A 246,342-nucleotide genomic window follows, 5' to 3' on the forward strand; every position below is an offset into this window, starting at 1 on the left:
CATCCTTTGAAATAGTCCGCTTTAAAAGGGGAAAATAGCTCAGCTCAGTCAAGTACATCCTCAAAGAAAGCTTTATTGCAAAGCTAATGCTGGCCAGCAGGAAAGAAGAAACAAACACAAATGCCAAGCTCAGCTTCAACATAATCCTTGTAACAAGAGCAAGACATTCTTACTCCAATCAAACAAACACTCTTATCTCTGTGCTAGCAGAGAGCCAGGAGCCGGGAAGAGCAACGTGTGTTCAGGTGAACCAGAGCAAATGCTACACTGATCAAGATAGAATCAACCCTCAGCCTTTCTCGTTGGAGCCTGTACAACATGAACTATCCTGATAGGAGGGAACAGCTATCACTGAAGCAATGGACAAGATTTCCCTCGCTCCATTCACTGGGCTGTTGTGTGGGACCATTTTCTTCCTGCTGCCTTGTCAGCCTGTCTGAAAAAAGCAACTAGCTCCAGCTTTCCAGAACAGGCAGTTCTCACAGCAGGCCATTAAACTGAAGCGGAGTTTGACTTGAAAAGGCTACCCAACATGGGTCTCCCAGGACCAGCTTTACCTATAGGCTTCCAGTTCTGAACATGATATTGACCATCCTCCACAAGCTCAAGATACATAGAGCCTGTTCTCTGATGTCGATCACAGACCATAGGGTTGTCTCTTTTATGTTTAGGGAGCCTTCAGCATATGCTTTAACCACTGGTTTATCTCTGCTGTGCATTTCGTGGCTAGGCAATACAGTGGTTTGCTACACTATTAACAACTGGCAAAGTGCCCATTGTTATGATGAGCAGAGGATGAAGGGAAGGTTTATATACTGTGAAGACCTGCAGAGTGGAGAGGGCTGGAAGCCTCTGCAGATAGATATTGCACACTCTTACACAATCTCTGCCAGCCTGGCCACCTAGCATGAAGAACAGAAAATAGGTTTTGCTCACACAGTGTCTCCCCAAAAAAACCAAACCCAAACAGCACATTGTGGGGGGAACCACTTCTCCATATGGGAGTAACCATTCAGTTTTATGGGAGAAAAATAATGGGTTATATTTGGTGTCACTTCTGAAGCAGGTGTGTAATACTTGTACAAGCAGCTGGTGGGGAAGAATGGCACCAAAGGATTAAGTACCCTCTCTCCAAGCATTGCTGCTCAAAAGCAATTTGGGGTAAGTGAAAAGGTAACAGGAGATCCAGTCCACAGGTCTCCTGCATAAAGTGTAGTTTGACCTCAATATCTTAGATGTCTGCTTGTCCCTTTTTTGTTTTTCTCAGTGGAAAGGTCAAGCCTGAATAACTAAGTGTTTATTTAGCAACAAATAAATGCAGCAAAAATCAGCCCCAGCTCATATGAAAAACCTTGGGACACATAAATTCACAGAAGTGGTTTTGGCTTGAGAGGGTGCGGCAGTGGTCCACAATTCAAGCAAACAAAATGTGTTGCTATAGAAACAGGGCGTTTAAAAGTAGAACACACACACACAAAATCACACCAGTAAAAGAGCTTCTATTTCCAAGCTGAAAATGTTTATGACCAGAAAAGGCAAACTGAGTTATCAACGTGTTCAGTTAAGCAAATGGTGCTAGTACTTGATGAGATATTTTAGGCTGCACAGGCACTCATCATCATCATCATGTCATCTACCATTCATAGGGAGGAAACATGCTGACTTGGGCTAGGCAGTGCTGTGTTTTAGTTAGTTCTAGCGCTCCTTAGCCTCTTTTCTGCCATTTGGTATCTATGGCACTTGCAGTAGCACATCAGGTGACTTGGCCAAATTGATTACTCAGGCTGTTCTCTGAACAAGGTTAACAGGAATGGATGGAATGGTGCCAGCCTGGCAGTTTGATAAAAACACACGAGTGATTTCAAAGGAATTAATCTGATAACACAAATGCTTGAAAAGCAAGAGGAGCAGTGGAAGTGGTAGAGAAGCTGGAGAACTAGAAAGTCTGGATTTGCTACTTAGAACAAAAAAATACCATGAAGCATCCTCACTCACCCATCTCAAAGCGGTTTCCTTTGCCTTAGTATGCCTTAGTATGAAGCCTTAGCAAAGAGCCATTGCTTCTCCTGTGCTTACAATGCCGTTTTCCAATTCCTGACCAGCGGGATATATCCTTATGTGTCTTCTGTTGTTGGCCTTACAACACGGCTTCAACAAGAACAATCCCTGAAAACTGATCAACCAGGAGAATTGTGGGGTCGCTCTGCTAAGTGGGCCACACAAACACATTCAATTCTACAGTTTGAAGAGAAATAGAAGCTATAAACTCTGAACAGATACATCTTGTATCAAAATGTCATGTTTCAATTTGGGGCAATGAAGAATCATGATAGCATTCAGAGGCAGATGGGTTTTAGAATTTAAAAGAACTAAAAAATAATAATAATCGTGTACAACTTAACTCTTATTCTAAAGCTGAAACAGTCAAGAGCCCTTGACAGATGGCAACGTCTTACAAAGTTCCTTCTAGGAACACATCTTCAGTGGAGTGTTTCTTACAAGTATAACATTTTTATCTCGCACAATATGAACAGCATACACAACTCATCCATCAGTTCAATCTTTAATTAATGGAAGGATTCTGTATACCTTCAGTTCCAATAAATTCTTGTTTATAAGCAAATTGCCATAGAAACAGCTGCAAACTATATTTGAAATAAACAACTGGAGTTTTCCCCATTTCATATATAGGTTACACTTCTCATTAAAATAATTAAAATAATAAAGCCTATGTTGATTGCATATCTTCATGCACAGTGCCTCAGTCCAAAGGCAGCATTTGAAGGAAGACTTTTTAAACCCAATGTGTGGTACCAATATAGAAAGCAGTGATGGGGGCTATGCTTCTTGATGGTGGCTCAGTTTACAGTGCTCAGAGGATGCTCACTCTAATGGATAACCTATGACCACTTAGATGCTGTTGGGACTAAAACTCCCATCAGCCAAAGCCAGCATGGCCAATAGTAGTGTAGCCTAACAACATTTGGAGGGTTATAGGTTCTCTATCCATGCTATAAGTATGGAAGAGTTGGGACTTATTCAAGAGTATCCCCCCTATTGCAAAGGGTAGACTTAGGGGACAGAAGATGAGGCTGATTTTGATAATGCATCTCCTCCTGCCATGTTTTCTATTCCCTCCCCAGGCTCCATTGCTTATTTTAAATTAGCTGGGCCAAACTATGTAACATACATACCATCTAATTTAGCCCCTAGTATGGACGCTAAAGCAATCCTTACACCAGGGTAGTGAGCAAGGTGCTCTCCAAATGTTGTTGGACTGCAACTCCCATTATCTCTGACCCTTGGCCATGCTCGCAGCAGCTCATGGGCATTGTAGTCAAAACAACCTCTGAAGGGCACCAAATGGGCAAACCCAGCCCCACAAGAATGTGGGGTGGGGCACAGGGACCATTAGGGGAAAGAAGTGACACAAATGAGCCTTGGGTCCTAAAGCTAATAGTTCACAGAAGGAATGTTTCCTGTCCCAAACATCCCCAGAATCCCATCCAACACTGTTCAGGGGGCCCATGAACCTCCTTTTCAAGATTTCCTTCCATAGAACCTTCATTAAGGTAAACTAATCATAGTCATAGATTCTAGCCTACAGGTACTGCTGATTCAATAATTACTGTGGACAGTATTTAGACAGGGGTAATGCACAGCCAATGAACAACTAACACCTATAACCACAAGGCAGTAAGGGAAAAAAAGCTGGATAACTTCATTGCTACCATTGAATTGGTAGTGAAACATACCCCTAAGCAGCAGGAATAGATCAAGGCAAGCATAAAGCAGGTTGGAATCTGCAGGCAGATTTCTAGGTAATCCAAAGATCAGCAGGGGTTTCTGGCTTGTCATGGTAAAAAGCCTTTTTTTCCACCCTAAGTGAGGTTACTGAAATCAAGAAAGCTTTGGGAAACAGGAGACAATTTACCTGTGAAAGGGTATGTATGTGAGCGCAGGCACTGAAAACCAATTCCTAGGCTGAGTACGTACTCAGATCACTTTATTCTGCAATTCTATGCCTGGCACCATTTTGCAATTGGTTCTCATTGGTGGCAGTCAGGGTTCTATTGGCAAGCAAAGCAAGATTCTGCAAGAATAAAAGCTACCTACCCTGACATAGACTGGTCTTGGTGGATCATTCCCAAATCTTACAACCTGCCAATTATGTGTTGCCTTCGAAAAGTATACTGAATGGACCCCAAGAACAGGGTGGGAAGCAGTGATTTATAGATAAGCAGTATAAACCCTTGCTTCCCCCAAACCACTATGGAGCTGTGTATTCATTCCACTGCTGTGTGAGATGCATTTCAGTGCAAGTAGGCAATTCTTGCCACTTATCTGCATCTTCAATGCCAGGGTACTCTGAGACATACAGAGGTGTGTGTGTTTTTTTGAAGAATGTGCTGCAGGATGCTCCTAGGAGAGGCCAGGACACTCTCCAAATGCATTAGAATACATTTGAGAATAAAGTTGAGATTGTAGGAATTTTTCAACAATTTATCAATTAACAGCATGGAGAGCACCAGTATGCACAGCACGGGGCTCTGAAGACAGGGATACCGTTTCCAAATCCTATTACTGGGGCATTTAATGGTTTCAGGAGACTCAGTTCTTTATACTGTGCTCACATACACTTCAGGTTTTTGGGAGACAGGCCTTATGTGTGCTACTGCAGTACCTCAAGTTGTGATTTGATTATTCCCTCTGGGGTTAACTGAGAAGATTCTTATTCATATAACCAATTTTTTATGTAGCACAGTACAAACAAAAAGCCCAAATGTAGTCATTCTCCTCTGTCAGGAAAATCCTCTCTCAGCTTGCCTGAGGGAAAACTTGTTAAAAGTGGTGCTTGCAGATTAGCAAGAGCTCAAGATATTTGATTCAAACCAGTCATACTAAAATTAATGCTCTACAGGGAAATTTGTTTCTCAATAAAACAAAAATAAGTTTACCACCAAGCACTACACATTAGGAAACAGTACTAGAAAAAGGCATCACTCATCACTGGGAACTTGCGACTGTTACAGGCTCTCATTATAGCAGCCTCTTTCTTCTCTCCCTTCAAATGCTGGCATCATAATACTGAACTGAAATCAGGCTTGTCTCACCCAAACCAGCATTAATCTCTGGCCTCACAGCAAGAGCACAGTACCACAGAACATTTCATTCATGTGCGCATTGCCTCAGAGTCTGAATACATTGTCCTAAATGTCAGATTTACACGGGCTTCCCTGGAGTGATATTCCTTGGGTACGCGATGCTGAAACAAAGAACCAAAACAAAGTTAATCTGCTATCCATACACAAAACTTTACTGTAAGTATATACAAAAATATCCATATTCTTGTCTATCTCACAACTTCAGTCTGGACTTACTTTTAAGGCTAAATACTTTTTTAAAGCTTTTTTTTAAAAAATACAAACAAACAAAAGCTCAATTTCATTTTGCTTTGCTTTTTGAAAGTTATTTCTCCAATATTAATATTCGTTATTGCCACATGAGATTGCCACGCAGTGCTATTTAAGCAAAGTGTTACGAGGTTTCTATCCCACTCTTACTGGTTTATCAGAAAGGATATTATAAAATTATAAAGTAAGATCTCGGAGCTTTGTGAATTGTTGACTGTTGCACAAGAAGCAGTCCAATTCCATAGGAAACAACTCTCCATAATTCCCACTCCTGAAGGCATTTTATTTGTTCTTTCACTTTCAATCTTAGGTTCCCCAATGATTATGCCTTGTAGAAATCCAGGGGGAAGAAATGGCATCCAACCCCGGGGAGTTCAGGGGGAAGGTGAACTATTTCCACTTCTGTTTAAACAGTCTCACCTGCCAGTCTTCTTGAGCTGCTCCTTCCATCATAAGCAGCGTCCCATGATCCAATGGTATATGCACCCTCTGCACATAAGTAAAGTCGTTGTTTTCTTCCTGAAAAGAGAAACATTATGTACAGCCTGTGTATAATTAACAGTTGAGCAAGGTTAGCCTGAGAGATAGTGGGAATTTGAACCTAATCCATGGTTCCTAATCCAACATGCTAACCGCTATACCACACTAGTGTATCAACTACAGGCAACTCCCAATTTACACGGGGGTTATGTTCTTAGACATCGCACACGTAGATTTGAAACACCATTGGGAAAGCCTGCAAACACCCTCTAATGCCATGGAAACTCTTGAAGAACCCTTGAAAAAACCAGCAGCGCTTACCAGACCACCAAATTCTACCATAATCACTCCCTCCAAACCTCTTTTCTCAAACTCTTAACTCTCCACAAGGCCTCAAAGGTTGGTGGAAAGCATCTCAGGATTGCACTTGCAAAGGCTTTCCTGACTCTCTTAGGGCCATTTCTGCCATTTTTATGTCACTTTGGCACAATGCACACATCAATTGGATGCACCTACATTGGAGCTGCCTGTATATCAACTCTTGCTGCGTGTGGAGGGGATAACTCCATCTCGTCAGGTGGAATGTGTTAGGCAGAGCTGGAGAAGCTGTGGCCCCCAGGTTTATTGGTCCACAACCCCCATCAGCTCCACCCAGCATGGCCAACATTCAGATCAATTGTTTAAGGCACTAATACCCCACACTTCAGTAAAAATTGGTTCTTGGGGCAGTTTACCAAAACCATGACTGAGGTTGTAGCTCAATGACATCTGAAGGAATGCAGGTTTCCCTCCCTGATCTAATTCTCAGCACTGCTATCCGCTTTTTTTACAGATAACCTGCTGTACCTAAATGTATCTGGCCCTGTTTTTGACTTACTATAGTAATCTTTTTCAAACAAGGTTCTGCTCCAAGGAATCTTGAACATTATCTGGAGCTCTTGAATGAGAAGCTCAGCAATGGGGCTTGGAATCTAACAGAACCTGGATGTCTGCAGGTTCCCTATTCCTGATCTGTACTAGTCCTTGGGAAACAGCAGGCACAAAACATGTGTTTTGGAAAAGTATATTTGGGTCAGATGTAGTATGTTTGGCACAAAACCAGATTGGGAGAACTGGCAAAGACGAAAGTTACCATTTTTTGTTTGACAGAAAATCCCAAGATCAAAGAGTTGAATATGATGCTGGGAACAAGCAATGGATCACATGTCCCATGAAAAGCTGAAACAGCTGCCTTTCACAAACTGAACTTGGGGGATAAACAATGGCATTAACACAAAGCAGGGCTACAAGTTTACTGGGTAAAATCCAGCAACTGGCCTGGACAGGGGGCAGAAATCAAGGAAACTGAAGGCATTCTTTGAAATTCATGTATTTGTAGCATCCACTTGATGCTTAAAATGCTTCAGAAACAGTCAGGATTGTGTTTCTTACAATGGTTACCCACATCTCCGAGAACCTCAGGAGTATATACTTCCACTGTTGAAAGCTGGGAGACCAGGGTTTAATCCCCACATGGCCATGAGCTCCTTGGAGAAAAAGGTGGCATATAAATGTAATGAACAAATAATTAAAACCAACCTGTACAGTGGAGAAATGATGCTGGTGATGGAAAGGGGGGAAACATTGGGGAAAGATATACGGCTCTGTATATCTGTGATATAAGCAGAGGTATAGGAGCAGGCTAGCACTGCCAATTCTATTGTGCTCCTCCCAACATATATATCTCAGGCTATTTTTTTTTAAGTTTAGGGTCAGCATAACCCTTAATTGGGGCTAGTGTTGATTAATGAAAGTCAACAATGAAAGAGTCATCAACGATGCATGATCTGGCCCAGAAGAAGGTTGCCAACGTGCTGTGCAGCACAGGCTTGGCTGGATGATGTGTCTGAGCAAAACAATTGCCCAGATGGCTTTGGCAGGATATTCTGTCAGGCATCAATCAGGGGGTGGGAGGGAGGCGGAGGAGCAGTCATCTAAGAAAGCAATTTAGCTGACATAGGAAGCACCTAGTGCAGATTTTATCCAAAATGACTGCATCCCTGTAAAAGAGCAAACCAGCCAGGCTCTCCATTTCTGCACTGTTATCATGCATGCAGTCTATTACTATTAACCACAAGAAAATCACCATCACCGCTACAGTGGTGCCTCGCAAGACGAAATTAATTCGTTCCGCAAGTTTTTTCGTCTTGCGAGTTTTTCGTCTTGCGAAGCACGGTTTCCCATAGGAATGCATTGAAAATCAATTAATGCGTTCCTATGGAAACCGCCTTCAGACCAGGTCCAGGGACAGTCTGTCCCCCGACCTCTTCTGAAGGCTGGGGGGGGGGGGGGACAAGGGCTTTTCTTCCCACCCCCAGCATTTTAAAAAACCCTGGGACAGCAGAGGACTTCTCCGCTGTCCCGGGGTTTTTTAAAATGCTGGCGGGCGGCAGCGCTGCCACCCACCAGTATTTTAAGATCGCCCTGCTATCGCTTCCCTGCTATCCCGGACCGCTTTTAAAATGCTGGCGGTGGGGAGCAAAGCCTTTTGGCCCCCGCCGGCCTTCCTGGACCTCTTCTGAAGGCCGGAGGGGGGGGGGAAAGGCTTTGCTCCCCACCGCCAGCATTTAAAAGAGGTCCCCGGAGATTTCCCTATGGGCTTTCTTCTTGCGAAGCAAGCCCATAGGGAAATTCGTCTTGCGAAGCGCCTCAAAAAACGGAAAACCCTTTCGTCTAACGGGTTTTCCGTCTTGCGAGGCATTCGTCTTGCGGGGCACCACTGTACTTATATCCTGCTTTTCTCCGAAAGTGCTCAGAATGGCAGACATCTTCTAAAGTGGCTTACAGGTATACTTCATCTAAAGCGTGAAGATAATTTTTCCTTAGTGGCTGATGAGACTAAGAGGGAAGGGAGAGTACTATACTATTGTTAATAAACAATATAAGTGGAGACCGTATGGAGTCAAACCCATTTTGCTTTTTTATTCCTCTTATGACCCTCCAATTCTGAGTTAAGTGTTATATTCCACAGATATTGGGTCCAAGTTTCTGTGTGGAGGAGAGGGTGGTTTTCCCCCAATTGGAAGTAGCCGCTTGTCTTGGTGCTGTCATAGGAAAGACCATCAACTCTTTATGCTTGACATTTGGATTGATACCATTTTCCACTGATGGCAGGGCTAACATGGGATCGGGCACAAGATGTTGCTCCATAATAGCAGATGACAATGAAAAAAATGCAAGTCCAGAAATCCTCCATCATTATATTAATTCACCCTAGAAGCCTAGACCCTTCAAACTGCCCCATTTCTTCCTTTACAGGGAACCCACAACAACTTTCCCTTTTAAGGCATCAACCTGGGAGTAAGTTCTAGGGAACACAGTGGAACTTACTTCTGAGGAAACATGTACAGGAGTGCACTATTAATGCTTCATCAGCAAAGCAAGAGCCTTTCTCTACAGTTCCTGCTCTCTGAAATATCTTTCTTCTTTTGTAGACAATGAATAATTCTTACAAGTACAGGGGACTGGACCTTGCTCAGTGCCTCATTGGAAGGACAAAGTTAAACAGAGGATGAGTTTCCAACCATGTTTGCTCTTTGTATCTCTAGAGTATCATGGATATTGTTATCTAACACATATATAACCCAACTCCTCCTTCCACCCCCCTTGCAGCTGTTTCCTTGGTTACCAGCAAAGCAGCAGAGCTGCTGTCTGCCATCTAGCTATTATAGTTCAGTTTCATAGCTTACACTGCAGTGTAGATTTAAAGCTGGTAGGTTAACTGCATTGGACTAATTCCTTAAGCAAATGCAGGGCTCTGCAGCAAAACTTCCCTATGGAACAGGAAATTTCTGTAGCACTTAGGACCTACTGCTTAAACCAAAATCTTGGATATACCAGGATCTTTCTAAAATTAAAGGCCTCTTTACAAAATTAGCCACAGTGAACATCATTAGTACATGCAATGAATCCACACTAGTTTTTAGAACCCTATACTCTGTGTATGCATAATAGCGCATGTATAGAGACTTTGCAAGGAGCCACAAATGACTCAGTTACATATCTGTGTTAAATAATACTCTGGATCATAAACCCAGCATTTTACAGAAGCATCAATGCCTCGGGCTCTTCACCATGCCAACTTGCTTAAGGGGCTTGTGTGTCTGTCACTTCAGTACAGAACAAACATTGATTTCTGGCTTATTGCTCATGGTTAGTTTCAAACAAACAGACCATGATCTTGATTTGGGCCACCCAACAAGCCATACTATGACGTGCTTGAAATATGCAGGTGTTACATGGAAAGACCCAGGCCACTGGAGGAAGCATATTCACTATTAAACCATGGTTTGTTTGTTTCATTAAATTTATACACCACTTAATTGCAATGATAGAATAACTTTAAAAAGTTTAACTATGGCTTATTGGGCCATGTGAATGGGGCCTTTATAAAAACCAATCAATAAACATTACAAACCAAGCAAGACTGAGAGGAAGACAGCACCCTGGGAAGGAAGGTAGAATCTAACTGGAGAATCACTCTGTCACTACAGAAGACACTATGGAAGTCACCCCAGCCGATGCCACCTCTGTAACGGCTAAAAATTAAAGCCTGTGGGGCTGTAGAGGACGATCCAATGCTTCCTAGAGTGGAGGTGGAAGCATCCACCACATCCCCACAACACGAAAAAAATTGTAGATGGGTGGCAAGCCCTTTGTGCTTGCCTCTCAGAAGAGGAGGGAAAGGAGGGAGGAATCTAATCCCCCCTTCTTCTTTTTTTGTATTTATAAAAAGAAAGAACAGTACAAAGAGTGAAGTAACAGAAGAAGAAAATTGCTAAGCCAAGATGAAGGAGTAAGGCAAGCCAAAGCGAATGTGACTGCTTGGTGGAGGCAGGAACAAAAAACTGAAGAGGGTCCAGAGTATTTCCTATAAAAGCTACTCATGCCTTTGTCCACTAAAGGCGCAAGCTAAATTATATTTATTTATTTAGGTTTTAGTAGTTTATTATGCTGTTGGTTTTATTCTACTTTTGTAAGTTGCATTTTATGGCTTAAATTATGTATCTTTGGTAAAGTTTATGAGTTGCCTTGAAAACCTTTATTGGCTGAAAGAAAGTATAGAAATAAACTCTAAAGAACCAAACTACAGAGCAAAGTAATTCCAACTAAGCATATAATCAGAAATGCCAGTAGTGATTGATAGGACACATCTAGGATGACCACTTCAGTATTCCATAGCCAGTGAAAAAATTATACTTCTTCCAGATTAAGTTTGTTCCCACGGCGCCTTTTTACACACAAAACATAGTTCCCCTCTTTTTTCCTCCTTGCCCAGACTGAAAGAAACCTAAAACGGTTTTTGCTAGCTGAAAGAGCGACTGTTTCAAGGTAAAATGCAGCTAAACAAGTTTTCCATTAGACTTTACTTCAGGGAGAGACCGAGTAATGCAATGTTTTGAACCAAGTTGGTGAGTAAATTTGAAAAGATAGCAGAGACCTCTTTTGCATCCATAATTGCAGTATTTACTAATGCAACCCCACTTAAGCAGGGGTTATGTTCCCGGTTACTGTGCGTATACATGAAATTGCATATAGTGGGGAACACCATCTAAAAAGCCTCTAACATCTTCCGAATTTCTGAAAACCCTTTAAAAAACCAGCAGCACTTACTAGCTACTGCTATTTCCCCCACTGTTTTTGTGCCGTTTTTGCACTCTTTTCAGGCTGTTTTTGCCCTTTTAGCGTCCTTTAGCAGTTTAAATCAAATTATTTATTTCCCGGCCCCATTCGTATATGTGGTTGTACATGAGTCAAGCACGTGTAAGTGGGGAGTTGCCTGTACATAGACATTAATGTACTTATTACATCACTACAGAAACAATCACTACCGTCAGGCAACATCATCACTCCTATACTAGCAGGAGTAATAGACTTGAGGAAGCAGCTGAGACTAGCTTTAAAGAGTTAATGCTCTTTGAGCCCACCCTAGAAGTGTGGTGTAATAGTTATGCATGTTGAACAAAGGCCTGGAGCCAGCTATGAAGTTCACTGGGTGACTGTGGAACAGTCACTGTCTCTCAGCCTAACCTACTTCACAGTAAAATGGGGAGGAAGAGAATCTTGTATGCCACCAGCAGCAATGGCCCGGGGACTACTGACTACCTGCACAGAAACCATGTTACACTATGCCATTTAGAATAACCAAATACAAGGTCAACTCCGTAAAGGCCTTTCAGCTGGTTTACACAGTTCCCTACAACGTAGAAAAGCCAACACACTTACAGGCAAAGGTTTCTTCCTCATCTCAAACACCCGGGTGGCACCAAGGCTGAGGGAGGCAATGACAGGGTTTCTTCCCAGCTCAGGCTCATCATCACTGTGCCAGTCAACGCTGTCCTTCTCATTTCGATATAGGTTGCACAGCAGAGAGTTGAAGGAGTGCTTCGTGAAATCTTCAATGCGATCCTTCAGCATGGTCAATAGTGGGTGCCACTGAAAGTTTGTTCCCACAGAAAAAAATGGACAGAAAAAACCCCGGATTAACATGGGAAGAAGTACAACTCATATGCAGAGGGAGAGATGGGGGCATGAAAGAAAAATGCAAAGCATCGAAGGGAGATTTCCAGGGCACTGAAAGGCTTGGAACAGCTGGCAAAAGGACCAACTGATCTCAATCCATTGTTGGAGAACACTGAATAATGGATCAACTGCTCCAGAACTTTCCACGCCAGCTTGTGCCATGTTCTCAGCACTTTGTTCGTATGCATTAAACTGACATTAAAAAACATGCCTGGGGGCTATGCCATCAGTCAAGGCCTCATAATGCTACTCCAATGCTTCAGCCAATGTGGTCAGATTGGCAGTGAAACAGAGAGCCAAATGCAGCAGCATAGGAAAGGGCATGTGTAACCTGGCACTCTTGTGCACTTCAGTTTTGAAGCTGTGCTGGTATCTGTGCACTTCTCACACAAACACATGCGCCTTGCCAAGTAAGTGTTGTATTTTCATTGTGCCAAATACACCTCCAATAATTTTGTTGTATTGTGCTGAAAAAAGGGAAAAGTGGTGAGGAAAAGGGTAGAAGAAGATAAGTGGGACTATGAAGGGGCCCAATTTAACATCTTAACTAGAAAAGGCAGAAAAAGTTAATAAACCGTTAAGAGTGTAAGAAATGGGTTTTGCTATGTTTGGGCATGCACATATATTACACATTAGTTTATCAAAGTGAAATAAAAGTTGCTTAGCCTCTAAGAGTTGTCAAGAACGGAAAGCATTACATATTCTTCTTTGGGGCTTACTAGGAACACACCCACACCCATATATTACCAGGCTTATTACGCTATATTATTCTAATTGCTTCTCAAACATGATATACCATGTTTCTTTATTCCTTTCTTGCTGTATAGTGAGCTTTGCTATTGTCTGTATTTTTAACTTTATTTCAAAATAAAATTCCATGAGAAAGTCACAAGTGCAAAGGGGGAAAAAGCTATTTGCATTTTGATTCTTAACACATATCTTAACATATAAATTCCTTCATGAAAATCAGAGAGCCTGGCATTATTACACCAATAGTATTTTCCAACCATAGTATTTTTTTATAATCATGTACCACCTACCTGGAGCCTGTAAACTGCTCATAGCACTCACTGAATGTGTGCGCCTGCACTAAAATATTTAAACTAGTTTCAAGCCTATTAAATTTCATGAGCAATAAATAATGAACAACTAGAGAAATTAAGAGATCCCCTAATGAAGAACTTACAGTGCTGTATCAATACCACAATATCAAGAGTGTACCCTAGGCAAAATGACGTATTTTAAGCTGGCTGAAATTCAAGTGTAGAGGCAATCCTACCTGGGATGGGAGAACTAACACTTATCTCTCATTCTAACGTGTCACCTGACAGCAGGAATACAAAGTGTTTTGATTGCTGTATGATTCTCTCTCCACTTCCCTCCACTGCAGCATTCCCGTTAGTGAGCTCAGTGATCAAATAATCTCAGAAGGCAACAGCCATTCTTCTGTAGCCAAGGAGTGACTGCTGTCCAGTTGTTATGGAAAAAGTAAGCAGGCTACCATATTATTAAAGTTCTATCCTATTCATCCTTCCAAAAGAGCCCAGTGCGGCATCACAACAGCTGTACTGCTCACTTTTAATAGTGAGATTCAGATAAAAATACTGTATTGTATGTAGGCAAAGTTATTTTAATTTCTGCAAGTACACATGTTCAGGCATATATACATACATCAGCATTTGCCTTCATTGTTAGCCTGGAGTAAGTATATGGAAGTTCACCATACCAAGCTGTCAGTCTGGGTTCATCATAAGATAGATCTAGAGAGAAAGAAAGGAAAAACAAAATATCTGTGACCCCCATATAAGTAACCCAGCCCCGATATATTGACCAAAGTACAGTTTGGTAAAGATCCTTGGCTTGATAAATGAAGTTTCCTCCTCCCCAGTTCCATCTGCAATTACTCTCTCTGCATTTACTCAAAGATCAGTAATAATAATAATAATAATAAATTTTATTTATATCCCGCCCTCCCCAGCCGAAGCTGGGCTCAGGGCAGCTAACAACAATCAAAATAATCCAACGATTCTAAAAACATTTCATTATAAAAATTAATTAAAATCAAATTTATGGCAACCAATAGGCAAAATTCTGTGCAGATTGCCAGAGGAGGGGGGTCAGGCTGCGCCCTGACCAAAGGCCTGGTGGAACAGCTCTGTTTTGCAGGCCCTGCGGAAAGATGTCAAGTCCTGCAGGGCCCTGGTCTCTTGTGACAGAGCGTTCCACCAGATTGGAGCCGCGGACGAAAAGGCCCTGGCTCTAGTTGAGGCCAGCCTAACCTCTCTGTGGCCTGGGATCTTCAAGATGTTTTTATTTGCAGACTCCTTACACAGAGAAAGAAAGCCTATTGATCCACTTAGCCGAATATGGTCTACATCAAGGGCAGCCATCATAGTTCACTCAAGATGTTTGTTGGACTACAATCCCCATCATCCCCAGCCAGCATGGCCAATGGTAAGGGATGACGGGAACTGAAGTCCAGCAACAAATGGAGGACATCACATTGGCTGGCCTACAATAATTGGCTGCAGTTACCTAGGGTTTCAAACAAGAGGCATTTCCAGCCCTACCTGAAGATGCCAGTGACTGATTCAAGCAGACACTTCAGGACTTGTTTGATATGGCCGAGGGAGAGATTTTGTAGGCTGTTCATATTATCTGCTGTGTCATCTTGCTTGCAATACAAGACTATAAAAAGATACAACACAACTGCCCCCAAGTGGACAAAACTAACAGAGCATACTTCTGCCTGCAGTAATAATAATAATAATATATATTGGTACACCACAGCTGCAACTAGGAGATGCATTTGAAGATTTTCCTTTAGGAAAAGCCTATCAAACTCTATGAGCCACTGTTGACCCTTGGTGATAAGCACAAATTATGGCCTTGGTGTCAAACCCAAACTCATATTGTCAGGCCCTGTTCAAGGGGCATGTAACTGTAGGTCACGCTTTTGCTATAGATTGTGGTTAACTGTGACCCTAAGCTATTAGAAAACCATTGGCTCAGCAGTTACACTGTGCTGAAAGCACCAGGGAGGAACAGAGCAGGTTCAAGCTGCTGTCTGGGAGACAACATGTCTGAGCAGCCCCAGTAAGCCATCGTTTGACTTACTGTGACATGTGAACCAAGCCATGATGAATAGAAGGAGCATTCTAATATTTTTCAAAATATGCAGGAAAGCATCCTTAGAATGCCCACATGAGGATTGGGAAAAGACAGCGAGAATGGTCTTGGTGCTCCTTAACCTGTTCCAAATGGTACCACTCTCAGTGACTGCCACTGCTTGGGGCCCTTCACAACTGCATGGCCTCAGCCACCAGCTTTCTCCTCCAGAAGCAGGCAGTTGTAATGGGCCGGGAGCGACTATATTTTCTCTCCCATATCATCCGCCACCAGGTAAGCTCGTCCAGGGGTGCATGGGCTTCCAACGACTCCAAAACTGCTACAGCCAGCAGTGACAGTGGAAAAAGGGGCTAGGGCTAAAGCAATGTGTCAGCCTAGTGGGTCCTGGCAGATGCCACGGTAACAGCAGGCCTGGCCACAGTAAAAGTGGGCAGTTAAACGAGAACGACTGTACCATTACCCTGCCTGATGTGTGTTCTCTGCCTCCAGGGGATCTCTTGGAGGAGTTGTTCAAACATCCAGTCTGCTTCGTTTAAGTCAATGAAGCCAGGAATCAAATGAATCCTAGCACAGGAAAAACTGGATTATACAGGAGCATTGCGAGATCCATCTCCCAAGCATTTTAATGTACAAATGCATTTCAGTTTAAGTGCAAGTGCTAACTTTGACACATGGCTGTCATTCAAAGCTAGTTAGCAGTTTATGATTTTTTAAAATCTCTTTACCAAAAAACTTTATTAAGACACCTTCAACAGACCTTCAACAGACAACTTGCTATCAGTGTTTTTTTCCTGTAGGAACCTGGAAAAGTACCTCTAACATTAGATACTGAAAATGAAGCTTTTATGGCATATCCAAACAATATTATTTTTGAAAATGTTTCTATGATGCCAAGGGTATGAAGGCAATTAAAAAAGAAAGCTCCTTTCATTAACAGTTAGCTGATGATCTATGATTTTAGCTTTCATGTTGTTTTTATTGTATATAGACATTGTTATAAACCACTTTGATATTTTTAATGAAATAGTGGTAGATAGTTTTATAAATGAATATATAGATAAAAAGTGACCATATTTTGAAGAGAAAATAAGGAAAATACAGTGATTCACAGGAAGATCAGTGGAGTAGCTAGCTCAGATATTTTCCAGCCATTTCTGCTTCCAGTCATTCAGGTAATATGCAAGTAAAACTTGGGAAGCAAGAGCCTTTCCCTGTATTACTGTCTAGCGTTGTCCACATTCAGTGCACTGAAGTACACGCTTTCTGTAGCACCAATACACCAGCCAATTCAGTACTGCATTATCCAACTGCATTATTCTGCAATAATAACAAAGGAGAGTTTTTATCTGCTTACCGAGATATTCCTGATGGCAATGTGCTGATCTCATACACACCCTGATTCCTAAGAACAAGGAGGAAGAGAAAATCAGTCAGGTATGGATGAGCAGGCATATGTGATTCAGAATACCAAAAAGGGCCAGGGAAAGAAAGTCTACTAAATGACCACTGAGGCCATTCTTTTGTCATGGAAAAGCTAATAGGAAAAAGAAGATGTTGTCCATATCACTATATGTCAGAAGAGCACCTTATTCTACAATGAATTCAAGTTGTACTTACTCTATTCTTTTGGGCTCTGGGGGTCTACGCACCACCTAAGGGGAAAAAACAACAATATTCTGTACAGCAGTCACATTTAAGTAAGTCAGCTAAAAAGGGGTAATTTGGTAACCCAGTAATAATCCTGCATGTGTCTTAAGTTTTCATGGATTAGTTACTGTAAGCAGCATTGGCAGCCTTTGAGCTGGACAGTATATGTTATTTATTTAAAATATTTCTAGCTTGTCCTTCATCCAAGGTTCTCAGGCAGGAAACGGTAAAACCACAGTTAGAAATAACAATCCATAGCAAACATGAACAGAATAAAATTCACAGTACAATTCATCATTAAATGGTAGACTACAAAATCCAACTGAGTATTAACAACCTCCCAAGGCCTAAGTGGACAACCATGTTTTAAGCTGGAGTCTAAATGGAAAAAAAAGAGTAAGACCATGCTGAAATTCAGAGGGGAGTTCCACAACCAAGGTGCCACCACTGAGAAGGCCCTTTGTGACACCAATGCGTAACATATGATTCCGGCAGTGGGTTGCTAAGGAGGAGCTTCCTGGTAGATCTTAACACCAAGGCAGAACTATATAGGGAGAGGCTATACTTCAAGTATGCCAGCCCCAAGTTACTCAAGGCACTGTAAGTCATCAGCAGTATCTTGAACTCAGACCAGAAAAGTATAGGCAGTCAATGTAATTGTTTAAGAACAAAATTAAATATGGATCCAACTGGTTACTTCACTCAGCAACTGAGCAGCTGTATCTTGTGCTAGCCACGTTTTCTGAGGAGTCTTCAAGGGTAACCCTATTACAGTAATTCAACTGGGAGGTTATCAGAGCATGGATTATTGTGGCCAGAAGCTTTCCCCGTCCAGAAGCAGCTGTAGCTGGGAAAAAGCATTCTGTACCACTAAGGACACCTGAGCCTCTGGTGACAATGCCAAATCTACGAGTAGACCCAGAAAACAAACCTGCTCCTTCAAAAGGGGTACAACCCCTTCAAGAACAGATTGAATACCTTATACCCAGACCCTAGCACAGCATTTCTGTCTTGTCAGGATTCAGCTATTTAATCTCTACCTCTTCTGGGGCTTTAAAAACAAACTGCCTTTCAGATGGAAGCTGCTCCTCTCTTCTCACCCGGGACTGTGTTGTGCTTGCAAAGGCTTGGTTCCTGCGGCTGGAAGTTCCAGAAGCTAAGACAGAAAGAGAAAGAACCAGTCAAAGTGGTTAATACACATGGCTTGGTATTTCTGGTACACTTGTAAGCAGAACCTCAGAAATGTAGCTTTGAGAGTGACTCCCAAAGCCGAAGATCCCAAATCCCTTCACAAAGAACATTCCATTTTTTTGAGAACTGTATGTGAAATAATAATAATAAAAAATCCACTACATAAGTGCCATGTATCTAGATCTTCAAAGACTGTCCATGTAAATAACTACAAGATGAAGCTTTCCTTCTAGAACCTTTAGGTATAATTCAAGCAGAGACATGAAAGCCTGGCAAACATTTGGGTGGAGGAACTATCACCCCCCCTTTCCCCCCTAAAGCCTCCCCACTCCCCACAAAATGGAGATAAAATTGGATTATGAAATATTTTCTTTTACAATGTTGAACAAAATGTTTGAGACAATGTGTTTATATATTTCTCTGCCAAAATTATTTCTCAAACTGTAACAGAAAAGACTTTTATGTAAGTGTATGTTCAATATTTGATCATTACAATTCCATTATTTGATCAGAGTACAACTCTCAAATGCAACAGTAAGACATGTTTCTGCCACTTATGGGGAACCTTCATTGTCACAAGCCTCCTTTGTTTGTGGCCCTCTTCTTGCTAGCATAGTTGGTGAATCTCTTTTTGTCCTCCTGAATATGTCTTAAAGAACTGGGGGTGGGACAACGTACAGGGCAACCTAATTTTGTTACCATCCCAATTCAAGCTGTCACAGATCTGTTGAATCCAAGATGCAAAGGGAGAAATGTAAGTGATGATAGCACTATTTCTGAATTTGACAAAACAAGCAGCACACTTAGGACTTGATATTGTAAAGGTGCTTTCAAATGTTGCAGAATACAGAACACCTTCAGGTATCTAGCCAAGGAAGGAAGTCTGGAATTCTACCAAGCATATACCTCCTGCAACGCTGTGGCAAAGCCTTTCCACAACATAGCCTCAGACTCCTCTTGCTTCTTACCTACTTCAGATTTCTCCATCTTCTGCAGCATGTGAAAGAAACTGGGAAATGTTTGGAAATATGTGTATCAAATCAAGAAATAAGCTGGCATGTGAAAGAGTAGAAGCTGGTTTCAGTCTGGGCAAACCTTGTTTTTAGAAGTGCATGGTAAATTTGACAAATATGAAGAAAATGAAACTGATAGTGATAGCTTATAAAGAAAGCCTGATTAAATTTTATGCAGTATTCATGTACCTGAATAAACTGTACTTTTAATATAACAAATAGTAATTCTATGGTAAGCCAAGTTATACATAATGCAAAAGAAAGAATGAAAGGTTACACTGGGTACCTTGAATGCATATACTATTCAAACCTGAAATCAGTCTTGTAATTGTCTTTTTACTTCAGATGTTTATCCCTAGGAAGCATAAAGCTTTATGCACACAGATCTTCAGGCAGACTTAAATTAGTATGCTTACTAACTTTGGGCAGTTAGTATATTTACTTATGCTATTTACCTCAGGAAAACTTCTTAGGAAAAATTGGAGCAGCATCTATTAAGCAGAACCCCAGATATTGGAATGGCAGAGGAAAATGTTGGATCCACCACCCAGTCAAACTCTACTCATTTTTGGCCAGAAATTCAGCAGAATGATCACCACATATTGTGCTGTAGGTGGAACTTGTAGTCATGTTTGAAAAGCAGGAAGAGATGCCACCAAACCAAGCATACAGACCTGTTGGGGCCCAAGGTCTGAAGAACAAAGAAGATTATTCCATTCTCTTTCTTTCATCTGGTTTGGAATGGTGCATGCTTTCTTATACAAGGAGCAGGATAGAGGATACAACATGCCTTTTGGTAATAGTCTACAAAGTTGTATTAATAAGGATTATCCCCTAAGGTTAAGGGGCTTAAGAACATTATACAGATCCAAGCTTAGGACTGGTAAAGAAAACCAGACACTTTAAATTTTGTTCAATTATATACATCTATATAAAAACAAAAACATGATCTTGCCTGCACGAGAAGCTGCTCTGTTATTAACTGGTCCAGCCCAGCCCCCCTGCACTCTGGCTCTTTGCCTTTTATCTTCCATTATCCTTTAGAGTATCTTCCAGACCCTGTTGCAAAGGATTTAGCTTTTTTTTCTGTTTTAAAATATAAAGGAGTGATAATTAAGCACATTAAGATTTCCACAGCTTCTAGAAAGGTGATAGAACATAGCAGATAATAGCCTGTCTATAAGCCACAGGACCCCAGTTCAAATGTTAACTTGGGCCACATTCAAATCATACATATAAAGCTCTATTATACGATTTTAAACAATCATGGCTCCCCTCCTAAAAAAATTAATTCTGGGAGCTGTAGTTTGCTAAGCGTTTTGTTAGGAGACCCCTATTCCCCCCACAGAACTACAATTCCCATAGTTCCCATTCCTTCACCCTGTGAAGAGGGACTGATTACTAAACCACTCTGGGAATTGTAGCTCTGTGAGAAAAATAGGGCTCCACTAACAACTCACAGCACATGTAACAAGCAACAGCTCTGAGAATTATTTGGGGAAAGCCGTGACTGTTTAAAGTGGTATCATAGCGCTTAAAATGTATGGTGTGAATGTGGCAGCCGTAAGACTTTACTTACCTGGAAAGTAAGCCCTATTAAACTCAAGGGTAAATTACTTCTGGGCAGATATATGTAGGTTCATTCATGAATACGCTGCAGCAGCCTCAGGCAACCTACTCTCAGTTCCCAATGTGTTACTGTGTCGAACTCAGACCTGGGAGATCAGGATTCATATCCAGCCCATGGAGCTCACTGGGTGACCTTGGGCCAGTGAAGATAAATGGGAGAGGGAAAGAAGCGTGCACGCCACACCTTGAGCTCCTGGAGGGAGTGAAGGCAATATATAAATCTAGTTACCAAAAAAAAAAAAATCTCGAGGAGAACTATTGCTTTGGAAGATGCAGCAGCAGCAGCACAGCTACCGAGCCGACAACCTGGAAGTGATCTCCCACTGAATCCAGTGGGACTTCCTGCACTGTCAGCGGCCTGGCCTCAAAGACGCAGACCCCCCCCCCCACCCCCAGTTCTTAAATCTCTTCAGAACAGGCGAAACATACACGGGAGCGAAACCCGTGCACGCTCGGAACAACGCTGCAGCCTGAGGAAAGGAAGGCAGAGAACGCAGTCCGGGTCTCTCTCTGTGTGTGTGTGTGCGCGCGCGCGTGTGTGTATATATATTTACACGCGCAGGCATATGTATATATGTATGGCGTCTCCCCTTCCTGAAGCAAAATTCAGGGCTTAAGCAGCATAATAAGCAGCGGCAGCAAGGCCGCCTTTCTTTTATTTCCTCACAACTCGGCCTACCTAAAGCCCACCCACCGAACCTCCGCGCTCTTCCGACCTCTCCTCTCTTCCCGCCCTCCTTTTAACTCCCATCCCTCCCGCCCCCCGCCGCCGCCGTCACCGGAGCTCCCACTCACCGGCGGCACAAAACACAGCGGCTCCCTCCTCCTCGGCCAGACACCTGCGGTAAAAGAGGCAGCCCCGCCCCCGCCTGCGCGCGCACGCTCGGGAAAGCCCCCGCCCCCTTCTGCCCCGCTGCGCGAATGGGAACCGACAGGCGGCCCCCTCCCCCGCCAGACCATTCCTTGCGGAGGCCCCGCCCCCTTTGCTGACACCGGGACCTCCGAGTAAGGTCCGGATGCGCGCAGGAGCCCTGCCGCAGAAAGCCCGCCGGCCTACCTAGCCTAGCATAGGGGAAGCTGTGACAAGCAACAGCCTTCTCCCATCCCTGACCCCAAGCAGCTGGCATCAGGGCAGTAGCTAGGGGGTGGTGAGGTGCCCCCCGCAAAAACGGCTAAATAATATATCCATAAATATGTTTATAAATAAAAATATCCATTATTGCCTCATAAGAAAAGGTTTTAAATAGAGGGCGAATGGAATGGGGGCGGGGGCCGAAAGAAGGCAGAAAGAGGAGCTAATTTGTCTGTGGGTAGGGGGCGAAATGGAGGGATGCGGGTGGTGCTGTGGGTTAAACCACAGAGCCTAGGACTTGCCGATCAGGTCAGCGGTTCGAATCCCCACGAAGCGGTGAGCTCCCGTTGCTCGGTCCCTGCTCCTGCCAACCTAGCAGTTCGAAAGCACGCAGTGCAAGTAGATAAATAGGTACTGCTCCGGCGGGAAGGTAAACGGCGTTTCTGTGCGCTGCTCTGGTTCGCCAGAAGCGGCTTTGTCATGCTGGCCACATGACCTGGAAGCTGTCTGCGGACAAATGCCGGCTCCCTTGGCCAGTAAAGCGAGATGAGCGCCACAACCCTAGAGTCATCCGCGACTGGACCTAATGGTCAGGGGTCCCTTTACCCTTTACCTAGGGGGTGGAATCTGGACAGTTCTGCCAGGGGCACAAGATCACCTAGCTACGGCTCTGGTTGGCATTGGGGTGCCATACTGCCTCTGATCCTGGTGGTGTTGGATAGGACATATTGTGACATTTGATTGTGTATTTCTCTCCCCCCCCCCCCCGGCATAGAATCAGTATTGAAAGAGACCCTGGAAGTTATTTAGTCCAGCCCCCCCTGCCTCCACTTAATGCAGGATATGGCTACAGCATTCCTGGCAGGCAGCCTTCCAGTCTCTGTTTACTGTAATTACCTTCAGCGGAGTGAAGGCCTGCCTATTGCTGAGATTGTCTGCTCCACTGATTTACGCTGGGAAGAAACAAGAGTTCCGAATGTGCTTTGCACTGTAATAGGAGTGGAAGATAGTAGTACCTGGCGTGCTCTGGTCTATGGGGTCACGAAGAGTCGGACACGACTAAACAACAACAGGCAAGATTGGCTAAATAAACGAATCCCCATTAAACATGATGAGAAATATTGTTTTATTTTAAATCGAAAGTTTTACAGAACAGGTTAGGAAAAAAAGCAGTCAAGCTACATAGGCAAGCCAGCAATCTCAAATATGCTCTTAATTTTCCAATGGCTGCAGCACACAAGGTGGGGCACCACCACTCCACCACCCTCTTGGCTCCAATGGCACTGCTGCTTGCTGGACCAGGCTGAGCAAGGTTGGTATTAGGTGCACAAAAGGATAAAATGCTCAAAAATGAGCTACAAACAAATGGATATTTAATATTCCATAAAATATCTATTTGTATGTTTGCATGTTTGAGCACTTTTTCTTTAACCCTGTCTTCTCTATGGTTGTTGCTTTTTGTTTAGAAAAGGACAACTTTTCCTTGTGTTAGTGGGTGCACGTGTGTCTGCATCTATGCCTGCTGCCGCCACCAACCCATTGCTTCCCCTGCCCTACCCCATCTCTTTGAGCAGTCTTGCGGCTGGGATAGCACAGCAGCAGTGCTTCACCTCATGCATTGCAACTGTTTTACTAATGGTTGTAAGAGAAGCTTTATATAGCCAAAATCCATCTTCTTTCAAATAACTATTTAGAAAATTCAAGCACACTCTGGGACAAAACTTGTTTCTCAATCTTTATCAGCACCATTGCATCGGTTTTCATTTATTTTCTATGTACAGTATCATTTAACACACATTTACTTTCAAACCAGAGCCTTAAATTGCTTCTCCATTCGTAGTAGATGAAACAGAATGCAGAGTTTCTACCATCAATAAATGTGCTCAAACACACACAAGTGATTCTTCAGAACATAGGCAACTGATCACGATCCATCATTTAAGGGCAACGGTAGTGGGCAATTTTTGCTTTTCTGATTCACCTTATAGGTAGGGTTCTTCAGCTACCACTAGCCACCGTTAGTTCAGCACCCTTAGGATTCTTTGCTCTCTATACAGAGCTCATGTGCTATGGTGATAAAACTGTCCTCTGTACGCCATGAAAGCATCTAAATGCAGGAAATTGCCAGACTGCTGCACCTTTGGATCTGGTCCCCCAGTCTCCCCTCAATCCCACCCAGCAGTTAAGAAGGGATGGGGGAGGGTCCCATTTGCAGAAATGGGAACTTTATTTCAAAGCTTAATTGTGCTTGGGGAAGAGAATAAAAGGGGGGGGGGTAGCAGAAATAAAATGAGTGGCCTATTGCTATCTCTGGTCAATGCCACTGCTAACTTCAGGCCACCACATTGCGTCTTCCCAATGTACAGCCCCCAAAAGATTTTGTGGTTCTCAGTATCAGAAAGGTTCCTCTTATCTGATCTAAAGACACAGCATTTTAATTTTACTTGAGTAAAACACATACAACTGGTAATGCTTGAGCAGAGAAAGTCTAGGACGTTAGAACTGAAATCTTAATTTGCATGTAAAGGCAGCCAATTTTTTAAAATGTAGTTTCTACGCTGTACATTCTCAGTTCATTGGGTCTGTAGCGTAGGGCCAATATATACACATCAAATAATATTTCTATCAGTATCTAATTTCAAACACTGTATGTTAAGCAACAACATAGCCTTGGATCCAAGAGTTCTGGTGCAAGAGGAGGGCATGTCGGTTTCCACAAGATTCCCCTTTCCCCCAATTTTCCCTTCCTATTGTAGCCTTCTGTGACACTCTATACTATTCTAAAGGGTTTCCTCAATCCTCAGAGGTAGCTTTGGGAGGGGTGGTGCAAGAAAGCCCTGTTGTACAAGCACATCTTTCAATCCAGGGTACAAGTAATTTAAGGATTTTTTTCCCCATAGAATTGGAATAGACCACAAGGATCATGTAGTCCAACTCCCTGCAGTGCAGGAATCTTTCATCCAAGGTGTAGCTTGAACCCAAAACCCTGGGATTAAGAGTCTCATTGCTCTACCAACTGAGCTAAATCACTATTAGTAACTGGCAAGATTTGTTACTGCAATCTGTAGCATTTGTCTTCCAACAGTTTGATAAAGCCCACCTCTCTTAATATACTATTTTAGTAAAAGGACTAGCATTAGTAAACAAAAGTATTGCCAATGGATAAAATCTATACAGCTATCACATTAAGCCCTTTCACGTCAATCTGATCATGTAGACTGCAACAATTTCACATTTACAGTGTCTTAGGTGGGGAGGTCATGTAGAAGGGAGTGAAATGTCTAAAGAAGTCTATGCTGACAAGGCAAGGATCTTGTGGCCCATGTGTGATGGAGGGGAAACTTGTCCAATTTCATTCATAATAAAGACCATTGTGTGACTTCTTGCAAAGTAAAAATAAATGACAACAAATATTTAATGAAAGAAATACTGCATTGACCAGTTCAATACCAATATTAGTGTTGTTCTGTATCAACACCAACAATGTTCCACATCAAATTCTGTCAAATTTATCACATTGACATCATTTCCCAAACCAAACATCTGTTGGTGTTAAGTGCATTTTAGTAAAGCTAGTAACTACAAGTACCCATTACTGTTCCAAGTCACATCGAAAAAGCACATTCTAAAACAATGATGCAGAACAACAACAAACAAAATCAACAAGTTGCTGGTTGCCTTTTCCATGCTCCTCAGTTTTCTCTTTGTTCACGCTGGACTGTGGTCCCAAAAGAAAATCCCATTCAAAAGAACTTTAAGATATGACCAGTATTTCGCTCCACAGAACTACCAACAAATTGGTCATGATGATGCAACTCAATTCTCCTTTAATTTCTTCAAATAATAAGCTCTCAGTTTTAGATTCGTGTCAAGGGCCAGCTTTGTGAAATACCACTTGGGCACAAACCTGCTAAACCAGGCCTAGGAAATGGAGGAAGAAAAAGGTTCATTATCAAATCTCTGAAGACCAGAATTTAATGTGACTATAAGGGAAACCAAATTATAACAGTGACACTCAGATATTAACAAGATACAAGAGCCCTGCTGGATCAGGTCAAAGGACTCTCAGGTGTGGAAAATCTTTGGTCCTTCAGATGTTGAGGAATGGCAACTGCCATCAGCCCCAGCAAAAATAGACAATGGCCAGGGATGATGGAAGCAACCTGTTCTTACAGTGGCAGCCAGATGCCCATAGGAAGCCCACAAACAGCACCGGATATTCTAAAACAGGAGGGGAGCCTCCAGTCCATTGACCAAACTTAGCCTGCTGGGGGTTCAAATTTATTGTCATATATGATGTCAGGTGTGGGGCAAATAAAGACATGGCACAACTGGGAGCCTTAAAAGTGCAATCCTTGTAGTGCATCGGCAAGGGAAAGCATTTGGTTCAAGGAGCCAAAGCACCAAAGCCTGCAAAAAATATTTCAGCTAAAGCCTTCTGGATCAGCTGTGCAGGGCTTTGCATAGTGGTTCCCAAGTGCCCGGCAGCCAGCTGGTGGGCAAGACAACTCACTTGTGAGCTATCTGGTGTCATCATGACATCATGTGAATGAAAGGAAGGTTGTCCCACCCATCTGTCAAAGTTGACCTGCAATGGGAGTCAAAAAGGTTCTCCATCCCCATTTTCTTTCCACTAATAGGAAATGCACTAAGAGCAATAAACTGACTAATACATACCACCAATGCATGAGTTGCGCATCCAGAAGTTTGTGTCTCAAGACCAACGGTGTTGAGGGCATTTTTTACATAGGCTTCAGGAGTAGGTTTAAAGGCTGATGGTTTACGGATTTTGGTCATTTTTGTAGCTACAAAATATGGCCGAACGCTCTGAAAAGGAAAGGAATAGCAGAATGTTTTTCTGGTTCTTAAAATATGCCTTCATGGATAATTATTATGCCAAGAAACAAGTATCATGATGAATACGAAGTGATTCAACATGCAAACAGCTTTCACTATATCATATGCAACTATGCTTTCACATTCAACCATTTATTATTAAATATTTTTGCTTTTCAGGTAGACTTCACAAAGCAATTTATAGAAAATCATTAAAACATCAGTAATTTATGGTGTGCAAATTCTTCTCCAAACGCAACTAGTTCACTTTTGATGTTCTATTCCACCCCAATAGCCATTATCTCTACTAAAATGGCCATCAGAAGACCTTGTATCAGGTAACTGCTGACAGGGATATGGTGCTTCTCTTCCACATATGTGCTCCCACCTGCTCTCTCCTTTCCCTGCCCTGCTGTTGTCACCAATCCAGTGATTCCAAATCAGCAGAAAGGGCTGGGGAAGGGGTGGCATAAGGCAGTAGCAAACTTTGCCTAACTCAGGTATGCTGGTTCTTAAGGATGTGCGCTCGTTTCTCTCTGGTCGGGGACAGAGGGTGGCGCTTGGGGGAGAATTGTCATCGCGTCACTCCTTGGTGTGTGGAGTGCCTCAGGGTGCGATTCTCTCCCCGATGCTTTTTAACATCTTTATGCGCCCCCTCGCCCAGCTTGTCCGGAGTTTTGGGCTGGGCTGCCATCAGTATGCTGATGACACCCAACTCTATCTGTTGATGGATGGCCATCCTGACTCGGCCCCAGACACACTGATCAGATGCTTGGAAGCTGTGGCTGGATGGTTACGTGGGAGCCGGTTGAAGTTAAATCCTTCGAAGACAGAGGTCCTCTGGCTGGGACGGGACGATATGGGATTGAGGGGGCAACTCCCATCTCTTGCGGGGGTGCAATTAGTGCCAGCACCGTCCGTTAAGAGTTTGGGTGTAGTCTTCGATACCTCCCTCTCCATGGAGGCGCAGATTGCAGCTATTACAAAGGCGGCATTTTTTCATTTCTGCCAAGCTAAGCAGTTGGCTCCTTACCTCTCTCGCCCTGACCTAGCCACTGTGATCCACACAACGGTCACCTCCAGACTGGATTATTGTAACTCGCTCTACGTGGGGCTGCCCTTGAGACTGACCCAAAAACTCCAGCGGGTGCAGAATGCCGCAGCGAGACTCCTTACGGGGTCTTCGCTGCGAGATCACATTCATCCGGTGCTATACCAGCTGCACTGGCTCCCGGTGGAGTACAGGATCAGGTTTGAGGTGCTGGTTTTAACCTTCAAAGCCCTATACGGCCTAGGACCCTTGTACCTACGGGACCGCCTCTCCTGGTATGCCCCACAGAGGAACTTACGGTCTTCAAATAAAAACATCTTGAAGGTCCCAAGCCACAGAGAGGTTAGGCTGGCCTCAACTAGAGCCAGGGCTTTTTCGGCTGCGGCTCCAACCTGGTGGAATGCTCTGTCACAAGAGACTAGGGCCCTGCAGGACTTGACATCTTTCCGCAGGGCCTGCAAGACAGAGCTGTTCCGCCAGGCCTTTGGTCAGGGCGCAGCCTGACTCCCTCCTTTGGCAATCTTTACAAAACTTTAGTTTATGGTTGCCATCAATTTTGATTTTAATTAATTTTTATAATGTTTTTATAATGTTGCACTACTTCAGTGTTGTTAGCCGCCCTGAGCCCGGTTTCGGCTGGGGAGGGCGGGATATAAATAAAATTTTATTATTATTATTATTATTGTTGTTGTTGTTGTTGTTGTTGTTGTTGTTGTTGTTGTTGTTGTCTGCAATGGAAATAGAAGATGGGTAGCTCATATCAAGCCACATCTCACTGTGTAGCTCTCATTGTACCATACCTCTGGGTAGCATCCTGCATACACAAACCAATCTATTCCAGATTTTAAGTGAACCTTTAACACAGTTTATAAGACCAAAATGCAAGATATAGGTTAATTAACTGTACGTCTTGAAAAGTCCCACTTTCACCCAACACCAAACCATGGATTAATACTGTGAGCTTGAGTTGGAAAAATCCCAAGTGAAGCATTAGGCTTGCATGTTAAGCCCTGTCCCCAATCTACCAGCTGCAGAGCCAGGACAATGGCTTTGGCATGTTGTGCTGTCCAAACTTGGGGTCATAGTTCATGCTAACTCTGATCAACCTTTAACAACAGGTTTGTTTAACTAACCAGAGTTTGTGATAAACCAGGGGTGGGTAACCTTTTTCAGACCAAGGGCTGTGTTCCTTTCTGGGCAACTCTTCACGAACTACCTGCCACTGGTGGGCAGGAGGCAAAAGTGGACAGAGCAATGAATACAATTTTTTACCTTTGTAGTTTCTACACCAACCTAATACATGCCTCTCTATCCTGCATCCAGGCAATATAGGTGAATTATTAGAGTCCAGGGAGAGATTCCAGCCAGGTAAACATACTTAAAGAAGGGGGGGGGGACAGTGGAGGGTGTGGCCTTGGGAGACGGTGTGGCCTTGAGAGAGTCTTGAGGGCTGGGCAGAGAAGCCAGGGATGGGGGACCATATTCCTTTGTGTCCTACCTATGTGCTAAACCACAATCTTGATTGGATGGGATGACTGAAAGGAAACACGGCCAAAGTCCTTTTCCCAGCTGCATGGAAAAAGCTGAGAAAAAGAGCTCAACATGAGAGCATGAGTCTTTGCTTGGGATGGTTTTCGCTCATTCATGTGGTGCTAAACCATGGTTTAATATTACGTGCAAACTTGCCTAGTATCTAAAGTTGTGTTGCTCAGCTTCAGCACTGGGTGGCGCCAAAGGATGGACTACTGGCAACTAAACTAAATGTAGTATAGCGCAGTCATAGCATTATACAGTTTTTGGTCTAAGAGCTGGTCTATTCATCTCCGTCATTCTTTAAATACACATTTAGTACTGTAATACCTTTCCACATTGCCTTTTCTCAATTAAATATTTTATTCATTCACCTTCTAAGATAGCTTACATAGTTGTTCCAATTCCCCAAAGTAAAGTTACAGAAAAACAGCTAAGGATCTTTCAACTACAATCAATGAAGTTAAATCCATTTATTTCAATGAGTCTACTCCTAAGTAAGGAATGTCACCCACTGAATGTTATTGTTTTAAATAGATATATTTTAAACTGCCCTAGGTTCTTAATTTATGAAGAGCAGTTTAAAAATGGACTAAATAAATAAAACATAAAGTTACACGTTAAACCTTGTAAGTACCAATTAGCATACAAAAATTGGTCATGAAGAGCAGCAGCAGCAGTAAAAGCAACTCAATATAAGAAACTGTTCCACCTTAAAGAAATTTTGGAACAGTCATGTTCAGGCAGACACTAAAAATAAATAATTAAACAGAGCCACCTCCCGAGGGAGTTCAGTCCACAAAGTGGGCACAACTGATGAAAAGGCACTGCTTCTAGTGGATACCACTAAGCCTAGGTCAGCACTGGGACTCCAAGCAAAGCCTCAGATGTTGCCACACTTTGGAATGAGGTCAGCATCTTAACTGGTAACAACCAGTTAAACAACAGTAGAGGTATTAACAACAGAACAGTTCACCTCACCTGCAGAATGACACCTTTATTTTTGTACTCTGCACTGAGACCTTCAGAGAAGTAATCAACAAAAGCCTAAATAAATGCAATAGGAAAGTATGTTAGGAATGTACTATATATATATGAACTGATAGCATAATTTATATATTTTCCTCATGAAAGACAAACCCTGCCTATTTTTACAAATATAGCCTTCGGCGGAAGGTGGTATTCCAAGCCAAAAGCTGTGTGTATGTGACGGAAGTTATACAAGGGGACTGCAACCAAACCATGCTTGATCAGGATGAGAATGCTAATCTCGATGCTCTCCTTTCTCCAGAGTTTCTAGAATCACATGCTTAGCTCAGTTTTTAAAAAGTACTTCATCTTCACCAACTAAAACATGTTCATAACCATCACTTTGTGTTCAAACTATATTCTCATCTACCTTAAACAGATGAATTAGAAATGGCAATGGTGAGTGCCATATATACATGCAACATACATACCACAGTTCCCTAGAAATGCAACATTCAATTTTCTAAGAATCTCAGCCTTTAGAGATTACGGTGTGGCTTGTAACATAATGCCAAACGATGGTTTAACGTGACGAGGATGAGTCACAGCCTCACATTCTCCCCTCAACTCTGTCTTCCTTCAGAGAAGCCACAAGGCAACCAGAAGTTTCCCACTTCCATTTCAGATTAACTACAGGTTAGTATGTTGTCAAGATTTCTCAGCTGTAATTAACCTTAACTAAGGGTAGTTGAAAAAACTCACTTTCTTAAACTGTTTTAAAATTAATTTGTTTCAACCAAACTTAGTTAAGAATAGCCACAACTTGTGCTGTGTAACACAGCAAGCTGTGGTTAATCTAAACTGGAAACAAAAGCTTTTCAGCTCCTCACAGATGTGCTGGAGGAGGGAGAGAGCTACATGAGCCCAAACCTCACAGTGGTTTATATTCATAATGTTAAATGGTGGTTTAGTATTATATCCAACCAACCTCAATAGTGAACAAGACTGACTTAAATCTCATGAGAAGGAGCTAACTAAGGTCTGACATGGGAGTTTTGCATCTGGCAAACTCAGAAGGACAAATAATCTCATAATTACTTGTAACCTCATAATTAGATTACTGTAATGAGCTTTATGTGGGGCTACCCTTGGGCTTAGCTTGGAAGCTGCAACTAGAGCAGAATGCAGCAGTTAGGGTGCTTAGTAGGGTACCTAGCTATACACATAATACACCTTTTGTAAAGTGCTTTGGGATGCCTCAAGGGAAGTGACTCATAAATGAAATAAATACATAGCACATATGCACTAAAAGAGTAAAAAGAATAGCTGCCTATTTACTATCAAATCATTCTCAGTGCTATGTTTTTAACATATAAAGCCCTGAACAACTTGGGACTGGGATACCTGGTAGACTCCCTTCCCCTAGATAGACCTCATCAATCTTTACCATCACTGGAGGCAGTCCAGCTGGTTGTGCCATCATGGCTGGTGGATTGCCACCTTGTGACAATTTTTCCATCGTGACATTGGTTCTCTTGTATATCCTCCGCCTGTGTAATTCTAGAGGCGTCAACTTTGATGTGTGCTATCCCCTGCTCTAAACGTTGCTTGAAATATGAACAAGTTCATTTGCTAAATATGCTTACAAATTACAGTGACTGCCCACCAGAAAGCACTTGGTTAGTGTGTGTGTGTGTGTGTGTGTGTGTGTGTGTGTGTGTGTGTATATACACACACACACCTATGCTCACTTTTTGCTGGGCTTTCTTCTTTGTGACTTAGTTTACAATTATAATTTTAAAGGATTTTATTGTGAATTATATTCTACTGTATACCATCCAGATAACTTGGTAGGATGCACAGTACATAAATGCAATAAAGGGATAAATAAATTTACCTTGGTTGCAGAATACACAGTCAGCAATGGAGTTGGGTTAATCGCAGTAAAAGAGGAAATGTTTAATATAACTCCCTTGGACCTGAAGAGGTAAACATAACATATCAAATGAACCATTAGTAACAGAAGAACTGAAACAGGTTATTACAGAAACCAAAGTCTGGTTTACAAATATTTTTTCCATGGCCAGTTCCCTAAGTGACAGTTTAGGTCTCAGCATGTGCTCTGTGGGTGCATATACCTGTGCATATGGATATGTGATAACAACGTGTTGTTCTGAAATGATAATTTAATGCCTCTTAAGAGCTTAGCTTCTCTCTGGCTCCTGCTTTGGTGCTTACTTTTCTTCCAAGAGAAATGCCCAACCTCACAATCCTCTGGTGCCAACCCACAATCTCGGGTCATGCTTCTGCTATAAAATGAAAGTCAACACACCTATTTGTACATTCAGAGAGACCTCTTCAGATGCCAATTAAAAGAAAAGCAGCATGAGTTAATAGGGACAAATAATTCTGATTCCGCATACTGTACAGGTTTTACAGGAGACAAATGTTGTTGTCAATGTTTGTTTTAAAAAACCAAAGGAATGTTTCTTCAAGTATTTGCTACTTTGCAGCTGAAATACTGATGATCCTTTCTACAGCATGGCATATAAGGGTCTGGTGACTTCCGTTTCAGTGTATCTGAAGAAGTGTGCATGCACATGAAAGCTTATACCCAAAACAAACTTAGTTGGTCTCTAAGGTGCTCCTAGACAATTTGTTAATTTATTTCTACAGCATGGCAGTTTCCCACAAGCTAAGAAACAGGGGAAGTCTATGCATGACTAATGAACGTGGTTACTTGTAAACACTGAAAATGCTGCATCTACTGCTATTCCAAGAAGTACAAAACTTTAACCTTCTAATGTAATGATCCATTTTATCACCAACATGGCTGTCGGGAAGTGCTGGATCTGTATGCAGCTGCCTTGCCCTATGTCACTGAATTGGCCTTCTCAGCAAAGAACTTTCTTGCCGGATTCTACCCACCCACTGATTCCTTCTGGGTAGGAAGAAGCATAAAGGTTTTCCTGAACTCTAGCATGTTTGTGAATTCTATCTTGGGGGTGTTCTTTGTTTTGTTTTTTGTCCAACTTATTCTTCAGTCCTGCTTCTTATTTAATAATAATAATAATATTTTTTATACCCCCTCTCCCAGGCCAAGACCAGGCTCAGGGCAGCTAACACCAAATACAAAAACAGTAAAAACATAAAAAAACCCCCAAACAAATAGTTAATTAAAATATAAGTTAGAATATAGTTTAAAATGCAGCTTAAAATGGAGCCTCGTTTTAGTGGTAGCCCATAGATCAAAGCCACAAGAGGAGAAAACGTCAAATATTCACCAGGGCCAACTAGCCACGCTGGTTGCACCAGGGCCAGCAAAAAGAGTAGAGGCAAAATTTATGTACAAAATCCCATATAAGGCGTACCGTAATTTATTTATTTATTTTTAAAAAAATGAGAGTGGGGTTAGACTGAGTCCAGCCCAAAGGCCAGGTGGAACAGCACCGTCCTGCAGGCCCTGTGGAAAGATGTCAAATCTCCTGCAGTAGGGCATTCCACCAGGCCAGGGCCAGAGCTGAAAAGGCCCTGGCCCTGGTTGAGGCCAATCTAACCTCCTTGGGGCTTGGGACTTCCAAAGTGTCATTATTTATGGACCTTAAGGTCCTCCGCGGGGCATAACAGGAGAGGCGGTCCCGTAGGTACAAGGGTCCTAGGTAACATAGGGCTTTAAAGGTCAAAACCAGCACCTTAAACCTGAGCCTGTACTTCACCAGGAGCCAGTGCAGCTGGTAAACCACTGGATGAATGTGATCCCACGGTGAGAACCCTGTAAGGAGTCTCGCCGTGGCATTCTGCACCAGATCATGAGTGGAAGTTTGCTACTGTGCTCATGTCCTGCTTGTGTGCTTCCCACAGGAATCTGGTTGGCCATTGTAAAAATAGAATGCTGGACTAGATGCTGGGCAGAATGCTGAAGTTTTTACCAGTACCTGAACAAAATAGTACAGCAAAATATTAAATTTCTTGCCCAATTTTGGGCTCTTTCGTGTTTCTTTGGTTCCAACTCCTAGCTTGTACCCTGACCCTGTTTGACCTTTGGCCCTACCTCTTTCATCAGGTCTGATCCCTAGACTATGTTACTCACTCTACACTCATCTCAAAATGCTGCCCATGGTCCACCCCTAACAACTGGATTGTCCTTTTGCAGGTATCATTTCAAACAAAATGCAATTCCAGCTTTACACAACGTAGTATGCTTTTCCTGTTACAGGTTAAAAAACCCCATCAAGTTCAATTATATTTTACTAGATCAAACTACTCATTTAGAGAATGTTCTTTGCAAACAATTTTGGAGTTTTTGTTTCAGTTGCCAGTAAGCCAAAAGCCAAACTTTAGGACCTCTTCTATTGTAAATGAAATATGGTAATTTGGGTAAGATGTTTTAAAGCAAAATTGTAGTTAGCCAGTTGCCTGAGGAGGGAAAGAATTACTTCCATGCAACTCACAGCAGGGGAATTCACTGGGTTCTCTCAAATCCTCCATTCTAACTTTTAAAGTCACTATCATGTGATTGAGGACAGTTATTTCATGCATTCAAGCCATCACAAGATAGCTACAATTAATATGTTAATGTTATATGGGAGGGGAGTGATAATTAGCACAGAGAAGGAAGTTAATACTTCCTGTGCATTAGGAACATGACTTTGTGGAATACTGAAGAAAATGGATAATGGAAAGATATTGCAATAAGTACGCAACACTACCTACACAGTGTTGGTGGGTCAATTTCAAAAATAGCTGCTCCTAGAAATCTTAATTGTATTAATTCAATGAGCTGGATAATAGAATAAGAATCCAAGTAAGCATGCATTCAAGAAAACTGTAAGAAAGTAAATGCTCTAAAAACCAAGTACATGCCTTTTCCTTTATACTAAGCATGCATGTTTTGCAACAGGCATAATTCAGAACGGGCATTCTTCATTCTCTCACAAACAAAAAGTGAATGATTTTTTTAACATGGCGGTTTCTGTCTGCAGTTTTTACCAATACTAAATAAGAAGTACAACAAATTTAAAAGTCTCTTACCCAATTTGCAGTTGATTAAAAATGTTTTTAAAATGGAGCAATCCAAATATTTTAATGCTACAGTCCTAGTGGCTACAAGATTTCCCTGAAGTCCAGGGCACTAAGGTTATCTCTTTGTAGGTACAACGCATGATAAAGTGGGGCACTAGCCGGAACAGATTCAATGACAAAACAAAACGTTTCCCGTTCAACAATGGTTCCATCCAAGCATTTTTCCTTTGTGAAAGTCAAGGCTACATATTAACCCAAAGATAGGTTAGAGGATAAGAATTATAAAACCAACAGCAATTATGGAGACTTTGCTCAGATACCAAGATCGTGGCGGGGTGGGGGGTAGAAGGTGTGAGAGAGACCGGACAATAGCTTGGCAAGCTGGAACTGAGGCAACGGATCTCTTTATATATAAAATTTTACTACACATTCTCTAGCTCTCTCTAATCAGATTTGTCTAACATGAATGCACAAAGTGACTGACTGAACACACCCTAATACCTCATCAGCATTCTACCTTAAGCAAAATTGTAGAAAAACATGCTATATTTAGCTCTCCCATTGTTGTTATGGCAACCCTCGTCTGCCCCAGCTCTATGTAAAGTGGTAAAAAGCAAGCTGCCTCTGTAATACAATTAACTTCTAGAGGCGGCCGGGGGGGGGGGGGAGCCAACAATTTAATGTTTGCAGTGATTTGAATTGTGCACCACTGCTCTAGGCAAAGATTGTGCTGTTGTGCTGAACAGTGTACCACTTATCTTTGTGCAGTATGGTTATGGATAGAATATACATAACAGGTGATGAATTTGGCTTTATGCAGAATGTAAGTAACCTTACCACAGAATGTGGATCTTTTTCTTAAGAGGGTTGGAACAATTTCTAGCACCTCGAGAAAGACTGCATAGCATTTGCTTCTCAGGGAGTGTCAGTCTGTTCTAACAACCATCTACTTGCACAAGATGTTGCTCACGAGTGGTCAGAATGGTCTGCATTGACCTTTAAGCAGACTATGAAGACATTTTTATTTCAGTGCACTTTCTGGTGAAGTGTGGTGTGCTGCTATTTTTAGATAGGAAACGGAGTAGCTATGTATTTAATTGCTTTATGTTGCTTTAGTTCTGTGAACTGCCTTGCAACTATTAATTATTTTTAATAATCAATTTCTGTCTATTTTATAGAAGGCATCAATTTCATACTACTGTGGTTTTATTATACCGCACAGAGTGGGCTGAGGCAGGGGATTAGTTTCTATTTGTATATGTGAAATCATGATCGTTGCAGTACTAAACCACCAATTTATGGTTGCAATGCATTTGATGTTTAATGCTTTTTGTTCTCAATTCTTGTGGCTATAAAATATGTTGTACAAAGTCAAAGTGCACATTTATTATGATCATTACTGTCATCATCAGCGTCATCCTAAGATAGTATACAAATATTATACACCAAACGTGGTGGTGGATTCTTTGCATGAATTACTTATGCCAAGCTCATCTTCTCCAGGTTTGGTCACAGATGGATTATCAGTTGAAGATAACAAAACACGAGTTGGCAATCACCAATTGAGCATCCATGGAAAGTGATGGATCAAGGAATACCCCCAAGTTACATACCTACTACTTAAAGAACAGTGTAACCCCAACCAGGACAGATTGAACTATCTTATCTAGGTCTCCAGTACTCGTAACCAATAATAGATAATAGCTCTGCTTTGTGGAATTAAGTTTCAGCTTGTTAACCTTTATTCACCCTGCACTGACTCTAGACACTGGTTCATCACCTCCACTGCTTCCCTGAGATCAGACAATGGAATCAAGAGGAAAAGCTGTGTGTCATCTGTATCCTGGTGACATCTCAGCTCAAAAACACCAGACGATTTCATCCAAAGATTTAATAATAATAATAATTTATTATTTATACCCCGCCCATCTGGCTGGGTCCCCCCAGCCACTCTGGGCGGCTTCCAACTAAAGACTAAAATACAATAACCTATTAAACATTAAAAGCTTCCCTAAACAGGGCTGCCTTTAGATGTCTTCTAAAAGTTTAGTAGTTATTTTTCTCTTTGACATCTGCTGGGAGGACGTTCCACAGGGCGGGCGCCACTACCGAGAAGGCCCTCTGCCTGGTTCCCTGTAACTTGGCTTCTCGCAGCGAGGGAACCACCAGTAGGCCCTCGGTGCTGGACCTCAGTGTCCGGGTAGAACGATGGAGGTGGAGACGCTCCTTCAGGTATACTGGACCGAGGCCGTTTAGGGCTTTAAAGGTCAGCACCAACACTTTGAAGTGTGTTCGGAAACGTACTGGAAGTGTAGCTCTTTCAAGACCGGTGTTATATGGTCTCGGTGGCCACTCCCAGTCACCAGTCTAGCTGCCACATTCTGGATTAATTGTAGTTTCCAGGTCACCTTCAAAGGTAGCCCCACATAGAGCGCATTGCAGTAGTCTAAGCAAGAGATAACCACAGCATGCACCACTCTGGCGAGACAGTCCGTGGGCAGGTAGGGTCTAAGCCTGCATACCAGATGGAGCTTATAAAAAGCTGCCCTGGACACAGAATTGACCTGTGCCTCCATGGACAGCTGTGAGTTCAGAATGACTCCCAGGCTGCGCACCTGGTCCTTCAGGGGCACAGTTACCCCATTCCGGACCAGGGAGTCTTCCACACCTGTCCGCCTCCTGTCCCCCCAAAACAGTACTTCTGTCTTGTCAGGATTCAACCTCAATCTGTTAGCCACCATCCATCCTCCAACCGCCTCCAGACACTCACACAGGACCTTCACCGCCTTCACTAGTTCCGATTTGAAAGAGAGGTAGAACTGGGTATCAACCGCATACTGATGAACACCCAGACCAACCCCCTGATGATCTCTCCCAACGGCTGCATTTAGATGTTGAAAAGCATGGGGGAGAGGACAGAACCCTGAGGTACCCCACAAGTGAGAGCCCAGGGGTCTGAACACTCATCCCCCCCCCACCACTTTCTGAACACAGCCCAGGAGGAAGGAGCGGATTTGATGTAAATACTCAAAAGCACGAGGAAAAAAATGGAACTTTGTGGTACGCCATAGGTCAAAGGCCACAGGGTAAGACAGCGGTCTCCAATCACCACTTTCTGAGTACAGACATCTGTATGGTAATGGAACTGCTGGAAGAATGGTATTACATATACTCATCCCAGCAAGATGGTCCAGAAGCATATAACAGTTGATAGTTCTGAAAACTACTGACAGATCCAAACGAACAGCAGGCTGGCACTCCAGGTAGTGATAAAGCGGGATATCAAATCCAAACTCTTCTTCTTCCCTTGTCCATCTCCCAGATATGTTATCCACCACAGCTGTTTGTGCCAAAACAAGGCCTAAAACCAGCCTAGAATTGGTTTTATTCAGAAAACTCTGGAGTGGAGATGCAACTGCATATTTGAACCTGTAGCTAAAAAGTATGAAGGACTGGATACAAAACTATAGTTAATAACATGGCCTTTCGCCATCCAAAAGAGTTCCTCTGGACAACAATGAGCAAATGCAATGGTGGCAGAGGTAAGAGTCTTTACAATCATCACAACCCCAGAGTTGCCTACTTCCAACTCTTCCTGATCATCCTAAACTCCGGAGAAGGATAGTGTACCATCATCCACAGGGAGTGAACAGATGATCTCCACTGTATTATGCTCAGAACTAGAGCAAGTGCTATGGCAGTATTAAACTGGATGCTAAAGACTACTACGGTCTCAGAGAAGTTCCGAGCAAGTCTGAGATATGTGAGGAACACATATAAGAGGAAATCTATAAAAGGGAATTGAACTGTCTGCATCAACATTGTTATGGTTGAAGTCAAGAAATTCAGAAGCTTGTGAAATATACATTAGCAATTATTTGATCTCTAGACTGAGTCACCGCAAGTCAGTAAAAGTGGGTGGGCAGAATTCTTATGGAGGCAAGTGGGAACTCTACCAAGAATGAAGAGATTGGAATAGATCACCTGCAGCGAAACTAGTTTTCCAGCTACCTTAGTATGTGTCTCAACTGAGCAAGAGGGAATTGATCCCTGCAGAAGAGGGGTGGGAAACCTATGGCTCTTGAGATGCTGTTGGCCTCCCATCTCCCATCACTCAGCCAGCATGACCAGTCATCAGAGATGACGTGATCAATAGCTCAGCAACATCTGGAATACCACACATTCCCCTCTGCGATAGAAGAATCCTGAAAGGATGGAAGACCATTTGTAATGTTGAACAAGACACAGTGCTGAAAATGACACTTATACCAGTCTGAAGCAAAATGAGGAAGATACCAATGGCAGGTGAATCCATTATTTCTTTCTAATTCATGTGGGAGGAATGGAGGAAGTGGGGAGTTTTACACTTTCAGAAGGACTATCTGCGTCGTGCAGCAGTCAAGTGACTGGGAAACCCCAACACAAACTCTATAGGACTTGGTGTGCTAGCCTTACAGGCAGGAAGCATTACAGGAGACAAGCACCAAAAGGTTGTATATATTACAGCAGCATGTTATTCCAGGAGCTTCCTGCTTTTGTTTGCACACTTCCCTCAATCTGCCACCTGCAATACAGCTAGAGCTTATTCTCTATACCCATTTTGCTTCTCGTGCCTCTCAGAAATGGCTTTAAGAAGGTTATTCCCGGGAACATCCCAGTAACCACGGCCACCCCCACAGAACTGCAGGTTGTTGAGTTCACACCGATGAGTCAGAAGGGTTTTTTAAAATTCCATTTTAAAAGAAATCACCACAACAGTGAAGGGGAAAGGGAAAATAAAAAAGGGAATCAAGTGGAGATAGGCTTCCACGTCTGATGATTCATGCACCCAGAACCATGACTCACACGGCATTACTTTGCCACTAAAACATGGAGGCCAGGCTGATTAGTCATAGTAATGAATTTTTCAAAGAAAGGATTCTCCCCTATAAATAATGATGACTGTCTGGATAGTATTTGTGTGACTCACCTTTCCAGCATGCTGGGCAGCACCAATTGTGTCATCTGAAAAAAATAAATAAGAAACAAAAACCTGGTGATTGAGTGGGATGCAGACACCAGATTGAGGGAAGCCTCTCTGCCTCCTCATAAAGAAACCAACACCTCTTCACCTCAAAATAGTCTAGGAGAATTGAAGGCCTTCATTTGTGGAAGCAGCATATTTTTATTCTATTGGTGTCACTTGGTTCTTGCACAAAGCATGTGCAGTGAATCAGATGAAATCATCTGTACTTGTTACAGCACACACCGCTAGTCTGCTCTTCTTTCTTGTTTGTACTGCTACAGCACCACTGATTAGGGGCTTCTAAATACCATCTTGGTGAAATTACAGTCAAATACCTCATAATACTGAGTCTAGGCACTGATTTCTGGTAGACGTACAAGAATTCTAGTTATGCCACCACCATACCACCAAGTTCAAATGAAGGACAGTGGAAGTTTTGTGAGGATTATCATGAAGTTTGTATGGTACTGTGATTTAAGGTAGAAAGAGAAATAGATGCTCTTTTGGCTCCATTCTACCTTAGATTCTGTGATTCTTCTTAATAGGCACCAACCAATTCTAAAATCCAGCATCACAGTATGCTAAAGTGTGAGAACAGGACAAGCAATGCAATCCACAATGCGGCGTCTATCATCATCTTTAATGGCTGTGAGCCACGGGCAAATCTTGCTGACATGAACTGAAGTGGTCTGGCTACAATGCTTCTTCTTTTTAATGGATTGCGCCAGGTCTAAACAAATCATTGGTGTCATAATTGAAGCAGAATGGGGACAGCCATTTTGTACACATTTTGCATAATGTCCTATCCTACACAATTCCTTTGCCAAGAGATGGCCTTGGAGGATATAGATGTCCTGGGTCCGTCATGGAGTAAATCGGTGACTTTTGCTGAGTCACACTCATCATAATGTGTAAAGCGGGAATGAAAAACGACCTATGCCAGACAGAAGTTGCAACAATGTACAAACTTGTATAGCAATTTACATTTTGGGAGCGCTATTCCTAATGCCACCTTTTATAATTGCTATGATAAACTTCTTTTTTAAAGCTGTCATCTCTATACCATTGTATTTGGAGATGGAGGAAAGGATAACCATGCAAACATAACAGAAACAGGGGACCTTGGAGAATTCAATCCAAGCTAAATATGACAAATATAAAGGTATTTCCTGCTTTTATTAACTATCACTTACAGTCTTTCAGTTAAGCATTTTCATGTGGTAATGGGACAAACCATGTAATCATAGTGATTGCAAGGGCAATCAAGAGCTCATGACCACTTCATATGCAGTGTCCACCTGAAACATCTCAGAAAGGCCACATGCTTGAAGCTCTTTGAATACAAGAACAGTCAGTAGATGTGAGCATTTGAACTGGTGTGATGTGCTTATGTGAATCAGTGGAGCTCCTTCCCCAACATCATATTCTATGGAGGCGGGGGAGATGCCAGGAATAGTGCTTTAGAAATTATAACTAATTTTCAGAACTCCAAGATTATTTTAAAAATGAGCATTGTGGGTAACAAAAGAATAGTTTTGGACCAAAGCAGGCTACAGAGAGCAAAATGCTCTCTGGTGGATTCCCTCTGATGAACCCTGATGGGCAGGCAGCTGAGTGTACCATTGCTTACAGCCACCACTGATGTTTCCCTATAGCGTCCCAGAGCATTCTGAGAGAGAAAGTTGTGTTATTATCAGCTGCAGAGTCACTTCCAGAGGCTACTAAAGAAAACAGACTTATGTGGAAGCTATTGCTCCAGGCAAGCAATTGTAACAACCTGACAAAACAGGAGTGTGAAACTGCACCTACAATGGGCAGACTGCATGGATGAATATGATATTTATGACAAACAACTGAATTACTTGATACTGACAAATAGAAAAAAAGGTGCCATATCCTCTCCCTCCACATCTACACAAGGTGGCACTTACCTTGCACACAGATATGATATTAATATTCACCAGCTTGTCAATTGTCTATAAGGAAAAAAAAAACCCAATGAAATACGGCACTATAGCAGGATACCATAAATTCCTGATTTAAACAAAAACGGCAGCAATTGAGATGTATGACGTGCTTATTTACTTAAGTCAGATGAAGAAGCAGTTGTTAAATTTTAAAAATAACACAAAAGTTTCCCACTATCACATCAGCTATGCTCAATACAGAACACTTCACAGGTATGCAGAATAAGTACCTTTGCTCTGGTAATAAATGCTATTGAATAACTTACTGTTTCATGTGATAAGGAAGAGAACTGGACAAGAGATTGTGACAGAGATGCTCCTTAGCTTCATACTTTCTTGGCTGATAATACAAATCTCAGCAAACTCTGATTTACCTCTGAGTGGCTAGAAATAAACCTGTATTTTCTCAAGTTTTGAGAAAATATTTTGGCTTATTGCTAGTCAAACCAAGCCAAGGAAAACCCAAGTGGGTGGAAATAGGTTTTATCAACTTGATAGCATGATGCAGTAAAACCCATTCAGCATTATGGTTAACCCAGAATTGCTCACTTATGTGAAATGCATGGCACTAATATTCCAAATTTTATGAGCAGTTAAAACAGTCAAGATAATTTAAACATGAAGTAGTTGCAAAACACAAAATCGGTCAATTTTTGGTCTTAGTGACTAGCATGGTAGCCTCAACTGTTGATTCCTCTGTATCAAAATAAATACCTTAATAAAATTGAGAGGAAACCTGCTTAACCACCTTAAGAAAAAGATATGCAAAAGTAAGTTTAACTTAAAGCCATCTTATCAGTATTTAGGAGATGGGACTGGGTTGTGACAACAACCTAAATCCTTGTATTTGGATTACATGATCACTGTGAACCTCAATTTTAGTATTCAATTATTTATGAGACTGCATAGAAAACTCTTTGTTCTTTTTGCTACCGTATTCTACCTTATTTTTATCATGTTTATAGAAATACATCCAAAGTTGTGCTTATTTTTTTACAAGTCTATCTTAAAAATTTAAAAGAGGGGCAAGAGTAGAAGACAATACTTACTTTATCTAGGTCTGGAACGTCAAGGAAGAATTCAGGATAAGTATATGACATACCCACATTATTTACTGGGGGGGAAATAGAAGGAAAAGTTCAGACAAGGTATTACATTCTGAAATGAAATGTGTACATCACTATATTCAGCTTTTAAATAATCTGAATTCACTTGATGCCTAGACTCTCAGTTCCTGGTGGGAAAACTCTTGATACTTCAGATTATAAATTCATCTGAGTTTCTTACAATATCAACAATGTGGACACAGAAGATCACTGAACAACGGCAAAGGAGAAGCAACATAACTTATTCCAGGGGTCAGCAAGGTTTATCTTGCCTGGGCCGGATCAGTCCCACTGAGATCCCTCCATGGGCCGGATTGCGTGAGCGCCCACAATTTTTGGCATCTGCGCAGATGCGATTTTCGGCGCCATGGAAATGAGTCCCCACGCAGCGCTGGTTTAACGCAGTGTGCAAGCGGGTAGCTTGGTTCGGGGGGTGGCTCATGGGCCGGTCAAACGATTTCCGTGGGTCACTTCCAGCCCATGGGCCTTAGGTTGCTGACCCCTAACTTATTCTGTTAAAGGCAACTCCAGTATGCTGGTGACATACTTCTCCATAACATCTGAATCAGGAGGGGCTGTGAAAGCTTTTAATTGGTGTCTAGATGCAGTGATGGACTGGATAAGGGCCAATAAACTGTGTTTGAATCCTGGAAAGACAGGTGCTAAAGAGGACTCAGAAACTTCAACTGGTCCAAAATGCAACAGCCAGATTACTGGCTGGGGTTCGATTTAGAACTCATATAATCCCTATTTTAGATCAGCTGCATTGACTACCAGCCATTTTGGAACCCATTTCAAGGTGCTCATTTTAGTATTCAAAACCCCTAAACAACTTATGTTCCAAATATCTCAAAGACTACCTCCTTCCCTACAGGCCCTCTTGGATGTTGAGCAGGAAATGGGCCCTTCTTGGTAATTCCAGTGCCCTCAGAGATTCAGGATGGCGGTGGCTCAGGAGAGGGAAGGAATTCTGTGTGGCTAAGTTGTGGAATTCCCCACAGAGATGCATCTATTTTATAGTTATTATATAGTTCCCATTGAATGCTGAAGATGCACCTTTGGCACTCAAGATAAATATTTTCAGCACCCCCCTACTCCTGTGAGTGCAATTTTTTAGAATGTTTTTATGATGGAGGGTAAGAGATTTAAATATTAATAATAATAGGCTGTCAGAAGAGTTGATCTCTACTTTTTTTACTCCATTTTGTTTTGCCTTTTTGTGAGCATTATGTCCAATGCCAATAAACTTTTCACTCGACACTTGAAAGGATACCAAGCGATAGTTTATTTCATTATCAGAAATTAACATTCCAACTTTCTGATCATAAACTGTATCACAGCATCCACTGTGATTCTGTTCATTAGAAATGACTGCAGGAGAGTAGGTATTTATGACACAGTGAGTCATTTTGGGAAGAAAGTAACCTGCAAAGGGACAGTATTCTTACATCAGTCCCAAGTCAGATCATCATCAGTACATTAGATGGCAGTATAAACCAACACACCACACTAGTTCTTTGAAAACTATTCATAAAGAATTTTGGGGGGTAGATGAAGAGGTAGAGTGAAAGAATAATGCAGGAGAAACCTCATTAATAGCGTTCTTATTACATTAAGCATTCTATGTTTTCAGCAACAATTACTGGCCTTTTGAATAGGTTTGCTTGCTCCTGTGCTATTTTGAGGTACATTATACACAGATTCAACAAATGAAAGCATTCCATAAAGCTGTTTTCATACCCTTCATATCTGTGAAATTGTACCCCTCCTTCCACCCCCAATCAATTGGCAGCATATGAAATTTACTGAGCATTGTTTAAATCTAATTTTTCAAAGGCACAATATAGTGTCCCCAGGTTTTATTATCAGACTTACTGCTTACACTAAAGTAGACACTCCAATGTATCAGGGAAAACCTCCCATCATCTCCCAAAGTGCAGAGAGAATTGGGAAAATCTAAATTAATTTTAACTGCTAGTGTGACCTTCTCTTGCTTCGTTTACTGGTGCTTTATTCCTAAATTCAATATGCATATACTGTCTGACAGTATGGTATAGGACCACTCCATGTGGCGTTGCACTTAACTTTGTGTGGAGCAACTGAAATCTGTACTGGTCTGCTATGGCTTCCATTTGCCAAGCAGTCAAGTGGGGGACCAGTTTGGGCATTGGAGGAGAAAGTTGCATGGTATGAATACAATGAATCGCTCAGAAAAAATAGTCTTATGAATACACATCCTCAAAGAGGAGATCCTGCACTTGGTGAGTCCTGGTTTAAGCTGATAATCCTACCAAATTGAAAGTATCCCCCAAACAGTTGCCATTTGCTCCTGGCATGTTCTCACACTGTAGGTGGGCAAGTTAATCTTTAATGATCTCAGAGCAACATGCAGGGCATTATCCCATTTTAATGTCACTATGATATAGGCTAGGCTGAGAAGAAGTGACTTGGAAGTAGTCCAAGTCTAGAACTCCAGTCAATATGGCATAGCAACTTTCCAACATATTACGATGAAATATTTAAGTAGCCAAATGTCAGCAAAACAGATGAATGGAAGATATGGAAATTGATTTCAGCTAATGTAAGCAGGGCACTTCTCACTTCAGGGACCTTGTGGTGGCAGGGCAGAAACAGATCAATCAATGTCCAAGGGAAGAGGAGTACCAACTTATTTTTTCCCAGTCTTTCCTCTAGTTGGTGAACAATATAAACTAGTTTGCTGTTCCTCAGTAATATCATTTCTGCAGTTGCAGTCTCCAATGCAACAAATTAATAACTTAGGAATCTGGGATCACCTATATTTGATCATACTCTGCAAAATGCTTCATTTCCAGAAGCAAAAATCTAGCCTATAACACTGAGTGAATACGTGGATGCAGATTTACATATATTCTACCACTCATACAACCACTAGATAACTCAGTTGGTTTTAGAGCGTGGTGCTGATAATACCAAGGTCACAGGTTCGATCCCCATATGGGATTACTGCACTGCAGGAGGTTAGACTAGATGATCCTCAGTGTCCCTTTCCAGTTCTATGATTCTATGATATACTCTAGTCAGAAAGGAGATGCAACACATTACTGGAATTCAAATGTATCTGAAGAGATTTCTTTAATATGGCTCAGAATAAAGAGTGCAAGACAAGCAGGAGCCTGAACAATAAGAAAGACTTCTATGAAAGTCCTCCAATCCTAAAGGAACCATCTAACCCACTAAACAAGAATACTAATCTCTGACTGAGAAGGTGAAAAAATGTCTGGGGCCTAAACTCTATATTATTAGCCATATTTAAGCAATCACACATGCAGTAGAAGGCAGGGGCAAAATGGAAGAGGTTAAGCTTTGAAGCTACTTTAGCCTCAATACTTGAACTTCACCATGCTGGAAAATACAAGAAAACTACTACAAAGGTATCTAGATAGATGTCTGAAGCATGAAGGACATAAGAGAAGAGGTGACCTTTTTCGTAGGATAAGCTACTCTTGATAACAGTGGAAATTCTTCCACTTCTGAACAACTGCTTTATGAAGCACAGAGGCTTCAAAGTTTATTCCAAAATGACTTGTTGCTATGAACTGAATAATTTTATCTACTTTCCTTGGGAGCAAAGATTCCAAGAACATAGCAAATAACATGGAAATAAGAGTAAGATACAAACCTAGGACACCAATCTCGAGACCTTCCAGGCCTGCTTTTATATTTCTGTAAATAGATTCACGATCTTCAAAGTCAGCAGGAATGGTTTTCGTTTCCACCTTGAACCGCTCTCCTGAAATAAAGCACACACACAAATATAAGCATGGATTATTTTACAACAAACATGGAAAACTTTAAAATCCCAATGCAAACCTCTTCTGTTAAGTCCTAATGGGTCAAATAAACTAATCATGAACACATGGCATGCATTTAAAGTTGTTCTTACCAGAATGAAACTACCAGTCTTTTGCCATTAAGACCAATTTTAAATGATCCATCTGACATACTGGTCCAAACGAAGTTCCAACATAAGCATCCTTGTGAAGGAATAATATACTGCATAGATTTGTCATTTGTGTTTAAAACACTGTCCAATGGGAGCAAAATATTCAGCTGCTTCGGACACTAAAAGTAGTTTCCTAGTGTTTGTTAGTGACAGGGATAAGAGTATGTCACTCTTAAGTATGTTCACATAATCCAAAGCTCCTCCAAACAACATGGCTTAAGCATTCTGAGGGACTTAAGTGTATGTAAGGAGAGATCCAGGTGGCGCTGTGGGTAAAAGCCTCAGTGCCTAGGGCTTGCCGATCGAAAGGTCGGCGGTTCGAATCCCTGCGGCGGGGTGTGCTCCCGTCGTTCGGTCCCAGCGCCTGCCAACCTAGCAGTTCGAAAGCACCCCCGGGTGCAAGTAGATAAATAGGGAACGCTTACTAGCGGGAAGGTAAACGGCATTTCCGTGTGTGGCTCTGGCTCGCCAGAGCAGCGATGTCACGCTGGCCACGTGACCCGGAAGTGTCTCCGGACAGCGCTGGCCCCCGGCCTCTTGAGTGAGACGGGCGCACCAACCCCAGAGTCTGGCAAGACTGGCCCGTACGGGCAGGGGTACCTTTACCTTTACCTTAAGGAGAGATCCAACACATTGTTACAGAAAGCAGTACCTTATCGCAGTCATTTCAACTTGGGGCGGATCAAAAATGTTAAGTGTTGATTACAGAAACTGCTTGCAAGAAGGTGCAACCTTATTTGGAGGACATACTGCATCGTAAGCCAAATCTTCCATGCAACCGCAGTCTTATGAAGACATAAGACATATTGCATAGAAAAGCTTTATGCATGGGGTGGATTTTTTTTTTTATGTTAAGGGCCGCATTCCCTTGGAAGTAATCTGTCAAGAGCTACATGCTGGCGATAGACTGAGTCAAAGTCATAAACGGGAAAGACCATCATTTTTCTCTCCCAGCCCCCACCCCTCAAGCAAAGTCTGAACTAAGGGCTTCCTCCTTTTCCTATCACTCCACCCATTTCAACTCTTTCCTCCACCTGCTCAGTTTCTCTGGCTCCTCACACCCCAATGAAATTAAATTTGTTAGTAACTTTATCTTGTCCACGGCAACCCAAAGAGACTTAGAACCAACCAACCAAACAAACAAACAAACAAACAGACTTGTCAGACCAACCTATGAGATAAATGAATCTCTCCATTTTGTAGACTGAACAAAATGGTACAAAATTGAGACAGCTGTCCACAATTCTTATAAGTAGAATGTAATTCTTGCCTTGTTTTCTTGGGTCTCAACTGAACAGTCTGAATTAATTCTGAAACTGAAGGGACGAAAATCTAAACTTCTCCTTTATGGTATAGGCCACTGAGAAGCTGTGCTTAGCGGGTTCTCTTCCTCCCTGTGTCACTATTCATTCATGTATCCATCATCTAACCAAGAAACAAGTTTTATCTGCTTTCCTCCCTGCCTCAGTTGCGGCCACAAAAGACAACGATTCTGTGTTTTCTGTGGCTGCCACTGAAAGACTAGCAAATTCTTTGACTTTCAGTACCACTAATACACAGGTCACCAAGTTCTGCTTCTATCCCATACTTTCCCCCACTCACCCCTTCTTCATGGACAGATGGATGGCTCACTATTGCCTCAAACACAAAATAATCCATCACTGAACTTACTTTCTTCTAAGTATTCCTCTCACTCTGTATCCTCCATATTCTCTGGTACCACCATTGTTTTATTGCTGACACCCCCCTTTGTTTCCTCTATTCAGGAAGCTGAGTTATTCCTCACTGAAACATTTTTAGGCATTGAAGAAACTATGGTATTACCTTCATACAACAGTAGGGTATGTATTTTAGTTTTTCAGGTGTTACACACCTCATGTTTTTGTTGCAAACATACTAGTTTCCTGTAGTAGAAATATGTGGCCCAGAGCACACTATATCATGGTTCGTTTGAAGAGAAAAAGTTGTGAGTGCTAGTTCTTTTTTAACAAAGGATTGTAGTTTATTGCTCCCACAGATGCTAGGGAGAAAGTGCAGCCAGAGCAATTCAGCAGTGTGCACTAACAAGTTGCTCTTTTATGGTAAGCCCTGGTTTATGGCTTACTAAGTTGTCAGCATGTGGCCTTTGTCAAATGATGCATGCTCTAGAAATCATCCGATTTGACCGCAAGCTTATTCTCTATCATTTTCACTTCAGTCTTTTCACCTTGATCCAGACCTCTGCTGATAAAATAACCCACCTCTCTCATTGTACAGACCATGCAACACCCCTTTAATCACTATGCACTCTTCTTGTCCACTCTCTCTCCCAACAAACTCACTGTTCTTGCCTTCAGTGCCTCCATGGTCTTTCCCCCTCCAATTTCCCCCACCACTCAACTCCAAAGGGGTTTTTTAGAGGCACATGGGGGCAGTGGTAGATCAGTTATGCAAACTGTTGAATGGAATTCATAGTATTATAAAATCATAAAAGATGCAATAACCCTACACATTACTTCATTCTAAGTGATTGTTTTAACAGACACTGGTAAGGTAAAATACTTCAAGTAATTCATAAAAATAGTTGTGAGTTTAAAGGACAAAGTCATTCCTAGGGTTTTCCCGAGAAAAACAATTGCTTATGCATTCATACAGACTTGTGAGCCTAATTGTATTCCGTTGCTTGCTTCCCCCTCCCCCTCCTAATATCCCTAATGGCAGATGCAACTGTTTGTTTCCTACTTCATCTTTCAGAACAGCTGCATTGTTTATAAATCCCCAGGGATATGCTGCTATGCAAAATAACGACGTAAATAGCATTAAGTCCCTACTGCAGCAGTGGTCTTGTGATCACGTCAGAAGAAAATCAAGTTCAACATCTCTGTGAAGGGAGGTGGATGCTTGCTATTTTTAGCAACATCTGCTCTATCACTACACATTCATGTTTGAAATCTTGCGGTCAGAGTATTTGCAGATAAATGTATCAATGGACACTATCCATTCTCCTTTCTTTGTTATGAAATACTTGAGGTTTTTACTGCTAGCAAAAGTAATAACCGAAGATTTAGAAATAATCCAGGATTTAGAAAAAGAGTAACATTAATATGCACTGCTACATAGCTGTTTCTGCCATGAATGCACAATTTATCAATGGCTTGGTTAAAAAATCCCACATGTACTGCAGTGAGGAAAGTTGCCAAGTTGAGTGAGAGAAACAAATATTTCATATCATTTACTGGGATGATCAGCCCAAAGGAGCTACACAATGGACATTGGGCCTGCTCAGGATTTAACATATTCCTATTTATCTACTTGCACTGGTGTGCTTTTGAATTGCTAGGTTGGCAAAAGCTGGGACAGAGCAATGGAACTCACTCCATCATGGGGATTTGAACCGCCGACCTTCCTATCAGCACGCCCAAGACGCTCAGTGGTTTAGACCACAGCACCATCCACTCAGTAGCTGGAGCAGGGAGCTCCACCAGTCATGTGACAAAGGTGTCACTCTGTGGGCAAGAGCCAGTGGAAAGTTGAGAGGCCTAAGCGTAGGTACGCCTCTGTCCAATCCAACACCCACTCCAGCAAATATACTCCTAGACTAGCAACTCTTTAAAAACTCAATAGCACCACATATGTATTATGCTGTGTTTTATCATACCTGACAGGATACAACTGCTTCAGTTCTACAGACATGGAATGGGGTAAGCAGAGAGAAGGAATCACCCTCCCTTCAATCCACTGAAAACATGGCAAAACCTTGATTTTGACAGGTGGGAAAATTAATTTCATTCAAGTAGTTTACACCAGTTTGAATGATTTGGCACTGGAAAGAAAAATACTGTGTTCATTTCCAAGTTCTCCCACAAGGTTATCGTGATGCTGCTCATGCCTGAGTGTGTTCCTCATGCTTATGGTAATAAATGCTATTTTTAGCCTTGTTGAAAGGCAAACACCTGCCCAGAGGTTCCTGCACAGATTGCACCATATATACAATCTAGTGGATTGCTAAACTCAGTTTCAAACCTGGATACTTTATTCGAACACTGCATTTTAAAATCATCATTACTTATAGCTACAGTTGTTGAAAATGTCCATTAGTAGCTAGACAAGCTCTTTTTATAATAAAAATTCAAACTATGGTATGAATAAATGTGCACCCATTTACTAGCACTTAATAAGACTTAGGGGATATATTTACTACAACAATGACAGACCCAATGCAAACTAAGTTCCCTTTAGTAAACATGTTGAACTCTTAAGTAATACCACATTAAACAGATTTGTTACCACCACTATAATTATACTAATGTTGTTTTGTAATATTTTGTCTGATTCTGTTCTGATCATCATCTCCAATCTGTTTTGTTACTTGATTTCATTGTTTTATTGGTTTCTACTGTTGTTAAGACTTAAACAAGATATGGGGTATGTATCAATAAAGTGTGAGGTCTCATCATATTTTTCAAGAAATTGCATACTCTTGATGGTTCACACAATTTAGGAAAAGCACAAACTACAAGACATCTCCTACTTCTATTCTATCACTTGCAAACATGACAGAAAATTTCTTCCTGAACCCAAATTTATACAATTTTGACATGAAATAAAATACTAATCTACTCAAGAGTAGATTTTTTTGTTTAAAAAAATCTGCCAGCATGGCCTTTCTCTATTTCAGCCACCACCTCTCACCATGGAAATAGTACACGGCAGAGGGGAAAGGGTGGCTACAAAGCTTTCCAGCATCAATAGGCCACAATGATGGTTTCAGATCTTTCATAAATGTAGACATTGCTGCTTGTAAAACAGAGTTCTCCATCCCCAAACCTGTTTATAGTATTCCAGAATTGTAAAACTCTTATTCTGGGTTGTTGTTTTTAAAGGTTGGCCAGCTCATAGATATTAATGCTTATATATTTGAAACACACACACACAGCTTGAGTGCGGTCCATAGACCCAAAATACACAGTACAACAATACTTAAGCTCTTTAACAACTTTCCCCACTCTATTTCAAAAAGCTCTCGTGATATGAATTTGATGTGAATGCATACCTTTTCACCTTCTGCCTAGAATTATCAAGTGTGGGTCCCCCATTTCCTATTATAAATATATATTATACACATAATATATTATCACAGAGAATTCAAGCCGGTCTTCCCTGAATAGCTGTAGGATAAGATGTAAGAATTTCTGGACATCCAAAGAAAACAAATACTAGAAGATTCAAAACAGACAAAAGAAAAGCTGTTCTTCACACAACACATAAGTTAAATTCTGGAATTCACTCCCACAAGAAATAATGATGATCACCAACTTGGATGGTTAAAAAGAAAGTAGACAAATTCATGAAGGCTAAAGCTATCAATAACTAGTAGCCAGACTGGCTATGTTCTCCTCCTACTGTCAGACATAGTATGCCTCTGAATGCCAGGTGCTGGGAACACCATCTTCCAATATCGTTTTCGTTTTTTTGTTTTTACAAAGAAATCAACAACTACTTCCAAACTCAACAACATGCTAATTAGTTCATTCTATTTCAGAAGCTTTTAATTCTTGTCAATTTATGTTTTTAACCTTGTTTTATGGTTTGCATTATGTTTTCTATTGTATTTTGTACACTGCTTGGGTATTTTTTTAAAATTTAGAATGGTTACAAATCGGGGAGGAGGGATTCCAAGCACCCAGGTTCTTGGTAGTTCTAGAAAACGTGTTGATCATAGAATATATAACAGTATGTGTGATTTGAGTATTTGATCGTTTTAACACTGCTATTTAACCTTTATTTAACTGCTGTTTTATTAAAGCTGGCAAACTGATTATTCCTGCAGAGTAAAAGTGTTTCCTGGTGGTGTGTCAAGTATGTTTTGAATATAATTTTGGAAATAAACTTAACCTGCCATAAACTAGCTAATATTTTCTACCACCTTATTTCTGGCACTGGTCTCCTGCCAACTACATTCTAGGGGAGACCGTAACTTATATTCATTCTCAGCTACTTACAATGATGATTACATGGTATTTTTACTGTGCTTTTAGGTTTTAGCTTATTTATGGAGAAGGAACAAAAGCAGAGCACTTGTGACATGTACATGCGAAAACTGATGAAAAATATATACAGGTGCAATACTGTTCAATTCTTAAATTTTCCAGTACGACCTTCCACTGGTTCTAAGGTCCATCCACAAATGGGCAGCTTTAAATGCAAAACTATATTTTCAATTAGTCTTATTCACCTCTATCATGTGCTCTCTTTCTTTCAATTAAAACGCTGAAGCCTTTCTTCATAGGGGAATTGCTCCAGCCCCCTATTGTTGCCTCTTTCTACATTTTTTCCAGCTCCACAATATAATTTTTGAGGTGTGGTGTCCAGAACTGCCAACCCTGCATTATATAACTCCACTGGGAGAACTGTCCATTTATATCTACTCTCTGCTTTAACTAGTTTTTACTTCATAAGAGGACCTGAGCTGTGAAAAGGCTTTTTGGAAGCTTGTGCTTGCACAATGTCTACTGGATCCACCCGATGTAAATGCTGACTAACCTCCTAGCTTTCAAATGTTGCTTAACCTTTAACTCCCATAATCCCACTGACCATAATAGTTGAGTTCAGCAACATCTGGAGGGGCAGATGAAAGGCAGGGAAGCCATGAATAGGATTTCTGCTGATGAGGCTCATTGGTTGAATCCCATCATCCCTTGTTTTAGCTCTCAATAATCTAGTTGAGAAAATACCAGAAAACTACTTACTTATTTCCTTGGCAACCTGATCCAATTTTTCCTGAGATCTACTGATAAGAACCACCTTCATTCCACGCCTTGCTAACTGAAAAAAATAAGGGCAAAAGTCTAAGAGTGCCAGTTACAACTCTATGGTAGCATTTTATTGATCACACCACTATTTATACGAGAAATTCAATTACAGAATTAGATCTAAAGATATCTCCTCTCCATCAGGAGGAAGTATTTGGCTCAAATTGGATTAACAAATAACAGAAAAAAGGAATTACAAATATAGATTTGACATAAAGAGTAGGAAATTAGTAATCTATGGTAACTGAGCAAAGATTCATAATTAAGATGGACACTGAGCTAGATCTCTTCAAAGACACCAATCCACTGATCTAACCAGATCACTTGTGAATGTGTGAGCCAGGATAGGGAAACTGAACTGGCCAATGGAGCAAATCCTTATCTCACAAGAACCAAACTGGTCAGGTTGGAAGGGCCACCCATCTACCAACCCACCTGATGTCATAGTGACATCAGGTGTCAACTGTTAGAACTTTTTACAAAGAACCCTCCTTAGTGCTTCGAATTGCTGCTGATCAGCAGGCTTGAAATTACTACCTATCAGTTGATAGTGACTTCAAGCCTACTTTCTGCTGGGATTAGGGAACTCCAACATGAGTTCCACAGGGAACCTGGTGGTGCAGCAGATCCTTCTGCATCTCTACCTGCCCCACATCTGACATCACATATATCAGACCGGCCTTGGGGGCCAAACTGGGACCAGTGCTTAGTCAAATGTGGCCATTGGGCCAGGAGTTCTCCACTCCTAGTGTAAACACAGGCATTAATCCTCAGATGAGGTTTTAGGTACCCAGAGGTACAAATATTACCTGACTTGGCTGCCAAACCTTAACACTGAATCCAAAGTACTATGTGTAAGCAGACACTGTGCCTAGCACAAATGAAGACATTGGAAAGGATGTCAAACTGTTAATGGGTCATGTTTTAAGGATCAAAGTTCTTTTTTTCTTTCGCTTTATGCAATATGCTCGTCTTGCAAATATGGGTGGAATCATACACAGTCATACCTCGGGTTACAAGTGCTTCAGGTTGCGTTTTTTCAGGTTGCGGACCGCCGAAACCCAGAAGTACTGGAACGGGTTACTTCTGGGTTTTGGCGGTCGTGCATGCGCAGAAGCGCTAAATTGCGCTTTGCGCATAAGCACCAAATCGCAACCCACGCGTGCACAGACACGGGTTGCGAACGTGCATCCCACACGGATCATGTTCGCAACCCAAGCATCCACTGTATTCATATGATAGCCAGACAACAAGGCAGGAGTCTTCGTAGAGCAAACTATAATGCACATTATATATAATCAGGGCTTTTTTCAGCCAGAATTCACCAGAACTCAGTTCTGGTACCTCTCAGGTGGGCACCCTTGTCATTATAAGAGAACAAGGGAGGAGTTCATAGTGAGTTGTGGCACCTTTTGTTTTATAGAAGAATAGCACTGTAATGAACTATAATACACATCTGACCAGAATAATGGATACTGTAACATGCACCAGAGCCATCTCAGAATTCATTTAGATTGTTAGACTGCCATGCTAAGTTAGCTCTGTTACAAAACAGTGTTTCCATGCAGGTTATACTTTGCCACATTATCCCTGTTAAACAACAATTTGCCTTATCATTCAGGCAAAACAAGAACATGACATACATACAGCACAGGATACAGACTCCAATTTGTTGTATGCATGTCAAAATGCACAAAGGTACAATATGTTACATGAATCACAACTTACCTCTTCTGCATATGCCTTTCCAATTCCATCAGTAGCTCCCGTGATAACTATAAAACATGAAAGGCGGAAGAACAGAGATGTTAGTGTGTTTCCAAAGCTTATGTCATAATGCCATAAATTCTTCGTCTTCTAGAAGTGATATAAGTTTTCTGGAAAAGTTGATTTAGGATTTTTTTTTAATGTTGTCTATCAATTCAAATCCAATTTAGCATGTATGTCTTATGAACAATTAATGAAAGCTTTACAACACACGTTAATTTTACTTGTTATGTTGTAATGGCACCTCCAATTCGCTCCTTTAATCCAAGCATTATACTGATTCAGCATTTCTTCATCTGAAAAATAATGCTTGCCTCCTTCGGATTAGGATTCAAGACTACTGTGAATAAATTAGTATTTTTATAGTATTGAACAGGAAGAAAACAGCACAAAGGAGAGTGATGTAAGAATAAATAAGACAGTATTTGATAGAAGCAATTCAGCTATGTCACTACTCAAACATGAAGACTGCGGAGTAGTCTTGGGCAAACCGCTTTCATGAAAATTATCAGTGCTGCTTTATTCAGGGAGAGGCTGTTCCAGCTATATATTTGAATCCACACCCTGCCCTCTATTCCCCAGATGGAGAAGTAGACAGAAAACTCTAAGTGACGTTTCGTTTTGGGATTAAGAGGGTGAACTCTTATAATATGTGAAGAAAAATGCAGGGCAAGATTTCTGGAAAAGTTTATAAATCTAGTGTTGGAAGAATAGCAGTAGTCTTGCAGAAGTCACATGGTTTTACATGTAATCAAAATTTCAACAATACTTCCACTCACTTTCTTGTGAAATAACTGCTAATAAATAGATAACTAACAGATTATGTTGCAAATGTGGGAAATCAGCATTTCTCTTCTCAGTTATAAGTAGCTGCAAGTAACATTCCAATATTACTTAATGAGAATCTATATTAAATGCAGCTTTTAGCAGGAGTTAACAAAACAGTCTTCCAAATCAAGGCATGTAACAGAAAATGGTAACACTGAATAGGTGTGAATTATGTAAAACGGGGGGGGGGGGGACCCGCTGCTATTTCCACTACATTACAAGAAGCTTGTGAAAGGCAAACAAATCATACTAGCCCTTCAACACAACAAAAAATGGAAAGAATAGAGACAAGTCCTGGTTGGCATCAAATAATGCCTCATTTAATAGAGATTATATAAACACTGGCGTCTGACCAACACTTTCTTCCAAGATTATCTGCAGCCCACTAAAGAATTTTAGTTTGTGTTAGTTAAAAACATTTTACTATGTGTGTGTGTGCATGTGTTGCTAGCCTGGAAGAAACTTATTTTTAGTAAGAGCCCAATCAACCTTATCAAAATCAAGTATCAAAAATAGACTGGAGGAACACTTGAAGCAAATACTATTTTTAGCTGCTCTGCCTATTCCCTGCCGTTACCCACCAAAGAGAATGCTTAGTTATTCCAGATAGGTTCTCCTCATGACCCGTTTTCCCCTCAGAACACCTGAATGCAGAAAACACTCAATTGATTAAAGATTAATACTGCCGCAAACTGTGACAGCTGCCTTTTGTCTGAGGGTTTTTGAGGAGGGGCGAGTATATGCAATGACAGAGAGCTTGCATCAGTATTCCTCTTGGGATCTATTGCATGGAAAGAAAATTGCTATTTCAATTCCCCTTTGTTGCTAAAAATAGCTACCCCAATTGATTCAAGCAAACAGGGCACCAGCTTAGTAATGCCAAATTTAGAAGGCACTGAAGTCCCTAGAAGTGAACGCTAATGCAGTCTAACACATGCCAGCTCATATTTTAACAAGAACAAAGAAGATAAGCATGCAGACTCTGCAAGTTAATAAGACAGCAGCAACACAATACATTTACTGAACGGAAAATCTGGTGCAGAAAATGAGACAAATGAGTGCTTCTAAACCTCCTATTTCTCACTCAAATTGCAACCACAAATGTTCAGATTTTGCATATTCTCACTTCTCTTTGGCACCCACAGTGCATTTCATATGATAGATTATAGGCATGATAATATGTGGAAGTCAGATCTTGTGGCAAGCCACTGAAGGTTCAGGAACTGTCTAGAATAGTGTGGGTTGGGGCACTGGGAACTATAATGAAAGGGGACTCTTGGCATGAGAAACTTTGCAAGAGAACCCTTATGCTCACTTTTCTTCGGATTCGGAGCACACTGTTTTTTTAAAAAAATGAACAGTGATAGAATATGTACAATCATGTTCGAGTGCTGTGGGTTAGAGCCGTAGAGTTGGAAGAGATCCTGAGGGTCATCTAATCCAATCCCCTGCAATGAAAGAATCTCAACCAGAGCATCCATGGCAGATGGCCATCCAACTTCTGCTTAAAAACCTCTAATGAAGGAGAGTCCACAGCCTCCCAAGGGAGTCAATTATGGAAAGAATAAGAAAGCAGTGTTAAGGAGTGGAATTTGCCACCACAAGATGAGGTGATGACCACCAATTTGGAGGGCTCTAACAGGGGTTTAAACATATTCATGGATCCATGGCTACTGGTCATCTACAGCTACTACCTCAATTATTTGAGGCAGTATACTTCTGAAGACCAGTTGCTGGAGAAAAGGTGAGGGCTAATGCTTTAATCCTCATGTCCTGCTTACAGGCTTTCCACAGGCACCTGATTGGCCAGAGGGTGAAAAGGATGCTGAATGAGATTGGTCTTTAATTTGAACCAGCTGAGCTTCTCTGAGGTTCTTATGTACACTCGCCCCTTGGTGAAAGATCAGAGAATTGTAGAATTGGAAGGGACACAAAGGTCATCTAATCCCCCTACAATGCAGGAATCTCAACTAAAGCATCCATGACAGATGGTCATCCAACCTCTGCTTGAAAACCTCCAAGGAAGAAGAGTCCACCACCTTCCAAGGGAGTCTGGTCCACTGTTGAAAAGCTCTTACTGTCAGAAAATTCTTACGGATGTTTAGTTGGAATCTCCTTTCTTGTACAGTGGTACCAAGGGTTACAGACGCTTCAGGTTACAGACTCCGCTAACCCAGAAATAGTACTTTGTTAAGAACTTTGCTTCAGGATGAGAACAGAAATCGTGCGGCGGCAGCAGCAGGAGGCCCCATTAGCTAAAGTGGTGCTTCAGGTTAAGAACAGTTTCAGGTTTAGAATGGACCTCCAGAACGAATTAAGTTCTTAACCAGAGGTACCACTGTAACTTGAAGCCGTTGGTTTGAGTCCTACGCTCCAGAGCAGGAGAACACAAGCTTACTTCATCTTCCATGTGATAGCCCTTTATATATTTGGCTATTATATCTCCTCTCAGTCTTCTCTTCTCCTAGCTAAACATACCCAACTCCCTCAACCATTCCTCATATGGCTTGTTTTCCAGACCCTTGATCATCTTGGTTGACCTCCTCTGCACACGTTACAGCTTGTCAATATCTTTCTTAACTGTGGTTCCCAGCAACTGAAAGCAGTACTTTAGGGGGAGTTTGACAGAATAGAGCAGTACTATTATATCCCTTGATCTGGACACTATACTTCTGTTGATGCGGCCTAAACTAGCATTAGTTGGTTTTGTTTGTTTGTTTGTTTGTTTTTGCTACTGCATCACTCTGGCATGAGCCAGGAAACATTTTATTTAGAGATTCCATGTCACGAAGGCAAGAAATGAACAAAAGGAAGTTAAATAGATTTTTTTTTAGTTTTTCATAGGAAGTAAATAGATTTTTAAAAAAACATTCAGAACTAAGTCTTTGAATTTGACTGAGTTCACCAGTTACCGTATTTTTTGCTCTATAAGACTCACTTTTTCCCTCCTAAAAAGTAAGGGGAAATGTGTGTGCGTCTTATGGAGCGAATGCAGGCTGCGCAGCTATCCCAGAAGCCAGAACAGCAAGAGGGATTGCTGCTTTCACTGCGCAGCGATCCCTCTTGCTGTTCTGGCTTCTGAGATTCAGATTATTTTTTTTCTTGTTTTCCTCCTCAAAAAACTAGGCGCATCTTGTGGTCTGGTGCGTCTTATAGAGTGAAAAATACGGTAATTACAACTGCCCGTACCCATGTTCAACTCCCAAGTATTACAACTATTACAATTCTTTGTTCAGTACGCAAGTGTTGCATTGTCTTTCTATCTGCGTGTCACAATATACTGCAGAGGTACGAACACACAAGTATTAAGGAGGTTCTTTAGTACTATACAAATGGGGTTAGGGTTATATTTAACATGCAACATGACTAGATTTGAGAATTTCTGACACAGTATCTACGACCGGCCATTGTAAAACTCCAGTGTGCCAAGGTAACAAGCCTATAAAAATGCAAGTCACCTCATCTCTCAATTATGTTCATTTATTAAGTTACATTTATGCAGCAAGTGATTAAAATACATTTCTATAAATTACTGCCCACTGTTCTTACAGATGGGGTTCAATCAACCTACCTATACATTTCTATGTACATCTGTTTGTATGGTTTTTGAGGAAAAATGAAGACTGATCTATTGCTCTACAAGCTACATTACATGCTACATAACTTTTTGTCTGCCCTTTGTCAGAGAAGGGACAGAAACCACAAAACAAGCATCAGGTGTGTCTTGACTACCTTGCCTTTGTTGGTTGCAGATCTCCTCAAAGGATACCCTGAGGATTGTTATCAATCACTCTGAAAACATCTTTCTGCATGCTAAGTATACATTAAACTGCACAATCAACTTGTGTATTAGGTCAGTAAGATTGTAACAACTTAAAAAATGAGGGCATGACTTGCTCAAGGCTACTGAGAATTTTCATTCCCAAACAGGAACTGGAACTTGGGACTCATTGCTGAAGCACAACCAATCTAATACAACCCACCAACCCATATTGATTTCAGGAGAATCTCCCCATACTACTGTATTTGCTCTGAGAAAAAGAGAATACCTTACCCACAGTACCAATGTGGTTTTAAATTTAGGGCTTTGTGGCTGCAGTTGAAGAATGTCAGGAGAGAGACTAGATTGGAAATTATAGAAAGGCATCTAAATCCATTAATTCCCCCCCCCAAGCGCACTTACTTTTGTGCACTATAACAGTTCAGCCATAATAGACAATAAGCAGAGATGCGTAAGCAGCTGCGTATAGAAAAAGATGAATGAAGTGTGTGACGTTAAAGATCTGTGAACTGAGGAGTTTAATGCATGAATTGAAATCCAAAGTAACCACCTCCCCCTACTCCAAACTGCACACTGCAAAGCATAAAACAGAGAAGATAGGTAGAAGGGGAAATGTGGTCTCTACCACATTTACAAAAACTGATGGCCTGTCACCCAGACACTGATGAATATTTTTACAGGATAAAAATGGCAACCTAAAGTCTAAAAATAGACCAGTGTGCTGCAGACCTGTCTGGTTTGGCAATGCTTCTAGAATACCAATGCAATTCCTTGCTGATATGCTGCCACCATTTCACAATGCAGGAAGAGGGGAAATGGTTATTGAAAACACTCTATTTGCAAGAAAGAGGAACATACAGAAATCTAGATTTATGATGTGCATTTACTTTCAAATTTGTAGACTGCAGAAATGCCCATTTCTGTAAAGGAATATTCCTCTTTACACTGTAGGCAACAGATCAATGTCCTTAATTTTTAATATCTGCAACTCATGACAGAATGCTCTCATTATTTAAAAATTAAGATATAATGTAGCCTATTGCAACCTCCATGAAAACAATTTTTGTCTATCATGTCTATTTGGGATGCAAGTAAGCCATTTTACACATCACAACATCTATTCTTAGCTAAAATGATGAAACATCCATAAAGTGTTTCCGAAATGCTGCCTTATAGCACCTTATAAGAAAGTACATAAGCCCGTTAAAAGATGACTTGCCACCTCTCTATTTTATACTATGGTGTCAGAAAGGAGATACACTAAAGCTGATTGTATGTACAATGGGAAAACTAAAATTTCCATGTTTTATTTCCTCTTCCATCTTGGAGACACACACACACACACACACACACATTTTGCTTGATATATATATTTGCTTTGCATATTCATTAAATATAAATTTCAATATAGTGGAATGCTAAAGATTATATTTACATTTAACATGTCTTCATTTTGGTTCACATTTCTACCCTCTCGCATTATTTTTATCAGGGGTGGGGAAATTCTGGCCAGGGGGTCAAATTTGGCCCAGCCCGGGTCTCAGTTTTGCCACATGTTAATTTCCCCAAACCTGCCCCACACCTGATGTCACTTGTGATGTACACCTGTGTGAAAGGTAGGGATTAGACAATGAACATCTAGTGAGCTACATGGCTAAGCGAGATCTGAAGTCAGATCTCCTTAGTACCATTCCAACAACCTATTGGCGTTATGAAAAACAGCCTGGAATGAGCACTGGCCTCTCATACTCTCTCCTACCCTCACATGATACGATTCTCTCCACTCTTGGTTCACAGCAAACCACCATTTGCCATCATGAACCTAATAGCAGAACACCAGATAGAGCAGTGTTTCCCAACCTTTTTTGGGCAAAGGCACACTTGTTTCATGAAAAAAATCTCGAGGCACACCACCATTAGAAAATGTTTAAAAAATTAACTCTGTGCCTATATTGACTATATATAAAGTAACTCTCTTTAATAGGAATCAAATAAACACAAAGAAAGTATTTTATAATTACTTTATTATGAAATAGTAAGTACCGTATTTTTCGTCCCATAGGACGCTCCGTCCCATAGGACGCACCTACTTTTTTGAGGGGGGAAATAAAGGAAAAAATTATTTCCTTTATTTCCCCCCAAAAAAACCAGGTCGGGGAACAGTGGGATGGCGGTGCTGCGCCTCCCCGCTGTCCCCCGAGCTTGTGGGGCTGGCCCATGTCTGCCTGGCGCGAGGGGCGCTCTGCTTCAGGGCGCCCCGCGCGTCCGGCGGCAGGCTACAGTCCGCAGCATGGGGAACCCTCTGTTTCAGGGCGCCCCATGCGCCCCCCGGGTGCGCAAGGCTTGCCAACACGAGCGCGGAGCACGGGGCGTCCTCCGAAGATCCCCCGGTGCGCAAGACTTGCCAACACCAGCGCGGAGCACGGGGTGGCCTCCGAAGGGCGCCCCGTGCTCCGCGCTGCCAGCTGACGCCCGCAAGCCTTGCGCTCCCGGGGGGAGATCCCCCGGGTGCGCAAGGCTTGCGGACACCTGCGTGGAGCACGGGGCGTCCTCCGAAGGGCGCCCCGTGCTCCGCGCTGCCAGCTGCCGCCTGCAAGCCTTGCGCTCTCGGGGGGAGGTCCCCCGGGTGCGCAGGGCTGGCCTACAACAGCGCGGAGCACGGGGCGATGGGATGTGGGAGGGAGCTCGCTCCCCGCCCCGCGTGTGCTCGCCGCCGCCGCCCCGCCTCTCGCCGCCCGTCTCGCCCGCCTCCCTCCCACGGCACACCAGGCAACGTCTCGCGGCACACTAGTGTGCCGCGGAACACCGGTTGGGAAACACTGAGATAGAGAACATAAAAGTCTATTTAGCCTAGGCTTCTACACCATGGTTTGCCATTATGTCTGAACTTAACCATTAGGATAAATAAATACTTATTTGATTTATCTGAGACTTTCTTGGAGGAAGTTCTGCAATTGTTCATTTGTGGCTGAGTAAGTGTAAGTTACTTTTGTTTCGAAATGCAATGAAGGAAGCCAAAATGTTTTCTTAAAATACTATTCAATACTGAGCATTAATAGGAAGGCTGTTTTAGTTACAGAATAGTTACAGAAGTGTAACTATCCAGCTTCTTTAAGCATTTCTGTTACAGTTTGTTTGATGTATCTTATTTTCCCTGAAAGAACAAAAAGGACACTATATAGGCATCAGAATGCTATGCTCAGCACCATAGCAATCCCTTACCCCAGATAAGAACACATGGATTTTGAGCATGTCCTTGTCACATGGCATTTCTCCCCTTTGGGGTTCAGTCACACCTATTCACCAAACAAGCAGTTGAGTCCCACTGCTCACTGGGAACACAGCACATTCATGTGACAGCATAAGATGATGAAAGGTGCAACTGAATACAAAGACTGGTCATTCACAATGTTCAGTTTACTGAAGAAGTTAAACACAATATATGTTGTGTCCCAACACCAGTAATTCAGTCTCCCTCACAAGTTAAAAGAGAGATCTATTTCCCTGTTTCCACAATTCAGTGTCCTTTCTGTACAGACATTCACATGTCAGCGAATACACTATAAATACGCTATTAGGAGCCCTACTCAATCATGAGTTCCAGAGGTTCACTGCATGTTTGAAAGCATGCAGGAAAGGTGTGCCAAAAGATAAAAAAGATCCACAGCAGAAATGTGTGGAAAGCAACCCTTAAATTGGCTTAAACATAGCTTCCGGAGTTTAAAGGATGTGTACATCAAATTTCTGTATAGGAAAGGAAGCAATGTATAACCCTATGTGTTGTTTACCACATACAGTTATCTACAAGCATGAGGAGTGCTAGAGCAAATGCTTTGCATCAAGAAGGTCTGAGGTTCAAATCCCAAATCTTCACTGAAAAGATCAGGTAATAAATAGGTGATGGAAGAGACCTCTGTCCAAGATCCCAAAGAGCTGCTAACATTCAAAATAGACAATCTTGGACTAAATGGACCAATGGTGTGATAATAGAACAGCTTCATATGTAATAATAATAATAAATTTTTATTTGTTTCCCACCCTCCCCAGCCAAGGAGCGGCTAACAACAGGTAAAAATAGCACAGTGTACATAAAATCGCAGTCAATTAATTAAAACACATTCTAGAATCAATTCAGAATCAAATTAATGGCAACTATTGGATTAGAGTTCTATGAATTTTACAGAGGGGGGTGGGTCAGACTGTGCCTTGGCCAAAGGCCTGATGGAACAGCTCTGTTTTGCAGGCCCTGCAGTAATAATAACCAATAAGCTGCATTTTATTGCCTACACGAGAGTATTTCTCATGTATACAAGGTATGAAGTAGTCCAAGTTATGGCGGAAGATGAACTTAACATAAGACACTGAATTTTCCTTTCTATACAAGAAACAGTTCAAACTGACTACATCTGATTTCATGAACTAACAAACATAACAGGCCAAAATACAGAAAACTAGACAGCAAAATCTGTTGATGGATCTCAACCAAAACTCTTGCTACCAGCTGCCAAATCGTACAATTCTAGGACGACGAACAGGAATGGAACTTGCTTGACTAGTAACTTGATTTTTAGTTAGCTTTATTATATACAGCAGAGTAAAGCACAGCTTTGTACAAGTTACCATATACAGTGGTGAAGCTAATGCATTTTAGCTAATGAATCCTTGAGAAAAGAATACGGGAAGTTTGGGGGCCCAGTTTGGGTAACTACTGGATAGTCAGGTTTGGGTAACCTGTTCCTTCAGCGGTACCTCGGGTTAAGTACTTAATTCGTTCCAGAGGTCCATTCTTAACCTGAAACTGCTCTTAACCTGAGGTACCACTTTAGCTAATGGGGCCTCCTGCTGCTGCCGCCGCACAATTTCTGTTCACATCCTGAAGCAAAGTTCTTAACCCGAGGTACTCAAACTTCTTTCCAAACTTCAGCACTCCCAATACTCCAACAAGAAAACTGCTTTGTCATTCACCACCTGCTGCTAGGCTTCCTTATCTCCAAGCAGACTTTCTCACGTACTCCATTTAACTTGGCTTGTTACCAACCCACTAACTGTTCACTCCAAAAGCTACTAGAAAACCGAAGTCTCAACAAAATCATGCAACATACACACATAGGAGCACCAATACCTGCATCTGTGTGGAGGGCTTGTCATTCTGGTGGCAACTGGCTGAGGTGCCCTGCTGACTCTGCCACCCACTGCTAAAATGGATGGCTAGCCCCTATCTCCTTGCCCCAAACTAGCTGGGGAGTGCAAAAATAATTAGGTTAGCACAAACATGCAAGAGGACATTTTCAGAATTAAATCCAAGTGGTATCACCCAAACCCCATCCCTCATTAATTTCAAACAGGGCTTAAGACTTGTTTTACCATGGCCTTTGGGATCTGTACGTTGTATGCTGTGTTTTTACATCGTTAGATTATTTCTTTTCTTTTATGGTATTCTGCTTTATATTTGGATGGACCGTGGATGTTTTAAATGTTAATGGTTTGATGATATTTTTAATAGGAAATTTAACATGGTTGTAAACCACTTTGGGAGGCATTTCACAGATATTAAGGGATGAACAGGAATAGTTGGAATGCTTTCCAACTCAGATCAAAAACCAAGCTCTAAGAGGACTCAGAGATTTGAAAGCTTGCTTCTTGCTTGAGGTGGTCTTCTATGAGCCTGCCTCAGGAGAACTTTGTTGACATCTTTGCCTGCATGTGCAATAACTCTTAACAAAGAAAGCCACCCCACCTTAAGTATTTCCTTCTATAGGTGGAGTGCCTGACTCTCCATCAAGGAAGTACATTCAAGATCTGAGTAAATCTGAAATTATATACGAGCCAAATAGAGTTAATTTAGTTGGGACACCAGTGGAAACACAATCAAGGAGCAGCATAGATGTTTATTACAATACATTTTAAACTAATACATCAACACTGTTCAGTGGAGGTTCCTACATTAGAGATATATATTATACACATACCAGCCTTCAATGTTGTGTTGAACTGTTTGGCAGTACAGTAATTACATAACTGAAGAGAATGCTGTATTTTTAAAGGAATGCTACAGTTGTAGGCATAAAAATAGGGAGGTCGATTCACAAGTTAGCCAACAGAGGATGCTGTGTAGCAATATATAAAAAACTTCATTCTACAGCTAAAACACTCTCAAAGGCACAATCAATTTCAAACCAAAATGTTTTCCCAACAAACATGACCATGAAGCAACTTCTTCATTACACTACTCACTCTTCAGGTTCCTTTAGAAAACTGCCAGAGGGGTTTACTTGAACAGTTAAGTAAGAAGCAACTACATATAACTCAATATTTTACATGCTTTAAAAATTGCACAGGATCTCTATTAATTGTATGGCTTATATGCATCAGATCTGCATTTACTGGACAGCTTAAAAAAATCATTGTTCCTTCTGGTTAAGTAAAGGGCAACAACAATTATGGGAACATGCAATGTAAAGGTAAACACTTCAAACTTCACCAAGAAACTTCTTTCTGACTAAAGAAGGAGCTGAGCAACAATTTGCTCACTTTTGCATGTGCCAAATATCAAGTCAGGTCTGTCCCACCAAAACCAGAATGGATGGTTTATGTTTTTATTTTTAAAAAGCTGTCCAAGATTCTTAATAAAAGAAAAAACCCCAGTAAGTACAAGTTTACAAGGTAGTCCAAGGACTGAAATTTAAGTGTTGAAGTACCATATTTTTCGCTCTATAACATGCACCTGACCATAACAGGCACATCGTTTTTAGAGGAGGAAAACAAGGGGGGGGGATTCTGAATGAAACAGTGGATGTATCATTTTTGTGCTTCATGCTGTGGCCACAGACATGTGATCTGATGGTGAATTTGGGGTGACCCAATGCAAAGATCCTGAGGATCCTTGTGGATCCATGCTTTTTAACCACGTTTTAGCACCATCGCAGCCCCAAGCAACAGTGAGTGCGTGATTTTTTTTGGGGGGGGGTAGGCTGTAGCCATGGACATGCTATGTGATCTGATGGTGAATTTGAGGTGACCCAATGCAAAGATCCTGAGGATCCATGTGGATCCATGCTTTTTAACCACGTTTTAGCACCATCGCAGCCCCAAGCAACAGTGGGTGTGTGATTTTGGGGGGGCAGGCTGTAGCCATGGACATGCTATGTGATCTGATGGTGAATTTGGGGTGACCCAATGCAAAGATCCTGAGGATCCATGCTTTGTAACTACATTTTAAGTGGGGAGGGAAGGAAAAACACAGAAGGGACAAGGAGCATGAGAGGGGTGTGCAGAGAAGCAGCTGGCTAAGAATGCAGGAGAGGGATTTAATGGGAGGGAGGAAAGAAAGGCAAAAGTTCCCCCCACCCACCCAAGCCAGCCCTCCCTCTCTCTCTCTCCCTCTCTCCCACCTGCATGTTTTCTGGCTGCCTGAGAGGAGCAGGGAGAGGAATTAGAAGGAAGGACGCTCTGCTTTCCCCTCTGCTTGCCTGGAGGGGAGGGGATTTGCCTGCTCTTTGTTCCATTTGAGCAAACACAGGAACGAAACACAAGCGGGTGGGCAGTAAGACCCTGAGGCAGAATGCAGGAAAGCAGCAACTTCCTCTTTTCAGGTTTCCCTTCTCCTACATGTAAGTATTGATTATTAATAACTATCAAACAAAAAGTGTGTGTATGGATGAGGGTGAAAGGCATCTGGGAAAATTCACAGGCACTGTGAGACATGGAAGTGTCAGGCCTGCTGGTCCATCCTACATCCCTATCTCAGTTGTGTCTGTGTGGCTTCTTCCAGCATTTTCACAAAGAACCACATCCAGGATTTGCACTATGTGGGGTCTTGTACACTCAACTGATACCATACCATTAGGTTATAAGGGAGAGTTCACATGGATTGTGCCTATATTGCAACCAGTCCCCTTGCTCACCATGTGTTTCTTTTTTGGGGGGCAGTGGGAGACACTCAACTTCTGATTCCTAGAAAAGATACAGGGCAAAGTGATTAATAAAGACACGTGCCACAGCAGCTGCAACTTTCTTGCTGCTTCTGGATTTTTCAAGATACAGTGGTACCTCGGGTTAAGTACTTAATTTGTTCTGGAGGTCCGTTCTTAACCTGAAACTGTTCTTAACCTGAAGCACCACTTTAGCTAATGGGGCCTCTCGCTGCCGCCGGAGCACGATTTCTGTTCTCATCCTGAAGCAAAGTTCTTAATCCGAGGTACTATCTCTTGGTTAGCGGAGTCTGTAACCCAAAGTGTATGTAACCTGAAGTGTATATAACCCAAGGTACCACTGTATAGGTACAACTTGGCAACCCTAACACTTGTTTTTATAAGTTTGTTATTTTTTAAGTTCTAATATGAAGAATAAAAATCCATTTCCAATATATATTTATAGATTGCACAAGTTAGAGGAAATAGTGGTTAAGTTCTTGCAAGATAAGCTTTTTAAGAAAAACATTACAAAACTAATACTTAGGCTTGTAAAAAATATTTTAACTAATTCCAGAATCCTCCATTATTCTCTCAGCTGCTCTACTACCCCACCTATGTAAACAACAGAATATGTGAGAATAAGTTATACAAGGATGGCAACAGAGAGGTTACTCCAGACTCCCTGTCTGGACAGTGGGGGATATCTGCCTTCTACATCACAGCCTTTCAGGTATTTGAAGAGGGCTATACTGTCTCCTTATAGGTCCATATAGTTAAAGCTATGTTTTTCCCAGTAGTGATGTATGGAAGTGAGAGCTGGACCGTAAAGAAGGCTGATCACCGAAGAATTGATGCTTTTGAATTATGGTGCTAGAGGAGACTCTTGAGAGTCCCATGGACTGCTAGAAGACCACACCTATCCATTCTTTTCAGGAAATCAGCCCTGAGTGCTCACTGGAAGGACAGATAGTGAAGCTGAGGCTCCAATACTTTGGCCACCTCATGAGAAGAGAAGACTCCCTGGAAAATACCCTGATGTTGGGAAAGATGGAGGGCACAAGGAGAAGGGGACAACAGAGGATGAGATGGTTGGACAGTGTTCTCGAAGCTACCAGCATGAGTTTGACCAAACTACAGGAGGCAGTGGAAGACAAAAGTGCCTGGCGTGCTCTGGTCCATGGGGTCATGAAGAGTCGGACACGACTAAACGACTAAACAACAACATACTCTCTCCTAGGGATGCGGGTGGCGCTGTGGATTAAACCACAGAGCCTAGGACTTGCCGAACAGAAGGTCGGTGGTTCGAATCCCCGTGACAGGGTGAGCTCCTGTTGCTCACCCTGCTCCTGCCAACCTAGCAGTTCAAAAGCACGTCACAGCGGGAAGGTAAACGCCGTTTCCGTGCGCTGTTCTGGTTCGCCAGAAGTGGCTTAGTCATGCTGGCCACATGACCCAGAAGCTGTACGCCGGCTCCCTCGGCCAGTAAAGCAAGATGAGCACCGCAAACCCAGAGTCAGCCAGGACTGGACCTAATGGTCAGGGCTCCCTTTACCTTTATACTTTCTCTCCCCACCCCACTCTTTTCCAGACAAAACATACCCAGCTCCTTCTTTAACCTTTCCTCACAGGACTTCTTTCCCATGTTATAAACTTCATTGAAAGCATATTTTGCCTCGAAAGGGTATTTCCATGTATAACCACCCACAAAAGCTTCAATCTATTCAGGCCATATTTCATATTCTGGCCCAGCACCATGTGACAATTGCTATGGGGAGACTGGAACAACTGGTGACTTATGCCAGTGGTTTTCAGTCAGTGTGCCATGGCACCCTGGGGTGCCTTGAATGATGGTCAGGGGTACCACGGGCAACACTTGCCTCTGTCCCTCTTTCCTTCCCTCCCTCCTCTGATGCCCTCTCATGTCTCTGCCTCCCAAAGGCTTGCCCAGCTTTTTATTACAGCCCTGGCTGTAAACTCTGCAGGCAAAAGGTGCCTCTGGGAGCCACCTTTCTTTGGGGCGGAGAGTGGGGCAGCTCAGAGACCAGGGGCAGCAGCAGGACTCCCAAGGAGAGGGGAGAGGAGAAGAGGCTGAGGGAACACTCCACAAGGGAGGGTGTTTACAAAAAGGTGAGAGGAAGCCAGCTCTGCAGGCAAGGGGTGACATAACCGGGTTCCTGAGCCCCACAGGGGTGCCACAGAAAGAGTGTACAGTAGTTGGTTAAGGGAATTGTGGACTGAAAAGGTTGGAAACCTCTGCCTTATGCTGTGGGATGAATATCTCCTAGAGGTACACAATTTGTGTATTTTGTGCATGGGTGTAGACAGATTGGGGATTTTATTTATTATTACATTTATAGCCCACCTTTTATTCCCAAAGAGCTAAAGAATAGAAAACACTTCTTCCCCTCACTATTTTATCCTCACAATAACCATGTGAGGTTATGTTAGGCTGAGAGACAATGACTAGCCTAAAGTCTCACCCAGTAGGCTTCAAAGCTGAGTAGGGACCTGAATCCTGGCCTCCTAGGTCCTAGCTCAGCACTCTAACAACTTCTTCACAATGGCTTTGTGCTGTCCAGCACTCCTGATGAGGAACAAGAGACAGCTGTGCAGAGGAAAACTAGATTCAGTGGTGCCCCGCAAGACGAATGCCTCGCAAGACGGAAAACTCGCTAGACGAAAGAGTTTTCCGTTTTGGAGGTGCTTCGCAAAATGAATTTCCTAGGGGCTTGCTTCGCAAGACGAAAATGTCTTGCGAGTTCCTGCGGGGTTTTTTTCCTCCCCCCCCCCTTTTTCTAAGCCGCTTATCCGCTAAGCCGCTAAAAGCCGCTAAACCGCCAATAGCGCTAGCTAATCCGTCAATGGGCTTGCTTCGCAAGACGAAAAAACCGCTAGAAGAAGAGACTCGCGGAACGGATTCTTTTCGTCTTGCAAGGCACCACTGTTGTTTATTCCAGGCTAGTAAGATTTTATCCTGGATTAACATGTCCAGTTCCCAAATGTTAAAACTGAGAGGTACTTTTCTGGAAGATAGGTACAGGTACAAGTTTCCAAACTAGCTGTGTTTCAACACACAGTAAATTGGAACCACTTCAAAGCATGTATTAAAGGAGTGGAATTTTGACTTACCTATATGGACTATATGGACAAACCACAATGTTATTGGAAACAAAGATGGTTTTATGTCTCTATCTTAAGTAATGAGAGAGGTATATGGATAGGCTATCTCTGGCTGAAGTAATTCTTACAAGTTTTAATTTTAATATACAGTGGTACCTCGGATTAAATACACTTCAGGTTACATATGCTTCAGGTTACAGACTCCGCAAACCCAGGAATAGTGCTTCAGGTTAAGAACTTTGCTTCAGGATGAGAACAGAAATCGGGCTCCGGCGGCGCGGCATTAGCTAAAGTGGTGCTTCAGGTTAAGAACAGTTTCAGGTTAAGAACGGACCTCCGGAACGAATTAAGTACTTAACCCGAGGTACCGCTGTAGTTGCCTGATGTTTTTTGTTAATGTAAATGTAACCCCGAGGACCTTTAGTGGCCAATATGAGCAAGATCAAATCATAGTGCAAGCAGACATCCACCTGCACATCTGGGCTTTGTCTTCCTCTCCACACCCCCATGTGCCCCTAAAATCTGTTCAGGAAGGGTAAATAGAAGATGTGCTGGGCAAACTGGTGGACATCACTAGATGTTACTTTTACATACAGCAGGCTAATAGTAAGGAGGTAAAGAAACTAAAGGTGGTATTCAGCTATTTTTTATGCAGAGAAGACTCATAAAAATGAAAGTGACAAAAATAGGTTGATTAATTTCTCTGGGTTTACTCGGAGTAAACCTTAGTTGAATACCATAGAATCATAGAATCATAGAGTTGGAAGAGACCACAAGGGCCATCGAGTCCAACCCCCTGCCAAGCAGGAAACACCATCAGAGCACTCCTGACATATGGTTGTCAAGCCTCTGCTTAAAGACCTCCAAAGAAGGAGACTCTACCACACTCCTTGGCAGCAAATTCCACTGTCGAACAGCTCTTACTGTCAGGAAGTTCTTCCTAATGTTTAGGTGGAACTTGGAACTTGGTTAACTTGGAAAAGTGCTCTGTTTTACTCTAGGTTGCTCTCAACTATAATCTCAAGTATGTGGCTACATGTATAGAATGAGCAATTTGCCTAAGGCACTAAACATGTCACATTATCTGAGAAAGTGAGAAGCAGCTTGTGGACTGTCAACAGCATGAGCAAAGTCCAGAAATAATGTCTGTAGCGTATCTCTTAAGCACATGGACAATATGCCCATGTTTCAGTACTCTCTGATAATCATTTACCTAGACTGTGGGTTCCCAAACTGTGGTCCACAGACCATCAGCTTTGTTTGTGTGGTCCACAGCATGCCTGTGAAGAACGCTTACAATTTGAATTCTACAGAATTCTGTGGAATTCAAATTGTACTACAATAAAATAGAGTGTACGATATAAAAAGCCTTTTTTAAAAAATCTTAAGGCTTATAGCACAGTGCATTACCACTGCTATAAAAGGCAAAAGAAAAAAGGAGCAAAGAGTGCTCTGCCAATTCCCTAAGCATTTTTAAAGAGGGGGTGGGATTTGGGAACAACTGATCAAGATTATGCAGTTTTCACAAGATGTAATCTCCTAGGTAGAGCTACAGACAGGCACATCCACACATTATCTGACAGGTTGATGGAATTATCAGGTCAGTGATAATCAGGATGAAGGTTGTTTTGGTGTGGCAGAAAAGAACTAATGGAAAAATATTATGTAATTTGATTGCAAAAGTTGGAAAGTCTTGGAAGCTGTGCAATGGAACTGATTATAAAATTAAATTAGTATGCCTATACTCAGCCATCAAGCTGTATGTTTTTTCCTCAGAAACTTAAACTTATATTTAAATTTTTAAGAATGGATTAAAAAGTGGTTCATCTGATTCCTAGAGTTGTATTAAGACAATTAACATAACACCGTTATACTGTGAACTGTTTAAAATTTTGCACTTTTGTACAAGTATCTAAGTATCTTTTTAGCACACAACATGCTTGTGTTCCCAAAATGTTATCTATGAAAAAAATGAGTATGTAAAACATATTTTTATTTGGACCTTTTACTGTATGAAAACAAAAACATTACATTAGCACAAGCCTGTTCAAGGTAAGGCCCAAGCGCAGACCATTGTCCTCTTCCTAACTATGTGCAGCTTCAGCCATACATAGCCTTTTCCTATCTCTCTCTCTGCAAATCTGCAGGCCAAACAGGTTTCCCAGTATTGGGGGGTGAAGGGATGGGAGCTTATCTAGTACGTTCTGTCACTGCTTCTTACCATGAATTTAGAAGAATTTAGAAGGATCTGTTGGAGTTAGAACTAGTTTTTCCAGTCTGTTGGAACCTGACTAATCTGATTGAGATAGTGAGAATTACTAATTAATAATGAAAACTAGTTGTGAAACTCCAGCTACTGAACTCAGAAGAAATAAAGATGGGGTGGATGAGAAAGAGACAAGAAAAAAAGGGGAAAGATAGGGATACAGAATATGTACTACTGCAGAAAGACAAGAATGAATATTATGGGATACAGAGAAGGGTAAAGAGTTGTGGAGAGTGGTGTGAAGTTAGGGTTCTTGTTCCTTTTGCATTTTGCACACTGGCCGCATCAACCATTTTGGAAAGATTCTTTTGGAATATCAAACTTCTATATCTTCCACAAGTAATACTAGGCAAAGATACACTCTGGGACAAAACAAGAATTTCAGTTAACATAAATGAGTATGGTCGTAATGCATGCATCACTGCACAAAGAGCATGGGGTTGCGTACTGAAATTCCCAGTGCCAGTAAAACTTCACCTCTTATCTTACTGTTGCACACCACCCCAATCTCCACAGCAGTGCCAGATTTCAGGGGTCAGGCACTTACCCAGGGTTTGTGTTTCCTTTTGGAAATAAGGCACAGTAGAGACTGTGGTGTCTTTAAGATACATGGTTTATTTATACATACTGTATATACAACCTAAACCTTCCAGGATTACAGTCCCAAGAGGGTTTCATTTCTTCCATTTCTGCAGCCTTGGATTCACACTGTCTGCCCCCATTGTGCTCTCTCCCCACTTTCACCAGCCTGCTGCAACTTACAACTATTTTCCCTCCGGTTTACATCATTTCCCACTGCAATCCTGAAACTCCCTTCTAAAAACTCTGGCAATGTCTTCTGCTAACTACCCACAGCTCAGAGTGAAGCTCCACCCATTTGCTGTCCAGCACAGAGAGTCTCTGTTAATGGCTCATATTCCCTGCCTTTGTTTGCTTAACAAACCAGCCATTATCAGGCTGGCCTGTATTTTTACACAGCTAAATGCAGCAAAGCATTGATGAAATAGCACTTAATTTACGGCACCCAAAACCCCATAAAATCACAATATAAACTGCCCCAGGCCACTACACAACAGTCAGTACTGCCATCAGGATTGCTGTGTCAGCACTACAGAATAACCTGCCCATAATATGAAAGTATATCACAAGAGTACTATAGAAGAGCAAAAAAGACAAGGCTAGCAATATCTTAAATGAAATCAGAGCAAAATATGCCAACAAAAGTGTATATCAAGGGCACTTGGAGTTGTTAGTAGAAGCAAATGTTGCAGAGTTAAACAAGTGATGCCTATTTGCCTCCACAGGATGCTATTTTAGCTATTGTCAGAGATGAATCTGTGCATAGTTCAGAGAATGGGATGGAGATGTAGGATTAAATAAATTGTAAAGGTACTATTGGTGAAGAATTCCAAATAAATCAAGAGCTACTAGCTGGCATATACTGACATGAACAGATGCTGGTTTAATAAAAGCAATTCTACATGGCTTTTTAATTTCTTAAGGGGAAAAAATCTACGTTATTCATGGCCCTAAGATGCATATATTATAATACACTGGCAGTTCACTAGGGCCAAGAATTAAATCTATTGATTACATTAACATAAAAGAGAGCATGTTTCAAAAACTTATACAGGTCAGTTGCAGAGCAATCAAACAAAAGCATAACTTATTTTTTTACTTGGCTCCTAATGAGATCCTTTAAATTATACAAAAGCTCTAAAAAGTTCCTGCTTTATGTTCTTTTAATTCTGCTTTAAATTTCCATTTCTGAAGCTTTAGCTTTATTATTGCTTTTCCTTTTTAAAAAATCTTGTAAGCTATGTCAGGTAACTTTCAATTGTAGAAAATTGGGGTACATATAAGATAACCTCAGTATACCATAGGCATCCTAACCCTTAAGGGACCAAGCACAGGATAAAACTATTCTAGTAAGCTCCATTCTACCAGTAAGATGTCTTACATGAATTTAAAAATGACCCTAAATAAATATTTATTGGGAGAAAGGGCCAAAAGGCAGATAGATACAAAGGATTATCCCCACTTTCCTTGGATCAAAAATATCTATAATGACTACCAATTCCTGCTTCTTAACTCTCAATCTCTATGATGGAACCGAAGCGCAACACTTAACAAGATAATGTCTCCCCCCACTCCAATGCATGTGGCCAGAAAACCATCCACATCAATAGCCAACATCACTAAAAACATTACCTCTAGAAGTATACATCAGGAAAGAGGTTTTTTAAAACCCTGACTACAAGTATAAAAGAAAGAACTACCGGTATTCTTATCAATCTTACTGCGCAGCTGAAGCTTTCGCTGGGCAGAGAAATTTAAACAATTCAAGTACAGCCTTACTCTCCCCGCCCCAAATCTGCCACAGCGCCGATTACAGAAAAGCAGCATCAGCAGAATGTGAAGTGATAGGCTAATCCGTGGCGAGCGACCTTGAGTGTGTACCGCACTTTATTCCCATCCAATGCCAGTTAAGGAGGAGGGGTGAGCCAGGAGGGCTCCTCTCCAAACAAGGAGAAACGCTCGAAAGTTATCACCCGCCAACCTAAAAGGGGAAGACACAAACACACTTGCGCAGGAGGGAAAAGGCGTGCGCGAGTTGGACGAAGTGGGGAGAAGAAGCGAAGGCAGCCGAGAACTGCTGGGGCTGAACTGCTGGGGCCTAGGAGGGGAAGGCACCGGCCGGACTGTGCGAAGGGAGCAAGAGAGGGAAACGGGGGCTGGCTGCCAAGGCCTCCACTGGAGAATTCCGAGCCAAGGGGCACCGGCGCAGCGGAGGGCGGGTAGACTCACCTGCCCACGCGCCCAGGTGCGGGCCCACCGCCGCCGGGTTGCCCAGCACCCACAGGCGGACGGCAGAAACTACGCGCTGAAGCTGCAGCCACACGAAGAAGGCGACGCTCGACACCCCGACCCAGTAGAAGAGGCCGGCGTAGGAAGACAAGAAAGAATCTGAGGCCCCCATAGCGCCGCCGCAGCTCCTACGACCACAGCGACGAGACGGCTGAGGCGAGAATGAGCCCGCCCGGCTTCCGCCGGGCCTGTCCCACGGAACAGCCCCGCCCCCGCGGCGTAGCCATTGGCTGGCCGCTTCCCCCGCGCGCCCTCCCATTGGACGTTTTGCAGCTCGCGGGGAGTCCACGCTCGCGGAGGCCTACTCAAGTCATTCTTTCTCCCCGAAACCGCCATCCTCCACACAGAGGAGCCTGTCCCTTCGCGCGTGCGCACTCAGGGGTGGGGTGGGGTGGAGCCTATTCCTTTGCCTCTTATTGGCCGAGGCCTTCTTCATTCATGTGGTGGCCACGCGGTGAGCAGGTGGGCGGTTTCCCCCCCGGCGGGTAAATTAAAGGCGGGGAGCAATCGGGCGGCTCGCGCGTGGAGTCCAACGTCCACGCTCAAGGCCGGCCCACCCATGAGGCAAAGGTGAGGCGACTGCATCGGGAAGCAAGATCCACAGGGGCAGCAGATCCCAATGTAGATCTTTACGTGCTGGATGAAAAGAGGCTCGTGGGACCTTCATGCCTGAAGTCTTGCTACTGCTGAGATGTTGCCCCGCTGAGTTCTTCCACTCTGCTTAGAGATATTTGTGTGGTTGTCCTCCACACTGTTTTTCCCTCTTTGGGGCATAACTCAGGAAATGAGCCAGTAGCTCGTAATAAAACTAATTATCTTCCCTCCCCCATAGATGGTTGTGCAAGCAGGCTTTGTGCCCTAGTGGGGAAATCTATGCTCCCCAAGAGGAGGTATCTCTTCAGAAATGATGTTATCAGCAAGCAACAAGTGCCTTGCAAGGCAGACGGTATCTGTTTAAGATCTGTACGGGCATGTTCGCAACTTTTCATGTGCATTGGCAAATACTTTTGAACCACCCAAATTTCTTGCAGGCATGCAGCCAGCTATGTGACTTTTCCTGCATGGTGTATCTGCTGTAGGTCCCAAAACATTTCACTTCATCTCTTTGTTCATGTGTCTATAAATCATTTGGCGGAAGGTTGCATTGGATCTTTTAGCTTTTTGCATATAGGGGGGAAAGCCCCATTTTATAGCTTTGGGCACCAGGCAAAAGCCTTTCTCTATAACCAGGGCTTTGGCTGATTGACATTCTTAGGCCTTTAAAATGTGTTTGTGGAAAGAGGATTATTGGTTTTGTTTCTGTTTTATTAAGTATTTTGTGTTCTCATTTTGGTTTTTTGTGTGTGTTGTGAACTGCCCTGTGATCTTCGGATGGAAGGCAGCATACAAATTTAATAAAATAAATAAGGTACTGTCTCTTCTTTCTTGAGAAAGTTATTAGTATACACAGATACCTTCTTGTCATGAGGTCTGTTCCATATGATAGAGAAATCGGGATCTTAGCTTCACTTTGAAGCTAACTTCTGTTACTTTTGCTGTTCCTTTTCCAGCAACACTTTTAATTGGATATATTTATCCCAGTTTGTATCTGTAGTGGACTTCTAATTGCTTTTAAAAACACTTTTATTGTTGGCGATTGACTACTTAGAGTAAGCATTTGATTGCAGATATTTTGGTTATAGGCACATTTGACTTGATTTCTTTATGGAAAACTTCTCTACCCAGCTATCATCTTCGGATGTCCATCTCTTACAGCACCTTCACCTTGCTTTTTCCTGTAAGACCTATTGCAGTCGTTAAGAGTCGTCAACAGGCTCATCACAGCTATCTGCCAATCACCCATTCCCACCACCCTTCTGAGTAATACCCCTCCCCACCTTCTCACTATATAGAAGGGTCTGGAAACTTCTGTTTCAGTGTATCTGAAGAAGTGTGCATGCACACGAAAGCTCATACCAAGAACTGACTTAGTTGGTCTTTAAGGTGCTACTGGAAGGAATTTGTTTTGTTTTGACTATGGCAGACCAACACGGCTACCTATCTGTAACTAGCACCTTCATATTGTATCGGTGCACATTCAGTATATCCAGTGTAAGAGATGGTGAGTAGGCTTTCACCATAAGAAAATGTACACAAAGAGGTTTGTGAGGTATCCTGCGACTCAAGGAATAAACCTATAGGATTATAGAGGATTATCTCAACCATTACACACTATATGAAATTACAGGACTTGGTAATGCCCAGTTGTGCGGGAGTTAAACTTTAGCAATGATTGAAAAAGCAGGATTATCTCAACATCATTGTTTGGAGTGTCAGTTGTAGCAATGAACACATTACGTGCCACCCCAGTCACTTGGAGAGACTATCTGGAAAAAATTAAGAGGCCAACTGGATCAGGCCAAAGACTCATCTAAGTCCAGCGTCCTGTTCTCACAGTAGCCAACTGGATGGCAATGGGAAGCCTGCAGCAGGACACGAGCACCATCCCCACTTGCAGCCCTGGTATTGACACATACTGTATTGACTTCAACAATGGAGGATGTACTGTAACCATCAAGTAAACACCATTGATAGCTTTATCATCTGTGAATTTGTCTAATTTTTTCAAGTCTTCCAAGCTGGTGGCTATCACTACTTCTTGTAGGAGCAGGAAATACTCTGTACTTTCGTCTGTCCTGAATCTTCCAACTTTCAGCTTTATTGCATTGCCCCAGGTTCTAACATGGAGAGGGAGAGAAACTACTCTCTATCCACTCTCCACACCATGTATAATTTTATATATTTGTCATGTCTCGTGTGCCTTTTCTCTGAAGTAAAATAAAAAATCCAAATGCTGTAACCTTTCCTCATAGGGAAGTCACTTTGTCCCCTTTGATCATTTTGGTTGCCCTTTTTCAGTTATACAATACAGTGGTACCTCAGGTTACAGACGCTTCAGGTTACAGACTCTGCTAACCCCGAAATAGTACCTCAGGTTAAGAACTTTGCTTCAGGATGAGAACAGAAATTACGCGGAGGCGGAGTGGCGGCAGCGGGAGGCTCCATTAGCTAAAGTGGTACCTCAGGTTAAGAACAGACCTCCAGAATGAATTAAATTATTAATTCGAGGTACCACTGTATCCATTTTGAAGTGGGGCCACAAGAACTTTACGCAATATTCCAATCATGATTAATCCATAGATTTGTTGAATGGCAGGAGATTGGCAGTTTTATTTTCAATCCTTTTCCTAATGATCCCTTACATGGAAGGGATCTTTGTCTTTATCATAGCTGCCACATGCTGGGCTGGGTCACCACCTTATTGAGCTATTAATCACAAACTCAAGGTTTCCTTCTTGGTCTGTCACCACCAGCTCAGACTCCATTAGCAATTGTTTTGCCCCAATGTGTATCACTTCATTTGTGACCGGTAGCTTTGGTGCAAATGAATGGATAGTTTTCATCTTGCTGTCTTTCTGACAATTTTCTACTCTCTTTTAAGCTCTTATCTGCATTGCTCCATTTGTTAACTAGCAAGTAGGAATGTCAATTTTTTAAAAAAATCATTTTAAATACCTTGCTCTCATTTCACCTACTTTTATATCTCTCATAATTAATGCCAAAACAAAAAATTCCTTCCAGTAGCACCTTAAAGACCAACTAAGTTAGTTCTAGGTATGAGCTTTCGTGTGCATGCACACTTCTTCAGATACACTGAAACAGAAGTCACCAGACCCTTCTATATAGTGAGAAGGTGGGGAGGGGTATTACTCAGAAGGGTGGTGGGAATGGGTGATTAGCAGATAGCTGTGATGAGCCTGTCTTGTATAGAAGTCTAACATTGTGTATGCCATCAAATGCCAACAGTGTCCTTCAGCTCTCTATATTGGACAAACAGGCCAAACCTTACGCCAAAGGATAAACGGACATAAATCCGACATCAGGAATCACAAGACAGAGAAACCAGTAGGAGAACACTTCAATCCCCCAGGACATTCTATACAAGATCTCAAAGTAGCTGTTCTATTACAAAGGAATTTCAGAAATAGACTGGAAAGAGAAGCTGCTGAATTGCAACTTATTACCAAACTTAAAACCATGGAGAGACCTGGTCTGAACAAAGACATTGGATTCCTATCTCATTATACATGACAAAGCCATTTTTCACCTTCTCACCCCTTGCTTTTTCCTGTAAGACCTATTGCAGTCATTAAGAGTCGTCAACAGGCTCATCACAGCTATCTGCCAATCACCCATTCCCACCACCCTTCTGAGTAATACCCCTCCCCACCTTCTCACTATATAGAAGGGTCTGGTGACTTCTGTTTCAGTGTATCTGAAGAAGTGTGCATGCACACGAAAGCTCATACCTAGAACTAACTTAGTTGGTCTTTAAGGTGCTACTGGAAGGAATTTTTTGTTTTGACTATGGCAGACCAATACGGCTACCTATCTATAATTAATGCCAGTGTATGATAGTGGTGTTTGATACCTTGGTTGTTTTCATGTCTTAAAGTACCAGCTCCAATTTGCTTTTTTTACTGTCCTATTCAGAAGAATTAGGGAGCCTTGGTTTATAATCTGAAAATGGCTATTACTTGTCTGAACAAATATCTATTGCTTACTTAAAAGTAAAAGCCTTTATCCACATGTTTTGGACAGGAGCCAGGACATAACCTATAGATGTGGCAACAACACAAAAGGTAAATTTGTGTAAGGCACCCTGTGGACTAAAATACTGTTGACTACCCCAATTTCTGAGCAAGCTTCCAGGGATTCCAGGGACTCACTCAGGGTCCATGTTTCCTTTTGGAATTTAGGGACAGCAGAGACTGTGGTGTCTTTCTGATATATAGTTCATTTACAACCTGAGCCTACAGCATCAGCACCCTAAAAGGTTCTTGTTTCTCTAATAGCTGCAGCCTTAGATTCAATCAGAAATCAAACGTTGCTCTCTGATGCTCTGCTTGCTGCTTTTTTTCAGCTTCTAGCTCACATAACACAAACTCTGCTTTCAAACTCAGGCTTTTGTCCTTCTCTACCAGAGAGCTGGAAGAGGGCCCCCACCCATTTGCCATCTGGCACAGAACCCCATTTCCTCTGTTCTCTTAATGACCCATTGCCTTTTGTTCTTAATAGCCCACCATCCCAGGCAATGACCTCTTGAGGAAGCTAGCCTGCCTTATAGGATTGATTAGAAAGGATGGATTAGGAAACTGGTGTCAAGAACTCTCTCTGTGCAATACTAATGTGTGGGCAGCTTTCCCAGCCCCACCAGGTGAAGCCATATGTCTCTAGTGTCGCAATTGTATAATAGAGTTTCTACAGGTGTTGTCAGTTTGTTCACATTCCCTTCCTTCCTTAGGCAAAAACTTTCTAAATGCCAAACTAGTAAAGCAGGATGAACTTAGGACTTATTGTGTTGAGTAGGCCATTTTGAAAGTCATTCTTTTAACCCAGAGGTGAGGAATTGCTGGCCTGAGCTGGAACTGACCTGACAACCTTTGCTATTTGGCCTGTCAGCCTCTTGCTAAATTTGTCATGACATTATGCTAAAGATGGGAAAAATCCTGTGAACCACTCTGAATCATGTGGGATCAGTAGTCACAGTAGTCCTGGTAGAACTGGTGACACAGCTGCTGAAGAAGAAAAACCAAATTGAGCCACAAGAAGTCTGGAATCCACAGGCGCTCTCTGGGGTATTGAGGAGTGGTGGTCATCTGTGTGATAGCACCCACACCCGAGTGCTGGGAGTGCAGGAGTGTGCAGAGATCACTAGAGAAGCATCTGAACAAATTGGCAGTGATGACTTTCCTACATTTCCCTTCCAGGTGCCCCATCTAAGAGATGCTCCTCCTATCCGAAGTCTTTCTTCCCAGCAGCTACATACAGTACTCACAGTAAAATTGAAAAGTGCATCACTTGAAAAGCGCTGCCTTGAAACCAACTTTAAAAGAGCATTACTGTATTAGTTTTCAGCGAACAGCTTCATTTGCATTAATAAGGGAGATGTCCCTATTCTCGACTGCTGCTCTGAAACTAGACCCCTGCCTATGCATCTGCTTCTGACCGCTTTGACCGACAGACAGCTTCCTCTAGTTCCCAGAACCCAACTATTTGGATGCAGACTTTTGTCAACGCCTGATATTTATTTGGTGCATTTATATACCACTTGGGATGCAGGTGGCACTGTGGGTTAAACCACAGAGCCTAGGACTTGCCAATCAGAAGGTCGGCAGTTCGAATCCCCGTGATGGGGTGAGCTCCCGTTGCTCGGTCCCTGCTCCTGCCCACCTAGCAGTTCAAAAGCACGTCAAAGTGCAAGTAGATAAATAGGTACCGCTCTGGCGGGAAGGTGAACAACGTTTCTGTGCGCTGCTCTGGTTCACCAGAAGCGGCTTAGTCATGCTGGCCACATGACCCGGAAGCTGTATGCCAGCTCCCTTGGCCAATAAAGCGAGATGAGCACCGCAATCCCAGAGTCGGCCACAACTGGACCTAATGGTCAGGGGTCGCTTTACTTTACCTTTATATAACACTTAATCATTAGCAATTTGGTGTACATAAAAATAAACCATACAGAGAATAAAACAGTAAGAATTCATCATTAAACCAAACAGAAACCCAAACACTACCATAAAATGGCTGCTGGAATAAGAAAATACTGGTCATGCACCTGAGGTTCAACAAGGATGGTGCCAGTGTCTCATCACAGCTGGGAGGACATTCCATAGGCTGGGGAGCACAGCAACGAATGCATGGATTCAAGTAGTAATGAGCTGTGCAGCTGAGCCATGAAGGTCCACCATCAAAGACTCCCCCAAGGATCTCAGTGATTGGGTAATGACAGAAGGGATCAGGCAGTCCGTGAAATATCCTGGATCCAAATGGTTACAGAGTTTGCAAATTAGCACAAGAACTTTGAATCTAGCCTGGTAACCAACAGGCAGCCAGTGTAAGCTTTTAAAACCCACCCACACAAGGCACTTCAGTATGTCCACAGCTGGGTAACATACAATTTTATGTTGGATTTCCCCTTCCCCCTTACTTCATTAGCTGTTTCTCTCTATTTAATATGGAGTTTACTGATAAAGTGTGGGCTGCTGGACTACCATCTCACTTGGATGAGGACAACATTCTGTGGACAACACGAAAAGATATCCACGAGCGATGCATGAAATCCACTTTAAATAGGCATGTGTACAAAACCTTGGTTGCCACAACTATTGTAGGGATTATTCAACTGCAAATCTTTATGCGAGAAGCTGTTCTTGTGAGTGCCTATTTGGCAAGATGAAATCATTTTAGAAATAGTGCATCAATTCCCAGGCTTGCTGTTAATTACTTACTATATGAAGTGGCTCCTCCTTGTCAGCAGGAAGGTACAATATGCATGTGTGGATTTAAATTGCCCAGAATTTGTTAATTAGAAGTGCACCAACATACCGCTATTACTTACCCTTGTCGTTTGTGCCAAGTAATTTTGTTAGTTCCCATTTTTTAATTATAACTTTATGCCCAGATATAGTGTCCTGATCAAGGGAAGTAATAGTAGACCACAGCTGAGTACTGTGTCCAGCTCTGGCCACTACAATTTAAGAAGGATATTGACAAGCTGGAATGTGTGCAGAGGAGGGCGACCAAGATGATCAAGGGTCTGGAAACCAACCTATGAGGAATAGTTGAGGGAGTTGGGTGTGGAGCAAGCTTGTTTTCTCCTGCTCCAGAGAGTAGGACCCAAACCAATGGCTTCAAGTTACAAGCAATGAGATTCTGACTAAACATCAGGAAGAACTTTCTGAAAGTAAGAGCTGTTTGACAGTGGAACAGACTTCCTTGGAAGGTGGCGGACTCTCCTTTTTTTGGAGGTTTTCAAGCAGAGGTTGGATGGCCATCTGTCATGGATGCTTTAGTTGAGATCCCTGCATTGCAGGGAGTTGGACTAGTTCTGTGATTCTATGTCAAAGTTTATTTAAGCTCAGGGAAGCACTACTTCTGTTCCAAATGATTTACAGTTTAGCAGCACATTCCTAACTGTGTTTACTCAGATGTAAGTCCAGTTGAGTTCAAGGGTGCTCGCTCCTAGGTAAATAGCAGTGGAATGAGAGAAAATCAAGCTGCTCCAAGCACATTTGTATATGTTTGTATCTTAGACTGGAAAGCATAGGAGAAACATGGAATAGAGCAGAATGTGAACGGCATGCCCACTTGTAGGGATTTACTAGGATATCCCCATAAATTTTTACATAGGATTTGCTACAATTAATGTAAGTCATGCTGCACTTTTAAGGAGATTCCAACCTGCTAGACTGCCAAAACCAGATGGTGGCTTGCTGAATTCACGAGCACCCGAGTAGTTCTGCCTTCCCCTCTAGCAACATCCCTGCCTGTACATGACTTATGTAACCCATTCTCAGAGCAATAATTAATGAGGCAGGCTCACCCTGACTTCAGGAATAGTATAAATGGTCTACTTATTACCAGCTTAGCAATGCTACTCTCATAAATCAAAATCAGGTGACTACAGAACTGCAGTACAGCAGACTACATATAAGAGCAGAAAAAGAACACTTCCCTCCCTGACACCTCCAAACAAAGCCTGGTCAGAGGGCTTAGGGACTGCAGGGTGAATAAGGATGCTCATTTGAAAGCATCACATAGCACAGTAACGAGGGGGAGTTGTGCCCAGTCACAAGGGGATTGCAACAAAATGGTCAGGTGGAACCAAACGCCCAAATATGGCTGGTGGGCTACAGCTTTTGACAAGAGTCTGTCCTTTTATTCTGCGACTACAACTGGATACAGAAAAGGAGAGGCAGAGAAGGAAGACCTCTAGGCTACCAAACAAGAAGTAACAATCAAATAATTGTTGTAGAATATAATTGCATATACTGTAGTGCTGTTTCAGGCCAGAAAATAAATCAACAAAAAACAAATACCAGGAAACTGATATATTGCATGGAATAAAGCTGGTGGTAGACAGAATGTGTGTTTTTTTCAAATGTGAATTTGAATGAAAGCCATGATTAAGAGTGAGACTGTAAGACCTGCCTGGCCAGTCTTGTGGGAGTTCGACAAAAATACACATTCAAGCAAAATGACTGCCAAACCTTTATTGAAGATACAGTGTACGGTAAGAAGGCAATGCAAAATTACATTTTCATGTCGTAAAATTACCCTGTGCACCCACACCCAGTGCTATTTCTGTTTATGCCTGACAGTTGGGCTGAATCTTTTAGAATTCAGACCATAGCAAACCACCCCAATGGGTGTGTTGCTATCTTTTCTCTTGCAACTTGAGATTCTACATATGTAAGTTCAGTAATTTAACTGAGTTATGTGGGTCTTCTAGATGAACGTGCACAGAAAAATAACAAAAGGAACATAAGCGGCCCAGTTTGAAAGTTCTAGTGTAAATCAGGTGTCTCTTTCTGCTCATTGCTACCAGTAAGTAGCATGCCAATATCTAATCTTGGCTAGTCTTTGCTGGCTTGCATACCCCTTAACTGTCCCAATTAAATCAGGGCATCCTGTTTTTTTTGGGGGGGGGGGCATGTTCTCATGTGGGTCACATGATTCACACAACAGCGTGGCTCCAGAAGACAGGCATCCCGGTTTTCCGCTGTAACATGGAGGGTATGGGCTTGGCATTTTTGAGAGAAATAAAGTGCTACTCCACAAGGCCGGGAAACAGAGTACTCAGAAAACAGAAGCTACTTACACTCAGTTTCTTCAGGTCCACAGTCCTTGATTAGAAATGATATCTGTTTAAAAGAAGAGACCAGCAGTGTTAAACATTTGGATCAAAGAAAGCTAGGCTGGGGTGGGAACATGCTAACACACACAAAAAGCCTTTTAAATCTACCATTTATTAATTTGGATAGACTGGGAAGAGATACTGGGAGGCAGGTAATCTAAATTAAGAGTTCAAGAGGATTAAGTAAATGTAGGTAATGTATAAACAAAGAAACAGTATCCTAAAGGAAGTGTAGGGAAAGGAAAAGAGCCGAGAAAAGAATTGAGGAATGTGGATAGCCCTGCTTTTTGCAGGATTCCCATTTATGTACACAATTTGTACACAGGGATGTGGGTGGCACTGTGGTCTAAACCACTGAGCCTCTTGGACTTGCCGACTGCATGGTTGGCGGTTCAAATCCGTGCAACAGGATGAGCTCCCATTGCTTGGTCCCAAAGTCTTTTTCCCCAGACAATCACCCACTTTCTAATTTGTTTTGCCAACCATGTAAAGTTGAATGCACTGAAGTTAAATGTGCATAAGCTGCAAATTACCTGTATTTTTAAAGTAAAAAATGGCACAAGGCCCTTACATCCCTAACCACCATGGCCCCCTGGTGCTGGATACAGGCTAACAGAAGTATAGAAGTAAGCAGATTCTTTATTTTTTTGTATGTGTTATTACCTCAAAAAGCCCTTAAGATTTTGACTGAATGTTAGTATTTTCATAAAATGATGAATTTATACAATATTCAGTGTGCCTTGATGTACTTCATATTTTAATTCCATTCCAATATAATACAAAAGGTATCCAATTGTTTATCCATGTGGATTTTCCACTGTTCCAGTCTTTAAAAGTGGGCAATCTTTGTTGAGACCAAACTTTGAAGCCACATATCCATAAAAGGAAAGCTTGATTTCTTCCACTGCTTTGCAACCAACAGCTGAGCCAGCATAAGCAAATTATTTAGCAAACACTGATGTTCAGATGGTGTTTTTGTTTTACATCGTTTTCATATTTAGTCCATTATCCAGTCACTTCCAGCTATAGCTTATTGGGGAAAGAAGAGCAAGTCTTTGAAAGCAGCTCATGTTGGTAGAATACTTTTCACAGAGTTCTTCAGCACAGGTGCTTGTTTGGTCGTAGAGCAGTATGATGAACCTCCCAACAGGATGCATAGCATATTCTGTAATGTAACATGATGGTAAATAGACAAATTTTAGCAGTACATCAGTAAGCTCCAGCAAAGCAATCCATGTGGATGAGGCTGTTGTTTTTCTAAGTACAGGAAATGATTCTTCATGTCTGAATATATCATTGAGATTCTCTTCTCATTTTTGGCAGCCAACTCGTTTACAAAAAGAGCTCTACATCTCTTTTTCATTAAGGTGAACTTGATTCCTTTCTTTGACCCCTTAGCTGTTGAGGTACCAAATAACATTAGTTAGTTAGTTAGTTAGTTAGTTAGTTAGTTAGTTAGTTAGTTAGTTAGTTATGATGTGTACTGTCATCAATTTAGTTTGGTTCATTCTATCAGCTGTTATTTTATGAACACATTTAAATGGCATTGGCCAATTTTCTCCAATTTTTTAATGTGTCTCATCTGCAGAAGGGTTTGCAATTTCCTTTCTAAGGAGGATGAACAAATTCCCTCTCTTCTAAAGCTTTCCAAGTTCTTTGGCAACTTGTAAATGCTATGTTGATAATGTAGCCTTATGTTTCAGATAAAGTGGGATCCAGCATGCATAATTATATGGTCAAATGCAAAAACAAAAAACGGTATATGTGTGAGATAGTTCCATTAACGCATCCAGATACATAAAGAAACATTCTCACAGAAAGTGCATGTAGACTTATGCCAAGCACAGTATTTTTGCCATCACAATTGCCCAGTATTGAAACCAATGGCTGCTATGTCTTCGGTCTTCAAAACATGCTTGAAACCTCAAAGTAGCTAATTTCATGTTTCTGAAAGTCATCATAGGCAGGGTGCAACAGCATGTATAAAGTTGCCACTGAGATTTAGGGTGGTCTTCTTATGCATGCTACATGGGTTGTTTGGGGAAATAAACTTGCATTTCCTACTGTTGCTATTCCTTGTACCAAGGCTTGGGTCCAACCACCTTCTCAACCATGATCACAAACTCATCTTCATACTTCCTAGGCAAGGTCCCTCTGATCTAAGCTGGTGTTTGTCTCAACTTCAGATATACAGCAATACTTTTCAATGTATTTGTTGTGTATCAGATCATTGCTACTGTGTGGGCCTTATGATGAAACTATTGAAGAACAGCAGTACACTTGGGACTCTCTATCATGTGAAATTTCAAGAATGTGTCTTGTACCTGCCACTCTTCCCCCACTTTTTGTCCAAATTCATCCTGTTCATAGATGTTACACATTAAGAGGACAAAGATAAGTCTTTGACATTAGAGGCAACCTGTCTACAAGGCCTTTCTTACAGGGTTGTGCAAGCAACATCAGTCCAATTAGAACAGATATCTCCCAAGCAGCATGTGTATCCATGTGTTTGTGACTGCTGCACCTGTTCATTTGTTTGGTTGTTGATGCCGGGGCCTCCTAATGCCACGTTTAGCTAGAACAAGCAAACCATCCACATCACAAGTGCAGGTTACAACAGAGCCTCTTTGGAAATGGACCCAAGACTTCACAGTCCCATTAGAATACCCATAACAACAAACCCATACCTGTAACTGAACAGTGTTTCTGCCTGAGAACATGATAGAAATGAAACTGGATGGACCAACCTGAATAAACAAAACAATTCAGAGGTAGCACACAGCCAGAGTTACATGGTAGAGAAATCCAGGCAGGGAGTAAGCATGAAGAGTCCTTGAATAAAGGCAGGATAAACAAATCATGCCTCCCTAACTTGCTTTGATCTGCTCCCTTGTGGCTGCAGGAAAGAATGTCAGAAGTGCAACAAGGCTAGCTTTCCATGCACTGCTCTGTGCTCTGATGAGAAAGCTCCAGCAACATTCTTACTCAGAAGAGATGTTCATTAAATCAAAAACTATCAACTTTTTAACAGCCCATGGCCCAATTTCCGCTTGATTTCTAAGCAATTTTGTATGTGGCTAACATGCTGTTGTTTAGTCATTTAGTCGTGTCTGACTCTTCGTGATCCTATGGACCAGAGCACGCTAGGCACTCCTGTCTTCCACTGCCTCCCACAGTTTGGTCAAACTCATGCTAGTAGCTTCAAGAACACTGTCCAACCATATCGTCCTCTGTTGTCTCCTTCTCCTTGTGCCCTCATTCTTTCCCAACATCAGGGTCTTTTCCAGGGAGTCTTCTCTTCTCATGAGGTGGCCAAAGTATTGGAGCCTCAGCTTCACGATCTGTCCTTCCAGTGAGCACTCAGGGCTGATTTCCTTAAGAATGGAGAGGTTTGATTTTCTTGCAGTCCATGGGACTCTCAAGAGTCTCCTCCAACACCATAATTCAAAAGCATCAATTCTTTGGCGATCAGCCTTCTTTATGGTCCAGCTCTCACTTCCATACATCACTACTGGGAAAACCCTAGCTTTAACTATACGGACCTTTGTTGGCAAGGTGATGTCTCTGCTTTTAAAGATGCTGTCTAGGTTTGTCATTGCTTTCCTCCCAAGAAGCAGGTGTCTTTTAATTTTGTGACTGCTGTCACCATCTGCAGTGATCATGGAGCCCAAGAAAGTAAAATATCTCACTGCCTCCATTTCTTCCCCTTCTATTTGCCAGGAGATGATGAAGTTGTTCCTTTTTATTCTAGTTGAATTTGCTTATCTGTGATGCATTTTAAGATCAAGGTATAAAAGAAAGAGCATCCATATAATGTAACCTGATGGTAGGCCTAAAACTGGGCAGATTTCACCTCTGGTCAGCTGCAATTTTAATAGTGATTGATTTCTATTGGGCAGCATTTCCCAATCCTGAAAGCCCTTTGATAGCGGAAGCCACTTCCAAGTGAGGAGGAATAAAGCTCCAGTAAATAACATTTATCACTAGAACCTAAATTTGTTAGCAGCGTAAGTTTGATTCAACAAGGACTTGATCATGTATTCTGCACCGCACAGGATGTGCTTGATGAATAACCAATTTTACTTTCTCACTTTACATATTCTAGGAGAAAATAACTCTTAACTATTGGTGGTCACATACAAAAATCTGATGAAGCACAGAAGCATTTAAGAATCCCTGCCTTTTGCTTGTGCTCACAATCCAGTGTCTGAACCCACACTTCCTGGATTTCATAGCCACATTTTTGTCTATTTGAAACACGAAACAGTACCCACCTATTGAATCACAATCTCTGATTTTGCAAGCAACAGCGACTTGTCTCTCCCCTGAGGTATCCTCAAAGTTGTTGTTTTTTAGAAAAAGACTTTCTGCCAGTGTTGAGATAGGCAGAGACAAACCCACATCATCATGGATCCCAAATTTCCCTACAGAGAAGGAACTTACCATGGTTAAGTAGCAACATTCACTCCTCCAATCTGTTAAGGTCATTTTGAATTCTGAGTCTGTCTTCTGCGGCCACCAGGAAAAGGAGCTTCCAGCTGAAAAACCCTAGGGGGACAGAGTGCAGCTGCGTGAAGAGATGCCCTGTGAGTTCCTTCAGTACCCTGTGGAGGTTCCAAGAGGGGAACCTGTGTACCATGGGTGGTTTTAGCTGCGCTGCTCCCTTCAGAAAGCGTCTTACTGATTAAATTAAATTTAATCATTACAGACAACCAGTGATATGAGGAATAAAGATCCACATGGAGTTAGTTGGAAGTCACTTTTTTCTTTTTTCGATTGTAGTTTATGTTATTATGTTTATATCCTTGTAATTTTGTTTTTGAATTTTCTTGTATTTTTGTATTATTTGTTCATTTTATTCAATGTTTGTATGATGTACAAGTATAAAGAGGAGTTCCTGCTGATCCGAGAACTGATCCCAAGGCTGCCACCTGCCTGCGGAGGGTGTTTGGCCGTAGCCCGTTCCAAGCCCTCCTGTAGGAAAGCTAGAATGTCCTTCTGGGGGATCCACCTTATTTCTACATGCCCACCTGACAATGGTCCACCAGGTGAATTTGTAGATGCGCTGAGTGGACTCTGCCGGAAGCTAGGATGGTGGAGGTTACCTAGTCTCAACTTCCTTAGGCATTCCCTCTCAACAGCTAAGCGTGGAGTTGTAGCCAATCTGAGTCTGGGTGGTGGACCTCTCCCAACAACAGACTGCTCCTTTGAGGTAGGGGCCAAGGGTCTGCTACTGATGAGGCCCTCAGATTGATCTGCAAATCAAGGCCTCCTTGGCCAAAAGGGAGCCACAACAATGATCTCTCCAGGCTGGACCTGACCCACCTGAGCAGTCTCTGGATCAGGGCCATGGGAGGGAAGGCAAATAGAAGTCCCCCTGGCTGCTGGCCAAGGCATCCATGCCCATCGCTCCCCTCATCATGAACCAGGAGAAGAGCCCCACCTTTCAGTTCTCTGAACTTGCAAACAGGTCCACCCTGGGGAAGCCGAAGCGGTCCACTATTTGTTGGAACACCTGTGGATGAAGGCTCCATTCTGCTTGAGATACCTGGTGATGGAGCACAATATGTGCTCTGCCAATAGGGATTCTAGATGCCGTTCTGCCCAAGACAGGAGAATGGTGGCCTCCTGCATGAGGGCCTGGGATCGGGCCCTCCATGCATATATATGATTTGGTAGACAGGTTGTCTGAATGCATCAGCATGTTTTCCCTCCACCAACTTCTTGAAGCAGAGGAGGGCCAGTCTGACTGCTCTGAGCTCCAACCAGTTTATTGGTTGGTATGCTTCCTCCTTGGACCAGGTCTCTTGGGCATAATGATCACCTGTGTGTGCTCCCCACCCCGAAAGACTCGCGTCCATAGTTAGCTGGACCTGTGGCTGCTCCCTGAAAGAACACCCCTTCTCTAAAACTGGGGAAAGCCAGCTCTAGGGACCTCCTGGTCTCCCTGCTCAACTGCAGCCTGACATGCCTCCGCTGTATGATGTCCATCTGATAGGGATGGAGAGCCCACTGCAGGGGTCTGGCATGAAATCATGCCCATGGCACACAGGTCATGGAGGCGATCGTGTGCCCCTGCAGTTTGGCCAGCTGGAAGGTGTCTGCCCTCTTTGCCCCCAGGACCTGTCGGACCGAGGTCCGAATCTTGTCCACACGCTCTGAGGAGAGGCTCACCAAGCCCTGCTTGGTGTCTTTCAAGCTTCCTAGGGCAACATGACCTGCACTGGAAACAGCTTGCTTTTCTCCATGTTCACTAAGAATCTGTGCTGCTGCAGGCAGTCTAGGGTCTCTGCTACATCGCTCCTGGCTTGATGGAGTGAGTCTGACCTGATCAGAATATCGCCCAAGTATGGAAAAAGATGAATGGCCTTCTTCTGTAGATGGACCACCAGAGTTATCAACACCTTTGAAAACATTCTCAGACTTTGGGCCAAGCCAAAAGCCAAACAGGTGTACTGTTAATGATTTTTCTGGAATGCAAAATGCAGAAACTGGTTATGTCCTGGGTAAACTAGGCTGTGGAGGTAAGCATCCATCAGGTCTAGGGAAGCCATGAAGTCTCCAGGCCTGAGACCCTTTAGAATGGTCTTCAAGGTTTCCATTCTGAATTTATTTCAGGTCAGGTACTGATAGACCCTCTTGAGATCTAGAATGACCCTTCATTTTCCTGATTGCTTTGGGACCATAAAGAGACTAGAGTAGCAGCCAGATCCCTGCTGTGGTTTTGGCACAGGCTCTATCGCTCTGATCTCCAGCAGATGCTGGATTGCTTGAAGCATAGGGAGGTGTTTCTGTGTTTTTTTGGAGCATGGGGAGGAAATGAATTTGGCGGGGGGGGGGACGGGACTGGTCAAACTCTATCTTGTAACTCTCCTGGATAATGCTGAGCACCCACTGTTCTGTGATCAAGGCTTCCTGCTGCTGCCGCCTCTTGCCTCCCCTGTAATTGCTGCCTTGAGGCTGCTTGAGGGAGCTCTGGCTACATGAGGATCTATTTGGGAAACCCTGCCCTCCCCAGGAGGGTTTGTAGCTCTTGAAATCTCTAGCGCTGAATAAGCCCCTGTTGGAACGAAAGGAAGAATAATTTCCCTTCCCTTCCTGTGCACTGACACGACTGCTGCCACGGCCCTTGCTGCAAATTGCAAGGCATCCGGCTGGACATGGACAAACCCTGGTGGGACCTCTGAAAGGCCTGAGCCCAGATGCATGGCCATGAGCCATGAGCCCTGGCCATGAAGGAAGCTGCAGCTGAGACCTTAATGGCTAGTGTGACCTGTATAACAGAACCTCTGCCCTTTTGTACTCAGGGTTCCTGGGGTAATCCTGCCATCCTGGAGCCATGAGTAAGGGAACATATGGGGGGCATCTCAGAAATCCCACTCTATACTTATCAAATGGATATCCAGTGGTACCTCAGGTTGCATACGCTTCAGGTTACATACACTTCAGGTTACAGACTCCGCTAACCCAGAAATAGTGCTTCAGGTTAAGAACTCTACTTCAGGATGAGAACAGAAATCGTGCTCTGGCGGTGCGGCAGCAGCAGAAGGCCCCATGAACTAAAGTGGCGCTTCAGGTTAAGAACAGTTTCAGGTTAAGAACGGACCTCCGGAACAAATTAAGTACTTAACCCAAGGTACCACTGTAGCCGTTTTATGAGAGAGTTTGTTGCCTTGGAGGCCCCAGGTGCCTGCCATTCCTGCAAGCTGCTCTCAAACTCTACTGGAAAGGGGAAAGCCCTCTTGGGGGCCTTGCGCTTGGAGGAGGTCTTGGAGGCATTGCTGGCTGCCTGGGGTTGCTTCTTGGCTTGCCGGGCTTCCTCAGGGAGAATGACTGCCTTCACAGCCTTTCCCAAGAGCTGCTTGATGTCTGGGCTCATAAAGAGTTGGGGGGGATGCTCCCCCTCCTCCCTGTCTGAAGAGGTGCATGTAAGCCTGGATGAAGAAGGGCATGAGGCATCCTCTGAACTGGCTGCCCATGGGGAAAGGGAAGGTTCAGTTCTCCTGTAGGTCCTTCTGCCAGGGCCCCTTTCTCCCTGCTCAGCACCCAGCATCACTTGTGCTGGGGCCCCTTTGAGGGGACAAGGGGCTGCTCCAAGAAGAGTAGTATTCTGAGGGGGAAGGGGAGGGATCAGCTCTCCTCCTCCTGGCACCCTGCCAGTTCCCAGCCCTGCTTGAACCATGGGTGCTTTCCTGAGGCCCACCCCCCAGTGCTGCCCTTGGCTGAAGGGGCCCTGATGGGTCTGTGGCAAGTGGGGATGGGGGTGGAGTGTGGAAGCCGCAGGCAGGCCCAAAGCCTGTCCTAGCCAGGCTATCCACTCAGGGGTAACTGGAGGCCCAACTCCCCTTCTTACCAGAACCTCCAGAATTGCTGAAGCTGCTGGATCAGGCCTTTGCAGGTCGCCCAAAACTTCCTCAGCCTGGGCTGCTGCTAAATTCAAGGGAATTCCAGGCCACTTTGCGCAGGCAGCTTGGGTTCCCACAGATCCTGCTGATGAATCCGGAGAAAGCTCCATCTCACAGAAAAGAAAGTCTCCTCCTGAGAAGGAAAACCCCTTCTGCTGGGTTTCAGTCCTTTCCTAGCCTTCCTTCCCAAGTCCAGAGGCCTCCAAAGACTGTAGGCCCAAAGGGAGGCCTAGTCAAAAGTACCGTATTTTTTGCTCTATAAGACTCACATTTTCCCTCCTAAAAAGTAAGGGGAAATGTGTGTGCGTCTTATGGAGCGAATGCAGGCTGTGCAGCTATCCCAGAAGCCAGAACAGCAAGAGGGATTGCTGCTTTCACTGCGCAGCGATCCCTCTTGCTGTTCTGGCTTCTGAGATTCAGAATTATTTTTTTCTTGTTTTCCTCCTCCAAAAACTAGGTGCGTCTTGTGGTCTGGTGTGTCTTATAGAGCGAAAAATACGGTAGATCTGAGAGAAGAAAAACCTGGTATGGATAACAGAAGGGAGCTAAAAGAGTGGATCCAAGAAATGAAGATAAAGAAAGAACAAAGGAAAGAAAAATCCCTTCCAAGATGGCATTCCCATCTTTTTCTTTTACCGGGCCTAGAGCAGGTAAGAGACCTCCTACCAGCGGTGAAGGCAGGAAATGGAACTGGAGCAAGAGGCTTGTCTCTTGTAACTATGATGCAGAAGACAGACTCAGAATTCAAAATGACCTTAACAAATTGAAGAACTGGGCCAAAACAAAATGAATCTCAGTAGGGACAAATGTAAGGTTCTACACTTTAGGCAGGAATAACCAGGTGCAAAAACGTAAGATGGAGGACACCGGGCTTGCCAGTAGTACATGTGAAACAGATCTAGAGGTCTTAGTAGACCACAAGCTTAACATGAGTCAGCAATGTGGCGCATCAACAGAAAAGCTCATACTATTCTAGGCTGCATCAACAGAAGCAGAGTGTCCCAAATCAAAGGAAGTAATAGTACAGTACTGCTCTATTCTGGCTTGTGAGACCATACTTAGAGTACTGTGTCCAGTTCTGGAGCCACAATTTAAGAAGTATATTGACAAGCTGGAGCATGTACAGAGGGCAAGCAAGATGATCAAGGGTCTGGAAACCAAGCCTTATGAGGAATGATTGAGGTTGCTGGGTAAGCCTGGATAAGAGGAAACTGAGAGGAGGTATGATAGCCATCTTCCAATATCTAAAAGGGTGTCACATGGAATATGGAGTAAGCTTATTTTCTCCTGCTCCAGAGGTTAGGACCCAAATCATGGCTAGGACCCTAACCAATGGACTCTCTCGGAAGGTGGTAGATAGACTCTCCTTTCTTGGGAGGTTAAAAGCAGTGGTTACATGGCCATCTGTCATGGACGCTTTAGTTGAGATTCCTACATTGCAAGGGGTTGGACTGAATAACCCTAGGGGTCCCTTCCAACTCTACAATTCTATGGTATCCTGCCTGCCTTTAATCATGGAACTCAAGGCAACATACATGTGTCCAGGCTCTCACCCATCCAGACACTGATCAAATCCAGACATGCACAGATTCAGCAAGGTGGTAGCCTCATGCGCCTTCAGACCATACCCCATATTTATAGAGGTTTGCACAAAACTGTTATCAAACCAGATAGAATAATAAAATTATTATTATTAAACAGGAGTGGTCAGAAAAATAATGATTTTGACATTTCAATTTATTTTCTGCTTTTACCAGTTCCCAAATGTTAACATACACTTAACCCTTTTTGATAAAGTTTAATGCAATTCATGCACAAATTTGCCTATACAACTGCCTATAATGAACAGTAAAAAATTTAAATCAAAGAAATTACTGTTTGGACATTGCTAAACTGGCGTCCACAGAATGATTCTGTTAAGCCTTGTCTTCTTTTATGCCATGTCATTACCTATTCTAACCAAAATCACATAATATTCTAAAAGGGTGACTTAGCTTTTACCACATTCTCTCATCTCAAGTAAGCTTCCTTCTGCCTTAGATATAATATCTGAACAGTTTATGTGCCATAAGAAAATTCCTAACTGAATTTAAATGTAACACACACACACACAGTTTTTGCTGCGCAATTGCTTATTAAATCATTGTGATTGTATAGGAAGGTTTTAAGCAGCAATGTCAGAAAATCAGCCATTGCCTGGTATCTCTCTACCGGCACAAAAAAGGTGTCATGTACTAAAGGAAAGCGCAAACATGAAATCACATAGGCAAAAGACGTGGAATAACACAAGGCTAATAATTCCACCCTCCCAGCAGCAAGCTGTTTAGCTAATGCGCCCGAATCCTAGCAAGTCAGATTTAACAACCTGTTTATTTCAAGCAAAACCTGTTGCAGCAATGCAGAATTCCTCCCCCACCCCATCCCCCGAGGAGAAGCACAAACACACAGAGAGAGCCTCAGTCAGCAGAAACTGAAACGGCGCTATGACACGCAGCCAACGAAGCGACCGGAATCACGACATTGTCATCAATACTGGAGACAACGATCAAGAGGCCCCTAAAGCAAGCAATCTTCTCCGCCTTCGGACATTCTTGGGCACTTAATCAGCCGCTGCATATCCCGAGACACCCATAATCTGGGCGAGCTCCGCATTTGCATTCGGATCGGTGAAAATCGGGCTTTTGCCGGAGATGAAAAATCCCTCTGCAGCATCCCTGAAATCGGCCATTACAGGAAGAAGCCAGAGCGGGTTTTGCGACATCTCCCAGCATCCTTACTGCCTACAATTCCCACACTGCACATGCCCAGCAACTCCAGAGTTAACCCCTTGGTTGCCCAGAGGCAACAACTTTGTGTCATCGGGCTCGACTCTTGTTTCCTCGACTTTCCCCTCACATCCCTGTTCACAAAAAATAGGCAACAGGCGCGACAAGTTAAAAACACTCAGAGTGTCAAGAGAAAGTGAAAAGGGGAGACCACACGCGGAGAGCTGCTAAAGGGAGGCCTGGAATATTTTTTTTTAGCATAAGAATATTCTTTTAAAATTCTCCAGAACAGTAACAAATCTGCATCTGCAGTCATCCTCAGGTGTTTACTATAAACGTTTTCGGTTTTAAGTCTACTGTTCTTTGTTTTCCTGCACGCTTCTAGAGACTACAGTTTCTTTTTTTTCCAATATTTTTGCTTTGTACCTCAGACAGCAGGTGGAATTTATTCTCCCATCTGAGTACCTCTTAATTTTTTTTTTTTAATGAATGCACCATTTGTTCTTAAAATCCCCAGGTCTCTTCCCAAGATCTCAGAATACATATAGACATACAGATAGATAAAGAAAAATAAAGCAGATTTAGAAAACCCTTGCTATTCTACTTTTCTCCTTACAAATATGCATTCAGGTATATATCAGTATTACTATACTACGCTCCTGCTTTTCAGTTCCTTCAGTCTTTCAAGAGCCAACAAACTACATCTATAAACAAAACCAACCACAATTTAAAACAGATTAAACAGTATCTAATTTGAAAGAGGAAAACAAAGCCTCATGGCAAGCCTTCCTAGACTTAACTGGAATGGGCATTGCGTGTACACACTTCTTACTATTTATTATTAATTGCATTTGAAATAACTGCCCTCAAAAATAATTGCCAAAGAAAAATCAGTCTAATTATTCTAATTTGTACTGCCATGTTAATTGTTACATGGCTAGGAATTCTAGAGACCATCTGCTTCCCAGACAACACAGAAACCTAGCTGGTGCTACAACCCCTAAAAGAAATCCAAATCTCTGAGAAATCTGTTACACATAATAAAAAAACAGACAAAATATGGTCACTTACAGTCATGTTGTCGCTGTAATCCCCCCTCCTTTATAATTTATTTTAGACCATGGAAACAGCAGAAAAAGTGGTCATGCTTCTTTCAAAGAAGCTGACCTATAACGTACTCCCACACATTTTTACAAAGTTTAATTCCCAACAAAATATTTTGAACATCAAAGCGGTTTTCAAAGTGATACCTGGCTAAAACAACGACAGAAAAAACTTCCCTCTGTAACTCTACAGACACACTTTGTATATCTCCCAAGCCAATACAAGCCAAAGTCATTTCAAATAATACCCATACGCTTATTTACAATTTATTTCTTGGTGCATTGATTTTTGCTAGTTTTTCACACACACCCCTAAAATTCTACAGGAATCTCAACTCTTTAACAGCCAACACTACATAATTGTCCACCAACATTTCCATTGAAAAACCAAATCCTTCAACAGTCAGGCGTGCAGAGCTCTACCTTTTTCATTTACAAACAAGCCACAATCATTTTACAAGCATTTTAATACATAGATTAAAGCCACAACGGACAACATGGGACAAAGACTGTGTGAAAAGAAACGTGAAATATAACAGGCCTCCCCTAATAACCCATATTTAACTATAGAACTGCTCAGCTGTATATATTTCTATGTCTCAAAGAAAAGATGGACAGTTTATGTAGTTTGCACTATTTGAATTAAAGTTTATAAAGCTGGCCTATTAAAAAGGCCTTGTTTTTAGGATTTCAATTAATTTTTACATTTTTGTCTTATTAATATTATTTATCTATTTCAAGTCAATGAAGAATTTCAGAGTAACATTATTAAGTAATTTTAACCCTGGTACAGAAAGCTTTATTTAATAATAAAAGTTGCATGAGTAATGGAATGTTGACTTATTGCATACATTTCTAGATATTAACAAAAGCACTTGAGGAAAAATACGCCTCAGGTGCTTTAAAATACAGTATTGACAATTTTTCTGGCAATAGATTAAATCTGAAATTAAGAAGTAGAAATATTTTGACAGGATCCAACCATACCATTTCAGAATGGTATATGTCTTTCTGGCTTCAAGCAGAACCATTTCTCTGTCTCCTCACAAAGGCAAAACACACACACACAAAGTGTAAACCTTCATTACTTTTTTTATAGGTATTTTTTTTTTATCATAGGGAACTGCAGACAGAATCACTTTTCTGCTGCTTTCAGTCAGTGTGCAATTATTTTACCAAAACGTAAGAAGGCTTTGCTTTTGCCTTTAAAAGATTTCACAATAGCATGGAGTTTTTACTGTCCTAAACCTTTGTTGTTGTTTTTAAACATTACCATGAACATCAAATTTTAGTAACCAGAATTTAATAATACGTAATCAAAGTGAAATATACAACTGATTTGGAGCTGGTGTGTGTTTTACAACAGCATACCTTACACTTTTAACAGGTCTTATCCCACAATTTTTGCTATTACATGAAATTATCTAAGGTACAGATTAGGTCAGGAAAATAATATCCCCAATTCCGTCCCCCTCACTCCACCCTGCCACCTCCACACACAGCTCTTTATGTCCTCTAAATCACATAACTTTTTAAAATTGACAATTTGGTCTTAAGAAACACCATTGCAACCCAAGCCAGTAAACCCAAAATTTTATTACACAACAGCCTATTTTTAATTAACTAGCCTTTTTAAAAAATCGTACTTTGGGGCTCAATCCACTGGGAGCTTTCCAAGCACATGTCCAAAGAAAAGAATGACATTTGCAGAAAAGGCCTTCTACGACTACCATTTCAGCAGGGGTTGTATGGCAAAAGTATCTTGTGGGACAGTCCTGCTTATCAAGACAGACTGCTTTATTTTTAAAATGTTTACCAAATCACTCTGTTTTTAGAATTTAATTCTTGCATAACCAAAATAAAACCACCTTTCACCTGGAATTGTGTTTTTGCATTTTCTCATATGGATCTGTCTCACATACATACTGAGCATTACATACTGAATGTTATGTTATTCTTAGGCTTTTGGGGGGGGGGGTAACTCAATGTCTACTTAACCATCCTTTCACACTTTGCTAGATGCTAGAACAACCTTAACTCGTTTTTTTCTGTATACAATACCTTACACAAAAATAACAATCAGGGTTTGCGTGTTTTATTAGTCTAAAGGCCAAATAATATATTATGGAACTATGGTGTAACTATTTTCTTATCCCATCAAAAAATTTAGGTAATAAACCGATGCCTTACCAGTAAAAGGGGGCTTGTTTCTTTAATCCATCACTGGCATTTACTGAAACAAGGATTTCCCAACAGTCTCTGTAAAACTAAAGAGAGAGAAAAATAAATCTACCAGACAATCAGTTGCAATTACAAAAACTACTTTTTGTATTTTTAAAAACAGTCAGGACCCTTGAACTACAAAAGTTTGTATTACTATACCTGAAATATATATTTTTTGAAATGTGGGGCCTATGTTCTTCATCACTATAACCTGTGTGGGTTTTTTTTGTTTATATACACTGCACTTTCCTCCTTTTTTGAAAAATAGAAAAATAGAAATCCTATATAATCTTTGTGTTCAGAAAATAAAAATCATATGAGTTGTAAGTAGTGGTTTGTTTTCAGGGAAGAGGAAAATGGAAGATACTGCTCCTTATTGCCTCTCCTATATCCTATTATAAGCATTCATTTCAAAATAAAACAGTTTTACTCTTATTTTTCCCTTGGTTTATAATACTGTATATGTTATACAATAACACTGCTCGAATGCTTATATATATAGTGCATAATTTGTTCCTGCAAGGTGTTCACATTTTTTCTTGTACCCCTCTTTTGTCCGCAAGGTATTTCACAAATAAAATAACTGCAGATCCACTATTTTCATGGTTTGTTCATTTTTTATTTTTCATTTTGCATCCACCATCTCAAACACATCCGTTATTAAGGCAGTGAATGTGCACTGTATCCAGAATAAGACCCTTTAAAGGTTTTCATTTTATAGAGAATAAGTGGCATCCTTTTTTGTTTTCAAATGGAAAACTTAGGAGGTAAGCTAAATCAGTTACTTGAAATCACTTTTTTCGGACTTTAATCTTCCAGAATTAATGTTGGTATAAATGTTGCCTAACACCTGCCCTTCCAATGGAACTCCAGCTCTGTCGAACTGTTGCAATTCACATGCTCCTCCCTGATTTAGAAGGTGAACTCAAAGGTAGTGAGAACGAAGTAAACAGTTGGACATAACACTAACTAGGAAACACTTCCCATCAGTTTTTTCTTTCTACTTTTGCTGTGTATACTTTGGGCTAGTTATTAGCATTTTATATAAAAAAACTATTTCCTGCCTAATTTTATTTTGTACCCTTCACTGGTCCTATGAAGAAAAAAACAGAATGAACTGAATGAGTAGTGCTCACAGATTTTGTACAATATCTCAGGTGCGGGGGGGGGGGGTTAATAGGAAAATTGTAACCCTTGAAAATTAATTCAATATGTATCCCTTGATTCAAAACAACAAACCAACACAATTTTTGTAACAACCTGTTGGTCTACAAAAACCTATCTATTGGCACAAAACAAGCATAGGCTCCAATAATACAACCCCCCCCCCCCGATTTATGTTATTGTATACAGCAGAAATTTGGGGTACAGCCATTTCCTAGAAGAAGCAGACTAAGAATAACTGAAAATGCCTTTTGAAGATTATAGCACGGTGCTCAAAGAACCTGATGTTTTACAGAAACCTCTTTACTTGGGACTCCTACTAACACTTTTCAGGCTTCTTAAAAACATAGAGGATTTTGAAAATCTGCTTTAATACCTGCAAAGTATTTTGTTTTCCCCATCTTAAGTCAGTGAGAGTACCTGCATTGGTTTCACTTTTGCTCCTGCCACTTTTGTCCTTGTTCCTTAATAGCCCAGAGTCCCTTAGGGCTTTGTGGGGTGGGGTGGGTAGGGTGTTCACCTACTCTTACAGGTGCACTTTAAAAATAAATTATTCTAAATATATAAATGATGCTGATACATGTATATAATGGCATTTTATTGGCCGCTCACTAATATAGTTAACTGGGTAGCTCACAAATATGAAACCATAAAATACAATATGTAAAATAGCATAAAAAGAATCACAGCATGAAAAATCCAGTTTTTAAGAAAACGTAATTTTGGGGATGAGGTGAGCATAAAGAAATTGAAAGAATAATTACGTCATGTAAATCTAAAGCTATTGCATGTATACCTAAACTGAAGGGCATGTTTCACAACTAAAATCCAGTGACAGTTACCAAATATCACTTTAAATATATCCACTTTACCCATTATACGATTGAATATTGCTTTTAAAATAGTGTCCTAGCCTTTTACTATTCTGACTGTAATAAAATATTTTTATGATTCTATGAAAATTAATAAATGCAACTTCATTTTTCTTTAAACTTCTAATTCCTAATTGTCTAACCTATCTCTCACCGAGACAATGTGAAATTAGGGGAAACTGATACTATCTTTCACCACCTTATAGTTGAGCCAAATCTCTCTTTCTATAATTTAGGTAAACTGCCTCTCATGCAACCGCAATCACTTACTTCGGCTATGAGAGAGAGAGAGAGAGAGAGAGAGAGAGAACTGATATTTTTCTGTATCCCTCTGTCCTCTTCCTGTTGTGTCCTTGGCCACAAAACATTCTGGGCCCCAAAATGCTCTGTAAAATATTCCGATAAATTACATGCTTACCAGACCTAAGTATAGGAAGCATAGCTGTTTAAAGCACATGGTCTGAGGCTCTGGTAAACACTCATTGCCAAAACAATTCCTTAACTAACATTGCAGTCCAACCCTCCCCCCCCCCCTTGTGCTGGGCTAGGGTGTTGGTGCTTGGCTTCTGCCATCATCACTTCTCTGGTGTGGAGCTCCTCATTCAGCCCAAACTGAACATGTGTGAGTGAGTGCTGCCAGTGGGATCTCTGGCAAAAGCAGCCTGTGAAAAATCTCCAAACAGGGCATTTCAAAGAGGAGCTGAGCCAGCCTCAAATCTACTGGATCCTGAACCAGACTCACTGATGTCATATCTGGGCTCGATTGCTGTGCCAGCTTCAGGCTGACGCAGCCATTTCCCTAGCCCCTGCTTTCTCCCTTTGCCATTTTGAGTGTATCCAAGCTGGTAATACTCTAGACCCACCAAAATCTGTGGACTTCATTTATTTCAGTGAGTCTACTCTTGAGTATGACTAATCTTGGTTACCACCCTATATTTGTCTATTTACAAGTTAGTGTCCCACATGGGAACTGAATGAAGAAGAAGAAAATCCAAATTCTTCTTCTTGTTCCTACTTCAGAACCTACTTGTTCTGAACAGGCCAATTAGCCAGTAAAAAAAAATTATCGTCTGCCTGCCTGCATAATTTTGTGTCATAAAAACCTGAACCACGCCATACATTTAAAGCACATTTAACACACATTTAAAACTCACGGCTTCCCTCAAAAAAACATTAGAACTGTAGTTTGTTAAGGGTGCTGGGAATTATAACTTGGTGAGGGGTCTACCCCTGTTCCCTGGATTCTTTGAGGATGCCATGGGCTTTCAATGTCTGGCATGGACCCCTAACACTGAACACCACTCAAGATTCCTGCAAACAGAGCGCTACCAACTCATCCACCCAGTTCCTTCCTGTTGCTCCTCCTCTGTCGAGGTGTCAGGTATAGGAGCTATCCTATATATTCTCATAATTTATTTTCTGAATAACCTCTGGGAAATAGTTATTGCTTTTGCGTTGCTCTCTAGAACTGTGTGGGATAGTAATGCTGACTGGTGTATGGAGAAGGGTTTTTGATGCAGAATGGGAGCAAAAGAGAAGTCTAGCCCTTTCATTTTTTGTGCAGGTTACTTCATTTTCTCGTCAAATATCTTACTCTATGGTACTCTCATTCTAAGTAAACTCCCTCACAAAATGTAAAAGAATAGGCCCAAGTCAAACGCCCAGGTACAGAAGGTAAGTATCAGAATTAAAGACAAAATCAGTTTCCTTACTTCTTGCTTTGGAAATATTTAACACTAATAAACAACACCAATTTTTTAAAAAATGCCTTGGATCCAACATCTGCTGCACTTTTACAGTTTCAACAATCCAGACTGTAATTTGTCTAATCAGGAGCCAGAAATAAAACACACAAGAGGTAGGAGAATAATGGGAAATTTGCTATATGGTGCAGAGTCCCAGGAAAGTTGGAACCACTCTCCTTGGTAATAAATTGCTGTTACACAGCAGTAACAGTTGTGGATTATTTATTTTTACTTTTTATTTGAGGAACTCTGGACAATTTGCATCCACATTAAGAGAAGCAGGAAAGAAACTAAAAGTCAACTATCAAATTTTCAAGAAATATTGTATCCTATCCCTTGCTATAAAATATCTGTCCATATAGAAGGATCTTCTGTGAGACCCACTAGAGCCTAGAGCAGCCTTCTCTGACTATTCTGGCATGGGTTGATGGGAACTGTAGTCCAAAACATCTATGACAGCATCAGGTTGGGGAGGGCTGGGCTAAAGTGTTAGGCTTGGAGGTAGGAAATCACAGGCCAGTTTGCCAAACCTACTGGATGATATTGGACATGATACTATCTTTCATCCTAGTCTACGTCATGGATGGTTGTGAGGCTAAACTGTGGATTTGGGCTCTTTTTATAGGAATGATCAGTTACAAATATAAAACAATGTCTAAAGCAGAAAGGTTCGGACTCAGCCATGAATGAATTCTATAATGGGAGGGCAGAGAAGGTACATGGTAGCACTTATGGTCCTTGAAATAGTGAAGCAAACACCTATATAAATGTTAATGCAGCACATTTAGCAGGGATTAAATATCGTTAAACTTTGTGTGCATACCTCTGAATAAACACGCTTAGCATTGCATTATATGGCATCTAGGAATGATGGATAACTTTGATTCAGGTCTCATCTGAAGCCGAATCCAGCAAATTTGCAAACCAAAACACAGCTAAATTTTGCTATATAGTTCACCAACCAATGGTTAGAAAAAATGCACATATTAAGGGAAAGTGTGGATAAAAATGAATACATTGGTGAAATTAACACACAAAATGCATTATAGTAGGAGGAAATTGCTTCCAAAAATCTGCAAGTTAGGCTAAACTGCATATAAAATGTATTAATTGGGGGGGGGATGCTGAATTTTCACCAGGATTTTAAAAACAAGTGATATGTTGCTGTAGATATGGAAAACTGAATTTAATATTGGAAAAATGAGAAACTGAGAGCAGTGCCATAGCTACTGGGAGGTTCGGAGCTAGCTGGGTTTTTTGCCCTGAGTGAAGCCTGTGTGTGTGTGTGTATACAGAAATGCGCATGGGGTGTGTGCCAAACAAGGTCTTTGACCAGGGTGAAAGAAAGCCTAGTTTCGCCTCTGCTGAGAGAACTGAAATTGACAGATTATGTCATCCTAAACAACAACACATTTTAACCAGGCCATAGACTGTCTAACTTTCCCTGAGCCTACCCAACCCTCCAAAAGAAAGTATATATAAAAAATACTTACTTGTGTATGCATTTAATGAACTACTTTTGCCAGGGCCTCCTCTAGTAGTGACTGCTTTAAACTCATCTCTCCAGCAAGAGATTTTAAATGACTAGACTGAAGCAGAGGGCATTTTGTTTAACAGCTGAACTGGTGGTGACAGAATAACCACCACTCTCAAAGCAGGTAAGAGGGTGGGTTCTTTTTCTTACTCCTGTCCTTGTAGTTCTTTGTGTTTTGAAAATTTGAAATTTTGGTTTCAAAGGGGGCATTATTTACGGCATCTTGGGCTGACATAATTGTTGGGCCTCTTCCTGGACCCTCTCAGCAGAATGGAGGGGTGTTAGTTCCAATAAATCTAAGCTATCTCCATCCCTGCCCCATCTTTGGAATGTACCATTTTGTGGTCTACTGTCTCCGAAATGCTAGACTTATGGGGGCTGCCAGGGCATAGATACCAGCCACCATTGGAGGGACACTTTTGTCCCATCCTAATATCCTCCAACCAGTGGATCTGGGGGTTAGGGATGCCTTGGAAGACAAATTTCACTACACCTTGGGTCCCCATGTTTTTTAGAGTCTGTAATTGATTCTATGATGCATGAAGATGACTGACTTCCTGAAACTCCTAATCAGCCTTATACAGTGGTACCTCGGGTTAAGTACTTAATTCATTCTGGAGGTCCGTACTTCACCTGAAACTGTTCTTAACCTGAAGCACTGCTTTAGCTAATGGGGCCTCCGGCTGTTGACGCGCCACCGGAACAAGATTTCTGTTCTCATTCTGAAGCAAAGTTCTTAACCTGAAGCACTATTTCTGGGTTAGCGGAGTCTGTAACCTGAAGCATATGTAACCTGAAGAGTATGTAACCCGAGGTACCACTGTATAGGTATTACCTGTTGGGCCTATAAAAAATACTTCTGACATGTTCAAAAAGGTGATCTTCCTAAGTTTTGTACAGTTCAATTAAAAGATTCATATTTTTGATAACCTGTCTGACACTTAAATTCAAGTGCATAGTTCATGTTCCCTCCCTCACTATTCTGATTTCTCGTTGTGTGCCTTTTGATGGTTTGGTCAAGTTATTAAGGGTAAAAGGAAGGCTAGGATGAAAATGGATAGGACAGTTGATATGCTGGGTTTTTTGTTTGTTTGTTTTTTTAACAAACAAACTCAAAAATTGTATTGAGTTAATTTGTTAACTGGAGTGCTCACAATTACCAAAAGTACTATTACAAGTCTTCTAAACGAGTAAATATAAAATATACCACTATTATACCAATATACCAATATACTCTATTTTTTATTTGTGTGCTGGCAAACAAGTGGCATGAACAAGACAAGCACAGCTAGATTGGGGGTGGGGGGAATTACCTGACACAAGCTATATGAACTCAGGCACACCATTTTGAAGAAAAGCTAGCCTGTAAAATCTTATCCTTCTTAAACTTCTGTTTCCTACCACTCGTAACAAGAAAGCAACAGTCTGCTTCATGTTAATATAGAAAAGCACAATTTTCCAGTTGGTTGAGGAAATGAAATATTCCCCTCTTAATAACAAATTAGGAAACTCCCTGAGTAATGTTTTTAAATGTCTTAACCGAACATTTTAGTAATAAACAGTTCTGTCATAAAAAAGGTAAAACAGTTCTGTCATAGAAAAGGTAAATTTACAAAGCTTTAAATGCAGAACTGGATTATGACCTTTCGAGGCCCTAAGCACTTAAAAGATTTTGGTGTCCCCATATATATCTAATTCAAAATATAAACAATAATAAACCATAAAATACGGGACAGCCAACATGACCAAGATAAGAACGATAACATGAGCTTCAGTGGACAGAGTGGCAGCTTACCAGTTACCAAATTCTAATGTTGTTGTATGCCCAAAATTAATGTATATCATTAATCTCTATCATTACTATTTTATTATTACTATTTTATTCCTATTTTTATTATTGTATCTACCGTATTTTTCATCCTATAGGGCGCACCGGCCCATAGGACGCACCTCGTTTTTTTTGGGGGGGGGAAATGAATAAAAAAAAATTATTTCCCTCCCCCCAGCCGCGGCTGCCGCCCCAAGCCTTGCGGACACTCGCCCGAAGCACGGGGAGTCCTCCGGAGGGCTCCCCGTGCTTTGGGCGGCAGGCTGCCTCCCCAAGCCTCGCGCGCTCGGCGGGACCTCCCGCCGGGCGCGCTAGGCTTGCGGACACTCGCCCGAAGCACAGGGAGTCCTCCGGAAGGCTCCCCGTGCTTCGGGTAGCAAGCTGTCGCCCCAAGCCTCGCGCGCTCGGCGGGACCTCCCGCCGGGCGCGCAAGGCTTGCGGAACCTCGCCCGAAGCATGGGGAGTCCTCCGGAGGGCTCCCCGTCCTTCGAGTAGCAGGCTGCTGCCTGCAAGCCTTGTGAGCCCGTGGGAACTCCCGCAGGGCTTGCAAGGCTTGCGGATAGCTTCCTGAAGCCTGGAGAGCGAGAGGGGTCGGTGCGCACCGATGCCTCTCGCTCTCCAGGCTTCAGCGAAAGCCTGCATTCGCCCCATAGGACGCACACACATTTCCCCTTCATTTTTGGAGGGGAAAAAGTGCGTACTATGGGGCGAAAAATACGGTGTGTGTGTGTGTGTGTATATATATATATATATATACACACACACACACACACACACACATATGTATGTATTTTATTTATTTATTGTGGGAACCTTTTTGCAGAACCTGGTTCAGCTACAGCATACGGTCCATGGTAAATTCGGCAATGGAAAATTTCTGTGGTGACCCCCTTCCCCTGATGCCCTAAGCACATGCTTATTTTGCTTAATGGTTAATCCAGTCCTGCTTAAATGCTTCACTGGTACCTACAAAGTGGAGCATAGGCGCTGACTCCATGGGGCCTGAGGGGGCCCGAGCCCCCTCAAAAATTCGTTTGGGGGGGCTCCGCCCCCCCAATAATTTAAGAAAATTATTAGTTATATTATGCTTTGTAAAATCACAAAATTATGTTGGTATTTTTTATTTTCCTTGTTTGACGATAGTTACCTTTTAAAATACATTCAGTAATGAGTTAAAACAACAGCAGCGGTTTGGAGGTCTTGGGCCCCCCCAATATTTTTTATAAGTCGGTATGGGCCCCCGCCCCCCCAATATTTTTTATAAGTCGGCGCCCCTGAAGTGGAGTGAAGTCAATAGCCTCCACTGTAGGCACCGACATGCACCATTAAAATAGCGTGATGTGTAACTATAACTATGTGAGCCAGGTCTGCCGACTTATGCCTCTGTCATGACACAGGGTTCTGGAAAAAGATGAAACTGATTTTGGTAGAATTTACTTTAGTCAGTGTTCCTTAAACGCTTTTAGGCCATGAAAGTGTTATGCTGTAATGGTCTGAGGAGGAGAGTGGGGTATTACAGGCTGGCTTCTGTTAGAGCCTTGAGGGGGGATTTTTACTTGAAAAATTTCTGAACCACAGCATATCTAAACTCACCTCGTGGTTTTAATGATATAATGATATGAGTTCAGTAACACTGGGAACGATATGGGCTTGTTTAGGGTTAATTTATTTCAGCAGAACTCCTCCCCAAATCTATCTAATCTACATATCTGTAGACAGATAGCTACAGATGATTGCGTCTTAGGTGGTACAAACACATAAAATGGTGCATGCATTTCACTTTTGCATAGCTAATGTGGTGCCTCCATATGCTGTGGATTATAACTCCCATAATCCCTGAGCTTTGACCATGTCAGCTGGAGCTGATGGGAGTCCAAAGTCCACAACATCTAGAGGACTTTCTGGTCCAGTGATGGCCAAACTTGGCCCTCCAGCTGTTTTGCGACTACAACTCCCATCATCCCTAGCTAACAGGACCAGTGGTCAGGGATGATGGGAACTGTAGTCCCAAAACAGCTGGAGGGCCAAGTTTGGCCATCACTATTAAATCTGGTCTAATCTGATTATACTGCCAACCACTGACCAGAGCCATGCTGGCTAGGCCTGATGGGAGTTGGACTCCATCTAGAGAGTCCCAGGTTCCTCAGCTCTGGCCTAAGGGAAATTTGGGCTTATATTTTTTGAAAACCATTCCTGAAATGGAGATAAATATAAAAAGCAAATGCTGATATGGTGTGAAGATCTTTCATCTAAAGAAGACCTGTCCTGTTCCATGCCCAAAGAAGCTCTTGGATTCCTGGCCCATGACTACAACAGAAATTGGCTTCATAAACCTTAAGAGGCAGGAGTAACTTAAATTTATTTTCCCCTCAATTTTCCCCTTAAAGCGTGTTTATGTAATCAGGAGCTTATCATATTACAATCTGAGCATATCCTACAACCCTGCCTATAAGTTTATACAGTATGTACATCATTCCTAGTTCATTCGAAACCAAATATTAAACATTTTTAACCTTAGCTGTTGAAAAATAATTCTTAAAATTGTTTGGGTTGATTTATATAGACTCCAGTAAATATTGACATTTTGTCAAGGAGTTATACACAAGGTGAATTTTAATGAATTATTTTATTATTTATATTTTTTCCTTATTCAAAAAGGCTTTTAATTTGTCCTAGAAACAATAACACAAGGGCTATTATATTATTCTTTGCTTCCTTGCAATATGATAGCATGGTGCTATAACAGAACATGCAAGTTGCTCTTTTTAAATTGGTAAAGAGTAAGGCCCAGATATTGAGACAGTACTTCAGATACATTTACAAATGTTTCCAGCTTATGTAAGCTTAAGTGATCACCAAGGCAGCGTTTGATAATATAAAGTGCTAGAATGTCGTTATATAAGTCACAAAGTCCCTTCTACAGAAAGTTTTGTTTTTCACATGGATTTAATAACAATTAAGATTTCAGTAACAGAGTATCAATGCTACAACATAGATTTGTAGAAATTAATATTTCATGGATATATGATAAAATGTTTGTAAGCAGTCTATTTTTTCTTCCTTGCTAATTAATCTGTGACAGTGTATATGTGTTCTAATCGTGGATAAATATATACTTTAAAATAGGATATAATTTTCAGAAACTAGACAATAAAATGGATTTGGGGTGTTTGGGGTGTTTGCATGTTTGGTTGTCATGTTAAGAGTTGCCTTATAGATTTAATATATTATATAGCATAATACAAGATTTCTATGTAGATCAACAAACAATCATGGTTTAAATTACACTGTCTGAAAATTGTTTCAATTTACCTTACAAATGTATTATACGAGAGAATCTTATTAGTAGGCAGCCAGAAATTAAGCACGTTTACTTAGAAACAAGATTAATTTGTGTTCTTGACTACTGTGTTTAAAAATCTATATACATTTTTAAAAAGGCATGAGCAGCCCCACAACTATAGTTTACATTAAAAAAAAATCAAGACCCCTTGAAATATTTGTAAAAGAGCATTTACAGAAAATTCCTTTAACTAATGCCAACACTGAAATCAAATGTATTTTTGGTAATTTTCATTGTTCACATTTTCAATTCTGATTCTCATATTAGCTTTTAAAAAAGGTAGGTCAATGAATCAGTTTGGAATATTTGCAGCAGATACAGATACACCTGCTATTCGAGCTACAAACTGGATAACTGCCAAATTTTAAAGATTTCCTCCCAAAAAACAATCCTCAATATATAATTAAATATACTAAGGGTATTTAATTATTAGGTGTAACATTTTAGAAATTGTAAGTTTTAACATTTACCATATATAATAATAATAATAATAATAAATTTTATTTATATCCCGCCCTCCCCAGCCGAAGCCGGGCTCAGGGCGGCTAACAACACTAAAACAATACAACATTATAAAACATTATAAAAATGAGTTAAAAACAAAATTAATGGCAACCATAAGCTAAAGTCTTGAAAAGATTGCCAAAGGAGGGAGTCAGGCTGCGCCCTAACAAAAGGCCAGGTGGAACAGCTCTGTCTTGCAGGCCCTGCGGAAAGATGTCAAGTCCTGCAGGGCCCTTGTCTCTTGTGACAGAGCGTTCCACCAGGTTGGAGCCGCAGCCGAAAAAGCCCTGGCTCTGGTTGAGGCCAGCCTAACCTCTCTGTGGCTTGGGACCTTCAAGGTGTTTTTATTTGAAGACCGTAAGTTCCTCTGTGGGGCATACCAGGAGAGGCGGTCCCGTAGGTACGAGGGCCCTAGGCCGTATAGGGCTTTGAAGGTTAAAACCAGCACCTTAAACCTGATCCTGTACTCCACCGGGAGCCAGTGCAGCTTGTATAGCACCGGATGAATGTGATCTCTAAGCGAAGACCCCGTAAGGAGTCTCGCTGCGGCATTCTGCACCCGTTGGAGTTTCTGGGTCAGTCTCAAGGGCAGCCCCACGTAGAGCGAGTTACAATAATCCAGTCTGGAGGTGACCGTCGCGTGGATCACAGTGGCTAGGTCAGGGCGAGAGAGGTAAGGAGCCAACTGCTTAGCTTGGCGGAGATGAAAAAATGCCGCCTTTGTTATAGCTGCAATCTGCGCCTCCATAGAGAGGGAGGTATCGAAGATTACACCCAAACTCTTAACGGATGGTGCTGGCACTAATTGCACCCCCGCAAGAGATGGGAGTTGCCCCCTCAGTCCCAAGTCGTCCCGTCCCAGCCAGAGGACCTCTGTCTTCGAAGGATTTAACTTCAACCGGCTCCCACGAAACCATCCAGCCACAGCCTCCAGGCATCTGATCAGTGTGTCTGGGGCCGAGTCCGGGTGGCCGTCCATCAACAGATAGAGTTGGGTGTCATCAGCATACTGATGGCAGCCCAGCCCAAAACTCCGGACAAGCTGGGCGAGGGGGCGCATAAAGATGTTAAAAAGCATCGGGGAGAGTATTGCACCCTGGGGCACACCACACACCAAGGAGTGGCGGGATGACAATTCCCCCCCAAGCGCCACCCTCTGTCCCCGACCAGAGAGAAACGAGCGCAGCCATTGAAGGACTGTGCCCTGGATCCCCACGTCGGCAAGGCGGTGGTCTAGGAGTTCGTGATCGACCATGTCGAAGGCTGCTGACAGGTCTAGAAGAATATATAAATTAAGGAAATTGATATAAATGTTATTTGAATTTTCAAGTGATTTTTCATAGATGGAGAGACAATATTCCTACATAAGTGCAACTCTATCTATCTATCTATCTATCTATCTATCTATCTATAGATGCACATGCCTTTTTTGGGGGGGGGATCTTTTAATTAGCCATATGAACTTAAAATATATAACCTTATAACATATGAGTTGATTATTAATGCTTTATAGGAGCCAGTCCTGCAATATGTCTTTAGTTGCATATATAGGTGTATGTATTTTTAAAAAATTAAGGAACTATCAACAGTGGGGGTTTTTCTTTAGAACCTTTTGTTTATTTTTTAAAGAACGTTCTTCCTAGTTAAATGCTGAAGTAAACTAGAACTCTATAAAGTTACCTAGGAAAACAGTTCTTTTATTGCTTGTTGCTGGAAATTTTCCTTGTTTTTTAAAAAACAGACAATTTGTTTTGAAAATACTAGCATATTTTATTGTATTCATCGGGACTTATTCTCAGGAAAGTAAGCATAGGGCTTGCAGCTTTACACCACAGTCCTGTTTATGTCTGTTCAAAAAAAAAAAAAAAAATCTTGTTAAGTTCAGTTAAGTACTCCCTTCAGAGAACTTTGTCCGGAAAGGTGGTCTACAAATATAAAGAATAAATACATTTAAATAAAAAGTGGGTATAGGATTGCAATCTAACAATGCAATCCTATACATGTTTACTCAGAAGTAAACACTACTCAGAGTTCACTGGGACTTACTCTCAGGTGAGTGTGTATAGAACTGCAGTCTTCGTCTGCCAAAAACAATGGCCTTCCAGTCATTACACAACCAGAACAGATGAGTTATTTGGTCTTCAGTGCAATCCTATGCAAGTTCTCACAGCAAGGCCCACTGTTTCCATTTAAGGTTCCTCTCAGGAAAGTAGGCACAGGTTTGTAGCATCAGGTGCAGTTCATTCAAAAGAACTGCAGTTTAACTATTATTTACTTTTTTAAAAAAATGAACTAAGCAAAAGGAGCTATGCATTAATTAATTGTAAGAAGCTTTGATACACGTAGGTCTCATTCAAGTTCAGTATTGCATCTTACTAAGCTTCTTTTAACTGTTTAAAAGTTACAAATACCTGAACAGGTTTTGCTGATCTCAACAACAAGGGTTTAACAACACTGGAAGAACCAGACGGCTCTCCCCATCGCTCAACCTTTCCTCTCTTGCAGCGTATGAAAAGGCTGCTTTTGCCTGAAGGCATAAGGAGTACAATTATTCTGAGATCTTCAGAGCTATTATGCAATGTGTACGTCCTATGGGCACTGCCAAGGCCCCCATCCCTCTCTCTATCCAATCCCCCACACTTCTCCCTTTTTCTTCTATTATTTTTGGTTTTAACCACTTAGGCATGGCCTTGTAAACTGGCACTGTGAATTGCAAAGCTTTAATGATGATTCCCCCCCCACCTCCATTCTTTGTACTTGTTACATGTTTTTTCCCCCGAATGTTTTTTTTTCTAAAAGCCAATAAAAACCAGTTCATCTTTTTTCTGATGGCAACTAACTTGCTTTTAAAATTACTGTCTTTCTGTTTTCAGTACTATTCAGGGCTGTATTAAATTACTGAAAAAATATTTATGCTGCAGTAATCAAACCCCTGGTTATAAAATAAAGTTGAATAGGATTACTTTAGAGCAAAATAATCTTTTAAAACCTACCTTTAAATGCCAGTTGTTTTTAACAGAGTAGAATTTTATATCTCAAAACAGTATATATGGGCTATGTTGGAATTCTCTAAACTTTATAATTTAAGAAAATGAATGTAACACAGTTCAGATATTAATGTAGGAAATTTAAGCTTTCCAACTTTTATGTTATCTCCCTTATTCCACATTACAAAAATCTACTTGCACATGAGGCTTAAAAACATACCTGATTACTTAGGTTTGTCCTTGTCCAATTTATTTTGTCTTTAAACTAATTGCAAACTTTGTTGTTACAATCAGCAGGGAACAGCAATTTTGCATCATCTGCTTAAAACCCTGCACCCAGCCGTCACAACTAAAGCTAGGGGAGTTAAGATAAACATGTATTATGTCTGAAAGGAGGTTTCAGAACCCTACACTTTAAAAAGATATGCAAGTAATTACTGGATCACGATCTCCAAGGCTGATTCCGTCACTTGGACCTGTGGATAAAGAGAAACCTCTTGAGATTTCAGTCTCTCAAAGCCGCAGACTCAGCTGGCTTGAGCCTACCATTATCAGGAGAGAGCTGATGGGCACAAGCTCAGAGCTCCACTCGGCAGAACAAGCACACCTGCCCCCCCCCAAAAAAACCACCATAGCAGAGCTGGCTTACCACTTTCTTAAGCAATTTAAGTAGTGCACTGTCTTCCCAAGCACTACTGTCTTGGGAAGCAGGGACATAATAAGACCATAGTCTTAGGGCTATGACTTCTAAAGCACATGACTTTGCCCAACGTATCCTAGGAACTTCACTTTGTCAAGAGTGCTGAGAATTGCAGCTCTGTCAGGGATAAACTACAGTTCCCAGGTTTCCTTGGGAGAAGTCATATGCTTTAAGTGTGCTTTAAATGTATGGTGTATATACAGGCTTTAATTAGACAGCTGCCAGTAGATAACTGGTGGGATGAGGTGAAGCTGCCTTCACTTCGGCTTACCTGGGCACGGCAGTGGTGAGGTTGTGGCTATGCAGATGCCCCAGTGGAGCCAATCTCACACTCTGGCATATCCACACAACCCTGACTTCATCGCAGCCCTGCCTGTATCAGGTGAGCTTCTGTAACACCAGTGCTGGGGAGGCAGCACTGCTAATTGCATCCCTGCATGGCTCTCTATTGCCAGGGATAGTCCTTCACTGCTTGAAGCACCCATGGAAGTGCAACTCTTAACCCTAACAGCATGATGGATTAGGAGGAGACTGTTCTAACTGCTGTATTCTTGCAAATGTGGGGTCTGTATCAGTGGGAGAAACCCTTTACCTAGTTAGGTATAGTGGGTGCCAAAGGTATAGTGCAGCTCTCAAAACACAAAAAATGACCTGACTTCTAATCTATTTCTGCATAATTTATTTTTCAACTATTTTTTTAAAAGTTAACATTTTTAGTTGTATGTGTTAAGATATGTGCCTTTGTACCAGAGAAAATTCTGAAACATTTACTTTCAAAATCTATAATACAGGACTACAGAAGATAGTGTAATCCACAGCCCACAATATGAGGAACAGTTGAGGGACTTGGATATGTTTAACCTGGATAAGAGGAGACTGAGAGGAGATATGATAGCTTGTTTTCTGCTGCTCCAGAAGCTATGGACCATGCCTAGGACTCTAACAATGGACTCTCACAGAAGATGGGGGCCTCTCCTTCCTTGGAGGTTTTTAAGGAGAGGTTGGATGGCCATCTGTCATGGATGCTTTAGTTGATATTCCTGCAATTGCAGGGGGTTGGACTAGATGACCCTTGGGATCCCTTCCAACTGCTGTTCTATGATTCTCTGACTCCTATAGGACTAAACCAACACGCACTTCAACATTACAGCATTATAGTTGTGCATAAAGTTGCAAGTCAATAGGAAAATTACATTGTTTTTATTAATGACTATGCATTCTTCACTGTCTAGATATATCTGACAATTTCACTGAGATATGAACTATAGAATAAGACTTTGGCTAGTATACAATTATAACATATTTCTATGTTTTCTTCAATGTAACACTCACTTTCAACAGAAACAAGAAATGTTTTGTCTTAATATTTTGCTGCACTTGCAACTTCCACAAAGTTTTCCTCTAAGAGTGAGCAAAACAAAGTCATTATGTCAGTTTCTCTGTGGCATAAAATGTTACTTAAACATGTGAGGGGCAAAGTTGCTTTTATAAGTCCATGAAATAAATATATCCAGTTACCTTCCCTTAATCTTCAGCCTAGTTCTGGTTATCTCTCATCTGGAAGAGGAGGATGGGAGCCTGCTTTGGGAGTTAGATGAGCAAGGTATTATTTTCAGTTTACAAATCCATTTATTAGAGCACTGCGAAAAAGATGGTTTTGATGAATTTCCATATAATAAATGAGCTTTCCTTCCTGATTTTTAATTTAACTCAACTTATTTAGGTTCTAAACTTGCGAAAAAATAGTGTTATTGTTTTAGAAGATTTACAAATGGATTTTCTAAACTAGGTGTATGATGCATTCAAGACTGCCTATTCAGTGACACCAGTGCCAGATTTAGGGCAGTACAGATCGTTCCCCTGCATAGGACGCTGAGCTGAGGAGGCACCAAATAATTATAATATGAGTACCTACTGAGAAGACAGGAGTGCCTGGCGTGCTCTGGTCCATGGGGTCACGAAGAGTCGGACACGACTAAACGACTAAACAACAACAACAACAACAACCTACTGAGAAGATGCATAAACAGCAATTGTACCAAAAGGAATTATTGTGAAAATAAAAATATTTTGGGTGACAGCGCCAAAAGTTGTCCTTGCTCAGGGCACCGTATTATCAAAGTCCATCACTGGTAAAACAAAAAAATCTGAGTGTTAACAGTCAGTTATCACTAGAATAATTATCTAGAATTATATCTGGCTAAATCCACTGACATTCTAGGAGGCTGAGCTCTGTTATCTTTTGCCCATAGAACTCACCAATGCTTATGAAGATCCCACTGACATTCATGGAGTGTTTTTTTTTAAAAAAGTGTGAGAGGGTGCTGGGGAGGTAGAGGAGGAATTGAGGGCAGTGTGGGAAGGGGAACGAGGACAGAGGTGCTGCTACCAACACAGTGACAGTAGGAAGAAGAGAGACAGCTGCCGAGCTGCCACCTGCCTCAAAATTCTCCTTTGAATTTTGCAATGCAGTTTACCAGCCAAGTGAAGAGTATGACAGCATCTATACTAGGATAAACTGTGCATTAAAATACATATATTAATGAAAATAACAGACAAGAATGAATTATATTATATAAAATTTCATACAAAATGTATTAGAATAAATTTGCACTAAAATGCTGGTGAATTTTCACGGTGACTTTTTTATTTTTCAAAAAACCACAAACTGGAGAACTAAACGTATGACTAGAAAAATGAGAAACTGAGAGAAACAAAAATTGTCAGATTTGCCCATCCCACAACTTTGGAATATAAATATATAGTACCTTAGTTGGATGGGCAGTATTATTGAACAGTATACTGTTCAGGGAAGTTTTTAATATTTAATGCTGTACTGTTTTTAACACTTGATTGGGAGCCGCCCAGAATGGCTGGGGAAACTCAGCCAGATGGGTGGGGTATAAATAATAAATTATTATTATTATTATTATATTATTATTAGGATCAAAACACCATTACATCTCTCTCTCTCTCTCCTATTACATATCAGACAGACTTCAACTTTACTGTCTTTTGAGTAGGTCTTACTGCCAAGCAGCCATTAGCAGACCTGTCTTCCCTGACCTTTTTCAAGTTGCAAGAAAGGAGATTCCGACTAAACATTTGGAATAACTTTCTGACAGTAAGAGCTGTTCAGCAGTGGAACAGACTCCCACAAGAGGTGGTGGACTCTCCTTCCTTGGAGGTTTTTAAGCAGAGGTTGGATGGCCATCTGTCATGAATGCTTTAGTGGAGATTCCTGCATTGAATGGCTTTAGACTAGATGACCCTTGGGGTCCCTTCCAACTCTTAAGATTCTGTGTTTCTGTGACTTGTCTCTTTGCCACTCCTTTTTGTTTTGTCACGTCCCTGAACATTCATATTCCAGGTCAATCAGCTCTACAGATTAACGATGTAAGAAATAAATAATTGATATTGTATAAATGTTTTTGTTTAAATAAATATATATTTGCCCATCCCTATTCATAACATGAAGTGTTATCCACAGTTGGCAGAATTATATACACATGGATATAGAGATAGGAAATTTGAAACAGTGGGACCATAGACATTTGACTTCATTGTTTACTTTCTCCCTCTTAGGCATGCTGCCAACTGAGAATAACATTTTATGCATTTGATAAAGTGGAGCCTGGTTGACCAAATGTGACGCGGTAATAAATTGGTTTGTCTAATTAAAAGTGCTACAAGACTCCCTGTTGTATGTGTTGAACGGAGCAGACAGATAACTGGACCAAAGTCACCCAGGTTTATATTATTGACAGTGTTGTTGTTGCTTTATGCAAATCTGAACCCAGGTCTTCCTGGTCCTAACCCAACACTCAAACACATAAATAGCACAAGAGAGGTTCAAAGGCAATTGAATTCTCACAATCACAAGTGAAATTGACCTCTGAATGCTGGCTTTCATTCTGTTCTATGTGGCTGAATTATTTGGTCATTGTAGACAGATTGTTTCTCCAATCCTTGTAGCACAGCCCTGGGAAGAGGATTTGTCATCTGTTGAAAGAATGACACACACTGTGCCACAGTTAACAGTGCTGGATGCACTCATCATATTAAAATCAATATATGAAGAATAGAATCAGAAAAAATGGGACAAAGTGTTTAAAATGTTATAACTGGTCCAGACATGGAAAGTGCTTGCATGTGGGATTAGACTCAATTTGATTAAAATAATCAATAATTTTGCAAGGCTGCAGTAAAGCTAATAAAAGTTGCTTTTATAACGCTATTTTCTTAGACAATATGTCTTGGTTTAGCATGTCAATATGCCACATCTCTGTGAAACAATTTAGTTGTAAAGCTCCTGTTAGCATATCTTAGCTTCTTTGTAAATCATGTAATTCTACATCCCAATCCAAAGCATTTACTTGAATTAAGTCCCATTTATTTCAGCAGGCAGCAAGTATGTATGTCTAGGATCATAGAATTTGTGATAGAAGTGAATGCTGAGACTACAGTCAACCAAGCCCCGATGCTGCACAGTCTCAATTCATTTAAATAGGGAATGTGCAGAACGACATGATGGCACTTAACAAATGAAATTATCTAAGCCAGGGGTGAAGAATCTGTGGCCCTCCCATTATTGTTAGAGTCCAGCTTCCATCAGCCCTACAAAGCATGGTCAGTAGGCAGAGATAATAGGAATTATAGTCTCGATGGCCACTACATTTATTGCATAGGGTTTTAATGCAAGCCATCTGCTTGCCGAACACCAGTCCTACATTTGTCCTTTTTAAAGGCTGTTGTAGATAGTTTGGACCAGATTAAATGCCTTCTCAGTTGTCCCTCACAAGAGAAATTTCATCTGGAGTTAATGTAAAAATGAGATTCTTTCATGCCACACTTTTTCTGTTCAGATTTACATTGCAACAGCCCCCAATGCCTGCTTTCACATCCCTTGATCGCTGTGCTATATATTTTGTAAATAAAAAAACACTTTCAGAGAAGGAGAACTCAGATTTAGTCAATAATTCAGTTGGTTATTTTGGCCAAGTCCTACCTATCTACTGGCGTCAGTTCCTCGTCTTCTCTCTCTCTCCCCGCACCCCCCAGATAGATAGATAGTTAAACTGATGAAGAAAGACAGTGTGAACTGGACAGTTCTTGAATGCAGAGCACAAACCCAGTGATAGGTCACAGGAGGAGATGCTACATTACCTGGTAAATGACATCAGTTCCTTATTCCCCATCTCCATAGTGATAATGCAGCTTTAGCATTCCCTAACACTATTCAATATACCTCTGCACAAGGAGCACATTGCTTGCTCAACCTGCTGGATCATAACTATCGTCCATAACACGCTTTGATAGAATATGACAAGCATTCCGGCTGCCATCTTGTGCACTCATACATTTCTCCCAGTGATGTCAAGGAGCTGTGACAGTAGCAGCATTTTAGATTGTGTCTGTATAAAGCCAGAGGCATACCTAGGGGTTGGCAAAAGTGGCCCCTGCCAGGGGCGCAGGCCCAGGGGACTCGCAAAAATCACCTATCATACTATGAAGTGTATGGCGGGTATGTATGTGAAAGTAATAAACTCTTTGGAAAACCAAGGAAATCAAAAAAATCTGAGCTTGGTCATCATGCAGCTCTGCTGCTGAAACAACAGGACTGGCCATTTAACTCAGAAAACTGCCTGGATGAGATACCACTGAAAATATATTGAAAATAAGGACTTATTTAAAATGTAGGTGTTTGATTTTTTTAAAAAAAATTATATCTTTCTTACTGTCCTGTTTTTGTTCAGTTTTGGCTTAGAGGCTTGTTTAATTTTGGGGGGCTTAGTCTTAAGGGGTGTGTGTGTGTGAGAGAGAGAGAGAGCGCCCTGGTGTTAACTCAGAACAATGCAGTTAGAAGTCCAGTTTTGTAATACGCTGGGAGCATCAAACACCTGCCATAACAGACTTAGACATGTGGTTCCAAAAATATAGGATAGAGGGATAAAGGTGTGATATAAGGATAGAGAAAGTAGACAAAAGAGAAGCTTCCTCCCCTTCTCACATGAAAGCTGAGGGACAGAAGTTTCAGGATAGACCAAATGAAGTACTTCTTGACACAGCCCATAAGTTAAATTATGGAATTTGCTACACAAGATGTAGTGATGACCGTCAGATTGGATGGATTTAAAAGGGGATTCATGGACAATAAGGCTATCAATTGCTATAGCTATATATTAACTCCGGTATTCCCCTGAGTACCAGTTGCTGGGGACCTTGAACAGAAGAGTTACTGTGCTCTTCTTCGGCTTGTGAGCTTCCCAAAGACATTAGTTGGTCACTGGTGGAACAGTGACGACAGACCTTTGGTTTGATCCAGCAGGGCTCTTCTGAAAAAATGGACAGACATTATCACAGGCACAGGGATCTGATCGCAGACCTGTCATGGCATTTCTGACCCTTAGATGTCGGATTGCAGTGTTTTCCGGAGATAATTGCAGTAACCTATGGGAAAGCAACTAAGGAGCTAAATGTAATATGTATAAAACAAAAACAAAAAAACCACACCATTCACACAGCACTGTTGCTAGGCAGATGTAACACCAGTTCAAAGAACCATTGCCACCAAACCACCTCAAACAATCCTTTCTTTCTCCCTTTACTTATCATGCATTAGGAATCAAATGACTTCAACCCATTATTAATTCCTTGATGGCCATGGTTTAGACAAGGAAATCTAACTCACCCAAGTGAGGTAAGAGCAAAATCAATCATGCATTGGGTCCCTCTGACTAAGATTGCCTTTTTTTCTAGCTAAGGAAAGGCAGAAATTCTTTTGCCAACGTGGATGTTAAGTACAAAAACCCAAATTACTGTCCATCGTGTAGCTATAAAATGAGAAGAATAAAACTTGCATGTATGTTGAGAATATTTTGTGTATATTGTTTTGGCCATCTTTATTACAGTCTTGTAGTAGTATCATTCCTATGCTGTGGAACTTTTCCTGAGAAAGAGTAGTTTGCTGAACACCATCTAAGAAGTTTGTGGATAAAGCAAGATTAGAGTGGGGGTTGTCTGCTTAACTATGAATATATTTCACCATCTCCTAAAGCACAAGTTGTGGTTTGCCAAGCTGAGAGTGCACCACCCTGACAACAAGCTTTTATTTATGCAGTGGTTTTTAATGTCTCCAGTATGCTTGGTCAGTCATTATTAACTCATCCAATTTAAGGTTCTGTTTCATTGACAAATGTTACAAAACCAGAGTAATGAACAACTGTATAAATTCATTAATGGCTGTGTAGGGGAAATATAAGAAATGATGTTTCACCTCAGCAGCACTGCTTTTTAGTGGGGTCAATTCACATGTCCAGCATTGAGTCATCATGCACAGAGAAATTGTATAGATGTGTAAACCAGCTGTTTGTTCAAAGGTTTCTACCTACCTCTGCACAGTTTTCTAGTGTGCTATGCTTTAGGATTTGCCCCTCTTAAAAGCAGAGAAAATTGAATTGTAAAATTTGGTATACATTCTAGAGGTACTCTAGAAATCTATTTGAAGTGCATCTGAAGTTAGTTTATTAAATTTGTGGTGCTAAGTCATTTAAATCAACATGGACTTGCTGGCCTTCGTTGACTGCTTCATTGCCAGCAAATCAATCCAGTTAAATATATACTAAAGCAGTACTGTACTATGTGTTGTCCAGATACCCATGTGTTTTTAGTGTCAATGCCACTGGTCAAGTCCCAATAAATCATCTTCAGCACAACACTATTGCACAGTGATCTGGTAGTAGCATAGACAAATCTACAATCTTGATTACATTTGCAGGACAAACAGAAGCATATCCAGTAAACATGAGCTTGCGCAAGCAGAAGGTTATCCATGAAGCACATGAAGCAAAAAAACGAGGATATGCGAATAATGATCACTGAGCACAATATATCTTAATTTTGTGTTGCTGTTTTTTACTCTGCTCTTTTGTTGCTTATTACTGATTTATTGTATATGTATTTCTATTCAAACTGGCCTGCAAATACTTTTTGAAGTGTGGTATGTAAATCTATGAAACAAACATATATGCCTGGGCAAAGGCCTTTTGATATATGCAGGAATATACATTGTCTGGTGCATTTAGACAGACAACATATCTTAACAGGTTTATGGAAAGTAGCACATGAACTAGTACACAAATATAACATAGACCGGTGTTTCACAAACACTTAACACTTGAAGCACAGTTTTTTCAATTAAAATTGGAGGTATGTACACATAAACATTTCTTCATCAGTGCATGGATAATGGACAAACATCATCCCAACTGGGCTGGGGAATTGATATTACTTCTTGGTGCCCAATCCTAACCCTGTGCTTCCAGGCCAATGTTTATGTTTCTGGGGTTCCCCCGCCCATCAGCTGTAGTGTGAGCTGCATCAGGCAATCCCGGTGGTGGCATTCCCCCCCCCCCCGATGATGTCACCACCTAAAAATTGGCAGCGAGAGGAGAGAGTAAATACTGCATAGCGCATACTTGCTCTGACAGGCAGAGGATGTTAGCTAAATCCTACAGGGGGCTTAATTTTCCAAAGCACATTTCAATTTCTCAGACAGCACAGTTTGGAAATCACTGGCAAACTTACACAGATGCAGGCTTGGGTTACTGTATACACATTTCCCCATGTCTCTTTTTTCTGAACTAAATGTTCAGGCACCTTATCTCTATCAAGAAATAGGGTTGGTGTACAGTAACAGCAACCACAAAGCAAACAATTAACATGCATACATACAATATTCACACAGACATACCTAAAATAGGTCTCTTCTTTCCAGAAGGTTGTCTGATGGTTTTCATTTTCAGAATATGTATCCTTTTCCCCCCTGAAGGACACAGATGAGCACACTGAGAATAAAGCACAAAAACAAGAGGAACAGAAATATAGTAGATGATAACTTGTGCTTATAAAAAAATTCTTTCTTTCACTTTTATTCAAGGATGTTCTCTTCATAAGTTATTTTATCTGAAGGAAATCTGGAATTTGGTATGGGAATAAGAGTGTAGCTGCCATCAGGGCTAACCTGCCCATTAGCTATGCTGAGACCTTTGCTCAGTTTTGCCATACAGATTTATTTATTACTTCTTCACCTAAGCAAACTCAGCGGTCATGGGATAAGAAAATGGGGGGGGGGGGTCTCTTATGGATCAGGAAGCAAAGAATGAAGGGGTCAACATGGCATGTATCACTGAGACTTGGGCAGAGGAGTGGGGTGGACCTGACTAAATTTGGCTGCGCTCGGTACAGCAGAGGGCCAGATTGGAGGACAGTGGGGGGAGGGGGGTTGCCATTGTCAATAAAAGTGCCATCTCTTTCCCCAGAAGATATATTGATATTTGGATGATACTAGATATTGGTCTTGCATCTTGAAAAATGATGTTAGTTAAGCACAGTTCATGATGGAGACCTGGACATGATGGAGAGTGGTTTTAGATATATGCAGGTAACCATACATATCCCAGAGAAGGGCAGTGCCAAAGAATGCTCCAACTGCCGCACAACTGCGTTCATTTCACACACTAGCAAGGTGATGCTTAAAATTCTACAATGCAGGCTTAAGCAGTATGTGGATCAAGAACTCCCAGAAGTGCAAGCTGGATTTCGAAGGGGCAGAGGAACAAGAGACCAAATTGCAAACACCCACTGGATTCTGGAGAAAGCTAGAGTTCCAGAAAAACATCTACTTCTGCTTCATTGGCTACGCAAAAGCCTTTGACTGTTTCAACCACAGCAAACTATGGCAAGTTCTTAAAGAAATGGGAGTACCTGATCACCTCATCTGTCTCCTGAGAAATCTCTATGTGGGACAAGAAGCTACAGTTAGAACTGGAAATGGAACAACTGATGGTTCAAAATTGGGAAAGGAGTACGACAAGCTGTATATTGTCTCCCTGCTTATTTAACTTATATGCAGAATTCATTATGTGAAAGGCTGGAGAGGAATCCCAAGCCAGAATTAAGATTGCCGGAAGAAATATCAACAACTCAGATATGCAGATAACACAACTTTGATGGCAGAAAGTGAGGAGGAATTAAAGAACCTCTTAATGAGGGTGAAAGAGGAGAGCGCAAAATATGGTCTGAAGCTCAACATCAAAAAAACTAAGATCATGGCCACCTCCTGGCAAACAGAAGGGGAAGAAATGGAGGTAGTGAGAGATTTTACTTTCTTGGGCTCCATGATCACTGCAGATGGTGACAGCGGTCACAAAATTAAAAGACGCCTGCTTCTTGGGAGAAAAGCGATGACAAACCTAGACAGCATCTTAAAAAGCAGAGACATCACCTTGCCAACAAAGGTCTGTATAGTTAAAGCTATGGCTTTCCCAGTAGTGATGTATGGAAGTGAGAGCTGGCCAAAAAGAAGGCTGATCGCCGAAGAATTGATGTTTTTGAATTATGGTGTTGGAGGAGACTCTTGAGAGTCCCATGGACTGTAAGAAGATCAAACGTATCAATTCTTCAGGAAATCAGCCCTAAGTGCTCACTGGAAGGACAGATCCTGAAGCTGAGGCTCCAATACTTTGGCCACCTCATGAGAAGAGAAGACTCCCTGGAAAAGACCCTGATGTTGGGAAAGATGGAGGGCACAAGGAGAAGGGGACAGAGGACAAGATGGTTGGACAGTGTTCTCAAAGCTAACATGAGTTTGACCAAACTGTGGGAGGCCGTGGAAGACAGGAGTGCCTGGCATGCTCTGGTCCATGGGGTCACAAAGGGTTGGACATGACTAAGCGACTAAACAACAACAACAACAACAAGCTAACCATACAGGTTTCATGATCCTCAGCCTGATACTATTGCCTGCTCTGAACTTGTAAGCTAATTTGCACATAAAGCTCTGCCTTCCCCAGTCCTGCTCCAAACACCTTCCTAGACAGATCAAACCATGTTTCTTTCCCTCCACATATTGAACTGCCTGCCGTTTAAGATGGATAGGAATGTCTGTGTGTTCCAGAGACTGGCCTACACATCACTATGAAGTCACACCCACACCATACTTTTAAAGCGCATTTAAAGCACATGGCTTCCCCCAAAGTATCATGAGAACTGTAGTTTACACCTCACAGAACTACAATTTCAAGCACAAAGGTGGTTTCCCTTATTTGACTTAAGCACAAATAATGTCCATCGGCATACTTCAGTGTACTTATAAATTTTAGCTATGTTGCAAGATGCTACGATGATAATATGTAAAATGTCAGAACACTGCAAGCTTATCTGGCACTGTTAAGTGGATACCACTAGAGCAGTAGCAGTAAGACTAACGCATTGAACAGGAAGTTGGATTAAATGGTCTCCAAGACCCCTCCGATACACGATTCTGTAATTCAGTGTTACCAGAAAGGAGCAGAAGACATAACATGGATCTGTTTTAACCTCTGTTGCAAGGCATGAGAATAGTGGAGTACAGACCAGACAGTTTGAGATAATAGGATATATAACTGGCCTTGAATGAGTGACCTGAAGTTGGAGCCTCTATTTCTTACTAACTTATCTAGATCACAGGTAAAAATATGCCAAAGGCAGAAATCAGGGTCAGTTTGCATAGACTGTATAATAGAAGTCTGCTGTCAGTTTCTGCAATGGATCCATAAACTGTACATTTCATAGAATCATAGAGTTGGAAGAGACCACAAGGGCCATCGAGTCCAACCCCCTGCCAAGCAGGAAACACCATCAGAGCGCTCCTGACATATGGTTGTCAAGCCTCTGCTTAAAGACCTCCAAAGAAGGAGACTCCACCACACTCCTTGGCAGCAAATTCCACTGTCGAACAGCTCTTACTGTCAGGAAGTTCTTCCTAATGTTTAGGTGGAATCTTCTTTCTTGTAGTTTGGAACCATTGCTCCGTGTCCGCTTCTCTGGAGCAGCAGAAAACAACCTTTCTCCCTCCTCTATGTGACATCCTTTTATATATTTGAACATGGCTATCATATCACCCCTTAACCTCCTCTTCTCCAGGCTAAACATGCCCAGCTCCCTTAGCCGTTCCTCATAAGGCATCGTTTCCAGGCCTTTGACCATTTTGGTTGCCATCCTCTGAACACATTCCAGTTTGTCAGTGTCCTTCTTGAACTGTGGTGCCCAGAACTGGACACAGTACTCCAAGTGAGGTCTGACCAGAGCAGAATACAGTGGCACTATTACTTCCCTTGATCTAGATGCTATATTCCTATTGATGCAGCCCAGAATTGCATTGGCTTTTTTAGCTGCCGCGTCACACTGTTGGCTCATGTCAAGTTTGTGGTCAACCAAGACTCCTAGATCCTTTTCACATGTACTGCTCTCAAGCCAGGTGTCACCCATCTTGTGTTTGTGCCTCTCATTTTTTTTGCCCAAGTGCAATACTTTACATTTCTCCCTGTTAAAATTCATCTTGTTTGTTTTGGCCCAGTTCTCTAATCTGTCCAGGTCGTTTTGAAGTGTGATCCTGTCCTCTGGGGGGTTAGCCACCCCTTCCAGTTTGGTGTCATCTGCAAATTTGATCAGGATGCCCTTGAGTCCATCATCCAAGTCGTTGATAAAGATGTTGAATAAGACCGGGCCCAAGACAGAACCCTGTGGCACCCCACTAGTCACTCTTCTCCAGGATGAAGAGGAACCATTGATGAGCACCCTTTGGGTTCGGTCAGTCAGCCAGTTACAAATCCACTGAGTGGTAGCATAGTCAAGTCCGCATTTTACCAGCTTCTTTACAAGAATATCATGGGGCACCTTGTCAAATGCCTTGCTGAAATCAAGGTAGGCTACATCCACTGCGTTCCCTTCATCTACATTGTCATTTGCCAGACAATGGGACTAGAAAATTGGAATGTGACTTAAGAGTAATTCACTCCACCATCTCTGTAATAGAAGAATTCTATAAACTTAAAATCATCCCCAGAGAAGCAGCATAGCCATTTTAGGGCAATACAGTTTGTTAACCTATTATCCTTCCAGTTAGGCAGTAATTTCTGATATTCCACATTCAGTCTTCTTTGCTGCATCTTTCTTGGTGAGGATCTAAACATCCTGTGAATAGAGTTCCGTTCATGGCATGCTTCTGTTGAAGATAAGGAGGCAGTAATTTTGCTGATCTCCCCTCCCCATAGCAACCCCCTATATCCCCCAAAATCTGCTCTAGTGGAGTTTGGGAGCATTGGAGGTTGCTCCTGGGTGAGGCGAAATGGATGAAAGTTGTCTCTCATCCCTTCTAACAGCAGGAGTTCCCTTCTGAATCAAAGACACATCCACAAATGGAAGAAGCCCCTCCATTTTTGGAAAAGCGAGTCCACATACAAGCCATTTTTTCCTGCCCTGCCTCAAGTGTCATTGTGATTAGTTGCCCTCTCTCTACTTCAGTGTTTCCCAACCTTGGGCCTCCAGCTGTTTTTGGACTACAACTCCCATCATCCCTAGCTAGCAAGACCAGTGGTCAGGGATGATGGGAATTGTAGTTCAAAAACAGCTGGAGGCCCAAGGTTGGGAAACACTGCTCTACTTTATGAAAGAAAGGCTTTATGGAAGATCTCAATGTATTGCATAAAATTTTAATGTCCCCCCCCATCATCTTTTGATAAGTACACAGACGATAGCTCATCTCTTTAGTATATCAACCACTTTTCATGTGTGAATGATCCAGCTAAAAAGCCATCAAACACAACTTCAGCTTAGAGACAATGCTTTTCAATGAAGCCAATTGATCAGGTGCAAGTGATGAGGTTTCAAGCATTTCACTTTTGTGATACTTTCCCAGTTCCTTCTGCCTTTTACACATGTCATGTATATGTCTGTATCTTGCTGCTTTTCTTCTCCGAATCCTAAATTCCTTCTCTAAATGCTACCCCAAGTGGATGGCATTAATTTTACAGAGGCATTTTTTTTTGTTTTTTTTTTGTGGCACACTGTTGAGATACTGTAATCTCATAGTCTTCTCAAAGTTGCTGTAGCCTAAATAGTTTTCCACTGATTTCCACTCCCCATCTATATATGTTTAATACTTGGATTGTGCAATGGTTCAATTGCAAAGATGCAGATGGCTAACCCTGCCAGGAGAACCTCCTATTATTGCTACAAGGAAAGCCATTTGTGTAATGCTGCTTTAATGTCATTTAGTGTGGTTAGCCAGGTTCCTAACAGTTTTATTCCCAGCACTGCCCAATGTCTTGAGGGGAGGAAATTGTTCAAGACCACAGAGTAGAGCTGGGACAGGCATGCAAGCAGCAGTGAGGAAGGGATAGCTTCTGCTGCTTTGCAGGATCCTAAGGTTGTCACAAGAGTGCCAACTGTGGCCTCCTGCCAGTGCTGGGACCTGATTGTAGCAGCTCAGGCACACAGCAGCTCACAGGATTAGCAACAAGTCATTAATGAAAATGTTGAACACCACTAGATGCTGGACAGATCCTGCTAAACCCCACTTGTTAGCCACCTTCCATTGATTCTTTCATTCCTCTTGGTAGTGTTAAGCTTAGCATTGCCGCATTTCGAAAAGTGAAAATCCAAACACAAAATTTGTTGAGTTTTTTGGCAATTTTTTTTTTTTGCAAAATCTTTTTTCAAAAAAGTTTTTGAGCTATTTTTAAGGAAAGTTTCCAAAATCTACACTTCCGACACTGATTGCCATACATCCGTATTTTCCCAGAAATTCAAGTGATTTCCGCCCTGACACGGTTTTTGACAGCCAAATCCCGGTTATGTCTGGGAAATTCTGGACATATGGCAACCCTATGTTAAGCAAATACAGATTTTCAGACAGCTGGACCTGAACATACAGGTTTTCAAGGAGCTGGGTGATGTAATACAGCATAGTCTAAGCCACATTTTTGCAATTTGCCATTATTGAAGGCCTTGCTGAAACTGGTATGTGTATTTGTAAATTTGGCCCTCTTGATTGTAGCCACCTGGTAGGTATTCGCCCACAATCACCGTACCCAGTGACATGGAACCTTGCCATTGCATGTATGTTGCAGGTGTATGTTTCAGCAGGCAGATGGCAAGGGTGAAGCTTGCCTCTACCTGCCTTCTACATGCTCATTAAACATGTGGAGAGCAGCTGGGAACAGTTTGGAGTACGTCATTTGAATTGTGGAGCAAGAGAGCTATGTTGTGTCTGAAACTGCAGGACCTTGAGATATAGGAGTTCTCTCTGATGCAGGGCTGGTGGAATTGCTGTCTCTTGTTGGAAAGCCTGCTTACCTCTAATCACTCAGCTTTTATATTGGTAAATGAAATCACTATTACAAGCAAAAGAAACTCAACCATGGATGGACAGAGAAAAATATCTGACACATTCCAAATTGTGCTGACAGATAAGGAAATTAGTTTGGCTCTTCAATATTTGCTGTTAACATACCCATGCTTGCTTCTGCTAATCATTCTGTTTTATTGTACCTCTGCTGTTCTCAGTGTAGAAGCCAGACCACCTAGTGGTACAGGTATTTATTATACCCTGGCCCTTCTCTAAGAATTTCAGAGTGGCTTACACATGGTTCCCAAGATGTATCCTACCCAGATAGCTTACAAGTCCAGACTTGCTCAGCTTCAACAGTAGGACTACATCATCATGAGCCTTCAGGAGACAGGAACTCCCTATTGAACAACGAATAGAGGTTTTATATGTTAATACTAGAAGCCTCTGAGCCAAGATGGGGGAACCTGGAGTGCTTGGTGCTAAACAACAACATAGTGGGCATATCAGAAACCTGATGGAATGGAGAAAAACAGTGAGACACCGTTGTCTGTGGGTATGAACTCTGTTGAAAGGGCAGAAAAGGGCACATTAGAGACTGTGTCAAACAGGGAATACAGTTCAACAAAGTGGAAGAAACTCTTCCACAGAATTGCTGCGGGTAACAATACCAGGCATGAAAAGTAATTTAGAACAAGGGATGTACTGTGGCTATTTGACCAAAATGATGACTGTGAGATGGAGAAATAAATCAGGGAGGTGGCTAAAGAGAAAGTGTTGTAAGAATGGGCGACTTCACCTACTTTCAGATCAATTGGGCAAATGCATGTTCAGGTCACAACAAAGACAGTTACTATTATTTATGTAGTACAGTACCATCCATCTGCATGGCATTTTACAGAGTAGAACAGGATAGGTCACTTTTTCAGAGGGCTTACAATCTATAATCTGACAAGTGAGACAACAGAGAAGAAGGTGGTAAATGGGAGTAGAGATAAACAAGGAGCAAATATATACAATTTCAGTTACAGTGAATTAGGCTCAGTTGTAGCAGGGAGAGGAGGGGACTGTGTCAAAGGATTCACCGAAAAGGTGGGTTTTGAAGAGGAAATTAGCATCACATAGATGTTCTAGGTTATGTTCCAAGATTAAGGGGCAGGAAGAGAGAAAGAGTGGTGTTATTTGGGAGAGAAGGGTAAGCTGCATAGCCAAGGGTGGTAGAGCTGGAAGAGCAATGGTGATAGGCAGGGATGGTTAAGAGCAGAGAGATGGGGATGAGATTCTACTGGAACTGTGAATGGAAAAGTTATTAGCATGAGGACATAAGGAAGGATGTCACATGATCAGGGCAGTAAAAGAGCTTCGTTTACTTCAGCAGTAGACTCCTATACAAAGGTGAGACAGTACAAACCAGAGAGAATACAGTGACAATAGACGAAGTGTGAGATTACTAGCACTAGAGATGATGTAAAGAGAGAAGCTAGATGACTTGGGCATGGACTAAATATCATTCATATATATACATATATATGTATGTGTATGTATATGTATATATATATGTGTGTGTGTGTGTGTGTGTGTATATACCACTTGATTATAAGTAAACCTCTCTCTCTCTCTCTCTCTCTCTCTCTCTCTCTCTCTCTCTCTGTGTGTGTGTGTGTGTGTGTGTGTTAGGAGAGAGAAAAGGCAAAGAGAGAACAAAGACTCATTCCTGTCTTACAGGGTAGATTAGCGACATTGTCAATGGATATTGAGAATGAACTAGGACAAGGGGAGGAAAGTAAAGGGCCGAGGAAGGGGAAGGAAGAACTGGAATAAAAAGGAAGAGGCGGGAGTGAGAAAAAGTCAGTTCAGAATGGATGGCTTCCATTTTAATACAGCAACATCCTTCAGTCAAATTATTTTGTGTTTACAAAAAAACAAAAAGTTGTTTAAAACTCAGCCTGGTAATAAGATAGTTTGTTTACTACTCTCACAATAAATACTAAATACCAAGTAATAAAAATATTTCCTGCTTTGGGGAGCCTGTTTCAGGACTAACCATCTATTTCTGGAATCTTATGCCTATATCTGTGCAACATCCTTCAGTCAAATTATTTTGTTTACCAAAACATCAAGCTGCTTAAAACTCAACCTGTTAATAAAATAGCTTGATTATGTGCATGGAAAGCTCCTTCAGAGTAATTAATGTTATGCATATACCAGGTTGGCAGCCAAATTTGGCTTAAAAAAATTAAATTACAAAAGGAGTTAATTTGGAATTCGTTTATGGGAAGAAAACATGAAAATATTTTTAATATCATATCAAATCATAAAATTTGATATGGAAAACCAGAGTGTATAACTTGAAATTTCAATATAGGACAAAATAAAGATGAAAGCCCACTCTGGGTGGCTCCCAGCAGAATAGTAAATATACACGATATACACATATTAATGATACAGGTGTTAATAGAAAGCTCAGTTGTTTAAGTGGCTTTGAAAATCCAAGCACCATTCAAACCATCAAATATATAGCTATCTACATTATATAAATTGCAGAGCCAAATTCTGTGCATCTTGCATATGTTCAGAATCCTATTGGCATCAACACCATTCAGCTTGCCAAAATGTATGTAGTTGGTCCTCAATCCCATGTGATCAAATGTTATTGTAACAGACCATATTAGCTGTCTCTTAGTGCAGACCCTATCAGCCTGAGCTTCCACAGCCACAGCCTGCCATGAAACCCTATTGGCAGGATTGGCAGCAACAACAGCAGATATGTTCTATGATAATATCTTATTCTCTTGTTAATTATGTTGTTTTAAGTGTGCATTTTTATTTGGCCTCTTTTGGTAATGTTTTCTTTTGAACTCTTTAAGATAAAATTTTCATTGTTCACTAACTTTGCTGAATTAAATGTCCGTCCTATAGTTGGCCATCTTTGTACTGTTTTAATTTTGAAGTCTTTTAAGATAATATTTTAGTTTCCTGTTAATTATGTTGCATTGAATGTCTACTTTATATTTGACTTTCTTCAGTAATGTTTTATTCCGGATTGTTTTATTTTATGCTTTGAGATTCTTTTCTTAAAAATACAAAGTGGTATAGAAATTAAATTATTATTATTCCTACTTAAGGATATACTTTAGGCTCTTCTTTTATTTTCTTCAAATGAACATGAAAAGTGTGTGGATCATGTTGTTATATGATTTAGTCCAGGGGTCGGCAAACTCTGGCCCCTGGGCTGGATCATGCCCGCCAGGGTCCTAAATCCAGTCCGTGCCGCGAAGCTGGAACCTGCCGCAAAGCCGAGACTCCCGGCAATGGCAACGGGAGGAATAGGCTGAGTGGTGATGGCTCTGCCAATCAAACACCGCACCTGGTTTACCTCAGCGCGGCGTGTGGACATCTCTGTCAATCAAACGCCGCTGAGGTAAACCAGGCACGGTGTTTGAATGACAGAGCTGCCACTACTCGGGCTCTTCCTCCCGCCGCCCCCCGCCGCCCCTGCCACCGCCCTGGTGCCAGAAAGCAGCGCAGACGAGCTCTCTCTGCCTACCCGCTTCATGAGAAAGAGTGGCGGCGGCGGCGGTGGTGGCAGCCCCTGGCAAAGTAAGCAGAGCGCCTTCTTTCTCTAGTCAGGGAGGAAGCCAGTTCTGTGCCACCGCTGCCAGCCCTTTGGCAAATGAGGCAGGCGGCAAACCAAGACTTGCCCCCCTCGCAATGTGCATAGGAGTTCATTTTTTTATAAAAAAAATAGTCCGGCCCTCCACAAGGTCTGAAGGACAGTGGACCGGCCCCCTGCGGAAAAAGTTTGCTGACCCCTGATTTAGTCACTAGGTTATGTGCTAGATTGTAGGAAACAGTAACTTTCTTGCCTAGCTTTCTAATGGTATGAAAGCCTTGGTGTCAGAAGTAAAGTTTATAAAGCTACAAATTCCTAACGTGACAAAGAAAAGGGCACAGTTCCCTGCATCTGAAACCTTCACCTTTAGTAGTACTTTCTAAATGGAAGGAAATAATTGCTTGCTTCTGCCAGGCCATAAACCTCCACAAGGAAAAATGAATAATGCAGGTAAGCTTGGCACTTTATGTCATGAGAAAGAAGCAGAAGAGGACCACAAGCACAACTCTGAGAGAGTTTGTGTCAAGTCTGAGGCCCATTTCATCTCCAGGGGGGAATGTGGTTTATGAGAGGATCTGCTTCTATCAAAGAGCTCAGAAGCCAAGGGATATCTTATTGAGTCATTTGTTAGGGCCAGCCTTGTATGAACACTGTGAGTTTTCTGATAAAAAGGAGAAGCATCTTAGAGATAGAACAGTTCTTGGAATTCTAGACAAAGGGTGCTCTAGAAAAAAAATGCAGCTAATAAAGAACTCTTAGCTCTTCACAAAGCCACAGTGGTGGCAAAACAATCAGTGTTGATAAAAACCCAGAACAGGGAGCAAAGACAACGTCAGAGTGACTTGGAAGATGCAATTTCTATATCACAAAACCCTAGAAGCAGCAGTAGCCATTTTGAAAAGGACAAATTAATTCCTCAAGTCTCTCTGCAGGGCCATCACAAAAGAAAGCCCAGAAAAGAAAATCCAGCAATTTGAAAAGCACTCTGCATGCTGTTTTCAGATAGCATGCACAATATATGAAACATTAGAGGGGCCCTGTAAAGGGGCACAGGGCAGCAAATGTTGCTGTTTTTTTAAAAAGTAGTTTTGTTAACATATGTCATACCAGATACTAATCCACCTGTTTTATGAGGAATGGGGAACTACCTTGGTCAGTGGTTCGTCACACAAACCACTTGAAAACTGCTGAGGGTGGTGGACCACTTAATAATATCTTTGCCTGATGTAGCAATTGCAGTTCCAAAGAATTCAAATTGTAATGCAATCATATACAATATAAGAAATAAAAGAAGCAATAAAATACAAGTAAAAATCAATATGAGTAATCTATGTGATGGGTATGCCATTGCCTGTCTTCAACCACAGCTCTGCAGACAGACCGCTGACAACCTGAATGACGCTTGGAGTCCACCGGTGGTACGAAGAATACAGTTTGGGAACCCTTGATCTAAGTCTAGGTTGATATTTTCAAGATATATTAACAAAAGTGCAATCAATAAACCCATTGCAATATCCACCATGGCCTGGCTTTGAGGACCAGATAAGACATTGACTTTACAAAGATAAATGGCATTATCATCAATGGCCCAATCATATAGTTTAATGATGCCAATAAGGTCCCATTAAGTTAGCACTGATAGAAGGAGCCATGCAATAGGTGAAGTGCTACTACAGCTGCATGGTTCAGAATGGATGCCAATCACATTCTGCTCCAGAACTCCTACCAAAGCAGAAAAACACTATGCACAACTCATAAAGGAGTGTGTTATTAGCATTTAGGCATGTAGAACTGTCTGCTACTGCCACTAGCCCTCAAGTAAGCGATGAGGCAGAGAGCAGAAGAACATATTTATACAGAATGAGCTACCCACTGTTCTTTTAAGCTACATGTCAACACCGGTGATTAGCCCAGCAAAGCTGCTAATGGGAAGACAAATCAGAAAACCTATTCTAGCCCTAGGGAAGAATCTCATTCCAAAGTAGCCTGGTGTAAAAAAGGTTGCTGCTTTCATATTACAAAGTCCATAGAGGTTATGAACAGTGCTGGCCCGCCCATGAGCCAGACTGAGGCAGCCACCTGAAGCTGCTTTTTGAGAAACACAAATGCAGCACACGAATATTGGGAGGTATCTGCTATGTTTTACTCACAGTAGACCCACGCCTAAATTAGGGCCATTACTTTCAACAGGTCTACTTTGAGGAAAACTGAGGAAAACGTAGTTGAATACCAATTCTTTTGTTCCTGAGCACTAACTATGGGAATCATGACTGGAACTATTTGCTATTTCATGCAAAATAACTGGACCATTTAGTGTCATTCAGGCAAATGAAGTTATGAAGTTTATAAGTTCAAATTATTCAGGCTAAGCTGAGTTGCTGGCTGTGTTATTAACCAGTAAAATAAGGTAAATGAAATTCAAATTTAAAGGAAGGCTGCAATTTTGTATTGGGTTAATGCTTCCTTAAACTGTATTTTAAATAAAAACAATAGCAAAGATGCTATAGATCATGGTTCCATTTGAGTTCAACTCCTGGGATCTTCCTCTGATGATTTCTATGCTCATACACCAGTTCCACTGTCATATCAGAAGAGGCATGTCCAGCCATTGTGGTTTATCTCAAAGATGGAAACTTGCATCTGATTCTTGCCCTTCCCCATTAATAAAAGCACACAAAAGGCTTTTATTTTCTAGGTTCTGTTAGAAAATCTACTGCTCTTTCTCCTTGGTCCATCTTTTCTCATTCCTGTCCACTTTTTCACTTTCTAATAATCGGTTTACCATGCCTTATTAATCTGAATTGCTTGTCATATTTTTTACACAAAATGCCCTGGGCACCAATTAGCAGATTAAAAAATGGTGGTTGTTGTTGTTGTTAGTGGCCGCCTTTTTCAGAAATCCTGGGTGGGTCTATCAAGGACAGGTAGAAAGCACTGAAAGTCAGTTTATGATCATACAATCCAGTAGTTACAAACAGAATCCAAATGTAGATTGGACGGTGAGGAAGATGTGATTCAGCCACAGGGCTGTTGAAATCAGTGTTGTGCTGGGTAATTATTATTTACACAATGCCCCAGAAGCCAGTAGTTCTGTTTATAAAAAACAGTAAACATGGGAGAGAATCCCTCTGTGAAGCTGGCAGAAGGACTAATGGCCCCCTATGTGTACCTTTATTGATTATTCTCTCACATTCTAAAAGCGCTGAATAAAATTAAATAACGAGAATACGTTTCTAATTATTTTACAAAGTTTCTAGACTGCATTCCTTCTAAAAGTACCGATGTTAGTTTATGATTAAATACTTATAAAATCAGCACATAAAACAAGCAAGCGATAAAACACAGTTATTGATATGAAGAACAGAACAGAAGTAGAGAGAATGACTCAACGCTTAATTGTGAAAAAGCCAACAGCCTGGGCAAATAACTATGTTGATACTTTAGATAAAGTTAAGATGGAAGGTAGCCTCACAGGCCTTCCTGGGAAATGTGCTCTCTGACTATGACATACCCTCCAACATTTCTCTGATGAAAATAGGGATGTCCCATTCCATTTGGGATAGTTTGACTATTTATACCCCACGGTATAAATAGTTTGACTATTTATACCCCACGGATCTTACTGGGTTGCCCCAGCAGCTTCCAACATATATAAAAACATAATAAAACATTAAACATTTTAAAAAACTTCCCTATACAGAATTGCCTTCAGACAGCTCGGGAGTTGAATAACTCCATACCAGCCAACATTTCTCCAGTGAGAATAGGGATGTCCTAAGGAAAAATGGGACATTCCGGGATCAAATCAGGGACGTCCCTGAAAATAGGGACACTTGGAGGTTCTGCTGTAACACTACTATGCAGTTGAACTACTAGAAGATCAAAAAGAAAGGCAAGCATTTTTTTGTTTTGCCCATCAGGAAGACAAGGGAGGTGACCTGTCACCATATTTAGAGTTGCCACTCAACCAGAAAATCAACAAAACCCTTCCCAACTTTGCCTTATATTTATTTTTTGCTTTGACACCAATTGCCAGAAAAGCAAGGGTTGGCCTTTCTCTTTCAGCTGTTCTGTTTTAGCTGTTCACCTTACATGAATGTCCTGTTTTTGTGTTAGACTCTGCTTGCCCCTTCCCCACCACAGAGCTGTTCTGCGCTCTGCATGTGATCAGAGGACTCTGTCTCCAGGCCCTGTCCAAGTGGCAGCATTGGCAATTCCAACATAATATTATTTATGTTGTTTTATTATTAATATTTAAATAATTGCATTTTAGGAGGCACAACACATGCATGTGAATAATTCCCCCCCCTTTTTTTTACATTGAGGTTTGTGAGAGCTCTGTGAGGAGGATTTCAATAACAGGCCCTTAGGTAAGACGCCTCTGTGTGACCCCTACAAAGTCAACTTGTTAAGTCTACAGGGACATTCCCACCACCATCACCACCACCACTGTGCACAGATGACACTAATGGTGCCTTTTGAATTTCCTGGGTCTTGTATGTTAATTAAAAACCTACATTCATTAAAGCATGCTTCCAGTTTAAAAGTACTTATTCAGGGATAGCCCTGGCCATTTTGTGGCTTGAGGCAAAGGACAAGATGTTGTCACCTAATTTCCAGAAGCTGGCTCGTGCATGCACAGGAGGGGGATGAATTTTACACCAAAATTCTTCCACAGTATCAAAGGTCCTTGGGATAGCTTTAGAATGGGCCCTGGTTAGGTTGCATAACATACATAGCTCTGTTCCCACCACCCCACACCATTTCCCCTCCTCCCCTAGTAACTGCCACCTGAGACAGTCGTCTCATTCTTCCTAACGGCAGGGTCAGCTTTCGTTATGCTTTTTATCTTGCGCTGACATATTTAAGTGCACACAGCTGTGAGAGGTTTTTTTACCATATTGTTATTTATTTATTTATTTGTCAATTTGCGTGCAATCCTTTTATCTCACTCTTCTTCTTCAAAATAAAACAAACCCCACAACAAACCAGAGTAGTTCATGTGGGCTTCTGAGCAAACCTTCACTGAGACACTGATTATACACAAGGCCCATAAACAGGCAAGCATTGTGAACAAGCCACTTCATAAAGACTCCAAGTCCCACTAAATTCTTTTGGAAAACTCCTTCCCAAATACAAAACACATGTTTATATCTAGATGAGCACAGTGTGTATGTGTGTAAGGAATACTGATATATTGCAAGTAGTCCTATGCTTGCTGTGATAAGTCTACTTGGTATCTGTGAAGGGGGTGTAAGTTAAGAACACGGCACCTAGGAAGGGGATGTTAGTGATCTGCTGGCGGTTGTTTCTTTTATGAGTAACCTCACAACCATCTCCTTTATGGCAGCTGGTATCCCTTTTTAAGGAGGTATTTTCTACCTTCTGGACCCAGCCATTTCCTCCTTTCTCAATGTTATAAGCCAAGGTGGATAAAGTTGAGGTGACCCTCACATTTCTTAGCATCCTAAGGTTGCAGGAATTGAAATTCAACCAATAGACTGATGATGCTCTGTGTACATTTGTTTCAATAGTGGCATCTAAGTTAAGGAGGGGGGGGACAATGATTTTGCTCTCAAAATATTTAGCTAACATTTCACAGCGAGCCTCTGGAGGTTCCTATAAGTCTCTTAGTTGGTCAAGTCAGTGATGGACCCAAACCAGTTGAAACTCCAAACCAGCTCTGATTATAGTGTGCAAGAGGTTTTTCCTAATATTTAGTCAAAACCCTCTTTTGCGTAATTTGAACTTGTTGTATTGTGTCTTACCCTGGGCAGAAACAAATTTTCTCCATCATCTATGTGACAGTCCTTCAAATATCTGAAAATGGCTTTTGTAGCATCTGTTGTACAAACTAAACATATCCAGCTTTTTCAACCCTTCCTCGTAGGACTTCGTCTATTCCTCAAGTCATTTCTGAATTCCACAGAGCAACTAGAGCATCAACAAAGCACCAGCTGTCCCAAAGGACTCAGGAATCCTCAGATTCCATTAGGTTTCAGGGATGGGACCATTAATAGGTCCACTATGGCTGTGTATAGAAATATCTATGAAATCTCACCAGGAAGTGAGCTGATCATTGCAGGGGAGTTTAAAACAACCCACAATCAGGCCACAATCCTTCTTCCAAGTTGACAATACCAAGTTGGGAGTACTACATGTATTGGTGGCATATTGGGACTGCCTCATGTTGTGTCAGGGCAGTTGTGAAGGTCTAAGCTCTCTCAAACAAGGCGGCCTTGGCATTGATATAGAAGTCCCTCAAGTCTCACCATCCCAGAGGTCCTTAAAATGGGGTTTGGGGCACTATCAAAATTCCCAGTCTCTTTTGTTAGCCAACATCAGGTACAAACATTCAAAATTGGAACCTGTTCAGATAAAACCCTGTAAAAGGAAATACTATCCCGGTAAACCACAACAACTTCCCTTTCTTGGTCATCAAGCCTGTTTTATGATAGACTAACCCATACACATATTTGCACATATAACACTATGAGAGCAGTGTGTGGAGGAAGTTTTTGTATATTGATGCAGTGTAGAGACATCTTCCCTCCCTCTTCTCAGTTATTGCCAGCTCAGTGAAGCCATATAGTGTCATGAGTGAAATATACGCTTTGCTCTTATTGAAGCAATGTTGCAAATATAGCATTTTCTCCTTTTACACAGGAGATAACAGGAACCATTCATTGGGGGGAACGACAAGAGGGGCAGTCAGGAAACACCTATTGATGGGGAGTGAACGTGCCATTGGCTCCCCAGGACCCCCAGTTAGTGAGAATCAATCCTACACCTATTGGCATAGTTCTATATTGTATTCTGTTCCTTAGTCACACCAGAGTATGACTGTGCAGGGAACTGGCCTTTTGACTGATTTTTTTCCTAGATAGATAGATAGATAGATATTATATATTTGTATATTTTCAGTGTTTACATATAAACCTTGTTCACGGCTACTAGGATGTTCAATAATTGAACCAATTCAATTTGGTTGTAAATTGCTTTGGATAGTCTCGGACAAGATAAAGCGATTAACAAATTTAATAAATAAAAATAAAAATCGTCGTTAGATCTGTAATCAGATACATTGCAATTCAAAATGTATTGCTCCATTGCTACTTGAACATTCAGTATTCCCCACTAAGTACTACAAATGGTAAGAAAGTAAACAGTGTATCTAACAAACATAACAGGAGGGCAGAAGCTTAAGACAATTCATGAAGAATAGATAATCTGGAACAATTTATCTCTGCCCACTCTAATATTGAGCAGGGCTTTTTTGGAGCCAGAACTCATCAGAACTGAGTTCTGGTACCTGTTTGGTGCGTTCTGTCACCTCTGTAGCGTTGCAGTGCCATTCCCCGACACATCACTTGCGGCTGTGGGACAGAGGTAGGGGGTGGCATGGTGCTCTCCAATGTATATTTTTTGGGTGTGGCGGTGTGGTGAGCGGGTGAAGAAGAGAAGTCCTCTCCCTTAAAAAAGCTCAATAACTTTGGGTGGGTGCTCCCCCTAAAAAAGGGTCAAGAAGTTCCAGCACCTCTTTTTCTAGGGGGGAAAAAAGCCTTTTTCATCTTTTGAGAATATAACTCCACAGATGTTTCCTTCCATTTGGGGAATTTATGATGAGTGTGAGGTAGGCAAGTTTGAACCCTACTCTTACTTAAATAATTATGAAAGTACAAGCACTTTCCAAATTAGACATATATTGGAACATTCAGTGCACATCAATACTTAAAAAAGTAGATTAAGCCTATACTTTCCTACATGCATTCATACTAGACACACATGCATATGCATACACATTTTTTCTCTTAGTATTCCTTAATAAATGTCTTTCAGGGTTTACACTGCAAAGCACAGGAAGTAGTAAAATTATCCCGAGAGAGCATAGATGACTGAAACAGCCTAAAATGTTATCACAGCAGATGTTATATCATGTGGCACAGCCCTTTGTGGCCAGTGTCACTGACTACAGATGGTGGACAATTTGGTCAAAAGCTCTGCCATCTTAATATATCTCAGCACGCTGCAGAGAAAAGTTCTGGCTCAAACTTTTTGTTGATGTACCAAATTTCTATGGATATGGAGGGTTTTTTCTCTTTCCCCCCTTTTTTCTCTTTTCTTTTTTTTACACAGAAAGCACTCAGGCATGAGTTCTCTACTTGCTTTCTGGCCTGATGCATTTCCAATAGTGCTGCATCATGCAACTATTTTGAATGTTCAGATTGGCTGGTTAAGTATTCTAGACAACCTCAGAGTTTTGAGAGAATAAATGATAAAGTAATCAGATTATAATGGCATACCAAGTAGGCCCAAAGTAAAAGAATTGTCACAGGGAATGTCATTGTCACCGGGTTATCAGCATTCCACTTGTCTCCTCAGAGGTAGCACAGTCCATGGTGTAAAACATGATCCATGAGGAGAAAAGGAAGGGCTATCAAGAGCCATCTGGATGAAGATGGGGTCATTGGCACCAGAGGGGCTTTTATTGCCACCAATGCATCACTTGGGGGCTGACTGATTATAATTTAGCCATGAGATGAATTGGTCTCACCATCTCTAGCAATATAATAGGTACAAAAAAGATGTCTTGAAGCAGTTTTGTCCTCTAAAGTTTTGTCATAATGTACTCCTGTGGTGCTAATAACATCATAATTTCCACCAATCTTTGTTGCTATCACATGGAGATCGCTTTGGGGTTTCAACGTATTGCAAGAACAGCTAATTCCCAGTCAAAGAGCCAGTGCTTTTTTTCTTTAAAAAATGTTTAGGGGTACTCTCATTTTCCTACTCTCACTGAAATACTGCCCCTCAATGAGGCCAAACTTAGATTTACAAAATGTTTAGGGGTATGCGTCCCCCCGCGTCCCTCCAGAAAAAAGCACTGAAAAGAGCCATATGAGATATGCATTCTGCAGATAGCAAAACATATGTAGCCTATTGCACAATACACATTAACACGGCACATTCTTATTTTTCTTGGTTACATGGAAAACAAAGCTTTGGTTATTTCACTGGGACCTGAGCAGTTATTAAGGGATACGTAGGCAAGCCCAGTCCAGTAAGCAACAGTATGTGTACAACGCTATAGGCCAAAGTGTGGATAGGGGTTGGGGCAGGCATGCTAAGCAAGCACCATTCCTGATGTCCCTGCATGCATTGTGCAGGAAGTCCCAAAGTGTTGGCTGTGCTACACCAAATGATTGAGTTCTTAAAATTCAGAGCAGGTATCATATGGCTCCCGCAGTAGTGCCAATACACTCAACAGTGGTTGAGTAGGCACATGTAGGGGCTTTATATACGATATTGTAGGGGCTTTATATACGAATAGTAATATCAGGGTGGCAAACAAAAAGAAAAACTAATGTTTGCTTATTTAAAAAAAACAAATTAATAATTTCAAAGTTGCCAGAAACAATGTCTTTCAACTACCAAATGCCTGTGTAAACGCTAATGTTTTTAGATTCTGACTAAAATAAATAACGAGGGAGACAGGCACGTCTCACCAGGGAGGGAATTCCAAATGCATTGTTCTATTTTTACTGCCAGGAGAAGAGCAAGGAACTTGTGGCATTTTCTACCTAAGATGCTAAAATAACATGATCAGTCTTGGATACTATGCACCTTAGGGATGCGGGTGGCCCTGTGGTCTGAACCACTGAGCCTCTTGGGCTTGCTGATCAGAAGGTCGGCAGTTCAAATCCGCGCAACGGGGTGAGCTTCTGATGCTCTGTCCCAGCTACTGCCAACCTAGCAGTTCAAAAGCACACCGGAGCAAGTAGATAAATAGGTACTGCTGTGGCAGGAAGGTAAACGGTGTTTCCGTGCACTCTGGCTTCCATCATGGTGTTCCGTTGCACCAGAAGCGGTTTAGTCATGCTGGCCACATGACCCCAAAAGCTGTCTGCAGACAAACACCGGCTCCCTCAGCCTGAAGCAAGATGAGTGCTACAACCCCATAGTCGCCTTTGACTGGACGTAACCGTCCAGGGGTCATTTACCCACCTTGACTGGGTGCACCTTAACTGGTGTGTGTGTGTGTGTGTGTGTATGTTGCTCCATCACAGGCACCAAAATGTCTTGCACTGGACCTAAGCACCACACACACAATTACACATTGCTGATGATCCATCATATGCTATATTTGCTTTGCTTTGCAGAAACATCTCCTCCACTGATTTAAAACCCAAGAGGATGTTTGTTCTACAGTATATTATCAACTAGAAGGACGCGGGTGGCGCTGTGGGTTAAACCACAGAGCCTAGGACTTGCCGATCAGAAGGTCGACGGTTTGAATCCCCGCGGCGGGGTGAGCTCCCATTGCTCGGTCCCTGCTCCTGCCAACCTAGCAGTTTGAAAGCACGTCAAAGTGCAAGTAGATAAATAGGTACCGCTCCAGCGGGAAGGTAAACAGCGTTTCCGTGCACTGCTCTGGTTCGCCAGAAGCGGCTTAGTCATGCTGGCCACATGACTCGGAAGCTGTACATCGGCTCCCTCAGCCAGTAAAGCGAGATAAGCACCGCAACCCCAGATTCGGCCACGACTGGACCTAATGGTCAGGAGTCCCTTTACCTTTTATATTATCAACTATTCAAAATAAATTCAGGAGCCACAGTGCGTGAAATGTCATGCTATTCACTATATTGTACCCTAGTGTTCAAACACATGTTTTACATGGATGTGCACTAGAGACAATACACCATTACTCACTACAATCTGATTTATTTCTGAGTAGAATGATGCTTTCAGACACAGCTGCTAGATACTGTACTTTGAGCTAAACTGAGAAGAACTGCAACACTAGCAAGTAACACTACACTGACAACATTTTAACAAAGCATTTCCCCAAAGGCAGAAATAGGGGCAGGGATTTGCAGAGATGCATACCTGGAACAGAAACCATGGAAGAAGTGGGAACAGCCATTGCTTCATTATCCCAGAATTCTAGGTATGTAAACTGATATCTGTAGCACCTAAGAAAGATGTGTTCAACCTGCAATCTCCATCTTGGAACTGAGTTTACAAGCTGACCTTATGGCTACAACTTCCAACTTATTTTTAGTACTTTTTATTTTTAACTCCCCCCCCCCAAATTCATTTCATATAATGTCTTGCCTGATGAAGAGAAGTAGAAAGCATGCCACAAAATTTGTGTGCGTGCATGCACATGTGTTTTAATTAAGATACTGCCCAACTGTGCGGTTTGGAGCTTTTTAAACTTATGGATCAACACAGCTACCTTTGATTTTTATGTACATTGATATTATCTTTCTATGAATGGCATCTCAAGTTTGAAGCTAGTTTTACCTTACATAACAACTACAAAAATCCAAATAAAGCAAGCTTAAGATGCATATCGTATATGAAAAGCAAACAATTTCTCAAGATAGACAGCTGTAAAACCTGCCCATTTGTCCATACATCTGAAAGAAAAATTAATGCTCTGAAGCCCTGCTCTTCCCCTTTCCTGTCTGACATTAGGCCCCACAACACATTCTTACTAGAGCCGCCTCTCACACTTGCATTTCATACACTACGTATCTTTCACCTCCAATTACAGCTGTGCACTTATAATCTCACTTCTGAGATTCACCAAAATTGAATAAATTTTTGTTCTCAAGAACTGACAATGTTAAGTAATGTGAAGGTGTGCGTTGGGAGCATTTTTACAGAGCATTTTATTTCTGTGCCAGTTTTGAGCCATGCTAAGACAATTGGTTGGAAGAGGAATGGATAAATTATGAGGCAAAGTTGGGGACAACTTGCAATAGAGTTTTTCATCTGGTGACACTGCATATATGGAACTCCCAGGCCCAAGAGTCTTTTCAAGCAAAGTTTTGATTCTGTTGCTGCTCAGTGTGCATTGCTTATGCTGCTTTTTCTGTTTTTGTGTTTGCTTTCTTTTGGTGCTGCTTGAATCATTTGCTTTTTAATTGCAAGCCACTTTGAGCAACTCCTTTATATGGAGGGTGAAAGTGGGGTATGTTTTTAAAAAATGAACTAAATACTATGGCGGTAAGTTCTAAATATAAATTTTGCAAATTATAAATCATGAGAAATCTATAGCTGACTGCTAAAAGGAAAGAAATTCTCACTGTTACCAGCACAACGTCTTCATGATGAAATTCAGAAACCATAACAAAATAAAAAAAATCCTTCCAGTAGCACCTTAAAGACCAACTAAGTTAGTTCTTGGTATGAGCTTTCGTGTGCATGCACACTTCTTCAGATACACATGTATGCACACGAAAGCTCATACCAAGAACTAACTTAGCTGGTCTTTAAGGTGCTACTGGAAGGATTTTTTTTATTTTGTTTTGACTATGGCAGACCAACACGGCTACCTATCTGTTCAGAAACCATGTGATTTGTTTTTTTAAAAAAAGGAAAAAAGGAGAGTTTCAGTGCAAATCTATATGTGTTTACTCAGAAAAAAGCCCCATGAGTTAAATGAAAGAGCATGCAGGATTGCAGCCATAATTAACTTTTCTAATATTAACAGTTGGCACAGTGATAAAAAATGGTCGCCTGACCTGATACTTTGATTAAATGTCTCCTATTCATTGTTATATATCATTATGACCCTGATTATAAATACATCTATCCCTTCATTTAAATGGGATGTTTTTTCAAAATACATAGGGTTTTGTTTGTTGTTTACTTTAAATTTTGTTGCATTTAATGAACCTGCTAGCCTTGATGCCTGAAACAGTGTTTAGATGAGCTCCTGCCATATGTGCAAACAGTTGTTGCAAGGGTACTAGCATCCCACATCCAGGTAATGTGACCAGTCACTAATAATTTGTTAAACAGAGGGCTACAGGTGCTATTGTAGGGCTGCCATACATTTGGGCGGAATTTCCAGAATATGTAAAAATGTCCATGAAAACTCAGGTGTAGGGCAACCCATGTCGGAAGTGTTTATTTTTTGGTGAGTTTCCTTAAAAAACAACAACCCAATTTTTTAAAAATAGATTTTGCAACAACTTTTGTGTCTGGATTTTCACTTTTTGAAATATGGCAACCCTAGCTATTACTAGCTATTGCACTTGGACCTATGGATCTGGGTGATTGTCAATATCATGTCTGCAGTTAGATTTGGGATTGCTTTAAGAAGTGGAACATTTGCTGATTCTATTTATAAAATTAACCTGCTGAACGGTTTTGGTTTGGAAAAGAAGAAAGAAAAATATGACCATTTTGTTTTTCTATCATTCAAACAGATAGTCCCTAGAAAGGCCCTGATTTTTGTTTGGTTGAAATAAATGGCACTGCACACACATAAATAAATGAGTTGGGCTCACCTGGGGGCAGAGGAGGGAGGAAGCGAGCATTTGAAATTGTTTTAATGATTTCATAGGTGACCATGGTCACTCACCGCTTTCCCAAGGGGCGACATTTGAGGTCCCCTGTGCTCTGGCCTTGATCCCTGCCACTTGGCTGCTTGTGGGGAATTTCCCATGGTTTAGGATAACAGGGAGGATTTCCCCACCAAAAGGACAATTCAAACAGGCCAATCAGTGGCTGCACTGGGCAGCAACACCTTAAAAGGTCAACCATGCAGTGGTTACAATAATCATGCCATTTCTTTCAGGAATCTACAAACTATTGTACTGTTGAGCACAGCACAGGAACAGAGGTCCTGACATGAAAGAATCCCCCTCTTTTTTTCTCTTTTTATCACATGGAATTCAGAATAATCTGGCTTGTCAGTTATCTAGCTTGTGTTTTTAGTCCTCCTCCTATTATTATTATTATTATTATTATTATTATTATTATTATTATTTACCTGCCCTTCATGCTAAGGTCCCAGAGTGCTTACAACTTTAAAACACAACATTAAAAACAGTTTAAAACATCTTATAATCACAAAAATAAGGTGGGGCCTAGCAATCTACAACTCAAGTGCTGAAAGCCAGAGAAAAGTGGTGCATCTTCAGCAATTGCCGGAAGCTGTAAAATGAAAGTGCCAGATACACGTCTGTGGAGAGGGAGTGCCACAGCTTAGTTTACACCTCCAAATTTGCAGTTTGTTCAAATGGAGTGGCTTTGCCTAAGACTTACCAGGGACTAATTTAATGTTGCAGAGGATGTGTGGTATTTGCTGACTAGCGTTTCTATGCCCTTGCTTGATAATGTCCAAATAAAATAAATGTGTGATATGACTACGTTGTGCTCGGCATTTCTGCAATCCCATTCCAATTCATTGGCTACAGATTGTCAAAGGGAGGAAAGCTCCAAACTTCATGCCATGTTGTGCATTTCACGTCAGGTAAAGAGCGGCATAATCTGGTAGCAGTCACTTCTTCCCCATGTTTGTTGGTTGCAGCTGCACCTGTTGTTAACATTTGTAACCCATCATTCCCCCACTTACAAAGGATGGCATACATGTATTCAGGTTACTCCAGTTACTTCTCACAACAGCCCTGTGAAATAGGTTAGACTAGGGGTCAGCAACCTTTTTTCAGTCATGGGCCGGTCCACCATCGCTCAGACCTTGTGGTGGGTCAGACTACTTTTTTGGGGGGGAATGAGCAAATTCCTATGCCCCACAAATAACCCAGAGATGCATTTTAAATAACAGGACACATTCTACTCATGTAAAAACACACTGATTCCCAGACTGTCCGCGGGCTGGATTGAAAAGGTGATTGGGTCGCATCCGGCCCCCGGGCCTTAGGTTAGGCTGACACAAAGTGATCAGTCCAAGGTCACCCCATGAGCTTTATGGCTGGATTTGGATTCTCTGCTCCACAGTCAAAGCCCAGCATTCTGACAATTCCTAGGAAGCTGGCTACTCATTGCAATCAAGATTTGGAAAAACCAGATCATCTACCAACAGAAGCAACAGGTCATGCCTCTGGCACAATTCTTTCCCCCAAAGGCACTGTAACGCTGGCACAAGGTCACTTTTCCAAGTTAGTTTGTGATGATATCAACTTCATCTACTACAAAAATTAAGCATTACCAGGCTATAATCCAAACCCCATTTCACTAGGAATATGACCCAGTGAATTCAATAAAACTTGCTTCTGAGTTGACATGGTTAGGAGGATTCCACTGCAAATAAGAATTGTTCTTGGTGCTATTTGCATTGTCCCCACCTGAATCTGGATGCTGGTGGTTCTACTAATGCAGACTGAACTCAAATGCCCAAGAAACACAAAGAAAGGATGCCTTTGGTCAAGACTTATAGCACTCTTGCTTGGCCCTATGAAGGGAAACGAAAGCTCCCAACCCAGTTTCTTGATAAACCCAAGATGGGAAGGGAATAATATTTTAACTAAACTCTTTGTAACTGGAAATAAATGAAATTTAATTTTCCATAAGAAGTGATTGCAACATATAACCCATTTTGCTCTATTAGAGGTCTACAGAACCCGAGTTTCAAAACATGAAATAAGGTGTATTGGTCCTGAACAACACGTGAGGTTAAAATGCACGTATTATGCATAGAGATATACCGTAGCATGTTGCAGGAGGTTTAGTGCTCACATCTGTTAGGGTATCCATGACAGACCCTGGTTTCCAAAGGATTATTACAGCTCAGCCATATTAATTTTCCTGAGTGCTGAAACATAATGTCTCAGCTTCAGAGATGCTTTTTAAATACAAAAACAAAGCAACCCCCTCCCCAGTCTCTATGTTATTGTATCTCTGAAGAGGTCGTATTCTGAAGATTGTTCAGTGGAAATCTGATTTTCTGTTGACTGAGCAGCAGTCAGAAAATAATACTAACAGTAATAACATCATCAACATCATCATCATCATCATCATTATTATTATCCCCCACCTTTTTCTGTGACAGGGACTCAAGGAACCTTACAGATAAAATAAGAACAGCTAAAACCATAGGGAGGGAAACAGTCATTAAAAACAATGAAACATTAATAGAATTAAAACTCTGTGTGTGTGTGTGTGTGTGTGTGTGTGTGTGTGTGCATGTATAGACAATCACAACAAAAACAGCATGGCACCAGCCCCCTCATTAAAAACAGTCATTTCCCCAGAGTCTGTTGGAACAAGGAGGTCTTCAACTGCCAGTGGGAGGACAAGAAGGAGCATGCCAGTCTAACTTCTCTAGGCAGGGAGTTCCAAAGAGTTCCACATTATTTGAAATATAATCCTTAAATATATGACTCTGCACATGTATTGTCTGGAACAATTTTGTCTACGATAACTACACTTCTTCAGAGTTCGACACCAATCAAAACCCTTTCAAACACAAATAAATGGCATCTCATACAGTAACTGAATATTGTTTTCACGTTGAAAATAAAATTTGGAGACTCCTGGGACTAAAGTATGGTAGGTCTCAGGCCTACCCTGGAGATGAAGATGTGTCACGTTAAATAATAGCAACCAGGTGTGGTAATTAATAAAGGAGGGGTTTTGTTTTTTTTAAAGAATGGGGTGTCCAATGTTCACATTGATCTGAATTTCTTCCAAGCACTTTTCAGATGTTATGTGTATCAAGAATGAAGGCACGCGTGGATTTGTGATATAGTGAAGATTCCACCTCCAGCCTATACGTGTTCCTTAGGATGTCTGAACAAAGCCCTTGGGTGTACAGGATGGGCTCTGCTCATGCTTTCTAATGAAGACCCATTGTTGAGGGGACAATGCCACCACACACTCACATGCTACACAACTCGTATGCTTCTGAATAACAGAAACCACAAATAGGAAGAAGTGGTTGGCCACTGTGAGTTGGCCACTGTGAGAACAGGATGCTGGAGCAGATGGGCCATTGGTCTGATCCCGCAGGGATCTTCTTATGTTCTTACAGACGTATAACATGTGGAAAGGGCTTCAGATTAGGGGCATTATCATAAGCATATTTTTAAAAGTTCTTTAGTTAGTATGCTATTCTTAAGACCTATACCATTGCATACCACACATTTACCTTTTTATAAAAATAATGAATGAATTGCATGTCACATTCACTCTTCATGAGGAGCTACATACATATTGATGCGTGCGAATCTCCCATCTAGGGCTACTAATATCTGATTCTTAAAAATACAAGTTTCCTGAGTGAACCTGTCAATGCAGAGAAGGAAGAGGGAGATCAGACCTTGATAGATTATAGCTAGACACAGGGCATAGCCCAGTAGGTCATCCTAGAAAATATGGCTGGTAAGTACTGTATAGAATTTTCCAGATCAAGGTCAAAGCTAAAACTAAGAACTAAGCTGGACAAGACACGAAATGCATGTAGATATTTAATAGGCCTTCTGCATTGCATCGGGGTTGGTCTAGACGACGCTCAGCATACCGTCCAACTCTACAAATCTCTATAAAACCTTTTTCTTTAATAATAATAGCCTGAGGGTTGGGGGGGGGGAGGGTATTTGGAACTGAGTATGGCAAATGGGTGAGGTCTTAAAAGCTTTTTTTTTTAAAAAAAAAAAAACCCCACACTTTTGGTGACTCCACCCCAAGCTGTGATTCTCCGCTGAAGGTAAGCTGCTACTGGTACTAACAACAGCTTAGCTGCTCAGCCAAGGAACAAAACTGACATTATGTCAATGGGGTGGATCCCATATTCAGGCGAGTGGGTGTATTTTTGCCAAGATCACAGTGCTGCAGGGCTAAAAAATGCAGGCCATGTGTCAGCCTCCTCCTAGGGGCTGCTATGTTTAAGGTAAATAAAGTGCACTGCTTAGAAATATTAAGTGGTTTATAAATACATATAAATAAATAAATAAGGTTAACTTAATGTTACCAAACAACAACAAATAACAGATCAGGGATGAAATCAGAGTGGAACCTGGTGGGTAAACCTGGCAGAATCTGATTCCATTTTTTAGGTGTTATCTGGCAGGGCAGTTTTACTTGTCCGTTAGATACTCTGTTCCCTCCGAGACAGCATATAGGTCCAGACTAGTTTAGTTTCAGCAGGAAAACTGTTTCCTGTGTCCTTCTCAGACCCTATTCTCTCACTTTCTTGTAAATGTAGTACAGCAATACTCAAAACAAATGCTATGTGGGAATTAAGGTTTGTTATGTTGGGGGGGAGGGGATAACAGTCCAACAACTTTCAGGGACAACGTGGAAATACATCTGGTCCAAAGACCCAGCAGCACCTTGCTGTGCTAATATTTTTTTTTAAATGCTACAAAATTGCATACAACATATTTAATCTGATATAGTTGGATGATATCTGAAACAGAGACCTGATGGAGATGTAGAAGCCCAAAAGCCAATTATTGTGATATCTGGTTGCAGGCCTATCTGATTCATCATTTTTGGTCAAAAGTGCTTGTATATTAATAAAATAATGACTGGGTCTGTGGTCCCTATGGGCACCCCAAAAATCTTTATTGAATAGAAGTATTGAAAACTTATATTGGCTGTTACGGCTTATGCAAGACTAATGGGAGGAAATTTGTGGGGGGTTTTTTACATGGATTAAATCTTGAGTTCCATGTTCTTTTTGATACAGGGCTGGAATGGTAAAACTAACAGACAGTATCAGGATCAGAGAAAATTAATTAGATTTAAAAGTAAATGGACTGTTGTTACAGTGACAAGAATAGAAAATTTAGCAGTATAGTCAAGTGTAATGTTGTTCTTTGATAGTGATATTTTTATTTATCAACATAATTTGTAATTGCTATATTTGAATAAATGCTGGGAAACTTTTTAGAGAACACCCCCCCCACCAGCTAGCTTTCTCTTCTTTCAGTGCTTTGTCACCTCCTTTTACATTGTTATTACAAACATATTATAAATTAATTGCATGGAAAGACACAACAAAATCCAAACTAAGGGGTAGAACCAAACCTCATTCTCTAACCTAAGCCTCCATTCCTAATCCAGTTTGCTTAAAATGAATCTGAATGACTATTCTTTCCTTGCTGAAACAATGCAAACTGAATCAGTCTTCAGGGCAGGGGAGACAATTCAGATATTGAGACAGGGCTTAAATACTATTTTGTAACAGGGCAGCAGCAGTGGCTATCACGAGAATCACAGTGGGAATCACAGATACAAGTAACGTGCAGGTGGTTTGACACAGAAGGGTGGTTCCAGGCCAGTTTCAGAAATTTGCATGTTGCCTATTCTGCTTTGTTAACATATTGCCACATTTTAAATATCTTTGCTGTACGGTAATATTGATGTTTGCGTTTTGCTGCTCTTGTGAGCTCCTTTGGGGGCATTATGGATGGGAAAGTGGCATATAAATAAACTTAAAAACAACTCATTAGGTTCTCTCAGCAGTTCGGCTCCGTGAAGCTGCCTTCTCAACTGTGGAGCAAGTCCCTTCTGGAACTCGCCGGGGTTCAGATACACTGCCAAGGGGCAGCCAGGCACCAAGAAGTTTGCTTTCTTTTTCCTGCTGCAGAGTAGCTAAAAGAATTACCTAGCTTGGTGGTCTCAGTCTGATGCTTGTCTATAGCCCTGAGAAATCTCGAAATTTTCTGAATATCAGTAGATAGCTACGTACATAATACCGGTGTATGTATATAATGAACATTAATTCTATTTGGCATTTTTTAAAATGAGAGGGCTGATGTTGTTCAAATAATACAGTGTTTGGGTCTCGTGAGCCTCAATATTGGTTAAGCCACAGAATAATTGTTTTGTCAGTTTCCTGAGCATGTAACCGTCCCGCTCCGTAAAGATATTTATATCATAGCATAAGCCGCCTTTCCTAGAAGGGATGAGGGTAGGTTATAATGGTATAAGCAGAAAAGATTGCTAATTAAATCTATATCATTCAGCTATGTTGCAAGAAGAAAAGGTAATAACATATGTTGAAATTAAATAACATTAAAAAAACTAATAAGATTAATATTTACCTGTCACTAACAATTCATTTTTTGCCTGACCTCAGAACAAGGGTCTGGGCGATCTTTTGCTTTAGAGAACCTTATGAAGAAGGGAATTCCACAGCAGGAGGGAGACACAACCACTTAGCATGTCTCTAGGCCCTCTTGCTATTTTGCTCATGAGAAATGATGTACATAGACGCTTTCTCAGCTGAATCTAAGTTTGCAATAGGATATAGTGGAAGAGAAGTCCCTTAAGAATATAGTAGCCAGTGCCACCAAGCTAATTTGGCGGCAAGAATGAGCAAGTCTTTATTTATTTGCATTTATATAGCCACCCCATAACAAAAGTTCCTTGGAAGGCAACTACATATAAGCTTTCATCTCCCATCTCTACAACTTTATAATAGGATATGACCAAAAAAATAAAATAAGTCTCTTGATGTATGAGGGGTAAAAGGAACAAGAAAGACTGTAAGGGTTGAGATCCAAAGAACCACACCACTTGTTCCACATTTCCAAGGCCATCTTGACACTCTATGCCACATGGCAAATCAATTGTGAAACAGGACGGGACCTTCCAGATCTGTTTGTGAGGTGGCATGGTGGCCTGCTGTAAAAGATGCAAAATGTGCTACTGTATATATCCTATGCCCTTTTAAAATGTGGGAGGGTTTTTTTAGTGGGAGGATTATTGGGTTGTTACTTGTATTTTGATTATGTATTTCGTGGTTTTATATTTTGATTTTATTCTGTGAACCGCCCTGAGACCTCTGGGTATAGGGAGGTATATAAATTCTAATAATAATAATAATAATAATAATAATAATAATAATAATAATAATAATATGTGCCTACTGTATGGCTCTCTGGCCCACTGCCATAGGCTGCCATCTTAGGGGCATTTATTAGGAAGTAATCCCCCCCCCCAAGGAAGTTAATAGCTCTGGATAAACATGGTTAAGCTCAGCTCAGATGTCATGGTTCTGCAAGTGTATATGGCTGCTGATTTGTATGTGCTATTGGCATATTGGTAACTAAGATATTCATCAGCAGGCCTTAAATTATTTAGGCTTCAATCTTACACATACTTACTGGGGAGTAAGTCCCACTGAATGCAGAGGGACTTGCTCACAAGTAAATGTGGCCAGGGTTGCACTGCCAGGCTCCAGTCCTTCTCATGCTTTCCTGAGAGAGTATCCCATGGAATACAGTTGGACTAACTTCTGAATGGAAATGCAGAGGATTGCAGCATTAATCAACATTAATCAACTGTAGTGTTAATCTCTTATCAAGATTTTCACCTTTGATTAATCTGTGCGGCTAAAATGGAAGACTGCTCCAAATTAGAAGACTTTTCTCCTTTTATACTGATTCCTCAGTATCATTCCAGCAATAAAGCAAAAGCAGCTGAAGCGGACAGTGCACAACTGAAATCCAATACAATTGTGTGTGTGTGTGTGTGTGTGTGTGTGTGTGTAAATGATGATGAGATTTGAACCTGTTCATTTTAAGCCTTTTGGTTCTAGTGTCCTATTTTAGCTGTCCTGGGGCTTATTTATATTGAAGGGGCAGCAAAGAAATTTTAGAAATAAATGTATAGAGATAAAAGTCAATATCTTATATTCCAAATTCCCCGCTCAAGTTAAACAAAAGATTAAAGATAGATATGCCTTCTAATAATATATGCTTTAATTGTGTGTGTGTCTGTGTGTGTGTGTGTGTGTGTATATAATATTGTGAATTATCCTATATTAACAAAAAGTAGGCCCCAACTTTAGTATCCCTCAATTGCATCTGCAATGAGATTTTAGTATTATGCAAATATGTTTTAATATATATATCATTCATTAACTTTTTAAAATACATATGTCCCATGAAATGAAATAGTTCCATTGGCTAGCTTCCTCACTAAACGTATATATTAGGGCATTCCCACAAAATAATACTGAACATGTTCAAAATTCAAAGTTGCCTATTTAGGAGATCACCATAATTTTTCTGCGTACTCCAGGGAGCTGAAACAATAACGTACATATATTCCTCCAGCCCCCCCATTTTTAAACCTACCAGAGAGAATTATGTTTTTCATAACCACGTTCATGTTGGCATATATGTACCTGAATTTGCTTAATTTTGTGCCCACTTTTATTTCTTTGTTGTGTTGTGTTGTGTGTAAACTATTCTGAAAGAGACTTGTCACTCTGGGTTTTTTTGCATGCCATTAAGCAAAATTGATGCGCAATTATTATTATTATTAGATATACTTTAAATAGGCCTGATTTTAACACCATTATGAGCATTATGATATACATAGATAAAATATGGCAAAAATATGACCATGACCAGAATACGAAATGGAAGAATGGTATAAAGAGGTGTGGAATATAGCTATTCATGATAAATTTAAATGTGCCATTAAGGTAAGACGGGGAATATTCAGGAGGAATGATTTTGAGGAGATATGGAGGGTGTTTGTAGAATTTGTACTGTTAGAATGGAAAGGGGTCAAACCATTGCGAGAGGTGTTGAAATTTTGAGAGGCTGGATAGTTGCAATGGAATAGTCTTGGTGGTGGAGTGCACATTTTTATTCTTATTTATTTGTGATTATTACTTCGTCAAAATAAAAAAGAAAGTATAAAATGTAAATAAATGTATAATATATAAATAAAATAAGGGGGCGGGGGAGAGAGAGACTATGACCACAATCTAGGAGAGAGTTAGCTATGTTTAACTCTATCTCTTGGATATCGGCTCATGGCTAGAACATGAAGATGCTTCAACTCCTTGTGCCCTAACAGGCTATGGTTGGTGCAATCAGTTCCATCCCTATTTTCTACAGTAGGAGAGCAGCATGGCTTGGGAAAAATGCCTCTTCACTCCTCCAACACATACTGTCACTATTGGAACTGAACAACCATCTACTGAGGGATGTGAGAGCATGAATCTACTTACCGTATTTTTTGCACCATAACACTCACTTTTTTCCTCCTAAAAAGTAAGGGGAAATGTCTGTGTGTGTTATGGAGGGAATGCCTACGGGTGGCATGCCTACGGATTTTCCTCCTCTAAAAACTATATGCGTGTTATGGTCGGGTGCGTGTTATAGAGCAAAAAATACGGTAGCTGTTATGGGAAGTTTTTAATGTTTGAAGTTTTATTCTGTTTTTAGTCCTCTATTGGGAGCCACCCAGAGTGGCTGGGGAGACCCAGCCAGATGGGCGGGGTATAAATAATAAAGTTGTTGTTGTTGTTTTATTATTATTATTATTATTAAGCTCATCATGTGCACAGGCCCGGATGCTGAATTGTGTTTTTTTAAAAAACAAACCAACAAACAAGCATTCCCCCCGCCCAGCACCTGTTTGCACGTATAGCACACATCTAACAAATATCTGTGAAACCTTTAGCCAGGAGCCTACTTTTACATATGGAAACCTTTCCTGGATTAAAGAAACAATCATTCTAAAATTCCTGTCACTGCAGTGATGTCATATGGTATCCCCTGTTTGTAATGCAAAGGCTCCTCGAACAGTTCTTTTCTCTTTCATTGAGGCTTGAACCACAGAAGTGGTTGCTCAATCAAGTTTAGCCTCCTGTTTCATAAAGTTTCAAAGTCTAGTCACTTACTGTATAGCTGTGACCCATTAGCAGCTCTCCCTTATTATCCAGATTAGATTATTATAACATATATTTATGAATGGTAGATATGTTGTAATTGGGCTGATAGAGAAATAGTTATATAATCTTGCCCTTGAGAATAACAGAAAACTAATGTGTGAATTGTGTATGGAGAGAGATAACTAAAAAGTAAGAAAGGAAAACAGAGGGACATTTCTGGTGAATTTTGTCCATTATGTGCATTTACAATAGGTAAGCAGATCTTATGTATTCAGCCAACATTTTGATTCTTATTCTTTCTTTCTTTCTTTCTTTCTTTCTTTCTTTCTTTCTTTCTTTCTTCCTCTCTCTCTCTCTACTTGCCCAGTGAATGTTTTTGTGGTTTTTTTGTTTTTGTTTTTGCTTCTTGATTTTAATTTTGTTCACTTCTCTTTTTCTTTTTTCCAACGGAAAGTGAATGCATGCTATCAAATTGGGCAAATTGTTAATGAGAAAAGAAAATGGTTTTAATGTCAGCCTTTTAAAAGAGCCCAAAGAGTTTCTTTTGTTGGATAGTACATATAGCTTGCTTGCTCTTTTTCAGGAGAATGAAAATAAAACAAAAAGAAGCATACCAAGTCGTATATGTTTTGCATATAGGTTGATTGTGCTAAGTGCTGGTCTTAGTTTCTGCAGATTTGCTTGAGCTGAAAACTAGGATGACATGACGTCCAGTATAAAAGTTTGGTCCTTCATGTCTATATATTGATGCTAGTAAGGAGGGGAACTTGGAAACATTTTTGCAATAAATAAACTGAATTCAAATAAATATACCTGCAGGTACAAATGAGCAGCTTTATTCTGAGTGCTATACTTTTGTCTATAAATAATTTATCTGTATATTATATTATAAACATGTGCATAAACATGTGCGTATTTCTGTGTATGTTACTTCATCATAACGGGTAGCAATTTTGGGCAGCAATCCAGGCAAGGAACATGTGTTTAACCATCATATTTTTAGGCCCAGTTTTGCTTTTCTAATTGTAAGTTGCTTTTATCTCTTTTTAATATTGTGTTGTAATGTTGTGCTGTAATGTCGTTACCTGCCTCAGGACCTAAGGGGGGAAGAGCAGGTAATAAATAAAATAATAATAATAATAATAATAATAATAATAATAATAATAATAATAAACGGTATTTGCTCCCTGTTTTGACCCAAGCTATATTTTCAAGGGCAGGCTTCCACACTACAACACCTAAGGCTGATCCAAGAAGCCACTGTTTAATACAGGGCACAATGAAGAGGGAAGTTGCCTTGTGCAGGCATCAATGAGATGAACAGCAACCATGCAGAATTTGCCCAGCTCCTATTCCCTTCAGAGGCACTTGCATGAGAGAACTTCCCTGACAGATTGTGTCCCGTGTGCTCGAACAATCTACCACCCATTCTGCTGCCTTACTGCCTTGGAGGTGGCTGCCTCATTTTCCCTTGCGACAGGGCCACCTCTGAAGGTTGAGCTCTTGTGTTGTTATCATGCATCATGTTATCTACATATCTGTATCTGTTTAAAAGGCAGTTCCCAAAGTTCAATCGCATTCTACTCAAACACAACAGAGGATGAAGCTATACAGTTGTTTGGCAGTGGAGCCGACTGCCACAAAAGGTGGTGGGCTCTCCTTCCTTGAACGTTTTTAAGTGGATGTTGGGTGGCCACCTGTCGTGTGTGATCCAGTTGAGATTCCTGCATTGCAGGAGCTGGACTAGATGGCCATAATGATCCCTTCCACCTCTATGGTTTATGAACTCAGTTCTTCTTGGCTATGATGACTGTGTTATCAAAACAATGGCCCTCACAGGGAAGCAGGATTCTTTCCATAAATATTTTGCGTTCCGTTCCAACGCAAATCCTCCCAATTTCCTACTCCAATATGAGACAATATGGGGGTAGGGAGAAGTTTTAGCTCCATTAAAACCATGTCCCCAAATGTAGTATGGAACAGTAACTTGATACTTGTGTTGTAGGCAAAAGCTTCCTTCCATCCTGACAATGGGCTGCCCTGGCCCTCACAAGGAGTTCATCTTGTGCGCACAGACCACACTAAGACGTGCTGCACCCCCAGGAGTCCTTGCAATATACAAGTCTTTCTTCCATATACACATTCAGCACAATGATGGGTATTTTGCTGGTCCAACATCAGTACCAGGTCTCAAGCTACAACAGCTTGGAATAATTTGTTAATCTATCACAAGTTTGGTCACAGAACTTTCATCTTATTTGTCTATATTGTTGCATAGATAGACTTTAGCTGACGTCAGTACATTGTTTAAAGGAAGGGGAGACAGCAGCAATGTTGTAAGGATTTAAAGGCACAGTCAGAAGGCAACAGGACTGACACCACAGGTGATAATTTTACCATGCCAATAAAGCATGTTGGTATTTGCACTTTTTGTTCGGTGCCCAAGATATTTCTCCGAAATTAACAATGCTGACATATTCTGAGTGTTGTGGGGAAATAACAGGTTGGCTGCTTAATTGGTCTCATTTTCCATTGCTTCCCCAGATGATGCAATCACTTCAATAAGGGCTCTCAGTACTATTGAATGAAGGATCATACACCTAATGCTTCAAAGGACACTTCCTTTCTATAGGATGAAAACAAACTTCTATGCTCTTGTTGTTTAGCTCTCTATGCTATGTCATAACCAGACTCATGCTCTGAATGACTCTCTATCAAAAAGTTCCCATAGCAAGAGGGTTGTTTAAAATGTAACATTCTTTTATACAGCGGCCCCAGGACTGTATACTGAGAGCAGGCATGGAGTAGTGGTTAGAGTATCAGATTGCTGAGCTGCAGCCTACCCCAAAGGAATAAAACTGGCTATACACTTTTTGAGCAGATTAAGTAGAACTCCTCATACCTGGATTTGCCTGTAAGCAGGATATGCGAGTAGGATGATTGTGTGTAAAGAGATGCAACTAATTTCGGCTTGGGGGGGAATCCTTGTTGTGCAAAGGAACAACACAAATACAGACAAAGCGCACTCCCACACTTTTGCATAATTAAACTCCTGATAAAAGAAAGCTCTAAGCAGTGTAAAACCTGTCACCACCACCACATATATGGTCACATGTTTTTTTCGTGTTGCAGAATCTAGGCAATTTCTCCCATCTCACCACAATCCTGTAACTACTAAAGTTACTTGGTCCTGCTGCTCAGAAAAGAAACCTGTGGTGTGCTTTTTTAACCTCAAGAAAAGAGAGAGCATGCTCACCAATTGTTTTTCCCTTCTGTGTCCTGAGAAAGGCCTTCTACATCCATTTCCGTGCCAGTCTCAAGTACACAAAGAGACCAGCAGCAAAGTATGACTTGCGTGTGGAAAGGGATTATGCCTCTTCATGGGAGAAAGTTTCTCTCTCCACATTGGTTGAAACAGAAATAATGAAGAGAACAATGAGTTCTTCAAAACTACCGAAACACTGGGAAGCTCTGGATGAAGTGAAAAGCTGGAATGTAAATTTAAGGCAAAAAACAAAAGGAAATCTCATTTGCCAGATATCTGGAAAATGGGGGGTGCAACAGTTTCTAATGATGTTGCACAATTATCGCTGTGTGTGGAAATGTGGATACAGATCAACGTGACCCTTAAAGTTTTTCTGACGGCACAGAAATCTGATGGCCATTTTAGAGCAATAATATGATCTCAGCCTACGTCCATCCTAAAACCATGTGAAAAGAGCAAAGTTGTGCCAGGCTACTAGATCACCTTCTTCAAGAATATTAATATGAAATTAAATATATAAACAAGGCTTCCAGAATGCAAGGGCAGTGACCCTAAAATATATAACTGAAATTTCTATTTATCTCTGGAGTGCCTTGCATTAGCCAACTTTGAGAGGCTGAAGTTGAGACAAGTTACTGAAATGATCTCAACAAAAATTTTATTTAATCAACAAGCCCTGCTGCGTATATGTCTGTCTGTCTGTCTATCCAGATTGGAACAAGGCTATTGTTTCCTTTAATTAATATGTTGTACAATTTCCTCACTTTGACTCTAGGTTACATTTACACAAGAGGCCCTAGGTCTCTCCTTTCTCAGGCAGGGCTATGGTCTCCATATAAAAATGTAAAATAAAAAGCCAGCGTAAGATATCTTTGTAGACCTGCAGTCTCTTGTCTAGGATATGCTCAGTCCATTTTCCAACCTTCTGTAGCCAGGTATTAAGCTACCTGCAGCAAAAAAAATTGCATTTAAAGATGTCTCATATCTGTGACCATTAGTTGAAACCAGTAAGTGGCCTTTGCAGTACTGGCCCTAGAATAGATGTGGTATTTAAAACATGATGATTTGCAGTAATAACAGAAACAGAAGACCCTCTTTCAATGCTGGCAACCGTTGGATGCCGCTAGCGATAGCTAAATAGGATTTTTGTTGTCGTTGTTGTTTCATCTCATTTTGCAGAAAGCTTTGTTCGTCCCTCTTCCCCAAGTGAGTCAGCAGAATAGCATGACGTTCCATATGATGGGAATCACCGGCTCGGAAACGGAGACCCACCGTTCACAAAGTGGCAATTGGGCTTCCCTAAGGAGGCAGTATTAGTTACTGGAAGGAGCCTGAGCTCCTCTCTGACTCCTCCCAGGTCACGATTCTGCTATAACAAAATGGAGGGGGTCTAGAACTTCCTTCCTAACCTATGCAGTGACCTCTACATAAAGAGCAACAGTTTTTGCTCTTGATACAGGGAGGGTCCCTGTGTGACAGGCAGTTGCAAACCTGTCGAATTACACTTTTGTATAGACAACAAATATATTTGTAATGTGCACACATACAAACACCAAAAATAATTAGCTTTTATATGATAAGGGCAGGGCCGGATTTAGGTTTGATGAGGCCCTAAGCTACTGAAGGTAATGGGGCCCTTTATGTGTCCAGCTGTCCTTTGTCAACGACAAATTGTTGCTGTTTTTTGTGCTGAATATATGCTTTCTATATATGCTATAGGTATCTAAAGCCATTTGCCACTGATGCTGTATGTAAGTTTTATTTTATTTGTTTTTTATCTTATATTTTGGAAATGTACATCCAGGTTTTTTTTCCTTTAATTTTTTTTTTTGGGGGGGGACAACCCCCAAGAGAGTGGAGCCCTAAACTATAGCTTGTTTAGCTTATACGTAAATCCGGCACTGGATGAGGGGGGATGTAAGTGAGATAGCCAACTTGCAATTTAACAGCCCCCAAATTTACTACTCTTTGGGTTTTTCTGAAATTGGTGGAGTCGGGTGGGAAGGCATAGTTGTTTTGTTAACTATTCAGTAGGGATGCAAAGATGCTGAAAATGACCAAAGAGCAAAATGACCTCCCAACCAATTCCCATAATTTAAATAATAAATAGTAATTTATGAATGCCTATAATCAATGTGTTTCCATGTGAGACATAGGGCACAACAGTGCAATGTGGGAAAACTTTAATCTCTAGATGGAGATTGTTTTAAGGTGATTGCTAGTGAACTCCTACCTATAACAAGGGTATGATTTAGGTCTGACCTATAGGAAATATTTGGACTAATGAAATAGGAACTGAACAAGATATGGGTGGTTGAGGAGGGCTGTGACAAACTGGGATGCAAAGATTCATGGGCAATGATGACAGCATTGTATCTGTCCCTGATATGCATATTTGAAACAGAGTATCTGCTGTAGAAGGACACTTAATTATATTTGGGAGACACACAACCCACCCAGCTCAAAATCAAGAGAATCTTGTTCTTCGAATGTACAGAACTCTGATGACCAGTCACAAAGCTTCAAAGTCTCCCCAGCCAACTTGCTTTCTTGAACAGTTTTTTCAAGCGTTAGAAAAACCCAAAATCATGTTATGGTTTTCAAAAACTAAGGAAATAAAATGATGGACAGTCTGTCAGATAAAAACCACAAGGGGGTGGGGAGAAATGAAAGAAGGTGGGTTGGTACACCAAAGAGAGTGAAGCACCGAAAGGGGGAAAGGGCAAAGGGGAAAAAAGGCAACCGTCATTTGATTTTGAGGCCTTGTGTATGTCATTTGAAGGATACGTTGGAGTAGTGGAGCTCACTCCACAGCAGCAGAAAGACTCACATCCATTCCTATTTGCAGGTATGGCTATATGCAGACTCAATGAGTACAAACACAGACAAAATAACTCATATACTGCCAGCTTGGGTAGCTCATCCGGAACAGCATGAGACTCTTAACCTCAGAGTTGTGGGTTCGAGCCCCACGTTGGGCAAAAGATTCATATATTGCAGGGGGTTGGACTACATGACCCTTATGGCCCCTTTCAACTCTACAGTTCTATGATCCTAGTATAATAATAATAATTTATTATTTATACCCCGCCCATCTGGCTGGTTTTCCCCAGCTACCCTGGGGCAGCTTCCAACAAAAGATTAAAAATACATTAAAGCATCAGTCATGAAAAACTTCCCTAAACAGGGCTGCCTTCAGTATATCTTATGGATGCTTACTCAGAAGTAAATTCTACTGTGTCCAGTGGGGTTTCCTCACTAGAGAGTGTGTTCATGTTTGCAGCTTTAATGATATTCACTATTTAGACATTACGTCTGTTGTCAAACCCCAGTATATTAACACTTTAAAACTGTTTACGCCCAACTTGGGCAGAAGGATGAACTAAATATATTTATTTACTGCAATTCACACCCCATTCCTATCCTTAGGACCCCTCCTGGCTGAGAGATGTTGCCTTTCTGTCTCATACTAATGTTGCAGCCCTGCACACATGTACTTGAGATTGTTCGCCTCATTCAGATCAGTAGGAAATTTTTTCAAACAGACATGCACAGGACTGATATGGTATGATATTGAACCCTTCCAGCATTTCTGTACCTAAATATTTATTTAAAACACAGTGAGGGATGATGTAAGAGCTGTAAGGCAATGTGTGGCATAAAGAAAGGCCTGGCCCAAGACAATGGAAAAAACAGCACCCTGTCTGTGATGCCACCAAATCGTACTAGCACCTTTCTGAAGAACATTCTCGCACTTACAAAAAAGTGTGCATTATAGGATAATGGCTTCCTATGCAATTACAGGCCAAAATTGTCTTCCAGAAATGGTCTTCTAATAGAAAGAGATCTTGAAAACGCTTACTTTAAGACATAAAACGTAGCTGGCTGGAATACATTTGGGGGGGGGGCAGCTTTTCAACTATGGACTTTTATAAATCCATAATGAGCTTGTTGTTTCTCATTCTGTTTATTTTAGATTGATGGACAGGATGGAATCGAATGCTTAAATTTCTCAGTCACCAGAGAATGTGAAAACAGGCCTGAATCTCCTCCCTGGATATATCCTTCCTATGAATCCATACATAAACAACAACCTTCTCAGGAATTTAAGACAAACGGTAGATTGTTTTTGTGGTCTTCACTCGCTTCTTGGTCACACTAGGGCAAAGTCAACCCTGTTGACCTTTCTTCTTGCCTTAAGTGAATCACCTCTAACCACTGCTTAATGGTAGACTTGAAGCTACATAAAGGTCAGCAGATAAAGGAGGCACCGCTTAGTGCAGCAACCTTCATGGCTGCTGTCTCGTCCACGGGAACATCACATTTGTTTAATTGAGAAGTATCAATATAACTGTGGGCCAGAGAGGTCTGCAGCCCATACACACGAGCTCTGGGTTAATGCAAAAGGTAAATGGGAAAGAAAAGAACTGCACGTTATGGACCAAACCACTTTCTAAGTTGCCACTTTTTGGTTGCCTTAACCTAAGCCTATCCAGTGAGCATGTGTCTGCTCATCCTTGTCAACGTATTCAAAAAACCCTCCTCCACCAGATGTGAACAGTCTTCCTGCAGTATAAGAACATGAAGCAGCATTATAAGTACGTAATTGTGAGGTGGGAAGCCAAACCGTTCATACCAGCCCAGTTAAACTGCAGTCCTAGGACTATAGTTGGGCTGAATCGTCTTTCATTGTCTTATCTGAGTTGTGGGTCACAGTCTTCAACTGCACTTCTTACATACAATGAAGGGAAATCTGGGTTTATTTCAGATATGTAACAAGTCGTTGGTACTGAAATTGACGCTTTAAAGTTGCACGCGAAGCTGAGAAAGGGTAAAACAGTATAATTTGCTTTGGATATCTTCTGTTTCAAAGGGAGAAGCCTTAGCAGCTAATTGAATGGCTAGTTTCATTTCCATTTCAACCAGGGGGGGAAATACAGCATAAACTCCCTTACCTGCCTGATTTTTAAAATGTTGTCACTCCCTTTGAGAAACCCCTTTGACCTACCCCACTCCCAAACATTAGCTGAAGGCCTTTAGAAACTGCCTAGAGGCAAGAAATTCCTTTGGGCCAAAGATGGAAGAGTGGGGAGAACACCCAGGTCTCTGCTGAGGGTTATTCTTTTTAAATTCGGCTATACTTCAATGAAACAGGAAGCAGTGCTAAAGATTATCACATCTCAGTCGAGCTTTACAGACCCCTTTGATTTCTGCAGGGTGAGGGGAGAACGTGACTCGGCCTGCCTCTCTTTTACTTCACCTTTCTTCCTCCTTTTCTTGAAAGGGCGCCTATGAAATTATATGGTCACATGCTGCCCCGCGCTAAGAAGTGATATCGACCAGCAAGTTACCTCAGCCTGGAGTTCCCTTCCCTTCCCTTCCCTTCCCTCAAAAAGACGTATGCAGCCCCAGCCTTGGGAAAGCGCTGCACTACAGGCCCTACCAACGACGTGACTGTTTTCTGCTCTGGTCAAGGGAGGGAAGGGAAACTGCACCGGTTTCCAGGGTCGGCGGGACGGATCTCAAGGGCGCGCGTTGTTTAGTCTCTTTGCACTCTTTTGCTTAGTCTCTCCAGACCGCTGTGACCTTTCGCGCTAACCCTGCTGCTCACGCGGTTGTGGGGTTTCTTTTCCGTGTGCGTTTACGTGTTTCTCACCTGCAGCCCCCAACTGGGCGAGTCCTCTTCTCCGTCCTCTCCCTCGGAATCCGATCTCTTCCAGAGTGAGGCCTTCCCCTCGGACCGCCAGCCCGGACAGACGGGGCCACCACCTGCAAAGGAGCACAGCGTTCTCGACGTTAGCGCTTCCCAGGGCAAACGGGATTCTTGTTGCATGGAAGGGGGGACGACACGGAGGCTGCTTCTGTGGGAAAGAGGCGAGGGAGGGAGGGAGGGAGGGACGCAACAACCTCCAGTCGAAAGAGCATCTGGCCTCTGCTTACATCGGACGTCCTTGAAACTTCTTGGGAGACACGTCGCATGGATAAGGGTGGAGGGCACGCAGAAATGGGAGGCTAAGTGGGCTAAAGGCTCCTTTAGAAAGAAAGGGAAGGTGCGTGGCTGGCTATACATTTGATTTTTTTAAATACCTTTCTCCCAAAGATCATTTTCTCACAATATCCCTTGCCTTTTCCGACGGACGTTGGTTTGGCTCTTCCACCTGACTCAGCTCGTCTCGTCTTTTCAGACAGCTGTAGTCTCGGCTTTGGGCCATTCCTAGCGTGCCCTCGAAATTTAAAGGTGGGGGCATTTAAAGTATTTCGGGGATGGTGGCGTGGGGGAGTTTCTTGGAGAGGACAGATAGAACTTTTCTGCATCTTTCGAGAACGATCTCTGCTCACAAATAAGAAAAGGTAGCATAAAAGCGAGGCGTGCGGAACAGAAAAAAGGTTAGCCATTCACCTCCCCCTTTCCTGGGCAGGGGGAGGGGGAGGAAAGCAAGTACCCCCAGCTTCCCCGCAGCCTTTGCCTGCAAGGACGTGAGGATTTTTCATTGGGAGAGAAGGAAACGGAGGATGAGGCCTTGCTCGTGTTTTAGACGTGGTCTCTAGATCCTTAGGAAAGATCTCATTGCCTTCACTGAGAAGAACGCCATTGATCCCCCAACCTCCCCCCAATGAGCAGACAATCTTTCAGATTGAGTGGATCACGCCCAAATCATTGAGATTTGGAAGGAGCAAGGGCTGTTGTTGCCCGCCACCTCGGGCAAGGGAGCCTGTCGCGGTTTTGCAGAGCAGAGCTGACGGAGCTTCCCTCTAGTCGAAAGCCACCCCCTCAAAATGTCCCCTCCCTCCTAAAAAAAATAAAAAAAATACCAGTCATACGCAGTAGTGGTGGTGAGGCAAGGGGGAGACAGGCGCTATGGTTTGCTTTTGCCCTTTTAACCCGCATTGAAGAGCACGGCTTGGAAGTGAGAGAAGGAGCTCAGATTCCCGCAACTACAGCAGTTTCCCCCAGACTGGTAGCAACAGTTGGCTGCCAATGCAAAGAGCCGAAAGAAAGGGAGCTAACCCACGGTGGCTTGGTTTTTCCAAGCGTTCCTCCTCAGACACCCCTCCCCTCCCAGATTGCTTAGGTTGGGATTCTCCTGCGACAGGGATGGGCAAGACACACGCACAGCAAAGGAGAGGCTCTGGTCGTGGCTGCTCCATCCGTGCACTTCCCTCCCTTTCAAGCGCCCCTCTCTGCCCTGTGTGCGCCTTTCCCTTCAGAGACGCTCCCCAGACTCAGAGGGCTTGCTGGAGACTGGGAGGATCGGCAGAGAGGGGGGATTCGGGTGGTGGTGGTTGTGCAAGAAGGCGAAAAGCGGGGATCTTGGGCAAATGCACGTTGCTTTCGAGGCGGAGTGACCCACCTAGTGCTGCCTCCCTCAATCCAGCTCCATTGCCAGCCAACAACCCTGGCCAAGGAGGTGGGGAAGGGGAGAAAAGGTGGGGAAGAAACCCGAGACGCTCCTTTGCTTTTGCCCTGCATCCCAGCTCAGCAACTGGGCAGACTTTTACTCTTTTCTGCAACACCACCAGCCTGTCAAACCCCCTTTTATCTCTGGAGAAACAGCAGCCCTCAGCCTCGGCTGTGTCCCTCGCCCTCAGTGTCTCCACTGCAGCCTTCTCTCCCAAGCAAGAGACGCTCCTTCCGGAGTTGAGCACTTTCTCTGTGTGTTGGCTAGGAGGGGTGGGGGGTGGGGATCCCTGAGAGTTGTCAAGAGTTGGAGAAGGATCCTTCTTGGGTTTCCCACCTTTCCTCCTCCTCCTCCTCCTTCCAAAGAGGCTTTTGCACCCAATAGGCCCCGAGATTGCGACAACCGGGCATTCATTGCACGGGCAACTTGCTGTTCGCCCCTCGTCTGGTCTGTCCAGGCCGAGGTGCATTTGTCTTCGTAGGAGGGGGGGGGGACGTTTCCTCCTCACCTAACGCCCCTTCTTTCTCCTGCCCACGAAATCCGACTTGCTAATTACAGCAAAAGGGGAAAGGCAAAGCAATGCAGGCTGCCTCTAACTCTCCTCGGCGCTATGTGCATGGCTAAGGAAAAGGCGAGGCAGTTTCAATAGTGCTAGACAGCTGGGCTGAGGCGGCTTCGCTCGCTACCAATCACCTCGTCCAAAAGCAACGCCTCGGCCGGGTTTCCCCCCGGATCTGGCCTTTTTTACCCCGATCGGGGCCATTTGGAGTTGGAAAAGGGGAGACCTCGGGAATCGGAGGACTGGAAGTTACCTAAAAGGAGGTTGAAAGTGATGGGGGTGGGGAATGGAGGCATCGCCTGATGACAGGAGTCTCCCCTTAAATCGGGGCCGATTTGTGAGTCCCCCCTCCCTGCTATTTATGGGGTGATCCCCCAGTATCCCACCCACTCTGAAATCGATAGAAACCTCCCTCACCCTCCCCATCTTAAAGAGAGACTTGTCGACACTTGTCTCTCAATTCAGTGGAGGACTTACACATCCAACTCCATCCCTGGTGGGATGGAGGAGGATGGGACACATCACACACCCTTCTGGCGTGGGAGGGGGCGTCCTCTGAACTTTTGAGAAAGTTTTATTGTATTTTATTCTGTGAAGGTTTTCATTAAAAAAGAAAAAAAAGGCAGTAGCATGAAATCATCCACGGAAAAGAGCAAGCAGAAGTCGATTAAGAAAGTTAAACTACGAAAGGATCGTGGGAGTGGGGACGAGGGTGGGGGGAGTTTAATTCTCTCGAGACACACACGCTGGGTGGGGGAGAAGGGGGTCGTGGGGTTACAGAGGAAAAGGGAAAGGAGAGGCGGCGGGGGGGGGGGAAGCCCAGAAAATCTAGATAAGTCCGAGGCTCGGCGGTCGCGCTGCTGCTCCTTCGGCGAAAGCGCCCTCCGCGAATGCTTTTTGGGGTAAGGGCTTCCCGGCTAGGTAGTTATATACAGCAAGCCCAGACCGCAAAAAGATTCGCGAAGGACAAAGTCTCCCGTGGCTTCCTACATCCATCCATCCGGCTGCCACCAAAACGGGAAAAAAAATTCAAATATCCAAGGCACCCCAAGACGGCCGACGGCTGCTTTCCCAGACACTATCGGGATCACACCATCCGCCCCATCGTCCATTCACTCACACACGCTCCATCCCCACCGAGTCCCTCTGCAAGCCCAAACCGAGAGATCCAACTCAGGAGAGTCTAGGAGGTGGGGAAGGGGAAGGGGGGGTTTCCCTTGGCCCAGCCCTTCACATCCAGCCCCCGCTCCACCGCCTTCCCCCTCCCCGCGAAGGGGCCGGGAGCAGGGGCTTGCAGAATCAGGGGGCTCTGTGAGCAAGGCAGAGTTGGGAATGCGCTCCCCCCACACCCCTCCATCGCTCTGCTCCCGAGCAGAGGGTCTAGCGCTGTGCACGGACGCTGCGTAAAGAGAAAACTCTCCCCCTGAGCACTAAATAAATAGAGACGAGGCCGGCCGTTCATTGGTGCGGGCTAAAATCGTCATTCGCCAATCAGGAGGAGCCTCACATTTCTCTCCCTCTCCCTCTTCCCCCTCCCCAGAAAAAGGGGAGGGGGAAGAGCGAGAGAAAGAAACATTTCCATTTCTAATTATTCAACAAACCCTAGACAAGACCACGCTCCATAATGTTGCTATGCCTGTTAGACTTATCCTTGCTGTCTGCCCCGGGGTTGGAGATGGGGAGGGCTGGGGGGTAGGAGCAGGGGTTTGAGAAGGCACTTGCAAACAGCCTGCAAGGCATCAAACCGAACAGTTAGGCTTCACAACACAGCACAACAAAACACTTACCCCAAGGACCTGGTTGTGCGCCATGTGGGCGCAAGAAGCCACAAGTCAAAAGTTCAGATCCGCTGAGGGTAGCCTGATCCCTTCAGTCACCAAGTCGTGCCACCCAAGGAAATGCCCACTGGGGGAGGTCAAGCAGTGGCCATCGCTGATCCATCGGCTGGATAACTCATAGTGAGATCCAACTGCGTTGGGATGACTTAGGAAGGTTGCTGGAGCGCTGGGGGCGAGAGTCCCATTGAATTTGCCCCGCAGTGCCTTCTCTGAGCCTCTGCTCAACACCCGCAGACAGACTGGGGGACGGGGGTGGCGGGTGGAGGGGGAAAGAAACGCCTCCCCAGCTAAAAGTTGCGAGAGCACGACACTGAACTAACTCCACAGGTCTTCTGGGAATGGGAAGCCTGGCGAAGGTGCTTCTCCTCTGCCGCAGCTCGAGAGTGGCCACTTTGCCACGGAGTTCCCTAGGCAAAGTTCGAGAAGAAGGCATCCTCCTCTACCGAGAGTCAACACGAGTCAGCCCAAGAACTTGGAAGTTCCCTTCCTGGTTGCCTGCACCCCGCAGCTACAATGACGCCTCAAGAGCACAGGAGTTCCTACCGGGAGATCCAAAAGTCCCTACCTTCTCCGTTGCCTTTCCCCCCAAGCAAATCCACCCCGAGAAGCAGCGGCAGCAGCAGCGGCAGCAGCAGTAGCAGTAGCAGCATCAGCATCACCAGCCCTCCGGCAGCAGCAGCAGCAGCACCGCAGCCTCGTCGAGATGCAAGCTCCTACTGAGCCCTACCTGCTTCCTCTTTCCCTTCAAGTACTGCTGTTGCTGCTACGGATTCGCTCCCAACTTGCTTTGCTTGAGACTGGCACCTCTCGCAGACATGGGGAGCGAGGAGCGGAGGAAGGACAACAAAGTTGTAAGCCCCCTCCCCTTTCCCCCCTTCACTTACCTTGCTTGCCAGGCGCTCAAGCAGCCATTGAGTAGGATAGGATCCTTGCTTGGAGGTGCAGGAAGCAGCATCTCCCCCAGAGTATGTGTGCCTCTGCGTGTGTGGGGATTTGGGGTGGTTTCCCCCCCCTCTCCCCCCTTTTGTTTTTAAAGGAAACTCGTGGCAAAGCTTCCCTTCCTCCCAGGCATGTATAAACTACTGTAGTGTGTGGGAGGGTCACGATCTTGCTAAGTGCAGAAAATTTTCCCAGGATTAACCCCTTCCTCTCCGGCCTCCTCCTGCAACTTGTTGCAGATAGGTGTGTGTGTAGTGTGTGTGTGTGAATATATATATATATATATATATATATATATATATATATATATATATATATATAGTATATATATATAGTATCTGAAACACACACATGCGGATCAGGAAGCAAAAAAGCAAGCAAGCAAGCAAGCCTCGGAGGAGTCCAGATGCCCCCCTGACGCCGTTTTGATTGGATGGTCTTTTCATGTAGAGGGGACGTCTCAAGTCGAAGTCACGATTCCTCCTCAGTTTGGAACCATCTGTGACTGGAGCCATGACGCAGCCAGCACACATTACTCACTTTTACAGTCACGACTTGGAAATCCGTGCAGTTTGCAACCAAAATTACACCGCCACCATTGAATTATTTAATAGGATCCAGTTAAGGGTAATCTTATGCATTGTGCCAGGAGATGTGCGAGGACGATCTGGCAAAAGTGAGGGTAGGGTAGGGAGATCTGAGGGAAGGGGACGCGAGGGTGGGTACTCGGAAAGGACCGGCAGCTTTTGGATTGCTTGTAATTACTTTCACAGTTTGTGTGTGTATATAATTCATTGATGTCCATATGGAACGGTATGTCAAAGTGTTTGGAAGCACTTTGCTTGTTCTCAGACGACCCATTTGTAAATACAGACACGAAAACCCAAGAAAAGGATGGCTTCTCTATACATCATAGGGACATCAGTGGGTGGTGTGCTCAGCAATTGATTCTTAGGCTTGCGTTGTCTCAGCGGCAAGAAATGTCCAAGCTATTGCATGCAATATGAGCCAAGGCTGCTGTGACCAAGCCTATTTATCTATATTCATCCTATAATGCTCTCCCGGTGGTCTTTACTGCATCTTTCTCATTGTCTGCAAGAATCGTAAGTGATGCTGAGCTTTGCGTGTGGTAGGTCCACTATAAATACAGTTGATTCTGCTGCTTTCTTTAAATCCCCTTCCTTCACTGTTACCCGCTTTAAATCCCCCCCAATCGCTTCTTGCTGACTTATGGCTGCAACTAAAAGTGCCTCCCCCTTGGGAATACAGCCACCCTTTCCCCGTTGTTGAGACAAATGGATTCATGCATGTGAGTGTTGCGCTGTGTCTCTGTTTCAAAGCACTCAGATGACATGGCTTTTGCCTAGCTAGAATGCCTCTGAATCGGCATGGTCACTGGCTAACAAGAACATTCCCGGCTTCGGGAAGGTACCGGAGGATGATTGATGCTTGTTTCGTCAAGGTAATGGAGCATCTGCTCGGTACATACCACAACAAATCCTCAACACCCCACTTTTAGTCATTCCACCAACTCATCTGGTGAGGATCTCTCTAAGGAAGCGAAGGAAGGGCAATAAGAAACACACACACACACAACACGATAGGCAGAAGGTGTGGGCATTTTGGAGGGGATAAACGAGGTGGGAGGAGAAGGGGTGAGTCCAAATAAAACAACCTATAGACTGTTCTTTTGAGAGGCACCATCATCAGGTGCGGGCTATTTCAAACGCACGGGCGGGAAAGGGGCAGGCAAGTCTAACCAGAGCGGCGCTTTTACGCACCCGATGGGAAAACCTGACTTAGATGGGAAGCGCCCAGCATTTAACGAACAACTTCTGTCTCCCACCATCTCACCGTAGCCCCTCACCCACCCACCTGTCCGCCTCCCCTGGCATACGTGCAGTGAGGGTGACCTAAGCGAGAGCAAGGTAACAAGGTCGAGCTTCTGCAGAGGCAAAGAGCCACAAGCAGAATGGGCTGCTGTTTCAGCACCCGTATCCACGGACAGCTCCCAGCAAGCGTCGCTTGGGTGGCTTCTTAGCAGAGCGCGAGGAAGAGCAAATTGATAGTGTCAGCATATTCCATGATCCCTTTATGCAATCTACAGAGAGAATCTCTATCTCTCGCTCCGTCTCGGTCTCCGTCTCTCTCAAGCTACACAGGAGCCTTGCCATTAGATTGCGTCTAGCCACCCTTCCGGGAAAAAAAAGACTGAGAGCTCGAGAAAGAGGGACTCAATAGCGCCGACAGAGAGGGAGAGAGAGAGTTGCAGCTTGCTATTGATTCAGAGATTTACCGACAGGGTGATTCCCCTTTCTGCAAGAATTCCCTGTGTCTGGGTTCCGTGCATGCACCAAATTCGTTAAGCAGACGAGTATGTTCCACTCTCCCCTCCCTCTTCCTCCACCCTCCCCCTTTAATATAAAAATAGCAAGAGAGACAAAATAAACCCAAGCATGCATAAAATAAAGGCAAGATTCACCGTCACTCTCTCTGCGGCATGCACAAGAAATATTACTACTTACCCAAACGGGAACTCCTTTGGTAGGAATGGGAGGGGAAGAGAGTTGGGGGTAGGGAGTGAAGGGAAAGTGGTGGTGGTAGGAGCGAGGGGGGGGAGAGAGAACGTACAGACAGAGAGAGGGGAAAATCCAACAATTAATTTCCAGACAGTAGTTGGGAAAAATATACTGCGGTGATGTCCAGGTTTTCTTCCACCCGCGCTGGCGTTTATATACAAGTGCAACTCTCTGTCTATTTCTGGAACGCGATCAAAACCCTGATGCTATTTTTAGCAAGTGCTAGGGAGAAAAAAAAATCCACACAAAGGCATTTCGCTGGAACGTTACGTCCAAAATATTAAATGTGCATTAAGTCTCCCACCTGCCCCCAACTCCCCCACCCAGCTTCTCTCTCCTTCACCATTCAGAGTTGTTTTAGGTGCGACGTTGCAGAGAATTTAAAGGGCTGATATTGATCGCTTTCCATATTGCCCTATTGCTCAACCTTGCCCCCCCCCCCATTCACAGATATGTTGAATATGACTCTCTGCCTGTTGCCTTGCAAGCATTGTTGTGTCTGCGTTCTTGCTGTGTCTTTAATAAAGTAAACGTAAAAAAACAAAAAACAGAAGCACACACAACAGCCATGCATTACTTTACCCTCATGCACAAATGTGGCATTCAAGCAAGCTTGCTTGTTTTTCTGAGAAAGAGAGAATCTTGCAGAGTGAATTACACAGCACAAAGAAAGGTTGTTTTTAACATTCTTCTTTCTCCACCCCAGTTTTTTAAAAATCCTTTGTCTTGAGACTAAAGAATCTATAAATACACACACACACACACACACACACACACACACTCTCTAAAAGAACGTGCATGTGTGTGTGCGCGATTGCGTTCTAGTAATTCACTACGAAGGGAGATGGGGAAAAATAGAACCATTAAGGCTTGCAGGCTACAAGAAGCCAGCCTGAGACTCCTTTGCAAGGCTGCGTCAGTTATCAGCTATTGACGTCACGTTCAGATTCTCCTCTTCAGAGGCTCCAGTTCATCATAAAAGATGTCTGTGCTTGGAGCTTTTGTGCTTGCAGAAAAGCACTTCAAATCTGGGGGAAAGAGTTAATTAGCAAGCCCCACAATTGGAGTGTGTGTTGCACCTTTTTGTACATTGTGTGTGTGTGTGTGTGTGTGTGTGTGTGTGTGTGTGTGTGTATGTGTATGTGTGTGTACACACACACACACACACACACACACACAATGCATGGGGGAAAGGAAAAGGGAGACAAAGGTGTTTTTGGAGTGTTGTGTAGGGAGCTGAATATATTTCAAAACATCTCCTAGAATCGAGCTGCAAAAGAAGCCAAAGCATACTATATATGCACATTGTGCAGGGACATCTCCTATGGTATCTCTTGTATTTTGATGTAGCAGAGCAGGGGGAAGGGATGTAAAACCTGAGATTTTGCATATTTGTCAAGCAAACAGGAGGGGAATGGTAGCAGCATATTAACAGCCCCTCCCTTGTACTCACACACCCACACATTGAAAACTGGGGAGGGGGGAGAGAATAATGTTCAGTACCCACCTCCTGTACACACAGAGACACATATACAACACACACACACCTCTCACTCTTTTATTTGGCTACAGTAGCAAAAGCCATATATTGATAAAGCTGGGATTAATTCTGTATATTTGTCAGGCAAACAGCCCCGTCTCCTAGAGTGACGCAAATAACAGATTCTATGGCTCTGGCTTTCTATATTCTGCACCCACGCACTCTGCTTGGTCTCCCACGGAATCAGCTACAGAGAGCAATGATCCAGATTAGAGGGGAGGGGGAAGAGAGAGAGAGAGAGGCAAAAAGAACAAATGAAATTGCAATTAAAAATCATAATACTGCTATAGGTCTCTAAGCACAAGACTAAATCTGATGTTACAGAGGTACACACACACACACACACACACACACACACACACACACGGAACCTGTACCCATCTATCAAACAGCAATCAACCCCAAGAAGATTGTCATATTGACAAATTTAGAGTTTATTTGGGAGAGGTATTTCCTCCTCACATATATCCCCCCCCCAATCTCCATTACAAATATGTGTCTGCAAAGACCCAGATTACAAGCACTGGCAGGAAAAATAAACACTGAGGTTGAAAGATAGGTGTGGGTGGAGAGGGAAAACCACGGTATATCCTCAAGTGGATTAATCAGGACCTTTAAAGCAGAATGGGCATTTCCTTCCCTTTTCTTCTTTTTTTAATACACCCCCCCCCCAGCATCTTCAAAGAAGCACTCAATGGGCTGTTGCTATATTTAAAGATCTCGTGTTTGTGGGAGGATGACACGAGGCATCTGGGCAAAAATGAAAAATGTGGGATACGGTACTAAGAAAGCACGCACACATGCACATACGCATCCAAGGGGAACAGAAAGTTCTGTGGATCAGAGTGGAAACCACAAGTGTTGAAAGGTACATCCTGCACCATACAATCAAATGGATATTTCTTTCCAACTAGTCCACTCCACTTTTTGTCTGCCCAGATGAAAAAGGACGCTCAGACACATGAAGTTATTTACAGTCTAAACCACACACACACCCCCCTATGCACAGCTGTGCACAAGCACACACACATACACACTGTGTATATAACTGTGCCAGCTATTATCAACTTTTTTATAGTAGACAATATATTGTATAACATCCATACAACGTCACTGTGGAAGTAACAAGAGAACCAGCATAGCCAACGACTTCCACTGAGGCAGCAACTTTGGGGTATTTCATACACCTAGATGAAGAGATTACATCTAAAATGTTGCTAACATGAGGGAGACTTGTTTGGCTTGAAAAACACACCATGCTGCACTCTTTGTCTTTGGGCAGCTGTGATCAGATGCAGTGACATTGCATGTCCCCATGTACCTCAGTCAGTCAGTCAGTCTGTCTCCTTCAATTATGACTCACCTCTCTGCCAGAAGGCACCCTAGGTGGCATGCAACAATTAAATCAATACAAAATCCCCATAAAGCATTATGAATCTATGGTAAGCTAACAAAAGCAGCAGTTTACTCTCCCTTTTGCTAGCCTGACTCAAATAGCCAACTTTCCGTCATCTTTTTTTTTGTTTAAAGGCTACATGGCCTTGGTGAAATATTAGGAGTATGCTTCTAAAAAAGCAAATTCATGCAGGGGAACAGCCTAGGATGGGCCAGCTTAAAGTAAACCCAGTACTGAATTGGGTTCAGTACTGTAAAGCAAACCCTGGTATCTGAAGAAGTGTGCATGCACACGAAAGCTTATACCCAGAACAAACTTAGTTGGTCTCTAAGGTGCTACTGGACAATTTTTTAATTTATTTCGACTGCATCAGACCAACACGACTACCTACCTGAATCCAGTACTGAACTATTAGTACAAACTATTAGTACAAACATTAGACACACACATACATTCCCCAGCTAGGCCTTCATTTCTCCAACAAAGAGCTTAACAGACATCAGGGTTAATAGAGCCATCCTCTTATGGTACGGCCCAGCCAGTATAGGTTGATGGGTCCTGTTATACAAAACATGAAAGTAGCAATGCAGATGGACTTGTTTTGGTGGCAAACATTAGAATTAACACAGAACTAATTACATCTCCCTGATACATCAGGCTATGCAGTCTAGATTATTTTGCAGTTTAGATAGCCAGGCTATAAAATGATAGGGTTTCTCTCCTTGAATTAAAAACAGGTCTGCCATGGGTATTCAGAGATCACTCCTCTTCCTTATTCCATGTTCTACAAGGTTTTTGAAAGATAGAGTATGCTCAGCTTTTTCTAACAGGAACTATTTTGACTTGGTAAAGTGGACACAACTGTCCACAGTCTTGGTCTCATTTGGTGTGTGCTGCCTTCTGCACACATCACCTGTGAAAGTACCAAACCTCAAGAAATGCTTGTTTCGAGAGCATGGAATCTTTTAGCAAGCCACCCCTGCTGTTCTCGCTTCTCTAGATCATTATTTGCACTAAAAGGAGACTTTATCTTTCAATTTGATATGTTATGGTTATCAGCAATCTTTTGCTTTCCAAAGAACTAAGGCTTGATGATAACAGGGATATAATGAAATCAACAGACCTCCCACTCATTCCTCCATTTTGAAGAGTATTATCATTCTTACTCAGATGGAATTGTGATGGCCACCACCTGATAATGGAATAATATTATACCACTAGAGCTATCCCGGGCGCTGAAATAGGTTCAAGCTTTTTTAATGGGTATGCTCCACAAATCAAAGCACCCCCAACCATTTCATACCCCTGTCCTTTGAATAATGAGTCTGAAAAAAGAGAGTGCTTTAAAGAATATACATAGCCATACCTGGTTTTAAGTTCCCTTAGTCTTTGAAACACAGAGAGCTATTCTTATCAACACTCAGAATTTTTGAATGAATTGATGAAGAAGAAATTTAGGAACAGGGAAAAGAGAGAGTGATGTCTAGATTTGTTTTTCTTTGGCCAAACCAACATCAAAGGTCCACCTTTTACCAAAGTCTCTTCCGAACCCTTGTTGGTTTTCACTTTTGGTAGCTGTGTCTATGCCCTACTACTGCAGAGGGCTGAAGAGGTACTTTACCATTGTACACTTTCTTAGTGGAAGATTATTATATACTCTTGATCCACTGGTGCTAGTGCATATATCCTGAGATGAAAGGTAAGTGTTTGTTAAAAACACCCCAATACTGCTTTTCATCTATAAGTCTTCCAGAGTGGTTAACAAATCTGAAGATAGGCCACGATTTTGCCATTTGTAATTATAGGAAAGTGATTGATATAATCCAGTGTACACCCTATGGAATACCAAAGGGTCAGCATTATCATCTTATTTTCTTTACTTACCTTGCACAACAGACCTCACCACCAGTCTTTCCAGTTGAGAAATGAGTTGCTCAGATCTAAATAGGTTTCATCTTTTAAAATTAGTTACCTATCATGTGAGACCATAATATAAAGGCAGGAAAAAACTTTGAAAACCATCCCTTCAAATACTGGTTTGAGAGAACGTACGTTACACTGGAAATGGAAAAACCCACATGACAGAAGGCCAAATGCTGTTATAGTTGTTATTAATAGATATGGCTTCTGTCAATAGAGTTTGAATAGAGTAGAAAATCCAGGCCTTCTCCCCAAGAAAGTGGATCAGACATTGCACATCAATGTCATCATTACATATGTGCAAAAATTGTGTTTCATCAATAATCTACAGCCAGTTTTAGCATTTAAGGATAACCCAACATATTACATCATCTGCTGTATTTTGTATCTGATAAGATGAATTAATTTCTATATTTATTGTAATTAAATAATTTTAATATTATATATATATTATTAATACAGGGATATTAAATAGTAGGGCTGGATAAAAGTCTGACTGAGACCTTGGGGACCTGCTGCTGTTCAGAGTAAATAATAGTGGCAAGATGGACCAATGGCCTTTGAATTTCCAATAATACAAATCATGGAAGCACCGTTTCTTTAGCTATATGACTGTCCAGTGTTGAAGGCAGTGCATTCTGCACAGGATCAGAGCAACATATCTTTTAAATAGTAATTCACTTGTTTTGGGCCTAGTCGAGATATTCAGAAATACACCGCAGGTGGGATTGAGCCCTTGCAAACTTTGTCTCAAATCGTGCCCTTTCTAAACCCATGAAGATATTGCAAGGAGTGAAAAGTAATTGGAATTTAGAAAATAAAGCGATCAGCATAATGAAATCAAGAAGAGAGCACACTATTGAAAGAAGTGACAACACTTTAATTTCTCATCAAGAAAACAATAACCAAAACCTTGTATTTCAAATATATTGATAGTGAATTCACCTTGGATTTTTCTTTTTCTTTTTACTACAGTTGTTGCTGACATTTGATGTACACTGAACTTCCTACAAACAAGATCCATGGCCCTTATAATGAACAAACCTCTGGCCATGGTCTTGAGAAAATTGTATACTGATGAAGGTATAAGTATAAAAGATAGGTAAAAGTTGTAGATTTGCTTCCAAGTCTTTGGAGTAAGAAAAGCAGAGAGGCAGTTAATGGAAGGCACCCTTGTTTCCAAAACTGTAAATATATAAATTCAAAGGAAGGAATATGCATAAATAATAACCAACCAAACCATGGACAATATTTAAAATATGCAGAAATGTCTTAGCGTTACTTAGTTCGGAGGAGTAAATTTACCTTCAGAAAATGGATCATCACCAATGCTAGTCCTATTAATTCTAGTGGGTCTACTCTGAGTAGGACTAGCACTGAATACAAATCAATATATAGTTGCTGTTCAGTAGAGTGAAAAAATGCATGAGGAGATAGGAAGGATTTCTGTAGTCTAGCCTTCCCTAATTGTATGCCCTCCAGAAGTTTTGGACTGCAACTCCCATCATCCCATCCCATTAGTCATGCCAGCTGGGGATGATGGAAATTGGAGTCAAAACATCTGAAGGACATCAGATTGAGGAAGGCTGTGCAGTCCATTGAAGGCATGGCTGAGAAGGAAATGAGGAATGTAGAGTTACAAGAGCAGGATTAGCTGAACCAGTTACAGTTCCTTCTCAGAATAGCATACTATACATCTTACTTGGCTACAAGTGATTGCCAAAGGAAGGAAGGAGGAAACTATACAGTACAGTGGTACCTCTGGTTACGAACTTAATTCGTTCCGGAGGTCCGTTCTTAACCTGAAACCGTTCTCAACCTGAGGTACCACTTTAGCTAATGGGGCCTCCCGTCGCCGCCGCATGATTTCTGTTCTCATCCTGAGGTAAAGTTCTTAACCCAAGGTACTACTTCCGGGTTAGCTGAGTCTGTAACCCGAAGTGTTTGTAACCTGAGGTGTTTGTAACCCGAGGTACCACTGTACTCCCAGTGCCATTTAACTGATTTATAAAGTGGTGCTCATCAGTCATAAAACTTGTACTTTGTATGTGTAAGAATCCAGGTTCTGACCCTGGCAAATCCAATTAAAGGAATTCAGATGCAGGACTGGAAATCATCCCTGATACCCTGATGCTAGTCAGAGGAAACAATACAGGACAGTTTGCAACACTGACCTGGCATTATAAGCCAGCTTCATGGATTTATCTATCCACTTCTCATTGCAAATCGTTAAGCTCTACAAGAGTATTATGAATATACTATTAATGGCATGGTTGTTTTGCCCAACATATTACCATTTATCTGCACAATTGTTGAGCAAGTAAGTCATTCTTTCTAGCACTATCCCATAACCAAAAGATTCAGAGTATGAGATGGATGTTCCTATGAATCAATATAGAAATCAAAATTAATCAGCCTTAACAGTATACGTAGTGAAGACTGTGATACTTTCTGGTGGAGGATGGAGAAACAAATCAAAAATTTCTACAGTTCATTAGATTCTAAATTTTAATTGTGAATAAGCATGATCTTTTAAGCACTGACAGCATTAAGACCAATCTCTGCTGTATAAAGCAGAACTAAGTAAGTGACTGTATCAACAATAGGTAGACTATATAATACCCACAGAACACTCCCTAGCAACATACAAACCTGTCTGCTGGGATTCTGCTTCACTTACCTAGCACTCTAATCCTAAGGACAATAAGTCCCTTTGGATAAATGAAACTTTATTCCAAGTAAATTGGGCGTGGATTGGGATACAAGATTCAGCACTGACTTTTTCCATTTAAACAAAACTCGTATACCTTTCAGTGTCAAGAGCATGATTTTGTTTATGACTGGAGGAAGGTGGCTTGGAGAACCACAGTAGGAAGGGATTGTTATCATTATGTACTGCTTATGGGCCTTCCATAGTCAACTGGCTGGCCACTGCGAAAAGCAGGATGCTGAACTAAATAAGCCTTTGGTCTGATCCAGCAGAGCTCTTCTTACTTACGTTCTTACGACAAGTGTATAAACAGAAGATGAAGCATTTGCAAGGCAGAGTTTCTTAGAGATCCAAGCCACAGTATCAAAATATTTAAAAGTAAAAGACAAACACAGGACAAATGAGAAAATAATGTGAAAGACTCACATAAAGGACCCATCCACCTGCAATGCTCTGTGGAGGATGTTCTCAATGAAATTCTTCAAAATCAACCCTTAGCTTTATTTTCTGGCATTATCATTGGTCTTTGATGTATCCGTTTAAGTTTTGTTATGGTTATTTGACCAAGGTTAAGATAGCATGGCATCCATCCTTTTTGCCTCTCTGTTCTTGGGTGTCAACACTACTGCAGAATGCAGTCCTAACTTAGGGAAAGTAAGTCATGTTAAACAGTGGAACTTTCTTCCAATTTCTGATAATAATAATAATAATAAATTTTATTTATATCCCGCCCTCCCCAGCCGAAGCCGGGCTCAGGATGGCTAACAACAATCAACAATCAAACAATCAGATATTCACACATTCTAAAAATATTTCATTATAAAAATCAATTAAAATCAAATTAATGGCAACTAATTAAGCAAGATTCTAAGCAGGTTGCCAGAGGAGCAATTTCTGAAGCTGCTGGAATGTGACAGTGTTTAGCTATCTTAGTTAGTAAAGTGGATATTTCTCTATGATGGTCCTGCTGCTGTAGAATTCCATGCCGCTGGACCCGTGTCAAATGCCTATAATTCAGGCTTCTTGGGAGGCTCTAAAGACCTATCTTTGGTTCAGTTAAACTTCTAGCCATGATTCTTATTAGCTGGGTTGATGATCTGGTTGATCTATGTTTTTTCTGATGCAGTTTTTTTTTTAAAAAAATGTGGATTGTTGCTGAATTGTAGATTTAAGTTTTTAATTTTTGAATCACTGATCTTTTTATCTTTTGTTGTTTTTGATTATAAGGCATTTTGAATGGATATTTGCCTAGAAATGCTCTTAGAGCCATGAACATGGGTTATGAATAGGGATAGATGGATGAGACTGTTTCCGATTCATGTCGATTTTTGCACATGTTTATTCGTAAGTCCATTCTACCCCATTTCCACACAAATCTGCTTTTTTAAAAAATAAAAAATAAAAATCTATATAAATACTTGTGTCTAAATACATATTTTATTACAAGATATGTTTTTAAATGCATTTTATGCTCTACTAAACTATTTTATCCTACTTATTTTTATGCATTTTTATTTTTATTTTGAACTGATAACCATACTGCAAAAGTGTGGAACATGAAGCATAATTACATTCGAATCCAAGAGAGGCAGATGAGGTCAGTTTGCTTTAAAATGCAGACTGAATTAAACTTTTCACCATGCCTAGTTAAGAAAGCTTAGAATGTCATTATTTCACAAGAAATGTAAAATGTAAAATGCTGGTTTTCAAAACTGTTACGTTCCTCAAAAACTTATCAGGGGTTCCACAACATGAAGATCAATAGCAGCAGACAAATTTCCCAAAAAGATATATTGACCTCTATCCCCAGTCTTTTCCTCCTGCAACATTCATTCACAGGGATGTGTTGGGAATGTTTATGGCCTTAGCTTCCATTCACAATGCTTAATGGCAGGCTGAACAGTACTCAAATAAAGTACAGCACAGGACTCACAACTGGGTAGCATCACTACAACCATGCATATTCATGGCAAAACCAATTAAGAAGCAGGTTTCATTATGCATGTTTGGGCTAAGGGTGAGTCCTAGGTCTGAACTTAAGTTGCAGACCCTCCAAGTGTCCCTATTTTCCAGGGACGCCCCTGATTTAGAGAAGCCATCCTGGTTTCCGATTTGATCCTGGAATGTCCCACTTTTCCTTAAGATGTCCCTATTTTCATTGGAAAAATGTTAGAGGGTATGGAGTTATCCAACCCATGAGCCATCTGAAGGTAATCCTGTAGAGGGAAGTGTTTTTTTATGTTTAATGTCTTATTATGTTTTTATGGATGTTGGAAGCTGCCCAGAGTGGCTGGGACAACCCAGTAAAATGTGTGGGGTATAAATAGTAAAATTATCATCACAGAATGGGACGTCCCTGTTTTCACCGGATAAATGTTGGAGCATATAAAGTTGCAGCCTATTACTCTAGAACAAAGGTGGAGAACTAGTAGTCTTCCAGATGCAGTTGGACTCCAGCTCTTATTTAGACAAGCCTACCTAGATGTTTAGGAAGTTTGTATGAAATTTTATTTGATCTAGTCTATTTTATTGTGGTTTTAACTTTCTGTATGTTTTAAATCATGGTTGTAATTTTTTTAGTGATAATTTTATTGTTTCTGCAAATTGCATTGAGGGTTATTTTTTCTCAAGTGGTATATTAATTTTATGAAATAAACAAACTCCCATCATCTACAGCCAGTATGGCCAATGGTCAGCGTGGTGGGTGTTGCAGTACAACATCTGGAAGCTGACAAGATTCCTTTCAAAAGGGTTCCTTGAAGGCAAGAAATTTGACTATCAGTGCTGTAGAGACACTGAGAATAACATAACTGCTTCTTTAGTATATGTAAATATGAAATTTGTTAAGTGTTAAGGCCTTCTTGAGCACCATTCTTCTTCGATTTCCAACATAGCATAACGGTATTTGGTACCATTTTCTATATCCAGCAACAATGGATGTGATGGGGTGTGAGGAATGGAGAAGTCTAGACAAACTCTTCTTCAATGAAGACTTTTAAGAAAGATCCATAAAAAGATTTTATTGGTAGATTTCAGTTAGGGAATTCTTGACTGAAAATAAGTAGCAATTTATTTATTTTTTAAGTGAAACCTGGCAAAAACCTCCATATATTTTTGTTGTTGACAGCAAGTAGAGGAATGATCTATTGTCATTACCAGTCAAGTAGCCATAATGTATTTGATAAAATATTAAGCAGGACACAGCCCTTGACCATCAGTCAAATATTTCAACTCTTCAGCTGGTTTGTTGTTGTTTAGTCGTTTAGTCGTGTCCGACTCTTCATGACCCCATGGACCAGAGCACGCCAGGCACTTCTGTCTTCCACTGCCTCCCGCAGTTTGGTCAGACCTTCAGCTGGTTACTCATAGTTAAATGAGAATTTAGACTTCATGGTTGTTTTTAATTACTTTGATGTTTTCACCTGCTCTTTCTTTGGTTTATTGTTGTTTTTGTTATTTTTCCAGTATTTGCTTTCATATTCTATTTGTATATTTTTATTGTTAGCTGCCTTGGACACCTTGTGCTGAAAGATAGGAAATATCTTGGAGGCTTTTAAGCAGAGGTTGGATAGCCATCTGCCATGGATGCTTTTGTTGAGATTCCTGCATTGCAGGGAGTTAGACAAGGTAGCCCTCAGGGTCCCTTCCAGCTCTAAAATTCTATGATTCCATCGTTTGTACTGGCACTGAAACAATGAATCTATGTGCCTGCTTATACATACTATCAGAATTGTTGTCTAAATTGCCCTGGACATAAAACAGCAGTTCAATCTAGGTATCTAATTCTGTATTACGTGGACCAAAATCTTTAGTCATAGTAGTGAATGATGTGTGTTTGGGGAGAAAAAGGAAATGGCAGTAGGGTTGTCCACCTGGCAGAAAACAATGAATGAGTTTCATCTGCAGAAAAGCTGCTTGGATGGACAACAATATCTATGACCCTTGGTAGACCCTATAATTAGTAGATATCAGTGCAATTATTAGGGGTAGGGTTATTTTTATGAAGATGGGTATTTTTAAGAAAGGTGGCTTAGTAGTTTCACTGGCCTAATGTTCCCCAACCTGGTGATATAGCATGCTAGTCAGTGTATGTATTAAGTTTGCTTTGAATATTCATTTCTGAATGGTTCGGTGTAAATTCAGTTCTCACATCCAGTCATTTGAACATTAACTGGTTCAATGAAAAGTATATAATCCATTTCATGTTCCCGTGAACTCATGTTCTATGAACGCATATCTTTCCTAATTTACACCAGGAAAACCAGATCTGAGCACTGATGGCTTGTCCAAGGCAATTTGTAGTGGCCTTCAGATTATGTATTCCTGCCTGCCAAGTGGTGCAGATGCCCTTAAAAAGGCAAACTTTAAAAAGGTTTTAAAAACCCATTTATTGTGGGTTGCCTTCTCATAAGGCCTTATTTCAGAGGATTATATTAGAATGCATTTTTTTTTTATTTCTTCTGAGATATTTATTATCAGTCTTAACTGACCTGTGCATTTAAAATGATAGTTAATACTGCTGCCTTGGTAATTAGAATCTGCATTGTGTTTTTATGACATGTAAGGCATATTGAGAGGGTTAGTCCCCAGAAGGCGGCCTATAATTTTATAGATAATAAGTAAGTAAAATATCAGGCCCAAGCCTCACTGTGGCTTATAGGCAGTGCCATATTGGACATACAGCAACTGGTGACAAAGCCTTGATGGGGGAGCATGGCTCCTGCACCATACCAGTTATTTCCAGTGAGCTAGGCAGTAACTTTAAGCTTCTACCTCCAGTCATAGTGATGCAGCAGCAGCAAATGCTGATGTACCAAAAATTAGGGGAGTGTCAGTGGCTAGGACAGAAGTCATCAGCTGACGAAAGAATGGACATGGCATAAATAGAAATATGGTAGTTGTATTATTGTGTGGTCTGGCCTTTAAAAATGTGCTGTGCTGTTAGAAGAGGCATTACCTGTCTATCACAGCATCAAGCCTTGAACAAAAATGTTCAGTTATACTCAGAGAGCATGACATCCTCCTCTTCATTTGGTTTTGAGCGTGTGTGTGTGTGTGTCCATGATGTATACTAGGGTAGCCACCAGATGCCATGTTCTCAGCTATAATTTTACACTATCCTTTGTTGTGCTGGACATCCAACCCTATATTTTTCATTTCTTCTTATTTTTCACACCCACTTTCCTTAAACTCTGAATAGTCCGAGAACAGGCAGGGCTGCCGAACAAAGACTGCCCATGCCAATGTGGGACAGTAGAAAGATGTGTTCCAAATCGTAGGTGCTGGTTCATCATAGACCTGCCATGTCTTTCATATGGCTTGTGGAAATCCAAAAACAGACTCAAAGAAAAGTAAGATGTCATATACCCAAGTAAGTGTATAGAACTTTTTCTGGGTTTTTGGCTCCTCGGTGGGTTTAGATCACTTGTTTCTAAGTTAACAGTAGCCTGGCAGCCATAAAGTATTGGAGGAATTGCTGAATTGCTGAATAATGAATTTTCTTAGGAATAGCTGTAATTGTCATCATTCGGTGAGGTATATGAAAGCAGAAACAATGTGTGGTTAGGTTACCTACCTTTGGGGTGTACATCCAGATGCCAACAATATAATTTTATTTTCATATATTAACATGCATTCCTACTTAGAACTAAGTCCCACTGAGTTCAATGAGGCTTACTTTCTGGTAAGTGTAGGGTTGCAGCCTGAAATATCTACACGGTGTTATTATATGTTTAAATGAAAGGTTCACTATATTATCCACTTTGCATTGTAACAGTTTCCTAGTTATTTATCATTAGATTATTCATGTTTATATTTCAAATATGAAAGAGAAAAAGTTTAACGAGTTAAGCTCTGCTTTTTGGAATTTGCAGTAAAAAACCTAAAAGACTCTTCTTGTGATAGTACACTACCAGCTGTGAAAGGGGTAAACTATTATTCACCTATAGAAGAGATGGTTGGTTTATTGTATTGTAGTGATGCATAATTGTACATACAGATATAATGTTTAGCCAGCAGGTCTTTCCATCAGATGCCACTCTGTCGGCTATTTTTAGCAAATGTGTGTGAAAAGCCAGAGTTCTGTACATCACGACCAATATGACCCATTGTAGCTACCTCATTTTCTTTTATAAAATCTCAAGTGCTCCCAGCACCCTTTACTAATCCATGTATTTTCTTTCTTCTTCTTCTTTTGGTCAAATTGAGCACCATTCTCTATTTCTGTTCTTCTGCACTAAAGTGAAGTATGTTTTCACCTTTGCAAAACGGTCCCTTATATGTTCGTACTCTTTTGATTCCGGGTTTATTCCATGGCTACCAGTCAATCACTTCATTGTCAGTAACATGGACCAAATGCATCAGTTTCCTCTTCAAGGCTTCAATTCTCCACTGTACATAAGCCCAATTAAGTTGAATGGTACTGATACAGGCATAACTGTGTCCAGGTTTGCAACTATCAGCGTCCATGAAAAGAGCTCGTAAATTGTTCCTGTTAAGAAAGGCTCCCATCACCTAGGGCTGCCCTAAAATGTTATGCCATTGACCCATTATGGTTTCATTCAGCTTGAGACCCAAGAAGCAGAACCATAGCTCACTAGAGACAGCATCGTCTAATTGTCTAACTGTGGATACGGCAAAAATGAGTTGCCCAGAGCAGAATTTGATTGACAAATCAGGAAGTTTCATGTAAACTTGGATTTGGTTTTGTGTTTTCCGATTTGAAGCCCCCAGGTGAGGTGGCAGGGCAGGAGGGTGGACCACTTCTGGTAGGTCTGAGAAGATCAACAATTTAACAGAAGCAACAGCTGTCCAACTAGTGGCACCAAGCCTTATGAAGAAGTCTTATGGCACGTAATGACTGAACCCACCTGGTGCAACAATGAAGAGAGCAGGGGGAAATCAACCATTGTTCTGCCCTTTGCCACCATTCATTAAGCCACTCAAAACAGCCAGAGATGACTATTGTAGACTTTACGTTCTACAGTGAATCTGACTGCTGATGTGAGGGATATTGTGGCTTAGCCTGCATGTATCCATTTCAGGACATAAATGGCTATATAAGATAAGGCATAGAAACCAAAGGGTACTTAAATTAGCATTGCGACTTGAGGGGTGTTTGGTAGTTTATAACCTAAAGCGCAGTCCATGCATCATTGCAAATCAAGAGAAATATGTGATCGGCCCTGATAGCAAGACTCCAAAGAGGACTGAAAGCCTTGACTAAAGCTAGGCACGTTACAGCCTTTGACGTCACAGCACGACTGAGGCACCGGTCTTTTGACTACAATGTTGGGTTCACCACCGTAGGTCTGTATACTGTTGCTCTTCCATCCTACAGTGCCATAAACATGAACTTTAGGTTTAAGACTCCCAGCTCTCCGAGTCTTTTTCAGGTGTAAGCTGAAATATTCAGTCTACCACTATGCGATGGTAGCCTTCCACTCTGCAGCTCTTGTCCCTGAATCCGCAGTTTGTTCTACATGGGATTCTAATGAAGCAGCTCCCAGTACACACAACTGTCAGAATCAGGGTCACTGTAAGCAGAGTTAAAAGATGTTGTAGCGTCAACACCACAAGTAGCAGTAAAATTATCTCTTGCTTGCTATTTCTCTCTTCCTTCCCGACTCCCTGTTCATAATCAACCTGGAGTTGAACCAAATTCTCCCCGGGGCAAAGGGGTGGTCAAAAACCAGGATCTTCCCCATTCTCCTGGACAGAGTGCCATGTGCCCCTAACCATGCTAACTCACAAGTATGTGCCAGATGAGTTCAGTGGGACTTGCACCCTAGTTTAAAGTATGCTCAGGACTGCAGTTGTGATAGCTACTAATTTCTAGGGCTGACTTTGCAAAGAACAAAAACACAGGCTTGGAATAGCCACTATCCTGAAAGCACCTTGAAATGAACGATAAATCAGAACTTCTCGGGCAAGACATCTGTTGCTATTCACTTCTTCAAGAGGAACGGCACTGAAGACAGCCTGAGTGGGTGCCAAGGGATCGGTGTGTTGTTTCCCATTGGCTTCCTGTGAGCCAACAGAGAATTGCCAAAAAGAGTATGGGCAATTTGCAGACACCCCTGAATAAATCTGGCTCTTGCATTCCCACCAAAGTTTGGAATTGGATGTTCTCTTTCGTTTTCTTCTAGACACCGCTATGAGGGATGGGGAATTATTGTGTATAAAGATTTCCCTCTACAGGTGGTTGGAGACTGTGGCAGTTTCTCACTCTTGCATCAAAGAAGACTCTTGGAGTCCTGGTTTCCTCTCCCTATAGACCCACATCTCATTCTGCCTCTATATAGTCCATCTGAGAGTTTGCTGGCTAATCCCTCTATGCCCCCAAAATATCTTTCCTTCCTTACCTTTGCCCTGATTCTGCAGCAACATTGCACAGCTTTTATGTAATCAGTATTTCATTCATTAATAAAGCACTTCTCCCCTTTGCCCCAGTATAGCAAACTGAGACTAGCAAGGTCTGCCCCAGATGGGTGGAAACTTCATTCATATATATGTATCCCCTCTCCCCAATTTTGACAAGGCTTTTAAAAAAGATTGGGCAGGGAGATCTATCACCTTTATCCTCCCAAGGTGGCATGCTCCCCCACCCCACCGCTTTTAATTTCTCCCCTTGCAAAAAACACAATTCAACACACTGCAAATACAACCCATGGCAGTCTAGAGAACTTTCCCCTCCTTGTTGCTTTCCTAAAGGGAGGGTTTGCTGGCCAATGCATCGTGCAGCTTTCCAAAAGGCAGTCAGCAACAGCAAATCAGCAAAGTCTGCTCTTTGCAAAAGCATCCGGCAACTGAAATCAGAAAACTTTGCAAAAAGCAAAAGCACAAGTGCACACACCACACACAAACACAACAGAGACACAGAGGGAGCGAGACAGAGTGCAGAGAGACCTACCTTGCCACATCTTCTCCACTTATGTGTGCGAAAGAGGGGGGGTTGGGTGGGTGTCAAAATAAACAAAACAAAAAGCATTTCGGAAAAGCCAAAGGAAAGAACAACCACCAAAACAATGAAATAGAAATCAAATGAAACAACAACACCCCCCACCTAAAAAGAAAAAAGGGGGGGAAGCCCCACACACAACCGATTTCCTCCCCACACGCCTTAGAAGATGGTTTTCTAGGGAATTTTTTGGCGAGAGGACTGCGAAGTGAAGAAAAGGGTGTGGGGGGAGATTACATAAATAAAAACTCCAGCGTTTGGAGCGGTGTGTGCACCCTAGCAAAAGGCTGTGTAGATTTCGCGAAATGTGTGTCTCTGTACTCTTCCAGGAGAAAGGCAAAAAAAAAAAAAAAACCCACACCAAAAAAAAACCAACCCTAAAAAAATCAGTTCGTGTTCTCTGCCTGACTTGGAGACAGAGAGAAGCAAACCCCCCTCCCACTCACCCTCCCACCCACGCATCCACCCCCACACCACCAATCCAGGCACCTCCTGAGTAACTGATCAGAGCAGAATAACTCATCACCCACGTTCGCAAGCCTCCCTCCCTCCCTCCGCCCCCCCCCCCGCGCGACCGTTTGGGGAGTAAATTGCCAATGCACGCACCTTCGCGAGCTCTATTTATAGGCTCCTAATGCTGTGTGTGCATTGCATTCACAAGCCAAATGTGTGTGTGTGTGTATCAATAACGCTGCTTTGACAGGTAAAAGAGGGATGTTTTTGTTTGTTTTTTTGCACTGCAGTGCGTCTGATCACAGTTTTAAAAGATTTTTTTTTAAAGGGGGGGTGTAGGTGCGTGCAAAAAGCAAGCAAGCATCATTGCTTTTAATTGTTGGGGGGGCATATTCATAATGACTATATGGGGGGCATATATACACACTGTTCAACGCCCCACTCGGGGATTATTAGTATTATCATCATTATTATTTGCAAAATTGTGTGTGTATGTGTGTATGTGCAATAGCTGGTGTGTGTGTGTGTCTTGGAAAAGGCTCCCAGCCCTTGGCTCCCGATAGCACAGTCAGTTCCTCCAGTGTGTGCTATTGACCTGCATTGACGTCATTGCGTCATTAGGTCTCCCTTAGAAACACTGACTTTCAAAAATAGTATCAAATTAATTCAACTGGCAGAGAGAGGCCACTAGCTGGAATGAGCTATAAAACTCCAGAATCTTCAGCTAAGCTTTGCTGCGCTCTCTTCCCCCAACCCCCCAAAACAAACCCCCTCCTTAGGAGCAAAAAGGGGGGAATAGAAAAGGGGGGAGGGAGAGAAAAGAAAGAAAGAATGAAAAAAGAAAGAATAAAATTGTATGGAAAATACCACTGATAGAAATAAGGGGGGGGGATCAAATTAGATTGCAAACCCCAGACCAGCCTCCCTCCCTCCCTCCCTCTTTCTCTCCCCCCTTCCTCCTCCCCCTTTTCTGATCTAAAAATAACCCCTTGCTTGAGCTGACTGCGGTATCTTTTGTGTAGCATCTTTCTGTTTTTAGCCTTTACATGAGCCATTGAAGGGTGTCCACAGGAGATCAGAGAGGCAAAAGATATTGATCTAGCGAGACCCCCCCCCCCCGAGGGGGGCAAGAATTGGCAATGAATTGCGCTGCATCTTTATTTCTGGTCGGGGGTGTCTAGCTGGGAGGATAGGGCGACCCGGGGCGGAGGGCGGGGGAGGGAAGGGGTATTTTAGGATATCCTTCAGAATAGATCCTTCCTTTAAGCTCAGCTTGTTTCAATCTCCCCTCCTCTCCATTCAGTTTCCTTTGTAGAAGCACACACGCACGCATACCACCATTCCTCTCCCAAGCCTCACGTGGACGTGTGGGCAAGCACATGTAACCCCCATTCATACAAACACAATGCAACGGAGCGTAGGTAATGTGCAGAGATGGTACATTCACAAACAGTAACGCAGTCTCTTTCATGCAGGCTGATTTCATTGAAAGGACATCCTAGCCCAGAGGAATTTGAGGAGCCTGGTGGATTTTTAAGTTTGCGAGTTCCTTATTAGATCTTTCATGGGGTTCATCTTAACCTGGGAAAGTGGAGGAGGGGGAAGTGAGTTGCGGGGTGTGTGTTTGTTTCCTCCCCACCCTTTCATTTTGACAACTGTTGTTTTGCAAAAGCACAGACACACACACAGACACACACACAGACGGAGAACGCCTTTCCAGGCAATAAGGAAGTTGTTCCAAATGTCAAGTTAGGTGCCATTGAATGGGGGATGGGATACTTAAGTCACAATGTGTGTTGCCAAGATACTGGTAGCAGGTGCTGTGGATAGTGGGATAAAGGCGAAGCGTGGAATAAAGACACCCATCAGGCTCCCAGAGGTGGGGGGGGGGGCTGCTTTCAGAGTGCAGGCAGGCATATATAGTGTCTTGCTAAATTTTGTTCAGATGTGCCATTTTCTCATTTTCTTTTGGAGATCAAGCTCAAGGGGCAACTAGCTCTGCCCATTTGCAATAGAAATTAACTGTGTCTAGTGCTGATTGGCCAGCTGATTTACCACTTTTCCCACTTCAATAATATTGATTAAATAAAAATAAAAATAATTTGTTGCCAAATTAACATTTATTTACATAGCTCAATGTATAAGCAACTCTCTAACCATTTTTTTTTTTTAAGGCACATGGCCTATCTGAAATAGGGAGGGGGCAAAACTGAAGACTAAATCTGTGTCTAAGGTGGCTTTAGCAACACCAGTTAATTGCAATGCAAAAGTGGGGGAATGGGGAGTCATGTTCATTTTATTGGAGAAAAAAGAGTGGTGTTTTTATATGGTGCATCGTATGCATTATCCAGTTGCAGTCCTTACAATGGTCCTGTATTGTCATTTACCATATTGTAAAGTGGGGTGGGGGGAGCTGAGGCTGGCAGAGTGGCTTGCCTAAAGCCAGCAACTGAATTCATGGCAGGGGTGAAATGCTAAATGGGGCTTCCTGATTTTCTACACCAGCTCTCACCAGCCTATGTGGTCTTCACCAGTGGTAAAATGTATTCAAGTTAGATGTATTCAAGTCTCCAGGGCCAGATGAACTGTATCCAAGAGTATTAAAAGAACTGGTAGATGTGATCTCAGAACCATTCATCTTTGAGAATTCCTGGAGAACAGGCGAAGTCCCGGCAGACTGGAGGAGGGCAAATGTTGTCCCTATTTTCAAAAAGGGGGAAAGAGAGGACCCAAATAATTACCGCCCAGTCAGTCTGACATCAATACCAGGGAAGATTCTGGAGCAGATCATTAAGAAAACAGTCTGTGAGCACCTAGAAAGGAATACTGTGATCACCAATAGTCAGCATGGATTTCTGAAAAATAAGTCATGTCAGACTAACCTGATCTCATTTTTTGACAGAATTACAAGCCTGGTAGATGAAGGGAACGCAGTGGATGTAGCCTACCTTGATTTCAGCAAGGCATTTGACAAGGTGCCCCATGATATTCTTGTAAAGAAGCTGGTAAAATGTGGACTTGACTATGCTACCACTCAGTGGATTTGTAACTGGCTGACTGACCGAACCCAAAGGGTGCTCATCAATGGTTCCTCTTCATCCTGGAGAAGAGTGACTAGTGGGGTGCCACAGGGTTCTGTCTTGGGCCCGGTCTTATTCAACATCTTTATCAACGACTTGGATGATGGACTCAAGGGCATCCTGATCCAATTTGCAGATGACACCAAACTGGGAGGGGTGGCTAACACCCCAGAGGACAGGATCACACTTCAAAACGACCTTGACAGATTAGAGAACTGGGCCAAAACAAACAAGATGAATTTTAACAGGGGGAAATGTAAAGTATTGCACTTGGGCAAAAAAAAATGAGAGGCACAAATACAAGATGGGGGACACCTGGCTTGAGAGCAGTACATGTGAAAAGGATCTAGGAGTCTTGGTTGACCACAAACTTGACATGAGCCAACAGTGCGATGCGGCAGCTAAAAAAGCCAATGCAATTCTGGGCTGCATCAATAGGAGTATAGCATCTAGATCAAGGGAAGTAATAGTGCCACTGTATTCTGCTCTGGTCAGACCTCACCTGGAATACTGTGTCCAGTTCTGGGCACCACAGTTCAAGAAGGACACTGACAAACTGGAACGTGTCCAGAGGAGGGCAACCAAAATGGTCAAAGGCCTGGAAACGATGCCTTATGAGGAACGGCTAAGGGAGCTGGGCATGTTTAGCCTGGAGAAGAGGAGGTTAAGGGGTGATATGATAGCCATGTTCAAATATATAAAAGGATGTCACATAGAGGAGGGAGAAAGGTTGTTTTCTGCTGCTCCAGAGAAGCGGACACGGAGCAATGGTTCCAAACTACAAGAAAAAAGATTCCACCTAAACATTAGGAAGAACTTCCTGACAGTAAGAGCTGTTCGACAGTGGAATTTGCTGCCAAGGAGTGTGGTGGAGTCTCCTTCTTTGGAAGTCTTTAAGCAGAGGCTTGACAACCATATGTCAGGAGTGCTCTGATGGTGTTTCCTGCTTGGCAGGGGGTTGGACTCGATGGCCCTTGTGGTCTCTTCCAACTCTATGATTCTATGATTCTATGATTCTAAAAGGAAGATAGTCTATAGCAGAGAAATTGCCTTTAACCAGACCCAATGAGCAACATTTTCCTTCTGTTATGGGCTGCACCACTTCTTTCAAGAAACAGGCTGTAGTGACTGTATTGTATTGAACTATATACTTCAACCTTTTCCAAGCTGGTGCCCTTCAGATGCTTGGAACTACAACTCTCAAGAGCTGCAGCATGTATGGTGGAGCTGATGGAAAAAGATGGAAAAAGCTGTTGCATCCTGTTGTGTTTCACAGAGCTCCCTAACCTTTGTAGGCCTTGCGGCAGCACAGAATACCCATTTCACAGAAGGAAAGCTGGAAATGCTCAGAACCCTCCAAACAGCCAAGATGCCTACACAAATTCCAGAACAAATATTCCAAGATGGGGGAAAAGCAGGCAACTTGCTCCCCAGATAGACATCACAGCACCAAACGAAAGCAAAACCCCCAACTTAAACAAAAATAAAAATGGGGAGGGACAGGGAACCTTGGCAGATGCCCACAGTCACTATGTTGTGGGTCACAGATATATCAGATCAATAACTCCACACCTCTTGCCTTGCCACAAACTACAGAGAAAATGGCACCCACCATCCCATGCAGCAGCTCTGCCTAAGGATTTGGTAGATCAAAGTGGGAATGACAATTGATGCTCATTTGTTTGTTTCTCCTTCCATACCACAAAGCAATATTAGAAAGCGCAGATCACATGGGGAAAGTCCACAATGTGACTAATGTTGCCCCATTTTCTAGTAGCAAATGCTGGACCTTTGAAAATGTATGGTGTATGGTGGTATTCTCTTTAGGCTAGACTTCTGTCTCTGATTGTAACTAGTTACTCTTGCCCTTGTTATTAGCAAAACATTTCAAAATTTACTGCAATGAGGTGGCATAACAAGTCTATAGTCTCTGGATATACCAGGATGTCCCTGAACACAAACTAAGCATGTGCAGTGGTACCTCGGGTTAAGTGCTTAATTCCTTCCGGAGGTCCGTTCTTAACTTGAAACTGTTCTTAACCTGAAGCATTACTTTAGCTAATGGTGCCTCCTGCTGCTGCTGTGCCGCCGGAGCACGATTTCTGTTCTCATCCTGAAGCAAAGTTCTTAACCCGAGGTATTATTTCTGGGTTAGCGGAGTCTGTAACCTGAAGCGTCTGTAACCTGAAGCGTATGTAACCCAAGGTACCACTGTACATAGGAATTTAGGCAGCTGCCTTATAATGAGACAGGCCATTGATCCATCTCTTGCTCAGTATTGTCCACAATGACTGGCAGTGGGTCTTGTGGCTAGTTTTCAGACAGGTGTCTCTCCCAGTCCTACCTGGAGATGTCAGGGATTCAAATCTAGGACAGAAGAGGAGGAAGAAGTAGGAGGAGGAGGAGGAGGAGGAAGTCAAAGAAAAAATGTGCTTCTTAACAGAATCTGCCAAGTTAACCCTGCAATTGAGGCTGGCATGTAGTCTCAGACTCTTTTGATGCCACTTGGTGCAGTTTTACACAGCAAATTCTAATATTAGTGGAAGGAAGCCCCCACAAACACATGGATCACTTTGGACCAAGCTTCTCACTGTTCAAGGGTTGGTGGCAATGAGGTGACAATGTTGCTTGTTGAGCATTCATCCTGATGAGTTTGCAAGGAGATCATGTAATATTAGTTACTTACTGAGCATTCACTTTGATTTGTTTGTGGGGAGATTAGATGACATTGCATCAAGCCGGGGTTATCTCACTTTCCACACTTTCCCTGTCATTTCCCTTATCACAGAAAAGTCCAGTGTCTTACTCCCTTGTGGGTTCCAAACAGGGGTGCCAACTTAAATAAAATATTGGGCGGGGGGAGGTAAGCCCCCCTACATTTAAGGTTGTATTTTAATTTTGTTTTTAAGTTGTAATCATTCAACTTGTTTTTATTATTGCTTGTAAGCCGCTCTGAGCCCAGCCTTGGCTGGGGATGGCGGGGTATAAATAAAATTTATTGTTGTTGTTGTTGTTGTTGTTGTTGTTGTTATTATTATTATTATTATTACATAATTGATCAAATGACACAGTGCACACACACCATTTGAATGGCAATGCCCATCAACTTGAAGGGGGGGGGCTGCCTCCTCAAATATTTTAGGGGGGGAGCGAAGCCCCCACAGCTCCTAGGAGTTGGCTCCTCTGGTTCCAGGTGCCTTCAGAGCTCCAGCATATCTCTTATGTTTCTTTCAGGAAGGCTAAAAAGTAATGCCTACACAAATTCGGAGTGGAGTCTTTAAGACACATGGCTGGTGCCAAATGTATTGCTTTCTTTCCTTTGGACCACATCAGCAAGGCCAAGAGTGGCATCTTGTTGTCTAGGCAGCCCAGGTCCTCCATACACACTGCCCTCTTCCTCTTTGGTCATGCTTGCTTTCCCCTTTTCTTCAGCTCGAATCTCTTGTCTCTTAATTCACCACAGGTGATGCTTTTCTTACTCTTGTCTCTTGCTGCTACCCTTGTATTACCCTTGTATTTTCTGTCCACTACCTGGCTCTCTGCTTGTTCCTTGTCCTCCTATGTTACATGCTCACCCACACATGCACATGCCCTTTCTGTCCTCCGTTCCATTCCACTCACTGTCACATCTTCACGCTCTTCTTCATGCCAGGCTCCTATCCTGCCTTCACACACATAATCTCTTCCACTCTCTTCTTCTCTCATGGACTTGAATTTATATTGACTCTCTCTGCCTCTTTCACTCCTGCTCCCTTTTCATGTTCATCAACTTCTGTCTCTCCTTCTCTTTCTCGGTGGCTGGGGCCCACATGAAGTGTCTCTCTCGACCCACCTATATTCTTTGTTGGGCTGAGCAGCTCTGTAGCATATCCTCAACATGTCCTCTTTGTAACATCATTTCTTGTCTGACTGGCTCACCTCTGGTCACACCTTGGTATTTTGGACAGGATGCTGCCTGATCTCACATCCACTCTTGTGGGCAAGTTGGTTTATTGTGCAAGACCTTCCATTCAACTGTAATTGTGAATCCTACCTGAAAATAGTGACAATCTGGAGGTGCTCAGAGTTGCTGAATTGACTTTACACAGAGATTTCACTTTATCCTATCTAGAAATTGCTTTCATACAACATGTAATCGCAACTGATGTTTTTAATTGCCTGCTTTAATTTATTGCAGTCGTACCTTGGTTGATGAATGCCTTGCAACTCAGACGTTTTGGCTCCTGATCACTGTAAACCTGGAAGTGAGTGTTTTGGTTTGCGAACATTCTTGGGAACCCAAACGTCTGACATGGCTTCTGATTGGCTGCAGGAGCTTTCTGAAGCCAATCGGAAGCCATGCCTTAGTTTCCAAACATTTTGGAAGTCAAACGTACTTCTGGAATGGATTCCGTTTGACTTCCGAGGTACGACTGTATAATGTTTATCTTTCTGTGGGTCACTGAAAGTTGGGAAAGTTAGGGTTATACTGTAGAAAATGCATAAAACATTTGAATTGACCTTCTGTTGCACCCCCAGACCTCAGTGGTCTTTCCTCCATCCTGCATTCCTTCCTCACCCTTGAGCAACCAAAATTGGCCTTTGTGACTCTTGTTTCAATTCTGCCAATATCCTGATGCTGTGTAAGCCATTGTGTCAGTTTCATAGACAAAGACCTATAAGTACATAGCTCAGTAATGACCTCTGAAGTCTTCAGCTGGAGTTAAAAGCTACCTGAAGTCCATGGTGGTCATCTTCCAGGAGGGAAGAAGGAAATACTGTTGATTTTAGGCTGGTCTAAGCCTGCAGCAAGTAAGAGAAGCTACATACTGTACATGTAGGGAAAAAAAGTAGGGCAAGTTTAGAAGCTAGAAGCAACATTTTATCATTTTTTCACTGCAATTCCATGTTCTGCATATTTTGTTAATGTTCCACATGTGTGGTTTGGATACAAGGGAATTCTGTACAGACTATATTAACTCATTCCACATCCAAACCTTGGCTTTATATTTTAAAGAAAAAAAATCTCAATGCAGTTTAGTGACTGCCAGAGGATTCCAGAGAGGGGAGAGGACTCTCTTAAGGACCTCCAGATACATCAAACTATGCCAATGCAATGTTGTTGCTGTTGTTGAACAAATGTCCAAGGCAGTGTTCTTCCTGCAAGAAGGTTTCCATTGAAGCTACTTATAAGGAAGAATGACTTCAAGAAAAAATCCCAGACAAGTTAAGGTAACCACAGTGAAAGTTCCTGAGCTTATTTCATTCTGCAATCATCATGGGCCAGAAGCTGAATACCAATCCCCTTCTTAAATTCTCATTCATCCCATCCTTGGACTATAGGAATAGGCAGACTAGTTTTCATGCTGGCACCTAAACTCGGAGTTTGCTGTTAGGATTTTGCCATTGAGAAAGTAAAGACTTTAAATAAGAGCTCTTGGGACTTCAATGCATCCTCTTCTTATTAAATATAAGGATGTTTCGACTTCACTGTCCTTTGCATTGATGATTATATGACTCTGGGCCAAAAGTTTTGAATAGCCCAAGGCAAAAGGTGTAATCTTAAACAAGGAGAAAGATTTCTTCAGGCAGTCATCATATCCCTAGCATCAGCTAAAATGGGGCAGCAGTCTCAGGTGGGCAGATGTCAGGTACTTAAAATGGCAGTCAGTAGTTAGTTAGTGATAAGTTTAAAAGGACTCTTGTGTTTATGCCCTCTGTTCTGATTTTTTTTAAAAAATTATTTGCTATCTACCCAGATAACCTTTGTTATCCTTATTTTTTAGATGTCCCTTTTATGAAGAGGCACGTAGTGAGACCATTGGTCCCCTGCTGGTGAGGCTCACTGACCTCCCGGAAAAGCAAAAATTCAAACTTTTCCTGTTAGGCAAAAATTATAAGACGACCCGGATGGTCGCCAGATTCTGTATACAGATCTGTAGGTGCAGACCACCCCCCGATTCAAACTAGTTTGTTAAGAAAATCCGCAAACTCGGTTCCATGGGTGATTTTGGGTCATCTCTCTGCGGTAGCTTATCCTAAAGTTTTTAAGTGTCTACACGCTTATCACATTTATAATTTTTAAATTTACTGTTGTAAATTGTTTTAAATGTTTGTTTTCCTTCTGGGATTGTACCCTCAAGTGTATTTTATAAGCTGGTCTCCGACCGTAATAAATTATCTATCTATCTATCTATCTATCTATCTATCTATCTATCTAACCTTTGTTATCCAATGGTATATAAATACTATAAATGATTAAATAAATTATGTCCAGCAAAATATAATCACTTGTAGTTATAAATCTAATATTTGATGTGTTGAGTTGATGCAGATGGAATGCAGCATAAGCAAATGAATATATTCTCATGGAAATATATGGATTTGTTTACAACACCAGTTCTGGGGAGGGCCAGGAGTGCATTGTGGAAGGTGCCAGAATATTTGGGGCCAACTCTGTATTCAGGGAAAACAGAAGAGAATGCAATACCAACACCCTGGTTGTATTCATACTAGAATGCTGCAATGCTCTCTGCATAGGGCTGTGTTTAAAGACAGTTCAGAACAGAAGCGTGCCTAGGTTCCCTTGTGCCCTTGGCAAGGAGTATTGGCAGCCCCACTTCAGAAAAAAATCACTTTACTGCAATAGCAACATTAGAAATTACTACATTTTACATGACTCAAGTACTTGAAGCTTCCAGAATGAAAGCTAGATTCGCAACCTTACATAGAAAACTTGAGACAGATTTTGCCAACTCCTAAGTTAGCCTGTGGTTCAGAAAAGGAAACTGGTACAGAACATAGCCACTAGGATGATTGTGAAAGCCAAACATATTGATCATTTTACATCAATATCACCCCAGGTTCATTGGCTACCTATTTGCTTCTGGGATCAATTTAAAGTGTTGCTTTTGATCTTTAAATTCCTAAATGGGTTGGGACCAGATCATTTAGAGAACTGCTTGTTTCTCCTATGAATCTGTCCCTAGGCCTTGAGATCAGCCTGCTAGGCCTTCCTCCGTGGCCAGCCATCAAGAGCCATCAGGCTGGTAGATACCAGAAACAAAGCCTTTTCAGTGGTGGCTCCACTTCTCCAGAAGTCTCTCCCTGGATAAGTATGCATAGCCCTTAAGTAATTAAACAGAACATGGACACTTTGGTGTCTCACTCATTGAGTTGGTTCCAGACATAATCTTCCATGGATGAAAATACTCTATCCTTCCAAGGCTTTTGGTCCAGGGGAGAGATCCCACTGTTAAAGGGGGAAGTTGTGATACACCTCCCACCTACTCCAGCCTTTTACTTTAAGGTCACCAAGTTATTCTGGTCCTATTCTGGTCCTTCATCCTGTCAAAGCAGTGAAGCCACATCTCCCCTTCAATACACAAGTTGTCGAAAGTATTCAGTCTAGCAGGGAGGTTGAGAAATCCAGTAGTAATTAACATGTTGACAGCCCCACTTCAGATGCCCAAGGTAGCACCACTTTTTAAGCCATGTGACACTCATTCTATTGGCTTGACAGAACCATCTGTCAATCAGAGCCCACCTGGGTAAAGAGCCCTTAAAAGCTGGAGTGTTGCCAAAATTTGGTGGTCCCTCGCCATCAGTCTGAACATCCAAGATGCTACATTACTCACAAAGATAACAGAAGCCTGTATGTAAGTAGCTACATTTGGATGGCGCAATTGAAATATTACTTTTTTTTTACATTCATGCACCTTTGGTTTGCTGCCTGCTTAAACCCTCTCCCAATAAATCTCTTACAATTGAATATTTAATTGATATTGCACCTTTCCTCCAAGAAGCTCAAGGTGCCATGCATGGTTCTCTTTTTATTATTAGAGTTTTTATTGGTTTACAAAAGTACATGCCTTGTTTCTTCCTTCAAGTTGTTCAGTCTTTTCTACAGATCAGTTACATTTGTAATGAGACAATAGTGTTGAGTACAGTATAAGGTCAGGAAGAAGGGGGGGAGAGGAGGGGTGGTGGTAAAAATTATATTTCTTGCAGTGTACGTGTGGGGTTTTGTGTCAGTGTCAACTAGATAGGTTCTCTTTCTATTCACCTGCTACGTTTCCTTAGTAGTGAGAGAGGTTGGAGGCCTAGGGTATGGTTGGGTGTCTGTGGTTGGCTGCAATGGGGTTTGTTTGCCTTTGTGAGGGGGTGAGAGGCTTTATGGGTCAAGTAAGATTGATTTGTATGCTGTTGGTGGGTTCATGCTATTGTCTTGTTGGGCTGTGATATGTGATATACTGGGGTGAAGGTGTCCTCTTCTATTTGTCCCCGTGTCAGTTTGAGTTTATTGTTTAGCTTTTCTAGTAAGGCTGTTTCCCATATGATTTGGTGCCACTGGTCCATGTTCACCCTGACAGGTCTCTCCAGTGTCTGGCTATGAGGCTTCTGGCTCCTGAGAGTAGGTGGGTTATAAGCAGGGCTGGATTTAGGTTTGATGAGGACCTAAGCTACTGAAGGTGATGGGGCCCTTTATATGTCCAGCTGTCCTTTGTCAACAACAAATTGTCGCTTTTGTTGTTGTTGAATATATGCTATATGGCAGGGGTAGTCAACCTTTTTATACCTACCGCCCACAAATGCCGCTAATTCTTGATTGTAAAATTTCCTTACCACCCACCGGTGCTTGATGGAAGGATTCAGCTTGTGCCGTAGAACCCCTTACCGCCCACCTAGAATCCTGAAACACCCACTAGTGGGTGGTAGGGACCAGGTTGGCAACCCCTGCTATATGGTAATTTATGGACCTAATAGGTATCTAAAACCATTTATCACTGTTACTGTATGTAGGTTTTATTTTATTTGTTTTTTATCTTATATTTTGGAAATGTACATCCAGTGTTTTTTTCCTTTAATTTTTTTGGGGGGCCCCAAGAGAGTGGGGCCCTAAGCTATAGCTTGTTTAGCTTATACATAAATCCGTCACTGGTTATAAGCTCTGTATAATGTGAATTGGTCATTATGATCTTGGAAGATGTTCAGTAGGGCCAGTTCTGGGGTGAGTTCTAATACCTTAGTTATTTTGCATATTTCTTGTAGGACTGCTGTCCAGAATGGTTGGATTTTAGGGCATTCTCACCATATGTGGAGGTATATGCCTGTGGAGGTACAGCCTACCCAACATCTTGGTCAGGTTCCTGGGCGTATCAGCACCAGTTTCTGTGGTGTTAAGTATCACCTGTGGGTGAGGTTCAGAGTGAGTTCCCTTCTTTTGGCTGATATGGACTTAAAGGGAGGTTTAGAGCACATTCTAGTTCATTGGGTGGGGTTAATTTCCTAGTCTATGCCATGCTCTCATTGTTCTTTGATTGCATCAAGGGGGTTTATGGGATTTTGGAGCAGTATTTTGTATATTGCCATGTCCCCCTGCTGTCAAGAGAAGATTGTCAAAGATGGTTAGGCTGATTTTACAGCAGGATTATTTAAGAAGGCATTTAAAAAGGCATGTAAAGACTTCCGGAGGCGGCGCGAACAGCAATGGCTGCCCTCTTCTAACTGCGAAGAGAGAGCTCCGGGGAAACGGGTCGTCCGCTACGGCGAAGCGGAGACCCACATCGGAAAGCCACAGGCAGAAGAAGCCTGTGGCCGTGGGACTCAGCGGGCACCTGTAGCACCCCCCGAAACTGGATAGGAACCCCGTAAGGGGCTCCGGAATGTGACGGGGTTAGCGCGGTGCTGAGAGTCAATCGCTCTTTCCTTGGAGTGAAGCCGCAAAGCTGCTGCCAGTGAGCGCTGACCTTTTTTCTGGGACAATTTGGCTAAGAAACGACCACCATGAGTAGGTGAAGCTTAAGAAATTTGTATCTTTAAAAAAGAAGCTGAATTTGGACACTGAAACGGGAGATGCAACCAGGAAGTCCGTCTCCCGGCTCTGTTTAAAGTTTAAAGCAACGACGATTAATTTACTTTTGCCTAGAACTTTGCTATAAAAGATTGCTATCTGAACATCGGATATAGAACCTCACCTTATTTTAAGGTGGAAGAGGAAGAATTTGGCTTTCCCTCTTCTTGTGCGGATTTATAAATATTTTAATTTACTGAACCCCTGGAGATCGGGCTGCCAGGCTACTAGAGCTGTCAGGCTGCAGGAACTGTCAAACTGCAACTCACGCTTTTTGGAGACATTGTAACTTTTTAGGATTAACTCTGCAAAATAGAGGATCTGTTAGGTCTGCTGGACATTTGCAACTGTTATAAATTTGAAGGGACATTTTGTAAATTTGAGACTGTATAAATTGTGACTTTTGAGATAAACATTGTGTCCCTCTAGTGGAAGATTGAAGTGGTGTAAAGACTGGGGGTATTTTTCCATCTTTGGACTTGGGGATTTCCATGGGAACTGCAAACCGTGTGACTGACCTTGACGCATAGACAGCAGTGGAATGAGAGGGAGGACAAGATCAAGCAAAGCCAAAACACAACAGACTAGCATAATCTTACAGCTGCACAGGTCATCTGTTCCTGCTATTCCTGTGGCACAAGAGGAAGATTTAGAACAAACAAGGCTTGAAGGAATGGCCACAGGAGGAGACTTTACTACAGTGCTAGATAAAATTTTTGAAAAATTAGATGGCCTAAGCAAGTGGCGGACCGATCATCTAAACTTGACCAAAACACAGCTAGTGTCAACAATTTAACTCAGCAAGTTAAGTCAAATGCAGAATCTATTGGGAAGTTATTGGAAGCCACTACAGTAAACCGTCAAACAGCTGAGGAGGCCAAACAGAAAGTAGAGGCCGTGCAAGAGGAAATCAAACCTATGCGCAAACAGATTGGTGAACACCAGGCATATCTGTCTATGACTGAACTAAAATCCAGGGAAAATAATTTGAGATTGAGGTCAGTTCCAGAGCTTGAAAAGGAGGACTTAATTGAGTTTCTGACAAAAGAGTTTTCAAAATTTTGGCCTTTGGAAGAGGATAAAGACTTTAAAATTATAAGTGCATTCAGACTTGGAAAGGGAGGGAGGAAGGTCAGGTCAAGAGATTGCCTGATCTCCCTCAGAACGAAAGAAGAAAGAGACAAGATTCTGGGTGCACACTTTCAAAAGACTCTTGAGATTCAGGACTTTAGAGTGGAAGTCTACAAGGATATCCCAAAGCATCTTCTGGAGCTCAGATCCAACTACGGAGACTTGGTAAAACTACTGAGAAGCAACGGAATCATTTTCAGATGGGAGTTCCCCCAGGGACTATCTTTTAACTATAGAGGGAAAAAAGTTAAAATCAAAACAGTTGAAGACAAGGAAAATTTTTTGAGTGACTACGGAAAAGACCTTCAGAAAGGAACTGAAAAAGAACCAGGAGCCTCAGGATTTGACCCTTTGAGACCATTACTCACACCTTTGGGTCTTGACGTGCATGAGAAAGTGACACCACCGCCAAAAGGAGAAGAACTTTTGGGAGCAGTAGGAGGAAAATAGATATACTGCAACATGACTCTGCAACTATTAAGTTGGAACATTCACGGCTGTAACTCCCCCCAGAAAAGGAAGAAGATCTTTCACATATTAAAAAAGGAACAATTGGACTTAATTTGTTTACAGGAAACGCATGTGATTAGGCTCCATCGGAAGGTTTTAATCAACAAGAGGTTAGGCCAAGAATTTATTTCATCGGACAGAGTGAAGAAGAGAGGAGTTGTTATCTACGCAAAAGAGAGCCTATCACCAAAATTCCTTTTTAAAGATGAGCAAGGAAGAATTGTGGCAATTGAAATTCAAATACAAGGAGAAAAATTTTTGATTTTAGGAATTTATGCACCAAATGAGGGGAAGTCGGAATTTTACAAGAAGTTGCATGAGACAATGTTGGATCATATGGATTACAACAATATTATCATGATGGGCGATATGAATGGGGTGGTATCCACAAATATGGACAAGGCACAAAGACAAAACATGACAAAAGACGGCAGACTACCTAAAACCTTTTTTGACCTAACCGACAATATGGACTTGATTGACATTTGGAGAACAAAAAATCCCCTAGGGAGAGAAGGGATTTTCTTCTCTGAAGCCAAAATGACCTGGACTAGAATTGACCAAATATGGATAACTAGAGGACTGGCACCAAAGACTAGAAAGGTGGAAATCTGCCCCAAAACCTGCTCCGACCATAACGCTGTGAAGATGGAAATGAAGTTAACATTAACTGGTTCCTTCAGATGGAAGATGAATGACACCCTATTAAAAGATCAAGAGATTGTTAAGAAGGCCCAAAAGACCTTGAGAGATTATTTTGAAGTAAATTTGAAAACTACAGTGGAAAAAAGAGTAATCTGGGATGCAAGTAAAGCGGTCATGAGGGGGTTTCTGATACAACAGAATGCTATAAAAAAGAGAACCCAAAATGAGAAAAAAGATAAAATTTTGGAGAAAATAAAAGGAGAAAAAAAATTAAGATTGAAACCAAAGTCACAGGAGATTCTGAGAGAAATTAAATTATACCAAGTACAATATTTGAAATTGACAAATCAGGAAATTGAGTGGAAAATTAAACAAATGAGACAAAAGACTTTTGAATCAGCAAATAAATGTGGGAAACTGCTAGCGTGGCAGTTGAAAAAAAGACAGAAGCTGAACACGGTTACAAATCTTGAGGTGGAAGGAAAAAACATTCAGAATCCTGTGGAGATCAGAAAGTGCTTCCAGAGATACTTCAAGCAACTTTACACTCAGGGGCCACAGAATGAGACTGAGATAGACCAATTTTTAAGAATTAATGGATTACAAAAAATATCTCAGGAAAATAAGATAATATTGAATCATAAAATAACAGAACAGGAGATTGAAGGTGCCATTCAAAATATGCAATTAGGCAAATCTCCAGGACCGGATGGATTAACCTCCAAGTATTACAAGACTTTGAAAGACTATTTAATTCAACCATTAAAGGAGGTGTGCAACGAGATTCTGGAGGGAAAGAAGGCGCCGGAGTCGTGGAAAGAAGCTTTCATCACATTAATACCAAAATCTGAATTTGAAAAGACACAACTCAAAAACTACCGTCCCATATCCCTCTTAAATGTGGATTACAAAATCTTTGCAGATATTTTAGCCAACAGACTAAAAAGAGTTTTAAATGAAGTGATACATAAAGATCAGGCAGGCTTTCTCCCAGGCAGACATCTTTCTGATAATACAAGGAACATTATTGACATTTTGGAGTTATTGCAAACGAATATTAATACAAAAGCAGTTTTAATTTTTATTGATGCGGAGAAGGCCTTTGACAATATTTCTTGGAATTTTATGAAGAAAAATCTTAAGGGAAGTGGGACGGGGGTTTGAAAATGGTATAGAAGCAATCTATTCAGAATAAAAAGCAAAATTGATAGTTAATAATGTGGTGTCAGAAGAGTTCAGAATAGAAAAAGGAACACGACAGGGATGCCGTATCTCTCCATTGTTATTTATTTCGGTCCTGGAGGTGCTTTTGAACATGATTAGAAGGGACCAGCTGATCCAAGGAATTAAGGTCGGAGTCAAACAATATAAACTTAAGGCTTTCGCAGATGACTTGGTGTTGACATTACAGGAGCCAGAATCTAGTACGAAAAGGGTGTTAGAATTGATTCAAGAATTTGGTCATGTGGCAGGATTTAAACTGAACAAACAAAAGACTAAGGTTTTAGAGAAAAATTTGACAATAATGGAAAAAGAAAGGTTTCAGAGGGAGACAGACTTAACTGTGGTTAAAAAAGTGAAATACCTAGGGATTAACATGACGGCTAAAAATTTGAATTTATTTAAAGATAATTATGAGAAATGCTGGATAGAAGTCAAGAAAGATCTAGAAATTTGGTCAAAATTGAAGCTTTCCTTGTTGGGCCGGATCGCTGCTATAAAGATGAATGTATTGCCAAAAATGTTGTTTTTGTTCCAAACTTTACAGATTGTGGACAAGATGGATTGTTTCAAGAGGTGGCAAAGAGATATCTCTAAATTTGTCTGGCAGGGCAAAAAGCCCAGAATAAAATTTAAAATATTGACCGATGCTAAAGAAAGAGGGGGGTTTGCCCTGCCAGACATGAAGTTGTACTATGAATCAGCAGCATTCTGCTGGTTGAAAGATTGGCTACTTCTTGAGAACACTGACATCTTGGACTTGGAAGGGTTCAATAATGCTTTTGGGTGGCACGCATATTTGTGGTACGACAAGGTAAAAGCTAATCGAGCATTCAAAAACCATATTGTCAGGAAAGCTGTGTTTAATGTCTGGACAAGATATAAAGGCCTATTGGAAAACAAGACCCCAAGGTGGTTATCACCTATGGAGGCCAAGGCTTTGAAAAAACTTAATATGGAGGCCAAATGGCCGAAATATTGGGAGATACTAGAACAAGATCGAGACACATTGAGATTGCAGAGTTTTGAGAAACTAAAAGATAAAGTGCGAGATTGGTTACACTATTATCAAATTAGAGAGGCCTTTAACTTGGATAAAAAAATAGGCTTCCAGGTGGAAAAATCGAAATTAGAAACAGAATTGTTAGAACCTAAAACTAAGATACTTTCGAGAATGTACAACTTGCTGCTAAAATGGAACATTCAGGATGAAACAGTCAAATCAGCTATGATTAAATGGGCACAGGACATTGGTCATAACATTATGTTTGCTGACTGGGAAAAGTTGTGGAACACTGATATGAAGTTTACGGCATGTAATGCCTTAAGAGAAAATATTATGAAAATGATCTATAGGTGGTACATGACCCCAGTCAAGCTTGCAAAAATTTATCACCTGCCTGATAACAAATGTTGGAAATGTAAAGAAACTGAGGGAACATTCTTTCACCTTTGGTGGACATGCCCAAGGGTTAAGGCCTTCTGGGAAATGATCTATAATGAACTAAAAAAGGTATTTAAGCTTACCTTTCCTAAGAAACCAGAGCCCTTCCTTTTGGGCATTGTCGGCCAATTGGTGCCAAAGAAAGATAGAACATTCTTTATGTATGCAACAACCGCAGCAAGAATACTCATCGCAAAGTACTGGAAGACACAAGATTTGCCCACCCTGGAAGAATGGAGGATGCAAGTGATGGACTATATGGAACTGGCAGAAATGACTGGCAGAATCCGAGACCGGGGAGAAGAGTCGGTGGAAGAGGAATGGAAGAAGTTTAAAGAATACTTACAAAAACATTGTAAAATGTTTGAATGTTAAATGATGTTGGATATAAAGATAACATGGCATTAGTGACATGGTAAAAAGAAAAATGCAAGAATGTTTTAAAAGAAAAGGGTGTAAAGGCCGAGTAATATCATGTCGAAATTAAATAAAATGATATAAGGGATTAAGTTATAAAGAATATGCAAGAAATGTATTTAAAAAGAAAGGGAAAATAGAAGACATAATAGGTTGGAATGTATAATATTGTTTAAGATTTGAAAGAGGGTAAGGAGCTGCTAAATTTGATTGTGTAAAGGGGAATGCAGGAAAGGGAGACGTGAGGAAGTCAGGAAAGAGGGTTATAAAGATAAGAATTCAAAAACTAATTTTTCTTTATTCTCTGTTCTTTTTTATTTTTTCTGTCATATGTTTCTATATTGTGTTTTTTATCTCTGTTGGATTATGTTGTTTTTTATTGTATTTCTTTGTTGTTTTGTTTGATTGCAATATCTGTTTTACTATATAAAATCAAAATAAATATCTTTTTAAAAAAATAAAAAATAAAAAGGCATGTAATTGGTGGTGTGTTAGCCAGGGTATTTGGGTGTCCCTTGGTTTGTCATGTATTTCTTGTGTTGGCATGGGTTTGTTGTTTTTGTAGAAGTCTTTTAGATGGTGAAGGCCTTTGGCTTGCCAGGTTTTTATCTGGAGGTTTTGTGCTGCCTGTTGGAATAGTGGGTGGTGAGACAGGGGGGTTAGTGGGGATGGGGCTAGTTTGCCTACTTTCCTCTTCCATGCTATTAGCATGGATTTTGCGAACCTGTTCAGTGTTGTGGGAATTTTCTTGAGTTTGTTCTGGAGAAATGGGTATGCTGTTGTGGAAGTGTTTTTGATGGTGTCTCTCTCCAAGTGAACCCATTGTCTCGTCTTCTAGAATTTACAAAATTATGTGGCGTACTTGGTTGGTGATGTGATATGATTCTATGTTGGGGATCATGGTTCCTTTGTTCACCATTTTATTCTTACAATGGACCTTGGAGGTAGGTTAGGCTGAGAGACAGTGACTAGCTCAAGTCACCCTGACTCAAAGGGATATTTCACCCTCACTGCCTTAGGCTATTGGACCTTATGCTGTGTGTCCATATCAGTGGGATTGGACTGAGGAAAGCTTGGTCCCTTGCAGTGTGATGGGTGCCAGCAGGATGATCCCTCATCTCCATGACTAAAATTAATTACTCAGAGCCTTGAGAACGGTCCTTGCCTCAGGGTTAGAGTGAAAGGAAGGCTGATAGCAGCCAACTTCAGTTGTGAGAGATCAGAAGCACTCCTGATAATGTGCCAAGAGGGAGGCTACTCATGACCTCTCTGTTACAGGGTCTCTGTTACGGGGTGACTTTAGCAACTTTCCTTGCAGACCTGGGCACCACCTCTGACACTGTTCCAGTGGAGTTGTGTAACATTTGGTGTTGAGGGCGGCCGGGGAGTGGAAATCTCCAAAAACAGCACCCCTCCCACTCTGCTCATCAGATACTCTCAAAACTGAGAGTGAAGTCAGGTTCCAACCCAGAACTGCTGTGGTTTTCCATGTGTTTGGTTTTGTGTGGATTTAATTTAATTTTACATATTGTCAGTGCTTTTTTCTTGGGGGTGGGGGCGCGCAGGGGTATGCATACCCCTAAACATTTTGTGAATCTAAGTTGCGCCTCATTGAGGGGCAGTATTTTAATATGAATAGGAAAATGAGAGTACCCCTAAACTTTTTTAAAGAAAAAAGCACTGCATATTGTTATGTTTTATTGTCTCCTTTTGCAAGATACCATGGGAGAGTTTCTGCCCTGAAAGTTGGGTTGTGCATTTCTTGAATAATAAATAAATAAATGCTACTTATCACATAAAGAAATCAACATAAAACAATGTGCTAAGGAACACACTGTGTGTTAGCTTAGATGGTAGAGGCTCCAGATACTTAAGCAAGATAATTAGACATTTACAAATCCAATTACGTTGTTAGGGGCATTTCTAAGAAAGTGTAAATTTTACCGGTGTGAAAGAAAATGACTCCCTCCAATTTATAGGACAAAATATTTCAGTTCAGGTGATTTCGTAGTCAGGTAGCTCTTTTGTTTCTTTAATTAATCAAAGCTTTTGACAAGATTTCATATAAGGCTAAAGATAGGCAGAGCAATTCTAATTCCCTGATCTGCTGGCTGGAGGAGGTTAGGATGGGGTGGATGAGCCTCGCTGCTGCATAAAAAGAGCTCTGCCAGAAGTGGTGCCACATCTGCCAAGGAAGTCCCTATTACAGTGGTACCTTGGGTTACAGATGCTTCAGGTTACAGACACTTCAGGTTACAGACTCCGCTAACCCAGAAATAGTACCTCGGGTTAAGAACTTTGCTTCAGGATGAGAACAGAAATTGCGCTGCGGCTGTACAGCAGCAGCAGGGGCCCCCATTAGCTAAAGTGGTGTTTCAGGTTAAGAACAGTTTCAGGTTAAGAACAGACCTTAAGTTCTTAACCCGAGGCACCACTGTATTATTATTATTATTATTATTATTATTATTATTATTATACCACCCTATACCCAGGGGTTCTCAGGACGGTTCACAGAATAAAATCAAAATACCAAATAAAAATAAAATACCTAATAAAAATAAAAACAGCAACACAATAGCCACCCAAAAACACATTTTAAAAGGGCATAGGATGTAGATTGGATCAACCAAAGGCCTGGTTAAAAAGGAAAAATTTTGCCTGGTGCCTAAAGGTGTATAATGAAGGCACCAAGCAAACTTTCCTGGGGAGAGCATTCCACAGACGGGGGGCCATTGCAGAGGAGGCCCGTTCTCGTGTTACCACCCTCCGCACCTTTCGATATGCCCATGGGAAGCTCTGCAGGCATAGATCTTCTAATGGCAGAGTTTCTGGCAACAGAACCTGGAGTTACACCAGGAGCAGGCATAAGGCATAGTGGTGACCTGGGATCTGCTGCATTCAAAACCCCTCCATTTTCCTAAAAGGCCCTAGGATTGAGTCCCTTACTTACAACAGCCTGGCCATTTCTTCACCCGCAATTGATTTGAAAGTGGGTTGGGTGGACTGGGCAGGATTAGTGAGAAGAAACACACCACAACCACACACTTCCTACCCTACCCAAGGCAAACCAGCAGAGCTTTGGAAGTGGCAGACTGCCTGCCACTTCACTGGACAACCCGCAACCTCATAAAAGCATAAGAAGAGTCTGCTGAATCAGACCAGTGGCCCATCTAGTTCAGCATTCTGTTCTGACAGTTGCTAACCAGGCAGGACACAAGAACACTCTTCCTTTCTGTGGCTTCCAGCAACTGGTATTCAAAAGCCTCCAACTGTGGGGGTGGAGCATAGCCATCATGGCTAAGAAGAAGAAGAAGAGGAGTTTGGATTTGATATCCCGCCTTTCACTCCCCTTCAGGAGTCTCAAAGCGGCTAACATTCTCCTTTCCCTTCCTCCCCTCACAAGAAACACTCTGTGAGGTGAGTGGGGCTGAGAGACTTCAGAGAAGTGTGACTGGCCCAAGGTTACCCAGCAGCTGCATGTGGAGGAATGGAGACGCGAACCCGGTTCCCCAGATTACGAATCTACCACTCTTAACCACTACACCACACTGGCCTCCTATGGGAGCCTATAGCTTGCTGCATTTGAAGAAGTACTGTATTTTCCCGTGTATAAGACAATGCTTTTTGCTAAAAAAAAAAAATAGGCAAAAATTGGGTGTTGTCTTATACATGGATAGTGAATGCAGAGTGGGGACATGTGATTAATGGCAGCAGCAAGCAGGAGATTGGCAGCGGCGATTGGGCGGGTGATTGTTGGCTGTGGCAAGTGGGCGGGTGGGCTGTTGGTGGTGGCGAGCGGGCAGACAATTGGCCATTGCGGCAAGGTTTGCAATTGGCAGTGGCTGTGGCAAGCGATTGGCAGTGGCAGGCAGGTGGGTGAGCGATTGGCAGAAGTGACCTCCCCCAGCCACCCCAAAGCTAAACAACTTAATTTCTTAATTTTGGGTTAAAAAGAACAGGGGTCGCCTTATACATGGGAACGTCTTATACACGGAAAAATACAGTACTTTTTTTTAATCTGTTCTGAATCATCCAACATTCAGCTTCATTAGATGTCCACAAGTTATAGTGTGACGAGAGAGGGAGAAACGCTCTTCTTTATCCACTCTTCCAATGCCATGCATAATTTTATAAATTTCTATCGTCGCCTTTTACTCGCCTTTTCTCTAAACTAAAAAGTCCTGAAAGCTGCAACTACAGTTTGGATTGGATTCCTACCATGCAGATCTAATTTCCACTGATAAGTTTGAAGAGAGAAATAGATGGAAACCTAATTGGAACAATCAGACCACATCTACCCAGACCATAAAACATATTTATTTGCCTTGTTTTGGGACTCCCTGTCTAGAGAAACTCGCCTTGCCCTTTCCTGGTGGTTTCCCACCATCTTTTGTCCTTTTGGCTGACTTCCTACTCTTTTGAAGCATTTTTACTGACTCATTAGAAAACAGATTTATATTGTTTTATGCTGTGCTTCTATTTTTTAATCTTCACAACATTTTATGAGATGTTTTTATTTTTCTTAAATTTGGTTGCAAGCCACCTTGAGCATTTGTGACATGAGCATGACTGAACTGCAGTTGAAAACATCTGGAGGGCAGTTTTTTTATACACAAAGGTGAGATATAATTTTTTTTTTTTTACTAATGAAGGTATTTATAAAATCAATGTCATTTCTTTCCATTGATATAAAAAATCAGTATGGAGCGCACAAAAATGCAAGTAATTGAAAATCACTTAAAACATCGAAACAAAATAGCCTTAAAGAAAACAATGATACAGCAGATATAGGTAGAACAACGCTATTCAAAATTACAACCTGCTAAAAGTAAAAAGAATAGGTATGAAAGTGTCTGGTGAGTGTCCTTGGGGAGACTATTCCATGACTTGATCAAAGGGAGAAGGTGCAAAGCATGTTTGCCAGTTGGATACACATCCTAGATTGGCCTGGACTAGCATTTCATAACTCTGCCACCTAATTCAAATAGAGAGGGTAACAGATCCCCAAATGCAGCACAAATGCAACACATCTAATAAAACACATATCTAATGCAGCACACTGATAATTCATACCACCTTTAAAAAGAGTCCTAATGCTGAAATCCTGTGCAGAGCATTCTTTTCCTGATACTTGTGAGGCTACAGGTTACATACGCTTCAGGTTACATACACTTCAGGTTACAGACTCCGCTAACCCAGAAATAGTGCTTCAGGTTAAGAACTTTGCTTTAGGATGAGAACAGAAATTGTGCTCTGGCGGCGCGGCGGCAGCGGGAGGCCCCATTAGCTAAAGTGGTGCTTCAGGTTAAGAACTGTTTCAGGTTAAGAACAGACCTCCGGAATGAATTAAGTACTTAACCCGAGGTTCCACTGTAGTCTTTTAAATGTTACCCAGCTTAAATTTGAACTACCATGACTTCAGATTGGTGTCATCAACCATACAATCGAGAGAGTGTTCTCTTTTTCCTGGGCTTTTCCAGGTTTAATGGAAAATTCCAGTTTTGATTTAACATATGACATTTCCTTTTGAAATGGCATCCTTGTTTAAATTTAAGTGAAATTTGGTTTCAAGCTCCCAACTACCTTCCGTGCCATAAAAAAAGAGCAGCAACAGGCAATGTCTCTATACACTGTGACCTTTTTCTTGGCCCATTATTCTCAGGTGCCTTTCAGCTGGTAATCAGCAAGAGCATCTGAGTTTCCTTCCTTTCTTATTTCTTTGTTTTCTCCAATCGTTAAGCCTGAGCTGCCTGGGCAACAGCTCAGACCAGGTACATGGGTTCCATCAAAATGTGTGGATCTGAGCCTACTTTTATCAATGCAGTGGGAGATGTTCAATATTGTTGTTGTTGTTTAGCTGTTTATTCGTGTCTGACTCTTCGTGACCCCATGGACCAGAGCACGCCAGGCACTTCTGTCTTCCACTGCCTCCCACAGTTTATTCAATATTGTATTTTAGTTAAAATATATTATTATTGTTGTTGTTGTTTAGTCGTTTAGTCGTTTAGTCGTGTCCAACTCTTCGTGACCCCATGGACCAGAGCACGCCAGGCACTCCTGTCTTTGTCCATGGAGTTTTCTTGACAGGGATACTGGAGTGGCTTGCCGGTTCCTGCTCCATTATTATTATTATTATTATTATTATTATTATTATTATTATTATTATGGTCCAGTATAAACCTACCACTAATGCAGTGGGACAAGCAAAAGTGTGGATGACTCTAAAGTGGAACAATTACTTCCCTTGATCTGGACACTACTTTTCTGTTGTTGCAACCTAGAATTGCATTAGGATGGTTTCCCCCCCCTTCTTTGCTGTTGACTCAGGTTAAGCTTTCGATCTACTAAGACACCTAGGTCCTTTTCACAGGTGTCCCCTACATTTGTGCTTCCGATTATTTCTGCCTAAGAGTAGACCCTTACATTTGTTGCGTTGAATTTCATTTTGTTAGCTTTGGCACAGCTTTCCAAACCATTAAGGTCATATTGAATCCTGATTCTGTATTCCGAGTTATTAACTACCCCTCCCAGTCCAGTGTCATCTGACAAACATCCCTTCTATTGCTTCACCCAAGTCATTGTTAGGATGTTTAACTGGGCCCAGAACAGAACCCTGAAGCACCCTAGTTGTCACTTTTTTCCAGGATGGCAAGAATAAAACAGCCTGAAATGTCATACCTTTATATCACAGACTAGTACAGGTGTGCATAGTTCTGGTTGCTCCATCTTGAAAAGGATATTGTAGAGCTGGAACAGGCGCAGAAAATGGTGACGCAAAATATCAGCGGAAGTAGAGCAGCTTTCCTATGATGACGGGCTAAAGCATGTGGAATATTCCAGTTTAGAAAAGAAAGGTGACTGATGGACTAAACTCTGCTTAGAGGTTTATAAAATTTTGGATGGTGTGGGGAAAGTGAATAAAAATATTGTTTCCCTACTCTCCTAATATTTAGGGTTTTGTCACTCACCTGATATTTGTGACTTTTTAATGTAGAAAAACAGCAAGAGCAATAGAGGCGAATAAGATTATCAGTAGTATGGAAAACAGAACTGAGGTCATTCAACGAGGCCGAATGCTGTGTAATCAGGATGGATAAAAAGAAGTACAGCGGTACCTCGGTTTTCAAACGTCTCAAAAGTTGAACGTTTTGGTTTTTAAACGCCAAAAACTCAGAAGTAACTGCTTTGGTTTTCAAATGCTTTTTAGAAGTCAAACATGCCATGTGGCTTCCGTATTGAGTTTCCCATAAGTACCGTAAATGCTTCCAGAAGTAAATGCTTCAGTTTTCGAACATTTTGGAAGTTGAACGGTTTTCCGGAATGGATTATGTTCGAAAACTGAAGTACTTCATACAGTGCATAGTTAATCTCTGGAACTTGCTTCTACAAGATGCATACTTAAATGAATTAAAAGGGGTTTAATTCCACCAATTTAAATATATATAATTGATTTTTGAATTTCAATTAATATAAACATATAAAGTAATAGTAAATACAGTGGTACCTTGGGTTACATACGCTTCAGGTTACATACGCTTCAGGTTACAGACTCCGCTAACCCAGAAATAGTACCTCGGGTTAAGAACTTTGCTTTAGGATGAGAACAGAAATTGTGCTCTGGCGGCGCGGCGGCAGCGGGAGGCCCCATTAGCTAAAGTGGTGCTTCAGGTTAAGAACTGTTTCAGGTTAAGAACAGACCTCCGGAATGAATTAAGTACTTAACCTGAGGTACCACTGTAGTCATCAAAAGGAATACCGAACTTGGAGAATATTAAAAGTAAGTATCAGCGGAAGCTTGCAATCACTTGTGTTCCAACATAAGGAATCAAATAAAGCTGTCTTTCCATAATCTTCCAGGCATTGATGCAGATGGAAATCATGTCCAATCTATTTGACAGTCAATAAAAGGATACCATGTTGCATAAAAGGTGCTTCCCTCCATCATATTCTTTTTGTAAAGCGGTTAATTTGTTCTTAAGAACAATGTTCCATACTTGTGAGAGCCAGGCTTCAAAAAGTTTTGGAGTTGGATATTCTTCTACCACTAATTTGGTTGCTTTTAAGAAGTGGTGAATAAGATTTTTATTGGTTTCATCTTAAGTCTTCAGTTGTAGCAACTGTGTTGTCATTTGTTGGGGGGGGGGGAATTACCAAAACAGATAATTTTGAGGCAGTGCCACCACATATGGCGTAAAGACCCAGGCAGTTTGCATCCTCACCAGCAAAGCTTTGGAATATTGTGGCTGATTTTATTTAATCTGACTGGACACATATACCAGTGATGTGCTAATTTTAAGTGTTTTCTTGGGTCTTGTCAAAGGTGGAACCAAATGGCAAACTGTTCCAAATTTGTTCCCAAAGTTATTTAAATGGATTTAAAAGGTATTTGGACAAATGGAGAATAAGACTATCAATGGCTACTAGCCTTGATGACTGTGTCCTCCCCTCCAATGTCAGAATACTTTTGAATGCTAGTTTCTGGGAATCACTAGTGGGAAGAGTGGTGTTGTGCTCATGTCCTACTTGTGGGCTTCTCAAAGGCTTTGGATGGATGGATCACCATGAGAACAGGATGCTGGGCAAAGACAGCAGGGCTCTCCTTATTTTCTAGAATTTTGAGTCAACCAATGACATTGAGAGGCAGTAGATTCAGAGTAAAAAAAAAAGAGCAAAGACTTCACACAATTCACAATTCAATTATTGAATTTGCTGTCATGAGATGTTGTGATCCTTACTGGCTTATACCTGGACTATGTGTGCAGCATAATGAGGTGATACAATACACTGTACCACCTCAGGGGGTACCTAAGAGCTTGCTGGAACAGTCTAACATTCAGTTCTCACAGTGTCCAACCAGCTGCCTCTTCTGGGATATAACATTTTTCAGTGTTCCCATGTGTCACGGTCCAGGTCATAGGTGGCAGCAGTTCAGCCCTGACACACCAGAACCAGGGTATGGATGGTAACAGTGGTAGCAGTTCAATGGGGGAAGGAAACTTGATGAGGCTGGAACGCAGGAACGGAACCTAGAACAGGAGAAGGAACTGAAGCAGGATCAGGAGTGAAAACAGGAACTGGGAACAGCAGAATATAAACCACGTTGTTGTGGCAAAGAACCAGAGGGAAATGCTGGTCTTATGTACTCCTCTTGGGCTTGCTTCCAGGTGCTGCACATATGATCTTGCCATACTTCCCAGACCTCACCTGCCTCCCTCAAGGCAAACACAGCAAGGGTCTGGTTCTGCAACTCCTTACTGCATTCAGGGCCCTGGCCCCTACAAATACTCATGGTACTCCTTAAACCATGTTTAAAAACAAAACGCCAAGTTAAAAAAAATAACACAGTAAAGAAACTGAGACAAAATCTTTCTTCCTGCTGTGTTAGTCCCTCCTGCCCCACCCCACCCCCATAAGAAATCATTAGAAAATGACCCACTCCAGCTATAGACCAAACTAGTACTGTCCACTCAGGATTCTGTTGTCTGTGCAAACCTTAATTTAGAAGGCTTTAAAGGGATTAGTCAGTATGGCTCTTGTGGGACATTAGTGCAGTCAAACCAACAATTCATGTTTTGCTAGATAGGCATATGAAGGGCTGAAGCTCACAGAGCTTTCCTGTAAGATTTGCTAGAGAGAACTCTGTGAGATCACTTCCTTTGTCTGCCTTGGCAGGCAGCTGTACCCTACATACTTCCTCCCTGCCTAGGCAGCCTTCTCTTTCTTCATCATGCTTCCAAGCTGACCACATGCGCTTGAGCTCAGGCACAATTTTCAACTTATATTTTGTACTTTTGTAAGTTAGTAGTTATAAACTGCTGTAACTTCTGCTTCAAGACCTAGATTATGTAAGTAAATACTACTTTTATTTCTTCACAAACCAATGTGTATATGATTGTTGTTTTTAAGGGAGAGCAAAGGGTGTACTACCAGGAAAAACCAGGCTGCCTTAAAGCATTCTGGATTATTGTTTCTCAAAGGTTAACTCAACCTTGTGTTAGCTTCCAAGTTTAAGCTGCAAGGATGGTACTCTGCTGATCTCACTCAGGAACAATAATAACTGAATACAGTGGTACCTCGGGTTAAGAACTTAATTCGTTCTGGAGGTCTGTTCTTAACCTGAAACTGTTCTTAACCTGAAGCACCACTTTAGCTAATGGGGCCTCCTGCTGCCGCTGTGCTGCTGCTGCACGATTTCTGTTCTCATCCTGAAGCAAAGTTCTTAACCCGAGGTAATATTTCTGGGTTAGCGGTGTCTGTAACCTGAAGTGTATGTAACCTGAAGCGTATGTAACCTGAAGTACTACTGTAATATATAATAGCCTAGTGCCTAAATCCATTCCTACAGCTTTATGAGCAGTTTTTAGCTATGATGTTATACACTAATTCAGTGTTCAGAATCATTATGCCTCTGAATCAGTTGATGTGGAGCATTCCATCTTTACAGGGAATCCTGGGAAATGTAGTCTTTCTTTCTTTCTTTCTTTCTTTCTTTCTTTCTTTCTTTCTTTCTTTCGTCTTCGATCACTCGTAGCCGAATAAGATGGTCTTCCAATAACATAGTCTTAACAGTGTGTCCATAGGTGACTGCTGAGGCCAATTCTGGATCCACACGTCTTTCCACAGTAGGGACATAGGTTTCCGGGTGGGAGTTGATCACGGTGAAGGTTTGCCAAGCATGCCTTCCTCTTAGCTCATTTCTCCTTTTCGCCCTGAGTGCATGCTTCTTCAAAGTCCATGACACCTTTAGTAAAGACTGTTCACTAACTGGAATGCTCACAGGGCAGTGTTTCTCACTTATCAGTGCTTATACTACATTTTTTTAGATTTGCCTTGAGAGTGTCTTTAAACTTCTTTTGTTGTCCACCTAATTTTGCTTTTCATTGTTGAGTTGGGAATAGAGTAGTTGCTTTGGACGACGATCATCAGGCATCCAAACATGACGAGTCCAGCTAAGTTGGTGTTGAAGAATCATTGTTTTGACACTGGTAATCATTGCTTCTTCCCAGTACACTGACATTAGTTTGCTTGCCTTCCCAAGTGCTGTGTAAAAATTTCTGGAGACACTGTTGATGGAATGTTTTGAGGAGTTGGAGATGGCATTTATAAGTGCTCCATGTTTCACAAGTGTATAGTAAAGTTGGTAGTACAATAGCTTTGTAAACAAGCATTTTGGTTTCCCTGTGAATGTCCAGGTCCCCAAACACTTCAATTGGGAGAAAACTGCACTTGCAGAGCTCAGGCAATGCTGGATTTTGGCATCAATGTCAGCCCTTGTGGAAAGATAACTGCTGGTGGTGCTCCAACACAGGATCATCAGCACCCTTACAACTCTCAGGATTCTTTGGGGAAGTTAATATTTGCAGGCAGGGTTGAGCCCCCACAATGATGTGTGCCTTCTCCTTGGCCTTCTGCCAATGATGCATGTGTTGCACAGCATGCCCTGCCACCCCCGCTGCCCCCTGCCTACAAACACAGGCCTGCCGCCTCGAACCGCTGCCACTGCCAGCCTGCCTGCCAATCACCTTACCTTCGCTGGCTCTGCTGCTGTGACTAGGCCAAGGCCACTGCTGCAAAGGCTCCACTGAAGTCCACAGCAGCCACAGATGTTCTTCTAGAATCTGGGCCACACTTCAGAAGTACGTCTGCGGCTGCAGCGGGCCTCAGTGGAAGCCTTATGACTGAGTCAGAGGCCTTGACTTAGTCACTGTGGCAGCAGCAGAGAACCAACAGAAGCAAAGCGGTGGGTGAATGGCAGGCGGCAGTGGTCTGGGCTGTGTTTGCAGACAGGGAGTCATGGTGGTGGCTGGCAATGTTGCCTGTGCATCAGGAGGAGGCTGAGCATAGAGCTCAGCATCGCACATGTATGATGCTGTACCCACCCCCGATCTTGGGAAAGAGTCGGCAGCTCTGGTGTGTGTTTGTTTCCCCCACTTGGCTCTAAAGAGAGCCAAGTGTGGTGTAGTGGTTAAGAGCGGTAGACTTGTAATCTGGTGATCCGGGTTCACGTCTCCGCTCCTCCACATGCAGCTGCTGGGTGACCTTGGGCCAGTCACACTTCGTTGAAGTCTCTCAGCCCCACTCACCTCACAGAGTGTTTGTTGTGGGGGAGGAAGGGAAAGGAGAATGTTAGCCGCTTTGAGACTCCTTAAAGGGAGTGAAAGGCGGGATATCAAATACAAACTCTTCTTCTTCTTCTTCTAAAGACTCTATCTGAGGAGGCATGTGTAGACTGTCTACATAACTCTCCCCCTCCCCTCTTTCTGTAGGGGGTCATGCCCACTTTGTGGAAGGGGGTGTTGATAACCACAAGAGGCTAGCATCCTCTCCTCCCTACAATCCTGTACATACCTAGTGAGAAATAAGTTCCATTGTTTTCAGTGGGGCTTATTCCTGGGAAAGGAGGACTGCACAGGACTGCAGTCTTAGTTGCTTCAAATTTATAAAGTGATGGATTTAATACTACTAGTTCTAGTGATGATGACTTACAAAGCCATGAATTCACTATTACTACTAAATCACCAGCACCATCATATCCCTTAAAGCCCAAAATACACTCTCAGACCCCAATCTGCCAGGCTCATGCAGATTCGCCTCCTTAGGCTCTCAGTTTCTCATCTGCAAACTGGTCTCCCTCCCTCCCTCCCCTTTCTCTTGTTTTTCACTCAGCCCCAGCCCCCCAGCTATCACCTGCGAGAGACTCGGCTACCGCAGCATTAACTTATGCACACACCATTCACCAAGTGTTCAGCGATGGGTTTCTCTCTTTTTGTCAATGAATGCACATTTTATGAATTAGAACAGCACATGCCCCCTTGTGGCTTGCCTTGGCTCCCTTGCCTGCTATGCAAGCCCCTTCCACGCCCGAGCTGGTGACACTGGGGCTAGGGCGGCAGGAGAAAAGGTTTCTTTTCCTGATTGCCCCGGGCATTGCCTGCAGATTTTAAAGGAGGGCAGCGCGTGCAGGAACAAACTGTCCAGCGTGAGCGACTGACCCGCAAAAATCCAAGGGCACAGCCGAAAGAAAGGAACTGCCAAAGGAGCTGGTAAAGGCTGCTAAGGGAGGGAGGGGAAAGAGCAACACAGGCAGTAGCAAACTTACAGGAAAACTCTGAGCTTCAAATCCTGCCATGTGCCTGTCTAGCACATGGTTTGACTGCATTGTAAATAGCCCACATTATACACCAGACTTGGCACTCCAGATTAGTTACCAGTCCCTGGATCTGCACTCCTATGTGCTAAAATCCACAATTGGGTAACATCTTTATTGGAACCAGCCAAAATGTCACAAAACCAAAGCTTTTGTGGTATTCTCCAAAACTTATGAGGCACATGGAGTTACATATGTATTTATTAATATAAATATTTCATAAAAATATTCCTGAGCAGTTTATAACAAACAAACTTAAAACCACACAGTAAACATACTTAAAAACTTAAAAACGAACATCAATTAACTGTTGTGGAAAGATGTGTTATGTACAAGATGTATTCTTAATTGCCTGCATGGGCTGGGGGAATAGAAAAGTTTTCAGGAGGGGTTTTAACTTTTACACTAAAGACACCTGCTGAATCTCTGTCAGCAGTGTTTTCCACAATATTGGGCTGAGGACACTAGACATAGAATTAGAGAATTGTAGAGTTGAGAGGGACCCTGAGAATCATCTAGTCCAACCCCCCTGCAATGCAGGAATGTACAGCTGTCCCATACAGGGATCGAACCTGCAACATTGATGTTACCAGCATCATGCTCAGCTCTAACCAGCTGAGCTATCTGTGCTCTCCCAGTAAAGGCTTTCCTTCTTGCTGCTATCAAGTGAGACTTGCCAACTTGGGAAACAACTAACGATGCTGCTGCAGATGATCTCAGTGACTGAGCTAGAATATAAGGGCTCAGGCGATCCCTAAGGTACCCTGAAACTAAGTTGTTCAAGGCTTTGTGGGTTAATACAAGGATGATAGATGGGCAACCAGGGCAGTTGTTCTAACAATGGTGTCACATGTTCTTGGCCAAATACACCCATCAGCAGTGGCTGCTGCATTCTGCACCAGCTGGAGCTTCCAAATGGTACCCAAGGGCAGACACCCCCCCCCAATAGAGTGCAATGCCATAATTCAGCCTTGAGGTTAGCAATGCATGGACTACAGTGGTCACCTGTCCAGGAACAGCCGGAACTTATGAAGCAAATGAAGCTGGTGAAAAGCACTCCTAGCCACAGAGTACATCAGTGAGTGAGAGGGAAGGGGGAACACAAAAATTAGGCTGATAGGCCAATAGATCAACTGATAGAAGTTCCAAGACTGAGAAGTTCCCTCTCTGCTGCTATGGCTTGCTCCTAGTTGCTCCCCATTTCTGAGAATTTAAAGTCTGACATGTAACCCAGATCTGTCCCAGACTTAAATGAACCATGTAACTCCTTAGCTAGGCAATGATTCCACAGATCCTAAATTGTTTGCTCTAACCTTTTAGGAAGCCTTATTAACCTGCCCGTGATTCACTTCATTTCTCCCTCATCAACTATTTCTGTTTGAAGCTCAGGATGAGCATTTTAAACTCAGCCATCGTAGACTTTCTTTCCTTCTATTCCTTTCCTAACCCTCAGTGCCCAGGATTTCAGTTCAACCAGAACTAGGGTTCAGATGCTAGGACTTACATTTTTAATTCAGCAGCATGGAATGTATTTCAAATTAAAAGTGCTGCGCGTCTTGGGGGTCACCTCTTCCCATACGTATGTACTTGAGCCCTGAGATCCCCAAGGGATGCCCTTCTCTTGAGGGAACCACTCAAACTGGAGGGCAGCTGTTACAAGGGAGTGGGCCCTTTGGCAGTGCCTTCCACACACAGTATGGAATGCACCCTCCCAAGCAAGGCTTTGCAGAGCCAGGCAGAGGCCCGGGCCAGGTAGATAATGTGCCCCCCCCCTTTTTTACCCTGGGGATAACTGAAGTCTTATAAATAAATAAGTATATAAATAATTTTCACAAAAGTTATGCTGACAAATAATTTTATTTCAAGGCTTGAACCGTATCTGCATATAAAGACAAAATGGAAAATATAGATATACAATAGTGCTTTTGATGGACACTGGGGAAGCATTTCTCTCGCGCTGCCAGCCATGGCTCCAGGGAATCTGCCCACTGCTGCCGCTGCCTTTGCACCTCCGCATTCACTCCAGTGCATCCCCTGCGATTGTGAATATGCTGACCGAGGCCCCCTTTGGAATTGGAGGCCCAGGCCAAGTGGCCCATATGGCCCCCCTCTCTGTCTGGGCCTGCTCCCAAGAGTGTCTCATTTGGTGTCTACATTCATGTCCTTCCAGGACCACACAAAGACTTGCTTTATTCTCCCAGGCCCTTTAGCATCAACTGTGTGCCTTTTAACATTATTTGAATATTCCTATTAGTATTTTAGCCTCTGTTTTTCTGATGGCTAGAGTCTGCTTTAGCCCTCATGAGATGGTTTAATTCTCTGTGATTAGGTCAGATGATCATGGCTGGTGCTATCTGTTCTGGTCTGTGTTTTATTGGAGCTCATCATATCCAACAATGTGCTTTTCAAGACCACATATTCTGCTTCAAAGTGCACTGCTGATTAATCAAACACTGAATGATCAAGTGTTGTACTGGCACGGGTAAGCCAGTCCTAAGGTGCATAGAGTGTTAGTTCTGGAACAGGGTGGCCTTAATTTAAATTGTAGATAAGATGCATAGCTGGTTCACTGTCTGTATAATGGGAACGCTAGACATCCACTTCACTGGACTGGGATAAGAAGCAATAATCACCCATTCTTGAGCCACGGAGGCAGAGGTGGTGTAGCTGGTCACACGGGCACATGCACACATACACCCACCTTGTCCAGGAAGACCTTGAGCGATGACTGAACTGAAATTACCTTCTGTGCCTGGGAGGTTTTCAGGAGCAGCAAGCAAGCCAGCTGCTGTCCTGAGTTGCCCCTCATTGAACTAATGAGAGATGCTACTTGGAGTTCCATAGGCAAGACATAAAGAAAAGGGATGTGAGAATCAAGAAAGCATATGTCACTAACTGTGGTCCATGGAGAATCAGCACTTGGTGCTACAGAAATTCTGCATTATACAAATGAGATCAGTAGCAGCACACACACACACACACAGAGAGAGAGAGAGAGAGAGAGAGAGAGAAAATACTGCTTTATTATGTTTTATTTTTGCAAGGCAAGAGTGATGGAGAGCAGGAGAACATATATTCGCTTAGTAGGAGGGAGAGCATCACACATGATGCTTGGTTTTGCCATGTGTGAATAGTCAATGAAAGCCTGAATGTGGCAGAAGCACTGAAGTATCATGGTATATTCATATTAAAGTGCAGTTTTAGGCTGATTTTAAGCATGGTGTCCAGGGTTCACAAGTAACTATGCTAGCATGACATAGGCATACAGTGGTACCTCGGGTTACATACGCTTCAGGTTACATACGCTTCAGGTTACAGACTCCGCTAACCCAGAAATAGTGCTTCAGGTTAAGAACTTTGCTTCAGGATGAGAACAGAAATCGTGCTCCAGCGGTGCGGCAGCAGCAGGAGGCCCCATTAGCTAAAGTGGTGCTTCAGGTTAAGAACAGTTTCAGGTTAAGTACGGACCTCCAGAACAAATTAAGTACTTAACCTGAGGTACCACTGTACTTGTTTTTGGGAATCACAAGTATGGAAAATGCCCTTGCAGTCAAGTCCTCCTTATGAACTTCCCGTAGGCTTCTGGTTGGCCCCTGTGAGAATAGGATGAAGTACTAGATGGGTTTTGGTCTGATCCTGCAGGACAGTTCTTATACACTTACGTTCCTAATGGAAGTACACACTAGTGTTCAGTAATCCAAGATGATCTGGCTCTATCTTTCTTGTGCCATATTTAAGGATAAGCAAAACAAAAAACACAAATAAGTTGTATATGAAACCGGCAAGAAGCTTATATTGAGGTACTGGGGTTCCCCATCCCTGTTCTAGAGGAAACAGAAATTACTTCTCAATTTCTTCCTCCTGGTGTTTTGTATATCTTGATTTGATTGGGATGTAGAACATGGAACTGTTCTTACCTTTTCAGATACCTTTTCAGATACTAATCAGTCTAAAGCAGGCAGGCATGCACTTCTATAAATCCATTGGTTGATGGCGATTGAGACAACTGAATAACCCCTTTTTTTTGTAATGTGGCTTTGCCTTCCTGCCCTCCGTTTAACAGATATTTGATTCATGTCATAGATATAGGTATCCCTTTTCTCTCCCCTTTCCATTGATTACCTGCCTGGCTCCATGTCCAAGATAGAAGTTCTGACTGCAAAGTTATATTTGCCTTTTCTGAATCTATTACTACTAAGCTCATGGTCATGGGCATAGCCAAGGGAAGCAGGGGGGCAGCTGCCCCCCCAATCAATCAAAATCAATACAAATCTGAGGTTTTCCCCCTCCTAACCAAAGCTTGCCCCCCATGGTCGTAGCCAGGATTTTTGTTGGTGGGGGGCAGGCTTTGCATCATGTCTACATTGCATTCAGGATCAGTTCAAATATGCAGAAAATGCAACTGATGCTGGAAGGTCATATATTAGAATGCTTTCCTTGAACATCATGCTTCCTTCAGTTGAAAACTTGCATATTAGGAACACAGGTACAAGTCTAAAAAAGTAAAGGGATCCCTGACCGTTAGGTCCAGTCGCGGACAACTCTGGGGTTGCAGCGCTCATCTTGCTTTACTGGCTGAGGGAGCCGACATACAGCTTCCGGTCATGTGGCCAGCATGACTATGCTGCTTCTGGCGAACCACAGCAGCGCACGGAAATGCCGTACAAGTCTACCTGCCTGCTAATATGCTAGATTTTCACCACAATACTTTATTTTTAATAGAAAAGCAAATCTTTAGTCTTTGGTTTTTTATGGCTATACCACCCACTTTTTCAGTCAATCCTTAGTGGAGGCTCAGAGATCAATTGTTTCTTGACCTGGGTAGGTTTTCTGACTGTGCTAGCATTAAACACTAATTCAAGGCCTGTACGCTCTTAAACTAGTATAAAAAGAAGAAGCATAAACATAGATATTTGAGTCAAACCCTCACATCTGGCAAATGTACGCAGTGTCCATTAAATGCACTAGCTTAATCATTCCCTAATACAACACAGATGATGGCTTCTTAGTATACACATTAATTTTTCATGTATATTTCAATGTTACTTTAATTGTATTACTCAAAAACTGTAATAAATAACTGCATTTTAAAACAAACATACCCCCCAAAATGGGCAGAGTCATCCTATATTCAGCAATGCAGAGTGGGGGATAATTGTATCCAAGGCATGCTGAGCTTGGGAAGGAAAGAGGAAAACACAAAAGGAAATACAATAATGACCAACAAAAGAGAGAGAGGCATTGGACATAACATGGGGCATTTGGCTTCCCTCTCTCCCACCTAAGTCACAGAAACCAGGAAAGCTATAAGAAGAGCTCTGGTGTGGTGGAACAGCTAAAATTTTGCATGGTGGAGGGGGCTGGTTTGAATCCAGGACGAAGTCCTACATTAGAAAGGAAAGCCCCACAATGAGCCTCACTAAGCCACTCCAGGAGTAGTGTTGTGTGGATCAAGAGACTGGCTCCTGCATTTGCCAATCAACTCTTCAGCCCACCCTCCCCCCAGACAACCTATGTGGGCATCTCCCTCTTGTTTGATGGGCCATCCCTGCCTGGTATCATCGCAGCAGGCCTCCCATTACCCTTCCGTCTGCTCCATGCAGTTGACTGACTCAGACACTAATACCAGGAGCTATCCTACTCCAGCAACCTGAGACAGCTTTCTCTGAGCAGAGGAAGGGCCACTGCCCTTGGGCGCACCAAGCTCTCCAACCTCTTCTGGAGGCTACCTGAGGCCAGATAGGTTGGGACAAAGGGAACACCTCCTGTCATGCCTTTGCAACAAAGAAACAATAAATGTGGCAGTATCAAAAGTTTTTTCTAGGAGGGATGAGAAATACACATGCTAGTCAGTCACTCTAGCAGGGTTCATGTGTCTTGGATTAACACCCAAAATATGTATTATAACTGGAAATCATGCAAAAAAAAATGTTTGAAACAACTTCTATATTCACAGTGTGCAACTATGGTGAATATGTGTTGCAAACCTGGCTGCTGCTTCCCAGTACAGGTATATGTTGCGTACAAGGCTGACTCACACCTGCATGCATATTATCTGGTATTTCTGCACTCTAGATTTATTGAACATTGCATTTGACCTGATGCCAGAGTTCAGTGTTAAACGTGTGAAGGCCACCTCACATACGCAAAGTCATCACTGGATTCTGCAATTTTCAACCGATTAGTGATGTATTGTGAACACACCAAGGCATTGCTTGCTATTAGACCACACGAATGTGACTGGAATCCCTTTAATCTCTTGTCACTGACTGGGGATTTTGTGTGCTGCTGTTCTTATTTTTATTGGATCGCGGTTTTATATCGTTTTCATCGCTCATCGCCCAGAGACCCTTGACCACCATGCAGCCACTAATAAAGATAATAAATTAGAAAGTGCGATGTATCTGGACTCTTGCGGAGAGTTGCCTGCTTCCTACCCCTGTCATCTGTGGCACAGCCCGATGGACCGAAGCCATTTGTGAGCGAGGCGCGTATTTATTGATCTTAAAATAGTAATGAAAAGCACTCGTTGCTACGGGTGACTGCGACTCGTTCCATTGAGGAATTTCCCTTCTCCTTCCTTTCAGACAGCCCCGCTCCCCGCGGGTTAAAATGATCTATTCAGTTTAACAAACAGCCTGGGCCACCTTCCGCAGCCTTCTCCTCTCTCTTTGCAGCGCCGCGCCTCTCTTTCCCTCGCAAGGCAGCCCCACTGAATTCCGTGGAGCCAAGTCTCAGGGAAACGTGCCGGAGGCTTGCAGTCTCCACACGCGCCCCCCTTCTTTCTCCTCCTGCAGGCGAGCGCGGGGAGGGGCCGGAGCCCGTTTGCGTATTTCGCTCCGCGCGCCCCTTTCCCCCGCCCGCCTCTCCCTAGCGAATAAGATCGTGCGTTTGTTTGGGTTTAAATATAGCCTCAACCCTTCTAAGGCTCCCAACTTCGGAGGAGAAGGGCAGAGGCGGGCGGCGGCGGCGGCAGCAACAGCAGCAGCAGCAGCAGCAGCTGGCCCCGCCTTCCCCGACCCCCTCGTACTGCTGCTGCTGCTGCTACTGCCGCCGCCGGGAAGCGCAGGCGAAGGGCGCCTCCGTCTGCCGTCACCCCGTGTCCCCACGAAGGGTGAGACGGGAGGGCGCTGCTGAGGCACCGCCGCCGCCTGCACTCGCAGGGAGACACACTGACGAGGTGGGGCGGACGGGGGCACAAGCTGCTGCGGGGGCTGCTTGAAAAATGCGCCCCAGCCAGCCAGCCAGCCAAGCTCCCCTGCGCGCACGAGAGAGGGAAGCTGCCGTCTTGGCTTTGCAGCGTGCGCCTGGCTTTTGCACGCCCCTCCTCCTCCTCCTCCTCCCACCGCCCTGGAATTGTGTAGTAGCCCTGAATTAGCATGTCACGTGTACGGCATGTGGAAATGAATCAGGGGCATGTGAGCAGCAGGCGGGGGGAGGGAGAGGAGGACGCCTGTGTTTGCATCCAAGGATCTCCTCTCGCTCGGTGGTTGCGTAGGTGTCTCGCTTCCTCCGCTCGCTCCCTCCCTCCCTCCCGCGGCTGCCTCGAGCGCTCCCCCCTCCCTTCGGCCCTCCATCTGGCCGCCCCCCCCTTCTCTGCCCCCCTCCCCGTGCTCGCCGCCTCCTCTCTGCCAGCTCGAGCGAGCCAGCGGCGCGCTGCCTGCTTATTCAGCCCGGCAGAATCCCTCGGCCTGCAGCAGTGGCAGGAAGACGGGGGACCCCGCCAAAATTGCCCACTTCCCGCGCAAGCCGGGAGCCGCCGTGCGAGAGATTGATGCACATCCATGCGCTTCCCTCACGATGTCGAATTTTAAGCACATCGCGGGACACACAGACGTGCCCTTTGAAGTTTCCGGGGAGGGGGGAAGCAATGGCTAAAGGCCCCCCTCTGGGATATGGCAAAGCTTAAATGGCAAAAACAAAGCTTCTGCTGGAAAAGCAAATATTAACCCTCGCCAAACCCCACAACGAAATTTTAAAAGCGTTTGTTGTGACGGGGTTGGTTTATACCTCCTCAGACCTAAATGCAGGATGATTTGAAAGAAGGATCACTCGTGGCCAGGAACAAACTGCAGGGTTGTTTTGTGCACTTCATTGCTAAGAGATGTGCCCCATAGACAAGACATCCCGGGAGCTAGGGAGGGTCAAGTTCGTGCCCGGAGTGCAATACTGGTGGCCCACCATTTGGACCTAGAGACAAGGTCACTCAGCCTTGGGGTATTCTGGAGTGTGGCCTTCTGTGCGCAGGGGGTGGGGAAAGCATTCATAGAGGTGGGCGGAAATTTGGGGTGGAACAGCCTTGCAGCCGTGATAGCAAATACCTTTCTGTTCCATGAGGAAGATGGGCGCAGGGATCAAGGGGGCATGTTGGGCTGGGAGAACAAGCTGCTTTCCCCCTTATAATTCTATAATTCTCAGCTGTGCTTGACTCAGAATGGGCTCATTATGATTTCTGTCAATATAACCCAGAAGGGCAAAGGCTACATTATATTAGGATACAGGGTGTGAGCCCCCATATTTTTGTTTACACACACAACTTACCACAGCCTCCAAACAGAACAAGCAGGCAATACCTGACAGCACTTGCCCAAACCTGATGTCCTAGGAGGATGGCATAGCAACCGACGAGATGGTTCTACTGCTCTCACCACAAGGTCTATCTGCAAATGGAGGGAGTAGCCATAGAGAAAGTGCCCGGCGTTGTTGCTGATTATGAAGCATGACCAGGAAAGAGAATTGGTAATATATAATATATGGATGTAGGTGTTTGTATGTTTATAGATAAACACATGCCTGTATATAAGTACAGTGCATATATCACTGTGATGTCTACATTCTCCACATTTCTAAAATGAGGAAGTGGTGGGGCCAGGGTCAATCCTGTTTAGGAGTCTTGTTATCTGACTGATTTCTATCATGTGTGGCTATTTGTGGTTAGGTTGCTCTGTGGTGAAAGAAGGGCACTCTGCATATGGTCAGAGGCACACAATGGCTGCTTCACATGTCCAAGAGCTAAACTCTGGTGCTGAAAACAGGTTGCTGAGGTAGGTCCTGGCTCAAAACCATAATGACAGAGCACATGTAGAACATTCGAAGTTGCCTTGGTAGCTCAGTTGGTAGAGCATGAGATTCTTCATCTCAGGGTTGTGGGTTTGAGCCCCATGTTGGGCAAAAGATTCTTGCATTGCAGGGGGTTGGACTAGATGACCCTTGGGGCCCCTTATGGTTCTGTAATTCAATCCTCAGGTATAGCTCATTTATAAAAAGAACCCATGCAGAAGTAGACAGTAACAGGCATTGATCTGTAGTCTGGCTCTGTGCAAGGTAGCTTCATCTGTCACTATAAGCCATGGGCGGTGAACATGTGGTTCTCCAGATGCTGTTGGACTACAACTCTCATCATCCATTGGTCATCCTGGCTGGTGCTGATGAGATTTGGAGCCCAACAACATCTAGAGGGTCATAGGTACTACCCTCCCTACATAAGGAAGTTTTTAATGTTTGATGTGGTTTTATAAATTGTTGGAAGCCGCCCAGAGTGGTTGGGGCAACCCATTCAGATTGGCAGCATGCTTGCATGAACATTTATTATAGGTCCTTCCCCTGTGCTTTAAAATAAGACCTGCATGTATAAAATCAGAAAGACATATTCATACACTGGCCTCTTTATTTTGACATACGTGCACAAGACAAGGCATATTGCTGTGGGGTGGGTTGGGCAGTATATTTGAGTCTCTTCTAATTCCTGGGTTCAATTCAGCAAGGATTCAATTGTTGAATTAGCCAGGCAAGGGCCATAGTGCCTCCTATGTACAGTGGTACCTCGGGTTACATACACTTCAGGTTACATACGCTTCAGGTTACAGACTCCGCTAACCCAGAAATAGTGCTTCAGGTTAAGAACTTTGCTTCAGGATGAGAACAGAAATCGTGCTCCAGTGGCGCGGCGGCAGCAGGAGGCCCCATTACCTAAAGTGGTGCTTCAGGTTAAGAACAGTTTCAGGTTAAGTATGGACCTTCGGAATGAATTAAGTACTTAACCCGAGGTACCACTGTATAGGTCCTAAGATAACAAAAGAAGTCGCTCTGTGCCAGACGTCAAATGGATGGGGCCCCCATCCAGGACAAAGACCAGAGAATAGTGGTGTATGTAAGCTAGAAGCAGGCTGTAGGCTGGGCAGTTGAGAGACAGCTATGCCTGATTTCTGCCGAGGCTGTGGCTGTGGGAGCAACAAGACATTCTTGGGATGGTAACATTGTGAGCCCCTCCATCTTAGGCTCAGGTGGTACATATGTGTAAATAAACCGTATGTCAGTCTGAGGAAACTGAGTAAGCACCTAGAACCGCTGGAATCTCACACCGCTTGGAAATTTGGGTTGCATGTGACAATATATACATACCCTGCATAGAGCAGGTGAGGCGGACATAGATCTAATTTAACATGTGCTTACTTAACACTGTAGGGACACGGGTGGTGCTGTGGTATAAACCACAAAGCCTAGGGCTTGCCGATCAGAAGGTCGGCGGTTTGAATCCCCGTGACAGGGTGAGCTCCCATTGTTCGGTCCCTTCTCCTGCCCACATAGCAGTTCGAAAGCACATCAAGTGCAAGTAGATAAATAGGTACCGCTTCGGCGGGAAAGTAAACGGTGTTTCCGTGCACTGCTCTGGTTCGCCAGAAGTGGCTTAGTCATGTGGCCACATGACCCGGAAGCTGTCTGCGGACAGACACCAGCTCCCTTGGCCTATAGAGCGAGATGAGCACGCAACCCCAGAGTTGTCCGTGAATGGACCTAATGGTCAGGGGTACCTTTACCTTTACTTAACACTATGCGCCTCCAAACTGCACTAGGTCTCCTCTCTAAATCTTCAGAGGCTGGTTGCCCCAACTGCTTTGTGTTGCCCTGGTTTAAAAACAACAACCCTGGCAGCAGCGCAAGCAAATCAGTGAATCAAGTATCCCTCTTCCTGCTACCACACCCATTCATACAATCGCAGAAAACATGCTAGGAAATTGACAGAAATTGCAAACTAGGAGCGGAGAGAAGAGTGGAGAGCTGGCAGTGAATGAGATACAGAGTCATTCATGACAATGTTTGAATGAACATGGAGCTTCCACATCCTTTTAATGCCAGGTCATCATGCTTCCCTCTGCTATTCTCTCTTTCCCCAGATTTTCTCTCTCTCTGATTCTTCATTATTTCCCTGACTACCAAGTGCCTGCTTCTCCCCAATTTCTTCTGTCAGGTACCGTCTGTCCTCATCCCCCCCCCCACTTCTCCCCATACTGCACACTAGGCAAACCATGTCCCCAGAAGCCCTCCCCTCACAGGCTAGCGATGCCATCTTTCTGCAATGTGGATGAAAAAGGTACAGCCACACAGGGGGAAAGGGAAGGAAGGAGGGAGAGGGAGAGAAGTGAGGTTATAAATAGCTCAGTAAACGCTTTTCTCATTGACATGGCTTGGACAGAGCATGGAAAAACAAACAGAGGAAACTCCATCTAACAACCCACATCTAAACAACGCCTTGCACATTCCTCCTGCTAAATAATAACAGATTTTCCACAAAGGTATAGATAATACCCAGGAAGATAATACCCAGGAAGAGAACCAAAACAAATTATCAACACCCAGTGGATGTCAATATTTTGGTCCCTTTCAGTTCTCCCATTGTAGTAGTTAGACACACAGAGATTGCCTATATTTAGAGGAAGGTGTATTTTTAATACAGGGGAACAGAGTTTGCTTCCATTAATAACAGTGGAACACATTCACCAAGGCAGCCCTGGCTGTGAGTAGTGAATGTTGCTTTAGTGACGTATGGAGACCTGAGAGATAAAGGACAAGGCAGGAGAGAGAACAAATATTTTGAAACTCAGATAGTGACTACCTTCAACATCGCAATCATGGGGTTATATTTTTTTTAAAGAAAACACAGGCTATTTGCATTTGGAAGGGAACACCTTCCAATTTGTTTTGGTGGGATTTGTGGAGTTTTTAAGTGGCATGTACTCATTTTTGGAAGCAAGTGTTTTACACAGGCAGTTGTGTGTGGTGAGCAGTCCCATACATTAAAAGTAAACAACTGAAATGCACATTTGGTGCATTATGTGCAAAGCCACCAGAAGTCTGCCAGTGACGTGAAGACTGGAAAGAAGAAAAATAAGTATATTTGCAGGTGTTGGAAGGAAAGTGATAGTTGATTTAAAAAAAAAAAATTGTGCTAAGAATCACTGAACTTGAGAAGCCTGACATAATAAAACATGGGAATAGCAGACTCCATATCACCATGTTCTGCCAGCCAGGTATCAAACCAGTATTCCTTTGACTTCGCATTGATGTCTGGTCTTCATTGTACTTCTTCCTTAAGGCGATTCCCCTCATTGGTCATTTGCCCTTTTAGCTGTCACTTGTAACCATTCTAATTAATCAGCATAAAATTTGGCATCATGCTCTTATATTGAGCAGTCCAGTATTCCAATTTACAGAGCAACAAAAATTGAAGATCAGTTGAAATAAGAGGAATTTGTAATAGACAGGTATTTTGCTAAATTTAGTCCCTCATCCCAGCTTAGCCGGAGATATGTCCTTGATCACACCCAGAAATTCTGGACGTGGGAATTTCTACCAGGCCTACCAAGCAGCTGCATACGTGTGACTTTTCTATGTGTGTCATGACTTCCTTAGTTTTCTCTAGGCACAGCTCATCAGAGACTGTTCCTGGGAGTCCCTCAAATTTCAAGAGTGGCTTGTTGGTCAGTGGAGCCAGTGTTGGAAGGTTGATATCCTGCTGCATTCACAGAAGCTTCCTGTGCTTCTTTCTTTGGACCAGAGGATTGCAAGACTAAAGCATTTGGAGCTTAGTACAGATAAGCAAATAGAAGGGGAAGAAATGGAGGCAGTGAGAGATTTTACTTTCTTGGGCTCCATGATCACTGCAGATGGTGACAGCAGCCACGAAATTAAAGACGCCTGCTTCTTGGGAGAAAAGCAATGACAAACCTAGACAGCATCTTAAAAAGTAGAGACATCACCTTGCCAACAAAGGTCCGTATAGTTAAAGCTATGGTTTTCCCAGTAGTGATGTATGGAAGTGAGAGCTGGACCATAAAGAAGGCTGATCGCCGAAGAATTGATGCTTTTGAATTATGGTGCTGGAGGAGACTCTTGAGAGTCCCATGGACTGTAAGAAGATCAAACCCATCCATTCTTAAGGAAATCAGCCCTGAGTGCTCACTGGAAGGACAGATCGTGAAGCTGAGGCTCCAATACTTTGGCCACCTCATGAGAAGAGAAGACTCCCTGGAAAAGACCCTGATGTTGGGAAAGATGGAGGGCACAAGGAGAAGGGGACGACAGAGGACGAGATGGTTGGACAGTGTTCTTGAAGCAACCAGCATGAGTTTGACCAAACTGCGGGAGGCAGTGGAAGACAGGAGTGCCTGGCGTGCTCTGGTCCATGGGGTCATGAAGAGTCGGACATGACTAAACGACTAAACAACAACAACAGATAAGATACAACTAAGGGAGGGTGGAATGATGACCACATATTAGAAGATGATTCATGGTGTAGACAAGTGATGGATCACTCCTTAAATTGTTAGATTTCAATTCCCATCAACGCCAGTCAGCATGGCCAATGGTCACAAATGTTGGGAGCTTTGGTGCAACGGCTGGAGGACTCCAGGCTTCCCATCCCGGTTGTAAAGAAAGTGGATAGAGAAATGTTCTTCTTCCTAATACTAGATTGGCTGTAGATTTAGAACAGACAAAATAGTGTAGCGTTTTTTGAGAAATGGGTGGTATATAAATTCTTTAAATTGAAATTCAGTGCCACAAAATGTGATGGCGACAGCTTAGATGACTTTCAGTGTCAATTAGATACATTCATGGAGGGTTTTTTAATGGCAGTTAGCCATAATAGCTATACGAAACCCAAGAGCTTTATGCAGTTGCCCTTTGTAAAAGGAACTAAGCATTTGGAATACACTGAGGGTCCTCTGCATCAGAAAAGAATCTTCTTCTTTTAAATACAATAATACAAAGTCGGGATAAGCTGGTGCAGTTCTACAGCACAACAGGAACCACAGTTAATCTGCTGTAGGAAGCTGTAGGTGCACTGCTAGGAGCCCTCACCATGAAAGTGATGCACACAAACTCTGTCTAGATAGGCTTTTTACAGTTGAAGCACTGCTGAATGAGGTGAATAGAATGGTAGTGAGAATGCAGCAATGGAGGGTGTGATTCCAGATAACTGAGGTGATGTGTAAGTCCTATATAAACCATGGTTAGGCATTTCTACAGATGTTCATGGGAATGAACCTCTGATGTGCCCACAAATTGGCACGCTGATCTGGTGTCATATTGGCAACATGCTAACTATCATTTGCTATTTTCATCTAGATAGATAAAAAATAAATAAATAGTGACTCATGTTACTGGACATATGCCATGCATTTAAACCCATTTCCAAGAATTAGATGGCGAGTGGTAAACGACATCTCTTGCAATTTAATTATGTTGCTGGCTGGAGAGTTGTGAGGTTTTAGCATTAGGTTACCAGGTATCATGTTTTCGTATTCACAATTAACAAATGGAGAGAGCAAGATGAATAGGGGCTGAAGGAAATCAGCTAAGGGGAATCTCTGATATCGTGGTCATGGCAGCAGCCCAAAGATTATGACTCAGGAAACCAGGGGTTTTAAGCTTCTTGGCTGAGGTGCTGCATGGTCTTCTGGCTTAGTGGTTAGGATCATCAACCTCAAGAATCATAGAATCTTGGAGCTGGAAGGGACCCAAGGGTCATCTAGTCCAGCCCCCTGCAACACAGGAATCTGAGCTAAAGCATCCATGACAGATGGCCATCCAACTTGTTCTCCAAAGTGTTTTGCAGAACAAATAATTTGGTGCATTGTACAGATATTTTAAACCTTTCATTTTGTGCCCTCTTGTTGAACATTCAAGCCTCCACACTTCAACGTGGACTTTTCTGAAGCTCTTGTGTCAGCATATGTTGATCTAATAATACACGGTACCCAAGTCTTGAATCAGTGATCAGATTCTATTTGCACCTAAGTGGACCATCAACCCTCAAAAACATTTTTGAAAGTCCTGGCAAATGTCTACTGTTTGCAAAGGGGGGAGGGATCTAAAAAACTTGTTTACCTGCATTGTACCAAAAAGCTTTAGATAAGAATCACTTACTAGAAACTCCCAAGTAATCTTAGCAGTCAAGGGATAAGCAAAGTCATCATATGGATTGGTAATTGCTTAAAAAACAGGAAGCAGAGAGTAGGAATAAATGGACTGTTCTCCCAGTGGAGGAATGTAAAAACCAGAGATCTCCAAGGACTGGGATTAGGAAAGGTGCTTTTTAAATGGTCCATTGTGAGGGATGAGCAGTGAGAACAAGTGGCCGCCAGGTCTGCTGATGACACCAAATTACCGTATATATTTAAAGTGTTTCAGACAAAAAAGGAACGAGGAGGAACTCCCAAAGGATCTCTCCGAACTGGGAGAATTGGCAATAAATTGGCAAACATGGTTAAAAAACCAACGTGTCCAAATTTGAGGCCCTCTTTGAGTTTCAGGCTTAGGCCAAATGGCCTCCTGCCCCTACTCTTTGATTGGCCCAGGCAGTAGTAACTGTGAATAGGTGCAGGGCCTTCCCCTGAGTAAATGAAGCAATTGCTTCAAATGCTGATGCTGAAGTTGGCACTAATCCTCAATTTTTTTGGCAATCCTTTGTTGCTGCCACTGGCATCCTTGGAAGTCTTTCTTTACTGCTGCCTGACAGCACTAACCAGAACTTGGAGAATGTTTCATGCCTCCTTCTTTGGTTCCTAGCACCCTTTCACTTTTGCAAGTTCCCCAGCTGCTGCTTTTCTGCAGGCTCTTATGGATCTATCCATCATCATTACTGGCCAGCCCAGTAGATGTTCGCGTGGCTGAACATACTTCTTTGCTGGGTCAGGCACAGTGCTGTTTGACTCCCTGGCTGTGCTAGTCCTATCAGTTCCATAAAAAACAGTAGCTTTATCAAACTTTTGTCTTGTCCCCCACCCCACCTCAATTGTGCAAGGTTTGAAAAAGCAGTCTTCGATACTGAACTTCCAGTAGAAAAGTTCCGGTGAGAAGCAATGCTAGCCTTTCTCAACCTTCCCAGAATGCAAGACCTCAGGGTAAGCCCCTCTTATAAGCAAAGTGGGGCAAAGTCCTGCCAAGATTCAGAATTCACCAAAACTTCCAAAGCCATGGTTCAATCTTTCTCCTGTCACACAATAACATTAATAAATTTTCAGTGGTGGACAGACTTTCTAGATCAGGCATCCCCAACCTGCGGCCCTCCAGATGTTTTGGCCTACAACTCCCATGATCCCTAGCTAACAGGACCAGTGTTCAGGGATGATGGGAATTGTAGTCCAAAACATCTGGAGGGCTGAAGGTTGGGGATGCCTTTTCTAGATGGTTCCATCCAGCTCCTCTGCCTGGCCGATCACGAGCAGTAGATCTGACCCCTTTATCCAAGGAAGGAAAAAACCTATCTCACATAGAAAGAGCTCCGCTTTGGGTAGGTGGGAGCAGTGATGGCTCTTTCCCCAGCCTGCCATTCTCTCGGAAGCTAAGCAGGACAAACTCACACACACACACAGTGAAAGAGAGCACAGAGGGATGCTAGTTATCTTATAAAGGTAAAGGGACCCCTGACCATTAGGTCCAGTCGCGGATGACTCTGGGGTTGCGGCACTCATCTCACTTTATTGGCCGAGGGAGCCTGCGTACAGTTTCAGGGTCATGTGGCCAGCATGACTAAGCTGCTTCTGGCGAACCAGAGCAGCACACAGAAACGTCATTTACCTTCCCGCCAGAGGAAGATTTACCTATTTATCTACTTGCACTTTGAAGTGCTTTCAAACTGCTAGGTTGGCAGGAGCTGGGACCGAGCAACGGGAGCTCACCCCGTCACGGGGATTCAAACCACTGACTTTCTGATTGGCAAGCCCTAGGCTCTGTGGTTTAACCCACAGCGCCACCCGCGTCCCAGAGTTATCTTATAGTTTTCTTCAAATTTAAGTTCAGAGCTGAAGGTTTAAAAATGCTGTAGATCTTTCTTTACATCTTTTTTTTCTTTAGCAAAGTAGGAAACCCTCCCTGAGAGCCAGTGTGGTGTAGTGGTTAATAGTGATAGACTCGTAATCTGGGAAACCGGATTCACGTCTCTGCTCCTCCACATGTAGCTGCTGGGTGACCTTGGGCTAGTCACACTTCTTTCAAGTCTCTCAGCCCCACTCATCTCACAGAGTGTTTGTTGTGGGGGAGGAAGGGAAAGGAGAATGTTAGCCGCTTTGAGACTCCTTTGGGTAGCGATAAAGCGGGATATCAAATCCAAACTCTTCTTCTTCTTCTGTTGCTTCTCTGGTTACTTACGAAGACACCTGGTCTTTAGGGAAATCGCTCTGAGTATATGCAGAACCAATGCATGATTCTGATATAGTCTAGTGCTAGCACATGGGGCTATTTTCGAAGCAGTGCTAACCCCTCCTATATATGCTATGCTGGATTACTCTCATAGCAACAGGTGGAGTGGGAGCCTTCCTTGTAGGGCTGAAATTCAGGCAGTCCAATCAGTCATATTCCTTTTGTCCCACTCTCTGCAGAGGTCATCCAACAAGGTAACCAAAGATGACTCAGTACCATAGTCAGACCTGTATCAGATTGGAATGGATCTAAATCTGTGCTATCTAAGATTATTTGCAGCTGCCCCACCACAACCCTCTCCGCCACCTTTCCCATGAAGAGAGTATTTGCAACTGGTCAATAGTTGTTCCAGTCCAGACCTGGTTTCTTTAGGACTTGCCACACAACTGCATCTTTCAAGGCAGCAGCGACCAGCCCCTTGCACAAGGAAGCATTAACCGTGATCTGGACTCAACCAGTCAGACTTCCTCTGTTGGATTTAATAAGCCAGGAGGGACAGGGGTTAAGAGGACACATGGTGGGATGTGTTGCCATTGGCACCTTGTCCCCATCGGCAGACGGTGTGAGCTGAAACTGATCCCACAAACACCGAATCTGGCATTGGGTACTTCAACTTGAGATGAATCAACTGCAGAGTCAAGATCAAGTGGAAAGACAACAGAATACAAAAAGTACAATCTGTGACTAGATGAGCCCTGGGGTCCCTTCCAATTTTAGAATTCTATGATTCTGTGACAATTTAATTTGAACTTAAATTTGTGCAAAATGACCCTTCGCAGCAGCAGTGATGTAGTGAAAGGGGAAATCATTGTCTCTGTTTACACTCAAATGAATAGAATTGAATTTAGTGGTTGAACAAAAGGATGAGAGAAAAGAGTGATATACATGAACCTCAGGTAAAAGCAGGAGGGTGAGATAAGAGATCTTAAGAAAGGGCAGATCACTGTGGAATAGATAACAAGCTTCTAATGAATGGTGTAGATCAAGTGAATCTATACAAATGTTCACACGTTCCATGTGATCCTAGAATCTGTATTGGTGCAAGATCTGGAATTTGTATAATCAGCCCTTGACATCTTAGGTATGGAAAAATATAACTCATATCTCCTTTTGCAGATGTCATGGCAGTTCTTCATCTTCACCTATCATACAGTTGGCCAGAGATGAGTCCAACATGCACTCTGTCTGAATTTCATTTTGCAACATCCATACACTGCAAAGTGGGTAGGTAGTAAGTACATTGACTAATTTTGTTTCTGTGTTTTGTGTGTGGGTAGGGCAGAGTTATTTGGGACAGTATGCACTTGAAATTTCTCCTATGTAATCTCCATTTAATCAAAGACCTGTGGAGGATCATGATTGTGTCACTGGATAATCATTTCAACAGAGGCTGCTATGTTGACATAGATGGTTTTTATATGCTGACAGGAATATGTATTTTCCATATCATAAAACTTCCCACATGGGTTCATGGTAATTTCATGCCTCTGAATATCAGTCACTGGGGAACACAAGCAGGAAGGTACTGTTGCCCTCAGGCCTTCATTGTGGGTTTCCCAGTGCCATCTGGTTGCCCGTGGTGGGAAAAATGTTTCTGGACTCGATCGACCTTTGGCTTGATTCAGAAGGCCTTTCTTATGCTCTTAAGGTGTATGCAAGTTCTCTTTTTCTTTTCCTGCTCCTCCCTTGTTGCCACAAAGAAGATTCTAATAAGCTGTTAGCATAGTTGCAACCTCTGTGCTTCAGTTTTGTAAGAGGGAGTGGCAACTAGATGATGGGAGTTCTATCTCCTGTGATATGTTGCGACCATTATGGACAATTAGCTGCACCAGTCTGTGAATAGCTTTTCATCCTATTATTTGGCAGATGTAGATCTGAGATGATACAAGTCTTCATTAATCGCATCTCTATTATATGCTTTAAAATTCTCTGATGAAGGATGCCACTGACAGGATTGCAACATGTGTTCCTGCGATGAGAGAAAAGATATTGGGGAACTAGTTGAAAAGACTTTGTTCTCCATTTTGTTGGGTGTGTGTTGGAGCTCTTGCTTATTTAGCACACCAATTTTAGACGCTAAATTCCTCTCCCTTACTTTCAAAACAATGCATCAATAAACACATGTGCAAAAAGAATTAATGGATGGAGAGTGATTTTCCCCCCAGCACATCCATTAATGTTGCATACAAAAATCTAAATGTAAAGAATCTAGGTAGCAAGATCAAATGTATTTGTGGTTATAACAGAAGGGACACGAAACACACGGCAAAGCAGATACGTCAAGGCTGGCTTTCCTGGGTATGAAAGAGTTAATCCCTGTGGGGTTTTCATGTACGTCAGAGCAGGTTCCTGTCTGTGCAGCGCTCAGCTTGGATTGAGAGCTTTTGTTCCTAGTTATTTTTCATGATTTCTTTGCATTTAGTGGTGTGGGTTCCCCTCCCTCCCTTTTTATAAGAACAACACTTTAAAGCATGGCAACAGAGGTTAGATTTACTGCTGTCTTCTTTTTCCGGTGAGCAGGTACTTAGTATACATAGGGAAGGGAAGGCACCACCAGCCTTGGTTCTCCACTGCTTACGCCTTACACATTACAGTGTTATCATCACAGCCTGCAGAAAAGACCACACCTTTCCCTCCCATTTACATTTTATTCTAACTAAGAAGAGAAAAACAAACATTTTAAAAAAATGAACCAATGCATTCCACATCAGAAAAAAATCTAAAGTGACAGAATCATGGCATTTGTAATCTTCAGAGCGACTGAAAAAGGACCTAGCATTGTATCACAGAATAGAAGAAACTTTATTATCCTTAACAACAAGGTTCTATGGTTTCTATACCAGTTAACTGCAAAGGGTGACTTTAAATGGCATTTCAGTCTTGGGGTTGCTCCAGATGATCCCTCACGTTCACTTACACTTCTTCCAAACGTCCAAAGCAGCATTTAGATGTCGATACGACACACAGTGCAGAGATACATGGGCTATGGAGATTTAGGGTCACTCCTCACATGAGGCTTTTAAGGCATACTGCACATCTAAAAAGTTTTATGTATACAGCTAATCATATAACGTGTGTGCATGACAGGTGTCCTTTTTTTTCTAGCTGTGTGGGTTACGGGTGAACTACACAACAGGAGGCTGGAAGTGACTGCAACTCCACACCTTGTGTAGACACACACTTGCTGGTATGTAATGTGTGAAGAGGTCTATCTGTTTCAATTGTCTCATTCAATGCAGAAAAACCTGCCTTTGTAGCTAGCTGTGTAGCTTTGCTTCCATTAATGCCTAGTCACCTTGGTACCAGGTGTGAAATGGGGGATAATTGGGTATGGTTATGTATAGAGTCTAGCCTAGCTACAAACAGCAAAGCTACATCTTGACGTTGTTGGACCCCAGCCTCCACCAGTGCCAGCTGGCATGGCCAATGATCAGGGATTATGGTGGGCACCATGTTCACTACCTGGGCTGTAGCTGAAAACTATTAACAGGGACAAAGGCATAAGACCGGCTGGTAAATGTGGATATGGATGGGGTGAAATCCACAGGACAATTGCCTGAGGAATATATTGCATTGGAGGACAGACCTTTCCTGACCAGATCTCTTTAATTAATGTTTCCATTGCTAAATTGTATGACTCAGTGGCGTCGGGGAGCTTTTCACTGCAACCAAATCGTTCTGATTGCTTAAGCCTCTGGAAGGATTATGCGTGTGTGTTTTAAACTTCAGCCTCTTCTGTCTCGGACTTGGTTGTATGAATCTTTCTCATCCTGAGTACATGGGAAATAAGGAGCTCCTTCATTTTCACTGGGCTGTTGTCTTCATTGGAGTTATGTCTTCTGTTCCGATATGGAGCCAAAGCAGTCCTTTTAGAATGGTGCCCTCTTGTGCCAAAAAAAAAAGCATCTCTTTCTCTGTGCAGCTAGGAACATAAATGCTCTATCAGATTATTCAAAATTTCCACATTCCCCACTTAGCTTTTCTTACTGTTTTTTATGCATCCGATGCCCACAACACAAGACTGAAGCATGCTGCCAAGAGTTGAATTCAAAAAACCTTTTTTTATATAAAAACAAAACATGAATCAAGTGAGGATGGGAGGGTGTTGCTGGGGAACCAGGGAAGAAAGCGGTGGTGGTGAGCACTTTTAGGTTTATAAGCAAGCTGAATACTCCTCTCTCACACCAACTCCCAACAAATGGGCAACAAGTTCAACTATGAATGCATTAGGAAAAAATGGTCACCTTTGACGCCTTTAAGATGTCTTTCATTCTTTATCAGTGGGATGAGGATGGAGGGCAGGAAATCCCTTTTCAGGCCACCTTCAACTACATATGGCAGAGGAATCCCAAACTTCAACCCTCTTTTTGAAAAAGACCAACCTCCCCCCAACCTTCCTGGTGTCTTTAACTGTAATCTTTCTACAGAGAGTAAAGGGCAAAGCCAAAAACAAAATCTACACATTAGAATTTATCCACATTGCTAATGACCTTTCCCTGGCTTTGTTTTTTTAAATATTGTTATTCCTCATGGATTTAGCTCTTGCAGGTTCTTGCAGGTGAGTAGAGGTGCTCAGTCCAGCTTATAGATATGAGTATTTGTCTGTTCTGCTTGTATCACAGCTGCGCTTAAAATAGGACCCAGCCGCCACCTGGAGGATTCCAGAAGTGTTGACTACATTTTCCCTTCACCACTTTTGGCTTCTCTGCAGCCTCATAGTTTAATGTGGTGTTGGTGTGTGTTGGGGAAGAATTCTTCACATTTCTAGAAATCTGCAAGCCTTGGATTTTCCAAGATAGGGAGGCACCATGCATCCCTGGAGTCCTATATTGTTATGTGCTCCTGGCTTCTCTGAATAATAGCAGAACTTTCGGGGCTTGTCCTATGGCGTTTCTGTAATATTTATTTATAAATATGCAAAGGTGGTGACCAGCAACAGCAAATCCATAACCAGTCATTAGATCCTCAGAGAGGCAGCCTTGTGCCTCAAGACGCCCCCCCAGTTAGGGTGGCTGTTCATTAGTCGTGGAAATCTAGTATAAAAGATTGACAACCAATACTGCCCCTGTGAAATGGCCACTTTCTACTTATTTCCATCAAGGGTCCTTTAAGTTATCAAAATTCAGGAAGATGAAGCTATTGTGTGGTCAAGAGTGTTTAAACTCAGGTGCTTAGAGAAGGAGACTGTGTAGGATAGTATCTCTCATGTGTAAAAGAAACCCTTTCAATGGGAAGATCAAGTTTCTTCCCGTGGAAGGGGCATAAAGAAAAGATGAGGTATCTGTTTTTATGAGTCACTTATTAGATTTGTTAATAGAGTTCTGAAAAAGTGAACAGACCTTATTTTCCTGGGGAAATGACCACACTTTCAAATTCTTGAGTTTTATTACTTATTTTCACTTGAATCTGTGGGAGGTAAGCATGCCATTTTATCAACAGATATACAACATGTCTATATATTGTTATGCACTATCCCAATCTTCTCAGCAGTGAGATATTCCAGGCTCTGTGTTTCCTTTTGGAAAAATGAGGCACAGCAGAGATTGTGGTGTTTTTATGATACAGTATATGGTTTATTTACACAGATATATAACCTGAGTTTTCGATGGAGAGGTTCCCAGTACCACACACCAAGAGCGCCTTGCTTCTTCCCAAGATGCAGTCCTGGTTTCAAATTGTCCTCAGGCATCTCTCTGCCTCCTGCTTTCTGCTTGTCACATTACTCCTACCTTCTAAGCTTTTGGCCCACATTGCTTCCTCTCACTCTTCTCTTAAGCTTTTGGCTTTATCTCCTAAGTGAAAGAGCCCCCACCTCTCTGACATCTCTCAAAGAGTTTCTTTGA

The 246,342-nt window shown here is 42.2% G+C and overlaps 3 protein-coding genes and 1 long non-coding RNA gene across 9 annotated transcripts; 1 reads left to right on the top strand and 3 right to left on the bottom strand.

The window, feature by feature from the left end:
* Positions 1–2,281: 2,281 nt before the first annotated feature.
* ALKBH3 (alkB homolog 3, alpha-ketoglutarate dependent dioxygenase) lies at positions 2,282–21,961 on the bottom strand. The gene is made up of 10 exons (XM_081836202.1): positions 21,860–21,961; positions 20,391–20,521; positions 18,272–18,387; positions 17,202–17,236; positions 16,939–16,986; positions 16,045–16,148; positions 14,127–14,215; positions 12,159–12,368; positions 5,835–5,933; positions 2,282–5,266 (listed from the first exon to the last, which is right to left on the bottom strand). Exons 2-10 carry the CDS (start codon positions 20,467–20,469, stop codon positions 5,174–5,176), a joined length of 873 nt encoding a protein of 290 aa, XP_081692328.1. The 5' UTR covers positions 20,470–20,521; positions 21,860–21,961; the 3' UTR covers positions 2,282–5,173.
* Positions 21,962–23,245: 1,284 nt separating this feature from the next.
* Positions 23,246–77,215, bottom strand: HSD17B12 (hydroxysteroid 17-beta dehydrogenase 12). Its single transcript, XM_081835872.1, has 11 exons — positions 76,882–77,215; positions 56,127–56,173; positions 54,336–54,411; positions 47,284–47,394; positions 43,566–43,630; positions 42,481–42,525; positions 40,514–40,548; positions 32,420–32,501; positions 30,535–30,600; positions 26,814–26,963; positions 23,246–26,057 (listed from the first exon to the last, which is right to left on the bottom strand). The coding sequence occupies exons 1-11, from the start codon at positions 77,198–77,200 to the stop codon at positions 25,953–25,955; spliced, it is 1,101 nt and encodes a 366-aa protein (XP_081691998.1). The 5' UTR covers positions 77,201–77,215; the 3' UTR covers positions 23,246–25,952.
* Positions 77,216–77,372: 157 nt separating this feature from the next.
* On the top strand, positions 77,373–91,523 carry LOC309327521. The gene is made up of 3 exons (XR_014150556.1): positions 77,373–77,988; positions 91,059–91,124; positions 91,200–91,523. It is a non-coding gene; the product is annotated as an uncharacterized lncRNA (long non-coding RNA).
* On the bottom strand, positions 85,917–191,191 carry LOC309327394 (uncharacterized protein). 6 transcript variants are annotated; one of them, XM_081836647.1, is made up of 6 exons: positions 191,091–191,191; positions 174,560–174,573; positions 166,955–167,067; positions 124,603–124,696; positions 101,141–101,217; positions 85,917–86,684 (listed from the first exon to the last, which is right to left on the bottom strand). In XM_081836647.1, the coding sequence occupies exons 1-5, from the start codon at positions 191,166–191,168 to the stop codon at positions 101,181–101,183; spliced, it is 336 nt and encodes a 111-aa protein (XP_081692773.1). In that variant the 5' UTR covers positions 191,169–191,191; the 3' UTR covers positions 85,917–86,684; positions 101,141–101,180. The 6 variants fall into 6 exon arrangements, 2 of the variants coding, with proteins under 2 accessions (XP_081692773.1, XP_081692774.1); XM_081836648.1 differs by lacking the exons at positions 174,560–174,573; positions 191,091–191,191 and adding an exon at positions 171,980–172,283 and having other exon boundaries at positions 85,918–86,684; XR_014150531.1 differs by lacking the exons at positions 174,560–174,573; positions 191,091–191,191 and adding an exon at positions 171,045–171,693 and having other exon boundaries at positions 85,919–86,684.
* Between the last annotated feature and the right edge of the window lie 55,151 nt (positions 191,192–246,342).

This window comes from Podarcis erhardii (genome assembly GCF_964252035.2).
Source record: "Podarcis erhardii genome assembly, chromosome: 1".
Classification (NCBI taxonomy): Eukaryota; Metazoa; Chordata; class Lepidosauria; order Squamata; family Lacertidae; genus Podarcis; species Podarcis erhardii.

Coding starts and splice junctions, on each gene's coding strand:
- ALKBH3 (XM_081836202.1), bottom strand. CDS start 20,469: ATGGAAGATAAAAGGCAAAGAGCCAGAGTGCAGGGGGGCTGGGCTGGA. Junction 16,987..17,201: donor CCAGAGCCCAAAAGAATAGA/GTAAGTACAACT, acceptor CCTTGTTCTTAG/GAATCAGGGTGTGTATGAGA. Junction 12,369..14,126: donor CAATGAAGGCAAATGCTGAT/GTATGTATATAT, acceptor ACAAACTTTCAG/TGGCACCCACTATTGACCAT.
- HSD17B12 (XM_081835872.1), bottom strand. CDS start 77,200: ATGGGAGGGCGCGCGGGGGAAGCGGCCAGCCAATGGCTACGCCGCGGG. Junction 32,502..40,513: donor CTGCCCAGCATGCTGGAAAG/GTGAGTCACACA, acceptor TTACCTCTTCAG/GTCCAAGGGAGTTATATTAA. Junction 26,058..26,813: donor GCGCAACTCATGCATTGGTG/GTATGTATTAGT, acceptor TCCATTTCCTAG/GCCTGGTTTAGCAGGTTTGT.
- LOC309327394 (XM_081836647.1), bottom strand. CDS start 191,168: ATGCTTTTTGTTTTGTTTATTTTGACACCCACCCAACCCCCCCTCTTT. Junction 124,697..166,954: donor CGCCCAGTTGGGGGCTGCAG/GTGAGAAACACG, acceptor CTTTATTCTCAG/TGTGCTCATCTGTGTCCTTC. Junction 101,218..124,602: donor AAAGAAGAGACCTATTTTAG/GTATGTCTGTGT, acceptor CTCTCTCTTTAG/TTTTACAGAGACTGTTGGGA.